Source organism: Micropterus salmoides, unplaced genomic scaffold (assembly GCF_014851395.1).
Source record: "Micropterus salmoides isolate LMB-PRFRI ecotype aquatic unplaced genomic scaffold, ASM1485139v1 Ms_hic_scaffold_9, whole genome shotgun sequence".
Lineage (NCBI taxonomy): Eukaryota > Metazoa > Chordata > Actinopteri > Centrarchiformes > Centrarchidae > Micropterus > Micropterus salmoides.
In genome coordinates, this window is record NW_024044681.1 from 17812873 (window position 1) to 18020372 (window position 207500).

Sequence of the window (207500 nt, forward strand, 5' to 3'; positions counted from 1 at the left end):
CATACATAAAAGGAAACAATTTCAGGATTTAAGGCACAGAATGAAAAGACAACAGGATAAGTTGAAGAAAGGAGTAGGGTTGGAAAAAGCTGCTTCCTGCAATGGAAAGAAGAATGAGCAGAGTGAGTGACAGAAAGGGGAGATGGACTTACTTTTTCTTGTCCTTGTCTTTCTTGAGGGGCTGGGATAAGGAGAGCGTCTCGGCTGCCACCTTCTTCCTGTTGAAGGCATTCATCTCCTCCTCCAGGTCTCTCCGCTTCTCCTCTACCTTCCTCTTCTCCTCCTGGTGCATCCGCTTGAGCTGCTCGAACTTGTCGTGCAGCTGAGAGGGAGGAGACGGGGGTGGTGGTGGTGATGTACGGACAAAGGGCAGCAGGCAACCAGTAGGAGGACAGAGGAGAGACAAGAGATTTAAGGACAGAAAAGAAAAAGATACCCAGTCGTTAGAATGGGAACACAAATCCATTTTCTGGATTTAATTTATCACCACGCTGATCATCATTTCTTATATTTAAAATGGATCAAAGTGTAATCTGTTGTTGCCTTATACGTATATCTGCAAGCACCAGACAGCACAAGTTTATTCATTGTCTAATGGCATCAAAAGTGCAACAAGCTGCAGTTACAAATTCTGACCTTCTGCCTGAGGTGCTGCTTTTTTGCCAAATAATCAGAGCTTGAAGTTGTCGTTCCATGCAATATGCTGTATTTATAACCATAACTTTACTTGAGACCGACCTCTCTCTCCTTTTCTTTCAGTTCTGCTTCCGTCTCTTTTACTTTATTGACAAACATTTGTCGCATCTCTTCCTCTTTACGCTGCAGGTCCCCCAAGAACTCTTTCCTCTTGGCCTCATACGTCTCTTGTAGACTGGAGAGAAGAAAAGACAGGAGAGGGTGAAAATAAACAGGAATATATTATTTGGTATTGTCCCTGCTGTTGACACTTCGAGTAGGTCTGTGGTTTTGGATTCTGTGTGCATGCACCCTCTCTCCCCCTCGCTACCTGAATGGCTGGCTGTCGGGATCTGTATCTTTGAAGCCCATCTCCTCAAGCTTACAGCGTCGGTACAGCTCATAGTGGCGGGCGTGGGTCTGCTCCCTCAGATCCTCCATGTTGACCCTGATCAGCATCTCTCTGAGCTTTACAAAGTCGCAGTGACTCTCGTTCTCGACTAAAGGGAAAACACACCAGAATTAGAACAGCAGTTGCACTTCGAGTGATCATCTTAGTTATTTCCAATATATGATAGAATTACGCTTTGGAGTTGACAAACTGGTTTTTGAGCCAGCGTCAGAGCTACAAATGTGCAGTCATGTCCTGTTTCAAGTTCTGAGACTTCGCTTCTCGCTTTCATTCTGTGCTGGCTTTTTCACTGCTTCCAACTTATTTTAACACCCCATCTGTCACCCAGTTACCCTCCCTTCCACTCCATTTCTCTCTCAAAAGCAGGAAATCATACCACATCTCTACAGGAATGTGAAGAAGACGAAACAAATTACACCGGATAAATCACATTTAGCATACTTCCATTAAATCAAAAGTAAATCCATCGTATTTTGCCAACAGACAGGAGTTGATAAAATGGAGATGTTCTGCACTTTTCATTCTAATTTTTGAGCCTTTTAACAACTTCACTTTAGCTTGATGTCTGAATGACTGGGCATCATTTCCATTCTGATCGCAACAATACGGCTGTTCTGGAAATTAAAACATTGTTTTTGTTGTTCTGTAGGAGGTTCGAAAAAAAAGTTGATGTGGGACGAGCAAGTGGGCAGAGTGCCTGAATGCTGACCAAACTCATCTGTACTGTGAATCAACCTCTGGTCCTTGATAAGACAAGTGGGTGATAATATGGCCACACATAGGCTGCTAATAGTCAGCCAAAGGATCTCTGCAGGGTTCACCAAGTTAATGCTGAGATATCTTTTAATAGCACACAGAATGCAAGTTAATGGCTGTTAAGATCATATCAGCCAAATATATAACAGTATGATTGAAAGCCAGCAGAGTCAGTAAGGTCTAGAAATATTTATTTTTATAACACATTTTTTCACCAGGAAAAATCCCTCCTCCCTTTGAAAATAAAGTTTTCCCTTCTTGACTTTATTTTCCCCCCATTTACAGACTTGATAATGCCTTCACAGTCTATGTGGAAAATTGGAAAACTACAAATTATTTGATATGCTCAATCTGCTCCAATCTTTAAAAGAGGGCACATTAAAGTGCCAAATTTCTGCAAGTACTGAAAACCTGGATCACAACCAAGAGCAGCGGTGGTTCAGCGTATAACTTGATACACCAGTTGGCTATTCTTGGAAAAACTACAGTGACCCGTTTTAACAGTCATATGTAGTCATAGGGGAAATAATGTTCCCCTGTATTTAATGTGATCAACCTGTCAGCAAACCTTAGAAAGATGCAATAAAGAGCTTTTTCTATTGTCTCAGATCTGGTGTGTGTGGTGGCTGAGGGCACATGCAGAGTGAAGGCACGTGGCCTTTAAGGGGCAGGAGCATATGCCATGAACCCCGAGATAGCAGTGGTGGAGAATGGGGTGTATGTTATGTTTAAATACCACCACAAGCTGTGAGCTCTGAGCATATAAACATACAGCACTAATGATGTTGGAAAAGGCCCAATTAGCATGGCATTAAGCTTCTCCTGAATGGAAATGCTGGGAAAGCAGCCTGCAGTGCATGATAGAGAGCCACAACGTAGCATCAAAGAAACGCACTGTCAAAAGGATCCCACCCATAGAAATAAGACTTTCTTTCATTAGACTGGAACAAAAAAAGCAAATGAATAAGCACTTACTCAGCCTCGTCTATTTTAATGCTTTTAGACCCAAATTACATTTTAAAAAGATGTGAAATAGTAGCGTCTGAATCACTCACTGTCATTTTGACTTAAATTCGCTAGTTGACCCCACATCATTAGTTTAAAAATACATGTTAAAAACAGAAATGACTTGTTCTCTGGGGCTGCACCCAGGCAACTGAAATTGCCTGTTCATTTGGAATCTAATAGTCTCTCTGTACCGGCCTCCCACAGAGGGCTGAATGAGGGCCAATCCTCTGACTGACTGCAGCACTGAGCCCTTAAGATATCCGGGCACAGAGCTCTGCAGATACATGGACACGCACCAGCTTAAAATACGGGGACATGGCTGCAAATAAATCTGCAGTTATTAAAAATGAATGGAAATAGACAAATGTGCAAAACCAAAATGTACATGAAAACACTATGTTCTGTAGCAGACTGGCCCCTTGGTCATCTCCCCACCCATAAAAATGATCCATGTGTCCCAGGCTGATCACCTGCTCCTGTGTTTTTAGTAAGACTAGCATATTTTCAGTGGTAGACAAACATGAGTATCTATATGGTAGTAGGTGCTCTGAAGCTACATGGTGAATAATGTTACAATATCTGGTAGTTTTGGGTGAGATAATAATGTACAGAAAAATTATGTAACAAGAAAAGAGTTTACAGCCCTGTTAGAATAAAATTTTGACCTGATGGTGGCGCTGAATGAAAGTCAGGGGATAACCAAAGTGATTATAATGTTTTGATATGTGAAGAAGGTTGTCAGATTTAATGTGAAAGCAGAAAACTGTACTGAATTGTCCTGAATATTGTCCTGAACATCAATTTCATCAATTGCATTTATTTGCCATATCATCGTGATGCTGATATTAGAAAAAAAATAATGTTGAGCTATATTCTTTTTTACCATATTGCCTAGCCTTTAACTAAACGAAATGCTGTAATCAAAACACAAAAACTTGAATGCAAAGTCAGTGATTAACATCCATGTTCATATTGTATTGTACAAACACCCACTACAATATGTGTGCACAGTTGAACAAACACAGAATCACTTGCAGAGAAGAAATACCAGGGGTCTGCTATATGCCACAGATGTCTGGAGTTCAGAGATAAGAGTGCATCAAGATCCTGAGGGAAGATAAACACAGAGACACAGTCTCTCACACACACACACACACACACACACACACACACACCAGAAGACAGTCCTTCCTCTGTCTTCCCTGAAGTCCATGGAAATTTCCCATGGCTCTTCGAGAGGTTACCATAACCCATCTATATGACATCTGGCATCTACAAACTGTTTCCATTGACACAGGCCTTCTTTTCAGTCAGCCAAGTGTAGTAAAACACTGAGACTTCTGTCTTCTTCTGCCCCTGTCCTCAGATACTGTGACAAAATAAGTTGTATGAATGGTGAGCCATCAGTATACAAGCAGGCCTGACTGAAAGTAAAAGGAGTTTGCTTGTTCTACATCCCATCAGTCCAGATTTTTTGGGTGTTTTTTTTGGGTGAGACAATGATGGACAAGGCTGATAAGATAATTCGATTCATCATTTGTTGTTTAAACCCACAATGTCAGTTTCTTCTCTAGAAATAATACTGCAGCATCATCCAATAAGGATATTATTTCCTACCACCTTAATGATGGAATATGACAAACTCTTGTAGTCCACAAATCAACTTTTCCTGAATTAAAAGCCTAAAGCAACATATGCTGAATTTTGCATGCCTGCACTAAAGTTCTGGTTTTAAACGCTATACTATTCTTTGTGGGGTTCATCAATAGTGATAAATGATCAGTATATATTTTATGAACGTTAAGAATCGTGTAATATATTATTACACTTAGTAAAAGTACCATTTCTTGAGATTCAGCAAAAACATGTGGCGTTCAAACAGCAAAGTGTCCTAAAAGGACCTTAACAAGTGAAGTGCACAAATCGGCAAAACAGATATTGTAGGCTACCTACCGAAATTTGCATCCACCTCTTTTCTCAGTATGACAAAGCGTTACCTCCCGTGAGGTGTATGCAATTGACGGCAGGCACGTAGAATTTGGCACAACACCTGCGCTGCAAAACGTCACTAGACCTCGTGGGAGCAAAGCCTGATCATTGTTCTAAGCTCACACAGTCAACCAGAGGTAGATTGTGTCTGACTTGACGGCGCTGTTTCTATCGATCAAGTCAGCGAAAGTCAGCCAGTTATCTGGGTGAGAGAGAGAGAGAGAGAGAGAGAGAGAGAGAGAGAGAGAGAGACCGAGTGAGAGGATGTGCAGAGCGAATATGCGCAGCGCTGCAATTAAGAACGACTTTAAAATAGGTGGCCAAATTTACTTGAGCGGCTGTTAATCTACCTGGGCGGCCCGCCCAAGTAAAGCCTATGTATGGGAAACACTGATTAGAGTGCCAGCTGGTTCCATTCTTGTTTTCATTTTGGGAAGTGTGAGCACTCCTTTGTTTGCATTAGGATAACATCTTGTGCTTTTATGAATCTTTACTTTGCTTTTCCCCTTCATACCCATGTATTCTTCACATTCTACGCTCAGCATTTTGCATCAACAACATCAGCCTCATGACCTGTTTTCAACTGATATCTACCAGCTGTTTAATGTTGCTAAAGAGTCACAAAATTAGGAATGCAACTTTTGCGATGGAGACAAATAACAAAGTAATTGGCTTACAGTGAAGCCGAGATTACTTTTTACAGATGGCACTACTCTGTCTGTTACTGTACTGGACTATAACTTCATGGTGACTGATGGAGTCCAAAGGAATCCGTCCCCAGGAGACACACAGCAGGCTTTATAAATATCCATAGTGTCCTCTGAGGGCTGTGGAATGAGAATGGTCAGGGATAATGGAGAGAGGAAAGGGCTAGAGGGAAGGAGAGAGAGAGAGAGATAGCTTCTCTGAGAAGATAACTCCCATCTGAGCAGTAATATTCTCACAGCACAACTCTGTGTGACATTAAATTAAGATGTTTACTCTCATTGACAAGGTACAGGGGAATGAGCTGTGGGAAATACAGATCCCAAGACCCCCAACACAATAGGCGATGTCTCCATGGGCAATGCATGCACGCAGACACACGAGCATATATGGACGCCATGTACACACACACACACACACACACACACACACACACACACAGGCAGAGAAACAAACAGTACAAGCACACAAAAAAAAAGACACACATCACAAGACACACACTGGCAATTTCCCAAAACAATCTCTGCCCACTCGCCCTTCATTTCGCAGTGTCACTCTGCATGGAGTCTGTGCAGCACGCAGCTGTGGAGGGCACTCCTCATTAACAGGGAGGGTAAAAATAAACAGGCAAACTGTGGGACGCACTCACCACTCTGCAATGAGCAGGAAAACATCTTTCACCATGGATACTGATAGATGCTCGCTCAGCTGCCGAGTTATATTATTATGTGCCGTTTTTCCATAATCAAAACAATCAGCATGTGGTACCAAATAGATCCTACACTGTTTATTCAATTGATGATGAGTCATATGATTCAATTTTGTTTCTATGAAAAGACGGTATCAGGAAAATGTAAGAAAGATGACATTAGCACGACCAAAATGATATTTGCAAAGTTCAATGGTGGAAATTAATTGTATGTTTCCTTCATTCTCCTGCAGATGTGCTTCTGTGTAGGGTTAAGTGCTGTTTGGTAAATCTTTAAGAGTGCAGGTTGCTGTAAGAGGTTTTTATTAGGGCTGCAACTACTGATTATTTTCATCATCGATTAAACTGACGATTAATTTCTTGACTAATCCTTTAGCCTATGAAACATCAAAAAGTTCTAAAAAGCACCCTTTAAAAGTTCATTCAAAGCCTTTAAATTGCTGACACAGAAAAGCAGCAAATCCTTAAATAATTACTTAAATACTTTTGAATTAAATTCATTGATCATAAAAGTTTAAATAGTTGTCTTTCAACCGACTAATTATTCACAGGTCTAGTTTTTACTGCTCACTTCTAATCCACGTGTACTGGCACTTAACCTCCACATGTATAGGTGGAGTCAACAGTGCAAGGCTGCAGAGGCCGGAAAGAGACATATACTTCTTCAAAAATGATACACCCAAGACCACTTTCAGACTCTTTCGCAATGCAATAAAATCCTTGCACACTCATATTATGGCATAATAAAGCCTGTGCCATAGTTCAAGTACTGACATTGTGCGTTGACTAGTTGAAAAACATTCAAATGAGTGCTCACGATAAAGCACTCCTCCCATATTTCTACATGTATCACTCCACCTCATTTACCTCTTTAATACCTGTAACCTAGCAACCTAACAACAACTAGTGGATACACAAACCAGCATCATTTACATAGTCAACAGGGCAAACATTTAAAACTACTTATAACTACAAACCTCCTGGTTTTGTATTTGTGAATGCTGCTAAGCTGTCAAACATGTCATCTTGCGAGTACAATGACACATGCAAATACTACTTCAAAGCCTTTCTGTTGCTTCATTAGAAGCGAGGGAAACTAAAGCTTTTTTTTAAATAGTTGTCTCATGACTTATGTTAAATGTTAATGAAATGTTAAAATACCCTTGAGCCTTAATGCTTGTGCATTAGTGTTACTTTCGTCAGACGAAACTAAACTAAATATATTCGTCAACAACCTTATTTTCTGTGACTTAAACGAGACGGCGAAAATGTACTTAAACACTGACTATCTAAACATGCAATATTGTTGACAAAAAATTACCAGACTAAAATGTAATTCATAAAATTAAAACATTGAAAAAATCTCTTTGTTTTTGTCAGTATAATGAGGAGACAAAATATTACAGGCCATATTTTCTCCCTTGAACAGTGTGTTCATTCAGCGGTATTTTTTTCTTCCTGTGCTTTGAATGCTGGCCGATCGGGGCGACGCCTGTTGCGCGAGGAAAACATTTCTGTACAAGCAAGGATGCGAACTCTGGTGATGCACACAACATGCTAGGAAGAAAGAGGTGCTTAGATATTTGGTCCCATTTCAAATACAGTGAGGCAGACCAAAAAAAACAAAACACAGTGCCTAATTATATCAGACGGCAACCAATGCAGTTATAAGATTTTTGGAAAAAACACTACGAACTTGAAGCTGCATATCAAGGCTAACCACCGGGAACTGAGGTAAGAACAAAGCTAACATTCAAATTTTCAAACCAATTTATCTTTATGTAAGATGAGTTCAATAAAGACTAAAATGATAAATATCTCTATTTTGGTTAGAGCAAAATGCTAATCAAATTTATACTATTGAGTTAGAAAAGATGATGGTTAATGACTAAAAATAGACTAAAATACTTTTGATTTTCTTTGGACTAAATTCAGACTAAAATACCCAGACTTTTAGTCAACTAAAACTTGATTAAAAAAATAGTATACAATGGACTACATATGACAAAAACTAACAAGGACATTTGACACAGGACTAAATTTTAAAATGGCTGACACAATTAACACTATTGTGCAAACACCACAGCTTGGCACTCCCTCTGTCTTTCATTCTGTGGCAGTCAAGAGAAAGCAGTTAAACATCCACTGACCTCTTCATGTACTCACTGTTGTGTTTGCCACGCACCCACGCATGCACACACACACACACACACACAGGCTTATGAATGGTTCTCACCTTGCACAACACCCCAGGGGTACTGTCTGGCCCTCACTGTCTTGTTTCCCACTTTGACCTCTTCCACGCTCCCAACCACAGCAAAAGGCAGATGGGCCTGCAGGAAAAGAGGTTAGTGTTAAAAAAGGTCAAGAGGTCAAAAGTGTAACTACAGCCATTACCAGGAGCCGGCTACCTCTTTCTTCTGCGTTACACTAGAAAAAAATAATTCCTAGTTACTTTACAACACAACAACCATTTAACAAGTTAAGTTTTACTAGATACAAATATAAAGTTGTCATGTACAACAAAAAGGACTAATAAAACTGTTTAAGTTTCAAATAAAGTGTGTTTCGCTGTGGCCGTCGTCTCTCTTATCTTTCACAACCAAACCACACCAGAGAAAGGTCTAACCATGTTGACATACGAGCCACACCAGAGGCCTGTTTAACATGTGGCTCAGTATTTTGTTGAAGTGATTAAACACACACACACACACACACACACACACACACACACTCTCTTATTGCTCTCAGAGCTACTACGCCTCGTTAGGATTGACAGTGAGGCATCATGGGAAAAACATGCCCGATATGCAACCTCAAAAATTAGGGTGGCGACTTGAAACCAGCTGGCTGGTTGCAGCTCAGAGGAACAAGCTGGTGAGTGTGGGCGCTGATGTAACCGACTATAAATAGATGGGGATACTGTACATGTGAGCATTTACTGTTTGTGCATTGGTACATGTGTGGGTGTGTGCTTGAGCGCAGTGATTATGCATCATCCCCATTATAAAATCATAACTAAAAAAGACTAAATATTCTGCACTTGCAGCCGGAGCAAGAGTCACAAGCTTGTGTTTAATTATATTGCTATATGAATATTTATTTCAATATTTCTAAATATCTGGTTTATTTGGAAAGTGGAAAGTGTAAAACCAGTTGTAGTAAAGCATGCGCTGCCATCAAGTTCATAAATTCTTTTTATTATAGGATGTATTGAGGAATGGGGAACTGGTGCAATCAAACACAACCAGTATTCATAGGATTTTGTGGAAAACTATTTATAATGTTTGTACATGCTGAATTGCTAAAAGCAATTAAATGGTGTCAACATACTTGCTACATTACCAGATGTGTAACACATGAGGCGCTATAGACATGATGTTACAAGTCTGTAAGCACACATATCTTACAGACAATATCTTTTTTGTCTAAAGTCTAAATTGACAATGCTTTAAGTTTTCCTTTTAACACATCTATGTGTGTCAAAAATACACACCTGGCATTTCCTTCTCTTCAACACAAAAAAATAAATGGTAAAAAGGTAGAAAGACCCATTGCAGGAGAATTTTTTGTGTGATTATTGGAGTGTCACAACTCACGTTCATGGAGGAGTTGATCTCACTGACTGCTTCATCGTCCGTTGGGAACTGATATATCTGGACACCGTTGCTCACCAGCTCACTCATAATCTTAATTTTGAACTTGTGGAGCTCACTCTTTGAGATTGTGTCCGCTTTGGCAATGATGGGAATTATGTTGACCTAAGGATGAGAAAAAGAGAGTGGGGATTGCACTCGTATCAACATATATTAATACACATATTACATGTGTAGAGCACGGTCCTTGTTTTTGATGGTTGAGTCTGCCAAAACATGTACATACATTCCTGTAATAATTAAAATATGCTTTGTCTTAAAGCATACACATGGCATTTATTATGTAATGGTTTGGTTAAGGCTGGTCTGACATGTATATTCATGACAGGACAAAACATTCCTGTTGAGCTTAATATGATGAGAGAAGATGAGCAGAGAATCATCCCAGTGTTTTCAGTGAATTACTGATTAGAGCAATTAACTTCCCTTTGTCAGCGGGGCACAAACAATCACTGTGAATAAAGCTAAAGCAAACATTCTGAAGACCTAATCAAAAAAAACAAATAAAGTACATTGCTAAATATGACTGAGGAAGCATACAAAACCATATGCAGCAAAACTGTACAGTGAATAAGCTCAGTCAGTGCCCCGGCAGATACATAAAACAAACAGTTATTATGAAAACAAACTAGGCTCCAATCAGCAGCAGATGTGCAAAAAGTAAACATACAGTTTTTCTGCATTCCTCTTTACGGCTGCATTACCCAAATCACTAACTTGGAGGAACCCCACAGATTCATTCGTCAATTCCATAGTGTGCCTCAGAGCAAGAGCTTGTTAGGAGTCAAATTAAAGACTCATCATACTTTTTTGGATCATTAATTTACAGCAGGACAGCCAGTATCATGTTTTAAACCTTACTTAACAACCCAAGTTCACTTATCACTATCCACTGACAGCAGACTTGTGTGGCCATTGAAGCAGATGGGAGTGTCTTGTCATGGTCACTGAGGAGGGAGGCCTTGGAAGTATTTGTTCACTTCCCACCACCGGCTTTTCCCAGCTGACCAAAGGGTATTCCCAAAGTGTTCTCTGTGTTTGTCTTAAACAACTAGGACCGCCAGATGAGTAGCAGTAACCGCATCAAAGCAGTTGACATATATGGTCATCATTGAAAAAAATGTTTCACATAGCCTGAAATTTCTGGCACTTTACAAGTGTTTAAATCTTACAGGCCAAATATGTGTATATGAAGGGATGGAGGAAAAAGGTATGGTGGTAATGGTAATGGTCCCATATATTCGGGGTTTTAGGGGATGTAGACACGAACTACTAGATTACTTAGATTAAAAACGTGATCATTCAAATAAAAGTTCTGAACTTGTGAGGAATGTCTTTCTTCTATGATTTCTAGGCAAATTAACGATATCCTCTGAATATTTAAGTCACACTGAATATAAAAATATGTGTACAGGATACTCCAAAAGGGAGTGTGAATTTGACGCGAATTGCTGCAAGAGCCTAAGTCGGATTCGAACTCCCAACTGATGACAACGTTGATAAGCCAGATCCACGTGCCATCCTCTGTATATGTGTATAGTATGTAGTTATATAATGTTCTGTTTATGTATGTGTTTACTATGTTTTTGAGTTAGAGGACCCACCTGACAATGAGATGCAGCATCTCAAGGGGCTATCCTTCAATAAATTAAAGAGGTTGTATTATGGTTTTTGGCTTTTTCCCTCTCCTTTATTGAGTTATATATTCTTTTTTGTGCATGTACTAGGTTTGCAAAGTGAAAAAGCCCAAAGTCCACCCCAAAGGGAGTTCCCACAGAAACAGACACTGCTCTGAACTGCCTGAAAACAGCTCGTTTGTAGTCCAGCCTTTCCTTCCCTTTCTTGTGACATCACAATGAAAATACGTGTCATAATGCTCGCTGAGCGACTAGTTGAACACGCCCTCAAAAACACAGGTGGAAAAACACTGAGCTGCAGCACACACCTCTCCTCTCCCTTCCAAACACTAGCGAACCTGAAAGTGAGCATAATACCATCTCTTTAAATTCCAACAATAATAACTAACTTCTTGTTGTTTTTAGATGATGTACCTGTCTTTTTTTCCATCACGCAGTATCACGCCTCCCTGTCAACTCAGTTAAAAACAAAAAAAAAATCTGATTTGGTGCAAACATGCAAAAAAAAAATCTGATAAAACCCATGTACATTTGACCGATTATAGTGCAAATAATGAGACATTTTAATGGTTAGTAGGAAATATCAGTCCCTGTTTGTCAAATGAGCTCTACGAACTGAATCCTCCTATTTATGGACTGGTAATGACTTCCTCCTATTCAAGAAAAACATGTTAATCTAAAACAAAGGACACCTCCTTCTGACTCTTATCTCTCTTCCTGCCTTCAAACACCAAAAACCACACTCACTCTGGTGGGCCTTCAACCATCCTCTGTGGGGAGAGCTGATTCCACATTTACAAGAAAAACACCATTGTCTAGGCTTGACAGCAAACTCTACAGACTGAGGCAACAGTTGTTTCTGGTCTACTTCCTTGGTTTTCCTGTGACGGGGCTATCTGGCAGACAGGCTACTTTTATTCATTTATCTAAGTTTCCAGACAAAAGTTATCTCAGTATAAAAATGGTACTGTGGGCCTAATTCTACTCTTATGACATATGGAGCACCTCCTGAAAAGCCTCCAGACAATGAAATGTGTTCATAGTAACCAGAATGTAACAGGGTTTGGACTTCATCACTCACATACTTTATTTTAGTGCTGAAATGATTAGTTGATCAATTGAAATTAAACACCAAATTTCAATCACCAGTTCCAGCTTCTGAAATGTGAAGTTTTGCTGATCCTCTCAGTTTTATAGGTTCATACTTTTGGACCTTTAAAACTGCTGGATTGCTATTTGGAAACTACTAAAAACTTGAAGCTGTCACTTTGGGGTCTGGGAAGATATGAAGTATTAAAGTATGTTTGATATTTTACACACTACACAGTGTATCTGTTCATTGAAAAATAACCAGTATGATGAATCAACAATGATCTTTTATCTGTGACTTGGTCAGGCTAGGCTTGTAGAAGCAAAGCAGGCACTTTCTGTTGTCAACGTGTAGCCGTCTAGAGCTCAGAAGTTATAGAAATACAACATCAAAATTAACTCTGACCTGCTGCAAATATCGCCTGTAACATATGTATTATATATAGGAAGAGACAACTGCACAAGCAACCCCATCAAGGCTGTAAAGCAAAACAGTGTCACATCCACACCATGGTCACTCAAAACTGGTTTGCTTTCAGATAAAACATATTTCACATAGTGAAAAGATTTCTGGGACAGAGCCACTGAGGTCAGAGTGGTGTTCACCGTGGCCTGGCCACTCAGGCTAAAACTCAGTCTGCTGTTTCAGTGACAATGCTGTAAATCATTTTGAATAGAAGTGCAAACATTGCTGTTATGTTACACTTTTAATACTTTAAAAGTACTTTACTGTGCAACTGGAAAAGGCCTGTGATCAACCAAAATGTACCACTGGAGGTTCACAAGTAAGAGTTTGGTTCATGTGAACAGATGGGGAGCTTTAGGTGGGGTGGGGCTTTGCTTTCTTCTACATTAAGGGAGAGTATAGCAGGATGATGTACGATAGCAAACACATTTATCTCAACTGCTTTATTGTGGTTCATATACTATATATAAAAATACTATATTTAGCTCAGGTAAACCACAATGTCTTGCTTCAAAGCAGGGGGTACAGAGAGTTGGCCGTATATGCTGTGGTGGTTTGGATGGTATCAGGAGACAGTTGGCAAACGTCGGATGCCAGGTTTTGATCACTGTTGGCTAGTAAAGACAGCACAGAGGCTCAGTGGTCAGCGCTGTCACATCACAGCAGGAAAAGTGCTGAATTTGGATCTTGGCCCTTTGTATGTGGAGTCTTCTCTGTTGTTAGTGCGAGTTTCTTTTTAGGTCTGAACAGTATTCTAGTTTACTCAAAAAAATACAGAAGTACTCCTATTATTGCTCTTGACCATGACTTTTCCCTTAGAAATACAGTTGGTCCTCAGCAAAACTTTTGTGTCTGAATAAGACACATAAGGTTCAATTGGAATAAATTACAAAATATACAAAAATCTATTAATCAAAATACTTTTCTCATACTCTTTTGATGAAGTGAAATATTAAATGAACATTTATGTTAAGTGAATTTAATCCACATCAGTGCCACCAAAAACTGGTCCACTGTGTAATAACAATGACAAAATAATTTTTTTCTGAAGTCCTCATGAAACTATCAATTGTCGCTATAGAGTGACAGTTGGCTGAAGTATTATCGGTTATTGTTTTGAATAGTATCGGGAGATATTTGGCAGAGAATGCGCTGCCATGCGTTGGGAGTTGGCAGAGGTAAGCCAGCAGGTTTTGGTCAAAAGCTGACCATCTGCTTTGTTCTGGACTCATTATTATTGCATCATCAAACACAAGCAAGGCCAAAGCTGCCACCTTGTCATTCCTACAGCAGTGCTATCAGAAATTGTGTGTACAAAATAACAAAATGTCATCAGTGACCTAAAGGTGAGAGAACGTAAACTAGCACATACACATTCCTAAAATGATACAAGCGAATGCACACACTTTAACAAAAAGACATAGCACTGTGTTATGTACATACAACTTTCCCAGTTTGAGTGCTTGTGAAGGAATACATTTTCCTAAGAGGACCTAGGTTGGTAAAAAGGCAGGAGGTACAGGTCACACACACAGCACGCGTGAGGTGACTTACAGACATAGAAATAGAATGATTCTTGTCTCTCTAGCAATAGTTCCTACTGCTGTCTTTCTCTATGGGTGCATGACAATAGCTGGGAATGAGTCATTGCCTAGACAGGAAGGGAGATGTGGTTCTTCAATCTTAAAATGTTTGCAGATAGACTGTCTCTTAGGCTATAATACATGTGACCTCATAATTCCACCGTGACTTAGAGTTCACCATCCAATAAGATGGTTACGCATAGTAACCATCTTATGGAAGTACCTTGTAGGGGGTACATTGTATACTTTATAGGGACAGTAAAGGGATCCAGTAAGGAATCTTCACATTTGGTTTGGCACTACACTGTGTCCTCAATTCTGCACTGCTGTTGCCATTCTCCTCGGCCGAGCTTCAATACATATTTCTGCTTATAACATCCTGCGTTTCCTGAAACCTTTGTTGGGATCACAGGGACCTCCCAAAGGTGAATTAGTTCATTTGTGATCTTAACTTGTATCATGTGATCTGTATCACGACACAGACTGTAACTAAACAATTCTTCACAGCCTGGCTCCATCCACAACGGACCTGCTAGCTAACAACTAGCAACACCAAAGCAACCTCCTTCCTTTATGGACTGGTAACGCACTGGGCATTACATAGATTCACATAGCTTATCTGCAACATTAACTTGGCTTAGCACAGGACTGTTTAGCTTTTGCGTATGTATATTGATGTGTTTTTCATTTAAGTTTTTTGTTGGGATCATTGTTAAAGCGAGATCATGTAACTACATTACTTGATAATGTAAATTGGTTAGAGATGGTATGTTTAACACAGACACACAGTGTTTGCATGTTAACTAACTCCTTTTAACTTGGCACCATTACACAGATCACGTAAATACAATTTGGCCTCAGAACAACCACACAGATGCAGGAAGCATCTTAAAGTTGCTTTAACACCTTTTGTTCTTTGACCACATGTGCTCACACGCACCGACACACACAAAATTCCAAATTAATAGTCTAGTACATATAAGGACACTGAGTTAGGTAATTCACTATCAATTTCTTTTGCTTCAAGAGTGGTGCCCCTAGGTAGATATAACCTTAAGTTATATTCTGTTATTAATTATTAAATAATAGTAACAGTAATAATTATTACATTATTAAATATAGATCTTGATACCATCTAAACCCTAATCCCCAACACCTTCTTCATCAATAAGGGTTGACCAGCTCACAAGAACAACTGCCTCTCTCTCTGTCGCTCATTCTCTTCTGGGCTTCGTGAACATGCGCTTTGAAGATGCTTTGAGGATGTTTTGCATATCTGAAATTCCACACTTCCCACACGGTGAAACCAAGATTTAGGGTTAAAAAAAAAAAAACACTGAATGGTTTCAGCTGCATATATCAGAGCAGTTTTCACAAAACATTTGATCAAAATGTCAACAGGTTGAATGTCTAAGTGCATTTGCCATCAAGCAGAAAGAAATCATCTGTATCAACACCTTTTATGTATAGACATTAGTGCTACAAGTGCTGTTGTGAAGAGATTTTTTTTCTACAAGATGTCTAACTGAGGCCAAGCGAGTGACTGTGTCTCACCAATGAGCTGCACTCACTGATGTATGGCAAAACACAAATCCCCTTACCAATAATCTGCGTAACAATACTTGCACAAGGGAAACAAAAAAAAACCACAAATCAATGTGGCTCTGAATGACTGAAAGACTATTGACTGGTGTAGTAATGCGTCACACCGGAACTCGAGATGAGGATGTACTTTAGTTTTGAAATTAACATTAATTTATTTACATTACTGTATAACACTGCCTCACACTGCCGGACCAATTGATTTATTTGATCTTATATGAACATTTCTATATTATAGATTGGAATTCAGAAAATTGGATGGACTGCAACCCAGCAAACATTTTCACTTGCAAAAAACAGGCAACATTTTGCCCTTTTACATGTGAAACTACTGATATAGAGCAGATCTTCCCAAACGTTTGAGCTGTTAAAATCTAAACCTTTTCCACAGTAATATCCAAAAAGCTTCATCCCAAAGCATGCCATGTGAACTTTTCTTGAAATCCTTCACGATGAAATGTAAATGTGCAGTCACTGCAACTGTATTTTACCCTTCTGGGATACTGAGAGTCCACACCCCAGCAAAAAGATCAGGGATCTCCAAGTCACAGTGAAATGCACACTGGTCACAGTGAATGGGAGGTCGGATTTCAGCAACAATGATAGCTATTCACAGACAATGGGAACAGACTGGGAGTGTGTGAGTGTGCTTTTAGCCAATGGAGAAAACCACCGCATATATCTGGATGTGTGTACCTTGCTGTCCAGTTTTTTCATAGTGACAAGGTCCAGGGACTTGAGGGAGTGTCCTGTTGGGGCGATGAAATAAAGGCAGATGTGGATCCTTGTGTCGTGGTAGTTAAACAGTGAGCGCTTGATCTTCAGCTCTTCCTGGAGATAGTTTTCAAACTGAGTATCAATGTAGTCAACGATGGGCTTGTAACTGTGGAGACAGCCAAAGAGAAACTGTAAGGATTTATGTCTGTGGGTAAGAGCATAAATATTTGTCTTCTTATTCATGCACTGGTAATGAATGTAAAAGGAAATATAGACTTGTCACTGGGGAAGTGAACTTAGACAGTTATGTTTTCAGTAACTGTGTGATCTGATTCTATGCCAAGGTCTCAGCTTAGAGCTCTACAGCTTAGTGCTGCATGAAATTTGTGCTTGGCTTATGGAAGTCTGGTTGAAACAAATCACAGAGGCTGCAAAACATTCTGTCCTCTCTAACAGTACTACAATGGCCTTTGTAGCCTAAACTGTCACCAGTAAATCAAAGAAATTAGGAATGTGCAGTATAAAAAAAAAAAAAAATCAAACTTTTGACAGTTTTGCTAAACAAACAAAACCAGAACGTTATGTCAAATTCAACACAATTCTGAATGGATTTTAATTCATCAAAAGCAAATGTCTATGTATTTGGGCAATAAAGTATCGCAATATAATTTTCCTCAATAACAAAATAAACAAATTCAATATATCTTCCTTAAATATTTTATTTAATTCATTAGAATCACAAACAAATTAGCACTTTTTTCCTTTTTATATTAAGATGTTTATTTTGTTGAGGAGGGACGCAAATAGATTTACTAATAATATTTGTTTCATAATTTTTCTAATTATTTTAGCTCAGATATATAAAGTGATCCATTGTTTGGCATCAAGTGTCTGTCATGTTCTGACCATAAAGAAAAGTTTAACCACACAATTAACCATCTGGCCATTCAATGTTCATTCAGGGGCAAAAATTTGCCTTTAAACTTGAAAGAAATAATGATTTGACATTTATCGTGATAATTATCGATATCGAATGATATGAAATGTTTTTATCGTGATAACATTTTTGGCCATATCGCCCAGCCCTAACCACAACACCATGTATGATCTGTATTGCTAGAGGAGACCTATGCTGACACATGAACCAATAATCAGGGAAAACAACTGTTTTTTATTTAAACATCACACCTATTTTTTTCTCACCAGAAGTTACATTAAAAATGCATTCACCTCGCAGAGAAATACCTGGGTCACTGCATTGGAAAACATTATCCACCAGTAGAAAGGAGAGGAATACAATCATTTTTCCTAAGATGACATTAACACATTGGCACAACAGTAGCTTAGGTTTCCATTGGGATGCACTGTAACATACTTCTAGTAGCAATAAGGGGTCAAAACAAGTGTCACAAATTCTGCACCGTTTTCTCACTGCAGCGATTATAAGTTAAATGTCAAGAAATATTAAATGTCCTTCATTATATTGATATCTTATGTTTGTTAACGTGGCAGTTTGTACAGTTTGTCTCTGTGTGCTGTCTTTCAACCCATAAATGGTCACCAGCCTGAGATCATGTCATGAGACAGTTTAAAAGATGATTTATTCCACATTGGGGCAGTTTATTTGAGTCTGCAGCTTTAAATCATTTTGTTTGGTTCATTTTGAGAGATTAGAAGTAAGCCACATATTTAATAAACTGCATCATAGCAGCCTGAAATGGAAGTATCTTTGAAGTGAGGTTGTGGTTTATTAGTCACCATAGATACAAGTCTCACGGCCATGCTTTAATTCTCATGACACCACTTGGCATTTTCATACTACATATATTTGCTTTTTTTGATAATTTGGTTGTTATAATCTGGGTGTGATGTTCAATAAATTGGTTCGCTTTCCACAATTCCACCAGCCTCGCCTGGCCTCCAATTTATTCCTCAAAAATTATTGTGAACAGACATTGCCGAGGTTCCCAAACAAATGTTACGTTGTAAAACAGTATGTGGGCACCATACGACCCCCTCAGCCTCATCGGTTCCAGCTGGTGTCACCTCTGCTTGTCAAACATCTGAAACACCTTCCGAATCAATGTCACATCACATCAGTCACCGAGATCCCCAATGCTACAAAGTGACCGAAATGCAACCCACGTGATCAGGTCTACAAGAAGTGCCTGCTACAGTAAAAGTTAGAAGTGAGACCATAGTCTGAGCCACCTACAAGCAACAAGCCCAAAATGGGCAGTTTCTGGGCTATATGGAGACAGCTCTTTATATTTGATAGCCAGCTGTTTCTTTGTGTGTTCCTAACTGGTACACTTGAAGGAAAAGAGTTCAACGTGTTAGACTTAAATTACTGGCTTGAATCAGGTTTTGTTTTGATGATGTACTACCAAAACTCCTGTCCTATAATCGAGTAACTTGTAACAATACTAGTATAGCCATCCATATTTCACATACATCCCTGCCAATTACTTAAATTAACAGCAGACTGTATTTGTAATCTTGCCAACTCTCAACAGAAAGTCTTCCCACATTCTTGTTGCAGCTCAGACTGAGACATAAGTTAAAAGAAATCTATTCTATACCCTTATCTAACACCATGTTTACAGTCATCTGTCCTCCATCTTCAATCGTCTCTGTGGAATGCATCAACTCTCCCAGTGTGCCCTTACAGTCCGCTGCAGGGTCTATCCTTCAGCATGTTGGTTTATACAGCCTACTGAGAAAGCTGCTATCAAAGGGCGTGAGAGTCCTGCTTGCTGGCTAGGTCACACTTCATTCCACAGCTGAATGTTTAAAAAAAAAAAAAAAAAAATATCTTTTTTATTGCTGTCCCACCTCTTCTGATTTCCATCCTACAGAGAAAAGCAAACTGCAGAAATCTGGACTGATACTGTGTCTGTTTCTCTCATTTGTATCCCTAGGCAACGTTGACCTAATTTGCGCAAAACTATGGCGTTGTCATAGAAAGGATGGGTTTGGTTAAGTATTGACAGGAAAATCTGTCGTTACAACAAGACAGGAGTCAAATGGAAAACACACTGAAGCATGCATTTCACACACGTGCACAGAGTACCAGATGAACAGAATTTGACTGGTACAAGGAGTACCATTTATCAGACTATATCAAAACGTTCCTGAGGCAGTAAATGGAATTGTTGGGGAGATTTACCATGGTTCGTTTTATAGACTGTGTCGTCTAAATGTGGTTGAAAAGGGTCATATAGCCATTATTTCAAAAGCTTCTCAATGGCTCAGCGGTCGAATGCAGCTAAGCACATTTACTCATATACTGTACATTAGTACGAATTTTAGGTACTTAACTTTTGTATTTCCATTTTATGTTACTTATACTGCATTTTAAGTGAAATATTGTACGTTTTACTACACTACAATTATCTGAAAGCTGTAGTTTCAGATTGGGATCTTACATATAAAACATATGATAATCTTATAAAATACAACACATTGTAAAAGATTAAACAACCTTTTTGGCTTGTTAACAATAGCACAGTAAGTTGGGGCCCCTTGTAATGTTTCGGATGTCTATTAGTTGTTAGCAGTTCCGCTGTCTCCAAAGAGACATTTCCCCTCCAAACTTTTCACCTGATTTCAGTTGAATAGATGTCCACAAAATGAATATAAAATAGTGCAGCAGAACTTTGTTTTATCTTCCTTAATGTCACCTCAGATTTATCAGGTGACAATTTGGAGGGGGCCCAACCCATAGGTTGGGAAACACTGGTCTATACTATTTAACTGAATATAAAGTAGCAACTAACAACACTTCGACCAGCTAGTAAAATGTCTGAGTATTAACAATTTAACAGTGTCATATACAATACAATACTACAGTAATAATTCTGTACTTTTACTTAAGTATGATTTAGACTACAACTTGTAATGGTGTATTTTTACATTGTTGTAGTGGTACTTTTACTTAAATAAAAAGGATCTGAGTGCAGGTCACTGCAATGACCTGTCGAAACAGTTTATTTGCATCTTGGACATACAAACAAAAAAAAACTTTCACTTGTCAACCAAATTGAGTCTGGGTTTTGATCAAAAGGATCTTGTGACATGCATATCAGTGTCAGTCATCACCAATTAACTTTTGACCACCCTCACCTATCCTCTTTGTTGATCTGATCACCGAAGCCGACGGTGTCGACAATCGTCAGTTTGAGGTGGACATTGCTTTCCTGCAGGTCGTATGTTCGTGGCCGCAGATACACACCATTCTGATAATGGCTTGCCTCTTCGTTCTCAAACATGGTGTTGAAGAGAGTGTTCATTAACGTTGACTTGCCGATACCAGTCTCCCCTGTAGATGGCAGGAAGTAGAGAGAGACGAAAGAAAGAGAGTCACTGCGGAGTACTCATTCCCATCAGCATTCAGACATTATTTACACAAGTGGGAGGCCTGTGCACTTTAACTGTTTTGTCACAGTTAAACAAATCAAGTAAATATTACAGTTGCTACTTGTGTAATATTTTAACACACGTCACACACACACAGTCGTTTGGTACTCACCTACACAGAGAATGTTAAAACAAAATCCCTGTGTGACCGATTTACTGACCAGTTGGTCAGGGAGGCTGTCAAATCCAACATGTCCGCCCAAACCCAGGCTACGCTTCTCTTCATTCTGAGGGACACAAACAAACATAAAAAACCTGGTTGCATGTGAGGACAAAAAAAACACAAGGAAGGATGAGCTGGTTGGAACAGAAGCTGAAGCCTTCACATTCCTATGCAAATGAAAACCCTCCGTACATTCTACAGACGCCTTACACTACTAGTTAGGTAATCAGAGCCTGCAGTGAGGATGGGTTTCAGAAATAATGCTTGACAAGCATGAGGAACTAGCGATATTTCCACACAGAGCAAAGATGCATGATATAAGAAGCAACCAGAGAAATTAAGTCATTCAGATATTTAATATTTAGCACGGAAAATGGGAATATCCTTGGTGAGAATAAAAGTCACTTACAAAAGTTGTAGGATGTACAACAAATTACACATTTCACAGCTACTGCTTTCTTTCCTTTTACAGCACTGCTGGGTCACCACAGCCACACAGCAAAAGTAATGTGAATACAAGATATAAAATCTTAAATTTAGCAACTACATCATCATGTTGCCCAATATAATCAAATTGAGTGCAACAAGCTGCACCACCCAAACCTGTAAACAAAACCAAAAATGATCTATCACCACTGCTACAGTAAATTATTGCACAGACCGTGCACAACCACTCTATAATCAATCTTCATTGAGGAGGGAGCATCCTAAAAGCACAGAGTATCAATATACAGACAGACAAAACTATTGGGTTGTACGCGTTTTCACCTTTGATCTCCCTTATCTAACCCATCTCATCTGAAGGAAAGACGGTTGTTGAAAAGAGAGAGCCTGTTAGGGCTGTAGAAGAGAGGGGAAAAGACGGCACCTTGAGATGAATGGGGCCACCCGAGCTCGTCTGGCTCAGCCAGAAGGACTGCATACTTGAAAGCTGATGTCACCGACTGAGAGCAGAGCTCAGCTGAACGCAACCCGACTGAACTGAAAGGCAGAGGCAAGCTCTGCATACACAGTAGATGAGTTATAAATGTGTGTGTGTGTGTGTGTGTGTGTGTGTGTGTGTGTAAAGAAGAGAAAAAGGGCTTAATGTGTCAGGTGACACCACTGGAGTAATCTGACGTGAGCTGAGCAATGTTGAGCTGAGCTGCAGTGCGTTGTGAGTTTCATTAACACACATGTTGCACGACAAAATTGAAACATCCAGCCAAGCTGAGGAAATGTGTCAGGTAGCAGCACACCCCAGTCAAATACTTCACATTTTTAACTGCTGTGATTTCCCTTTTCGTACAATATGTTTATAGATATAAAAAAAAGGAGCAATAGTGCATTAACCACACATTGTGACAAATTCACACTTTTTTTCCGAGTAAGTTGGCCATATGAACATTGCAAAAGGTTTTGCTTGCTGTAATTGTTCCTGTTCATACTGGCCCTGAAGAGATCCGTTCCCTATCAATTTTAATGTTAGTGCTGGGGGACAAAATCCATAGTCTACATTTTGTGCTCTAATTACATTCCAAAGTTTGTCTGAAGTAAATATGAGGCTTCAGGAGTCTATTTAATACAAAAATCGTTCTGTGTTACTATCCCTCCCTGCAGCTCAGCAAGGAAACACTGTCCAGGCACATGCAAAGGGGGAATTTCACACTTAAAAGACTGGCTAAAACACTTCAGATAAACTGTGGAGTATATATTTACACAGAATGAGGACTGTAGATTTTAGAACCCGACCAATAAATTTGCATGCTGATATTATCGGACGATGAGCTATTTGCAGATAAATCTCTATCAGTCTTTATAACAGCTGATACATGACAAAAGAAACAGGGAGAGGGAAATGACTCATATGGGCACCCGACTATTGGACTGAAGACATATTTGAAAATTGAACATATCTCTTAAGAGAGGTTGTGTGCAAGACAGACAACATTCATCAAGATGTTAAGGGAATGAGGGATAAAACATTTCAAAGGTTTCAGTTCAGCCGTTTATCTGAAAAGGTTGCACTTCCAGGTTTTGACAAGTGACATTTAGCTCTTCTTCCAGCAAATTAATGCAATTTGTTTGTTTGTTTGCGTTACTCAGTGGCAGGTTTACAGGGATGCGGAAGAGGAAGAGACCATATTTTAGTTTGTTAATCTCTGTAAACTCAGATCTTGTCAAACAAAATTAATGCTTGATATTCGGATAAGACTGCTGGGAGGGGGAGGGCTTGACTGCTGGTATCGGAGCCTGGAAGGAAACCGGTGCATTGGTTCTCTGGAATCCTGAGTTGTGTTTAAAATGGGTTGACAATTTATACATTTGTCCAGGGAAGGATAAATAAAAGACCTGCATGCTCATGTTCCATCAACACCACATTTCGTATCCATGTTTTACATGTGGCAACTGGCACACAGGATTTTGCTCAGGGGCATCGTAACAAAAAATTTTGTGCGAGCTGGGAATTTTTTTGTCGTATGTCTGGAAATTCACACTTAAGTCACATGCCTACTCCTGGAAACTCACTGTGCCTGTTCAATACATATCTGGGCCTACAGAGAAGCATGGCCAAAGAGGGGCAACTCAATCACACTCAACCTTAAGGAGCTCTTTGACCTTAAACGTTTTCTGTGGAATTTGCTCCAAACTTCCCAAACCACATTGTTGAAACACTCCGATTCAGAAGAATAACAAAAGATCCTGACTCATGAGATAATTCTAGGTTGACTTCCTACAATGAACCACACCACGCTGTCAGTAGCACATACTTTTTGTGTGAGAGTGTGTGAATCATAAGAGGCAGACAGGTCAGTGACTGAGGGCTACCAAAAGAGCAGGCAGACCTGACCAACAGTGTTTTCTTTAAGGATCAGACAGAATAGCACTGCAGAAGCGGACACAGGAGTAATGTGTGAGAAGCACTAAGATCCTTTACTAAAGCAAAAAATAGCAATACTACAATTACACATAAAGGATAGAAAATAAGGACACAATTACAGGATTAGCTGACTTGATAAGAAGCACTGAACAATGCATCACGTTATATAAGTGGATTAGCCTATATGTTTTGTTTGAAAAATCTTTATCTGCAAAATAAGTACAAACTTGTGTGTGGGTGTCAAAAACTGTAGTGTAAGTAAAAAGTCAAATATCTGCCATTGACATGTAGTAGCAGGCAACACTGACTAGACTTAGCTTGCATGCAAGTCTATAAGTCATGTATCCGTGTAAATATAGTATGGGAGAGCTATAGCTAATCACTATTGACATGTGAAAACTCACTTTTTGGTAATTTTCCTGTTTTTACTTTGGCTGAATGATTATATAGTTCAATGCAAAAAAAATCTCATCTCACTAACCTCTGCTCAAAACAATCTGGATTACATGCACAATGTTTCACAAAGCTAAAAATAAACCCGATCGTCCAAGACATACAAACATTTAACGACAACAGCATAACAACACCCATCCGCTAAGGATGTACAGCCGACAGAGAAGTCGGTTTGTCCACCCATCCAAGCTAGTTAAGAGAAGAGAAGAGCAGCAGCATAAAGTATGACAGGAATGAAAAGCTTCTGGGTAACTGTCTCAGAGTGAGGAAACAACGCAGTTCCCAGGCCACCATATCACCAGGCCAACAGGAAATGGCTGCACACATGGGACCCAGGTGGCTCAAAGTGAAACGAGGCACAAACCATATAAGCTTGTTCACAATGCTGTGTGTTTGTAGCTGACTGACGTGACCTGCTTTATTTTTCCTGTCAGAAATAGGCCTTTTTCAGGCATTTTTACATGTCAGAGAAGAAAAGTCTGAAGTGCTATTAAAAAACTAAATGATGGCTGAACTCCACTTAGATGCTTCAGTTTTAGGGTGGGGGCATTGTGCATGCTGTCACGCTGTCACACTCTCATGACTTGCTGGGACACTTGAATAGAACAGAGCAGTCGTTAATGTCATTAGCAACACATGAGCCTTTCCTACTATAACAAGTCAAATTAACTGCTGTGAAAAAGGCCTGCGGTGTCAAATTAAGCAGTAAAAAAAAAAGTTCTCAGTGCAAATGACTGGTGCTGCATGCCTTAAGCACATATCCCGGTATACAGAGCAAACACTATGACCTAATATGAATCAATCAAACCAGTTATTTTTAAAGACACTGTGGCTGCAGTATATCTTTCTGCTAAGCTACATAGTGCACAGTGTGTGTACTCCCACCCTCTAAATGACTATAACAGTGTCAGCTCAGTTAAGGGCTACATTAATGATTATTTTAATTCATTATGTGTCTGATTAAATATTTGCTTTAGTCAATGAAAATACAGAAAATAGTAAAGATCACAATTTCCCCAGAGCAAATTCACAAATGTTTTGCTTAATCAACAACTTTAATGATTAATGTAAACAGGGTTTTTCTGACATTGTGGGCACCCCTTCAGCCAAAATCAAGACAACTGCGCTTGCCCCAAACCCATGAACTATATTAATGCCATGGATTCAGTGAGTTACTCTGTGGGTTACAAGATGAGGCCCCTATTTAGCCTATAATTGTGGTAAATTCACACCAGCAAAACTTCCTGTTGTGTGTGCCTGTCCCCTTCACCTCACGTAGCATCTTTAAACTAAATGTTGCAGTCTAGTCTTTAACCTGCAACTCAATGCAACAGAAGCATTTGAAAACATCACAAACGTTAGTGAATACCCTGGCAGCAGGCATGGATGACTTCAGCTGTGACATAAACTTTGTGAAAGATTAAACGAATACGCAGATCCCACCTGACATAAACTGAGGGCAAAACCAAGATCTGTTTAAAGCACCCATCACTCCACAGAAACATTTCCAGTGAGCGGTCCTGATATGACCTGAAATACAGTCATTCTCTCCTGCTGCAGACCCGCTGCCTTTGTACACCTTCTTCAGCTTCTCTCTTGCGTCCTGGCCTCCGTTTCCCACCTTAGTTGTGTCCAGCTTGTGTTTGTAGGTCGTGCCTGCTTCAGTGAGCCGCCACCTGACAGACTGAGACACACCGCTGCAGCTGATGCTGGTGTGTGGGGAACTACACAGAGGAAAGGCCTTTGAAAAGGCTTAAAATATTTATAATAACCTAACATGCACTTTGTGTAGAACTGGTTTCCCTTAAGTCATTTTTTCACATTCAATTTAAAAAAAGGAGGCCAGATTAACTGCTATTTCTGGTATTTCATATTTTCACAATGGTTTTCCTTCACCAAGCATTTTCTACTTCCAATATGTATTATTGATATTCATTGTTTTCAAAAGGCATATATACTCTATACATACTGAGACATGATTCTAAAGAATGTATAATAGATATTGTAGCATGCATCTATGCTTTGTTGGAGCATGACTTGTAAAACTGGTATTGGCTAGAGCAAATAGCATGACTTAGACTTGAGTAGGGCAACACTTACATGATGAATCGATTATTTTACAGACAAAAAAAATGCATGACCAACAACTCTGATACACATTTAAGTTATTTATAAAGCACAAATGCCAAATCAGTCGTCTGAAAGGGCTTCTCAAATGTGAGGTTTTGCTGCTTTTCTCTGTTTAATATATTTGTAAACTGAATATATTTGTGTGGGCTGTTAGTCAGACAGAAAATGCAATTTGAAGAAGTCACAGGCAAGATTGGGGCCTAAAGGCGACAGAGCTTTTTCTGTCAGGGCACCACTAATATGGAATGACGTGCCCGAGAACCTCAGACTTGCAAAATCAGGATTCTAAAACTCACATTTTTAATCGTAAGGCTTTCTTACAATCATAGTTTCATCTCACAGCGATATGCAGGCAGGTGAGGTTGTTTTCTGACATTTTAAAAGTAAAACACATTTCTGAAAACCTAAATAACAGAAAAATTAAGTTGATTGTTTGTTGCAGCCCTACTTGAGAGCCTGGGACTCTTTTGAGTTGTGTTTTTAATTTGGTTTTGGTTCTAGAGGCTTAAAAGCAGATTTCCTGACACTGAAAGTGACCATGTTTAATGCTTACTCAATAGTTTCAGTTTGTTTTGTTCTGACATGACTTTTTTTTATTTGAACTTGACACTCTTTCTAATATTGGACACTTATGGTGCTGACTTGCCTTTGTGTTCTAGACTTGACAGGATAATCTGCACTTAAACTGAGACCTGCATAAGATGTGCACATACTTAGGAGTGTCAAAATGATTCAAGCTAAGCTGACATGGTCACCCCTCTGGGCTGGGATCCAAAATACGAAAAACCTACCTTTTGAAAACAACATCTGAAACTACTGACATCTATGTTCTTACAAAAAAAGACTTATGACAATTACTCCGTTGTTTTTTGAAGGATAAGATATCCCATTAGCCTGTTGGGGACAGTTGACAAAATATTCCTGTGTAAATTTGTTGTACTGTATTCACTGCGAACAACATGCGTTTTATTTAGTGTTGAGAGTGGATATCGGTTTGGGGGCTTCTGGAGACACTTTGGGCCTAATTCAATTTAGCATCTGTGAAACCACATGACACCCACACGCATAGTCAGTACTCTTTAGATGAGGAGGGTGGTGGCTAGAGCTTCCTGATTTTGCACTTGTGTAATGCTTTAGCTGTTCTCCTGCTGATACTTGCACTAGTGGTGATGTTGTATGGTAAAAATGTTGACGGTTAAGTCTCTACTCTCACACCCAAGCACAACAATTGTATGGCCATATTACTGCCCGGCCTCATCTCTGCCCAACAGGAAAGAGAAGGGGAAAAAATTAGAGAGACAGACGGGACAGGAGACAGGAACCATTTTACGAGACAGATGTACAGCTCACTCATCTCTACAGGGCTTTTTCAAAAACACAGTTTCCTTAGTATCACTGAACTGAGGGGTTGAGGGTTTTTTTTCTTTTTTAAGATCGGTCAGTTATGTTATTAGCCACAAACCAAAATCTTTGCTTTCTTTATGGATTAGAGGTTAAACTGGATCTGGTGAGTTTTTCTCTCTCTCTCATGCATGTAAAAGCTTTAATGTGTGCAAAGTATGATAAAAAGCAGTCTCGTTTCAACATCTAGACTAGTTAAAGACAACATCAAGGCGGCAAACTTGATTTAATCACATACTGTACACTTTAAAACCTGTGGATCCCAGGGGAGAGCACTTTCAGTAATAAAAATTCATTAGTGGGTTACTATGAGGTCTCTAAGGAACAATGAAAACTAAATGAAGTCATGAAATGCAGCATAAAACTTATTTTATATTATTTTGATAGGACTGATTAATCAGAGAAAATAACAGTAGAGATTTCTTGCATAACTCCCAGGTCACCTTGTCCACAGCTGTTCAGTGCAGACTACACTTTATGCCGAACTGTCCTTCCTTCACTCAAAACAGAAAGATGAACACTGATGGTATTCAAAAAAATAAACATTACTACCTGAAACGCTTCATTCGGCTTTTGTAAACATTATTTGAAAAGCTATTTTAATCTTACAGCCTCACAATTTGGGCTTCGAACTTCTGATGTATTCTATAGATGGATATTGACTCATCACCACAGAGGCTGCAGCTCGGCTGTCACAATTCATCTGCAACATTGGATTTGACGCTCGCCTCTAGGCAGGAGGCCTGTATGTTCTATATACAGCTAACAACACAGATGACACACAACAGTCAGTATATTCAACCAGCAACATACAGCTCAATTATATGGAAAATGCACTGGTTTAGGTTTGAAGGAAGGTGTTTTAAGTCACAGAATGTGTTTAAAATGACCCAATGCTGTCTGAATTTACAGAATAAATCAGTAACTACCGCACATATGTAGATTATGTATTTACAAGTTAACACCACCCTCTGCAAAACATGCAAAGCTGCAGTTTTAAAGTGCAAACGACTTGCCCCATAATTCCTCCTTCTTTCTCCCTTGCCTTTAAGCGCTTTATGAAGCTAATTTCATTTTCCGCATGCAGGCCTCACGGGAGAGACAATACGCTTCAGGATCAGTAAGCACTGTATATGCTAAATATGTTATAGGGCATTTCATTACATAACCATTTAAATGAACAGCAGCCTTTTAAATACGCTACACACACTCTAATGCAATTAATGAGTAAAAAACAATAGATGAGTAGTAGGCTCCATCGATTGCCTCATGTGGCTCTGGCCTAGAAAGTTAACCTAAAGCAACATGCAACCAACCACACATCTCTATCAATAACTGCACATAATTAACAGTGTGCCCTTTGCACAAACTGCAGGGCAAGCATGTCCGTTTGTTCAATATGGTCTCACTTAGTTGAGAAAGTTGGGCAGGAAGTCAGACAGTCAGGCCACTGTGCTGCCTGCAACACTTTCATCCCATTAGCCTCTTTCACTGCATTTTCCTCATTAATCAATCCTCTTATTTTTTATTCCAAAAAGACAAATTTTTACAGCAACATCCTCTGCAACCTGCACCCCCTCTTGGACAATTTCCTAATTTAATAAATGCCAAGTGTGCATTATCCTAGGCAGTCTCTTCTGTTGCACCAATAAGTGGTAGGAGTGGCCCGGCATGTGTTCTTAATCCCTTTATCCCTGCAACTCAGTGCTGCTTACTGTCCAATTCACCACCACAAGGATCTCTTCAAGCATCTGCCGAAAACTTAATCACCCTTTTCAAATCCCCTCTTTTGCCTCGTCACTATAATATAAGTTTGCCATAACAAGCATGCTTTGTTGTGATCCGTGAATTCCTGACATACAATGCAGACCATCTTAGGAAGTTATTGCCATTTCCTTTAACCTGTACTGCATCACCATACTTTACTTACAGAGTCACACCTGACTGTCAGGGCCTGCCACTGCATAAAAAAAAAAGACAATGGAGGATGCATTCCACCCATGAGTCCACCCTAGACTGAAAGTATGCCCAACTGTGATATGCAAAAGGTATACTGGATCAGCATCAGTGCGAAGCCAGGGCTTGTTTAGCTTCTGGTTGGTCAAGAACGTGAACCACAAGTTTAATTTTGAACCCCTGAACAGGAAGTTAAACTGAAGCACACGTCAACACATTGTTAGGACTGAGGCTCATCACATTGTAGTTACAGCTATCTGGATGTAGTATTCATCACAGTTTTACACAACAGAACTGCAAGCAACACACCTTAAAGGGACAAGTGTGTATGAGGTGAACAGCAGTTAGTTTATACAGCAACTGTACCCTACTTTGTAGTATTTTTACCTGCTAGCTAACGTGTTGTACAGTGATATGATATAGCACCCTTCTTAAATGTTCTGTGTTTACAGCCACTTCCAATAGCGTCAACAGTAAACAGTGTGCTGTACGCTAACGTTACATCCCTTTACCCAGCAACGCGTACAGGGATGGAAACGCAATTACAAAAATAAAACGTAACAAGACAAACGGCAGTGAAATTATTAAAAACGACAGAGTCCTTTTAATTTGTCTTAACTGAAAGAAACCCAGTCACCATCACAGAAATCACTTCCACCATCTCGGCCACATTAAGACGCTTCAAAAACTGGGGAGATTTTTAGCTTGATAACCACACACAGCAGCTAACCCAACACACACTTTTACTAATCACAACCAAGTGTTACCGAGGCTGCACTTGCAGTGTTTTCAGCTCCAAATGAGAGAGAGAGAGAGAGAAAAAAAACACAAGAAACGCCTTGTGCTTTTACTTACCGAAAACACGTCAACGTCCGTGGCAGCCATGGTGCGGAATGTATGGTGTTGGTGTGCTGGGCAGACTGAGCAGAGGCGAAAGGGAGCAGCCCTCGTCTCTCCGTGCTAGCCTGCTAAACTACTGAGCCGAGCTGACAGAGATCAGAGGAAAGGGACACAAGACGGAGAATCGCTAGTAACTGGGCAGGGAGGCGACTAGCTAACGTACAAGAGCATTCACTGCCACTTCGCTTCTGTTTTGCTTAGTCAGGCTACAGAGTTTCCTTTATTCGTTTCGACTTTGGCTGGGAGTCTATGATAGCGCGAAAGGGCTTACATGATTTAGCCAAACTGTGTAACAGCACGGCAGAGTAGGAAAGAAAAACAGATCTACTACATGAGCTAATATTAATTCGGTAGCTGCTCCGATTCCGCGCATGCGTACTAATGCAAAAGTCATATATTAAATGAATACTTACGATTTTTCCTTAATTTAACTTACCAAGAGCCAAATGAAAGTTGATATATTTTGAATGTGGGGGAGTTTAAAGTCGCCTTGAAGTCATAGCCCGAAGCGTTTCCAGGAGGTGTAACGTTCAACGTTTATCTTTGTATATACGTTAAAATAGGAACTGAACTATCTTGAAGTTCAGGTTGCATCTCTGATCGAGACAGATACGTTCCAATATGGCCTCTTCTCAGGAACTGCTCAGGAACTCCCATTCAGTCCAGGAATGTCATGCTGCACACATTGCAAGCCAGGACAAGAGCGAGCAGTGGCGGTGCGACAGGGGAGTGTGCGATAACACAATATCTGATCATCACTTCAGTGTAGCCAAGTATGGATGTGTGGTTTTCAAGGTGGAGGTATTGATATTTAAATAAATGTATGAGGTCGCAGATTGATTTTACTAGAATGTGGCTCAGCCAATCAGAGCAAGCCATCTGATATTGTTACTCCAATAGAAAAACTAGTGTGTCTGTATTGTACTGTTGTACCTGCATGTAGCCTAGGTGTCCTGGGGACTTTTTGCAGCTTTATGCTGGCCAGTTTACATTAAACACTAGGCTATACACTGTTTATGTGTTTTCAGGGCCGTCCGATACTGGATTTTGAGGGTCATATTGATATCTTAGAGTTTAAAAAAACTGGTAGTGACTGCCTAACAAATCTTAAACTTGGTTATTTATTAAAAGATCATTTATAAACATTTTGAAATAAATTATGTCTTTCTTATAATTTGTGTGGGTGTGTGTTTGTGTGTGTCACACAAATAGGTCTACTTTTATTGATTATTATGTTAGTAAGCAATAGTAGGCTAGTAGTAGTGGTAGAAGCTGTACTGTGGTTATTATTATTATAATATCAAGTAATGGCCATATATAAGCAATATCCATTTTTATATTTCAAACCTGTTATCATTTAGGCTACATGGGCTTGTTTAATGGGAAAGAGAGTATGCCATAGCCTACTGGGGCTGTTGAAACATACTTTCTTGTTCTTCTGCTTTCTTGTTTAATTCTACTGCACGTCTTTTGAAAAGAAAGAAAAAAACATCCCGAAGTTTTTATTGTGATTTAAAAAAAAAAAGGAACTATAAATAACGTGATGCATTATTAGTCTTCAGTTAAACATGCTTTTTTGAACTGGCAGCAACTTTTACTGCAGAAAAACATCTGCATATATTATTCAAATTGTATCCACGTCTGCACTTTTCCCGGAAAAAGTCTCAGGTAGGGAGGAGAGAAGAGAGCAGCCAGGTGAAGGCTACTGGTAACGGAAGGAAGGTGCAACAGGACACACTGTTGGAGTTTAAACTTATATCCGCGTACAGCCTCGAGTTTTCATGATGGTTTTGACACAAGAATCCGTCCTCTTTTTTCTGATAGCGGAAGGGGGCAAAGTGAGAAAATCCGACTTGATGGTGAAGTTCAAAGGTTCATTAGACTGCGACAATCCCGCAGAGAAAGAACGGAACAGGGAGCTTTTCAAGACTTTTGTCAACAACGTCGCCGTCGTCAAAGAAATCGACGGTAGCCGGTATGTTGTACTCAAGAAAATGTATCAACATTTGCTGGACCGTGCCCAGACTGCGGATAGTTCTGTGGACCAGACTGAAAAGGTCCAGGTGACAGGTGAGCAGCAGCGCCCACATGCGCGGAGTGAGAAGACTGAAAGCCCTGGGGACGCAGGAGGGGAGAGATTAGCTGTTTCTGAAAGTGGTCAGGAACAGGCAAGTGGTGAAAGTAGTGAAAATCCTACGGAATTACTTTCTCCTATACAGCTGGCATTGCAAATGAGCAGCTATACGGATGTTAGAGTTAAAAGGATGCTGAATTTTGAGATCCAAAGGCAGGACACAAATGCAGAGAAATGCCCAAGAAGGGGTGCAGTAAATGAGCCCGCCAGCGTCCAGAGCAAACCATATGGCTTACCTCTGAGAGTGCCCCCCAGTGCCACCAGGGTCGAGATGCGCAAACTGAAGGTGGACCCATATGAGCCCCCTGGCAGTCCAAAGCTGGACGCCCTCAGGAACAAGAGGAGGCCCCCTCAAGTGGAGACGGGGCGCATCGTCAGCTCACCACAGCTGAAGAGGTCAGCGGAGAGCACCAAGGCGTCGGAGGAGCCCAAAGACACAAGGGTCCACTCCTTGTTCCCCCTGGAGCACTCAGAGCATGAATGGCTGGTCAAGTGCGCCGCGGGCCACTGGAGACAGGTTTATGGTCTGCTGCTGAGAGACAACCAGCTGGCTGAGAAGAGGGACTTCATGTCAGGGTTCACCGCCCTGCACTGGGCAGCCAAATGTGGAAACAGCGATATGCTTGTGAAAATTATCGACGTATCCAAGCAAGGAGGAGTTGACGTCGACATTAACGCAAAAACACACGGCGGATACACGCCTTTGCACATTGCTGCCTTGCACAACCAGGAGTACATCATGGCCATGCTGGTGGGGGAGTACGGGGCCAATCCAAGCATCAGGGACAATAGCGGGAAGAAGGCCCGCCACTACCTGCACAAAGGCATTTCTAGGACGGTGAGAGAGATGCTGGGCGAACCCAAAGCCCAGCAGGCTCAGGACAGGGCCCTGCATGAGAAAGAGGAGCTGGATCTGTTACCGGATCTCTCAAAGGGCTTGCATTCAATAAGCCGTCTCTTCCAGCCCCACGTGACGGGCAACAAGAAGAAGCACAAGCAGAGGCCCGGATTATACTCCCTGAGCGACGACCCCCGTGAGGAACGAGAAGAGGGCCGCGGCGCCTTCAGACACAGAGTCGTGTCAGATGTTTTAATGTAATGTAATGTACGACTCCTTGCTTTTTATTTATATATATTTTCATATTTACATAAAAGATGGAATTATTATCAGATATGATATGCAGAGTTTGGTTGTGTGGTCAATGGGGAATTCTTATTCAAGATTTAAATTTATGGTGGCATCAGGGCACATCTTCTGGAGCTGGTTGATTGCTTCTGAGTTACAGACAAAGAGTTTCAGTTTGAGTTTGTCACCTGTATGAGTTTTATCTTTCTCATTTACAGGTTTGAATAAAACATGATTCAGAAAATGTTCCAGAAGGTCCTGTGAGTCCTCTTATTACTCACTGTCTGTGGTCCCCTGAAGGCACCATCTCCTCAGCCTGCCTTTCTGCAGTTCACCTTCAGGAGAGGCTTAAACTCAGAAAGGCAAACTGAGCTGAACAATATTACAGAAATAATGTTTACTTTGTGATGAACTTCCAGTTATACTGATTGTTATGTACGTCCTGTTTTTTTTAATTTAAGACTCTTTTTTCACCACATGTCAGTGTCTGCACATAACACTTAAACCAGTAAGGTTGCTGCAGGAAGAAAAAAAAGAAGAGGTGATTAATTTCCTTCTGTAAAGTTGAGTCATATATTCACATTCATTGTGATATTGAACGGACTGCATTCCATTAACATAATGAATAAATCAGATGTCTTTTCAGTGTTCGCACACTTGTTTTTTAAATGACTGTTCCCTTTAGAAATGTCCTCTCTACTACTAGATATACATTTAATCAAAATTAATCAATACCAACAGGAAATCAATCCATGACAAAGGAATTCTGTTTAAAGCAGAGTGATCAAGACTTGACGTGTTTTCCTCTGTGTTTTCACCTCTGAGTAAGAAGAACATGAATTAAATATATAAGCAAATTCATAAATGAAACAAAAATCGGAGTCATGTTTGTGCCTCTAAGGAGGATTTAGAGGACTTGCCTCTTCATCCCTTCGCTACGTCACAGATTATAAAACAATGTAAAGCATTTAGGAGACTCAAACATCCCACTGACATACCCTGGAAGCAAAGCAAAAGGCTGGATTTCACTGAATTACGATATATTTTGCGCGAAAAGGTAGAGGGCGTGTCATTCATAAAGGAGTAGGCTATGCAGGTGTTCCATAAATCATTACTGTCCCTCTGCGTGACAAAACATCTTGGAAATATGGCTCTGATCCATCTCCTGGTTTGTTGAGACAGCTGGGATTGCGCCAGATGCGCAGCTGACTAGGAATGAGTGTGAATGTGAGTGTGTGTTTGTACGTGTGTGGCTGAAAGTGTGTGTTTATCGCCAGCCCAAGAAGCAGCAGAAGGAGAAGAGCTGCTGTCTGCCCTGCTTTATTTATTGTATTTGGTGTGTGGGTGTCTTCAAGAGAGGAAGAAAAGTAAGGATTTTGAATGTTTCAAGATAACACATTTAGTTGCGACTTGTTTGGGAGATAAAAGAATCATGGGTAAAGAAAAAGCAGCGTTTAGAAATGGTACCCCTCCTGTGGTTAGCCTCATTGTCAGGCTGTCTTCTCGACCCTCCAGTCGTCTCACACTGTTTCTTTCATGTCTAATGATGTCACTTCCCCAGCAGCACCCGTTGTCTTACGTCAAGATGATGTTTCATCTCCGAGCCTCTGGGTTTTTATTAAGCAAATGCTCTTTTCTGCTGCTGCTGCGTGGAGAAAGGCCATCACAAGGTCAGGAACAAGACCCAGAGTGGTGGAAAGAGTTCTCAAATCCATCTTCAGATAAAAGAAGCAGCAATATCATAAAGTTAGGTTACATTAGAAGCTGTTTATGTGATAAAGTGTAAAAATTAAAATATGGAAGTACTTAAAGTATACATACATTTTTGAGTGTTGATGCATTAACTCCATATACTGTTGGGTAGTTCATCCCATGCTTTGCTCTACTTAACTAACAGCCATCAGATAAATGTGGTTAACTTAAAAGTAAAATAGCTCCTTCTGTAATGTAGGGGAGTAGGAACAATGCTCATTTGCCCTTATGGCAAAATGCTATTAAACTACACTACATTACAGAGGATCTGACATGGACAGATAACAACATATAAACAACAACAACATATAAATATACATATATATATATATATATATATATTAATATTATTGTAAATATTGTAATGTCTTTTGTGTTGTTGAGGTTGCATTGTTCACTACACGTCCTACACGTGCATGTGACAAAGTGCTTGAATCTTGAAATTAGTTACTTAGAGCCTCTCTTAACCAGCACTGATAACAAAGGTAAACCAAACAGCTATGTTCTCAGTAGCACAATAATATGTAATATCAGATAAAGGGAGGTTTAAAGGAATAGTTTTAAATTTGGGGGGGAAATAACACTATTTTGCTTTCTTGCTGGGAGTTAGATAAAAAGGTTGATACCACTCCCATGTTTGTGCAAGTAAAGAGCTGGAGGGGAGCAGTTAGCTTAGCTTAGCAGAAAGACTGGAAACAAGTCAACAACAACTATCCCTTTAAAGGGTAATCAGGATGTATGACTTTTATCTGTTGATGTTGAGTAGGATTTGATTTAACTTGTCTTCTGCTCTTGCTCAAATATTGGACACAATCTATAGTGTAAATCTGTCACCACTCTATATAAAAAATTAGCAATGCAACATGAACATCTTAATTATTACTTTTTTTATTTCTTCTGAAGATGTCTTACCTGTCACGAAATTGGAGGCGATAGAGACATACAATGAGGCTGCATTTTCATTATAAACTATCATCTTGTGTGTGTCACAGTTATGAACAGGCCCTAAAGTCAGCTTAATAGGAGAGTGCCAACAGAAACATTTACAGTACCAAAGAAGTGATAAATCATGGTGATATAAAATGTGCACAGCTTTACCGTCTGCATTTTGGCTTGACAACATGACTTTGTTAGTCTTCATAACTGAGCTTTGTAATGGCTGCCAGAGGTTAGAGGAGGAGACTGAAGGTGTGTTGGCATTCCTTTGGGGTGGGGAGAGCTCAGGTTGAGAAGTGAGCTTTGAAGGCACATGGGAGAAGTTTGCCTTCAAAGCTTACTGTTAGAAAGGCTTTCTGCCTTTCTTTTTTTCCCAAACCTAACCAAGTAGTAGCCTAAGGCTTTCTGACAGAAATCCCTGAGGGCAAACCTGAGCACCTGGTAGAGTAATTATCGAGTCATCGACATGAGCAACCACCCTCCTGACCTGCAGACGCAGTACATCATGGTCGATTTAACAGTCATTTGGTGGCATGAAGCAAAACAAAACTCACACTTTGTGCCCATTCAAAGTGTAGATGTTGCTTCCCAACTGGAAGTTTGGTTTGTTTCGTGCTTACCTGCCATGCTGTAGGACAGAACGACACAGTCAGTGATTATCAGCAGCAAAGCTCCTCATTACCCAGCACTGTGACAGAACTGCAGCTGCTAATTATTAGTGTCTGACAAAGATCTTACTTGTTAGGAAGTCCCTGAGTTGTGTTTTATGTCCCTGCTGTCTTCAGTGGGAAATTGATTAACATTTCTATTTCCCTAAGTGCTGTCTGTGTGTGTCTCTCACCCTCCTCCTGGGGTTTCCTCTGTCCCTTGCCAACATGAAATCCCTTTTCCCCTCCCTGTCCTTTTAATAAGCATTTGTTAGTGCTGACAAACAAACCGGATGGCATACCACTGTGAGGCTGAACAGATAAGGGTAGAGCGGCATGAAAGAGACAAGAGAGTAGGAGGATAGACTGCTTAAAATATATCCCCCTCAACCTACAATGAGCCCCAAAATGTGATGTTTTTCGTAAATGAATAGTTGGATGTTTTGGGAAATATACCCTTTTGTCTGTGCGGTGAATATGAACCTTCAGCCAGCAGCGGGGTTGGAAGAAGGGGGAAAGTCACTAATTATCACTTTATATCTTGTTTGTTTAATCTGCTCAAACATAAAGTGTAAAAACGACAAGTTGCCGTGTTACAGGGGTTCTGTGCCAAACTATTTCTTGGCTGGGGGCAGTGACTTCCTGGAGTTTTGTCATTACCGTGACGTTGCCAGGTGACCAAATGACTCACCAAAAATAGTCCTGTACACAATGACCTGTAAAACCACAACATGTTGCTTTTATAAGTCAGTTTTTTTTTACAGATTTAACATACTAGGCATAACGTGTTAATTATTGAGCTTTAGAGATACATTAGGGTGGATTTTTGTTTCCTTTGGACAGAGCCACACTATTTCCCACAGCCTTTATGCTAAGCTAATGGCCTCCTAACTCCAGCTTCATATTTACCGTGGAGTATGAGAGCGGCATCAATCTTCTCAACTAACTCTTGGCAAGAAAGCAAATAAGCGTCATTTTCTAGCTTTTGTTTTTAATTTTATTTTGTTATTTTTCAAATTGAAATCCTGCATTTCTTTTGTGGTGAAATTGAAAAAATGTAAAACAAAATGAGGAATGAATGAGGAAGCTGTTGCACCAGTATACTTACTCCCATTTCAGTTATGTGTTGCTCTGCCTGCAGAGGGCAGAGACGAGCTCTAAGAGACACAACGAAACCAGGAAAGCCTCAACTACTGAGGAAACCTTTAGTAGAGGAAAGCCAAAATACGACAATAAATAACAGTATTTAAGAAATAATGTGACAATATATTACAATAGTGGCACAAAACATAAATCACTCTATCCCTAAATATTTCATGGATGCCTTTCTGGTGTCTTGCACTTGATGTGAAGCTTCTGTATCAATTGTTTGTTGCAGTTCAGGTTGGATGTACAGTGTGTTTGCATCAGGTAACTGCTCCTGGTTTAATTTAATGTATCTCTTTAGGCAAAAATTGCTTTTGACTTTAGTTCAATGTGGAGGGGGAAAAGAGGGAGAAATGTGGTACACTGGCGGGAGAGGGGAGCTTAATTTATTCACAATATTACAAACATCATGGAATTTACAACTCCAAACAGGCACAAAACACAACTCAAACTCGCAACAGAAAACAGATAGGAAATAGGGCAGAAAAAATGGATTTAGAAATGCTCCGCTGTTATACCACCAGGTGGGACTCACTGAAATGTGTCTTTCCTTCTTGGCTTTAAAACAGATCCTGTTTGTACCATTGTAACTCCAGAAACTAAATCATCAACTAAAATAATAATCCTACATCCTGCGACCTTAACAAAACACTGCTTTTGTTGAGTGACAGAAACAAGGAATGACTCGGGGGAGTTGTCAAACGTTTGTTAGTATGCACACATAGCAACAACTGAAATGAGTATTTATCCATGTGCTGCACCTTTGTGGGAGTATTTTCCTCACTCTCTCCCCCCTCAGTCTTTCTTTCTCCTAAATGTTGTTCTTTTGCTTAGTTTAGGAATTCCAGCAGGCTGCAGGGAACAACTTGAGATTCTTTCTAACCGTTCAGCCCTGCGTCAGCACAAAGGCCAAAACAAACATACATTTGTTTAGAAAACTGAAACGGGCAGTTGTAAATCTCCAGAGAAATGCCTTAGGGGTGGTGAAGCTTTAGCAGAAAAAAACATGAAAATATCTTTCAGCAAAAACCTGCTTTTAGTGGTTAACCTGTCCACAACATTATGAGTTAGTGAATACATCTTTTGCAGAGGCTGTTAAAGATGCTCTGCCTCTTTGTGGTCATTATTACATAAATATCATATACACAAAAGTCAACCAAGACACTGGATCAGGGTTTTTTCAAAACAGCCAACAGGTATAATTTCCTGAGGGACGATAACATTTTGATCACTTTACGACTTCATAGGAGTTTTGTTGAAAACGTACACGGCAAACACCGAGAGGAGTTCTGTCTTTCTGTTCAACAACTAATCTCTACACACAAAATTAAGACATTCATGATTTCAAACACACACACACACACACACACACACACACACACACACACACACACACACACACTGCACATATTCTGATGTACAGCAACAGCTCCAATGTGTCTGGTTGAAGTTTCAGTAAAAAGAAATTAACACAACTATAAAAACGAATGACAAATAATGTAGAAAACACAGATGCGTTTTTTAAAACGTGAGATTATTAGGGGGAAAGGCATTTGAGTCAAGAGTGTGTTTTAATACAGGGCTATCAAGAAGAGCTTTTTAAAAACTAAACAAAACTAAATAAGTTTAAATAAACTTAAAGGCTACATGTGTCTAAAAGGGGCTACACTGGAGGTAGAGAATAGAAAATTAGTTTTAGTGAGGATTGTGGACTTTCCTCTTTAAAGAAAAGTTTTCAAGTATCACATGTCACATCTGCGACAAAGGGAGAAAATACTCTGTGATATAATTGTTGCTTACTTATAATCTGCTTTAAAGAAGTTTAGCACCTCCGTATGAGGAACTGATCCAGCACGAAATCATCAAGACTTAATAACATTAAGTATGAAATTAGCTGGAAAAGAATTTTTACACAATCCTTAATGTTCCTGGTTGAGCTACCTTTAGAAAAACATTTTTTCAACATTCCTGTTTAAAATCTGTGACAAAACAATCAGAAAAAGTAAAATAGAAATATTGTTTTTAAATGGATGGAGTAAGGCTTTCACTTGAACGTACGTTGAAAACGAAATCTGATTTTAAGAAACATGCATTTATGTTTCATTACAAAGTGCTTTTTTTTTCCATTCACCCTTTTTGGTTTTTAGTGCCTTAATTTGAAACACATTTAAAAACATTACCAAAAAAAATTAAATTTACTACATCTATTGTACATTTTACCGAAATGATAGAGTACCCCCCCCCCTCCACCCAGGCTACTCTCGTTCACTGGTGAAAATACAATCTTAAAGCTTATAATAGGTTTCCACAGGTGCAGATACGGGGCTGTAGCACTACCATCTTAATAAAAATTGACAGTTGCTGAAATGCTCACAGGGGACACAAAGTTTCCACCCAGCAGCTCTAATGGAAAATGTTCCACAGTAACACCAATATCAAGGCACACAGTAACGGACACATTACAGCATATTGGGAAAACTTTTCAGTGGCACATCGCAGATTGTGCAGACTGAGAACGACAATGGGTGGAGACTGGGTGAGCGGACTCACTCGGTGGATGAGCCAAGGAGCTTCAGTCTCAACAGTCTTTATTGCTCATCTCATGTACGGCCTATAGTTATGAGAGGAGAGCAGATGGCATGGGTTCTCCCTTAGTAGCCCTGCCAAACTCTTTTAAAAAGGACAAAAGAAAACCATGACAGGGCGCAAAGGGTTAGAGATACAAGCTGGACCACTTGTGTGGCACTGTGTGTCTATGTGGCAAACTGAGCCAGAAAAAGTACAGCCAAATTCTCTACATGTCTTTTTTTGAACAAGCCATCCCTCCTTTAAGGCAAGTCAAGAGAGAAAGGAGAAGTCTGTGCTTCCGCTGCTCCTCCCTTCAAAGATTCAGGCTGTTGGAAAGGGCCTCCAGCTGCTCCTCTCCCAGCCTCTGCTTCTCCTCCAGGTCCTTCTGCCGGATAAGCAGTGAGGCCTTGGTCTGGACAAAGCGCTGGTAGTCCTGCAGCTGTTCGGCGGACAGCTGACGCGACAAGAAGGTCGAGACAAGGTTCTCTCTCCTGTCCAGGTTATCCTTCAGGTCTTTGGCATCCTCCCTCTGTTTGCACAGCAGACGGTGGCGACTGTCCAAAGATTGCTGAGTGCAGAGACAGAGACAGGTTACATTTGCTCTCTATGTTAACAGATATTTCTGGGGACAAATAAATATATTAGGTCTGAAATTTTAACCTTATTCTGGTTCTGAATTCATGCCTTGCAGAGCATTAGACCCGTGATCACAATATAAAATGCATTAAATAAATATCCTGCTGTAAGCATACTCATAAAAACACACAATTTGAGTGGACTACTGATTTTTCTACCAAGTGTCATATTTTGGGTTCCATTTTTTATTTTAATTGGAAGGTAATATCTTGTTTGATGATGTGGAGAGATTTGCATGTTGTGTGATCCTGTTTCAAACAGCCAGAGGACAGGAGGTGCAGTGTTTCCTTGTGTCAACAGAGGGCAGGGTAGGTACAAATGTCATCGAAACCAGGCTGGAGTTTCGGTGAGTCTGTAAATACCAGTGTTGCTGATAACAGCAAGAACACAAATGAGCCTCTAACGAGCCCTCAGTATGCAGCATTTGCAGATGGGATAACTAACAAGGTGCCCTTTCGGGGATAAATCTAGAAATCTAATGCATCCATGCAAACATAAACTGATGCTGTAAATACTGGTAAGCGTGATGAAAGAGTATATTCAGAGTGGAAACAAAGCAAAGCACAGAGCTTAAGTCAGAACCTGTGACACTACTCATGGTAATGTTCAAAACCAAGTTAATGATTGTAATTGTAAGAAAATCAAATTATGTTTGAAATAAAGACTTAAATGACTGATTATAAACATATTTTAATGGTGCTACTTCGGATGCAGCATGATGCAATTCATGTAAGTGTTTTAATATATCAAACCAAAAAGTGCAGTCCTGTAAAGTGCAGTATATCAAAAATAATCTTCAAAAGTCTGATAAATGATTTGGCTTAAACACAGATAAGCTAAAAATCAGCAATTAAACACAGATAAACCCAACGACATTTTTTGAATTCCACACAGTGAGAAACCTTGACTCCATTAAAGTCGCCCTTCAAATTTACCCATGTGGCATGTTTGCCATTCTAAAGCAAACACAACGGGAGTATAGCTAGGGGCATGGGAGCAGCCGCACGCTTTTAACACTCGTAGTCATCTTTTTGCCGTCATCTTTTTCTCGCTGACAGTGTGCTTTTAGTCGCATGCCTTATTGTGTATGTGTAAACAACTCCTGGGTGTAAAGTCAGGAGCATAATCAGGATCATAATACGCGGAGCACATGACGGTGCATTATAGTACATCAGTAGATTTTTATCACATCTTGTTTAACCAAGAAAGTTGACCTTTAAGCACAGAAATCCGTCAGAGTATGCCTTAGGAGTTTTCACTGAGAAAAAGGCACAGAAACAAAAGGGCAGCATGGGTGCATTTAGATTAGATTTATACAATTCTGGACAGAGATTCAGAGTTTGCCATGCTTTTAATTACTTGTGTGATGAGATGTGAACAATTACGATGCATTGTGAACTGGCTGCTGGAAACACAGCACTCAAAAATGGATGTTGTGAAAAGGATTTTGTGAATTTGGTTATTTCTTGCATTAAAAAAGGGTTTTCTCTGGAGCAGCAGAAATCTTGGATTTTGGAGGGTAAGTGAATGCACCAACAAGGAGAGTTTTCAAAACAGTCCCTGCAGGCAAGTATATCACAGTACCATCAATCAATTACGCAACTTTGACAAACAAAAAAAGGCAAGAAATAGTCTCATTACTCATTACTCATGAATTACTCATCTAGGGCAACTTTCAAGTTTTTGCACGCTGTTTTTCATAGTATAGCAGATGAAAGGAAAATTCTCTTGTGACAGAACCACAAAACCCTAATTTATGAACATACTGATCTGAAAAAGACAAACATGAAAAATCCCCAAAGGTTTTGGTTCCTCACCTTCTCCTCAGCATCTGTGTGTTGGTCCACGGTGCTCAGTGCGTTCTGTACCCTGGCCAGCCGAGCAGAGAGGCACAGCAGCAGGTTGACCACTCTCTCCAGGTCTCCTATGAACAGGTTGTACCTCTCCAGCTCCACGGGAAGACAGCGCTCACAGACCAGTACCTTCAGGGCCTCCCCGTGGGCCACGTTCTCCTCAATCTCTGTCTGGAGGGCACCACGCGTCTCTTCCAGCAAACGCAGACGCGCCTCAATATAGGACACTAACAGACGCTGTTAATTCAAGTAGAGAAAATTGTGGAGAGACAAAAATACCGACCACATAATTATAAATTGCAGGTGAACTAATCAAAATATTAATTTCACAATTGCTGTTATAGGGTCATGGATAAAGGCATACTGTATCAAGAGTGAATGTGGAAGGCAGTTAAGAAGAGGGGGAGGCTATGTGCCAAGCCAAACATTAGGCAAGTGGGAGACACTGATAAGAGGTAGACGGTACATCATGTGATAAGAGAACTATCTCAGTCTGAACTGAGTCCACTTAAGGCCAAATAGTATCAAGATGGTATCACTATGAAATCACCACACAGTTCCTGTCTTAAAAAGAACAAGAAAAGAATGAGACCGCAGTTCAGTGTGCATTTAAAAGTCATGTTAGTTCTGCTGTTCTGTCCGGTTTCATGTCATTTTTCATGTACATGCAACAAAGCTGTGGCGATTTTAGACATAAATTGTCTTGTTATCTGTGAAGTTATCCAGTTTTGGGTTAACACTGGTGACTTTTGGCTTATTTCTGTTGTATTTCTGACTGTGACACTCATTATTTTGCATAAATGAATAATTACCTTCTTCTCAGTGATGTCAGTTTTGCTCTGCAGGTCTGCGCTTGGAGGTTTAAGGCCGTCTGAACCTTCGACCGTTTCAGCACTAGAAAAAGAAACGTGTTTAAGTCAAGCTAGCTTCCATGCATGATGATTCCTGTCATCACAATACAGAATAGGAATGCTCAAATTAAAATTCCTGTTGCAGCTGTGCCACATACAGCGTCTTCACATGGAGAATGCTCTGAGCAAGGCCTTACTGTTATCTACAAAACATTGAAATGCAACTGCACGTTATCTCTATATATCTGAAGTGTGCTTACACCAGCGGAAATCTGAGTGCATGTACAGCAATAAGCAGAAAGCCAGGTGTGTCTGTGCATGTGATGCAACAAAAGGTAATGCAGCACTGGTGGAAACAATGAAACCTCAAACTAGGAACTAATTAAATTGTGAGTGAGATGGATTATTCTTTCCATCTACACAGCTGTGTATATAGGAGATAAGGAGTTACGTAGCCACCAGAAAGGATGGAAAGTCAATAATCTGGGAAATGTATAAACCAAGTCTAGTTATCTTCCATTTTTATGCCAGTTTCTATTATTTTACACTATCCTAGTCATCATTTCAGAATAACTCTTCTCAAGAGTGTGATGTATTCTCTAACTATCAGGCAGTAAAATGCGTGGAAACTAGAGGGGTTTATTTATGACTAGCAGATCTGTGTTTAAGTGTTATGTTCCAGGACATCAACATTTACCTTTCTGCAGCTTCTTTCTGCTCCTGTTTCTTCTTATAGTGCTCCTCCATCAGCAGTGTGTCCTCTGACAGCAGCTGCTCCATCAGCATCAGAGCGGTCTTACGATTGGCCAATGGGTAGAGCACTCTGGCCAGTGATTGGTCAGCCTTGACCACTGCTTCGACAAGCTCCTCCCACTGAGGTCTCTCTGCGGGCCTGTCCAGGCTCTCGTTCTCTCCCTCTGGTGTTCCCCTCTCCTCCATCGCCTGGTTTTCTGCCATTTCTGGGGGTTTCTCCTCTTCCACCTGCTGACTGGTGTCTGTGTCAGAGACAGAGGTGCGGGTAGACACAGGGGTTTCACTTGTCTGTGTTGGATGGGCCGAGCTGCTGGACTCGTCGTCAAAATCGTTGCCTTTCAGCGGTGAAGTCTGGACTTCCTCTTTGATCTCGTCTTCTGGAGGGATAATCCACAGCGACAGATCTGTGGTGACGCCGCAGCTCAGAGACACTTCGTGGATTGAATCAGGCGGCGGGGCGTCATTGCTTGGTTCGTCCACCGACCGCTCTTTCTCTGATCCAGTCAGAGAAGGAGAAGTCCTGAATCTACTGGAAGTTAAATAAATTATGGTTCAGAATCACACATGGCCAAAATAGTATTTGCAGAACCAGAAACACCTGTTAATAGTTTGTTTTAGTCCAGTTAGGTGCCTGAAGGGTCATCTAATTAAATGATGATGATGCAGTGAGGAAGTAGTGGAGGAAAGTGGTGTGGCATGTTCAGTCAATCATTTCACAGAGGAAAACAAATGCTGCATTGGTATGAAGTTTAATCTTACCTGGAGCTAGGCCTGTTTTCAAAAGGAAGATTAGTCTGGGTTGGTGTGGATGCGGTGGATTTGATCTCCCTCTTACTGGTCTCTAGACCTCCGGGGGACGGTGGGTTGGATGAAGTCTCACTGGGCGGTCTACTGGACCTGAATTCATCATCATCTCTGACAGGGCTATGACATTCAGAGGGAACCCTGGCCCGGGAAGAGGAACAGAAAGCTGGGGAGGTGGATCTACTGGAGTTCCTTGTTCCTACTGTGGCATCCTCTCCTGGTTCAGAGATCTTCTTCAACAAAGACCTTTTCTGGGTTTGGTTTTGGGTTTGTCCCTGAGTGATCTTCTGACCAACAATCTCTGGTTCTTGTCCCGCTTGCTCTGTTACATGTTGTTTCTTCCTCCCTCTGTTCTGCCACTGGGCTTCTCTGACTACAGAAAAGAATTTATCACTCTTCTTGTCTCTGTCCGGTCCTCCTGGTCCAGTCGAATACCTCCACAGTTGATCCAGCTGTTCAGAACTTCTACTCAGGACTGATGGTCTTGTTAACTTTGATTCCCCGAGCTCTTCCATGGACATCCCCCTCTGTGCAACCACACGGACACACTCCTGACCCTGTGGGGCTGGCTTTACTGAGGAGTCCTCAGTGGCATCCTTCTGGGGACTGACATTTACATTCAGAGTTTAAATGGATAACATAAGACATTTTATTATAATAATATAAATCATAATTCATACAAACTATGAATACATTAGAACATAGTCTTTAAATGAAAACAACTAATAAATCCAAAAAACAAATATACATGTATCATGCAAGCCTCTAGGAGATCTTATTTAAAGACTGACAACAGTAATTTGATATTTATACAAATCACAAAAAAACAAAACACAGTTTTGAGAAATAGGCCAATTGTTCAGTTAATTCTTCTTCTTTTACAGTCCATGCATAAATCTTTTCAAAGGAATGTTGGTTTGCTGGAGCAAGTGGGTGTTGACTTTCCAGTGCCACAATGAATCAAGTGCAGATTTATAGTCTGTGCCGCAGCGCACACATCACTAACCTAATACTCTCCTGACCTAAAACCAATAAAAATGTCCCAATTCGTCTGAAGTGCTTTTACATACCTCTGGGTTTCCATAGTATTAACTGGTGATGGATGCTTCTTAAAATTATGTGCCTGCAGAACCAGAAGAACCAAAAGGCAACACATGAATAACATTTGAATTGGCATACAAAGTATTCTTCTGAACTGAATAATATATAAAATGAGTCTGAATATTGCAGCAAGAGATTTTGTGGTGAAGAAATATCTTATTAAGTAACACCTTATTCACATATGTGTTATATTTTTAAGTTTCTCAATTTGAAAAACACTTACCTCAAATACATGTGGTATGGACGTGGATCTGTTCCTGAAGAAACTGGGTGCTTCTGGCTGCTCCAATAGACTCTCCACTGAGGCAGACATCCCCTGAGATGGACCGTGGCTCACCCTCCATCTTGGCTGATTCGACTGGCCAGCATATTGGCCTGAACAAGACTGATCTGAGAAGAACTGGGCATACCTGTTTGGTGAAAATTAAAATAGAATACTTAAATGTTTGATTTAATCCATACAACAAAAAAGCATCAAACAAGTGTTCTTGCTCTGCGGCTCTTTTGTACCTGATGGAGCTGCTGGAGGAATCCAGAATGCGACCTGCAGAGTGGGGTCTGTGGGGTTTCCTCTTAGTGTTTTTGCTTTCATGATTTCCTGATAGAGGCCTGGGACCCCAGTCAAACGGTTTCTCTCCCAGAGAATGCCTCTGTCTGGATGGACGTGGTAACAGAGGTGCTGGTTGTTGTGGCTCAGCCACTTTATGGCCCGTCTTACGCTCCATGTACTCCACCAGGGCCTTGTGTTGCAGATGTTTTAAGTTTGTCTTTAAAGTGCTAGGAGTTGAAAGCGTTCGACTTCTTGTCTCAAACATCTTCCTCCGTGTTGCAACCAGTCCCAGCTCTCCTCGCTGAACACGTTCCTCTCCTTCACATTCAAACACGTCGTCACTTTCGTTGCCAAATGAGCGGCAAGCAGAGTGGATGGGGACAACACCAAGCTGGTTGAGTTTCTCTGGTTCAGAGTAGCACATCTTCTTCTGCTCTGGAGTCAATCGCTTCCTGCCTCTGATGCGGGCTGTCTGGGGCTGGGCCACATTTGCTGGCCTACCGTTTTCCTTTTCAGTCTCTTTGTGCATCTCCTTCTGATTCTCCCTGACTTCTTCTTTATTGCTCCCCCTCTCTGTCTCCTCAGAGGTCACAGAGGGAGTGAGTGTGTCTGTGGAAGTCTCAGAGTCCTGTGATAAGGAGACAGTATGACTCACCTGAAGCCTCTGTTCAGACTTTTGCCTGATACGGTATAGCCATGACAGCTGCAGGTCCCTCCTTTTAAATGACGTCTCCCTTAGGACTTTAGACTGGGCATCCTTTAGCTTCTCTTTATAGTACTTTGTAAATGAGTCATCCAGGGTGTTACAGGCAATGGAGCCAACTTCCCCTCTATCGTTCTTGCTGGTGTCATCTTGTGGAGATCTCTCATTATTGTCAACAGCCACATCTCCATGAGCTGTTTTGTTTAGAATTGCGTCCTTGTCTTTTATGTTGACATTAGTATCTCTTTTATTCCGTAACAGGACTTCAGTGAGGTGGTACAGAAGCGGGGTTGTTTCTTTGTTTATCCTCTTGCTGTCTACATCCTCCAATGGTTGCTGTTTCCCTCTCCTTACTTTCTCCTCTCTGTTGGGGTGGTTGGGCTGTTCATTGCTTAACAGTGAATCGACCTCCTTTGTTTGTGTGGTTGAATGTGGTGGGCAGTTTCTGTCAGGTCCACAGTAGAATATTGGGTTGTCGGCAGTATGTCGACCAATCTCTCGACTCTGCATCATGTTGATTTCTTCTGAGGCGTCACAGCTTTGAGAGGACTGTGTCAAGATGAGGGAAGGTCTGTGATTCTCCTGGCTCCTAGGGGACAGGTCCTTGCCCTGAGACACAGGAGTGAAAGCCTCTCTCTCATCTGGAATCATACCGCTGGAAGTGCAAGAGCTCTCTTGGTGAGGTCTAAACAAATTATCCATTGTGCTGTGGGATCTTTCTTTTTCTGTTAGCCGGTGTGTCTCATTGCTCCAAGTGGAGCTCTCACTCCCAGCCTCAGACCCACACACAGCAGAGTGTGTCCTTTTACCAGATTCAGACAGCTTACACACTCCAGTGACAAAGTAGAATTGACCCTTATGCTGGATGCTGCTGTTTATAAAACTCTGACTAGCATTCCAAGGACTGGCAGGTCGAGTTGCCTCTGAACCATGCCAATCATGAGCTGAGTCCTCCCTTTTGCGCTCACCGGTCTTGTTTTGATAGTCTCCATTACATGCACCACTGCTTGAGGGCTGTGTGGGTTTCAGGTGCTCAGGCTGGTTTGTGCCTCGGGGAGGTGATCGGCTTAAGATGTTTGTTGACTTCTGCTGCTCAGAGGCTGATTTGTTATCCGTGATGAACAGGTATTCTGGGTTCAAGCTTCTGGTCTGATCATGAGGCTGGAAGTGGAGGCGGTAGGCTGGTGGCTTCTGGGCCTGTGGCTGTTGAGAGCCTCTCCACACTGAGTACACTGGGTCAGAATTGAAGCTTGGGTTGCCTGTATCTGGGTTAGCCGTCTCAGTTCTTGGGGTATTTGGACCATGGGGCTGTGGATGCAACCGATTGTGGGATCTGGGCTGTTGCTGAGGCTGTGGCTGCTGGGGTTGAAACTCAGTACCTTGGTGGTGGACCCTGCTGTTCTCCAAATTTTTTGTGGCTATGAAACTATCCAGGCGTGCTGGGACTGGAGGAGGACAGACAAGAGGGCAAGCACCTTGCATCTCTTTTTTAGAGTGTGCTTTGTTGTTATTGGTGTGGAAACTGCCACTGCCATTGTGGTAGTTTAGACTGGTGCTGGTATTATTGCGATACTGCTGTGAGATAGCTTCCACAGAGCGATAGAGCTGGTCCATGTTCTTCGAGTCAGACTGCAGATCCTTGGTCGGATGGTAAATGGACTTTACATACTTAAGATCAGCATAGTGGCTGAAGGAGTTGGACTGTAGGTCGTCTGTGAGAAAGGTAGAGGAGTAGTCTGGGGCAGTGGACCCACCAGAGAAGGAGCTGTACGCAGAGTCTCCTTTCCCGTGTTGGTGATGGGCAAGTTGGTCAGCGATGCTGCTGTTGGACTTGGCAGGGGAGAGCCGGCTGACAGGCTGGCTCAGAGGATGCAGATCCACGTTGCTCATTCTCTCAAAGTGGAAGTTGTAGGAATCCATGGAGGACTGGGGCGGATGGCAGGAAGGGAAGGGCAGGGTTTGTGAATGTGTCGTACGTGTATGCGCACTGATGCATGTGTCTTCCTTGTGGGTGAAACTGGGGAAATTACCACCAACACATTTGCGCCAAGTTGTCCGTCATGCTCGTTGCTAATTAGGTCATTTTCCTGCCTCCTTTTTGTTGATTCTAAGCCTCTTGAAACGGACTGCTCAGCAGCTCCTGGGGGACAAAACATAAACACGACACAGACTCGTTATCAGCCTGAAATCTTGACTTAGCTCTCCAGTAATACATCGGGGCCAAATGACTGCTCGAGAGAAATGAAAAGGTTATCCAAAATGTGTAATGTAAACAGTAATTGAACACATTACAGTCCATAGCTATTTTGACTACATGCAATGGCATGACATTTGTCAACTTGGCATGTCCACTAAGTTAATGATACAGCCCCTACATCAAAGAAAAACACCTTCATACCTCTCCACCAGTTGCTAGTTTTGCAGGGTGCTTTCTGCTCAAATACTATTAAGGTGCCAGAAAACAGCAAGTCACCAGTGAAAAATCTTTTCCTGGCATTTCTAGGTCAGATTCCTCTGGTGGGAAATTAGACCCCATTTGTTATAAGTTGTAAAGACAAATCATGGCCCTTGGCGGAAAAAGTAATTTTTTTCCCCCCATTATGCCTACCCAGCAGAGTGGAGGTGCCGGTACATGGAGGTGCCGGTACATGGCAGCACCAAGGGGGAAATCCTGACTGTAAATGTAGCCGACCTCATGTTTTAATTTTTTTACACTTGATGTGCTGTATAAAGTTTATATTATTATTCATTCATTTGGGATTTCTTCTTGAAATCAAGTAAGTACAATGTAAGGTTCAACAAGGCTGTGTCAAAATTAGTGCTGCAAAAAAAAATAATTTTGAAAAATCACATTTTATATATATATATATATATATATATAAGCACAGAAAAGCAGCAAATAGAAATAGAACAAGCTGAAACCAGAGAATGTGTCTAAAAACTTTAACTTAAATGATTCATGGATTACCAAAATAGTTGCCTATTCATTTTCTGTCAATCGATCAATCAGCTAATTGTTGCAGCTCTAGACAAAAAGGTAACTTGATAGCAAGGTAAGTTAAGGAATTCAAGGCTATATTCCAGTAACCTCTTCTGCCAGGTTTAATGGTAATCATTAGATCTCATTTACCAAAAATTAAATCACCTCCTCTTACGCCAAGTCAATGGTAACAGCATTTTGTGCACACACATACATACAGCTTGAAGCAATTTTTATGTTTCACAACTCACATGGTTTAGTGCAGCCTGGTTTTATAGGTCAGCACAGTTAGCCACCTGCTGAAGGAGTCTGTCGTTTTGCATCAACGAGGTCTCTAATTAAGGGCCTTGAGGTTGGCAGTGCACGTTGCAGCACATGAAAAAATGACAGGAATTCTCTATGGAACTACAGAAATCTGGGAGGATTAATCATGTGACAGTTGCTTTGTTATACAGCACTGCCACCCGTAAAGACTAGTCTACCTTTCCCCCTTATTATTCTTGAGACCTTAAAGCATTTGCTTTACCCATTTAAAAAAATTGCCAATAATATACCAAATTGGGCGAGATTAAACTTCTCTCGTAACTACACAAGCACTATGAGACCATTATCAGTTTATCAGGAAACCTTTACAGGCTATTATGCAGCGACAGAAGCTTTAGTGTTGCGCATTGCGTGATTATACTGCCCTTTCCTGTTGAACCAATTTATTTCCTACTGAGAGACATTAAAGCAAAATCAACCAATCGTTTTGGCTGGGATAAATCTGTTGATGACCGGAAACCAATTAACTTCAATCTTGACTTTCGTCTATGGTGGGTTTCTTTAAACTCCGTATTCACAGTAAAAATAACGTATAGGGATAAAATTCCCTACAATTTTGTAACACATGGAAACTTGCTGTCATTATCAGCTATCCAAAAATCATCCTGAGTACAGAAGCCAGCCCCTGCAAGTTAATGATAGGTTTAGGTTTTACTGTGGACGCTAATAACAGAGTAAATGTGGGCTTATCTCTCCCATGACCTGCGTGTCTTTCCAGGACTTTGTCATCAAGTTAAAGCTACATACCTGTCATGCATACACAAAGATCAGTGTTGCCAATACATCAAAGATAAGCCAAACAGTTCAGCAACTCTGAAACTGCAGTTTGAAAGTCGGGCCTCAGCATCGATGGAAGTGCAATAAATGTTGCTCACATTATGAATCAGCCGATTGAGTTTCTTTTATTTTGTTTTTATTTTTAGTTAAGTTATCCAACAGCAAATATGAAACTAATGCAGTAAATGACAACTGAAAACTCTTTTATAATCAATTTCAATTAGCAGCATTTTCCCAGTATTGCCAAGTTTGTTGGCCAAGTTGAAAAACCTATATCAAAGATGATCCTAGGTGGTCGTTTTGCATACACACAAAACCCACCTCCCAAGAGCCTTTCAAACTACAGTATTAAAGGGGATTTCATGTGTTTATGAAGGGCTTTCTGATCTGTGGTGTGTCTCCGTGTGTGTGTGTGTGTGTGTGTGTGTGTGTGTGTGTGTGTGTGTGTGTGTGTGTGTGTGGTTTCCAGCCCTCCTCTTCCCCTCTGTGAACAGAGAGAGGCTCCCAAACAGGGGAGCGCTCAAGTGGAAGTGATGGAGGGGACAGGCAGTGACAAAATGTACAGAGAGGAGAGAGGGAGGGAGGGTGAGGCAGAGGGTGACCGGCCTAGACAAATACCCTCACACGCAAACCACAACAACAAGAGACAAGAGAACATGAACAATGACAGCAGGAAAGCTGAACACAAGTTGGAAGGCTGGATCAACAGTCACAAGGTAGACTGGGAACTACTGAGAGATCAGCTACTTGCAGACTGGTTTGAATGAAAGTTTATAAACTTAAGAGAGCACTATTAGCAAAAGAAAAACTGAAAAACTCACCCAAACTTTGAGTCTAAGTCGCTGTGCTTCCTGATTTCCATCTGAAAAAGAAATACGTTTTCTAAGTTTCAACTTAAATAAGGAATTGCTGAATGATTTCTGTCCTTATTTCTCCTTCAGAACATCTTGCTTCCTCTAAAGAGGGACCAGACCATGTAACCAGGAGAGCTAGATATTAGAGGGAAGACTTCTAGCGAGTCCCTTCTCCCCCCACCAAGACCCCAGGCTGCCTAGCAGGAGCCACTGATTGGCCAGCCGATGACGTCCGGCTCTCCGATACACAATGAGTGCAGAGGAGGGAATATTTCACTGCCGCAGATAGCTGCTAGTGCTGCCGGCCGCCTGAACAACAGAGAGAGAGGGGAGAAAAAAAGAGGCCTCGCATTCCTGGCTGGCTTCAAAGACGAAGCAGAGCCCGGGCGCCATTCATTCCCAAGGCCCTGAGCCCTGCACATGGAGACTAGCCAAGGCAGGAGGGAGGACGGAGAAGGGGAGGGGGTAGTGGTGGTTGAGGCGGGTGGGTGTATGGGTGACCTCCCAGCCTCCACCCAAAAAAAAACACAGTCACAAAGACTAACTATCCCCCATCATCACCCTCATTTTACCCTTTCTCTCTTTATTCTAACATCTCCCCTGTATTCTTCTATTCTTTAAAACATGTTTACTGACAGTAATAAGAAAGTTACGCAGCTAATCGTTCCAACTGCAGAAGTCTTTAGTAATCACTATTGTAGTACGACTGATATGAAAGTCATATAACTGTAATTTATTTATGAAACTTGTTTAATTCATGTAGTAATTGCCAGTGATCACTGACCTCTTTTCAGACAAAGATAAAACAATGTCTGTACGGTATGATAAATTAACAGTTAAAATGGAACTTTTAAGAGACAAGTGGGGGGTTTATTACATCATGAAGATTCAGTGGCAAGTATGTAATCAATAACTGAATATATAATACTTTAAAATAATTCACATAAATTGCAAAGATTTAAGCATGCCATAAACCATAATAAGCATTTAAATACACTGTTTGAAACTGATTTATCCTTTGGGTCAAACCCACTCTCAACGAACAACACTGTCAGCTTTCAAAACTCTAGTGTGAGACAAAGATTCTACTATTTGTCCTCTCTGTGGTTTTCTGTTGTGGCTGTCAGCTATGCAGAGTTACTGCTACTGTACAACTGTAGCTTTGGCATTATTTTTTCAAGGAGCAAAATAAATGAATATCCAAGCTGAAACTCTTGATACACCAACTATACAGCCAGAAATTTGTATTATAGACTACATTTCACCTTAAGTTATTATTCAGTCTTACACTTTGAAGAAATGTTTTTAACATCTCATGATTAATCAAAATAACAATATAAGCTGAATACACACAGTGGACACATAGATTTGTTTCTCATCTTCTTTAAATTGGATTTATCATTAATAGAGTAAAATATGGACCAAATGTAAAGTGAACCTGAGCACTATGTGGTCGGTAAAGAAGCTTTCATTTATTCTGAAGGCTGACACCTGATTGCAACTTGTGAGCTAAAACAACCAATCAGATTTTAGCTTTAAAATAATATACAGGTAAATAGAGTAAAATGAGTAAACAGGCCACTTTCTGCCTGGCAACTGAGCTAAGTACTAAATCACGGTGGAGGGAAGAGAGAGTGTGCCTTAAGAACCGTAAGAATTTAAAAACCATACGCTAAAAAAAATCCAACACGGTCAGGGAAGGTGTCAAGCAAGGACACATGACAAAACCAGTGAAACAGAGAGAACACGAGGTGAGGCTGATGTAGAGAGCGAGGAATGAAGGAGGGGGGGGGGGTTAAATTCTTTCTGATTTTCTATTTTTTTTTGGCTTTCATTGGTGATTATGTGTTCCAGCATGACCTTCACCATACAACCACGAGGACTGGACCACCACGCGTCTGAGAAACAAAAGGCAGATAGAGAATAAGAGACAAAGACAGGGAGTACAGGATGATAAACAGATGCAACAGAATAAAAAGAGCCAAAGGAGAAATTAGAGACAGAGAGAGAGAGAGCGCGAGGAAGGGGAAAGAGGCAACCAGGAAATTACGGAACTGTGGTGGCTGCTGCAATGGTAGCCAGACAAACCAACTAGCCAAAACCATTAAGCTTGTTAGCCCTGCTGACCCTGCTAAGTCTGCTGATAAAGATGATGATGGGCTGGTGGGAGCTAAATGGATTGGTCGTGTCCTCAAAAAACTTAGCTGTCAATCAAAAGCATTCACCAGTGAGAAACAAACCCACTCAACAAACAACTGAAAAGGCATTTTCACTGCATGGCACCTTAACATATCACAGTAAGAAAACCACATTTACTTCAAGTGTTTCACAAAGATATTTCAGACTGATCTGTATTGTTAGGGCCAGACCATTAGTCTAATAAAGTTTGACAGTTTCACAAAAATAAAGACTGATGTATTTTAATCCTTAAAACTAGGAGCCTGAGGTAAGAGTGAGGACATTGTCAGTCTTTTTCATTTGCCAAAGAAAACTATCCTGATCCTGACTGACGAGTTAGCAGAACTACTGAGTCCTGAGAGAGCTTTTTCTACTGAGTTTTTTGTGTTGTTACATTCTTTGCTAAATTTAAGTAAAATGTTTTTCTAACTGTTGAATTCCCCCCAGAAGACATATTTCCTGCTGTAGCAAACCAAGCAAAGTGGTTTGACGAGGCCAGCCAAGTCTTAATTAAACCGGGGTGAGTTCAATCTCAAAACGTTTTGCAACGGTTTGCAACATTTTCAGATTGAACATGTTTCCTTGCAACGTTCTGCAACGTTCTGCAACGGGCTTCGAGGTATGTTTTCTTCTGCTTGGTGGGTGTGTCACAGCTGTTACCAAATCAGTGGCGACAAGTTTGTAAACACAACTGTGGTAAGAAGGCATAGAAATGCAGTGCGCTTGCGTACACAACAGGGTGTTCAGGGAATCACCGTTTCCGTTGAAATAAACATTTTGCTACGTTTTGTCAGTGCTGAACTCTCCCCAGAATGGGGCCTATTCGAGACAGTCAAGAACTAGACTAGATCTTAGCCAAAGTCGAAGGTTATCTTTGTGAAACTGCCTCCTGAGTCACTGAAATTGAGCTATTGTTAACGTTAATTATTGCACTTGTGCTTTTCCTGCTAAGTCAAAATGTCAGCTGTGAAAAAGGTGATGATTTTGTTTTCTGCCATCTCCAAAAAATATCTTTAAAAACTTTGAACACAAACAGTGAATCAGACATCCTATTATTGTACATACTTTTTTTTTTATAACGTATAAATCATTTAAGCTACTTGCTGTATAGGATTAAAATAGTTCCACTAAACCTTTGGCCCACGAAGGCCTTTATCAAAACGTGAACAATTATATTTTTTACTTACAGTATACATAGTTCTTGACCCTCCATTACATACCACCGAGGTGACCTTAACTCCCAAGTAGGCAGAAGAGACTTAACACAAGCCACCAGAAACCTAACTGGTGTCTTCAGATTAGAAATCTTTTGAAATCTGTAAGCATAAAATGGATTAAGGAGGAGGCATCCTGGACTATGACAAGTAGTTTCACTTGGTACTGGAATCAGGTCTCCCACAGGACCTAAAAGACATCATTCCCATTGTCCCCAATCAAAACAGAAACAGAGAGGAAGCAGTTTTTGAAAAGGTGGAAGTGGCCGGGTGTCGAGCCCTGACCGAGCAACGCATCTAATAGCGGGAAAGGGAAAACCGTGTTGCCATGTAGTGTTATCACCAACATAAACCTCCTGTACGTGCGTCAAACACAGAAAAAGACCTTCAGGGATCCATCGTGTCTGTGTGTGCAAGGGAGAGAAACCGTGGCTGTGTGTTGCTGGGCAGTGCTCACACCAGTGTCTAAAATCTACAGCTGACCAAGACAAGCTGTCACACTCTAATAAGCTCTGCATTCCTGCCCTGATCTGGCCTAAATACTTACTTGACAATATTAACATTTAGTCTGCTTGACTTGATGTCAATGTTTACACTACAGAAACTGACATACACTGCTTCTTCTGTATTTGCAGGGATGTAAATTGCCCTGCAGTCTGTATGTGGCTTTTGGTTAAACAATGAATGCTTACATAATAACACACATACATGCAAAATGCAACAAGGTCAATAAGACTATATTAATAACATTCCACTATAAAAACAAAACAAAAGCGTTAAGCATTCCATCTCCTCCTTGGTGAACCATTAACCAGGAAGTCCACCATGCCTCGTGAACACAGGCCTGTGCGAATGATAAACTTCTTATTACTTTCAAGTGGCTTCTGAGAAGACAATTACTTTTGTATTAAGGACACCTGGGGGGCTGCAATATAATCTAGTCATGATAGGTTTACCCGGATACTGTAGGAATTCCTCCACACTAGCATAGTCAAGGCTGCTGGCGATGTAGTTTTGTTGGTGTGTTTGGTGTAAAAATAAGCCATGACAATTCATCATTACTGCAGCATTACAATTTATAAAAAGGAAGCTAGTGGACTATACTAGGACTACCTAGCTACTACTAACACTGTTCCATCTCACACACTTTCTTAAAGAAATGTTATGCAACAAACAGTCTATATTTCACTTTGTAGTAGCACCTTAAGGAAGAAATACAATCCATTTGTGCAGGAGCCAACAAACTTTTCTTGATGCAAGGTGATAACGTCTGATGTCATTGTGCAGATGACTCGGGTTTAAGGCACACCAAACCTCAAGGCTCATTTTACTGGCTCAACAGCATCTTACATCTCTACAAAGCAGGAGATTACCTCATTCAGAGCAAATGTGTGATACCACCACCAGCAACAAGGGAGCCACGGTGACAAAGAGGGCCAAGGCGAGGAATGTATGAAAGGAGAAAAAAAATTCAGAAAGTGAGAAAGAAGAGACGAGACGGCCCCAGCAGGAAGCTGAGGACAAACACAACAGGAAAAAAAACCCAATAACAAATGACCTACTTCCTGGTCAAAGGTGGGAAAAGTCTCAATGGCTCCATTATTACAGAAAAATGTTATTCCAAAAAAAACCAAAATCTATTGTTGTTCTTGAGTCCCCAGTGTCTGCTATCGCTCAGCCCTAATCCCAAAACAGTCTCTGAAGACACACTGTCCGCAGTCCAAGCAGGACAGATAATACAGAGCTCCGATTGGTCTCACCCAAAATGCATCCATGTTTTTTTCTTTGGGAAAAATCTGTACCAGTTATTTTAAATTAATTGTCTCTAAAATGACAGAAAACAGTGAAAAAGACCATCACAGTTTCCCAGAGCCCAAGCTGACTGCTTTACACAGTCCCACAATCCAAACCCTAAATAATTTCATAGAGGACTAAAAAACAAACTTTGAGAAGCTCGAACAACTCAAAGTCTGACATAGTACTACTTAAATTTACATAAACATTTAGTCTATAGTCAGAATTATTTTATTGTTTCATATCTACACAATACGTTTGTATGACCGCCTTACACGTTGAATATAAGTTTGTACTGTAGCTATGGCAAGTACTTAAGTTACAATACTGTCTGTACTTTGTACCCAGCCGTGTTCTGCCAACACAGACAACAAATATGCCAAAGTCAAAAATACAAGTTGCAATAATTGCAACAATACTTATGACAGTCTCAATTTTGATATTTATCATCACAACAACACAAAAACACAAATAAGGCAAACATGTATTAACCACTTTGTACCAGAGAGCACAAAGGTGCTTCACAATCAGGGAGTCACTTCCAGTTAGCCCAGCCCGTGTCATCTCTTGCCTATAGCCGTCTTTGCCCTGCCAGGTTGTTGTAACCATTGCTTTCCTGATGTATAATAAGCAATGTGTCTGACCAGCTGACCACAGACACAGACGCAGGAATTCACCCATGGTGGCCCCTGAGCTGGTACCACGTCAGCCATGACACTGCATGACTTCACGAGTTTGGCGCAGAGAATGAGACTTCCCAGGGAGACACTGACTTTACAGTACTTATTGTTCTTGTAATGTAACCAATCATTAATGCATCTCAGTAACTTCTAGCTCATGATTAAATCACCCAAACTGTAATTATTTATCGTTTGAATCAGTGAAAGGAGCCAAGAAAAACAATGCTGCAGTTGCTAATATTGGTTATATTAAACACCATACAAGGACAAATGCCATTAATAAACAAGGTGATTTAGCACCATTAATGAGAACACATAAGCACATCAGCTTGTGTTTCATAAAATGCCAATCCGACAAGAAATAAAGCTAAGAGTAGAGAACAATGACATGCTTGTGCAAGCCAGTATACATTTGCTCCTTCCAAGTATTTACTGTTACATATGAAATGTATTAATGCTGGCAAAATCTGTGACAAAAGCTGTTAATGGACTTAACACACCTTAGTGATGTAGGATAACGTCCATACAATATGACCTGGTTCTTTCTGTTGTCTTTCACAATTTGCATAAGGTCGTTCACCATGGAAATAATACAATTGAATGTACAGTGCCTACTGTTTATGGAAAGGAAGTTATTTCATTTATACAGTAGCTTTAATGTCACAAAATGTAAAACAGTAACATGGCACCTTCATGGAAGCTTATCCTTTACTGTATTTAATCAACCTTTGATATTGAACTCACTGCAAGATGTATTTAGCAATGAAGCTTTGTCAACTATCCTGTGAAATATATAACATGAGATGGGTTTGGGCAAACATTTTTCTCCTAGCACCACCACATGAGGTGAATAACTTTGGTGAAGTTTTTATCTAGCTCCATCATCAAGTCACTATTTTTATATGTCCTTTGGTTTATAATCAAATATCAGCAGACAGTGATTCAGTTGTCCTTGACAAAGTGACAGTGAGACTTAACCTTAAAGGCAAGTTCAAACAAATAACAATATAAAAAACATACAATTAAAAGTATACTACTATCTGTGCTGGCTATGCATGGTAACAATATCCATCAGTAAGCCAAGCACCTGACACTTTGCGGTGGCATTGCGCTCATGACCCTCGGTGCTTTATCGTTAGCAGTTTTGCTGGTTTGGTTGTTTGGCAAAGGCACATGGAAAGGAATGTGCTTGATAAGCAGCTAGGGCAGGTACAGCAGGTAAAGCAAACAGATTTTTATATTCACACAGCCACACACACAGCACACATACACAGCCCTCAGCTTTATGGCTTAAAACAAAATATGCAAATCTAATTAAAAAAATTCTAATTTTCAGCTAATTATTTAATGCTGTTTATTTAACACAAACACACCTCTGGCCACAGAGAGTAGTCATTATGCAATGGCGTCAGTAGTCCTCCTGTTTCCAGTTGGACAAATAGTTTTTGTTCACATGCAACACTAGGCCTATCTGCTCTTAAATTCTACACGGTTTGTTTGAAATATTATCATTTATGCTCAAAAGGTTTTTGAGTACACATCTCTTGCATAACAGATATTTATCTGTGCAATGATCTCACCAGTCATCTATTGCCCTGTGCAGATGGCAGGTACCTAAGAGGAGGATAGTCTGCAGGACATTTCCTGGTAGAACAAACAACGGAAGATCCAGCAATAAAAAGCCGTGGGGTTACAGTCAACAAATCTGCGTAATGACTTGTTGCAGAGTGATATAAATTTAAAAGGAAAGTAGGGCTGCAACTATCGATCACTTTCATGATCACTTAATCTGATGATTATCCTTATGATTAATTGATTAATTGTTGTGGTCTAAGAAATGGCAAGTCCAATGTGATGTATTCAGATGTCTTGTTTGTCTGTCCAACAGTCAAAAAAGATATCTAGTTTACTATCATATTTGAGAGAACCTCGAACCCTTGAGTTTGTGCTATTTTTCCTTAAAAAAATACTTAAAAGTTTAATTGATTGTTAAAATAGTTGCAGATACATTTCCTGTTGATCAACTAATAATCGTAGATCCATCTACAAGCATATTTGGAGCGAAACAAGCTCAAATGTATCAGAAACACCTGCTAGAGTAAATCACTTTTTCTGAGCACTGCTCTATTGTGTTTTGCTTTTTAAATGTTCACGTCATATTTACTAAGACATCCTGATTGTTTCCTATCATGAGGCTTTATTATATCACAAGGACAAAGTTTTAGCTTCATTACATAATGAAATTAGATATTTAATCCTGTAGTGAGGAGAATATGCAAGAGAAGAAGTGCCAGATTAACATGCCACAGGCGATTTTGCAGAGATGCCTAAGCACCGATCATGAACGCATGAATTGCCGAAAAGCAATAGCACTGAATGACATAGCAGACCTTAGTTTTAGTTGTTCAATTCATCTGCCTTTACTAGGCCTTCTTCAGACAATCTTTTCATCCCTTTGGCTGCAGCAGATGGAAGCTATAGCCTTGGGTTATTCAGATATTGCACCAACATCTTTCATGGGAAAACACACTAAACTTTATCCCTATCCTTGCAGCCACACAAATCCTAAGTCTCTACATCAACACGCTATCCTATTCACTTTGAGAAATTCAGACTACATAATTAGAAGTGACCACAGAATGTAATGGAAGCCATACAGGGACTCGTTTTGAAGGGGGAAAAACCCATTCTGGTCTCCAAAAGTAAATACTGCACTTACTCTGCTGAAAAAAACTGCACACTGAGATTCAGGCATCAAGCAAAGTGACAGTACACCTGTCCAAACTAACACCCTTTACTTTTATTAAGGGCCTTGCATGCCCTGCAGGTGTTTTCTGTTACCTTCACTGATTAGAGTCCTGATCGGGAGAACGTCAATGGATCTGTGCTAGAAACTATGCAAGGTCATTGGACTCCATGCACAGACAATGCTGTGGCCACACTGGATTTTTCACAGAAGACATTTGGACATATCACAGAAGGAAAAGCCCGGCTGTGACTAATAAAAATGAATGATGACTGAATTCCATTTGGCTGCTTCGGTTTCAGGGTCCTGGTGTTAATCTTGCTGGCTCACAGTCACACTGTCATGGCTTACTGGGACACTTGAGCAGAACAGAACAATCATTAATAGTTATTAGTAACACCTGTGTTTTCCCTACTAAGTCAAAATGACCTAAAAGATGTAATTAATTTTGACACGCAAAATCACAAGGAAATAATAATATGAGCAGCTGCTTGTGATGAGAGCAAGGAAAGTGGCAGTGTTTAATGGCATGTTTGATAATAAGCTGTATGATTTACAACTCTGTGGAATGATGTTGTCTGCTAACCATGTTAGCTCCATCAGTTTAACCTTAAAACCCTGCCCACACCGTTTTGCCTCTGTCCTGCCTGTGTTTTGCCTCAGCATGCAGTAAGCACACCATTTTCAAGGCAGACATTTTGACTTGTTGCGAGAAGGGTCTATGATGCCTGGTGAAATCTGGTCGGAGAATGATGAGAGTATAACTTTGACCCACCCTGACACAGTCCTGAGAGGAGATCTTAATAAAATTATTAATAAAATCACCTGTGGAGTTATACCTAGGCAGGGCCTTTAAAGGAATAGTAAGACAGGCAAATATCTTAGCATAGCTTAGCGTAAAGACTGGAACGCAGAATCAGATAGCATTAGCTCAGTCCAAAGTAAAATAAAATCCACCTACCAGCACCTCAAAATCTATCCTAATTAACACGTTAAAACTTCTGTACGAAAATAGAAAAAAACATCACTCTCTGTTCGAAAACAAATTTTTTCAAAATGTTGAACAACTCCTTTAAAGCACTTCACACCAATAGCACACCGCCACTTGCGTTTGTAGAGTAGTTCTCACTTCTCAGGACACTTTGTTGATCAATGTTTAAACACTCTGTCTGATTGACTACACTTCTATTACTCTTCTACTATTTTATGTCCAGTTGCCCTTGATTTTAACGCACCCTGGATAACAATGAACTGGATGAGTGAGAATATTTACAAACATCTTCTATTGCACCTTTTGCTTTGAGTTTGGTGACCTACGTGGTTCTTGGCTTAGGCTTCACCCAACCTGAACCTGCAGCACTCTACCAGAAGAACTGAAAACACCTCCATGGGTTGATCAAAATACAATGAACACACACTCAAAAACTTAGCAGAATCCACATTGTGTTGATTCTTCTTCCAGTCGCAGATGCAGAAAATCTTTAACCAACACGTTGAGAAATTTCAGTCATGCGTGCATCCTTGTGGTCACTTTAATGGATGGCCAGCAGAATAACAAATCTCTTACTCCATAAACAGCGGCATGCACACAAATTCTACATAGTCAATGACATCAGTGAGAAAGGCTTACTGACGGCAGGAGGCATTCATGCGTGGAGCTCCTGCTGTTACATGGGCATGTCGGTGACATCATGTCTTGCAAGGAAGGAGAAACAGCAGAAAACAAAGTGAAATGTGAGGATAAATCAGATAAGGTGTGAGAAACCGGGTCACTGTCCACTATGGCGTGATGAAAGGGAACAGACATGCCTCTAATATGCGCTTTTATACCTACCAGGATGCTTTAAGAACATGAAAAGGACAGTCCAGGCACACAATATGCTGCCCTGTACAGCAGCAGCGGCAGGACAACAGGGAAACATTTGCTCACCAGTAATTTGAATTGCAAAAGAACCTGCCAGGCAGACAGAGACGCTGTGTGAGGGCGAACGCTTAACATTCACTTCCCCCACTGACCCCAATAAGGATGGCGCTGAAGTCAACAACAGATCTGAGCAAAGACGTATTCTTGATAAAGTACATTTTTATTTATGTGTTACTATTGTTATTTACTGTGACCTGCCCGGTCAGCCTAACAGACTCCAAAATGTCAGGGGAAATTAAGCAAAATAAAAAGTGGCCACCATTTTCAACATTTGTGCAAATTGTCAGGAGTACCCACCCTGACAGACCGAGCAGATACATCCAAGTGGAAGTGACAATCGTTAATTAAGCAGATGCAGATTTGGATTTCTTGTGAGTAAGTTAACAGGTGTTCTTGTATGCAGAAATATTCTTTCTCATATTACCGTTTTTTAAAATCCAGTCATTTATTGGCCTTGACAGCCCAGGATAAAGTTTCACTCAGTCTCTTTCTCCTCTATTTACACATCTGTCTCCCACTCATTCCCCAGACACAGACAAAGATTAAAGCAGGTGAGGGGTATACTGACAGCTTTCCTACAGAGAAAGACGAGTTTCAGTATTTGCAATTGGAGTTTCACCTGAGTTTCACTTTTCTAATTTACAGTCTGAGGGAAATATTGACTTCGCATTTATTTACCCGGTTTAGTTTCTTGTGAAACATCACTCTAAAACATACAAAAAAAGCTGGGGCAAATCAACTTATCACAGTTATGGGTCAGAGATCACTTCATGTCAGACTTTGGGTCTCTATTTGTCTAAACAAGAGCTTTCGGGAAATTTGCCCTGCGGACAGATGTTGAGTTAAACACCTACAATATTTTAACCGATTGGTCCAGAGCAGACCACAGCAAACATTTAGCTTCCTACCTTGTGAGGCACTATTTGACATGGAAAAAGCCCAAAGCACACAAAATAACAACAGATGGCTTGCTCACCTCTCTCAAGGTATCCTATTTCACCAAACCTGCCATTTCTGATGGCCTGAGCTTTCTGTTTTACCTGACCTGGTCAAATATCCTTGCTTACTGTTGGATCAAGCTCAATTTATTGCTTGAATTCATTTACAAACAACAATGATTCCAAGTTTTAGGCAGACTGTTTCTGACATAAATAAAACTCCCATACAAACATCACCAAATGTTATCCATAAGGACTACCTCAGCAGTAACAACAGACTCTCAACTACTCAAGATGACCCCTGACCAGGTGTTATTATTAAATGAACATCTCCGTATTGCCACAGAGCCTTTCTATCAACCATCACAAGTATAAACTTGGACCCCATAAAACATAGGGAAAGTTTGAGTAAGTTGGCTCTCTTTGAGCCAAACATCTGACAAACAAGGAATTTATTTCCTCCCTCCTGCTTCTCACCCTCTCAGTCTCCACATCAAGTCTACGAGGGAATTTTCCTGTAAAATGAACCTAGAATAAATTTGATTTAGTGGACAGCTTAGTGCCAGAAAAGCAAAAGTGCAGTTTTAAATTTTAAAGTGCAACAATCTCAACTTTCAAAATTTTCCTTAACGGCTTTTCCATGACCACATATGGTACTTAAACTAGTGCAGCTCACATCGGTAAATAGCAGTTATAATAATATCTACTTCCTTCAGCTTTGTTGTAGACAGAGAAAAAAATCTATCTGGCATTTAAGCACCAAAAGCTTTTGACATTTAATTAATCTGGACACTAAGGTGGACAAGTTAGCATTTTTCATTTGTCAGGCCATTCTGAAGCAGATGATCAATGTAACTCAGCCAACAATTTTCCCCTGAACAGGCTGATAAGTCTCTCAAACTGAGTAATCCTGGGTAAGCGCTTTTCCTCTAAGAAGTTTGCTTTATGCTGCAGAAAGCTATATAATGACAATAACGTAACAATGAAAAAGAAAATTATTATTTTATCCAGAATACAATAGTTCTTTGTTAGCTTGCAGCAGTATTACCATGTGGACTGTGATTCTGCAGTCATCCCACCTCTATATTGGTATATTTCATAACAGAACCCATGTCCAAGCTCTACTGAAAGAACAAATGTGTCTAATGAGCTGATAATTACAGAGTCCCACCTACACCTCAGGCTATAGACTTTAGGCTGTAGATGATCTCCCATTGTATCGACACCTCTGTAGACACGAAACGGATGGTTTTAACTTTTAATTGTCCTGCTTTTGAAACGGATCCAGTAACCTAATAGCACTGATCATCATGCTCAGGTGTCAAGTGATTTCTAATCGCCATTGTGTTTCGCAGCACTGAGTCTGCCACCGTGGTTGATTTGGGGGGGATTGATCACAATGGGTTCTTTTTTTACTGCTGGCAGCGGGGGGTTTGGGGGGGGGGCTGTAAAATGAATCACCCAGAGATTAAACTTCACCAGAAAACAGTGTAACACTCTTTAGACTTCGTAACCTGGTGGGGAAAAATGGCGTGGTAGTCAGAAGTGGTGCTGCCTGATTATATACGCATACGTATGACTACTGGGGGGAGATATAAGTCTTTCTGAGATTATAATTCGAGATATATATTAATAACTGTATGTCATGGCTAAATGTAATGTAATAATGTAATTTCTCTTGTGGCTTTTTCGCTTGTTCAGAAAGTAGATTATATGTCCAAATGGGAATCAATCCACACTGGATATTAAAAATTGCAAAATTGAAAACCCATGCATCTGAAGTCACTTTAAGGCTGCAACTTATCGCCATTATAGATGAATCTGACGTTTTGCGATTTTTCGATTGACTGTCCACTAAAAAAGCCTTTTAAAAATGCCTATCGCGGCTGTTCAGAGACCAAGGTGACATCTTCAAATGTCAAAGATGTTCAATTCAAAAGGACATAAAACAAAGACAACATGTCTTCTCATTTGAGAAGTTGAAACTGCAGAATGTTTGACATTTTGTTTTGCTAATTTTGTTTGCTGACTAATCGTATAAGCCCAAAATTACTTTAAATTCTCTCTTTTTATCTAATAACAAAAAATGTCCCAATATAATGGAGTCACAACCCAGGTGTCAACACACACACACACACACACACACACACACACACACACACACACACACACACACACACACACACACACACACACCACACACACACACACACACACACACACACACACACACACACGACATCAAGCCTCTACTTCCAGCCATGTTGTAAATGCCTCGTTTATTAGTATATCACAGCCATGTTACTGCGTCCGTGGCCGGTTCAAGTCTTAGTGACAACCCCTCACCCCACACCTTCTCATTAGGTGCTATGAAACCCGAGAAAGCCCTCTAGCAGGCCTGTTAGCACAGTGTATTATGGAGGTACAACACACACACACACTAGTCAATCTGCCTTCCTTTCTTCCTCTCTGTATGGGCCCCTTTATCTGATGCATCCGTGATTATCTCAACATCAACATTTAAAAACTTAAAAACTTTTAAACTCATCATCTCTTATCAGTGTAGTGATGTTCTTGGATTTCAGTCAAGCAGCGTGGTTTAGATTTGGACTGATATAGTTATTTGTTTTGCTTTCTGCAGGTGCCGTTATTTTCATTGTTCTACCATAGTGGTTACTCATGCTAACTTAACAAAATGTTGTTGATGCTGGGAAATGATAAAATGCATTCTTTTCTGCGCATCAGCAGAGGAGAATCCTAACCACTGACTGTAGAATATCACTTTCACTTCAATTTTAATGATGACTGAGTAATAATAACTGACTTGAATCAGTAATAGAGAGAAAAGAATACAATTTTAAAAATCTGAAAACATTACTTTTTATAATGCAGAAATAAAACTCCTATATAAAATCTCCTAAAAGGTACCAAGTGGACTTTTAGACCTGTAGTAGTACTACAGAGCAGGTTTTTAATTAGCCAATCCCCCTTTTGTTTGATTCACACTTGTACATGGGTGGCACGATACAAAGTCCTGCCAATCTTTTCACATGATTCATTCAAGGTGGTGGTAATGCGCCTGAATTCGCAGCGATGTGCCAGCAAAGGCAGGGGAGGAAAATACTGCTAGCTAAACATTGATGTAAACAATGCAGGCTTCAAAATATTTTATAAGGAAGAAAATGCATTCAACACATTTGTTAGAGCTTACCTACAAGGTAAGGTAATACTGACTGTAAACATTAGGCTTTTAAAGATTTATGTTGATTGCTTCTGCAGTGTGTTGCTGCTACGACAATTGTATTTTATGTCTACATTTTCCCCCCAAAAAGTAGGGAAACGGAGTAGAACATCCTTTTGTAAGCTGCCTATACAAAAAGATCCCTCACAAACCAAACACATCCATATCCACATGATATATGACACTGCCACATCCCAGTGAGGGTCCTGTAGGGTCATACAATAGTGTAGGTGTGGTCCTGTCAGATAACCAGAACAGGCAGGCAGACAAACATAACCATACACACTTTCCAGCCTGCCCCCAGGGGGTCTCGTGTCAGCCATTTGTCACCTTCTTGTCCATCTGCACTATAGGACCCGAAGAGGCCTCTCTGTTCCACTGACAAAAGAGGGAGGATCTGACAATAACTCACAACTGCACACCAGTGAATGGTCAAACCCAGGTAAAAAAAGAGAAAAAGGCAACAACTGAAGAGAAGACACTAAATAAAAAGGTGGGGAAAGAGAGCTGGAAAGGCTGTGAATGTCTGAGTGTGTCGGATGGCGTTGGTTTTGCCTATGTTCCCCACACACAAGAAATCAATCCATGCGCTTCCTGTCTTGGTTATCTCTACAAGGAGGACACCTGCTATGTCAGAGGAGGAGGAAAAGTGTGCACCCAGACTCGACTTGTTCCATGCAGGTGCTGGTAAAAATAAAGAATATATCCACAACCTTCAAATAACCTACTGACAGCAACAAATTAAACCAACTTAACTGGGGGGCAGGAAGGGGTGTGTGCTCTCTAGGCACCTCACTATACAATTACTATTCAAAAGGCTACGATGCGATACTAAAACGATTGTGGATACATCTTTTTTTCCTACACAGGATGTGTTTTTTCTCACTGTGTGACTACTTGGTACTTTTAGAGTAAAGTATTTGTAATGATCCAACCAATTAGGTAGAAAATATATGTGGCTAATTAACATTACTTACAATAAATTTAGCAAACATTACATAGAAGCCAAAAAACATACTGTTCGCGTTTCTGCTCAGCTTCCAGACTAGAGTCTGAATCCCAGGGGAGATGTTTGCTAGCACTATACGCCTTCACTTTTCCAGTAGTTGGGGAAACAACAGACAGACTTTTATTAACAGACACACTGTGACCTACACTGTACACTGCCAGACTGACAATTGCTAATCTTTTCCTCTGATCGGCAAGCTTTCACCATCAACTTTGTCTGTCTGCTGTTTGGTACAGGGGAGTTCAGTAGGGTTTTTAGAGCTTTTTTTGTAAATAAAAATAACGCTGATGACAGTGGTGAGATTCAACAGTCAAGCTGCAGACCAGAGAAATCCAAAACAATGACCTGAAAAGTGCTAAATCACTCCGTAGAGTTGAGGGACACTGCAGAGTTAGATAGGTCCCATGCCAATCCAAAATGAAAAATGTTTTGTCACCATCAGAAAGTTAGCCCAGATACAGCATATACTGTGATGAAATGTTAAGAATTGATCATTGATTACCATCTACTTGTAGCCAGGAAGTTTAATTTAAAAAAAACATTCCACCCTTGGCCATAATTCTCATAAAAGTATTCAAATTTACGAAAGCCAGCACACATTAAATGACTGCTAGGCCTACTCATGTGGTAACCAACTATCTTTCATTTTGATTAACAGACTTCAGAGAAAGCCTTTCTAGACAATACAGATGCAGAGGTAACTTCTATACAAACACCATAATCCGTAGGAGCCTTTACGGTGATTTTGGACATGATGGTGATGCCAAAAGTTCTGACTACCACCTTCAAAAGGTTTTATTTCTGTAATGGCAATTACCCAAAATACAGCTCATCGATTAGCTCAAGACAATAATGTAATGTTTAAGTATTATTTACTTACTGCTGCTTTCATCCTGATTATGGGTAAAGCTATTTAACATCAAGGTATTTACGTATTAATGTTTCCATTCGCAACACGCCTGCTAGTTACACCGACCTCTGATTTTTTCTTTCTTTCTATTATTTCATATTACTTATTAATCCTGTGGGGAAATTTTAACTTGAATATGGCATCTTAAGCAGGCTTCTCTCTTCCTCTTCTGTGCTCTTACTCAGATACTCAACAGAATCAAATCATTCACCCTGATCTGCTATCAATGTTTGAAGAGACCTTCCTTGTTGTTACTGTATTAATGTCACACAACCTAGCTGACCTGAATACCAGTATGTAACAATCATTCTCTCATGCATCCATCATTTTGTCAACTTTTTCCACTGTGATTATTTTCAAAATGGAGCATGACCTCAGGATGACTTTCACAAACCAGAACACCACACATTATGTTAACGAGCCTCCATGATCACTACAGTTGAATTGATTATGTTATAGTATCACCATGATGTAACAAAGTAGTAAAATATACTTCAAGTCCTGAGCTTATCTCTAAAATCTCCAATATGTCATTCTGAATAGTCTGACTTTATTACCTATTACGAATTGATGGACTGATGGTCAACTCTTCCATTCTTACCAAGACACTTCATATCAAAACCTGTTGGTACCTGATCACAACAGGTGATTTATATTGAAAATCTATATCACATGTTGGTGGTTCACATTTAATATCATTACAAATCCTATCTTGTACCTGATTACAGTGAGTCTCAGTCAGTCATTTCACCATTAAATAAACACTATTGAATTCCCAATCCCTTTGAATGAGTCATACATCGGCCTCTTTCCTTAAAGCATTTTCTCCCCTCTGAAACAAACAATGCCAGTGAAAGCCTCACATCATGCAGGTACAAAGGAAGAAGTGGAATTACAACAAAATCACACTCCCATTACGGGAAAATGTTAACAATACGGGGAAAAAATAACAGAAACCAACTAGCAGTTATCTGATTTACAACTCTAACACGTTCCTGCTACATCCTTGTTTATTATTTCACCCTGACCCCCTTCATTTCAAAGAAATAGCATACAGAGTGATGATGATTTTGGCTAGTTACAGAGGCAGTAGGTACGTTGATAAAGATTTCTCTACCTTTCAGCTGCTTTGTTTCAGGACTATCATTAGCTTTTTAAATCTGACATCAAGTATCAGTTTTAATCCTACAATTTCACCTGAATCATGTTCAGCAACATATTCACAAACTAAGTTTTTACTATGTCATTACTTTTGATTTCTGCCTCCACAAAGTTGCTTATTGCTACGGAAACAATCTGATATGAGTCAAACAATACCCACATAGCCAAACCAGTTAGCTCATCCTTGCAGAGGTGGGCTGTTTAAAAGGTCACTAAAAAAATGTCAACATCCAAGTCAAAACCACACACACGCAAACACACACAAAAGAGTAATTTTCCACTGTTCAACAAATGACAAGCCTCAACAAGGCAAACAATAAACTAGTACTATTTTGAACCTGTGTATACTATATTTTCGTGTGAGATTCATGTATTGTTACAGCAGCATGACCAAGTTATGTCTGAAATGACTGCACTACAGGCCTACACATTTATTCTATGTTGTTGAACTTCTTTTTCTTGCAGCACACCAATGATACAGTGCACACATTTTGTTGTTACCTTAGAGGGAGAGGGAGTGCACAAAAGACAGAGAAAGAGCTCATGTTTCAGGGTAAGTTTACATGTATGACCTGTGGCTTTATGACCCCTACTCTTATTTTACAGCCGTTGCCTTTATGTTTGCGTCTGTCTTTTGTTTCTGGGTTCCTTTCTTCTTTAATCTTGCTGCAGAAACACACAGCACCACTCATACAACCACCTGTATGCAACAATTACCAAACGTGTGTGCTGCCAAATGCTTGCATGGTTTGGCTTTGTGTCAAAATATCACACAGAGTGTCGCCAAGTCAGGACTTAATCTGACTAGTTTAACCATCCATTGGCGCATGACTATCCAAGCAACGCAACTTTAGATGACTTTTGGATCAACAGGTGTTTACGTGGGAACATAAGTGTAGAAGGTGGATGCATTGCTTTTGGGTTGTCTTGCCTCAGCCTCTTGTCTCTGTGCACACATAAGTTGCTGTGTTTGTGCAGCTGAGTCGCTTGTCTTTGTGTGCTTATATATGCATCCATTACACCTACATGCACGTGTACTATGCACTGACATCTCTGAAAGGGTCTCTTTGCAGCCACCAGGTCAGACTCTGTGGGTGCAGTGGAGTCGAGGCGGGTCAGCGGCCTGAGCGGGGCATCCAGCAGCAGCGCACAGAGAGGCCAGTGTGCTCCTCCTGCTCCCACCATCTGACCAACGCACCGCATGAGTGCTTCAATTTCAGCCACAGCACAAAACACCAGTGTCTGGTTTCCACCAAAGCCACCCTGCCACAGCCATGGCGCCTTTTGTTTCCAGTTTAAATAAAACATTGTCCAGTCATTTAGGTAGAAAGGCCCTCCTGTGCATAATTCAGGGCCAGGTATCAATTTGAGGCAAGCAGATAAGGTTAAGGTAGGAAAACACTATGTTGTTTTCGCAATACTGCCAAACAACAGATATTGAATAAGTAATGTACAACACAGAGAAAATGAAAATGGCAATTAAATGAAAACAGTGGTTTGGGTTGCTGTCTGTCTTCAGTCCATACAATCCATTACAGGGCTGCAACTAACCATAGTTTTCAGCATCTAACGTTATTCATCTGTCAGCAGCTTTTACAGAGCCCAATGTGATGAAAATTTGCTTCTAACAGTCCAAAACCCCAGAGATATTTAGGACTAAAAAATATCAACTAAATGTTTCAGCACTAATTTATTCTAAACTACAGTCTTGAGAAGAACCTAACATGCAGTACAGACGGAAAAACTAAAAAGCCACACAGGTGAGAAAGGCAAATATCACTTTTAGGATATAAAAACAGATACAACTAATAAAACTAAAGGACTAACGTTAGAGCAGTGGCAGCACATAAAATGACAACGTTTCTTTAACCCAGACATGCACAACTTTTACAAACACCACCTATAAAGATCAAAATAAAAACTTTGCGTTCCAAAAAGTTATCCTGAATATTTTCACAAGAAATAATAACCCACAGGTTGACAGTTGACAACCGAAACTGAGCAGCCACAGCGATACTAGATGCACCTGCTGTGCTACCAAAGTCCTCTTCACTTACCTGCTTATTCACTTCCCGTTTTTCAAGTTGTTAGTCCTTGTTTCTCTCTGATGTGTTTCCTCTTCTCGAAAGAGTAACAGGTGGGCGAAATTCACTTTGAGTGGGTGTGTGTGTGTGTGTGTGTTTGTGGCTGCCTTGCGTGTGCCTCGCATCCACCGGTAATGAGCTTTCCTTTTCCTTCCCTCGCAGTTAGCTTACCTTATTCCCTGGAGGGGAGAAGCGGATGAAAGGTAATAGAGGACCACGTAGACCAATCAGAGGTGGCGGAAGGCGGGCACTTTGGGAATACTCGACACCTTATTGGGCAGTCCGTGTTAATGGCGGAACAGTGCATTTCTGTGTATTGTTTTGATGTTCTTCATTTCCCTGAAAAGAGGCAGAAGCTAACAGTGACATTTTTCTGCTATGCAGACCAAGACATGTAATGTAAGTGAATAGTAGTTTATCAAATTAAATATTCACACTGTCATCTTTCATATATGATAACTAAGTAAAAACTGACAAAAAACAAAACTCAAAAGAAAATGTGAAAAGACAAACTGGCCAAGAGAAAACATCACCGTCTACATAAGAGTTAATGCTCTCAGGGTAGCGCAATGTGGATTGAAAGGAGCTAATCATTTGTAAGAGGCTCTGCGATGCAAAGCTATATAAACTACTTTGAATACCTTTGTTTCATGCACATGATTAACTAAGCACCATTTATTGCTTATTGAAATAGACAAACAACTGAGGCTGCACTGTTTGGATGATTCTGGATAGGGTAGAAGAACAAAATATGATATCTTCTAGGCCAGAAGTTTGTCTGAGACTGCGGGCCTCCCCTGAAACAAAGCTTGGGAAACGCTCACACTGTTCTAGACCACCAATATTCAATAATTTTGTTTCATCCAGCTGGCAATGTTTGCTATTAAAACGGAGATTTAAGGGACATGTTAGATTTACAATTTAAATTAGGGCATGTTATAATCACATAGGTGTCACCTAGTTATTTGAAGAGAAGCATTATTCATAAAAATATATATTAATAAAAAAAAGTGCAATAATTATTTTCTCCTTGTACATTTTTTCCACAATCTTTTAACTATCACTCTGACCTTGAAGTCATCTACCATATTGGTGGATCTTTATTTATTTAGTTTTTTTTGCAAATAACTGTAGCCGGCTTCCTTTCTTTCTAGATTACAATCCAGAAAGCCTTCACAACAGGACAATTAAGCACTCAATGTCACCCGCCTCCCTGTTCACAATGTCATTATTGCAGTTTAAGTGATAGTATTGCAATAATAATGTAAATATGTACGATTGCACTGACAATCAAGCGATCATAATGCTGAAATTGATAGGATGACAGCAATGACAATAGCGACTGGTGACCACTTGGTGGCAACTTATTCACAGAGAACTGAAACACAGCTGGGCCTGTTAAACAGCAGCTGTCTTGAGTTTTAAGTAGTCACTATATGGGATGGGTTGTAAATCAAACCTATCAGTTGTATGTAACTAAGCACATTTACTTAAACACAATTTTAAATGTTAAGAAATGAGATGCATGCATCAACTGCTTATATCACTATTGCTTTCTATTAAGCTGATTATCTTGTGCTGCTAAAATAAGATGGGTAACACTCCATTAACCATATCCATATATATTTTATTCTCATTACGGCAAAATACAAAGAATATTCAGGACAGACTCTCATTAGTCACAATTAATACTCACTTCACAAGAATGCTTTTAAATTACATAACCTAAGTTTGAAGATCAAACTCAATGGAGTACCTTTAATCATATTGCATCCATCATATATAGTATCTCTATCATCAGTTCTCTTAAAACTAATCCAATTTTGACTATTGTACATAGTGTATGCTGCTGGTCTCACTTTAGAGACGACTTTTAGAAAAAAGGTGTTATACAACATACTGTATAAACTGCTACAACTGGTTTGACCTGTAGAGAAATACCTCTGTTTCAAAAGACATGTTGGACCAATTGTTCAAAAGGAACAAGTAGTAAATACATCTCTCCCATGAAGACGAGACAGACATGGTTTTACATAACAGGCTGTACACACCATCCATCCATCTCATAAGATCAACAATATAATATCATGAAAAGTACACGCCTCCATATCAAATACAGAGAAGACAAAATATTCGCACTTGGATCTAGAGACATTAATGATTATGTGGCGACCATGATACTGAGAGACAGTGAAGCAGGACACAAAAAATACGAGCACGGTAAGAAAAAGGACTGAGAAATCAATTTGATATACAGTGTTCAGAGACTGGGATGTCATCTGTAACAGCTTAAAAGAAGAGAATACAACAGCCCACAGAGAAGGGGGGGAAAAAATGTGCATAAAGTATCTCACAATTGTATTTACAGCATTTTTAAATTTCAATAAAAATGTCAACCTGTAGTAGAAATTCACCCTTAAAGAAATGTTATATTTACAATTTATACATTTGTATTTAAATAGAAACATGCAAGTGTTAACATCTTCCTACTGAAAGTCAAAAAACAAAAAAAACCTCATCTTACCCTGGATTCGTTCAAGTTAGAATTAATATTAATACTACTTACAATGAAATCTCATGAACAACCCGATACATTTACATCTTGCTATTTCATAAATTGGTACTCCTTAAAATGGCAAAATAGAAAAAAACATTAAGCAAAGGGGCAGAAAAATAAATAAGTGAGAGTAGCAAACTGTTAAAAATCAATCTAATGCTAAATTTTGTACATTTGACTACAATATAGTGTAGGGAACACCAGGCGCGGACCTGTACTTACAAAGTGTACCAGTGTATGAAGACATTGACTGGGCTGGCAAAACCCACAGAGGAATTCCTATGAGAAAAGTGGCCTCCAGCTTTAAGTACAAAATGGCTCAAGCCATCTGTGTTTGGTTATAAAAAACAGATCTATATATACATATATACTAAACCAGTACACAAAATTGCAAAAGCTAAAGGCATTGGACACTTGAGTTAAACAGGTTTCTCACTGAGGCGGGGGAGGGGGGGGGGGTCCCAAGCCTAAAAATCAGATCTTTTTTGTAAAAATCCTGCATAGATTAAAATAATACCTCCGCTGACTTTCTCTTTTTTCAAGTGCAAGAGGAAATAACAGTATCCCCTCCTACAATAAAGGCCAGGGAGCCAGTGAAGGAAAAAAATAAAATACAGAAAACACACAAAAAGGTCAAACATGGGCCAAATAGTAATTCTTAAGATTTGTCTTGAGATTAAAAAAAGTTTAAGATGGACAATACACCAAACTTCTATTTGAAAATAGTAGAAAAGTGCCAGAAAGTTACAGACTACCAAAAGTCATGAATTTTCTGGTACTTCTACGCTTTAGCAAACTCATTGGCCATAAATTAAAACAAAAATCAACCAATAAAAAGTTTCCATGAATGCTATTTGGCCCAGGTTTTAAATATTTCCAGCATGTTTTAGTGGGAAGTGTGCTAAAAAAAATAAAATAAAAATGCAGACAAAAAAAGCATAGTCCTTCATGACACTGAAGATTAACACCCAAATGTCAACTGAAATCTTGGGTGAAATGTTAACATCTTCATTCAAAACCACGGCCATCCACATTTCCCTTCATGACAACCAGTAATATTAAATATCCAACAGAAATGTTCATATCTGGACAGCTGGCACATGCCGTTACTCTGTCGTCTTTACCCCGCCTCCTGTACCACATTAACAACACGTGGCTAACACATATCTTAGCTACGTCGTGTAATGTAAGAATGATTAAGATTTTAAAATTTAAATAGGAACAGTTAGATATACAAATACTTTGCATCTTATAACCCTTGTTCAACCCTGTTTTACAAGTATGCATTTGAAAAGTTATACTTCTTGGCCAAAAAAGGAGGAAAAAAAAAAAAAGAGCTTGGTATATAAATAAAATCTTTATTGGCCGTTATACTTCTTTTTTTGAAATATATAATCATAGATTTAAACTCTGTTCTATAAATGCAACACTGCTAATCTGCATCATTGATGACTAACTCTCTAAAGAACTTTCCTTTCAGACAAATTTGCTTTTGTTGTGCCAAATTAGTGGTCACTCAGGCCCAGCTTTTATAAACTGCAATGTGAATAACTGCATTGTATACGAGGAGACGACTTCAATACTTAAGACACTCCCTGCTGATCCATAGAAAAATACACTCTCAGCAAACAAGGGGATCAAAAAAAGAATAACACTGTCTGGAAGTGACTCATCCTAGAGAAAACTTCTCAGCAAACAATGTGTAAAAACATTTCATAGGAAGAGACTTGTACTCTGGAGCTTCAAAGACAGCAAATCTCTTAGAGAGAACGTTAATATGATCAATTTTATTATTAAGTCCAAGAGATTAAAATCCCTTCTCTAGCAGCCCCTAGAGACTATGCTGCTCCTTGCATCAAACCGGACCAGAGTGGTTTGAACAAACTCACCAAAATTTGATTTTCTAGCAGGACTGAAAGAAGCTCATGCCTCTGGAAATGTGTGTGTGTCAGAAGTATTAATCTGCTGTGCACAGTAGCCCTTCCTACAGTCTTTAAATCATGTGGGCATGCTCCACGATTAACCTTTCGCGAATAGACATTGAAGGAAAGATCAAAATCAAGATGGCGTAACATAGCAGCTCATCTTGCTCATCTAATGTCTAAATTGTCAAATGCTTAGACAGGACCTGACTTAAAACTGAAATAAAAAAACAATTGTTGTCCAGATTCCATTAACTGCTAAATGTTTAAAAATGCATTAGATGAGTTTCAGCGACAGAAAAAAAAATACAGGGAAAATAAAACAATTATTCAGATATGATGTGTTTGTTTTCCTGTAGCTCACATACAAGGCACACAAATGATAAAGAGAAACCTTCGTTTTAAAGCACCTTTGGTGTTTATGGGAGGTACTTTGGTGAAACAAAGTAAAAGAAAAAGTTAAAAGCCAAAGTAGCCTAAAAAAAACCAACAAAAAAACGCATTTTTAAGTGTATTCATCAAATAATTCACCCAGCACTTCCATGCCAAATAGATAGAAACATGGCCTTCAAAGATTTTGTAAGAATGCCGATATATGACGCGCGGCAATAAGCTTTTTTTTGTTCCTGTGCTGCAGTTCTGATGCTTCTCCCTGTGTGGTGCTGTCGACGTTGTGAGATGCTCTAAATTGCTCAGTGTTTTTGGCAAGCTGGTGTAGGAAATGGACACAGTGTTGAAAATATGTCTGAGAAGTTCATCGTGTGTGTGTGTCTGTGTGTACATGGAGGACCAGAGGTGGACTGTGTGTGCATACAGTACATAATTGTGTGTCTGTCTGTCTGTGAGGGCATACTTGTGTCTTTGAGCACATGTTGCTGAACACAAGAGGCTGAGGTGTGGCTGTGTTTGTGGGAGGGGGGCAGGGGTGGGTGTGTGAGAGTGGAAGCAGTGCGCAGGCAGCGATTCCTCGCTAGGGAATAAGCTTTGCGTCCAGGCGCAGCCAGTGGAGGCCCTGGCGTGTGTAACGCACCAGTTCTGTCATGCTGCTGGTGTTGAAGATCAGAGGACCCATCACCTTGTCCAACTCCAAGAAGAACTCTGGGAAAACAAAGACACAGCGTCAGTTTAAAAGCCAATGATATAAGGTTCAACGTGGGATAAGCAAGATCACTTTATGCGTTCACAAAAGGACAGAAAATGAAAATAGTTTAAAAACAATATCCGAGAGCCTAAGATGATGTCTTAATGTTTATGACCAACAGTCAAAAACCCAAATTTACATTAGTAGAACAGGAAAAAACAGCACATTTCCATAAATTCTAACATTTAAGAATTAGAGCATATCTGATATTGTTGTTTTATATGACTTTTAAACAATTAATCAGCTATAAAAATTGTTGTAAAGTTCCTGTTGAACTAATTGTTTCAGCTCTTAAGTGCTCATGACTACAAACAATTTAGTTCATTCTTACTTTATTAGACAGTGTACAGTTGAAAGATAACAAGGGAAGACACTCAACTACAGTCTCGATTAAATAGTCAGTCTGTACTCAATTTTAAAACTAAAAGTGCTGGGGTTTTAGGCTACTTTCTATCTATTCACATTAGCCTGCACAATGGTGGAACAGTACAACAAGTTGTTAGAAACAAACAAAAAAAAAAATCTCTTACTCAAGTGATAAAAAGCAAACGATAATGCTAAAATATTAAGTGACCCTAGTAGGTGTACTGCCATGCTTCAGCTATGTACAAGGTTGTTTATTAGTCATTATACAGAACAAGACTGTAGACTATGTTTTCAAAGGCTAAAATAATACAGGTTGGAGGGATGACTTGACTACAAAATAAAACTAACACACTTACTTTCTCAGTATCACGTTTATTGCCAAGTACACATTAAAGGAATTTGCTTTGGTATATCAAGAACTTTAGTACCTTTCTGCTCCTTGGACAGTTGCTCAGCCTGGTCCCAGACCTCGGTGGCGTACAGGAAGTTGGAGGTGACCTGGACGTAGCTGGCAGCCATCTGGTGGATACGCTGAGGTATGGTCACAGACGAGCTGGTGCTGCTGCTGCTGCTGACTGACGAGTAGCCACCGGCCGTGCCAGGTGACAGTTTGGGAGACACTGGAGAGGGCATACCTGCTGCCTTGCTGTGTTTTCAACAGAAACAGGCAGACATGGTAATGAGTGTGCTGGTACTGGTTTAGAAGAACTTGGTTAATCATTAATGACAGCAGACTTTATGTAGCTGCTGCCCAGTATGACTCAACAGCTTCACACTTTTCTTCACAAGATGTAAAAAAACAGGTGAAAATACAATAAAGCCGATATTAAAAAACTAACACTGCAAAAGCAGTATTTGTAATTGTTTTCTCAACGTTTTAGCGTTAAACTATTTTGCCATACTTTTTCCTCAACATTCAATACTCTGAGTAAATGTCAAACGTCTCTACAATTACTTTTAATCTCTCAACAGCAGAAAAGGACATGACTTACTTTCCCATTCCAGGAGAGGGAGCCTGGGTGTTACTCAGAGAATTCTGTATCAAAAGAACATCATTATGTACACAGACAGGAAGCAGTTACACAGTCATACAAAGAAGATAAAAACTACATACACGGAATTTATTTCCTCCTTTGCGGAGCAAAACCTGACTTCAGATTCTGGAAAACAAAAGTACCTTTAAGTGTTCGGTGAGTGTTTTGGAGTATTTTAGTGCACTGTCTTTCCTCAGCTTGAATAACCGCAGGTAGAGGAGAGACTGGCATCGTAGGCTGGAAAGAGAAATGGGTTAATGTTGATCTTAAAAAGAAAACAAAAACTAGCAATATGTGTGCTACTTGAATATACAACTCTCCATCAAATAGCTAGGATTTTGAGTGCTTTGAGTTGAAGGCTTAATGACAGGACGACACCTCTTGAACACGAAATGGATGTCCATCACCATGGATGTCAGTTAGCATACTTACCAGAGCACAGCTAGCCTCTTGTCAGCTGAAGTAGCATCTGGGGCCATATAGCTTTTTAACTTCATAGTGTATCTAAACACACAGAGAACAAATGTTTAAGTCTTTCTTTATCAAGTGTTTAAGTTCAACAAAGACTTCAGCCCCTTTTTACGCCACATTTTTTAACATTTGCAGTTGTACAACTTTGACATGTAAGATTAAATTATCCAAGGAATGTTACATCAAGGGCAACAGGATTTGGTTGAAGGAACTTGAAGACGTTTTGCCTCTTCAGTACTGAAGAAACCTCTCGGATGAGGTGAAACGTCTTCAAGTATCTTCCATTAAGTATCTAAGTCCAGTTGCCCTCGATTTAAACTTCATTGGATGACCACGAACTGGAGAATTTTCACAGACACCCCCGTTGAATTGCAATTCTGTGGCAGTAATGAAGGTATTTATGTTTGTCCTTACTTAATAAGCTCCACCGTTTCAGCATACATGGGGAATGGAGACTTGGCCTCTTGGGCGCTCTTCTCCAGGGCATTACCACATTCAATAAAAGACACCACGGCGTCCAGGTAGTAAACGGCCTTCTCGAAACGATCCAACTTCAAAAGAGGGAACATGGGCAGAGCAAAAATAAAATCACTGCTGGAGACGCATTGTGTGTTAGTGAGCATGTATTATTGTTTAAATTTACAAGGTTTTGGCTTGACCGTGTATGTTACATAACGGACATGGCTTATATATGACTTGGTGTGGATTACATAAACTCTTTTCATGAAATAACAGCAGCAGCAGTTAATGATGTATGTTTTGGCCTTTGTATGGAATTTATAACATAATACAGATGTGGGTTGATGAATTGTAATCCACGTGCATTATAGTGAAATTGAAAAGCATGTCCACGATGGATATTGTAAAATATCCATTTTTAAAAAACAAAAGTTATGGCTTAATTCCCTGCAAGTGTGTGTGCTTTTCTTTGTTTGCATCAGTGGTTGGTTTGTCTTGAGTTTGTGTTTTTTTCTGTTGTTTTGTACTTAAATTCTTTAGAAATGCAGACAGCAGCAACAAAATAATTTTTCAAGGATTTTGAGCAGGAATAACATGCAGCAGAGTCAAGTTGTAACCTGCAGTTAAACATAGCCACCTGTTCATCTTTCAGCGACCCGGTAACAAAAGCATTTATGTTTTGTTTTTTGTTTTTTTTGGACATCATGCTCAAAACCTGAGAGATCACAGAAAAAAAAGGGCTTTGGAAACTTTTGAGTCTGAGGTCAATTTCCCAGTCAACACAATAAATACTATACAGTCACATGAATTTTAGCAGGAAGAATGTGTGAATGTTAAATAGAAATGCATCAACAGACACTGAGATCTCAATTACCGTAAAACTTTGATTAATAGCCCAGGCTTTTATTTGCTAAAATCAATGAATTGACCCTGCCTATATTTGGGACAGGCGTCCATATGGGACAGGCCTTTAATTCCTCTAGCACCAAACTGAAATAGGCTACTATGAAACAGTTTAGTCATTTCAAACAAATTACTTGTATAAAAATGATCCATTAATATAAAATACACTTCATTCATTTGATATAGCTCCGACAGACTGCTTGTACGCTTTTATTTTGAAGGCAGCAACGTTAACAAAAACAACAACACGGTGCAGGATGACAAGTGTAGCAGAAGTTAGCAGACAGAGAGTGATGTCTGTCTGCGACTTCACATGACAGGATTCACAACTTGGATTGATTTTTATGAAAAGCTGTTTTGATTCTTTTGATCGGTGGACCCTTACAGACTAAAGGAATATAAATAATCAGGAACGGACAGATTCAGACATAACAAGCGCTTCAAAGGTAACAGGAGTCGGCACTTTTCTTTTCATCTCTTGTACCATGCCGGTTACAATGGTAAATTTGTAATAATTAGACTTCGGGGCTTGTTGTTTCCGTTAAATCAACTGAACGATTGAATTGTGGAGAATCTAACCGATCTAATCATGTGTAGCATATTCATATTGATTTATTGATCATACATTTAAACATTAATATTTTTATTAATGAACTAAGCAGCTTAGAAGTGGCTAAAGCAGGCGAACCCGCAGGGTTTAAGAGGTTTTATACATCCAAAGAACTTATATAAAAACCAGACCAGACGTTTAATGGAGACCTGCATTTATCTGTCAAAATGTGTTCCCGCACCAGGCCAGAAAAAGGAGGTAGGCGGCTATTTGGGACATGGCTATTAATTGAAGTTTTACGGTACACATGTAAATCATCATTAGGAGCTTTCGCTTACCAGTGCATCAGCATTGTGTTTAAGTTTCTTGGCTTCTTGTAAGTAGTGATCTGCTGAATGGACCCTAAAACAAAAGAATTATTAACAGGTCAAACAAATTTTGATTCCTTCTCTGATTCATTTAACAGATATTTTTACAACTCATGTCATGGCAAGCACAGAACCTGGAAACGTAATGTAAAATGTAAAACATTCTCTAAAATCCCTTTCTTCTGTTAAATCAAACCCTGAAACAAAAAGACACAAATAAGAAGCAAGACTACCTCGATTTTAAAAAGGATAGAGAGTTCCTACAAAGAGCCCTTAAAAAGGGATATTTACGTCATCTGTGCTGCATGCGGGCACATCTATTCATGACCTCCTCAAATCTCCTACAGCTTTATGCATCAAAGGCAACCCTAGATCTCCACAGCAGTTCTTTCTGCATATCCTGCTGAGGGGTTATCCACAGTGGAAAGAGCTCCTCTTACCTGTCCTCAAACACCAGCTTGGATCTCTGAGACTTAGAGCCGTCCGTGGAGAGCGGAGGCACAGCCAGCTGGTTATCACAGCCCTTTGAGGATTTCTCCTGCAGAGACAGCAAACGAGAGGGAATAAAGTTTCAGGAAAAAAGGGGCCTGGTGTTTGAAGTGGAGGATAAAATGGGGAAAAAAGCGTGAGATTGAGGGAGCCTCTTTTTTAATTGCTTTGCGAATATTGGGCATATACAAAAATAATTTACTAATTAACTGCTAGTTAGACAAACAAAGTGTAAGCACTTGACTGATTCGTGACTCAATTTTTAATATACGCATACCCTAATGTTCTGCATACACACAAAGTACACACGGAGAGTAAAACCAACCAGCTATCTTCTCAACCACTCCCCTTCTCCCCGCAACAACAACTTTGTTTTATTCAAGTTCCCTGGGGGGAAACGCTGAAAAAATGACATTAGATAGATTGTACTCGCACTTCCCAGTATCCACAGTACTTGCCAGGGTTTCAAATGCCCGGTGGTCATGTTACTCACACCCACCTTGCCATCTCGTGTGCTGCGTCCCTTTTCCTCTCCTTTTCTGTGTTTGGAGGTAGAGTTGCCTTTGGTGCTGTGGCTTCCCTCCTTTCCACTTCCTGTCCCACTGGACAAAGAGGTAGAGGACTGGCTGACTGTCCTCTTCCGACTTGGGTGCTCTGCCTTGGGCGTCCGCTGAAGGCCTGACATGGAAGGAGAGGGGACTGGCTCTTCTTTCTTCTCCAAAGATCTCTTAGACCTGGTGGGATATGGATGGTCATTGTGATACTTCTATATTTTTTTTATTTTTATTAACTAATTATTGGAATCGGGCCGTTTTGCAGCAGTGCTGTCCTTCACATCACAAAATATTAATATTACATATTAACATTCCAGGTAATTCAATACTAAGGATATATAATGTGTCATTGGAATAAAGGTTAACAGGTGTAGTTTGAAGAGGCTACAATGTAACATTACTGAGCTATCGCTTTGATTTTATGATGCTCATTAGAGTTTATAGGATTTATTTTGTGAATTGTAAGAATAGATAAAAAGACATCTGGCAAGCTTCTTTTTGCCTGTAGAGAACGAAGACATACTGCTGCACACCAACTGTGCCAAGTGTTCCCAGTGTGCAGAGGCTTTACTGTGAATGATAATGAGGGGGAAAAAAAGGAAGAATACACACTCTTTACTGCTGTTTTTATGATGAGACAGGGACTTCTCCAGCTTGCATCGCTTGCTCTCTGGCTTTGTGCCTTCTTCGTCGTTCTGAAGATAGAAAGATCGCAGAAAATTCAACGCAAAGACACATCAGATGATTTATTGGTGTGCGTACGTGCCTCTGTAAGGGATTTGAAGGCAAAGACATTTGCAGCCAAGCACTTGAAGACTTACATGGTGCAGTACAAACTTCTGCCAATGCTTAATGGTTTTCCAACTCACTCTTACACTCTAAAGCCCCATCTACACTACTCCGTTTCTATTTAAAAACAGAGTTTTAAAACAAATACGATCTCCCTCCACACCAGTGTTTTAGCTGCGTATCAGAGTTGATCTCCGTCTACATTCTCGTACACTGGGCATGCTGGTGTAAACATGAAGCAGGTGGTCTCTTCCGTAGTTACAAAAGATTTGGCGAAAGAATAAAGTACTACAGACGAAGAACTACACCAGATTTTATTTTGCATGGACTAATAACGACCTGGGACGGTTACAGAATGTACATGGGAGTTAAAAGGCTGTGAAGGCGGAAAACAGACTGGAAGTCGTCGCAAAGTATTCACAGTACAAGTGTAGGTTATAAGTGTTATCAGCACGATACATCATGTTTCTACTTTGCATAACTTATGAGACCCAATCACGAATGTTTGCGTCGTTGTTTCTAAAGTCCTCTGTTTTTGCCCGTCCGCACTAAAACGCTACCCAGAGTTTTAAAACAAAAAATGGGGTTGGCAGCATTTTAAAACTTCTCCGTTTCTGCCCTTTCAGTCTGGACGGAGGTGCAAACGTAGCAAAAGGTCTGTGTTTTAAAACAAAAACATAGTACTGTGGATGGGGCCTAAGATATCACTTATGTAAGTGTCTTTCACTGGTACTTTCACAGCTATAACCCCCCTCCCCAAAAGAAAAAGTAATCTCCCAATGGCATAAATCCCAGATCTGGCAGATCTGGATCTCCACCACAATTTTATCAATTGTTTATCAAATGTTTAAAGCCATTTTCTTGCTTTAATGGAAATCTGTTTGGAGGTTATCTAAAGAGATACGGTATCCTGTTGGGACGCTAACTAAAATGGAATGATCATAACTTCCCTGAGGAAAGGAACAACAAAAAAAAAAAAGCTTTAAATCGTCATTCAGTGTGCAAGATCATACTGAACATAACCCTCTAATGTTCAGAAGGTGGGGTGGGCGTATAAATAATTTAAAAAATATATATGAATTTTAAGTGAGAAGACCACTTTTAAAGCAATAATAAAGAAAATGTATTCAACAGGACTAGAATAAAAAAAACAGAACACAAACAGGAAATTTCTCAATCAATACCATACCTTGTGTTTCCTCTTGGCCTTACTAGAGCTCTTCTCAGTGGTCTGCTTGCTGAAGTCTTTGCTGTCCTGGTCTAGAGAGTCGTCCCTCTCCACTTTTATCTCTACAGGCTCCTTGTAGGGCCGCCCTGGGATCCTAGACAGCAGGCTGAGATCTATAGGAAATGGGAAGGAAAGGGTAGGGTTTGATTTGGTCCAAAGTAAAGAAAAGCTTCAAAAGTGTGCAGTCCAGCTAGTGTAAAACAAGTGCACACAACACAGTGAGAAATTCTGTTAGACTTCTACACCTTATGAGTAGCTTCAACTAACCTATCTTTACTAGTAAAACCTGCTGCTGAGGCTGCCTTGCGGGGTAGCGCTCCTCAGGGTCGCTGAGTGGAGACAACAGCTCTTTGTCTTCCATTGGAGAAAACACACACACGGGGGTCCTGATGCTCTCTGTGTACTTGGGTGTCTGTGACGAGGACGGAATGCTGTCATTCCCCTCAGAGTCTGACGATGAGGAGTCTGTATCAACAAACTCACGAGACTTCTGGGAAGTCTTGGTGGGTGCCTTGGCCTTGCGTTTATCTGCAGTGGCCGTGACAGCCGGCACGGTGGGCCTTGGAGAGGATTTAGGTTCTTTTTTAATGCTTGGTTTGCGGGAACCCTTAGTAGCAGCTTTGGGCCGATGAGGTGGTATCTCGGGAGCCGGCTCACTCTCCACTCTCAGACCTCCCTTAGGTTCCTCCACCACTGGGGGTTTCTCAGACTTTTTAGGCTGTTTTTTACCCACACTTCTTCGCGGATTTGTGCCACCATCACTCTGGGCGGGGGATTTTTGGCGACCACGGCCACCTTCTGCACCCTTTTGCGCTGCCCGTAAGTCCCTGCTTGGGGTGGGTGCCGTTGAGTCTTTTGATCCCCCTCCCTGGCTACCATAGCTGCGCCCTGACCCGTTATCTCTGCCCTCTTTCTTGCACTTGGTTGGAACATTATTGTCCACTGGAGAGGCTGGGGAGAACTGCTTGGCCTTCTTGAACCAATTGTCCAGCTGCCACTTGTTGGCCATGGGTTGTTCGGGCTGAAGGGGAGCGGGAGAACACGCAGATGTTAGAAATTGTCTTAGTGAGCTGAAATGATAATGTATGAAATCTGGTAAACCATAAAACAATGTCTAAAAAAAGAGAAGATCAGATCAAGAAGAAAGATCAAAGTATTGCAACTATCCCAACATAAAATAAGAGTGGTCAGATCATCATCACCACTGAGTAGCTCCACAGTTTGTACGAAGCGACTGAAGTCATTACCTCAGGAGAGGCCGGCCGCGGCTGCTCATTGGCTTCGCTGTCTGTCGTGCTGCTTTCGCTCTCACTGTCGGAGCCCGAGCTGCTCTCTGAGCCGCTGTGGCTGCTCGAGTCATCCCTCGATTGCTCCGCTCCTTCACTGTTATTGCTGTTGATACAGAAGAGAGTCAAACAGAATTATATTGTGCGCGTAAGGTGCCCACCACACGTTCAGTCAAGCTTTACGCGTTGGAGGATGCATACAAACAACTGCATCATGTCCCGGGTTTAAAATATTGTCTACAAAGTAAAAAAATCTCAAGTTGTTCAACACGTTTATCTCTGGTAAATGGACAGAAAGAGATTTATAGCTGAGGATAATTCTTAATCACCACTGTGTGCCAAAAATGTTATCACGAAAAAAACATTTGATATCGATTATTATCACGATAAATGTTATTATATAATATTTCTTTCACTCAGGAGCAGATTTAATTGTGGTTTTAAACTATTCTTATGGTCAGAACATGACAAACAATTATGATAAAATCTTTTTTGAACAATGCATTAGTAAAATTAAGTAAAATCCTTTTTCAGGCCCCTTTCCTCAACAAAATTAAAATCTGCTAGTGCTAATTCATTCATGATTCAAAAGAATTAAATCAAACATTTAAGGAACTTTTTGTTCTACTGTTAGAGGAAAATTATATTGCAATAATTATCATTAGTGTTTTACAGCCCAGCCCTCATCTCCACATATAGCTAATAGTTTTCCAAATGGTTCCATTCTCAATTTGTAATTTGCCGCACACTGCAGTCCTTGTCACTGCTAACCCCCACTGTTGGCCTTGGGAAAGGTGTGGACATAATGTGTCCAAAGATTCATGCTAGAACGTTAACGAACTTGTGCACCGTGTCTTTCACGATAAGGAACATAATATAAACACCCAATTCCCTCTGCTTTGTGATTTTACCTTGCTGATGTGTTCCTTGAGGCATTCTTGGCTGAGTCCTGTTCACCATCACTGTCCTCGCTGCTGCTTAGCTTCAGGTCATCTTCCAGCATACTGAGATACAGGAATACAATCTTTATTAGAGCAGTGTAATTGCTGGCTCTACATGGCTGAGGCCATCTATGTCATGTCTGGTTACTTTAGGTTTCTTAACTCATCACAAATATTTGTTTTATTATCCTGCTCTCCGTTGTCTTGCTCAATACGGGGCTAAAGCCACGGGCAAGACTACAAACATGGGCTAAAGATGAGAAAGGACGACGAGAGGAAAGAATGAAGCTCTTACGTGGGCTGGTCATCGCAAGCTTTGGGCTGGTGGCTGCTGGAGCTCTTGGAAGAACTGCCTCGCTCTAAAAAAACAAACAAAAAAAAAAACAAACCACAAGACTCATGAACATTAAGTACATATTAAAAACATACATATCAGAAATGTATGTATTGACTATTGTTTTTGTAACGATTATATGTTTAGGTTTGAATCTGAAATGTGTGAGATACTCACTGTATCCACTTGGAAAAGGGTGAGAGTCCTGGGGTGAAAGAGAAAGACAATTGCTAAATATTTTTCATGACCCTGTTTGTTATTTCATCCTTTCCCATAACATGCGTATGTCAAATTTGAAAAACAAAATCAATGAAAATGATTTTTTTCCTGGTTTATATTTACATGCAAGCTCTATGCGAAATAAACACCAAAACCGACTGAAAACTACTAGAACTTTCCATCTGATTAAATATTTATTAATGGTGAGTCCCATCACTTTATAGTTTCAACAGCCACAGACAAAGTTTCTCTCTACTGGTTGTGTGTCTTGTGTTAGGGTCACTGAGTGGAGACAACAGCCCTTTGTCTACCAAAAGAAACCATACAAAAGTAATAAACAAATAATTATGGCTTCTTAATTCATGATGAAACATAATTGAATCTCTCAGTAAACACAGGGACTGGTGCAATGCTGACCTTGGTAGGGAATGGAAACTTGGAGGGCTCTGTTTTGCAGGGGGTGTGGATGGCTGTCAGCGGCGGGGGCCATGACTGAGTCATTTCCTGAAAGGAAAAAAAAAAAGGAAAAAAAAAACACCACACACACACACACACACACACACACACACACACACACACACACACACCAAATTAGTTGTAAGGTGTGAGTAATGCAAAATTCTCTTCCACTGACTCGAGGCAGTAGCTTTTCTCTGAGTACTCATAATGAACTGTTAGCCTCAGAAAGAGGGAATTTTTTTTTAGCAAAATACAATTACAAACCTTAAGAATCTCATCGACACAGTTGGCGTCGCCGGATCCCTAAAGGCAGAAATGTCAAGTTTAGCACATGTTCAAAACAACAACATTATGTCAGTGCAGCAGGTGAACGGCGGCGTCCATTTTGGGTAGCATGAGTCATTCTATAGGCATTTTATGAGACCTACAAGTTCAGTCAGACCAAGTGTAACATGCTGTGGGGTAATTTATATAAGTGGTGGGCATAGATTAATTTTTTTAATCTAGATTAATGGTCACTGTAATCTTGGAATTAATCTAGATTAAAATGGCTCATTTGAATTCTGCCGAAGGCAATCAGAATATGTGTGCTACCCAAATAATGACTAAAAGTAAGTCTTTGAGAACGGGTTTATCAAGCCAGGTGGCGCATTAGACCAGGGGCTCATCTCCTGTTTCCAAAATGCATCAAAAACTGCGGCGGCTTCATAGCTGCATCCATGTTAGCACGTCACATTTGATGTGGTAATTTCACAGTAGGCACACACACAGGTTCGAAGACTCGTTCTCGCCCCCTACAGTGCAATTCGGCTAGGTATACATCTGCGCTAAAATATCAAGGTGAAAGTCATCATAGCTTGCGTAGTAGGCCTACATCTGCAGCCTGTTTTCCTGGTCTACTGTGAAGATCCTGTTATTTGGCTGTGAGCATCCTGGTGGTCCAGTCTGCAACCTATGGACTCTGCCCCCCTCCCGCCGTATCTAAATAAGGTAGAATGGCTGCGTTTCGGGACGAATGAAACACCTGTTTCAATCGTCCCTTTGAGAATAGATTAACGGCGATATATATATATATATATATATATATATATATATATATATATATATATATATATATATATATATATATATATATATATATATATATATATATATATATATATATATATATATATATATATATATATATATATATATATATATATATATATATATATATATATATATATATATATATAGAGTACAGTGTAACAGAAAGCTTGTAGACATGTCTTACCTCTACAGGCTGTGAGGGGATCTTAAGTTTGGAAAGTGAGGCCTTGCTGTTGGACTTCATCTCTCCCATGGTGCTGCTGTGCGACTGTCCACTGTAGCTTTCTGCTTGTGAGCTCTTTGTTTCTGCCGTTTCCTGGCCGTCCATAGGCCGCACATACGCTGTGGGCTTCTGCTGCATGGAGCCGATCTTGGACATGAGAGATGGGGGAAAAGTCTGACTCGAGTGCTGTCCACTGGGGAAGGAGGTGTGAACCCGTGAGGGTGAGTCCCAGTTGGCCTCTTTGTCTCGCGGGGACTTGGAGCGATAGCGCTCCTTGCTGTGATGCTGCTCGGCAGACAAGGAGCTTCTCAAGTGGCTGTTGCTGCTGGAGGAACTCAGCGAGCCCTTGGCCGGACTCGATGTGTGTGACTTTGAGTGCTCTGAACCTCCACTGTGTTTACTAGACTTCTTTTCCCGCACCTCCCCTCCGTGTCTTTGGCTACTGCTGCTGCCACTGCTGCCTCCGTTGCCCCTCTGGCTGCCGTGCCCGCCCTGGAGTCCTGAGCGTTTCTGGGACCCGGATGAAGATCCACCTGCTGCAGGGCCCACGGGAGTCCACTTACTGCTCTGGCTGCTGCCACCGCTACCCACACCACGCTGATCCCCGCCAAACAAAGGTGGGCCCGATTTCTCCTCGGAGGAAGACGAGCTGTTAGAAGGTTTACCGCCAAGCTTTGGAAGTGTGTCACCAATCGGCTCTTTCATCTCGTCGTAATTGCCCAGCATGCTCTGAATACGGCTGGACAGTTTATCTTCCTTGCTGGACTGAAGAGAGAAGCAGAGAACGGGGAAAGAAGAGGTGGGGCAGAGGACAGAGGATGAAGACAAAATACAAAAAAAGAAAGCCACAGAGAAAGAAGAGACGAGAGAGAAGTCATTGAGAAGAAAATGAGAGAGAAATTAACAGCGAGAGCAGAGAGAAGGGAAGAGGGGGGAGAGAAAACAATCATTATGGGCACAAGTTCAAGACTTGGGTTAATTGCTTTCCATAAAAAAAAACAACAACAAAAAAAACACCACTTTGAAAATTTATCGCTTCTATTAAAAAACAAAAAACAAAAAAGAACACTTAGTCACTAAAATATGCAAAATGAGCATAACTGAAATGCATTTTCATCTGACAAAAGAAACAATTTAAATCCTACTTTTTAAATTTCACTGAACATTAAGAAAGTAATCGAGAGCAGTCTAATGAGCCAATCACCAGTTAGCTTGTTCAAACTGGGCCCAGGTCAGTCCACTCCACACCCATCTGCGAACAGAGATAAGAGTCGACCCATAGTTCCAACACAGAGGTCAATCAATCACTTTGAGGCCACGAATTCCAGCCGACATGCATGCAATCAGCCCGTGACAAAAGTCTGTACAGAGTATTCAGTTTCACACGCGGCCTCAGACCTCTATTTTGTTTGACAGATTCACACCGAGGGTGAAGAAACACAAGCCCTTATCTGTAGCAGGAAGTGGGACTAGCTTGGTTGTAACATGCAATCCTCCACCTCCTGCTAGCATGGCCTGGCTCACACATGTGTGTAGAGGGTGAAGTGTGTAAAAAAAATATATATAAAAAAGTGTGAAACCTTTTAATAGAGCTTTTTGTCCACAGCAGCTTTCTCAGGAACCCATTTAGAAACTTGTGAACATTTACCTCAATGTTTGACGAAACCTTGCTTAAGTTTTGGTTTCTGCCCCACAAAAAGTGCTTTTTCCTGCTTTCCAACATCACTTCAAACAGCGCATTTCCACAACTGTGAAATACAAATTAAAAAAAACACTGATTGCCAACTGTCTACTAACTTTCAGATGCAATCTTTTTCCCACACAAAAACGACAAACTACACCATCAGATTTGATTCTGCTGCCTAATATTTGCGGTTGTTAGATAGCAAAATGCAGACAAATGTGCTTAATGGATTTTTGATTTAGAGTTAAGTCCTTTGCTTAGTTTCTGGGACTTGTTAGATCTTGGCAGAATTTGGTTTAATTTCCAGGCCTAATCATCATATATCCTTAATTTAAAACCAAAGGAACAACGCATTTATATAATGTGTATGTACTTTATCACCCAAATATATCAGAGTTCATTCTTGTGTTACCCCCCAAAAATCCAATATTGCGGGGCTCTAATTTTCAACAGATCATTTTGTGCTCTTCATGCTGTGCAGCTAAGTTACAAGTACGTGAACTCTGCACCATAAAAATGTTACTGCTTAGCTGGTCTACATCTGGGAGGCCACAGCTGCAGCTGCGTGCACACATGGCCTTTAATGCAGCACACAGTAAACTTCCACTTACTGGAGCATGACAGAAGGGGGGGGGGGTCAAACTGAAGCTTACATAAGGATCAGACAAGCAGGAGATGAGAGATCCAAAGTGTAGAAAAGCCAGTGACTTAAACAGTTGGCTTTTCTGCATTTCTTTGTAATATAGCACTGCATGCAACCCCCCCACACATTCATGAAGACAGAAGGACAAATATGCACAACAACATTATTTACTGCAAAATTTTTTTTTCCTGTGCAAAGGTCAAGGACTTATCCTTCTTCAGCTTTCACTTTGTTGTGGTCCAAAACACACAGGGCTGCACTCATCATTTACCTCTGGTACCCAATCTATTCCCAACCTGTCAGGACACATTCCTCACTGCTTCTTTGATGGCTAGCTCTCGCTAAGGAGAGGAGCCACTTACCTCTGCTCAAATCTGGTTAGCGGCAAAGATTAGACCAGTACAGAGAACTCAAATCCTCTTTACAATTAGACCGACCGGGCAGGAGATGGCTGGCCTACATCTGCGTGTGTCTATAAGCACAAGAGGAAGACAAGGGAGGAAAGGGGGAGGGAAGTGTGTTCTTATGTTTACCTACTTTGGTCGCACTCCACAACAGGTGTTGTCAATTCAACCTACACTCTTGTATTTTGTGTGGAGTTAGTCAATAGCGGACAGTAACAATGGTTACCTGACAGTTAAGCCTCAAATGTTTGGAAAAGCATCTGATATTGATTTTAATACCTATTATTAACAGAACCACATACTGTGTTGCACAAAATCCAGCCAATTACGTCTTGAAATTTGTGTGAGATCATCTCGATTAAAAGAAGGGCTGTCCTTGTCGGTAGAGCTCATTGAGACATGTCACATAAAACAGCTCCCGCATGGGTATAAAAAGACATCTTGCCCTATTTAGCGTTTGTCACACAAACCGTAAACCAAACCAAGACTGCAGGATCCAGAAGGTCATCACAAAACAAAAAGGGTTTTTTTCCCCCGCGTGAACACACAAGTGTAGAAAGAGTGTTTCCGCCTTTGCCATAGAAGCCTGAAGCTAAACATTCAAGCTAAACAAGCAGAAGGCAGAGGTGTGATGATTCAAAAAAAATAATAATGCGATGACAAAACTGTATTGACATGGATGCTCCAGGTAGTAAGTGCAGTCCTCGCTTCCTGTCACTTTTACAAATTCCTCTAAACTGACTCATGAATTGAATGTCAAAACTGAATGTGAGGTTAACAAATTTACCACTTTGTAGGGTTCAGGAAAGAGAGGGGAATTCGCTGGAAAGGCCTCTCCTCCTCCTCCCTGCTGGATTTCTTGATTTCTCCTTTCTCTTTCTTTCATTCGGAGCACATTCCGGTCCTCACGGTTCATGTTGCTAATAACACAAACAGAACAACAACAAGTCAACATAAACACACGCTGAGGAGAGACAATAAACAGACTTCTTATCTCATGGCTTTCCAAGGATGGCTATTAAAAAAAAAAAAAGGGGGGGGGGGTGTATTATGAATGTGGGACGTTCATGAAAGAAACACCTAACGAGTCTGTAGGAATTTACCTAAAACTTACTCTGGGTAAACAGTGACATAACATAGCTTAAGAAGCATTAACACCTCAGTTCTCCTTCCTGCTATGATTTCTTGGTTCGTAAATTAATACCAACTAGTTCAAGTTTCCAACTATTCACAACGGATCATACAGTCAGGCTACCATCATCTACTCTCAACCTACTATTCACTTTTTTTTAAAGAAAACCACAAATTGGACCATAATTAGCAAAAACCCACACCCCAACAGAGGGGAGCACAGAGGTGACCTGTAGAGAAAGTAGTCCCTAATAGGCTTAGGCTAGTCTAGCCAATGTGCAGAAGCCTACTTCTACTGCAAATAATGTTCCAATGTTTACATACATTGAGAAGTTTATTTACTACACATTGTATGGTTGTTGGCTCCGCAAATATAATATTCAAACAGAAACGTTTGTATTTGACTCAAAAGCATACTATATTTCACTACCACCACATGAAAAGAATATGAAAGTCTTCTCAGGAATATCATGAAGGTAAAACAGACTGTAATTCGGATTAAAAAAATAACCTACTGCTATAAAACTGCAGCTTGAAACTCTTATCGTAACACACCTCTCTTCACTTACTGTCCAGCTGAGCATAAAGTGTACAGCGCAAACATTAAAGTAGAACGCCATTTGAGGATAGACCTGGAGATGTATGGATTCATGCCAGAGAAACAAATACCACCAAACGCATGAGCATGTAATAAATAAAATGTTTACTGCCAGAGGATACAATACAAGTCTGTTAATGAGTTTTTAAATAAATGGTAAAAACTTCACATAATAAAAAAAAAACACAAACAAAAAAAACCCATCCTGTCACTTAATATTAAAACATGGGCATTTGGACAGAGCAAGTGTGCATTGATTAGGGACAGTCAGCCTGACAAAACGTGACTTCGGTCTACTGTGCACCTCAGTTAATATAGAGCAACTATAGTGCTTTGAAACTGGAAAGCAGCAAATTATCAGCCAGGCGTGTCGCCTCCCGGTTTAAGTCGACAGCTTTAGGCTCTGCCAGTGACAACAATGATTTTAAGGCTGTTGACAGAGTGTGATTATGCAGCAACCACCCGGCCTCCTCTCAGATTACATACACAACACAAAAGGGTGTTTTCAATCTTTACTATGTACGAGTAAAAATATGAAAAGAAACAAATGCGAAACGGATTTCAAACCAGGGGGAGAAAAAAAACAAAAACAAAAAAACACAAACAACAAACACCATACCCCCCCCCCCCCCCCACACACACACACACACACACACACACAGGGAAGTCAAACAACACATGAAAGGTATACAAACTAGGCTACATATTTGAGGCTATGAGCGTTTCCTGCAAAGAATAAACTCTTACATGGAAACTGATCAGGACTATCAATCACCCTAGTAATGTTGAAGAATACAGCACTTGAGCAAAACAGTTATCTGCGAGTCAAAATAGTAATTTCCCAACCAACCTGCTTACGAAGTTTCTGCCTGTTTTACATCATCAGCAACACCCATGAGTCATCACTCATAACAGGTAACGTGATTTTACACGCTGCAGCTAGGCTACATTACACTAAAGCTCAGGGAGCGACCAAGTACATAACCACTGTGAGCTGTTTGACACACACACACACACACACACACACCATTAACACCAGCGTTATGAACAGAGGTGTAAAAGAAGAGAAGAAGAATCCATCCTCCAAACCTTCATCAACACCCCACTGTTATCATCTTTGGACTTTATTTGACTTACAGCACAGCTAAGAACCAAGCTTAGGCTATACATTGTCAAAATCTAAACAACACTGTTAAGAGTTAAATGCAGAATAACAAACTTGCTACAAGTGAACACTGATTGCACTTTGTACAGACAACAAGTGTCTACCACAGCCAACCAGAGTGGAAGATTTACTCCAGCCACATTCTAGTAAATTCTGCTTGATGTCAGTTATTTTGCCTACTCTATCACCCAGCTGACAAGTACCAACTATCATTTGAAGCTCTTTCATGCTATAAATGTTGTCTGTGATTTAAGAAAAAGAAGTTTCATGCTCTGGAAATAAGGGTCTCTACATCTCTACTGGTTAGACAAATAATCAAACAACAATGAATATGTAGCAAGGGTGCATTCTGGTATGCTGGTACTACTTTTATATGTAAATGAGCCTGTCTATGTCAGTTTTGGAGTGGTGCTGAATGTGTGAATGGGCCACCGTTAGCACAGGACTATATTATCAAGTGTAGGCACAGAATCCTTTGTTAACACTGCTCATGTCCATTCTGCCCTGCGAATTGACCTGATCTTTTTCCTCTGTTCCTCTTACCTTCTCTCTCTCCCCCCCCCCAACCGGTCGAGGCAGATGGCCGCCCACCCCGAGCCATGGTTCTGCTCGAGGTTTCTGCCTCTTAAAAGGAAGTTTTTCCTTGCCTCTGTCGCCTAGTGCTTGCTCTTGGTGGGAACTGTTGGGCTTCTGTAAATAACATCACAGAGTACGGTCTAGACCTGCTCTTTTATGAAAAGCACTGTGAGATAACTGTTGTGATTTGGCGCAATATAAATAAAATTTAACCGAAAAATTGAATCCATTGGTTTTTATTAGTTGAACAGGAGGGTCCATCCTGTCATACTGTAGCTCAGCACTAATGAAAATCATCGAACAGCAGGCTCAATTGTTAGTGGTTTAAAAGATCCTGGAGAATAAACGCTCGTATTTACCAGCCAGCAGTTTGTTGTACTTTGTGTCAGAATAACTTAACTGACAAGTTCCTCAGTCTCTTTCAAGGAATGTATCTTGGTTAACATGGAGTTTAAACATAGGCTTCCTCTCCTATGTTGTTTTTCAAATATCAGTCTTGCACTCTTTATCAAAGGAAAAAAAGTTAAGTGTGCTTTGAGGTCCCCCAGTGAAAGACAAAGTGAAAGATGTGTGGGGGTGACGTGATGTGCCTGTGTGAATATGGATCGAGCCTGAGCTCAATCTGTTTTTAAGGTGCTTTAGACCAGCCTCAAAACTCACACTAGATTATATGGAGAAGAAAACCAAAATGCATAGTACAACAATGCCTTTATATGAATATGAAAAGGTTACAACAGAACCTAATGCCTTTCTGTAGATATTTCCACCGATGTCACAAGAAATTTCCCATTATTTAGGAAAAAAGCCACAAAAAAAGCCAATGCCAATCACCCAATGCAAGAAATCATAAACTTTGAGGATCAGTAAATATGAGTAGTTCTATAGAAAGCAAATGTTTCTAGATAAGAAAAAGTGGGGATGAACTTTGTATAAGAATCAAGAACCTGTCAAGAAATGCGCTTTACCTTTCAACTCAGCGATTCCTGAAAACCAGAAAAAGGACCATACGAATGCAGACAGTGTCCAAAATGAACACCCGTCAAGCGACAAATACGGGTAAATTTTGGATTTGGTAAGAAAAATAAATTGGGGTCACCGGCCAGGTAGCAGGTAAACAGCAGGGCCAGGTTTACATTACGGTCAGTGAATCAAATCATAGCAGCTTAATTGTCTAACCGTGCCTCCATGGTTGGTTATGTTTCATATCAGTATATAAGCATAAAAACCGGAACAACAGACTTTAACGTGATAACATGAAACAGCAGGGCTACAGCAGATGCCCACCGGTGAGCCTCTCTGAGCCACTAGCTCAACACAGGTACCACACAAACTCTTACAAAAGCACAATGAATGTGCTTCTACTGACGGTCAAAGTTCCAGCTGACCCTCTGTGTGACCAGTGCAGACACGGAGAGTTGGACAGCAGCTGCTCATGGATGGTAAGCTCTGCCTACCAGCTCCATATGGCTGTTCCTGCTACGATGAGGGGCATCAGTCTGTCGGTGGTCAGTGTCTCCTTATCTCCCACATACCAGGTAGTGAGCAGGGTTTTGAGAACAGGGATGGAAAAAGACACATCTGATGATGAGGTGCAGGAACAGTATACGTTGATCTATTACATTGTTGCGCTTCACTGTTTTTTTTTTTCTTGAAAATGTTCAGAAAAAAAAGTTATAAAATCGGATGTTAAAGTAGTGATTTGGATATTTGCACTTGGCCATAGTGTGATTTTGATAACATTTCGATTCATTGTGCAGCCCTACTTTAAAGTGACGCTAGAGATGGCCTTGCATACTGAAAACTTGGGAGGTAATTATTATTAGTCAAATAACGCATGATGCTAATTTATGGCAAGTAAAAAAAAACATTTGGGCTGGTAAATTTTCTCAGTTTACCTGCCATTGGCAGATGAGCCAAAATAATTCTTTTTGGACCGACTCTGGATACAGAGAAATTAAATCGCAGTGTGAAATAAATCTTATGCAATAGAGGAAAGGATGTTCCTGGTCACAGTCATAATGCCCCAGAATCAGCTAACGCAAGGAGCCACACAGCGTCCCCAACTTACTTTCATGGTGAATATCTACTTTTCTAAGCCAAGTATTGAGGGATTTTCTTTGCCAGTGGGGATTGCATATTTCTATTACAGGGCAGTAACAAAGAGGCCAAATAAAACAAACTCAGAAATTTTTTACCTGTGGCCTTCGGGAAAACCACATGCCAGCGCCGTATACTTTATCGGTCAGGTTTGGGAAAACAAGCCTGTCGCTCATTTGAATAGCAAATGTTACAAGTTTTCAGCCAAACCTGCATCTAAGGTCCAAACCCTGAGGTGGTGATCAATTGCTAACACAGTAAGGTAGGCAACGCATATAGCTTCAAAACAAGGGGGGGAAAGCATGCCTAAGCAAATAATTTCTTTGACAACACAAGCTTAAATTACTTTTTATTTAACTGTAATGGTCTGCTATGTTTGCTGTAATCATTCAACAGTGTGTCAGACTGAAAAGGTCAAAGTCCGTAGAGTTGAAAAAGCAGGTCACTCTACCTACATTAATCAGCTCATCACAACATAACCATATCCATCCAGACCACGGCTTCAACACAATAGAAAAAAAAAAGAAAAGAAAAAAAAAAAAGGGGGAAGAACTGATGGTCATCTGAGCACACTGAATACATGACTGGGCTTCTGTGACACATTATGCACGGCCATCCAAAAAACATTTAGTATTAGTATAGTATGGCTTGTAGGAGACAGTGAAAGCGATTTTACATCCCAGACACAGAGAGAAATGAGTAAAGCAGCCAACTAGCTGTGTATTTCTTACCCTGACTGAGAGGCCATGGCCCCAACCACTGAAACATTGGAAGGAGGAGGGTTCAGAGGATCTCCCAGGGATTCAGAAGTATTCTTGTCATGACTTGTCAGCCTAAATTTCTCTTTCAATGAAGACAACCTGGCCTTTTATTTTATTCCTAAATGTATCTGTGGACGTCCAGCTGGAAGAGTGTAACTACACTTTCTTTACTCGACTCGAAAAAGGTAGAGTGTATTTCCTTGGCGTGGTGACAAATCTGACTTTGCGAGAGAGGGGAGGCGACTGCTCGCTCTCGGGAGATACCACGTCAGATAACAGCAGGGGTAGTGACAGGCCAGGTGAAGTCTAAGGGAGCTGAAGCTTGTGTTTCTGTTTGTGGACTGTTCTGAGGTTTAAGCATGTGTGGAGAACATTCCAGGTTTATCTCCAGCTATGAGGAAAAACTGCCCAGCAAGTAAATCGCAGTAAAATAAATTCACCATATTAACTATTTAAAGGAGGTACTCAAGACAACAACAAAGCAAAGTGATGAAGCATTTGTAAAGACTACTGAAACACTATAAAACATCCATGTCTAAATGACTAATTACACCTTTAAGTATTAAATCCAAGAAGAGAGGGGGGAAAAGTCTAAAGCAGCTTATTACACCTTCTAACTCAAATTAAGATAAGTAAAATAAAGAGCCTTCCAACTATATTAATTTACAAAACAGCCAACTGGGGAGAACATCAGCAGGGAGGAAAAGAGCACTTAGGGAGCAGTGAGAGGGAAACAAAATTTCACCTTTCTCTGAGAATGGAACAGTCCACCTCGTCCCATAAAAGGAGATGTTATTTTACACCACAGGACCTCGCCTCCATGTGATGTCACAGTCCTCCACAAGGCCCAGCCAATCAGGGCCCGTGTTTCCATCAACAACCTTCCTCCCTCCCTCCCCCACTATGCCGGAGCACAGGGCAAGGCAACTGTGCAGCCTGTTAAAGGGACAGCGCCAGTTTCCCAGCATGCAGGTTGTAACAAAAAAAAAAAAAAAAAAAAAAAAAAGGGGGGGGGGGGGGTGTTTCATCAGCTATATACCGTATGATGACACAGGCTGATAAATGTGTTATCATCACATGTTGCCAGGATTTTTTTAATCTAGTACAAAAACTGTCATGCCATTTAACTTCTGGTATCTCTCTCTGCAGATTTCCTGTTACATTTAGGGTTGATTTTAAAAATATGATCACTTCTAAAAGCACACTTGGGTCTGGCTCCTTGATAGGTTAGATAACCACCAACGAACTGGTACACATCCTTTGGCAGGGGCCCTTCATGTTCTTTCCAAAGTTCAGCTTTATAGCTTAACATCGTTTACAATCTGTGTGTAACTCTGTCTGAAAATCATTAAATTATATGTATATTTACCTAAGATTGTCATTGCATTTTTCCATATTGTAAGTTTAGTATTGCCACTTCTTATCTAAAATGTCTAATGTATGCCGTGAAAGAAGGGTTCACTCTTTCTTTCTCCCATTAAAATTTTCTATTTTGTGTGGAGTTTTCCTTGTCTAAATCAAAACTTTAAGGAGAGTGGGTGTTATATTTTGTTAAAGCCACGGAGACAAATTTTATAAATTTGTGATTTTGGGCAACACAAGTAAAAACCAACTTATGTACGTCTTGCTTTCTATACCTGCCCAACGCCCCCTACCACTTATTCACTTTCTTTTAAATCTTTATTATATAGTTCTCTCCTCAATGTCTTGGTCTTCTAGTATTGTCTGTCTGAATACGTTTTCTTTTAATTTATTGTCTTGACCACTTGGGAATATTGTTGCAATAAAAGTATAAAAATAATTATTATAGTCTCACAGGACAAGTATGTCCGTTTCAGAGATTCCATTTTGGGGAACATGCAGAACAATTTTGCTGGATCATCTCATCATTTTTATGACGTGCTTCCTTAGTACGGTGTCAGAAAAGTCCTGACTTGAAATGATAAAGTCCAGTCTTGGGAAACTCCCTTTGACTCAGTTCATAATCACTTCATTGTGACATTTTGAAATGCATAGCTTGTCTTCCGATATAGCCTAGTCATTAATGGAAACATTACTACTGCACTGAATTGAAAAGGGCTCTGTGTCTTTATGATCAGGGCTGATGCTTTTGGAAATACTGTACTGCTTTGAATAATTTAAATGTCATCCTGAATCTTTTTTAAACTCTTTTTCATACTTGCGTGGAGTAGTTAGTTAATAGAAGCAGACTAGTACTAATCAATAACAATGGTCATTAAGTAGAAAATGCAACAGAGCACCTACATAAAGCAATGTAATACCATTTTATTGGTATGATCTCAAATGGTCCCCATTTTGCTCTGAAGCACACCAAGTCATTTTCATGTTAATATTTGAGTAGAAAGTTAGTACGGCATCATGTATAGTCACTTATGTTTGTACAACATCCAAAAACTGTCATCTGTAAAAGAGTACTTGATAATGTAAATGAACAACAAGTTCTCAGTAATATGCAGCCAGTGCCACCTCCCCTGGTGCTTTTGAAGCAAACCTGCTGACAGCAGGCATTCCAGAGGGAGTGTCCATTCAAATGCTGCAAACTTGCCTCATATAAAGCAGCTGTTTGGGGAAGAGCGCAGTCAAAAGAAAAATTAATAAATAACACATGCCACGCTAGGACAAGGACTATCAAAAATGGCCAACAAAAATATATGGTTTTTGAAAAAGGTAGAAACATTATCTCATTCACACAGTAATGAGGGGTAATGAATATGAAAATTCTCTGTGCGCCTTTTATGTCAAAGTATTTCATTTGGCATTATTGTTTGAGGAAGACAATTAGGATTAAGTTTGAGTATTCAGAATTCTTCAGGTCCTGCTTCAGTAAAATCCTTCAATATTTCTATGTGACTTTAGATTAGCTTCAATTAACATATCAAAACAAGACTAAATCTTGATTGGCGTGTTCTCTAAACAACTGTTTATATCCTTTTATTCAGGCAGGTTTGAAGCCTTTGCACTGACTCACTGGCTGGAATGTCTCCACTCAGCAGGCGTGCATTATTTGAATCGGAGGGAGCTGGTGGCATTTACCAATCAGGGTTCAGTGCTGTGACTGTCCTGCACATAAAAACTAATTAGTAACATATCAATTCGGCAGTGTTTTTATATTTGACATCAAGCAAACCTGTTTGCTGAGAGGTATTGTTCTCAATGAATGAATACAACCCTCTTGAGGTCATCCGCTCTCTCACCTACCTTCTGTGTCTCACTCTAATTTAACTATCAAAAAAAGCCTAAAAACAAAATCTGAAAAAACTTGGCGCCAATCTCTCAATGTGCATTTTGAAAACTACATTTAAAAAACTAACTGAAAAAACAAAATATCAGACACAGGAAAAAGGACAACATGTTATAAAACTTATTTCTATTGTCCCAAAGAAGCTCAAGACATTCATGAAAAAAAACAAAACAAAAAAAAGCAAAAAAAACCACAATCATGAATCTCAAAAGCACATCAGCACAATTTAATAAATAACTCCTACATCAAAACACAAGAACCGCTAAAGTAACAATGTCATTTCACATTTTGTTATAAATCCATTACCCTGTGCATTAAGATTGATTTCTTTACCTTTACCAACTGTACTTAGTGTGTCTCTTAAACCACCTGGAATGTTTATTTGGACTTGAAGTAAGAAAATGCTCTCATTTTCAGCTTTGACACAAATAAACACAATGTCCACTTACTTTTTTTCCGTTAGTGGAACGTGACACACAACCCTCAATTATGTTTCCAAAAGAACCTGCGTCATTCAAGCTCTTTAATGTGCAACCAAGCTGGCCAAGAGGCTTGTACTTTGTCTTTTTTTGCATGACCCTCTTTACCCACATCTCAACTATGGTAAGATTTTTAACAATTTACAGTCACACCCTTGGCTTTGATTCAATAATGACTCATCATATATATAGTGCATGAGGCAACTACAGTTTAAACTTGGCATGTTCCAGTATGTTCCCTACAGTTAGATCAAGTGGGTTTTTTTAATCACCTGGGATACCTGCATCAGTCGAAATTTGTGCCTGCATTTGCCAACGTCTTGTTAAAATTCTTAGTGAACAGTGAAATCATCCAGAAGTGATGAGTTAAAAAAAATAAAAAATAAAATAGCCTCACAAGCAGATTTATGGAACGAAAGACGAATACATCTGATGTTTCACAAAAATGTCGCAAAATATATGCACAATCTGAGAGGTCTCCCCTAATAAAGCCTGTAAGCACTTCATTATTATGGTTTTAATTCAATTTGGTTAATTTGGGAGGAGCAGCCATTTTGTGAACGTGTGAGTGATTGACTACCTAATTGACTGGCTTCATACTGCAAAAAGGTCCATGTCAATGATTTAAATCAATCTTTCATGTGTACTTTACACATTTATTGTTCATTAAGCTAGTTTTTCTTAAACTTGACATCCCTAAGCCTAACACAAAAGAAACACTTGACATGTGAAACCCATCTTGGCTTGGTTGTACAGTCAGGCCTTCTTTAGCCTGAACGATTAATGCTTACCTATATGAAAACCCTTAATAGCCCAATACACAAATTAACCGTTCATCAGTTGGGGTAATTCTACAAACAAATATAACCAAGCTGAAACACGCACAAGCAATTAAAACTGAGGGAGTCATGCAGCATATACAGCGCCAACATGCAGCAGTCGTTCCTAGTCATGTGATAACAAGAAAAGTCAATCCTATTGGAGGAGTCATAGGAATTCCTGTATTCTGTAATAGCTTTTTTTTCCATAAGAAAATCAGTCACAATCTTATTACTCAGAGAGCGGCCTGGGCTAAATTTGACATTGGAATATCTGCCTGCCTAGACATAGAAACACACAGTAATCTATAGTTTACTACTCTGAACCTCTTAATAAACCTTTGCACTACACAGAACAGGCGCTGTGATACATGCTGTGGCCAAATGTGAGTGTGGATGAAGAGACCAGTTGATGAAAAATAAAACAGTTGCGATTCATTAATTCGGTTCTTTGGTTGCATCTATGTATTACATTTATAATATCTTGTTGTACGTCTAATTTCAACCTTCTGGATCCATCTCGCTATGTGGGATTTTTACTGTTTTACTGAGCCGTTTGTTATCAGCCGCAGAGCACTAAACCCTGCTCTGACAATGGTGTGCCACTGAATTTCAACACTATTCTTCAGAAGTATTACTACTGAAATAGACCATGACTGACGTTATAATTTCCAGAACAACATTATGGAGCAGTATCTCAAAGCACTGATGTATGCCAGATCTGTGAAATTAAAATGGCCTTAATAAAATTCACCTCCACTGGACTATATACCCACATGAGAGCTTAACTCACATCCTAGGGAACAAAAGCTGAAGAACAGATGCATGAGGTCAGGACACAGTGAGTAGCATATTTTTCTGCTGTGTGAGCAATAGCACGGAGGGATAAAAAAAGAGCTGCTGATGTCTGATTAGATTGGGGCTAATTAAACTGGCATACTCTGAAAGAGCCTTCAAACAACTTACTTTCAACAAGCTTCTCTTTGTAAAGGAAATAAGATTTGATTATAAACTTGCAGGCATTAGCCGGAGACAATTAGATGTTACTTTTTCCAGCCAGCTAAAGCACACTGCACTACTACCACAATGTACAATGGATGTGTGAAGGCCAGAAAAAACATGCACCCATTCCTCTGTCTGGAACGGACAAACAAGTCACCATATCATCTCAACAGAACATTTGCCTTTTGCTTGGCTACAGAGGAAACAGTTAATGCTAAAGCCACAGAGCAAAACCTAAACAGGAAGTGAAGAGGATTTCACAGTGAGCTGCGTCACAGGGAGCGCAAGAAGACAGCACAGATCTTTATCTGCAAGAATGTACTGACCATGTTTACATGGACTGCCTTAGTTATAATAGTATTTAAATTAGGTTCACCAGCTCATTTCACTGCTGAACATCTTTTTTTTTTTAAAGGCTGTGTGCAACATAATGAGTTTAAGCTTTAACAATTCAAAATAACAGTGTGAAACGTCTCATGGTGATGGTTAAAGTTGATATGATGTTGATTTAAAGTCATAGCCTGTCGCCACATCAAGCATCACTTTCCCTTCAGTATTTCAAACTAAGTTTATGACATATTGCCATCATTGTACACCCTTCATGCAAGTTTGGCAAAGGCATTACACTTTGAGCTGCTTTTTTTTTAATTCTATACATGGGAGTAGATTAAAATGGTATATTTCGTCAAACTGTTTGATTGCCTCACAAAATATTGTTAAAAAACTCCAAATAAGAGGCATACTATAGTTAAACAATTTTCATGTTTTACAGCCATTGTGCGTACTCAGACTGAGCTTATTTCCATTAGTGTATTCAGAAAACTTTCACATGGCAATTTATTTTACAGATTGATGCCTTAATCTGGTAAGTACTGCTGGCTCGTGCCACCGTCTAAAAGAGTAGGGAGATATTTTCTCTGTCTTAACCAAACATGATCATCACTCCGGTATGTCCACATGAAAATAAGACACTCAGTATACTTTAACTGCACCCACAACTTCAACAGCTTATCAAATTCAAATTAGCTTTATTGGCATGAATATATGTACCTATCTACCACCTGACTACCGATGTTGTTCCAGTTCACAGCTACCTGCCATAAAAGAGTTCATGACCTTAGGCCTCCCCCACCATGATGTGTCAAACAAGTCGGCTGCTCTGCCCATGTCGCCATGTGCCAAGGTTATCCTGCTAAATATATACACACATGTAACCAGTGATGTTCCTAACTAACTTGAGAGTTACCCTGGACTTATGATGTATTGGCCCTTCCCCCAACTGTGGCACGTAAAATGGCTTCCTAGAAAAGCATATCAGCTGTCCTTTTGCTAGACCAAAGCTAGGCACCTAGGCTATTCTGTTGCCTTTCTACGCCACAGTAATTAAATTACAGTCATTGGGATTTTGGTTTAAGACTACTAGGAATGGCACTGAGAGTAATCTGATAATAAATGCAGGATACGATGTGCGGAGGCTACAGGACAACAAACCAAAAGTTTTGCTAGTCTAACTGTGAGGAAACCCAGGCGACTATTATGGGCCTAGGATTAGTTAAAATGTGCTCTTTAAAAAAAGGTAGAGAAACTGTAAGCAAGTAAAATAAACGTTTCTCGTATTTGAACTATCCAGCTTTAAGATTTTAGCTAGAGTGAAGTCACGGATCTGAATGGGATATCTGAACAGTTATTTGCATGGTAAAACAACTGAGCAGCTCCTGTTCATCTGCACTCATGAATCTCGAAACAATTATCTCGTAGTCGATAACATAAATTGGTAACAGTTAGCAAACTAAAGGCGTGTAAATTATGTCAACCATGGGCTAAACACAGAAAACAAACATTAGACGTCATGACCTGTGTTAGCTAACATTACACGAACGAAAACATGCTCACTATCACTACGATGTTTGTCCTACTTTTCAGACGGACAGCCACCGCACGAATAAAAGTGTCATTTAGCGTTATCATTTCATGGATCAATGTTTATAATCATCAGAACCCAAAAGTAGCTACAAGGTCTAACGTTACCCATTTAGCAAGAGGCTAACACTCTACCTACAGGACCTACCTGCATCTTTGCTTTAGCATTAACGTTGGCTAGCCAAATCTGCTAGTAGCGTTTGGAGGCTAGGCTAGCGGCTAACTAGCTATGAAACCATTGACATTTTCTGCGGTATTTTAAATTAACATTCACTCCAAATGTCACATACACATTAAAAACATTTAAACATCAATTAACGCCTTTGGTGATATTCGGCATCCTTACCTCTTGTCTTCTTTTTAGGCCCAAACCATTCTAGCTATTGGAAAGCTCTTTTCTCTTTGTCTTTTCCACTTCCAGTTACACGCAAAATGGACTCAGCAAAACGCTTAACAGCTAAAATACTAAAAGCAAATGGATGGTCTCCATCTTTTTCTTAAAACGCAACTGCACATCGAGCGGAAAACCAAATAAAATCATTTTGTCTCTCGTTCATGTTGTTATTCCTGAATAGAAGTGACTGATAGGTAAGGCTGCTAGCTAAGTTATGTAGCCAGCAGGTACCACAGACAGGACTGGATGCATGGATGGCAGCAAGCGGTGCTGCCTTCAGTTGCTGTCGGAAATATCTTAAACCAACCACCTATCTATACCAAGTAAACATAATAGAGAAGTTAATTTTTTTTGTAAACGTGACAGAGATAGTTGATGCTTTTGGAACACTATGGACGATGGGCCATTTCAAAACAGCACTGGCTGTAGCTTTTAGTTGGTTTACACAACTTGAGAGAAATTGCTGTTTTGACAGCTTACCGATCACTGACACTGGAGTTGAGTCAAATGTCGTAAACATTTTCTTAGGGCACTTTCACAGTACCAGCGCGGCATTTAATGGTAATTCCCACATGTTGTGAATGCAACATTGCTGTGACGCACAGGTTACTCAGACCTGACGTTCAGGACGTTTCATTTTTCCCTGCTGTGATAAGTGATATCCAATGAAAAACATTTTTTTTTAAATGGACTCCTGAATTCAGTTGTCACCTGGTTGACACGCGTCTTTTGGGTTATAAATAAATACAAAATGACTGTAAAGTCAGTTACAGTCATTTTGATTTCTACCATCAGCTTCAAACCTTTTGCATGCTTCAATGTATTTATGAGTTCACCTAGAAAGTGCTAGTAAGCAGCAAGAGATCTGCCCATTTATGGCTTTCAGGCACACTTGACACAGTGGATTAAAAAGGTTAACAAACTTTAGAGAGAAAAAAAATCAGACATATAATCAATCAATAAACTATTCCACAAAAAGATTAGTAGTTGCAGCTGCACATGCAACACATTCTTGGATGACTAGGCCGTAGTACTATGGATAGTTTTGTGGTTTCCCAACGAAGGTTAAAATCAAGGGCAACTGGACTTGGTTGAAGACCAAGTTGGTTGGTTCAAGTTGGTTGCTTGGTTCTTCAACCAAGTCCAGTTGCCCTTGATTTTAACCTTCGTTGGATAACTATGACCTGAATGACTGAGAATCTTCATAGACATTTTGTGGTTTCCCACAACCACATTCATGATCTGGTAGTCCAAGAGGCAACAGAGTAAACCCATAATTACAAATCAAACATTTCAAAACACTTTTATTTATATTATCCTAGCAGACAACTGCTAGTCTACCAACATGGCCTTGCACTAAGATGCTGTTTTTGAAAATATCCTATTTGTTAATAAGTTAAGTTTTTTTCCCCTCAAATTCATATTTGTAATGTAAAGTCATTATGTGTCTCTCTTTAGCAAAATAAAACCTTGTACATTAGCAAATATGCAAGAGCCTTAAAAAGAAAAACAAGCCAAGTTTATTGTACAATGAAACAAGCAGCTGTAATTTCATAGCAACAAGACCACCAAACTTGAACTAATTTAAAATTGAACAGAACTTTTATTCTGTATCCTTTAACAGGTCTCAAATCAATTTTTATACTAGATATGGCTTTGCTTTATTAAGAGTTGTGAGCTGTACAAGTTTGACTAAAAATATACTTTATTAGAAAATCACAAATTCAACATGAATAAGCACATTAGTTTCCTCAGATATTTAAAATGTGTATCCTCAGTAGACCTCCAAACTTTATATCACATTAACAGAAGTAGCACGGGAAATATGTTTTGAAAACAGAACATGACACTGTGGCCGACCCAAAATAATTTTTTCTTTCTAATCTCCATTTCTTTAATGAACGAGCAGTATGCAACTGAAAGATTTACATCCCTAAAGGTGTCCTATCCATTCAGATCCAACCAACTATGATGTGATAGCTAAAATGTACTATAGAGAAATAAACAACAATAAAACCCACTTATTCCAACATATTTATTTATTTCTTCTTTTTCTTCTTCTTTGGAGGTCCTTGATCTGAATCGCTGCTGCTTCCTGAGTCTGAGCTTTCCGAGGATGAAGAGGAGGAGGAGGAAGTGGAAGATGAGGAAGAGCTGTCATCGTCACTGTCACTGCTGCTGTCGCTGTCATCTGAAGAGGAGCTGGAGGAGTCGCTGCTGTCCGACGATGAGTCACTTGAGGAGCCGTCTGAATCACTGCTGCTGTCGCTGGAGTCTTTCGCTCTGAGAGCAAGTGGCAGGGCACAAAGGGAAAACATGAATACAGAAAACAGAACAGTGTGTATTGTTATTAAGGCCTCGCGGCCTCGCACGCTGTATCTGTTACGGTCTCTGTTGTTGTGTCACTTTGCAGAGGAGATGAGCAGGAAAATGAGTTAACTGCTTTTTTTTTTTTTTTTACCTTGTTGACCGTTCCTCAGTAACACAGATATCTATGGTACGATATCTACAAGGTTTTTGTTTGGTACTTAAACTGAGAAAATTGGGGCAAACTGGGAATATTACTTGCACATGTACTCTGTTTTTTAAACTTTGGATGTAGAGCAGTGTAGTTTTAACTTTTCGTTTATTCAGGGGAACTTCACTGCCAAAGTTGTATGTTGTATAGCACCTTTCTAGTCTTTTCGACTACTTTTACACTACATCTGCACCACTCACACACATTCATTCACTGAGCCTAAGTGCTCAAACAGAGTTTCAAACAGAAAACTAACATTCACACATATTCATACACTGGCAGAACAGCCACCAGAGGCAATTCGGGGTTCAGTATCTCGCCCAAGGACACTTCGACACACAGCCTGGAGGAGCCGGGGATTAAACCGCCGACCTTCCGATTAACGGGCAACCCGCTCTGCCTCTTGAGCCGCCTTCAGTGCATCATTGATGTGATGTCTCGCACATCACTTCTCCACAGTCACCAGCCTCTGAGATCTCTTGATTAGATTTTTTTTTTAAAGATGTAACTTTACAGTCATTGCTCAGAGTACAAGTACTGAGAAAACTAAATGCAGTTTAGAGTCTAACCAGAGGTGTAAAAAGCAGCAAAGTACAGAGTAATGTGCATATATAAACAGTAAGAGGTAGATATGAATACGCTAAGATATGTACAGTATGAACAAAAAGATAAACAATGCAGATATTAGTACAAGTAATGGCAATAGTGAGACATTTTATACAGAATAAACAGCTGGGGGTAAGTCTACATCACAAATAGTAGTATAAATATGTATGGGTATGTGAACGCTTATATAGTACAGGTAAGTGTATGAAACTAAAACTGAACAGACCTTTTGTCGCAGTATTTTCTCTCAGCAAACACAGGTGTGGCTACTAACCCTATTAATTGCTGCAGAGCACTGCAATACCTGCTGAAACTGAGCCAGTGTTAAGGTTATTAGTTCCACCTGTGCTTTTCCAAGCCAAACATGTCTGCTGTGAAAAAGTTTTACAAATCTTGATTCAAGCATAACCTAATATGTCCTAACAAATTTGAAACTTACCATCAAATCGACACACATGACATTTTGAGTCTATAGTACAGACATCATTTCAGCCACATTATGTTTTTTAGTGCTGGATTAGAAACACCATTGCAATTTGATTAAATAGTAGAATCTTTTTACATATAAAAGCATTTACTACTGCGGGTCTTGGAGCCTCCACCACAGGGAACCGTTACGTCAACAATGTTCAGATAGCCTTCAACATGACAACAATGCTGGAAAGGAGGCAATCTACCATTGACAAACAGAGGAGACGCTCAGCCACAACATTTGATCACATTGCCATCCTGACATTTCTTCCCTGGCAGATGTTCACACCAATTCAAACTTGAATTCACGCAACTTTCATGTGACTCGAACAACCCACACGTGACCGTATCAATCCTCACGTGACAATGTGTGAATGACCCAAACAAATTGAAATTCCCATGAGACTAGAACTGAAGAACAACAACTTCGAGACTAAAACATTCAATCTAGTTGCTTCCAAACTCACTTCTATTGCTAGTTTTATACACGTAAAGTGCATTACAGGATTTACCTTCATGCATCTGTATAAACATCCAACACCATCAAACTATGACTTAATATATATATATATCTTACTTACTTCTTTTTAATTTTCTTCTCACTGGAGCCTTCTCTTCCTGGTCTGTAAAGAGAAAAAAAAAGCAACAGCCTTAGGGACCCATATTTGATAATAAGCTGAGTGGGAATTAATTAATATTTTTATTATTGTGTCATGTATAAATTATATGCCCAGCCCAAATGGTCTTACAAGACACCGTTATTTAGAAAAAAAAGAGACAGAAACAAGAATATCATAAATTACAAATAATACTAAACAAATAAACAATCCTGATGTTTTTTCAAGCATTAGAAAAAAAAAGGTAGCCAACTTAACGACCTAAGCATTAAAATTAAACAACCAATCCAAATTTTATCATCAGCCAGCAACAGACATTTCATTTAATACAGATATTTTTAGCTCATCATAAAAATGGCAATACAAAGGAAAATTAAGTAATTGAGAATTATTGTCAAATTCTTTTGAATATGTTTGTATCTTTAGCTTTGACAAGATCTTTTAACCATTTTTCTTTAAATATGGCAAATACCTTTCTTCTAATTGTGTTGTATGATAACTTATTACTACACTTATATGGCAAATCAGCTTCTTCAAAAACCGCATTAAGCACTGAAGCCAATGGAGAGTCGTGGATTTACTCCAAAGACCCTTACTGACTCTGTGTTCTGACTAAAAAAACTAATGCTTCCACAGTGTTATATCAAATGTTCGCTTTATTGATCCAGGAATCAAACCCATCTCACCCTGAACAGCCAATGTAGGAGTACACTTATGAACACTTAAAAACCTTTGAAATCCCATTTCCCTGGAGCACAATTTAATATAGAGGAGACACATGCATCATAAAGCTGTAAGTAAATAAAACACTCAAGACTTTTACATATTTTAAACTTGTTGACAACAGAACCTAATGCTCTCCCAGCTCAACCTGCCAAAATGTTATTTCTTGCTTCATGCTTCACCAACTCTATAACAAATTTAACATTATGTTCTAAATCCTTCTCAGATTCAGCTAGTAGAGCAATATCATCTGCGTACAACAGAATGCCCAGAATTAAATTATGTATGTAGACCTGTTTGTAGACATGTAGACCTAAATTAGATTTAGGGCTGCACGATTTGGAGAATATGGAGAATCATATTGTGATTATTGTGAACAATACTGCAATTTGCGATGCCGATTTGATTATAATGGAACAAATGGTACTATGAATACTTTATCAAGGAATGAAGGAATGAAATGTGTATTTCTCAACTTGAACCAAGTTAAACAATAAACAATATTTATAACGATAACAAGTAAAACTGATGTAAAACAGAACAAGGGGAGCATATTGGCATCCTGGCACCGGCTCAATGTACATCTGTCTAATTAGTCTCCATCCACAACCTGGAGGAGGAACTGTACACGAGTGTATTAAATAAAGAGTAGAGCATAAAGTTTAATTAACAGTGTACTGTTAATATAACAATAATATATTAAATACTACATTCATTAAACTTTCATTTAATAGTATACTTTGTTACCCCTAGTTTAATATTAAATTCAGTTACAGCTGTTTCATATCTGTGGGTTGCTTTAATTCATTAAATCCTTGTACAAGCTTTACATTGGTCTCTAATTTGTTAATGAAAAGTACTAACTTGTTCAACATTTAGCACGTCAAACTTTTTTAATGTCCCGCCCCATCCAAGCTGTGATTGGTTGGTTGACGAAAAGTGATAAACAAGCACGTACAGCTAACCTTAAATGGCCAGTGAGCCAAACCACAAACCTTCTCCCTGTTTTCTTCGGTCTTACCGCTTCAGCTGCTGACGATGTCACAGAGCGACCGGAACGAGTCCGACTACGTTTTCAAGGATTAACGGCGGGGCAGGGAGGGCGGTTAGAGTAGGTTGTTGTCTTAAAAGTTACTCACACATTGCTCATAAATCATATTTCTCAATGCAGGTAGGCTAATCTGTTTTTAGGGGCACGTGCCAGAGCCCAGTGTGGGTGGAGATAATGAGCAGACTGCAGCGCACACAGAGAAGAGTGTGCCGCACATGACAACATCGCGATTAGATTAATTCTGCAATTCTGTAATTAAATTTCTTAATTTCAAGGCCATTTACTTTAAACATGATGGGACAAAGAATATCACCTCGTTTAACACCAAAGGAAGTACTACAGTTTGAATTGGTACTTACAAGTAATAAAGTAGCAATATGTATTTATTAGTATTAGTTAGTATTTATATACACAGTGGGGAGAACAAGTATTTGATACACTGCTGATTTTGCAGGTTTTCCTACTTACAAAGCATGTAGAGGTCTGTAATTTTTATCAAAACAACAAAAATCCAGAAAATCACATTGTATGATTTTTAAATAATTAATTTGCATTTTATTGCATGACAAAAGTATTTGATAAATCAGAAAAGCAGAATTTAATATTTGGTACAGAAACCTTTGTTTGCAATTACAGAGATCATAAGTTTCCTGTAGTTCTTGACCAGGTTTGCACACACTGCAGCAGGGATTTTGGCCTACTCCTCCATACAAACCTTCTCCAGATCCTTCAGGTTTCGGGGCTGTCGCTGAGCAACACGGACTTCCAGCTCCCTCCAAAGATTTTCTATTGGGTTCAGGTCTGGAGATGGCTAGGCCACTCCAGGACCTTGAGATGCTTCTTACGGAGCCACTCCTTAGTTGCCCTGGCTGTGTTTTTCGGGTCGTTGTCATGCTGGAAGACCCAGCCATGACCCATCTTCAATGCTCTTACTGAAGGAAGGAGGTTGATGGCCAAGATCTCGCGATACATGGCCCGATCCATCCTCCCCTCAATACGGTGCAGTCGTCCTGTCCCCTTTGCAGAAAAGCATCCCCAAAGAATGATGTTTCCACCTCCATGCTTCATGGTTGGGATGGTGTTCTTGGGGTTGTACTCATCCTTCTTCCTCCAAACACAGCGAGTGGCGTTTAGACCATAAAGCTCTATTTTTGTCTCATCAGACCACATGACCTTCTCCCATTCCTCCTCTGGATCATCCAGATGGTCATTGGTAAACTTCAGACGGGCCTAGACATGCGCTGACTTGAGCAGGGGGACCTTGTGTGTGCTGCAGGATTTTAATCCATGACGGTGTAGTGTGTTACTAATGGTTTTCTTTGAGACTGTGGTCCCAGCTCTCTTCAGGTCATTGACCAGGTCCTGCCGTGTAGTTCTGGGCTGATCCCTCACCTTCCTCATGATCACTGATACCCCACGGGGTGAGATCTTGCACGGAGCCCCAGACCAAGGGAGATTGACCGTCATCTTCAACTTCTTCCATTTTCTAATAATTGCGCCAACAGTTGTTGCCTTCTCACCAAGCTACTTGCCTATTGTCCTGTAGCCCATCCCAGGCTTGTGCAGGTCTACAATTTTATCCCTGATGTCCTTACACAGCTCTCTGGTCTTGGCCATTGTGAAAAGGTTGGCATTTGTCTGATTGAGTGTGTGGACAGGTGTCTTTTATACAGGTAACGAGTTCAAACAGGTGTAGGTAATGAGTGGAGAACAGGAGGGCTTCTTAAAGAAGAACTAACAGGTCTGTGAGAGAATTCTGGTTGGCAGGTGATCAAATACTTATGTCATGCAATAAAATGCAAATTAATTATTTAAAAATCATACAATGTGATTTTCTGGATTTTTGTTTTAGATTCCGTCTCTCACAGTTGAAGTGTACCTATGATAAAAATTACCTCTACATGCTTTGTAAGTAGGTAAACCTGCAAACTTCCCCTATGGCTAAAATAAATTTTGCCCAAGGTGCCATATATCCGTGGTTCTCAAAGTGGGGTTCAGGGACCCCCAGGGGTCCTTCAGAGGGTTCCAGGGGGTCCCCAGCAAACAGGGGAATCATTTTGGTCATGACTTTCATATATTTTCTGTAATTAACATCTAAAAACCCAATATCCTGTCAGATGGTCGAACCTGGGACAAAATCTTATCAAACTGGGGTCAGTTAAGGGGTCCTTGATGTGAAAAACTTTGAGAACCACTGCCATATCTGATCATTAAAAAACAATTATGTGCAATGTTCATCACCAGTAACTCCGAGGCTGATATACAGACATTCGTTATTTTTTATCATTATGTGTCTGACAATGACCAGCTTGTATAAAGATAAGCCTACAGATCTATCTGATCAAACCAGACAAAACACATTTACCCCATCTGCAGACTGCTGGTTTAAAATACTCGCACTTTCTTAATTCCAGTTCAAGCACTGACAATCATTTAAAAATATCTATTTCAGTCTGTTAAAAGGGAATTATTGACATTGAAGAGTTGTTAGGAGATTATGCTGTATTTATCATTACATCCTCTAGATGGCGATAAAACACAACAACATTGTGTTCTGCTAAATGGTCAGTGTTTGTACAGTGAATTTTACAGTATGGACTCATTTACTCTCTGTGTGTCCTTCTCTGATTATAACAGTGGCTCCATTTAATCTACAGACTAAATTGTCTAGAGTGAGTCAGAAACCACTAAGTGTTTTTACTGCTCCATGATACGTGTCCTGACATCTCAGCCTAGTCTGACGTACCTCGCTGTTCCTCTGATGAGCCAAATTCCCTGCCTGACTAAGACGACCATGAAAATCATTTCAGTCTGGTCGCCCACCTCATTCCAGACCAGTTAGGAGAGAAACCAAAAGGGGAGAACAGCAGCTTCTTGCCGTATTCAGAGGATGCCAACTTGTGACTCTGTGATTACTGAGCCAAAATGGCTGACATACAAAAAGATCTGACCAAGTGAGGCCTGGTCTTCTTCAAAAACTACCATCAAATGTCAGAAAGGGTACACCCTAAAAGTAAACTCCAGTCATTACATGTACACCCGTATGTTAGTTAGCCAAACTTGCTGTCAGATGTGTGTTGTGAGCTGAAAGACAACTCTCTATATAATCTTATATTCTGCATCATCCACAGCTCTATTTCATCGGAGCACTGTTATGTGCACATGCAACCACAGCACTGCCAGTGACAATATCAAAATTGGACTTTTGGCCACATAGCGTGCCCGTTTGCCTACAATTTTACTCAACCAATGCTACACAAGATGTTTGGAGAGGTCTCCCAGATATTTCATGCATTCTGAAGCTATATATGATTATATTAAGTTGTTTTTCTTGGAAAAGACTGTGATACAATGATGTGGCTCTTCTGACCAAAAATGTATGTTACAATCTTAAAACATGTAATTTAGTAGCATAAAAAAGAAGTCACTAGTGGTGAATTCACGGAGACGCCTTACCCAGTGATGCTGAGGGGTTTATTTTCATTCTCCTTGAGTTTCTTTTTCAACTCCACTGTTCTTGATGGCCTGTGTACATATTTCCGCTTCCCCGTGCATTCGTAGGTCCAGTGTCCCATCTCCAAACACTTTTGGCAACGCACATGTTGTTTGTTTGCCTCCCTGTATGCAACGAAACAGACAAATCTGAGTGAGGAGGAACGATGACTATAGCTGTAAAGAACAACAAACAACAAATCGGCACTGCTAGATTTCCTTGTTGTCACTCGAGTGTTAATTCATTGTCAATTCATTGAACTACTCTACTGCAAAGTACAGCTTTGTAGTTGGTAAAGCTGTTATCTCCTATCAGTGTTCTTGAAGATGTCTGTCACAGGTCACAGTCTATATTTTCACACCTCCTGTAGTGTGTGCATGCAGGTTTCTTAAACTTAACAGCAAAGTACAGTGGTTGTCGATTAATTCCTTAAGAATTTATATAAATGCTGTCTAATCTCCCCTCCCTATGGTTAAGACAGGGGGAACTAAAGCTACTGTTAAAGGTATGAAAACATTACAGTCATGATTATGGTTCTGGTAACAACACAGTAAAAAAGAAACTGACTTTTACTGTTTACATGAGGCAGGATGCAAACTCAAATGTTTTGTATGTCAAATGTTTTTATTCTGCCGTAAATGAGATCCTGATCTCAATGAGATGAACAAAAATGTAATAATAATAATAATAATTCTAATCATTTCCTGAATTAAAAAGGTTTAACTATTTTCTCTTCTCCTAAATGCCTAAAAGGGGGGAAACAAATATGCTTCACTTTGATCATTTTGAGCCATTGTGCCCTGCATGAAAAAGAAGGCAAATTTGTCCCAAGTACACAGATTGTTTTCTAATTGTGACAGAGCTTTCTTTAAATACACACATCATTTTGCATTGCTGTAAGTTAACGTATACGGTTACAGAAGTCATCATTTTTTAACCAAGCAAAAATGATCCTGAACCAGCACAACATGATCTACCTGTCCAGCTCTTTTTCCAGACTGGGAATGTCACAAATATCACACATATGATTTATTATACCTTTACTAATATAAACACAGGCTTTATGTCGATATGGAGACAACATGACCGGGGTGTTTTTTGTCCCCATATATCTCAGTCCTTCACGCGAAACAAATTATTAATACAACAAATATTTTAGTCGACGATGTGTAATTTAACTGATATTTACACTATAATGTCGAATAAACTCAACTGTCGACGGTTATTTAGGTATTAAAACACATATGTCGCGAATTTAAAGACCAAATAAATGCCTGGAGACAAAAAAAACAGTCCGACCGTTAAATAATACTTCTGTAGAAGAGAGATATCGCGGCGCATTTGTGTTCCCATTCAGCCCTGCGTGGCTCGTAATTCACCTCCTATATCTAACACGAAGCTCGACGAGCTCAAAGCCATTTGTGTTTAAAATACAACTATGTTCAGAAAACGATGAAAACGATGCATTTTGTGTAGTTATCTAAATTATACTCACGCTTGCCTCCTGGCTATTATTCTATGCATGGGAGTCGCCATGTTGCAATTTACTTTTTCTTCTTCGTTGGTATAGGTTCTGTACGTATTTCCGGCAACCTTAATGCGCCCAGTGCTCCCTATGGGCAACGAAGGTCTACTGCTACTACAGAGTATGGTGCAGTACTAGTACAATTACATGTCTTTTTTTAATCCAGTCTATTGTCTTACCATTCGTGTTCCGAAAAATATATTTGAGCAGAATGATTTCTTTATTCAATATTTTTGTATTGTACTGTTTCATTGTATGGCTGCAGAAGACCCATCACGCAAACAAAGCGTTTTGTTTTATGAAAGAGTGAATGACCACAAAAACAGTAACATTTATACATCCATCCATCGTCAACCGCTTATCCTGCGTACAGAGTTGCAGGGAACACTTATACAATGCACTACAATAGCAAATATACCACTTTTTTTGTTGAGACTGCTTGTTCATGAGTTTATTGAATTCCATATAACTTTTCCAGACTATATACTTTATGGTGGTGTTGTACTGGACTGCGTTAAATGAAACATGTGTCTATTTTGCCAAACTCATCAACATTCAGAGTAAAATATTATTTGCATATAAATCAATATAACACCACAAACTACAACTCAAGCTGTTTGAATTGTGCTTCACAATGGTAGTATTTTTAACAGAACTGTATTGGATTGCATTCCAGTGCACTGTAGTTGTTTGTAACAGCCCCCCACGTAGCGGTTAAGTAGCAGTAGAGAATGCAGCAACAGCATCAGATCTGATGGGGTATACCCAATTGATCCACATATTGACCCAATTCAGTTTGTATTAGGTCAGTATATTTACCAACCACAATTGTCAGTGTTAGTTAGATATGTCAATGCTTTGCACATATTTTTTGTCCCAGTTGGATTTTATTAATTTGTTGTCATTACAATGTAAATAATAAAAAAACAACAAGGTATTCAAGAAACATTCTTAATGAAGCAAATGTCATTATCTGTGATGGTTGTACATATGCTTTGTAGACTATTATTTATTTCTATTACTTTAAAAGAAAATCTATATATAGTAATCCATATATTACAATGAGCATACTGATAATATAGGACTATTTGCAATTTTTTTTGTCATTTTGTTTTTATTATCATATCTTCAGATACTGTGAAACAGTTGCTTAGGTTGAGCATTTGGCTATCTGTGTCACCAACGCAGTGCAACCTCCCACCATTCAACTGTCATTCCACCCACCCATATTTACTTTTTGTCAGAGCTGCATGTACATTGTCATCACTTCTCATTTCTATTTCATGGGTTCTTAAACTGTATTTTCCACCAACATGCAACATAATTTACAAATTTAAATGTTGTGTATTCTTCACATGTTGGTTAATTTAAAAAGATAAAACACACAAGTTTGTCAAACATAGAAATAACTTTTTTGCACCGGCGTAGGAAAATACTTTATTACTGTCCTTAAAAACGTATAATTTTTTATTTTAAACATTGCTTACTTGCATTTCCTGCTTGAAACAGTGTAAGGCTATGTCTAACACAAATGTATATGTATCAGATTCATCGATTACATTTTTAAGTTTATATGTTGTCTTCATATATCATTGTACCGTATTAAATTGCATTCATCGATTAAATTTTTAAGTTTATATGTTGTCTTCATATATCATTGTACCGTATTAAATTGCATTTGTGTTATGTATATATTTTCATAAAAGAATATAAAAAAACAACATTAACATAATAACATATTAATATTATTATAAAACAATAGTAATAACATTACAAAAGCCTTAATATATTGTATCAATTAAGTGTGTAGCTGTGGTTTGTTGACTCAAGCGTTTACACTGCTTTGTAGACTTGTAAACGTGGATTCATACTTTCAGTTATCCCAGGCATCATCAGATTGTTGATTTCTCAATGCAATTGGCCTATATAGAGTTAATTTTGTTTCAATATCATTTGTGTGAACCATAGACTAAATTAAATTGTGGAATGTGTAGTTGCAGATCTGTTTTTATATTTGCAAAATATTTTTTGAGTTTAGAAATCTTGTTAATGTGTTTGTGGAAAGTTGTTAATTTATACAGAATACACATTCACACATTATCTGTGTGTCTCTGTTCACACAAATAATATTTAAACAAAATTAACTCCATAGGCCTACATGGTAAATATTTAGGCCCGAATGATCTCGCAATTGCTAGGATATCTCAGGAAATTTCCCCCAAAGCCTCGAGTAATGGAGAACAAGCATTCACATGGTTGTAGAAAGGTCCAGAGATATCTGGAACTATTTAAATCTCGCGATGACTCCCGGTGAGACTGCGAGAAGTCAGTTAGACCACCTTGCTGCTGCAGCCTGCCAGCGCAGATCAGGCACCGGTAATAGCGGTGTGGATTATGACTAGAAGTAGCCCGACTTAACAGCGCAGCACTAGTACTCCACATAATAACCACATCATTTTAAAGCTGTACTTTGGTTTTTCATTTTTCTAAGTCAAACTTTACATAACGTTGTAGCTAGAAGTCAGTTGTATCGCTGAAGATGTCAGTGGTGGGATTTGACTTGGGCTTTCAGAGCTGCTATGTAGCTGTAGCCCGAGCCGGAGGGATCGAGACAGTTGCTAACGAATACAGCGACAGATGTACACCGTAAGTACCTAAAATAACTACCGGTATTATTTACTGGACATGTGAGGGAATAGCCAAGTTATGGAAGAGATGGATATGATTAGCATTTAATAGTTGTTACCTAACGGTGTCACCGGTGTCGGGGTAACGTTAACGTTAATGCACGTGAGTGCAGCTTGACTGACTAGCTAACTTACCGCTAGCTAAACTTGTGACCCTATGTTGGTTAATCAATCTGCCTTTCAGTTTAAATTGGTAAATCGTTTGTTATTTTCATGGCGAACGTGGAAACATCTAGAATTCATCCTTAAGTTACACCGCTCGTTTCCCGAGCGAGCTAGCTAGTTAGCCAAGCTTACAGATTTTTTTTTTTATTATTATTAACGTGTGGTTTGATTGCGGGTGTTTGGTTGCCCGGCGAACATGAGCGGGCGGTGTTCTGCATCCCCTCGTTCTAAAATCTATTGAAGGCGAAACTCCGACCAACCGGTGTGCCCCATGTGGTAAATCGTGCGCCTCGCGTTATTTTCTCTGCGATGACGACAGCAGCCACTCGCAGGTTGGAATATTCTAGCAATTTTGAGTGAGTGAGTTTAACGACTTGTTCTAAAGAAATACTGTTATATTAACCACACGTTTTAAAAGTTAAATAAAACTGAATAAATTAAAAATATTTATTTTTAAAATAAAATCTATTTTTTTAATAATTGTCATAAAGGTATTTGTTTTGTACACTTTTCACCCACAGTGGCTGTAGGTCCTGTCACCATATGTATGAATGAATTGCGAAGGGTCTTTTCACTGTTTTGTGAACTGTTGTTGTGTACTATTAAGGCTTTATTCATTAATTTAGAAAAAGACTGCTTATAACAAATTAGTAGACTATATCTTTACAAAATGTTCCTTTTGTAACGGGTGTTGTGTTATAACATCAGATGTTTTACATTTACTCATTTATCTTTTATCCAAAGCGACTTAAAATTGCTCTACATGTCAGAGGTCGCACGCCTCTGGAGCAACCAGGGCTTAATTGTCTTGTTCAGGGACACATTAGTGGATGTGTCACAGTGGGAATCTAACCTAGATCTCTCTCTCACCAAAGGCATGCGTCTTATCCACTGCACCATTGCCACCCATTTGTTATGATCTTTAATTTCATTTGTGAGGAATAAAAACAAAAATGTATTCCACTCAGGCCTTTTTATTATTAAAATGTCTGTAATTCATTGCTCCAGAGTAGTATTTGTAAACTGATTTAAATAAATTTGTGAATCACAAAGGATGATTTCTTGAACTGTAGGGGGGGTCCAACTATACACAGTTTGAATACATTTTAGGCACTTTGCACTACAATGAACAAAACACAAGCTTTGAAACATTTAGAACTTTTTCCCTGATAAGATAGAAAAGAAAATAATGAATGTTAACTCCCTGGGAGAATCAGTTTGGTAATGGAGAGGGTAAAAAAATGTAAACAGGCCTCTTGATGCTAAATAATGAACTTGAAACAAAGGTTTATAGTGAGATGATTTTTTTCAAAACTGCCGTGTGTACACATTAGTTACGACTGAAACAATAAGTTGATTTACTGGATTGGATATCTAGATTCTAACTTTTAAAATCAAATAATCATTTAAATGGTGCAGAGTGGCTCTCCTAATAGGGATGTTTAATTAATAGTATATAAATCAAAGAGTGATCATTGCATTTTAGAGGTTTCTTATTGTCTTCCTAGGGCTGGACAATATGGCCAAAAATGTTATCACAATAAATAGTATCATATCTTTAGATATTGATAATTATCACGATAAGTCTCAAATTTTTCACGATAATTATTGTTCTTGATTTATTGTCCAGCCCTATGTCTTCCATAAAAGTGTTGTAATCATTTCCCAGCTTTTCCACATTCATGTTCTCCCTTTAGAGCATTTTAATGTTGCACTGCCATGTTCTGCTCTTCTTCAGAAAATAAATCCCCACCGCATCATTCATCATTCGTCATTACTTCTCTGTTCTTGGGTCAAGATGTGGCCCAGTGCCTGTTGAGCCAGTTTCTTCAGAAATGTGTTGAGTTGACCATTCCTGGACAACGTGTTTGACAGCGACTGTAGCTCTGACATCTGTGCTTGATAGGGAGGATGATGACAGGCATGTTTAGACCACAACCTGTTGGGATACAGGTGGACTGCCCACACCACTTCAGACTGGGTTTATAAAGTATGATGTGAATAGTTGGATCTTAACAAGCCTGCATCCTGCCACGATCCTTGTTTCAATAAAGATTTTTTGGAAAAATGTAGTATACTTTTCTACATTGCAGAAGGTTTCACCTTTCACATCAGTTTGTAAGCAAATATCTTAAGAAAGCGGAAATATTAATCATAATTCACATTGAATTTTACTTCTGTGCAAATCAAAACAAAGTCCTGATGTTGCTACTGCAGACATAAGTCCGTCCAGTTTTATGTAGGTTGGTCTCTGAAATGTCAATGTAATATGTAGGCATGAGACCATGTAATAACTTAACTGACAAGTAAATCTTGTTTTGGGTTGTTTTTCACAAATGGGTTGATGATACAAGGAGCTTAGGACTCTTGCTTGTAATAGTATGTCAGGCTGTAGCTTAACATTTTTTTTGTAACTTCCAGGTCATTTGTATCATTTGGACCGCGGAATCGATCTATAGGAGCAGCTGCAAAGGGCCAGGTAAAATCAATTCAGTCACCCTGTTAACATCCTTAGAGTTCCTTGTAATTAAATGCAAAACGTCAAGGTTAATGCTCATTGTTGTAACTTAATTTTCTTTTCTTTTGCCTCCTTCATCACGTCCAGGTGGTGACCAACTGTCAGAACACGGTGCAGGGCTTCAAGCGATTCCATGGCAGGGCATTTTCAGACCCCTATGTCCAGTCATCCAAGTCTAACTTGGTGTACAACCTGGCACAGATGCCTTCTGGAGCCACTGGTATAAAAGTAAGATATAAGGATATTACAGTGCCTCTACTGTTTTGGAGATCACATGGTTAGCCATAAGTTAGTAGAAGAAAAAGCAATTGATAAAAAAGTGATACTTGAGTTAGCACACTCAACTGGCTGCTGTATTTATCTGTTGTTCTGTATGCTGAACTGGAGCAATCGTACATAAAAAGGGACGGCTATAAAAAAAAAAGTAATTATTCTATCTAGTCCAATTTAAAAACAGTCTCTTCTACCTCTCTCTTTGTCTGTTGGCATTATGTATCTCACAACATTATTCTGTGGTATGAAATTATCTTTGTCCCTGTGTCCATTACCAGCTGAATGCCTATATAAGAAAAATGTACTGGCACTAGGGCTGGGCAATAAAACAGTAATGATAATTGTCGCAATATAATTTCCCTCAATATAACAAATGTTCAATATATCATCAATAAATATTTGATTTAATTTATTAGAATTACAAACTAATTAGCGATTACATTTTCTATTAAGTTGTTTATTTTGTTGAGGAAAGGGGGTTAAAAAAAGAGTTACTAATCATATTTTTTGAAAAAAAGATTTAATCATAACTGTTTTGAATGTTCTACCTCAGATATGTGAAGTGATCCACTATTTGGCATCAAGTGTTTGTCACGTTCTGACCATAAAGTGTAGTTTATACAGTTAACCATCTGTACCATCTGATAGTCGATGTAAAACTCGAAACATAACCAGAGTTCTTGCAATAAACAAATGACAGTGCCTGGCTTGCACACTGCAGACTGACTGGCATGTTTTTGTGTCCCTGTGGAGTTTGTTAATGTGGCCCTCAGGCCAGATGAGAGCAGAAGAAATGACAAATCCGAGAAGAATCACTTTGTGCCTTAAAACTTTTCAGATTGCATATTTACATTTATTATTTCATTACATTATTTACTTTGGGTCTTTTGGGGACCCGTTTGATGAGCTTTCAGTCTGTTTAAATGCATTCAATGTAACTTTTATGGCCTTCTTCATTATTAAGGAAAATATCCTCTTATTTAGAGCCTATTTATAAGCTATTTAAACGGTTTTCCTCGAGTAAACATCTTCCTAATTCTTGTCAACTCTAGGTCATGTACATGGAGGAGGAGAGAGTGTTCAGCATCGAGCAAGTCACTGGCATGCTGCTGACCAAACTGAAGGAGACTGCTGAAAGTGCACTGAAGAAACCAGTGGCAGACTGCGTAATCTCAGTAAGCATCCCTGCAGACGTCCGCGACGGTTTCACGGCTTCAGCAGGGTGTCTGAAAATCTATAAAACATACAGTGTATTAAGTTTCCGCTTATCCAGGTCCAGCTGGAAGTTTTTTTAGGCTTCTTTTTTTGTGGCAACATATCTTATCTAACTGGCTTTAAATGTCTAAGGATGTGTTAATTTACTTACCCTGCACACGGCTTATTTGAAGATGAGACACTGCACTGACAGGGCTTCGAGATACCCGTGACTCACTGACTTACTGTTCTTTATGCCCTTACTTATTGTACTTTATCCCATTCTCTCTACTTAAATGGAATATTGCATTGCAATTACATCCTGCTATTTTGAGTGGCAGCTATTAATGTCATCCTCTTGCATTTGCAAGTAGTTTTTGTTATAAAATGCCTAGTGAAAGCTACCTCCAAGGTATTTATTACCACCTGTTCATATGACATTTTGAGCTCTGAGCACTTCACCAGATGTCTTGTCTGAAAGCTTTATTTCCTCTCTTGCCTCCTTGTTTGTCAAGGGGGGTGTGTGTGTGTGTGTGTGTGTGTGTGTGTGTGTGTGTGTGTGTGTGTGTGTGTGTGTGTGTGTGTGTGTGTGTGTGTGTGTGGCTGTGCTCAATACTGTATATGAATTCACCAACAGCATCTGTTATGTAATGTTACAGATCTCACACAGAGAGACTGTACTTTCACTGGGCCTAAATCTACAGTTTGCATCAGCCCTAGAGATGGATACATGTTATCATTATGTTGGCCAATAGCTAAATTTAGCCCTTGAGCTTTTCCACAAGGAGATGTTTTGTTTTGGCACCCGTAGTAACGAACACAGCAACGTTATCCAGACATTTTGTTCTGCAGGGAATTCATTTGGGTATTTTCTGCATGTTATCAATGCCCTACAGTAATACTATGTGTATGATATTTTGTTTTGTTATTGGGGGACCTCATTCTGAGACTGTCGACACTAGTATCTTCACCCACAGAGGCTCATTAATGTTTTGTATTAACACTGCATCGTTTCTCCGTTTCCAGGTCCCCAGCTACTTCACAGACGCAGAGAGAAGGTCTGTCATGGATGCAGCTCAGATCGCAGGCCTCAACTGTCTACGGCTAATGAATGAAACCACTGCAGGTACACTGAAACACAGTATATTCTATGCAGGACTGACTTTTAGACAATTATAACACAGTGCTGGGAAATGACATCTAGATGCTATGAAGAAAGTTATGAGGAAGTATTGTGTTGTCAATTTCTAGCTAAGTATATCGCAAAGTGTAGCCTATGAGTCATTGCTGAGTAAAAGTACCCTAGTTGGAGCCGTGTCATAGCTTTAAATCCTTGTAATTATGTGACATTAGTGCTACAGAATATTTTCATAAACATGCTGAAATTCTGATTTATGTTTTATCACCATATAAATATTATCTTTTTATTTGTATGTATTTTCAGTTTGGTAGTTATATGTTTCTGTAGGTGACACAAAGTTTAGCGTAGTGCTGTTGAAATACATCGTTCTGACTAGTTTGCTGATACAGCGGTGGGCCCAAAATAACCATTGATTATGCTTGTTTGTTGCAGTGACTCTGGCATATGGCATCTATAAGCAGGACCTGCCTGCTCCAGAAGAGAAGCCCAGGATAGTGGTGTTTGTGGACGTGGGCCACTCGGGTTACCAGGTGTCAGTTTGTGCCTTCAACAAGGGAAAGCTCAAGGTGAGCGATGAATAATTTGTGACCACTTTGAAAAGCAATACTGTAGAGTGGAGGAGGTTTTAGGGCAGGGTATGATGATACAGCAGTATTTTCTTGTCGGTTTTGCCAAAAAGTTGTGTGGGCATGGGTAGAGAGAATGGTAAGCAATGTTTTTTTTAATCACCGGTTCAGGGATTTTGCGGAAGTGTAAAGAAGGATGAAGGTAAAACATTCAATCAGCAGAAAAGAACATTTTCCCCACATATTGTACACATTATTGCTTATTAGAATGCATTTTCCCCATACGTGTGGGCTGCCGTGAAGTTTGTTTAATTGAAACGCATGCACGCACCCAATCTAGACCTGCAGATATGCCGTGATAAGAAATATTTATCCGGTAGTTTGATAAGTTGCCATCACTTTGAATATTTACCCCTTATCTTTCCTCCACCGTCAGATCCTGGCTACTGCGTTTGATTCCGAGCTTGGCGGGAAGGATTTTGACGATATCCTGGTCGGCCACTTCTGTGAGGAATTTGGGAAAAAGTACAAGCTGGACGTCAAGACCAAGCCCCGGGCGCTGGTCCGACTCTATCAAGAGTGTGAGAAGCTCAAGAAGCTGATGAGTGCCAACTCCTCCGACTTGCCTCTCAACATCGAGTGCTTCATGAATGACATTGACGTTTCCAGTAAACTTAACAGGTGAGATGAAAAGTTACTTTGACAGTTAAGAGGCCAACAATAGGTATGATGGAAATCTTCAGAGGAGGGCTTGAGAAACCCTAATCTGTGGGATGTTTGTGCCGTTGTTGCTTTATATGTAAAATAAAGCTACCTGCCTGCTCTATTTGGTGATTATGTCGACCCCGAACAGTCATCTTGAGCTTTCTGTAGACTAGAGTCAAGAGTGTTCAGGAGGGCTGTTATAATAAAGCACACATTTAAAAATTGTGTTGATATAATTGGAAATCATTTTTCTATGTACCCTGCATATGCCTGTCTTAGTTTCTTTGCACATGTGTGTTTTCCCTGAGTGTGTGTGACTCTTTTAATAATCTATGACCATGTGTCCCCAGGGGTCAGTTTGAGGAGATGTGTGCAGGGCTGCTGGCCAAAGTAGAGGGTCCCCTGCGCAGTGTCATGGAACAAGCCAGTGAGTACATCTGACTTTAATAGCTGCTGGACTATCCCCGTCAGTGTGTGCTCACTCACATAGACAAGGTTCAGTCATGTGCTTTGCCGAACAGTCTTTCCCTCCGGACACTGGCAGCGTGCCGGCCTTTAATCACTCATGCTTCTTCTCTATCTCTGCTTGCTTTTGCTTGTTTCAATCTGAACATTCATGTAGGGCTGCAACTAACGACAATATATAAATTTAGCTTGAGGTTGTTTTGGTCATGTGCTAATTATCGTCTGTGCAGCTGATCTGCTGTTAACAAGGCATATCATTTATCTAACGACAGAGTAGCTTACACACTGTTACTACAACACACCAGGACAAACTGACACAATACTATATATATCAATTTTTTATTTTTTTGCAAGGGAGTCTGGGGCAAATTAGCCGCCACCTCAAATTTCTTCCGTGCGGGTTTGGAGGAAGATCACAAGGGATAACATTAAAAATAACAGGTGTAAACACAAATTCTATAAAACCAGGTGTAAACACAAAAGTAAGATCACATCGTTAATATCTGGGTAATGTATCCAGACACAGATCGCATTTTAATATGCAGTTTCACAATAAAAGGTGATGTGGGCTGTCACTTCCACCCAAAAGCAACCCACATTGGGCACTCATGCATGGGAAGGAGAATTTTTTGTGACTTAAGTATGAATTTTTCTGGTGTTCACTGTGCAGCAACACATTCTCCAGCTGTTAAACGTTGGTGATTGTAAAGTTGGGGCACATCTGGAATGTGAAGAGGATCGTTGTGTATAATAATAATTTGCCACTCTTGACGCCATTAACAAATAATTGATCAAGAGAAAATGTATTGAAAACAAAAAATATCTTAATTTATTTTTATGAAAACACACATTTGGCTGTATCTTTAAACTGCTGTGCTGTTCACACTGCTATTTCAGCATCCAAGTTGTTTTTTATCAGAGTATTTAGAAAGTGAAGCTGCGTTTCTGTAAACTCCAAGGAGCCTGTTTTGTATCATCCTTGTTTCCTGTCTTCCTGCATCCAGAGCTGAAAAAGGAAGACATCTATGCGGTGGAGATAGTGGGTGCTGCCTCCAGAATCCCCGCCATCAAAGAGCGGATCAGCAAATTCTTCGGCAAAGAGCTGAGCACCACCCTGAATGCAGACGAGGCCGTGGCCAGAGGCTGTGCACTACAGGTACAATTCACCTGTCATGACCGACACTTTGGTCCAGTGGGAGGAGTGTGACACAACTCATTTGCTAATGCAGGATTTGTCATTTGTATTATTAAATAAAAAATACCAAACATTTGCTAGTAACAGCTTCACAAATCAAATCTTGTTTTCCTCTATTCATGTGATTGGAAGTTGAATATTTGGGCTAGAGTCTGAATTTCTTGCTGTTGATCAGAATAAGAAAGTGACTTAAAGACAAAACTTGGAGCTTTGGTAACTTGTCTCCTCTCCTCCTCAGTGTGCTATCCTGTCGCCAGCATTCAAAGTCAGAGAGTTCTCCATTACAGATGTTGTCCCCTACTCCATCTCCCTAAAATGGAACTCTGCCGCAGAGGAGGGACTGAGGTACGATCTCTGTGTCAATTTCCTCATCACTATAAAACCCTTAACTTAATTGTAAGATTCTGTCTCTGTAACTTTTCTTGTCTTGTTTATCGCTCTTCCTACTGTGTTTGTACAGTGATTGTGAGGTTTTCCCAAAGAACCATGCAGCTCCCTTCTCCAAAGTATTGACCTTCTTCCGGAAAGAGCCCTTCACCCTTGAAGCGTACTACAACAACCCCAAGGAGCTGCCTTACCCCAACGCCGCTATAGGTACTGACAGTTCAGTAAGACTTAATTAGAGATAAGTGGACAATCTTGAGTATGAACATCAGTGTTTGTTTTGGTTTTTAAAAAAGGCTATAATGAAGTCTTTCTGAAAGTCTTTTGTATTTATCAATTGAATTGGTAGTTTGCAATATAAGTTAAAAGTCCAAAGTGTGCCAGTTATAAGTTACTTAGAGACCGTTCATTTTAAACTTTCATTTTAAGCATCTACTCCATGTTAGCTTTGTTAGCTCATAATTTTGAGTAGAGACAGATACCTTGCAGCATGTATGCATTAATCCACCGACTTTGTCCCGCTTTTAGTCACAAGGTGTTTGATACAATCTTGATGAAACATGGTAATTGGGACTACTAAATGTTATTTTCTGGAAAATACAAATAGGCAGTATCTTATCTTGTGATTCAGCTTGGCCTCTTGTATGTATTTTAATATTTTAATTGTAATGAGTTGGATTTCTTCACCCTTCCTCATTGATATGAGGATATTCTAACCTTTGACCCTTTCCTCCGCCGTACAGGCCAATTCCTGATAAAGAATGTGGTTCCTCAGGCCTCTGGGGAGAGCGCAAAGGTCAAGGTGAAAGTTCGGGTCAACGTTCACGGTATGTTCAGTGTATCGAGCGCCTCGCTAGTAGAGGTCGTGAAAACAGCTGAGGGGGAGGAACCAATGGAGACGGACCAGACAGGGAAGGAGGAGGAGGTGTGTATTGTGTGTGTGTTTGCACTGGGTGTAAGAGAATAATAGCACGGGGTGTGTTTGCTTGTTGTATGCTGTTTGCTTTGTGTATTTCACCTCGCCGTTTATACAGAACATCAGCCTGGCCACACCTTGAGTTTTTAATAGTTGGTCATGTCATCACTATTCATCACTATTACACGCGTTGCCTTAACAAGCTTAAGACAGCTTCAAGAGGTTGCATTTCTTTCTCTCTAATGCCTCTTTGATTTGTTTGGCTTTGATTTTTGTTTGGGTTGCATTTTGTTTTGGGTTGAAGTTCACCACCTGTGCTCCAGAGCCACGCTTGCATTCATTTGGCCTTTTTTCCTCAAAAGTAGAGGTCGCCCGATATGTTTTTTTCACGCCGATACCGATCTTTTGAAATCCGGGTCGGCCGATGGCCGATTAATGCTGCTGATTTATTTGGCCGATATTTGCTTGGTTTTTAACCTGTATTTGCACCGAACTGAAGCACAGAAATCCGCGTTGATATTGGGTGCGGTAGATAACGGTCGTTAAGGTTCCAGTGCCGTATTAGCACCGGGTCTGTCTGTAGCTACCCGTTAGCAAAGCAAAGCCAAGCCAGTCTGTCACTAGCCTATAGTGCGTTGGTCTCTTTTTTATTACTTATTTCTCTGCATTGAGTGACAACCCTCTCAAATATAAGACACACAAACAGAACAAATAACAGTCTCAGATTCACTCTGTAATTGCAAAATTATTGCTTACTTATTGTGACATGATAGCAACTCTTCTGTGATAATGCAACTTCAACTACGATCCAAATTAGCTGAATGTCATGTGTCTTATTCAGGTTTTTTCTCGAAGTTGGCAGTAACATATCAAAAGTTTTTAATTAAATATAAAGGAGTAATAAGAATTGAATCCTTACCGTTAGCTCCTTAAGGCACTGGATGAGGTCTGCTGCTCACTCAGCTGGACAATGACTCTAGCGGCAGCGCGCGTCAAACACGTGTTCCATGACAACACTAGGCTGCCCACAGATGCGCCTGCCTAATAATCGGCTTGATATACTTGGATATTGGCCGATGGCGATTATGTTAAAAAATGCCAAAAATCGTCCGACCGATTAATCGGTCGACCGATTAATCGGTCGACCTCTACTCAAAAGTAATGCGTCAACTGTTCTCAAAAAGTGACAATATCACAAACACCTGCATCAAATACAACCTATGAGAAGCTTAAAAAAATCACAATTTAGATTAAGTCAGGGATGTTTTAATTTGTTTGGAATAAGGACTTGCACAATTAATTGAATCTTGTGTATATCAGTGTTATAACTTCTTATTAATTCATGTTTATTTGGTGTTTCTGAGTGATGTTTGGTTTTGACACTTGTGTTGAAACTGTCTGAACCCAGAGTTTGGATTAAACCTGCCTCAAAATGGCACCTGTTACTTTGACATCATATGTCTGTTCTTTTGTTATCGTGTGTCAGAACAAAATGCAGGTGGATCAGGAAGATCAGAAAATCCAGGCTGGAGACAACGGAGACAAGAAATCAGAGGCCGAGGAGATGGAGGTAACCTTGTGCTGGGCGATGAGGCAATCACCATAATGTCAATAAAGATGTGATACTATATGCCAGTTCAGTGAGGATTGAGAGATACGGTCTATGTCAATAACAAGTGCCAGTTTTTCAAAACATCACAGACAGAATTTCTTGTTGTCCTTCATGTCAGTTGGTTTGTTTTATCCAAAGCATTCATTACAAAATAAGCCAAAGACATCCCATCATCAGCTAAATGGTAAACATTAGGGCTGAACAATTAATCACTTTCAAATCAAAATTTGAAAGATCACGATTAGCTAATTGTGAAGACGGCAATTAAAACGTAGGTTAATTATACAGCGTATCTGACCCATCTTAAACAGTCATGCAGTTGCAGATTCATTCCATTGTCATCCTTGTGTGGCAGATCTGCTCGCCAATCACAAGCTCCATGCGCCTCCTGTTACGGTCCTAATCACCAATCAGAGCGGGCACAGGGGGTGTACATTTTACAACAACAAACAAAACTAGAGGAAAACGTGTGGCATAATGGGGCCAGCCGAACCAACACGGGCAGCGGCTGCTCCACGGTTTTTGTCGGTGTCAACTCACACTGAAGTGTTTCAGCAGCGGTCCGTTTAGCCTACACGTTGTTAACGTGTTGTTAATTTGTCATTTTGTGTGCTTCAAATCGAAAAACAGCTCTCTGTGAGCCTGTTCCGCTCTCTTCAGGCTAACGTTACATATCCACACGGGGCATTTCAGAATAAGATTTTGCTGAGTTGTTCAGATTTTGCTTATTTGTTCAGTTGTCCTTGATTTTTGTGCTTTTACTATGGTTAAGTAGGCTACGTAGTTAAATTTGTTTCTTTTTTTTGTTTTAACTTTTTTTATTGTTGATGTACGAACTGCACAGGACGTTTTATTTTGAAAATTGACTGGATTATCTATACCATTCTGTGTCTGACTTCCTGCCTGGTTTATCTGGTCTGTACTGCTTGACATGGCTTCTGTCAAAAATAGACTGGCATAGCAATACTTCTATTTAAAAAATCGAATTGCAATATCTGGCAGGAAAATCACATTTTTCCCCGAATCGTTCAGCCCAAGTAAACATTGCCAAGATGAGTCAGAAGCCGACATAGACTGCATATAAAAGGAAGCAGAGGGTCTTTCTAACAAGTATTTGTGAGTTTTCCAAAATAAAGCTCTGCCCCTTGGATGATAAAACTAGCTCTGTGTCAGGGCTATTAAACAGCAAATTGCATTTTAGCAGACGAGTTTGATATTGATAATTAAGATTTAGAATCAGCATACTAACATCATTCTAACTTTCAAATCAAGAATATTAGCATTTCATATAAATAACATATATCAGGATAGGTATTGCTCTGGCATGATATGGAAATGTTTGATATGATATATATCACACATGCATATCGCCCAGCACTAAGGTAACCGTTGCGTTAAGTATTCTAATTTTAACATTAAAAAAGTATTAAACCAAAAGGTGGAGCTTACAGGTTCCAGTGAAGTTCCTTTTACAAAAAGCACTGGTTAAACATTTAACATTTATTAAGTAGTTGTGTGTGTATATATATTTTTTTGTTTCTGCACAAAAGCAGCAGAACAGTATTTGCACAGACTAAAATTATTTACATCTCTCCCTTTTCAGACGACGACAGATGACGCCAAGCAGGAGAAGAAGAACGACCAGCCCCCTCAAGCCAAGAAGCCCAAAGTGAAAACGAAGACAGTGGAGCTGCCCATAGAAGACAATCTGCAGTGGCAGCTGTCCAGTGACATACTAAATGTGTTTGTGGAGAATGAGGTAATGTTCTAAAAATCACCAGGAATGTCTAGCATACACTCACAGTATTTGTCCAAGCAATGTGCTTGTGAGACTTACTTGTCCTCGTTTCATTTGCTTTTTATTTAAAGAGGAATGAATGTCGGACACTTTATAAGTTAAAGTTATAATATAAGTAATATGACATAATATTCTAAAACTACTTAAAACAAATATGTTCATGAAGATTTTTTCCCTTAGAGAGGATTTCTCCCTCATTATTTTATTAGATAGTGCTTCTTAACTTTCCCACTTATCATTTAGGCTACGTTCAGACTGCAGGCCTTAATGCTCAATTCTGATTTTTTGTTTTTTGTTTGTTTGACAGTTCACATTGTTGTTTAAATGTGGCCCATATCAGACTCCAGTGTGAACTGTCCATAGCCTGAAAGTGACCCGCATGCGCAACACGACGTCACACGCGGCACGCTCTTGCAGGCTACAGAAGTAAACAAGGAGCAACAGAGGTTAGCTCCGGTTAGCTTGCAGGATACTCCCGTTTTTCATTGTCCTCTCACGGGTCACGTTTCTCCCGAATTATGACGTTTCATTACAGTTTCTGGCGCTGTATAACAACTGCCCCACAACTCCCTCTCTCTTCTCTCTCCCCACTGTGTCCGCTCGGACAAGTAGCATGTACGTAACTCAGAAGAGAGCTCGCAGTCCGGTGGATTTCAGGTATAAGAAAGGGAATTTGTGAGCAGATGATAGCGAGGTAGAGAAGTAAGAGAGCCACATGTTTAATTGTGGCATTTTTTGGAGCCTTTTCATTCATCGTGGCTCCGTCTACAGCAGAACAGCTGCTCCACAGTGACATCAAAGTCGCATCAACTGTGACCTGAGTGTCCAGACTCAGGTCTCATTTAAAAAGATCTGTTCTGTATCGGATTTGGACCACATATGGAAGTGGCCCAATTCCGAAATGGAAAAGATCAGCTTCCATGTGACTTGGCCTGTTCACACTGTCATAAAAAGATCTGATCTGAGTCACATATGGGCAAAAAAATAGGATTTGGGTCACTTTGGCCTGCAGTCTGTACGTAGCCTTAGACACCACAGCATGATTGTTACACCAGTGTTTTTAATTATGTTCTACAATTGTTTCAAGGTATATTATTTTACATCAGTAAGTGAGTAAAGTTACATTTTTACCTCTAAATGTGATTCTTTGGATATGAGAATCCACCAAATTTATATTGTCTGTCTTGGTCCATCTGAAGTGTTTTGATGTCCCGTCTTCAGTTTGTTTGTGTGCACTGCTACGCTTTTGCATGACTAATCAGGCGTACCTTCATTGTGACCCTTCCAGGGCAAAATGATCATGCAAGATAAGCTAGAGAAGGAGAGGAACGACGCAAAGAACAACGTAGAAGAGTATGTGTACGACATGAGGGACAAACTGCACGGTGTCCTGGAGAAGTTTGTGAATGAAGCTGTGAGTACAGATCATGTTAAAAGACAATAATCTTCTCAATAGACATGAGCAACGTCATATTTAACTTTCAGTGGATTAAATTCGGATATGCTACATGTGTTTTATGTTTTGTTCTGTTGACGTTTTCACAAATTGTGCATTTAATCTTGCTTCTTGTGCAACATGTAGGAGCGTGACACGTTCTCATTAAAACTGGAGGACACAGAGAACTGGCTGTATGAAGACGGAGAGGACCAACAGAAACAAGTTTATATTGACAAACTGGCTGAACTGAAGGTAACCTGGCATGTAGTGTGTGACTGGACAGCTGTTTCTGTGGTAAATGGTTATGTTCCCATTCAAAAGAGAACTGGTTCACTGTACAATTTTACGGACTACTGTTCCGAGTAACAGGTCAGCACCGAGGCACAGGCACTATAAAATTGGATATAAATTCTGATCATGGAGTTAATGTTTGTAGGGGCTTTTAAAAATCTGAGCCAATGCCCTGCCCTGCTTATTAAGATGACTGTGATGTGCAATATATGTTTATGTACTGTGTTCTGTGGTTTTAATAGAAACTTCAAATGCATAGTACAATATTTAAAATAGTAGAATGGCTTTATCCTCAACAATATCAATATTTTTCAGTAGTTAATAGGTTGATTTTGTGGTGGAAAAGCCATGTTTTTCTCCTGCTGGATGACTGGCTGACTAAACCGGGAATTCTTCAATTTTATTTAGTTTATTTTATTGTTTTATTTATTTTTTACAGACCTTCCTTGCCTTTGAAAGTCAGTTGGTTTTTCCTCTCTCATAAGTAGTCAGACCAAGTCTGACAGCGCTGATTAGAATCTCTATTATAATTCTTCGCTGTTGGGTCAATTATGGCTCAACTCGACTGCTTTTACCAAGATTGTAGCGCAAACAATCTGTATTCAAGGCAACTAAGTAGTTAATAAGTGAATAAGAGGAAATAAATATCAAACAAGGTTTGACTGGTGTGAGAGATGAGAAATCAAAAAAGCTAAACAATGGAAGGTGAAAAGCCTGATTATTCGTAACCCATTAGAATTACAGGTGAACAAATAGTTGTAATAAATTAATAAAAAACTTTTTTTTATTTCCCTATGTTGCTTTTATGTTTTATGTAAAGCACTTTGAATTGCCTTGTTGTTGAAATGTGCCATACAAATAAACTTGGCTTTCCTTACAGAAAATTGGCCAGCCAATTCATGAGCGATACATGGAAGCTGAGGAGAGGCCAAAAGCATTTGAGGAGTTGGGCAGACAGATCCAGATGTACATGAAGATCATTGAAGCTTACAAGGCAAAGGTAACCTGGCACAGAGAGGCAGCTTAGTCTAGTCTTTTAAGTCAAGCGTAAATATACTGTAGATACAGAGAAGATTTAAAGAACAGTTGTAGGTTAGATTATTGACAATCACCAGACAGGTGTCATAATTTACCTGCGCTTCTCCCAACAGGATGAGCAGTACAATCACCTGGATGAGCTGGACGTGACTCGGGTGGATAAGCAGGTGAACGACGCCATGGTCTGGATGAACGGCAAGATGAACCAGCAGAACAGTCAGGACCTCACTCTGGAACCAGTGGTCAAAGTTCGGGAGATCCAGGCCAAGGCTAAGGTACCTATAGTGCAATCAAGACAAATGCACACTTAACCTTATAAATACTGGCTAATATGTACTGCTGACCCCGAATAGGCGAAGATTCGATGCTTTGATGGGTGGAGCCTGATTTGACTGTCAAACTCACAATCGATGCTTCGCAGCAAAACAAGGATCATGTCATTTTGGCGATTTGGGGGTGCTCAACAGCTGATGTTACATAGAACTACCAGTTTTCTCCCAATAAGTTAATATACAGCATATTACAATATAAGTTTCAATGTTCTATGCTGTATATAAACATGTAAAAATGAACAAAAGCTTTTAATAAATGTTTTTAAAGTGCGTGAATAAATCCATAATTGTAACCCTAACCCTGGGGCATCAGTGCGCAGGTGTAAGTGTAGGTGTAGCGTGTATGTGTGTAGTGGCAGTAGAGGAACACTTGCTGCAGAGACAGAGCCCCAGCTTCACAAGTGTTGTGCCGAGTTGTCCGCACCTTGCAGGCCGTTTCGATCATTTATCGCCATTGAGTAACCGCACAAAGAATATTATATTGTTTTTAAATAGTAAGCTACTTGAAATAGATATGCAAGTAACCGTGAACCACGGCATGCACGCAAAACTCTGACCACAAGACCGGTGAATGGCAGGCAGTCAGTGAGATAATGGTCTACAATAAGCTTCAGTTTAGCTATAAATGTAACAGTGTAAGTTACACTGACTAATGGAAAAAGACTGCAGCTCTGCAGCTTTTCAAGATTAAAGTGGAGCCCCCCCCCCCCCCCCCCCCCCCCCCCCCCGACTATAGGCAAGACCTATTCTGATTCGACTATGTTAATCCTTAGTCGGGGACAGCCCTGCTTTAATGCTTTTTTTTTTTCCCTGTTCAGGAGCTTTATTCAGCCTGCAATCCTGTGGTGTCCAAACCCAAGCCCAAGGTGGAGCCTCCTAAGGAGGAGAAGACGGAGAATGGGCCAGTCAACGGGCCAGAGGAGACAGAGAGCCAGCCATGCAACCCAGACAAAGCCACATCCACAGGCACGGAACAGGGAACGGCGGAGAACAAGCTCCCTGAAATGGACATTGACTAACTGTTGCACCTGCTGCGCCTGAGTTTCACCTACGTTTGTCGTTCTACTCTGCCCCAATTCTGTCGTTCTTCTGAGATTGTTATTGATGGAAGTAGTTTCTCTTGAAGACAAAAGACAGCAGCATCCTTAATCAATACTATTCATCAATCAGCCTCCTCGGCATGTCACTTCTTATTTTCTTTGAATACAAAAATGTTGCATAATATTAATATTGAACAGTCTACTTAATGACATAAAAGTTATGAGCGTGGGATGGAAACCGCTTTCTCCGTGTTGCTTTGACGGCCATTATGTTAAAGGTAGTTATGTTCAGCGTCTCCTGAGCACATTTAAGCTAAGAATGTAAGATGTGACGAATTGTAAGCAAAGTGGCTGTGAACACGAAAACTAGTAATAAACCCTGGATTCCTGAAAATGTAAAATATTGCAGTATGTCAAAATAACAGATTCAGCAGCACATGTCAACGAACATGGATTATTCCACATTGTACATGACAAATAGTGCATTTTTTTTCACTATAAATAATTGTAACTGCTGGGTTATAATGTTTTAAGTTTAAAAGGAAGGAGGGAAGGTTTTTGTTGAGTTTACTTGTGTTGTATGTGGAAACTAGATACTAAGTTACTGTCATGCAGGATCTTATTGTTTGGCTTTTCTCATTCAAAAGCAATGGTCCGTTGGTTGTTCTCTGGTAGCCTTGTACTGTTTTTTTTTTTCTACTTAACAGTGTGAATGCTGGTCCAACTAATCACCTTCTTGGTGCTGCTGTTGTTGCCACGTCACCAAAAATAATAAATCTTGACCCAAAAAAAAGCATGCGATGTGAGACATTGCTTATTGAGAAGGAGTGGTCATTCTTTATATGTGAACACAATGGCTATCTCCTGCCTTCAGTTTATTCCTCGTGAACACGCTGTAACACCCTGTCACCTTGTAAACTGTGGATAATTTCTTAATTAAGTGCTCTGCATTTGTTGTCACTACAGGATTTCCTCTGAAGTCCAACACTTTAGTGACAGTGTAGATGTGGTACGTAGTTGCTGAAGTGGACAAGGAGGACATTTTGGCACATTTACAGCTGATACAGCTGGTTGACTAGTCGACTAATCAGTCACTGGAGAGATAGTGGATTCATTGTTTAAAGTATTAAAAAAAAAAAAAAATGAACAAAATATACCTGGTTCCAATTTCTCAAATGTGACTATTGGCTGTTTTTGTTGTTGTTGCTTAACAATTAATCCAGAAGATACATGGCAGATTAAATGACAAATAATCAAAATCATAAGTACTTCATTAGCTAATAGATATATTATATAATATATTTGGAGGTTGTGTTGTAGTATTCAAGAGGGATTATTCCTATTATTATAATTAATGCTATTGTAACTCTTGTCTGTGTTGATAGCGGTCTCCTGTCCTGTGTGTAATAAGAGTGTGTGTAATCATTTCTTCTTGAATAATCTTTAATTCAACATTGTAGTACACAAACCCAATTTCTCTGGGTTCACAGAAAAACTCCTCCACTCTGAAGTTGCCAGAAGTTTTTTGGTTGTACTACCTCTGTTACACTTTTGACTGTCCTCCGCCAAAAAGTCCAACTAATATTGTGGAATTACTCAAACTGAAATGTATATTTTACCACAGTGTACTGTAAAGATAACATAAATTAGTATGATAAACTTAATCCAAAAATATAATGCGTACAGTAACTATAGTTACACTATCAATACAGCCAAGCGAGTATTATGGACTTACATTTTGTAATGTAAATATGAAAAAATGGTTTTCTCAGTCAACGTTAAATAACCAGGTCGCTCTCGACAGTTCGTAAAACATGTAAGTTTAACGTCAGAACATATATTTGTGTCCGATAGCCTTTTCTTACAATGTACTAATAAATATGAACGGATATGTCTGGTATTAGCATAGTTTTAATGTTGTGCACCAACTAGCCAGCAGGCGGCGCTGTAACACCCAAGCTGCCCCGGTCATGAACCAGTCAGAGTGAAGGAGTTACTAGTACTTGGGTCGGACAAGGTATGAAACGCGTTATTTTCACAGTAGTGCTACGTTACTGCACTTGTAATTGCTTTGCTCAGATGTACATATGAAGCAGGACAATTATGGTTCAGTGCTGCCAAAAAGGAAAAGTTACAGCAGCACGGAGCTCTGTAGCCATAGCCATAGCCACTGTTAACAACTATACTGATAGCTAGCTTGAATGTTTTCCCCCTCTGCTAACGTTAATAGTTAACTTAGCTAGCTTAACTGTCTCCTGGCGTAAAGATTGCCAGTTTTCCCCTGTCCTCAACAACAAACGTTGTTATTTAGGCGAGCGTTAAAGTATAATTAAATGACGACCACGTCTAATTTGGGTAAAGTTTACTTTTGCTAGCTAGCGTGCTAACTTTTGAGCCACATTATAGCCATAGCTAGCTCTAACGTTAGCTAAGGCAAGCTGACATTATGTCAGAACAAAGTTGCGTTAGCTGTGGGGAAGGTAAAGACACACTATGCTCACCATGTATATAGCGTTCACTTGTGTACGTTTTAAGAGTGCCTTAAGGATAGTAATTAGATCAGATAATTTACGAAAGGACAGCCGTATGTGAAGCTATAGCTGTGAAATGATGACTTTGTTTTTGTAATGATAGTAGTAGCTAGTGAAATACGATATTATTATCCACAGCTCTCTTCTCATCGTGTTAACGTCTGGTAGCTGTTTGTTTGGCAACATCCATGTGTTGCTTTTGCTGTTGTAGATTTTCATAATTATGAATTTATGTCAAACTTGTTATTATTGTTACAGGAATGTAAATGTCTGAGGACAAGGAAGCCCAGGAGGATGAGCTGCTTGCATTAGCAAGTATCTATGATGAGGAGGAGTTCCACCGGGCAGATTCGGCACAGGGGGGAGAGATCCAGTTCTGTCTAGAGCTCCCTCCTGATTTCAAAGTTGTTGTCAAAGGTAGAGCTGTCAGAAAGCAGTGTAAAGAAATAAGGGCGAGGCCTATAACTTAAGCAAAACTCATTTGCAAGTCAAGCACAGTAGTAGACACTTTTCATATATTGTATTGAGTCTATATTGTAGATTTCCATACAGTATTTATTGGTCTCACCCCCATTAGGAAATGTAACAAAATAATTTCTGTGTTGCAGGAGAGAAAACTGAATATCATGTCTGCTTCTTGCCTCCTTTGGTGCTTAACTTTGAGCTTCCTGCTGACTATCCATCCATGTCCGCACCAATCTTCACGCTCAGCTCTAAATGGATGACCAGAGCACAGGTGAGACTCAAGCTAGCTTATATCTTCACAACATCATTGCAAAAGCTGACCTCTACATGTCAGCAGGGTTTGGCAAAGTATTCAAATTGAGAGTCAACTCAGTGGTTTTACTTTGATAAAGAATTATTGTTGGTATCACTCAAAAGAAAGCTTCTGGGCAGTCCTTACCATTCACCATTCTCAATACCTGTTCCTTCTCCTTTTCACTGCCTCAGATGAGCTCTCTGTGCAGACGCCTGGATGAGCTGTGGGAGGAGAACCAAGGCTGTGTGATTCTTTTCACGTGGATCCAGCTCCTGAAAGAGGAGGCTCTGGACTTTCTGGGAATCCAGTCTCCTCTTGAAGTCACAAGGGGAGGAAGTAAGGCAGGCGGTGAGCGCAGGAAAACAGACCCTGCAGCCACAGGTACAGTGTGTGTTTTGTTAAATAAATTTGTTTGTTTGCTTCTGTGGATGCATCTGCATTAGTTAATAGTCATACCTGTATATATCTATAACAAGTAGATCATTCTTTGGTTTAGAGTTCAAGTAAAATAAGAACTCTGTCAGCAAAAACACAAATATGCTCTTTTGCTATTCTGTTACTAATGTTCTCCTGTGAAGTAATAGTAGGCTGATACTGTAGACTAACTGGGTACAGTACCAGCAGTTAACATGTATTCGCTCTGTCTGACTAATTTGTTTGCTGTAAAACGATTTCTGATGTCTCAAACAAATGCTTTATTCGATCAAAGACACATTCTGTAAGAGTCCTCAGTCAGTTTACATATAAAAATCACGATATGGCAAGGATTTGTCTTTCATGAGAACATGTTATTATTTTGCTAAACTATAAGGAGCACACTTTAGTTTCGTTAAAAAATGTAACTTTTGGAAAACTTTTTGGATTGTTTTTTGATGATGATTGTTACATTTATCAATTTTGTTCAGCTCTGACGCAGAGTGGGAATCATTCTGAAAACAGTGAGGAGAACAAAAGAGAGGACAAGAAGAAGGGCAAATCTGAACCGCAGTTGTCTTCGTCTTCTCAACTAGACCCGCGGGCCGTCCTGTTGATGGATCCGCGCGCCGACCTCCTACCTCAGCTCCTGGATTTTGACGAAGCGCAGCGACAGAGAGTGTTTGACAGCAAGGTGTTCTGCTGTGGGATATGCTTTGTAGAGAAACTGGGCTCCAACTGCCTCTGCTTTAAGGAGTGCCAGCATGTCTACTGCAAGGCCTGTATGACTGAATACTTCCAGATTCAAATACGGGACGGCAACGTTCAGTGCCTTAATTGCCCTGAGCCCAAATGTACCTCCTTAGCCACACCGCTGCAGGTAAGAGAGCGGTAAAGTAGATGTATGTGTATGTACCTTTGGTTTTTTGTAATTCCTCACAAAACTGATTTTTCAGAAGAGGGTTTAAGTAATTCAAGTTGTAATGAACCATTTCCCTCCCTTCGTCTTCATCACTCAGGTGAAGCAGCTGGTAGATGAGCAGATGTTTGCCCGTTATGACCGTTTGCTGCTCCAGTCTAGTCTAGATCTCATGGCCGATGTGGTCTACTGTCCCCGCCCTTCCTGCGGCACTGCTGTTATGGTGGAGCCAGACACAACCATGGGTATTTGCTCGGCCTGCCAGTATGCTTTTTGCACACTGTGCAAGTTGGGCTATCATGGTCTCTCCAACTGTAAAATCCCTGCAGGTAATGTCGCTGAACATACAGTCATTTTGTTTTTTAGGGCAACAAGAGAAGAGTAATTATTCTTAAAAAGACTTCAACTTTTAAAGCTGTGTAGGAACAGGCTGGCTTAAGGACTGTGGATACTGCCTTTCAGCTGAACATTTTGTCAGTCCCAACCCTGTGTCCTCAGTTTAAATCCAATGCTGTCCTTGTTTTCTATCTTGTGCCTCAGCTGAATTGCGTAACCTCCGAGATGAGTACCTGTCTGCCACAACGGAGGGGAAAAAGTTCATGGAGCAACGCTTTGGGAAGAGGGTGATCCAGAAAGCAGTGGAAGAGTCCTTTAGCAGAGACTGGCTCAATGAGAACTGTAAAAGCTGCCCACACTGTGGAACCAACATACAGGTGTGGCTCCCTCTGCTGGCAACAGACAGTAGAACAGGCTTTGACTTTATCCCCAGGGGTCAGTGTTCACTGCTTTCAGTTACGAAACACAGAATTTATTTTCATCACCAACATAATACACCAAATGAGTGAATGTAGTCAGGTGAATACAGAATTAACTGCGACCTGTGATCCTGTGTGAGGATTCTCATGCCCAGCCTCTGGTTATGTCAGTTACTGTTGTTAATTGATGTTTTCTGATGCCTTGTCTCTGTTTCTGTTTAGAAAGTGGATGGCTGTAATAAGATGACGTGTACCTCTTGTAGACAATACTTTTGTTGGCTGTGCCTGGGCCTGCTCAGCAAAGTCAACCCGTACAGTCACTTTAACAACCCCAATTCACCTTGTTACAACCAGTGAGTGACCTTTCTCTTTTTGTGTTCACCACTTCAGACATTTAATCACTGACACTGTCCATCTACAAACACATTGGTTGAATGTGTCTTTTCTTGCCCGTCGCAGGCTCTTCCAAGGTGTGGATCTCGATGAAGAAGATGCCTTCTGGAGTGATGAGGAGGACTGACATTAGCGCAGTACCTCAGTACCGTTTGAATGCACTTTATCTCACATAACTATCTTCACCTGTGGCACTCACTACGCCTGCAGTAGAACAACAGTGCCACTATCCCTATCTACCGTGGCATCATTATTTATGTTTGGAATATAGTCAGGCATCTTAGGTATAAAACATTCAGTGCATTGTTCCTGTTTACTTAATATATGACATATATCATGTATGTGAAGTTTTCTTTCAGGAATGAGAGAACGAGAACAGTTCAAGCTTTATCTCAAAGAGAAATAGAATCATTTTGGTAAAAGTAGGCATTTTCTTAAATATTCACTCTTATGGTTATGACCATCAAGGATACATACTTGGATACGTAAATTGGCCTTTTAAATATGAGTGTCATGGGACTGGAATTTTTATTCAAGACTTAAAGCAAGTGAACAGAAAACGAAATTTGGTTGAATTTCTCTTTATTATACAGTAATGAGATAAGAGTATGTACTTTCTTCTGAATTGGATGTACACTTCATGATCAGGTTTGACATCCCGCAGGCTAATGATCAAGGGCTGATACTTGAACCACTGACTAAGCTCAGTTTGGTCAATTCAAGGTGTTTACTTCCAGTTAGCTAGCAACCATTCCCTCTGAGTGTGATACTGAAAAGACGGACTCCACTTTTGCCCTTTGTCATACTAAGTATCTTGCTTGTTGTAATGAGTATCTACCCTCTGGATAGCTTTCTGTCACCTGTCAACGTATGACAGTTAAACCTTTCTGCTAACAAACTTCAAGGTGGATAATAAAGTGAATTTCATGATCCAACCAAGACACAGCATTAAGATACAGGCTTAAAGCAATGGAGGCAAACCTGGAGATTTGTCACCCAGCCATAATTCCAAAACGACTGAGGTTTTGTTGTTTGTTTCAGCTTTAGGCTGTTTTGGTTGACTACCCGAATGGGAAATCCTCAGACTGTTAATTTCAGGCTGGGTCTTTTGTCAGGAATTACATTTTTTCTTTTCTTCTGAAATTGATCTTTAGATCTGCGTTCTCATGAGACGAGTTTACAGAATCGTGTAAGTCTAGCCAGCAAAAAGTGGGATTTCATGAGATAGTTTGTGTGGAATGGTTTCATAATTATTTAGAGTCACATGTATTTGTCCATATAGAATGTAATAAAGGAGAACACTGCAGTAAATATTCATGAAAGTAGATCCTTTGATGGAGTTACTAGGATTGTGATGATTGTGTGTGTGTGTACTTGCTGGAAAAACCAAATCATTCAGGGACTGTGGTGTGAGAAAGAAAAATCCTCACTTGGTAAATAGCCAAGGCATTTAGGAATGATATTTCACTTGATTTAATTTACACGCTCCTTTGTACAACTTTTATTTTAATGTTGCCAAACATTAGTGTCAAAGAGAGGCCATACAATCTTGATAATCTCTAGAGATCCAAAAATTATTGTGTATAATGTTAATTTATTTTCATTTTGACTGGTAATAATACACTCTCACTTCAGTTTGCACATTCACTTTCCCATCAAAGGAGAGCCACTGTTGCTTCATGTCTCATGTAAGAAATGTTTGATTACAGGGACTGGCAAAATTCTGTTGAAATGCATTCAGCATACTGTTCCTCAAAATAAATGTTAGCACTTAACATTGTGTCTATTTTATTCACTGGATCTCAAATGCAAGAATTAACTAATCCTACCACTTTTAACACTGCACATTTCACTCAGTGTGCATGGAGACCAACCAGTGCCAACCACCCCCATCATAGGGCTTAAGGCCCCTTCTGCTTAGAGTATTGTATTAGCTCCAGACAGCTACCTCTAATATAGTGGCTGGCTTGGTTAGCAGTAAGCTGACCATACCAAAATCAAATTCTACTAAATCACAAATCAGCAAAATACAAAACAGATATGCTACAGATAATGCTCCAACCTGGACAGTCAAGAAGAAATAGATGAAAGACGCCTGTCAGTATTTGCTTGGTAACAGGTCTAACAAAATGGTGGACGTAATGTCAGTTCAGCTGCTATGGAACTGTTCCAGTAGTGGTTGCTCCTATAGCAAGAGGACACCCAACTGAAACGAATGCCGGTGGCAGAACAATAATGCTGTTTCCAGTTGCTCCGGGGTCATGATGAGACAGTTTTTTGCAGGTGTTACACTCTTTAGTTGTTCCTCGCACATATGTGCCTTCAACATAGACCACATTAAGGCTTCACAGAATATTAACATGACACAATATGCCACCTTTGTTACATTGAAAAACTCACGTGTTGACTGAAATAAAAGGTTTGATTACAATTAGGTGACTTTTACATGAAGTGATCTTGTTCCAGCCATTCAGAGGTTCACTTTTTCTACGGTTGGATCACAGTGCTGTTTTTCACCTGCACAAGTGCGTAAATTCACATTTTGTGTTGTGTCTCACACAAACAGACACTGCTGACTCATCCAAGTATTAGACTAGGTGGGCAAAGTTGAGTTAGAGCACCAAGACTTCAAGTCCCATTCCTCTAAGCTAATTTAAAATGATGTTATGTATGTTTATTTTCACCTACCATACATAATTAAGTACAGAAGGAGCCAAGAAGATGTTTTGTCCACTCTCCTTTTATGGTTGTATAAAGACAGCATTCAGAGAAAAATATTAGAAACAACTAAAAAGCTCATATAAATGTGTGAATAGCCTACATAAAACGTTTAACATATCGTTATTCAACAAGAATGTTTCAAAAGTTTTAAAAGTAATGAAGCAAATGTTTATAAAATAATGTAGACAGTGATCTATGTCAAACCCGATACAAGGCTTTTTTTTTTTTAATGTAGTGCATAAATGCCACTATTAATTGTTGTTTAGAAGTTTTCCTCAAATTTGACCAAACATATAGTCTTAAGAGTTAAGAGAATTTAGAATTTAATGTCAAAATCAGAATAATTATGGTTCAAATAAGTGCTCACTTATACTCCTATGGAATTTACAATATCTTATTACCTGAAACATATCCCACATTTACCCTGTAGTCCAGAGGTTATGCTGTGACAGAGGGCGAAACAATGAAATACTAAAAATACTAAAGAAACAAAGTGCCCACGTTGTAGCCTGAGATTGAAAAGAGACGACAACATGGTGTAATCCCTTTGGCTAGAGTTGCTGACAGGGGATAACCCTTTAAAATGGTCCCTCTCTCCTGTCCTGCTCTCTGTTCGCCCACACCCCCCTCCCAACCGAATGACTGACTGACTGAACTGTTACTATGCCGGTAAAGACACCTGCTCTCACAAACACAGGAAACCACCACCAGCAGCACCTGACCAACCCTGGGGAGCTTCACTGACCCTCAAATAACTCATCAGTTTCTCCTGACTGAACCATACAAGCAGGACAAGACTCAACGCGAAGAGGTCAGTGGTTTCTGATGTGGTGGCTGATGGGATGCGACCTGGGGCTCGGATGGTGATGATGAAGTTCGGTGCCATGGATGTGTGATCTGTTGTAAGCCATGCTTTTGTGGATTGCAGTAGTGGTGTGCTGGTGCTCGAGTGTTAAGTCGGATGAATAGGCTCTGTCTGGCTGGGGAAGCCATTGTATTTTTACAATGCTGTCACAGGCCCACATAACTTAACATATCTGCACAGATTTAAGTTCTGAAACAAACATCCCCATATAGTGCTGACAGGTAGCTATGTAAATTAAAGCCATCTTAAACAAGGGATAACATATGAATGTTTTATTATTGTCTCACGCATACAACAATTCCTGGGCAATTTTAAGCAATACTCCAAAAATAAATTAGAATAATTTTGACAATCACGTTTCAGACCTTCCTGTCTACACCAAAATTTATAAATCACTAACAAAAAATGTACTGCATAATACTGGAGAATAAACACTGATCTAATAATCCATCTCGCCTTCTTTTCCAGGATTTAAAGACAACGTTAACAGCCTTAAAAAACATGTAAAACAGCAATTCCAATTTTCGACTAACTATACCAGACTATCGCCAGAATAATTCATGTTTATTTTTTGGCCATTTCAATGAACATCCTCACTTTTATAGTAAATTATGACAGTACTACATACAGTACAAGAGAACATGGGACTCAATTCCCATGTCTCCCAAATCACACAGCTCACATTATGTTTTTGTTTTTTGATCTGTCAATCTTGATACCTCGAAGAAAAAGCCATTGTATTAACTCATTAACCAGTTAATCACCTTGACAAACCAATGCCTGCCAGCGCTAAGAAAGTTTAGAACCATTCTGCTATACAAATTATCCTATAAATTATGAAAATGTTTGAATTGCAGTGTAGAGGAGCTGTTTACAGTGTGTGTGAGAAAAGAACTGTTTGAGCAAGTGCACATTTGTGCCAAAACCAGTTCTCAAATGTGCAAACACAGATTTTTGGCTTTTTGGATAAATGAGATGCAACGTAAATAATCAACAGTACACTTTGTGTAGGGTGTTCTCATTTTCTGAGAGGCGGATGTATTTTGAAACTTATCTTTGAAACTTTTTCCCTGTGAAGAAAACACATTATTAAATAAAACACAACTTCAAGGGATTTAAATTTTTCTCCATAGTAACTCAGCCAACAGTTGGCTAAATTGCTTGATTCTAGTAAGGAATCAATGTCTGAGAGAACTAACTGCCTTAAAATATATCTGAGGTCTAAAAGTGCATGAGATGTTTTGCATGTAAAAACGAATCAAACAAAAAAGTGCAACATCTCCCTCTCAAATGCAAGTAAACATGTAAAATATACCAGCACCAGTACCTCAAAATTGTACTTAAGTTCATTCCTAGAGCAAATATGCTTTTTGTTACTGTCCACCACTAAGGCTCATTGTTTATGTCAAACCTAGCAGAAGCTTTTATTGACTGCTTGTCTCCTGTTACAGAAATATATAAAAACCAAACCATACGCACAACCGAGCGGTCACATCATGATTGAGAGTGACAGAGAGCTGTCAGCCATGGTGCAAGAACTATGGGACAACGACATCAACAGACTTAAACCTGGAAAAGACTACAGGATCTCTCTGCAGGTGCGCCGCACAGACACGAGGCTGCTCTCTTTATTAATCATCAACATTTTGTTATGTGTAGTTGCATACTTGTTGCATCTTGGTTATGTCAATCAATCAATAAATATCAATAACACTTATTTTAAGACATTAAATGATTGAATACAAAATGTATGAAGGTTATTCATTGAACAGCATATTAAGAGTTTTTGGGAAAACAGGAAGCAGTGAGCCTACATAAACTATTTGCCAAAACTGTTTGTCAAATTTTTAAATATGAGTGGTTCTCCTCTTGCTGCAGGGCAAAGCTGGAGACAGCATGGCCAACGACAACAATGATGGAGCAGGATCTCCTCTGTTTACATTTGTCGATGAGAACATTTTCAAAAAGGAGACTTTTTTAGGTAAGTGCATAAGGGATTAGTACACAAGCTCACCATGATTTGACTTAATTTTGGTCAACAGTGAGGTATCTTTCTTCATGTCTTTGACTTGTTTCTGTGGGACGAGGCAGCCTTTCGACTGGATTTTCAGGATGGGTCACTGCTTCAGAGAATGTTTTGAATTGATGTGATTTCTTCATACATTCCACGGCACCATTTGCCAGTTTGATACTATCCTCTCTGTCCCCTCCCTTCAGAGGAAAGCTTTTCCATCTACTCATAATCTCCTTATGACGAACAGTGGCATGTTGCATAAGCACAGAACATGCCACTGAGTCCACTGAGCTGGGTGCAGAAAGATGCTCCTCTCCAATCACTGACTTCTTCTCCTTGACATCTTCCTCCGCATGATAACTGTTAAAGGATGCTTCCCTCAGGCAATTTTTTTCTAGTGGTGTTTTCTCAGATGTTTGTTGTAATTTGTGTAGCATGAAAGAGAAAGCAGTGCCCTCACACAGAGCTATAAAAGCAGCTGAATTATGTAATAGTTGGCAGGAGACTTTTTCTGTACTATACTGAGCTGGAGGTTTCTGTATTCATGCTTAGTTTCCTTCATAATCGTTACTACATCCATGTTTGTAGGATTGGACAGCACTTAAACATATTATGTGTTTTGAAAAATGACATCATGTATTGTCCCAGATAGAAAAAATCCCTTTTCTGAAGAGTGTCTGTGTTTGTTTCTGCAGCCTTTATCTCCCTGTTGGATAACTATGAGAGTGACACTGGTGAGCCAGAAATTGTAACCCCAGAGGAGGTAGCAGAGAACCACAAGTTCTTGGATTCCATCATTCAGACTCCCACTATGAAGGTACCTGTAGGGACCCCAATTACGGGAAAGCAGATCCAAAACCAGTTTTGCCCCTCAGTTTGTAATGTACATGATGGTAAATTGGGCGGGGGCAACTGATCCCAGTTCTGCATTTAGCAATCTGGAGTGTTTGATATGTAAAGACTGAAAGTCTACAGCCATACTAGGAGCTCTGTGAGGTTTTACTAGACACAGCTTTGCTTTGAGCTAAATGCTAATGTCTGCATGCTAACATGCTCACAGACATGCTGATGTTTAGCAAGGATAATGTTGACCGTGTCAATTAACATTAAACTTTTGACCAGATGGTAGCGCTAGATGAAAGTCAGTGGGTAGTAAAAGTTGTTGAATCATTGTCTGGGAACTATGAATGTCTATACATGGCAATCATGGCCATCCATCAAATAGTTGTTGAGAAATTTCAGTCTGGATCGATGTAGGCCACCTAAATGTAAACATTTTATAGGAACTTCTTGTTTGTTTGCAGATAGCTCATAAATACCTGGTTGAGAAGCATCTCTCTCCAGCGGATGATACACAATTCAAGGAGCAGCTGTACAGGATCTGGTTTGAACTTTATGCGAGGAGAGGATCAAGCAGGTGGGTGGAATCTGGCACAGCACATAAATATAAAGTCACCAGCGGAATCTGGCACTATGAAGATAACCGTCTTACTCTGAGAAACTGGCTCTGTGTAGCACATCCAGTCAGCATCACTGTGCTGAAATTTCATTTTTTCATTGTTGCATTTTCAGGATGGATGCAGCCACATTTTGACCAAACGGCACATGACATAGATGCCAAGCTGCTATGTTGAGGTTCCATCTCCCTTTAAATGGGGCTGATGAATTTACACAAGTGAAAAAGATCCTTCAGACAAAATAACTGACGACATGGCGTGTCCCTATCTCCCACCAGGCCAGACTCCTCAGGATTTGAACACGTGTTTGTCGGAGAGACGAGAGGAAGGCGGACTGTCATTGGCTTTCACAATTGGATCCAGCTCTACCTACAAGAAAAGCTGGGGCACATCGACTACAAAGGCTACAGCGTCAATGCAAATTCACCCCAGGTACAGTGTTATTGTGTGTTTCTTGCTTTGAGATTGGCCAAAATGGGGCAAGAACATATTTTCAGCACTACTATATCTGTATAATATAGGATAAACATTATTGTATTTTCCAAGTATTTAAAAATGTATTCAGCTTCCTTTTTTACCTGAGAAATCCTGGGTTTGTCTTTTTTAAGGCTACACACTTTAAATTTCATATAGTTATAGTTTCATAATATATACAGATCCTCCATTTCTAAATGTTCCCGTCACATTTAACTTCCCTCTTCTCTCATCTCCTCTGTCTCCCCAAGTTGCCGTGCATTCTTTGTAGTGTTGCTCTCATCGTTGTTCTTGCACATTGATCAGAAACATCACATCTTGCTACGATCAAGTTTGCTCTCTCGTCGTTTGCTCTGTCTAACCTGAGCACACGTTTATTATGTTTATGTAAAATTTGTAAGTGATAGAATCTATGCAAAGTCATCTGTGTGTTTCCAGTAGATCACTCGCGCCCTGCTTCCTGCTCAGTGCTTACGTTGAGGTACAAACATTAAATGGAATGCACCAAGGCTCAAAGTTATCCACGGCCAATGAGTATGCTAATGAAAAAAAGTTAAATGATGTGTGCAGACATTTTTTTAATATGAAGTCTTTACTCATTGTAGCTCATGTAGCCAGGTTTATGTTTGGAACAATTTGAGGTAAGTTACGACACATTCCCATTTTCTATTTAAACATCCAACAGAGTCTCCTGTGGTTTGAAACAGTGCTACATTTTCATATCCTATTTTTAATAATTTCCACCAATACCCTTTGCAGTTTGCAAGTATGCCATAGGCTCCTACATGCCACAGTATTTGCATCACTAGACTCAAGGGATGCAAATACTGTAGGATAAAGTTGACCAATGGGGAAATCTTCCCAAATATGGGTGTATCTCTTCATATATGGAAGCACATTTCCACCAGGAGAAGACAACAGATGAAATTGTATGGATGATAAACATAAAAATAGTAATGGTAAGCCATTTGTATGACTTAGTAAGTCAAAATTATGATATATGTCAAAGATTTTGATTCATGAAGTAAAAATTATTTGATAAAAAGTCACAATGATGAGCTACTCATAAACATTATAAGGTAGTAAATATATGGTTATGTATTTGTTACATCTAAGTTTAATTTGTTGTCTCACTCTTGGCTCATGTTTATGCCTAATAATGACATGCTGACGCCTCAAACATCTTTCACACTTCTGTCTTTCCTGTCTCTTCTCCTCAGACTGATGAAAATTAGCCCACAGCTGCCTTCATCAAACAGTCCTACTTGTTCCTCCATCCCTCGCCTCCTCTGTTTCATCATTTGCCTTTTTTCCCCCCTCTCTCTCTCTCACTGCAGCCCGACGAGAACAAACATATCCTGGCGCTACAGTTCAGCTGGAAGGACGGTATAAAGCCCAAGGGCAGCATCTTCATCGGCGTCAGTCCCGAGTTCGAGTTCGCCCTCTACACTCTGTGTTTCCTCACCTCGCCCAACGAGCGTGTCAAAGTCCAGTTCAGTTTATACGATGTGGAGATTGTTTGCCACCACTACAACCAAAAGCACATAGGCACCACTTACCCTGTGCTCCTTAAATACCAGAAACCTCAGAAACTTGACTAGAATTCAGTTTCACTTCTCCAACACTTGAGCTTGCATACAAAGTGTCGCAGGTATTGTTGTTGTCTTTTTATTTTAGATAAAGATACAATAAAGCCTTACAATACCCATTTGTTTTTTGTTTTTATTGCACAAGGATGAACTATTCTGAGAGTGAATTAAAGAATATATTAAGTGACATAGGCTATACATACTGTTAAGTCATGTACTATTGACTGATGTTCATGAGTTAAAAATGCATGAAGATGGCCACATAAATCTGAAGATAGGTATTAATGTCAGTTTCTCACATTTTATAGTTTAAAGTTACTGTAACTAGTGAGAACATTACTGTGTAAGAGTAGGGTAAACACATTGAAATAGATTATTTTCAGTATCATTGTTTCAAACTGAACACTTTATATGTGCCAGGTACAAGTTGTCATTCTTCTCATTGTTTGCTTCCAGTAGCCTAATCTGCTTGTCCAACTGCTGATCTAGGCCTACTTATTCAAGTCACATCCAAACCGAAAACAATATGTTTCAAAATAATTGATAATAGTGTGACATTGTTGGTAGTGTCTCCAATTAATTACACATAAGCCTACTGTATTTTACCTGTGATCCCTTGTGTTTGATGCTGGGTTGGCAGTTGTTTTCAAGACAAGAACCAGAAATGTCTTCCAAGACAGCTGCATATAACAGTTACTGTAAAGTACACTGTGTTTGATAACTATTTCTTAACTTTAGTATTTAAATTTTCCGGGTTTTTTTATATTGAAGGTTGTGTTTCACTTTGTTTCAAAGGGGGGCGGTAAAGCGTTTGTTATGGCCAATGACGTCATACGAATGGCGAGAAAGACCTGCGTCAAGTTAGCGAGAATGAAGAAGAAACTGGTCGGTTTCGGTTTTCATAATAAAAGCACAGGAAGTGTATTTAAAAAAACCCAAAGATGATGATTCTTAGCGAGGAAGAGATTACTGAATAAACCGGTTATTGGTGCTGGAGGCTACCTATTACTTCGCTAAAAATAGCTCGATATATTTGTAATGATGCTGCCTACTGTTCTCAATATGTACTTTATTCTACAATACTAACAGGAAGCCGTATGTTTTTGTTTTTACCCATGACCAAGACTGTAAATTGACAGTGGTGTGAGAGCTGAGCAGTCGAGGAAGGCAGGAAGAAAGGGTGTTCATTGAAGCGAGGACTGAGTTTACAGTCTGTCACGTTACTGTTATATAATTTCGTTGTGTGTCTCGGCGGCGTGTTCCCTCTCTTGTTGATTACTAGCCGTTCAAACCGGAATGGCCGAACCCAATGCCAGATATCAGCAGGTATGAGAATCCCATGTTTGAGATTGAACATAACTGACTAACGTCGACTGTGTACTGTTAGCATTATGATGCTGACTAACTGACTGCTGAAGCTCGCCTTCCGGAAAACGACGGTTTCCTATTCAAGGAAACTGTGTTAATTTTATCGTGATAAACCTCGTTATTGTCATCGAGTTAAACTGGCAGTTAACAGCACGCTAACTAGCCAGCGTTTTCTCGTTAGCTGTGTAGTTAAAGCTAACGTTACAGGACCTTAACTTGATTGCCTGTTGTAGCGTTTTGTCTATGATTGTTTGAGGGTGGCGAGCGTTGAGTTATGTCAGGAAAGCTTGCCAGCAAACTGCACGCTGCCTAGTTAGCATTGTCGAATGCTAAGCAAGGTGTTAACGTTACAGCTAAAACAACCCTTTCGACGACCTTTGTATGCTAATGTTAGTGTTTGGATAGCACAGGACCAAACAGTTACAGCAGTGGGTGTGTTCACTCACTCTGATTAGGGCTGGGACATAAAACAATAATAATAATTATTCTGATATAAGTTTCCTCAATAACAATATAACAAATGGTTAATACATTTTAATTAATGTTAATCACGAACAAAGTAGCATTTTTCTATTATTATTTATTTTCTTGAGGAAAAGGAACCGAATAACTTAATAACTTAATTTTACTCATGCATATTTGTTGAAAAAAAACATTTTATCAAAATTGTTTTGAATGTTCTACCACAGATTGGTGAAATGATCCATTGTTTGGCATTAAGTGTATATCATGTTCTGACCTTAAAGAATAATTTAAAACTACAATTAACCATCTGGTTTCTTCAACTTTCACTCAGGGACAAAAATCCTTTTAACTTGAAAGAAATAATGATTTGACATTTATTGTGATAATTATCTATATGGATTTTTTTTTGTTTTTTGTGATAACATCACCTAGCCCTATTCTAATGGTGCTTTAGACGTAAATGCACATCTCCTTATTTCTTTAAAGATTCTATGCACAATTTAAAACAACAAGTGAATATGATGATCTGAGTGGAAGTAGAAGCTGTATAAAGGATAGTTAATGCATTTAAAAAACAGTGAAAATGTCTTAGAGTGAAATGGTAAATTGTATCTTACATGAAACGATGATGCTACTTGATTGACTTATTAAAGAGGAACACTGCGAGAGTTGAGAGCGACAGTTCCCTGAGATGAGTTTGGTGTGTGAGTGAGTTTAAAAGCAGTTGTTATTTTCCAGAAGAAGTCCCTTTAAAATAATTAGTTATTTTTCACCCTGGTAAATATTAATTCACCATAAATTTGGGTATTATTAACCCTCCATTTACATTGAAGCATCCCTGTAGACAAATATAATATTTCTGCACGTTCAGGTGATCTGACTCACTAAAAGACTTAAGCTGATGATACACGGGGCAACTTTTTGAGCAATGTTGCTGTGCAATGTTGCTGGGCAATGTTGCTGGTGGCAAGTCCGACTACATTTTGAACGGATAGCCGTAGGGCGGGTGGCGGAGTGGTGGGGGAAGGGGCTCTAAAAGTTGCTCTGTGCATCATCAGCTTTAGCAGGTTACTCCAGCAATTGGAGTTAATTATTTGGAAATGTGCTAGTTAACTTTTACCACTGTCCCCCATTTTCCCAGTAATGTAATCCTACGACTTTACGGTGGCATATCAGTTCCTTTCTAGAAAATTATAGGAAACGATGGGATCTGAAATATTAAGTGTCACCCACACCAAAGGGAAAACAAAGGTGGCGGCGTTAACCTGTAATTTATACCTCTGCAAATCCAGTGTAGCAGACTTATTACTTGGTATTCAGCACCATCTCACTTGCCTTTCTAGAAACTGACACTGATATTAATTGATAAAATGGACTTGGTTTTATTTAAATCTTGTTTAGCTGAATCAGAAGTGAGGGGTAGATTTGCTTGAAAAACTTGTTTGATGTGGGCCTCTGATGCTATGCTTACTTTGTAACTTCTTTTAAACAGTTCAGGGTGTTGCGGTAAACATATAATACTACACAGTGAGCGTTCTTTATCTGAAAGCATCTGTGTCAGAGCAGCAAGTCCTGCCACCAGTACATTGTAGCCTTAAATTAACCAGGAAGTGGTTTGTCACCCCAACAGCTGCCCAATGAGGAGGACCCAGAAGAAAATTCACATGTAGCAGCAGACGCTCCACCCCCATACAGCAGCATAGCGGCGGACAATGCTGGTAAGACTGTGACTCATCCAGATGTTTCCCTGATACTTAGGTCATTTGCATTGGTGGCATATTGGGGCATCACATTTGTGTTTGTCTGCACAGGTGGAACCATTGGTAACATTTACATTTATTCATTTAGCTGACGCTTTTATCCAAAGCGACTTACAATTGCTATACATGTCAGAGGTCGCACGGGTGAAGTGTCTTGCTCAGGGACACAATGGTGGATGTCTTACAGTGGGAATTGAACCCAGGTCTCCCACAAGCATCTTATCTATGCGCTATCACCACCCCATGGCCCAACATGGCCCTATACATTGATCCAACATTGGGCCATTCAATAATAAATGAGACTATTATGAAGGCATCGTAAGGGACGTCTGATATCTTAATAATTGCTGTATACACTTTGCAGCCCGAAAAAGGTTAAATAAATTGATAGGTAAACTAACACACAGGTCTGTAATAAATTCTTCCTTTGTGGATGTCAAAATCAGGGTTTTTTTTGGCTCTGATCTTGATCCAAGTAATATTAGTTGTCTGCTGATCCTGAGTCTGATCCAATACTTGTATATACCATATTTTTGATTAAATAAGTATTACTGAAATAACAGCTGAAGCCTAAGACATAACAAGCATCTTGATCCAAATACTGAAAGCCCTTATTCAAAACTATAAAGTTGATGAGCTTAAATAATTGCTATGAAATGTGTAAAAGTTGAGTAAAACTGGAAGATCTTTCAACTGAATTACTGATCTCCAACACACAGCCTAACTAGCTAACATTACTATTAAGTGAACAAGGTTTACTATTCAGAATGAACACTAGTATCAACACCAAGGGGGAAATGGGGAAGAAGACAAGACAGTGTAGGATACTCCTATAATTCACTGATTTACTATTGCACTTAACGTGTTTGCTAACACAACTAATAGAGCGTTCTCTTAGCCAGCATCATCCATGAGACCTCAAAACCAAGAATGCACTACAACTATGGAGCTGCTCCAAAATAACAGCCAGGATTTATCACAATAACCTCATAATCTGATTTAACTTTAAAACTTTTTTAACAAAGATTTTTTTCTCTGGAACTATATAAAATAAAAGCACATTAAAAGCAAGTACTATAACAACAACTGTACACTAACAATGTAATTTCTTTTTAGAATAATAAAGCAACAGTCCCCTTTCATACTACTTCTGTAGTTTATTTTTATGCTTATATGTGGAGAATATGTTCTGTAAGTTACATCACGAGCCAGATGTTTCTTGATTTACTTTAAAATGTTAAACCATTACTCAGATTGTAACGACAGAATAACAGAGGTATGAACATTGAAACTATCTTACAGTTGTGGCCTTTCCTATGTTGTTGCTGCTTTGTTGTTGCTGCTGCAGTGGTCTGAGTAACTGGGACCAGAGCGCTCCGTGGGCGTGACTGGTCGGGCGCTTGTGGAGCTTCTCAACCCCCGAAAATGTGTTAGCACATTTTGGATTTCCCATTGCCAATATTCATTATTATTATTATTATTATTGTTCTACACAGTTGATTTCTCACCTCAAAACTTCTCAAAATTGCATTTAGTGATGAAATAGCATATAAAACTTACTATAAAACAAAACACCATTCTGCTTTTAGCCTCTTTCTCTGTTGCTTTCGCTTCTTGCATGATTTCTTCTTTGTGAGTAGTCTTACAGTCAAGCAGTCATGGCAGACAGTGGAAGCGATACTGCCCCTCTCTCCCTTAAACGGCATCTTTGTAACGATGCGTCGTCAATGAAATTTCACGTCAACAAATTTTTATAATCGACGTTGTCGACTAATCGTTGCAGCCGTACCGTACAGAGTGTGTTATAGAGTGATGCTACTTTAACCTCCTAAATGATCTTTAGCAAAGTACAAACACCGGCTTGCAGATGGCACACAAACATGCAACAACCAAGTTAAATTTGTGCCATGTCATCACGTTACTCACAGAATAAACATTTATTAGTGACATCTTCTTACAGCGATGTATGTCAAGTGACGGTCTGTGCCGGCTAAAAATGAGAAGCTGCTAGCTGACTGTTTTGTACACTGAAACACTCAGGATTCACCCTTTCATGAAGACCTGGGTGCTTTCAGAAGGTCTTTTAGTTACAGTAGTAAAAAATAGTTGATCATAACTTCCGAATTATATTACCACTATAGAGGCATTCAAACATTTTCTCACTGAGCAAAATCTCACACAATGTTTGCATAAACAGCACATTTATTATAATGTAATGAGGTAATTGGTCAATTGTTTTTTGCTAGTGGAGATTTGTAGGAAATTGTAGTTCAAAGATCACCTTCAAGTCTTGAGGATGTTTCCACTTCCAGCCTATGCTTCCAGCGCTGCTTGTAGTGACAAAGCACAAGAACAAAAACACATATTAAATAGTGGCTTTAGTTTTGGCAGTGGCAGCAAATATGAGATGCAGTTACTAGTCAGCTGCCTGCCAATGTGAAATAAGACTTTGTGTTTGTAAGACTTCTGCCTCTGTGTTTGAAAATTGTGTTTCTTCTTCAGCCTACTTTGACTACAAGGAAGACGGGGCTTTCCCCAAGCCCCCATCATACAACGTAGCGACTACGCTACCTTCCTATGATGAAGCAGAAAGAACCAAGGCAGAGACTGCTCTTCCCCTGGTAACCGGAAGAGTGAGTGTCATGTTTTTTTCCTTTAATGCCTGTGGTCACATTCACTATGTACACCATCACACAAACACACACACTGTAACTTCTGCTCAAACACTTCCTGTGTTGTCTGCAAGGCAGGAAGTGCTTAGCACCCTGTTACCCTGTTTTTTTTTTTTTAGTCTTCAGAACTGTGTATGTACTTCACATATCTAATTGTGTCTCAGTTATTCCTACATGAACTGCTGCCAGACTTGTTGGGTTGGACAATAACAATGCATTTCTAATTATATAGTCATGTTAAAGGCCATTCAGTAATATTTTTGCACATAATGACCACAGTCTGTCTCACAGGTGCCGGTGTTTTTCTGTTACAAATGCTTCAATCTTCCATCTGAACAACCATCTGTGTATTTTGCACCTGGGTTTGTTTTCCCCAAATCTAAGTAATGTGCAGCATTTGAAACATGAAAAAAAAACAAAATATATATATATATATATTCTGTACTGATGCCTTGAATTTTATGTATTATACATACATATTCATTTAATGTATTTTAATCTGTGACGTAGCTAAAGCAACAGAAGCTACTGTTTTTAGTGTTATGTATGTTTGGTTTGGCCACCACACATCAGCCAGTTTTTCTGTGGTGATGAGGTATGGTCTGTCAGTGTAGAATTTACAGATGTTGGGTGTTATTATATGCAGCCTTTGGACTTATCTCTATATCAGACGCCTCACACGGGGTAAGATTTTCAGTGTAAGCAAGCTATCGGGCTTGTGGAGGAGGACATGAGTTTTCTGATGTGTTAGTTTTCCATGGCTGCAACTGTTAATAAAGACCATGCCTTACTGATGCAACCTTTTAAAAATAAATTATTTTAAGTAAATTTTTGTTAAGATATTGTTTTTGATATTAGACACATTCAACATTTCCAAAGCTTTAATGGTATGATTACTTAGTGAAACATCGGTGTTCTTTTATAAACACAAACATTTCTTTTCCAATTATTATGTAGTCCTTTTATTTACGTAGGACAAAGCACAACGGAACTTTTACAGCATGCAATTAATTTTAATTTAACGCCTGAAAGGGACTGTGTGAAAAAGACACCGGTAATCTCACTGTGTGTGTGTGTGTGTGTGTGTGTGAGGCTTGTCACGAGCAGCTCATACACAAAACCCATGTCTGAGTCTCTCTCTTGCTCAGCATCAGAAATTTATACATAGTTGCCTTTAACAACTACTATTTCTGTTTAAATTTCAAATCAACTGAAAAGTGAACATCTCGTCTCTGACCTCTAGTGGTCACTGTGATGCCTCGCTGCATGTGAGGCCACCCTGTTTGATTGTTGGTGTTGTGTTTCTCTGCCACACGCTGCGCTCAGCAGCAGCCGCAGCACAGGGAACACCTGGAGACTTTTGACGATGTAATTCGCAGTTCACTGGAGGTAACTGGGAGAGTGTCTTATGAGAGGAAGTGTATTTGGTCCGTGTGTGGTATGTGAAAACACAGATGTACCTACAGTGTTTTGTGTATTCAGCACCCCACCCTTCTTGTATGTTTGTGCATTTAGAGTGCTAGCTAGTGCGTAGTTGATAGTTATACAAAATCTACTAGTTCCTCTGATGTCCTACATCGAAGTAGATTCCAGACCTTTGGGTAAAGTGATAATGATGAAGTAATTAAATGGGCTTGCTATGTTGTGATGGTTCCATTGGTGTGTTGGTTGTTTGTGCTGTGTTTGCTCTCTGTTGTCGGCACAGCTTGGTTTCCACTTGCAGGTGCTTGCCAGTGCTTAATCACAGTTCACTTCGATGTCAAGTCACTACATTGCACTTTAAATAATAATAAATTGGTTACAATAAAACAAACTCGAAATATTTTCACATAAGTGAGTAAGTAAAGCCCTGGAAAACTCTGCTATTGCCTGGCTGTGCTGTGGTGAAATTGTCTTAGTGCCTTTTGCTCTTCTGTGGCTTTCTCTATCACAGGATGAAGACTTTGTGGCCAGAGACGACTTTGAAGATGCTGATCAGCTGAGGATAGGAAATGATGGAATCTTCATGCTCACTTTTTTCAGTTAGTTACCCAATCTACTCCTCCTTTGTTTCTTACCCACATTGTCATCTTCAGCTCTTGTCTTCTCCAACTAGATTTGTGCAGAAATGACATCTTCTCATATTTGAGAAAAATTAATTTACTGCTTTTTTCAGTTTTTTGTTTTTTTCTCGTTCTGATGACACTTTCCCTCTGCTTTCTCTCCATCGTTTGTCCAGTGGCATTCCTGTTCAACTGGATCGGTTTCTTCCTGTCTTTCTGTCTGACCACCTCAGCAGCTGGCCGCTACGGGGCTATCTCAGGCTTTGGCCTGTCCCTTATTAAATGGATCCTCATAGTCAGGGTAAGAAGAGGAGCACACACACACAAACACAGACATTACACAGCACACATACAAACACATAAAATGTGGTTTTATGTACGCACAACAACTCAAAAGCCCCAAACACCACTCTGGTATTTTAATGTTGTTTCTGTAGTGGTTGGCTTTTTGGCGCTGCACTATTTCCTCAAAGATCTCTTAGAAGGATCTCTAAAATGCAGGAGTTCTTTGAGTGAAACCAGTGCAGGCCATATTTATTCTAACCAGTCATTTCTGTCGTTCTGTTGGGTTTCTAGTTCTCCACATATTTCCCCGGTTACTTTGATGGACAGTACTGGCTGTGGTGGGTGTTCCTGATGTTGGGTAAGTAGCCAGCCTCTGAATTTAAATCACTCGAATGGTTTTGTCCTGCCTGTGATGCATTTCAGTTCTCTGCAGCTCCATTACAACAGCACTGAGGCGTCATATGCTTTAAATACATTACAGAATAGTTACAGCAGCATAGTTAATATTAAATATTGTGTTATTATACGATAATAATTTTATCTATTTCATCTATTTCATACCAAACAGACCTCACATTTATCACTGCTGCCAAGTCCTGATATGGAGTTGTTGTTCCCTATAGCACTTGTACTTGTGTAGTTCTGACTGTCCCGTATTTTGCTCCTCAGGCTCCTTGCTCTTTCTGCGAGGATTCATCAACTATGCCAGAATCCGCAAGATGGCTGACACCTTGTCCACCTTGCCCCGCACCCGAGTCCTCTTCATCTATTGAACTCCATTGTTTTTTATCATCACCCCCCCCCCCCCCCCCATTAAAAAAGGGAGAAAATAACTTTTTTTTTCTTCCACTTGACATGATTTGGACAATATGTCTATTGTCTGTAAAATATTGATTGCTAAAAAAATCTGTAAAATACCCTCAGTTGTTAGTGGAGAACTGTCAAGCGCTATTTGCAATTATGAAATGTGTGATGTATAAATTAATGCCTTATTTACTGTTTTACTAGCTGTTATTAGCAGCAGCATGCACTGATCTCCTGTTTAGCCACCAGGAGGCAGTCTTGTTTGTGTTGTTGTTCATATAGAGAGGCGGTACCCAGCCCATGGGCCAGTGGGTAATTTTGGGGTTATGGGTGGATTTATGCAGTGTGAAATAATATATTTTACTGTGCTTTTTATCTTCTTGACCAATATTTGTTATCCTTGTATTGTTGTGCAATAGTTCAGGTAAAACAAGACTGAAGGTAAAATCATTAGGTTAAGTGGGGGGCACTGAAAAGGTTCAGTCCACATAGAAGATCTGGGTCCAAGTTTGCCCTTCCTCATTTATTTAGATATTGTCCATACGTACACACAGTTCAATCAAGAATGTTGTTTCCTTTGTACATGTTTGCTCAAGGACACAGTGATAGGGATGAAATAAGCTGCAACTGGATCATTTTTGTTAAATAAATGATTCCAACTCCCTATCTGAGTCACTGGCATCCAATTAGTTACCAATGAGGAAAACATGATTGTATGGCCAGATGTGATTTGGAAATCCTGCCCTGTGAAGAACAAGGACTATTAATACAGAGCAGAGATTTTTATTTCCTTTGACGTTACAATGAAATAATAAAAAAGTCATCTATTTCATGTTTACCCTTATTCTAGTGGAAGTGGAATGATACTTTTTTGTATCTGGCTTGGAAAATGTCTTGAATTAAAGTGGAAAAGTACATTTTGTATTGCGCTATATATTAAATAAATGGTGAACGCTTTCAGTAAAAGTATGTCATGACATAACAGCCATTTTAGTTTTGTAAGTTCAGGTTGCATGGTACCACTTCCTCTCAACTGGCTCACCACAGCAACTTGAAATGTTAGTGTTCTGTCATATAGACTGACATCAGAGAACTGTTTAAAGATACGTTTATTGATTTATTGAGCTATTTCTATCACTGCTGGATTGTATTAAATTTACATGCAAACATTTACATACATACATCATATCCATGCTGTTGCTCTCTGGATTAAAATGAAGTTCAGGTTTGTTTTGACTTCAGGGAAAAATTCTAAGAAAAGCATTTTGAAAAAAATCACACAATTCACAAAAGTTTTATACCCCTTTAATACCTACCATTTTAAATGATATTTTGTTTCCAAAAGCCTAAATTGGAGAGATATATCAAGAAATTTGATAAATTATTTTAGACTTAAACCAAGTTTAATTTGAACTTTACCTGGACCTAAATAAAAAAAAATGATCCACGACATTCAGTATTTCTGGAGTCTGGTTTCAGTGTGTGTGAGGAGGCTTCAAATAACGTAGAGATCCAACAGTCTTCAGCCACATAGAGAGGAAGCCTAGCTGACCACGATATCCAGTTACTGACATGAGATGTACTTAGCCATGCTAAATTTAACATACATGAGACGTGTTGTGTGTGTGTGTGTGCGTGCGCGCGTACAAGAATCAAAGTGATTTACAAGTGGTGGCTAATTATACATGACAGCAGTGTTTTTCATTGCAGTTGGAACAGGAGGTGAAGGTCCCCCACCTGGAAGACATGTCACACCAACTGAAACAGTCTGGTTTCACTGGAAACTTTTACAGTCACATAGTGACACATCATCTCGCCCGTCTCTCCACCCCATCATGGTTGGATATTGGCCTCTAGTGGTGCTCAGTTGACATTGGCTCCATTCAGGTCATCTTTTACAACAAAGGGGGAAATGTCACTCTCAATTCACTGATATGTTTTTCACCTTTTAAAGAGCAGAGGCCAAGCACAGCAGATTTTCACGTTTGCATAAATCCAGTTGAAAAGTGTTTTTAGCCTACTGGGAGTATTAATTGTAAACTCATGCCATGTGTTGCATACTTTTTAGAGTAGTAAAAGTGGTGTGAGATTTGACCAAAGGAAATTTTGAATTTGACACATTTACTGCATAGGGAAAGACAACTGTTGAATGTTGGTAGACATTTTTACTAATTGTTTCTGTTTGATATGAACTATTCGTTTTCTTAGTTTTTTGAGCAATTTCCTCTTTTGCATTGTGCACCTTGGAAAAATAGAAACGGCTATCGGTCAGACATGACAGATGTTCAGTAGTTCTGGGATGCAAATGTGAACTTTAAACTGCCTCAGCTTTAGAGAATGCATTACTTGAGTACTTCAAGATCATTTTGTGTTCATTTACTTACAAATAGCCCGTAAAGGTGGGAGAGCGAAAAAGACAAATAGGGCAAAGGTCATATGCCAGACGATCAACACCCCTGCACTGAACTACTACGTCACTGCATGACCTTGGATAAACAAGCTTCATTTTGCCAGGTGCAGACAGGTTTAATCGCTGACAGTGTTTCAGCTGTAAATTCTGGCAAAGCACACAAACAACAAAATTCCTTATCATCCACATCTTACACAAAGTCAGCTTCAGTCCACTTAAATCCCTCCGTAACGTCATTCTTCCTCTGCTCCAGCAGGGTCACCAAGTGCAGGTGTTCTTGTTATCCAGATGTCATTCATAAAATAACTCCATTGTGCCAAGATCAGTCTGTGTCTCGTCAGCTGCCCTCGATTTAGAGAGGCGGAAGTATTTCTTGGAGTAACTGATGGGAATTATGTGAGCTAGCCAAGTGCCTGCACTGCTTGCATGTTTTAGCTATCAAAAGATAAGAGGAGGCTTTTTGATTTACAGAGAGCCATGGGAGTGAGCTGTCTTTCCAAAAGGACGTGCTTTTCTTTTCTGGCTTGTGTTAAACAGACTTTTTTGTGCAAAGACGATTTGATTAACAGTAGTTGATAAAGGCATATGATATGTTTAGGGCAAAAAGCCTATTCTATGAAACAACAGGGAGACTGGGATCTTTAAACTGCTTTTTCCTATAAATACTACTCAGGTTTGTTCAGAGGTATGGAAGTAATGTACACTGTTTCTGGTCTGATATTTTTAATATTGATACTAATATTTATGTGATTTACCTGACTTGACTGCATATTTTAACTGAGTGACTGCTATTTGAAAATGGACCCTTTTTGCAACAGACATTTAGAATGAAATAGTCCCAGTAAGTCATGCCAGTGAGCCAGCATGCACAACACCAGGATCCTGAAACTGAAGTAGCTAAATGGTTTACAATTTCATCATTAATTTTATTATTTACACCAGTGCTTTTCCTGCTGTGACATGTCTAAATGTTTTATGTGAAAAAAGGCCTATTTTAGAAATCTCATATACTATTGTAGATGTGGTGGAATACATGTCTTTGTAGAGCATTAATGAGAAGATGAATACCAGTCTCATGTCTGTGGGCTACTCTGTGAAGCTACTGCCAGCCACTGGTTAGCTTAGCTTGACGGCTAACAAAGGTATTTTTCAACCAGGACCCTATTTTCCCATGTTTTTGTGTCTATGTGACTAATTAGGAAAACATTTTAGTCAGTGCTCCAGTATTGAGCGAGCGCGCTGTAGTCGCCAGCAGAGCAACAAGGCTGCACCATAATTTCCCCACTCAAGAAGTTACCCTTTAACATAAAGACTGATCATTTTCTGTTTTCTCTGCAGCTGTCTGGTAGGAAGCTACTACTACTACTAGATAAAGGTAAATAAAATCCCTCCAACACACGGGACACATGGGATATATAATATTAGGGACACTAATTTGCATTTTGAAATGAATGAATAACGAGTGTTTGTGTAATTGTCAAAAGCTTCCTCTGCATTACACATTTTGTGCCTGTGCATAAGACCTGCTAGAATTGCTTTACCATACAAATCAGGCAAATTTAATATATTTTCACAAAGGGAACTTGCTTTGCAGAACATGCACAATAAAACAATTCACAGAGACAGAGTTAGCAGAAGTGCAGAAGAAAAAAGTACAGCAATAAACAGTTCATAACAATGTTAAGCACAAGTGTGTAGTGCTAATAGGAGTTCCAGAGGGCACTGTTCAGTACAACTGCAGCTAAAGCTCTTTTCTCAGAAAGGCAGATGGTGTAACGTGTGACAGGCCGATGGAAAAATCACTTGTAACATGTTTATCCTCCTCAGCAAGACAAAGATAGACAAAACCTTTGGCTTTAAAAAACATCCATCCATTCCAACTGGAAGAGGCTTCTGGGAAATGTGGTCTTAAGTCTAAAATACACTAGCATGATTTAGAGGCCGACTACCATCCCCACCAAGCTCTTCTTTGTACAGAAATTAAAATATAAACATCGATTTCAACCTAAATCAATTGATATTAGGAGATGAGCACCCATAAGACTTGAAACATTGAGACCAGTAGGCAATTTTTATTTATATAGCCCAATATCACAAATCACAATATGCCTCAAAGAGCTTTACAATCTGTACAGCATACAACTAACAAACCCAGTACAGACACACTACTGCAAACTTTTCACATTTTTACTTTATCCATATTTATTTAATTCAGACCATCCTGCCAGAGAATTCCCATCACCTTAGACAAACTGCAGTTAGACGGAGTCTCCTGCTGTCAGTATGAGTTTCATATGGGAGGTTCCCGAGGATGTGGGGAGGATGTGGGTTGCATCCAAATGATATGTTCTTCTTCTTGTGTGTGTGTGTGTGTGTGTGTGTGTGTGTGTGTGTGTGTGTGTGTGTGTGATCGGGGGAGGGGTGTTATCGTTGATGTGTGAGTCATCCTGACCCTCCCCTCCTCTCCCTGCACTTCATGTGGCGTGGACGTGCGTATAAGTGTGTGTGCGTCTATGTGCATGTGCTTGATGTGTGATCATCCTCTTGGCGATGTGTTTATGTTGTGCGGACATCTACATGGTTCCTAATGCCATGAAGCAGGCTGCATTGCTGCTTTGCATGATGTGTTCTTACATGTATGTGTGTCATGGCGGATGACGTGAGCATCCCTGTGTATTATGTGTGTGCGTGTGTGAGGTTGGTAAAGCAGTGGTGAGTCATCCGCAGGCCAGCATTGCCTGTTACCATGGGTCACACACAGCAGGTACCCCACCTCCCCATGTGCTCCTTTTTTTACCCACCTCTTTTCCTTATCCTCTTCCTCCTCCTCCATCTCCTCCTCTTCTTTTTCCTCTCTGACTCACAGATGACTCCCCCACCACCACCAATGACATCACCACCCCCTCCCTAACACTTTGTTGTGGTGAATCATACTGTACGTTGAGATTTTCTTTGCTCTTGTCTTCAGCCAACCAGCAAGGCAAACTTGAATGTCACTCAGTCATTCATAAAATCAGGCTCAAGTTTGCAAGCATTTGTCTCTGACAACTGTGACCATTAGGTTGGTAGGTTACTTAATTTGATTTGACACAGTCAGACAGATATTTTCAGTGCAAACACAGGCTCTCTTCCACACAGTTCCTCTTTAGGAGAATTGAAATGCCACTGTTCCTATTTAAACAACCTTTTGTGCCTCTTTCACATTTCCCGATAATTAAACCACAGTGTGTTCAGTTTCAAAGAAATTTTGCATTTTCTAACTCAAGTCAAGTGTCTGACAGCATTGTGGAAGGAATCCCTACAGAGACAGACCTTTATTTAAAGAGTAGGATCCTTTTTGTTTAACCAGAAACAGTCACGATGTTGCTCTCGTCAAAGCCACCAGACTTCATTGGTGAAAACAATAATTTTACCTCGGAGATCACAGGAGTTGCTGGTCTACTGCTGCCTTGGTCGGTTAGTTTGTTTGTGTTATTGTGTGACTTTTTTGTTTTAGTTTGTTTCTATTATTGTGTGACTTCAGTGTTTTCAAGGGTTAATAACACCAAAGTCACACAATAACACAATCTAACAGATTTTGTTAAGGGAGTCTGGTGGCTTTGAAGAAGCCAGTTAGCAATGAAAAGGAACTTCCTCTTTAACAAAAGGTTTATCTCTTTGTGGATCCTTTCTATAATGTTGTCAGACACATATAATAACAATCTGAGCCTGTCAGTGACAAAAACAAGCACCTCATTGGACTTACTTTGACAGGGCGTAATTGCTTGGAAGGATTACGTTGCAGTCCTGTCTTGCTGCTGTTGACTGCAGCTCACTTACTTAAAACTGATTCAGGTTCAAAAAATGTTGTCTCAATTAGTCACATAGACACAAAAACATGGGGAAATAGGGTCCAGGTTGAAATATACAGAAGTTACAGTTTAATGATAAGATTAGCTAAATTAATGGTCTATATATACAATCAGAATCATATATGGTGGAAGCTAAACATCTTTAAAGATGGAGGGTCATTTTAAAGGCACCCAGTTGAGATTTTGAATACTAGTAATGCTATTGAGCAATGTTTTCAAGAAAGGGTACTCAATATTAATAGTACCCAGCTTATTCAACAAGCATGGCATTTTTTTATTGTATTTTCCTTAGTTTGTATGATATAAATTAACACTATTAAACATTCTTAATGGCCGTTGCGGCTTTGACTCTTGACAATCAGTTATGGTACTTGGGCAAGTAGGCAATTCTGTTGCTCTTAGTGAAAGGAAGCCTGCATAGAAGAATAAAATGTACAGCATATCAAAGTGTAATACAATACGCTGTGCATTCTATGGCCTTTCCTGTCACCATTTACGTTTAAATGTATCATATCCAGATTTTGCAACTTTCAAATAAATGGTTTACCATCTGGTAATCATCCATTGACAGTAATGTAACATCATCACATCTCTCCCTCCATGTTTCTTGCTGGGTGGCACTATTTAGTCTATAATATGAAAAATGACCCTTGTTTCTCACTTTACTGCTTACCTCCACAGACTGCTGACGAGTTAAGTTCTGCGGACACTTCTGAATGTCATAAAACGTGAATCTGTTGTCTTGTCTGTGGTATTAACTGACAGGATGTCTGTGAATGCCAGCCGTTAATAAGGTGCCGCTGTGTCAGACGCAGAGAGGCGAGTTTATCCATGACTTCATCCTGTTGTGATGTCAGAGATGAGAGAGTGCAGTCACCTGGCTTTTTTGTCTCCACACTATTTGTCAGTTCTTTTCAAAAGACTATGGATTATTGGCTAGAAGCTGCAACTATAATATTCTTGCTGCTCCTTATGCGCTGTTTTGTATTCTTTTGTAAAGCTATTGTTGTGATGTATTGCATTATATTGGATTGTATTAAAATGTGATGTGCTATATGCATTATTCTATTGATCACTGCCACATATTTGTATCACACTGAACAGGACAATTTGTAATGAATTGTATTGAGTTGAGTTTGAGTTGTCTCGGACACCTCATACATACATCCTGTCAACAGTTTAATTACTGTTACAAATCAGTGCTCTTGGCCATCCAGCTTGTATTTGACAGCACATGTCGTAACCATGGCAACTACAAACCTTGCACATTACAACATTAACGGTTAAACTTGAAAGTAATGGTGAAACTAATTCACGGTTGAGCCAAAGATACTATTTGACATTTTCATTATTTTCTTGTCTGCATTATTCGGTGAGCTTTTGTGGTATAATTGATGATTTACATGTACTTACTACTGCAGTGTTATAATGTTTTGTTCTCTACTGTATTGTTGTACTGATGAAAATAATATTTTGCTGGCGTTTGTGTTCGTTCCGGTGGTGTGAATCCACCTGCCGTCTCGCTCACTTGGCTTACAGGGCTTTTTTTTTGTGAATGGAGACTTGCTGTGGTATGACGGGAGGATGGATGAATGGGAGGGAGCGACAGGCAGATGAATGAGGAGGGAATCGAGTGGTGAGGGAGGGGGAGATGGAGGCTACGTCACATTACGTTTCCGCAGTGCATCAAGGGAACTGGTCTGTCTGTGACTCATACTGTCAGGATAGGGGGGGTGATGGGGGGTGGAGGTGATGGAGAGGGGAGCGAGAGAGAGAGAAAAAGAGAGAGAGAAGGGCAGAGGGAGGAGGAGACAGAGAGGAAGAGGATGAGGAAGAGGGAAAAGGAAAGGTGGGGTCTGGTCTTTTTTTGTCCTACCTTACGTTTTTTTCCCCTTCTTTTCCATCGCTCCATCCCTCATCAGTGATGTAATACAGGTGACCTATTCATCACAAGGAGGAAGCCTTCCTCCTCTTCCTCTTCCTCTCCTCTCATTTTATCTCTGTCTCCCCTCCTCCCACCCTCCTCGCTCAGCTGACTGGCTGAATGCATGAATGAACAGGCCTCTCTCCTTTTATTGCGGTGGGGGGAGGGGATGACACAGGAAGCCATGAAGCAGACGCAGAGCAGGAGAGGAGGAAAGAGTGATGAGTGATAAAGAAGAAGGGGGGAGGGGGGGGAGAGTTCCCATGGCATCTGAACAGATACACACTGACTGCTGATCTCATCCTTTACGTGTGAAGCTGTTGCTATTGTCTATCTGTGTATGTGTGCAGGCATACGCGCCTATGTGCGTAATGTATGAATGGACCTTGTTTCATTCATTGAGAAATCCATGTGCCCATTCTCTGCCTCTGTCTTACGCGGACTCTTCCTACCTGTGTCACTGTTACAGATATAAGGTTCTAACTGCAGCCACAAACCACAAGGAAACAAGGTTTGCCATTAATTGTCGATTTTATTCATCCACAGATTCATTTAATTTCTTGTTGATATGATGGTTGCCATGGTTCTAAATTAAAAAAAAGACACAAGTTACAATATTTCCAAAACAAGTCATGAATTCATGCTACACGTTAAAGTATCATAAATATTTCAAATAAAGATTATACTGACATATGAATCATGAAATTCAACAGTTTTAACCCTTAACCTTTGCGTTGATTAATATAATGTCAGTAAATATAAAGAAACTGCTACTTACAATGAAGGTTCATCAAAGACACATGGCAAACATCTACATACTCTGTAGCCAAGGTGAAATGTTTGGAGACAAAAGAAAGGAAGTCCAGTCCAATTCAGCCCGCTATTTATAAAGTGGGAGCTACTGACAGGTACTGAACCATCAGCAAGCACTTGGCAAGATTGGCAAGGTAGAACTCCCTTTTAACATGTAGGAACCTCGAGCAGAACCTTGACTTAGGCTGGACGGCCATTTGCTTCTAGGAGGAGAAGGAGAGGGAGGGACAGAGAGAGAGAGTTCCTTTTAGTGTCTTTCAGCTTACTGGTTTGGTTTTATTGTGTCTTTCAAACTAATTTCCAGATGTAGCAGCAGCTGTTATACATTTGTTGTACGTAACCAGCCCAGCAATAAAGAGCAACATTAGCGACTAGCTGGTGAATATAGTGGATCATTTAGCAGCTATAGAGCCAGATCTTTCCCTCAGGAGTAGGTGAAGACCAAAGCAAATCTAAAAGGACAGTGAATGTTAGACTTACATTGGCCAGTTGGACAGACACATGACGTCAAATTAATGCTAATGTTGCTTTGTGTCTGTGTCATGTTATCTATATCATCTATATAAGACGAATAAATTTGTGTTTATAGTGCTTGCAAGCTACTTAAATGTGATGAACTTGAAGCTCAAACTGATCTGTAATTTGCAGAGGTTTCAACAGCAGAAATCGTCAGTTTAACTCATGGTTAGGTCTGTTTCACTAGTAAGAGTAGATGGTAATGGTACCACAAAACACACAAGTGGTCTTCCTGTAGTTACCTAGTTACCTTCAATTTAATATACCTTGCACACTGACTTTAAGCTATTTTTTTAACTGTTAACTGAAACTACAGTATGCTTGTGGTGATATTATTTTAAAAGGATACCCACCATGCACTTAGACATGAATATTTTCTGTAGCTATTGAATAAATTATTTGAAGCTCATCCAAAAGAGCTTTTGAAGAGTTTTCACAGGAACTGTTCTCTAATCTAAAATATGAACATATTGTGTATTGTGAACAACAGTGATATAGTTTTATATTTGACATATGTGATTACACATATGTGTGTGTGTAGTCTTAGACTTTAGATAGTCTCTAGTCTAAACAGATTTCTTTTTCCAGTCAAAGGCTGACCATTGAGGCAACATAAAGTTACAGTAAAAAGCTCTAAATAGATATCTGTAATACTGGTAACTGACTATATTTTATTTTATTTTTTATTTTATTGTAAAATTTCACACACATAGATACCAAAAAAATTTGAAAAAAAAAATACATGTGTGGTAGAAGCCAATAATGGCTTATATGAATAACCATACCCAGAAAACACAACATACAGTAAAGATAGTACATTACAAAATCACAAATACATTTTAAATATTAGTAACAGTAAACATTACAGCAATAATAATTAAAAGTAGAAAGAAATACAAAAAAATACAGAGAAGCAGGAGTAATTTTCTAATGTATAGAATGAATGAACTGCTGTTTTTAAAAAAAAATTTATATTATTTTTTTTAAGTAACCATTTTCAAATGTTTTTTGACAGCAGGGCATTTCTAATTCTCATTTTCAAGATAACTCCACGATATTTAATAGTGATGTTTTATACAGTGGACGATGAAGATTCTTAGCTTGTCTAGTTGGATAATTATGGAACTGTGAATTACTTACAAAATAATATCTAAACGGATGAGGTAAATCTGTATTCAAGTATTTCACTTTAAAAACAAATAGACTATATAGCTTAGCCTCTGTTCATGTCTGAAATATGCACAGTACTAAATGTAGTATGCATGTGTGTACATATGTGTATTTGACCATATATGCTTACTTTATATATAGACCCTATATATGAGTGTGTGAGCGTGTATGTGCGCTAATGCGTGTCTGTGTGTGTCTGTGTGTGTGTGCACTCTCATTGCCAGTCATCAGACCCTGGTTGTCTCTGCCTCCACCTTGTATGAGTCAGAGCTGCAGTACAGTGTGGGAGGGGCTGGGATTGGATATCCTGCTGGTGGCTCGTCCACACACACACACACACACACACACACACACACACGCACACACACACTCTCATGCACTTTGGTATTATTATACTTATGAGGACCCTCAGCGGTAGAATACATTCCCAAACCTTTAGAAGTGAGGACCAGCAAGAGATCCACTGTGAGCGTCTACAACTCAAACTGGTCCTAGATTAGATGTAGAAGAACACACATGAACATATGAACACATGCTTGGACACAGCTACACACACTCTACTCATATGCAAAAAGACATATGAGGAGACAAACAGCAACAATGACATATATGTCTGTGCACACATACATGCATACAGCCACAGACACACACAAACACACCATGCTGTCACATCCGGCCCTGCGCTCCACAGCGTGGCCTATAATTAGCTGCCTGCAAAACTGACTGCCTAGAGATGAGATGAGCTAACCAGAGAGAGAAGGAGAGGAAGAAAAGGAGATGAGCTAACCACATGGAGGTAGATGCTGCTCCACTGAGAGAGGACGAAGAGGAGGACAGAGGAGGAAAAATGTAGGGAGGGAGGGAAATGTAAGGAGGGAGAAATAACTAAATGGAGGTGAATCTTCATAAAGGGAAAGCCACACATGATAAAGGGGAGATGGAGCACATTCACAGGAATTCATCCACAATATGTTACAGTACTATGGGTGCACACGCTCTCAGATTGGGTGGCCAGACAGCGATTAGACACCAAACCCTGGTAGTGACACACACTTCAACCTATTCAGCTATACAAGATGAGCAAATAAGGGATTGGAGATTGGTGTGTGTGTGTGTGTGTGTGCGTGTGTGTGTGCGCGTGCATGTGCCTTCCTCTGCACATACTCAAAGACTGAAGCATTTTTATGAATGGAGCTCCAGCAGCCAGAGCGGTAAATTATGTCAGAGCACTATAATGAGAGCTGCAATGGTCTCTTAAGTAGCACGATTTCATCTGTATAACAAAAATAGGCTTGAGACTCGGTTGTGAATGAATGAGTCAGGATCGACGTAACCCGGCTACATCGGCCTGTAGGCAGGAGGGGTGGTGATGGTGGTTGGGGGGTGGGGGTGGGCTGGTAGGGGCGAGCGAGGTAGGGAGAAAGAGATAGAGAGAAGGAGAGAGGGAGGGGTTTGTGTATGACTCATACTCTCTCCCCTCTCATTGTCACTCCACTGCAGTAGCATTGGAGGACTTCTGGTCTGCTGTGGGCTCTCCCTCCTTTATCTTCATCTCCCTTTGTGCCTTTCCATTGGGTCTACAGCTTCTGCCACTACTGCATTGCCACTTTTTCTTATCCATGTGTCTGTTCTCTCCTTTTAAGATCTCCGTCTCTTGCTTTTTGGTTAAGATGCAGGTGATCAGGGAGCTTTTTTTACCTCTTAAACCCCCTGACCCCAGATGGTGACTCATGCTGTGCTGGCAAAATTTTGTCAGAACTTTATTGCAAATTCCAGCGGAGATCCAAACGTTTCCAAATATGCCGAATATGTCAGACTTAGTTTTGTTGAATTTAGTATAAAAATGATACATAAGACTTCTATAATATTTGTATTTGATAAAATGGTGCTGCCATAAAAAACATGAAGTCTTGCGTTAAAATATTTCAGACATAATAAACATCAGATAACATATTTTTCCAAAACTTTAAGCCATTTAATGAGAAAGGGGAAAACAGGATGTTATTTATAAGCCTTAATCTCACAAAGGGGGTTGCAATAGAACACCCATGTTTTCCTCTCTCTTCAGTGCAACAGTAGAACTTCCATACTCCTACGCATAAGCCCAACTGCTCCATGCACTGTATTACACCATAGATCAGCTGTTAGGATCAGAGTTACAGCGCCACAGTTCAGAAAAACACAAGCATACATCTTTGAAACCTTTCAACTTTCTGACCTACACAAATGATCTGCAGTGTAATACAGTGTGCGGTGAAGATAGGCTTATGCGTAGGAATAAGTGAGTCCTACAGTGAGTTACTGCCAAAGTGAAACGCTGTCTGACAGCAAGGTAAAGCGTTGAAAATATTCTGGTGGTGGGCCTTTTTTACGTGGCTAAAATACATTTTTTTGGTGCCCCATCCACCACAGTGCATTGCTTCGCTTACCTGCTAGGACTCCTGTCCTACATTGGATAAGTACCTCATACAACCCACGAAATTTATGTTTACTAGATTAATTCCTGTGTTATACATCATATAGGGACTTAATGATGATACTTTCTTACTAACATGAGAGATAATGTAATTAATTTGACAACAACTCTATAGTTTTGTGAAGTCAGTTTTGTGTAACTGTATAAATGTATTTGTTTACGCTATCTAAACCTATTTCTTATTTTTCACTATCATAGAATGTGTTGTCACTAACTGTTGCTCCCAGGGACAAGCTGCTGTTTTCAACCTTTATTGAAAGTGTGGTTAGCATGCTGCATTGCTGTACACCTATATGTATAACCACATGTGTGATGTTAATGCTTCTGTCTTTCAAAGACTGGCCACACTCCATTAAGTTTCCTGACATCACATGAAATAAATTCTGAATTATTAAAAAAAAAACAGTCTTACAAACTTGTTCCTGTTTAGAGCTCCCAGTGTGCAAAGCGAAATCATTTGCCTCTGATTTTCTGCTCTTTTTAATATGCTGCTCAATCCAGCAGCTGTGTTCCAATTCCATTATTTTGCTTTAAATAATAACAACAACAATAATAAGAAGAATAATAAGAATAATGGTGTGGACTGTTCTTTATATTTTATCCAAGAAGACAGGCTAAATACTGTCCAGATGCACCATGGATCACGGCATGATGTGTGGAAAGACTTGGCTGGCTAGAGGCAGGATTGTTTTCTCTCTGTAGCTACAATATTGGTTGGATTAGTTTGTTTGCGCAACAGTAAATCATATGATTACACAATCATACAATAATGGAAAGCAATAATAAAAAATCTTAAAAAGTGAGAAGCTTTTCCTAAAGTCTCTGGGTGACATAACAGCAGCAAGACACTTGTGAAAACCTTTCACCTCAAACTCAGTATGTAGGAAGATGAGCAAACCAACTGCTGGACTGTGATTAGATACAGCAACGTAACCTCAGTGATTCATAATGATGACGATGATGCCAAATATGAATGAAGATGATGGCTGCAAGATGTAAAATAAAACTCTAACAATCTTTGGGTGACAGAAAAAAGAAACAACTCATTGATTTTTTTCTGCCATTTCAGTTGGTCCACTTCTAGCGCTGAAAACAGAGTCTCCCCGATTGATAGAGGATGGAGAGTTATGTTGAAGTGAGAGGGAGACATACATTTTACATGATTGAAATACCTCCTGGAAACTCACCAGCGATGGGGCGGAGAGGGGCTTGCTCATTCGTGTGTGAGGTGCGTTCATTATTATTCCATGCCATTCCTCGGTTTGACTAATGGGTGCACTGGGCCCTGTGCTTTCACGCTGGGCTGGAGGAGGCACGGAAATAAGATACAGGGTGTGTGAGTCAGTCAGTGGTCATTACAAATTAACAAACAGCTGGTAACCTAAAGACTGTATGCAACCAAAACCGCAGATCTTTAATTGGGAGAACCTGGTGAGGCGCCAATGTAAGTTCTGTGTTCCCATGTTGTGTCTGTCTGATGATGTTGTTGAAGTTATTTCTCACCTTTTGGCAGAAAAGCAGTATATAAGATCACTGTGACCTTTAACCTAAAATACAGTGTGCAAATATGTTGTAAGCAGCTTAAAAAGGCTGAACTGTAAGCCACAATGTCCCTGAACAGTGATGTACTGTGTATGCTAACATGGTCTGTTTTACCAAGTATTCTAGCCATGGCTGATATGTAATCATAGTGTGGAATCTTCTCATATGGATGTGCAAATGTGGTTTGAAGAAAAAAAAGTGTCAGTTGTGAATAACAGTATTTGAACAAGACTTAGAATCTACAGCCACTCTAGCGGCTCTGCGAGGCTCTACTTTGGCACAGTGGTACTTTACTGTTAGCAACTAACATGCTCACAATGACGATGGAACAATTTAGCAGGCAGTATAATGTTCAATCATGGTCATCGACTTAGTTTATCGTGTTAGCATGCTAACATTTGTCTCTGTGTACATATCATATCTTGTATACTAATTTTAATTTTAATCAGCAAAAAAAAAATCAATTTGCTAATCAGTACTTAACACAAAATACAGCTGAGGATGAGGGGAGTGTCATTTGGCAGGTCTTTGGTCATAAGCTAAAGTATTGGACGAACAAAAATTGTGACCTGATGATGACACTACATGACATTAAAATTTATCCCGAGGGATGGCTAAAAGAGCCACACAAATGCTGATCTGCAAAACATATTCATAAATGAACATACGTGTACTTTATATGATTATTATGCTATTTCTTACCTGGGATGTTCATAGGTTGGCGGTCATGGACAAGTTACTCAAGTTGAGCATTTATCATATTTCTTGTCCCCCCCCCCTCCCCCCTCTGTGGTCATTATTCAAACTGCAGAAGAAACTGGTCCATAAGTGTTTAACTTTCCCCTTGTAGATTCTGTGTTTGGAGTGCATGGATCCCACACAGACATGTACAGGGTTACGTTGCACAGGGTTTGTCTGGAAATTCCTCAGAAACCTTACAGAGTTTCAGAACTTTAATTTGAGACACAACTTTGAACTCTGAAATAACAAAAAACTGACATCTCAGGCTGATGTTGTGTCATATATCAGACCCCAATGAATCATGATTAGTGCTCCATTTTGTACTTCCCATGAGCAGCTTTCTATCATACTGTTTTATTATTTTACCTCCCCACCCGTTTTGACACGTTCACTTTCCAGTCCAACAGAAATGATGTGTAAAAATCTCGCTGGAAATGTTAACTGAACCCACAGAGAGCCAAAAGAAAGCTCAGACCTGATTGTTGCTCTCGTAGATCATCCTATTATTTGTAAAGTGATATAAATAATTACCTAATATGACTTATAAATGTCTGTGATTTGTGATTGGAAAGTTGTGCAAGAGTTGCCTTTGTTTTAACTACTCCTGAAAAAATTTGATTTTTTCTGGCAGGCCAAAAACAACGTTCAACTGCTGTTTCGGCATTTTAGGATATTTTATAGTTTAATCACCTGTGTTAGATGGATTGCAAGATTTTACTGTTTTCAATAAATGCAATTTTTTTCAAGATAATGTAACTTTTTCCAGGGAATTACATCACAAAAATATGTCTTAAGGCAATTTTAAAAATTAAATTACATGTTTTTGATATGGTTTTAAAGACACATTACTGTGTTAAATGGAATGGAATTAGCAAAATTTTGTCCCTGTAGAATAACTTACTACAACAACAAAAAAAAAAATCCCAAAACACAGATGGCAAGATTGGACAAAATTACATTTCTTTTTTGCAGTGTATGAACAAGCCCATATGATGATTGATTGCAAACTGCACATTACATGCCTCCTGGGCTGTGTATACATCTTTCTACCACAGTTAATATCATTTGTACAACAATTTAGTGACTAACTGCCATAAAGCAAGTTGTCCTTGACACTGACAACGAAGATGTAGCCTACATTAAGTTTTAGTTCCTATTAAAAACTAGTAACTTGAAAACACATGATTGCAGTATTGTGGTTACATTTTTCGAAACTTTTACTAAATAGGTGCTACTTTTATGAGCAGGCAGGTCAGCTACCAACAGATGTGAGATGTCACAGGGACAGCGAGTCATTGTAAAGCACTGGCCAGAGGAAGAGAGGAAGAGGAGAGGGTAATGAAGGTGTAATTTGCTAACCATCTGTGAGGTGCCTGGCTGCCTCAGGGGTTTCCTTTTCTCCGGAACCCTCCCTCCGCAGGGGTACAGGTGCTGGAGAGAAGAGGAGGAGGTGGGGGTGGCTGGTAAAGAGGGGAAGGGAGGGGTGAGGTAGGAAACATAAAGGGAAAAAAAACAGAGTGAGAAGACAGATGTGGAGGGCAAGAGAGAGAGATGGAAAGGTGAATCAAGGGGATAAAACGGCAGAAGTGAAAGGGGGAAAATAAGGAAGGGAAGGGAAGGAGGCATGGAGGAAACTAACAAAATGGAACTATATGCTAAATGATGCTGGGATTACTGGGGAGGAAGAATATATAAGGGTACCCTTTGGTACATCAGTTGTTCAATCTTTCATGTTGGTCCTTATTGCATAATCCCAATTTCCCCCAAAGGCATCATTGCATTTTCATGTATTCTCTAACAAAGATGAAGTAATTTTCATCTTAAAAGAGGCATGGTGGTGAAGGCATGGATGGCCAAATCTAGAAAAATGTCTGAATATACAACTGGTTCAGTTTTTTATTTTGAAAATTTTGCAGGAAGTGGTCTGTTTCTGCACTGCTTCTTCCCAGCAGCCTTCAACAGTTCAACTCTTCCTGTTATTTATGCCTGTAGCCTTCCAAACCAAAGCCATTTTCCCTTCAATCAAACCCCACTTCTCCATCCTTCACCTCCTACTTTCTATCCTTAAGCTCTGCTATAACTCACCACCATCACTTCCTCCCTTCCTGCTCCATCCCAACCCACCACAAACATCCTCCCTTCAGATAATTTCTCATCTGCTGTAACGATTCACATGGCAAAAATAAAATAAAAATAAATCATTGTAAGCCATTAAATGTTGTTCTCAATTCTAAAATGTACAAAAATACAATTTCAGTCCTAGCTTCAGTCATCAATGTAACCCCTTGGCACAAATTTACAACACAAGAGTGATTTAGCTTTGGCTTTATTAGCCTATGACTACATATAACTGTAGTGGGAAGTCAGACTTAATTAACATAAACAGTTCAGTTGGAACATTCTCACCTCTCTTTCTTTGAATTTGACTGCTGGATTGTTTTTGGAGATCATGTTTCTTTGCCCCAAAGAGGCACCAACTGTTAACAGCTAGAGCTACTTAGCATCATGTAGCACAGTAGGCCATACAAAATTGCAGCAAATCCAGTTGCCTATATAAATTTTTTCATCGCCTCATAAAGCTGATATGGTGAATGTGTAGCAAACAGTTGTTTAATTACACATCCAACAGACACTTTGCAACATTAGAAATTATTTTCATTAGAATAATTTGTTTGTGTCAGCATGATGAAGTCCAAGGTCCACTAGCTTTGTTTTCTCCACTTGTGGCTGGTTAGCTGCTAAATGCTCCACTATATTTAGAGGCTAGTTGCTAACTTTGTCTGTCTGCTGTTGGTGTCGGGCAGGTAGTGTTCCGTGGGTTTATCACTTGCTGACAACAGCTGCCTGCTGCGTCCGGTAGTAAGGTTGATAAGAGCTGTGAGAGTGAAACAGAACAGTAAAGTTGCGGGCCTTTAAAAGAAAACAATGAGCTGAAAGATGCTAAAACACTCAGCAGGGCTGAGGGACACTGCAGTCACTACCTGTGACCCCTTTCACATTACATGTAGTCATTTGACCCATTATTAATAAAAAATTAATTATAAAAATGTTTATTAGTGCAGCTTTAGTTAGAAAGTAGTTCCTCACACCTCTAGGTTTGTGGTTTATCCAGACTAAGTGGGAATCTGGAAAAGCTTGTAGCTGTTAAACCTTTTTTTTTTAGAATGTCAGTTTCCAATACCTCCATTGTGTTGCAGTGGTGGCAGAAATCTCGAAGGCAGATATCTCAAAACTTAAGCAGATAAAACCATAACAATCTGCATAGTTATACACCACTAAGTCCTACAAAATCATCCCCTTCCATCCAAAAGCCCTTGTTACTCTTCTCATCCACACTGCCCTGTAACCCCCATCTCACCCTGTAAACTCTTCGCTTCCCCTTGAACATGCAGGCTGGTGGAGGTGGTGACTGGGCTCCTTCCTGCTTTGAAGCTGTCCACTCAGCTGTGCTGTCTCCGACTGCCTTACTCTGAGAGGCATATAATGGCTTTAAGACGCTCTGGCTTCCTCCATAATAAGTGCTTCCTCTGGTCTTGTCCTGTCCTGGCTGGCTGGGTGTGTGGGTGGCTGGCTGGCCTCCTGACAGGCCGAACTACACTCCCTATTGTCTCCCAGAATCTGTGACTTGTACATAATGTAAGTCTGACATGGTTTGTCTTTTGTTCTTGTTATGTCACTGTCTAATCAGGTAATTCATTGTCTAATGCACAAGTCTTAGTGGTAATCATAGTAGTGAAAATATCTGAAAGCCGCGTATGGTGTTACACTATGTTGATGTCTTTGTGTCACACGCTGCAGTTGCAAATGCTTTCGTTTTTCTGAATATTTAAGTAGTAAATCCCACTTACTGATTGAATGGCTGACTGGCTAGTTGTCTTGCTGATTAACTGATGGATGGTTGCTTTACCGCCTGGCTCTTTGACTGACTGGCTGATTAAAAGCTGGCTCCTTAAGTAGCTGACTTATTGGCTGTGGAATGCAGCAGGTGGTTCAAAATCTGAATGGGTTTTGTGGTTGTCTGTGTGTGTGTATGTGCACGTTTACGTTTGTGTGTATTTGTGCGGGACTGAGTGCATGTTTTTTCCCATGGTTGAAGCCATTGAGCTTGTCTGCAGGCCCTCAGATTGCTTCTCTAATCTGGCATGTTTCACATTCCCAATTTCCTCTGCTGATGCATGACTCCTCCGCTCTGTGTTCATCTGGAGACTGTAGAGAGGAAAGTACAACTACTGCATGTCTGTCCGACTGTCTAGCTGTCTATCTCTACTTTGCTGTTCCTACTTTCTGATGAATCACACCTACTGTATGTGTCTGTCTGTATTCTGTTGTCCTGTTTGTCCATCTGACTGCTTGACACTCACACAGAGAAATCAGAGAATGTATGTACTGTCCTTGGGCAAACGAAAAAGACAAAATAAAACAGACTCAATAGAATTAAACAACATGAATGACAAAGAAAAATGCGCATATAATGTAGGAATACATCCTGCAACAATAAAAACTCTACTACAGCCCTTACAGATGGTTAAATAAACATGCAATATGTGGCAGAGGGAGGGTTAGGGCAGTAGTCAACTAAACTTTTTAAACTGGTTGGATCCACAGAATTGCTTAACCAACCGTCTGTAGGCATTTAACGTGTGCATTAAGAGTGTCTTGAATCTGGGAATTGAACCTGTGACCTTTAAGTATGAGATGGCCTCACCTCAAGGCTTTCCTGTTTTGTAGCTTAAACCTTTTGTTCTGGAATTGCTTGTGGGTAGGCTTACTACATTTACTTCATGGGAGTCTCAATGTGCAAACATGCTTGTTTTATGCTTTGTTATTTAGTTCAAACTGGATGATGTGATAAAACAAGACTAAGGTCTTTTCTACAAATATATAGATATTTTTTATATCTTCCCCTTTGTTTAAAAATATTTTATCCATGCAAACTTGTTTTAAAAAAATAGCTCCATCCACATGAGAATGCAAAAATAATTACAAACACTCACACAAGCATGCCAGGCCGGTAGGTGGGGATAAAGTCTACATTAGTGTTTCTCAACGGGGACGTTCCGAGGACGATGGAGGGAGCTGGAAGCAATATTTTGGAAGGGGGGGCACTGAGCTGCTTTTGGGGGGCGTTTGTTGGTTGGAAATTCTAAGGCGAGTTTACACTTAAGATTCACAACAATACGAGTTTAAACTTTAAACTACTTGCAAAAAACTGTGGTCTGGACGAGACTGTATATTTTTTCTCCGTCAGCTACTTGTGGTGCAGCTTCGTGTTGCCTTCACAGAACGGGAAGTCAGAGTATCATCTCTAAATTTTACCCACATGGCGTTTACTGTGTAAACTCTGGAAAATCGACGCTCTCTTTCTTGGTGGAAAAGTGTTTATTTCTCTGAGGAATAAACCGTGAACGTCTTGTTATTGCAGTGGTTACACATTTATAAGAGGGATATTCCGCTGTCGGACTCTATCTTAGAGCATCTTCGCTGCAACACCAGCAAGTGACATGGACCCACCTCGCACTGTGAGTCGCAAACAGTTTGTGCCAAAACGGACATATACTGTAGTTTCAGTAGGCTATAAAAATGTAACGTTAAAAACTGAAGCCCTGTCTTGCTCTGTTGGGGATTGTAAGCGGCACTTTATCAGAAGTGCTGAAGTTAACGTTTGTGGAATTATTCATGAACTTTCTGTCTGATCACAGGTGTTGTCGGTTAGTTTTGTTTTCCCCCGGCAAAAGTGCCTCCTTCAGTTTAGTGAATCAGTAACATAATGGTGTATAGGGCATGTAGTTAAATATTATGAATTCTCTTTAAATAGGCTAATGACGTTAGTCTCCCATTACGACTTTTTTTTCTTTACATGTCAGAGAACTCAGATATGTGGGAGAGATTCTGAATGTGCAGAAAGTTTTGAACATGAGCAGATAAGTTACAGTGTTTCCCGTACGTTCATTTATTTGTGGTGGCCTGCCACAATATCAGTGCTGACCGCCACATATTGATTTTCGTTTTGTTTTTACTAGGCCTATTTAAAATCGTATTTGAGCTGCAGGCAGCACATATTCGCGTAGCACATCCTCTCGCTCGTCTCTCTAATCCGTCCCTCGATCTCTTGCTCTCTCTCCCTTGTTAACACAGCTGCACAAATCTGTCAATGTCGGAGACCCAGCTATTAAAAGTTATTAGCAAGCATGTAAGGAAAGCTAAGTTAATGTTAGAATACAGCTGGGTTTTTGTGGCTAGCATGTTGTATCTGTGCCACAGTTACACTGTCATTCTGTGGGAAACACTGAGTTATGATAAGTTATTAACAGATGAGCTAATAAAGTCCAGTCAATAACTGAATTAAAATGGATTAATTTATTACTGAGATGAAAAGGGGCCACAAACACATTTAAATAGGTTACTTCCCCCCAAAAGAGGAGGTAAGACTTAATCATGTGTGTTGACTCAGCAGGGATGATATTAAATAAGTTGATCTACAGGAGAAAAATATTTAAAAGCAATGAGAATGCCTGAGAGCCTCACTAGATTATATTCTATTATAATTATATATTTTGAATTGCCACCTGAATTTTTAGACATTTCCACCATAAATTGGTGCAGAAAAGGCAGAAATTGGAAGAGAAAGTTTCACCAGAATGCAGGAAATTAAGTGTTTAATGCTCAAAATGTTCTGGGGGAGGACCCCCCCCCCCCACTTATTAAGTGCACCTTCCAAGAAAACAGTATCTGACTTCACACAGTTTCTGGGAAGAATCTTCACTTATTAGTTAAATATCATAACTCTTCACATGGCTTTTTTGTTACCTTTTCCATGTATTTAATAACAATAGTAACAATAAAAAGAGCAAACATCTTTTTTGATGGGGGGCGGTAAGTGCCATACACCTGCATTCTTTCTAATGGCCAGCAGGGGCCGACTCCACCTAATGAATTTGTGGTCTCAATCGCTAGTTTCAAGTCTTCTTCAAAACAGCACGATGTTCATTTTGTAAATTATGGTCTCATTTAGAGGAAAATAGGCAATAAAGCAGGTTATGCTTTAGCGTGTTGCTATCTTGTGCTTGACAAGTCGCAACCACAGTGGCCTGCACTGTGTACATTTAACTAGCCATGAACTTGTTTTTGAGTGCTATCAGTGTTTTCACAGTGTGTTTTCAGTTCATGAAAGTTAATTATAACTTTCTGGCCGCATAAAAAATGTCTTGTTTAGCATTCGGTTGTGATAAAAGTTTTTTTCCGGAAAGTAAGCCTGTTTTTGCTAGCAAAAATTAGCATCCCAATTAATATCACAGTTAACTTGAATCATGGATGCACCTTACTAATCAAACCAGCTAGCTCCACTCTTTCATCTAATTATGGTCACATGCTTCAAAACGGCAGTCAGTCGGAAGTCATGGTGGCTGCTTCCACTTCTTTTATACAATCTATGGTAGTAAGCTGTGCTTAAAAACACAAACAATAGTAGCTAATTATTTATTTATCTATAGTTATTTGACACATTTTTCTACTGGTGCAGCATTGCTAAGTTAAGTTGTGAACATAAAAATTAGACCTTGCAGGGCTTAAACAAACCTAACCAATCCAGCAGTCTGCCATTGTTGTTTTTATTTCAGGGGCATGCTCATTAAACAAAATTGTGTCATCATTTTCCAACTGCCCTGTTTTACATGTCCACATGAAAACCGACTTTCAGCGTCGGCCGATGGTCGTGCTTTTCAGACTAGACAACTTGCCGTCTTGTGTTGGGAGTCTTGAAGTCGTTGTGGTGTTCACACTACATAACTGATCGGTGAGAGGGGGTCGCACACTACATGAGCTGACAATGACTCTGGTCTCCAAACCACGTTTTGTCAATAACACACGGGAAATGTGAAACGGGAAATGACGCAAACATACACACGAAACAGCTGTTGTTTGTTATTATAAAGATAGCAATTATAAAGACAAATAATATGGGTGTAAGAATGGAATAGCACATGCAGGTAGCAGGGATTGTCTGAGCTACAGAGAGAGCTGGAGGTGAGTTAAAAGTGTTTGCAGTGAAAAAGTAGCTGCCTGCTCTGCCAGCTGCCTGCTCTCATTGGCTGGATGTGGATGTCGAAGCAATTGGCAAAACAAATTAGTAGTATATAAACATAATGTCAGTGTTGCTCCAATTCCACATTAATGTAAACACATAAGCATGTAAAATGTGGCCTTGTTGGAGCACAATGAAAGCTGAAAAAACACCCACATAATCACATGTGTTCACGCACACACACACACACACACACACACACACACACACACACACACACACACACACACACACACACACACACACAGATCAGCTTTATCATTAGGTAAACAAAGGGCAGCGGAAGCTAAGGAACACTCTATCAGCAGGCAGTCTACAGTACTGTTGACTCTACCATACCTTATCTGTTACATGAACTCTACACTGTCACATAAACACGCTGTGTGTGTGTGTGCGCTTGTTGCATATTTGGCTACGCACTCATATACATATACAGTATGAGTATGTATGTTAGTCTGTAAATATCTCAATGCATAGGTGTGTGTGACAGTATATTGTACATTGGTGTGTTTGTGTGTTCTGCTGAGGTTGAATTAAAGCTGCAAAGCACGTGAATCTGATACCAACGGTTTCTGATGCAACAACGGCACTGTATTAATTTTGTTTGTGTTACACTTCATCGCAGCCATTTCTTCTACCTATGAAGGGGAAATGCACTCACACAATGTTGTGTATTGGATGCATTTAGTAGTACTGAAACCAAATTCATTGACAGCAATTCTGATAATTGATTAATAGCTGAAGTAATTTATCAAACAAAAATCCAAACATTCTCTGGTTCTATCTTATCCAATGTTTAGATTTGCTGCTTTTTATATCATTGTACACTGACTATCTTTTGGACTTTGATTGAACAAAACAAGCAGATATGAACTTGGACTTGAACTTGACATATTTTTCTTTTTCCTCACATTTTATGGATTAATGGAGAAAGTAAGTGAATTTAAAATTAAACTAATCATAATTGGCAGCTCTATATAGATGCTTCATACATCTCTAATCTCCACTTAAATTATTTTGTATAAAATGTTTAACTGCTTTTTAAAAATATGAATATGTCATTTCAAAATTAATTATTATAATGACCTCAAACAAGTGAATTGCGTGGTTGAGAACATGCCAAGTGTTTGTTTTTTTTTTTTATTAATTTCCCCAAGAGCTGAGATGAGAAGATTGATACCGCTTTCATATCAGTTTGTTACATGTTTAGCTAACAAGCTAACAAATCTGCCAATATATCTGTTATATCGCATGTTTATTTCGTACACAAAGATTTTAAAAAAATTGACAGGAAGTTGTGTGCCAGGACTAGTTTCATGACTGGACGCAGTGACTTCCTGAAGTCTCTGGTGGTTGTCTGGCAACACAGAACCCCAATTAAACCACAACCTGTTGTTTTTGAACCGATTAAACAAACAAGATGAATTAATTAGTGAGCTTTAGAGGTGGACTTTTCTACCTTTGGACAGAGCCAAGCTAACTGTTTCCCTAGGTTTCCAGTCTTTATGCTAAGTTAAGCTAACCATGTCTTGGCAGTAGCTTCATATTTAACAAAAGGTTTTAGAGTGGTACCAATCTTCTCATCTAACTCTCTGAATAGGAAAAGTAACCACATTAAGGTGTCCTGCAGTATGAAGTGCAGTGTAACAGCTGATACAGGCAGTTGTCAACAACTTTACAAGCACGCAAAACATCTGATGTATGTATGTACTGTAGCTGGAAAAGGAGAGGTTGACTGAGATATCTGGAACATTTCACTAGTTGCTCATTTGCTTGTTTGCATAGTGATATGCAAGCCAATAGCAACATGCAGTTCATTCAAGGATATCCCAAAGGGAACCCAAATATACCAGAATTTATCAGTTTGTTGCAAGTACTTTGTCAACTTTTTCCAGGACAGAAGTTATCAGCATGAGTTTGCCATATTATAGCAGAGGGTAACTGGTAGACTTTTATGCCCTGTAAATAAGAAAAATCTATACACATTCTGTATTATAGTCCAGCCCCAAATCAGTTCTGATCTGCAGAAAAAAATAGAGACACTGATTTTCTTATCAATTATCATGTGTATAAACCCACACCCAACGGTAAACGTCAACTTTGTCACAATCCCTATAGCTCACTTAAAGACAGCCTTTTTTTATCACAGGCCAGTCACCTTTCTTTTTTCACTCACTTCTCTTGTTTTGCCCCTCTCTCCCTTTCAGACCCCCTTCCTTCCTTTCTCCCTGTCCCATCCTCCATGCTAAATGAGAACCAGACATTCAGCAGACCTAATCAAGATGTCCTCAGCTGAACGAGCCTTATTATGGGATGGGTAAACAGTGAGTTCCGATGTTGCCGGGGGATAAAGTCCCAGGACAAACCAGGGTTGATTGAGAGGAACGATAGTGACATCGGACAGTGAGCACTTGTCAGTAACAACTACCATTTGTTGACGTCTGAGGAGGAGGAGAAACAGATCTATTCAGGACAGACAAAATGTTTTGAATGGCTATTAAAAACCAGAGGATTACTCGATTAGTAAACACCGGTTATCACAACAGTTGGTAGAGCAACTGATTTGTTTTTTTAGAAGTGAATGCATAATATGTTAACTGTAAAGCTTACCTTGAAATAGTAGCCCGTGTGTTTGTTACTCTAGAACTCTCTTAGGGAGTCTGAGAGGGGTTTTGTGGAGGGCCAGAGTTTCCTGTGGATTGCTGATTTGAGTGGTCCTGATGTAAACACTGAGCTGTGCTTGTTTGGTCCTTAATGACGAGAGGCCATTCAGACTAACAACCTGTACATAAAGCATGGCTGTAAAAAGCAGCGTGGTGAGGCTGCTCTTGAGCGTTAATTGTGGATCGGATTCCTTGTGGCAGATGTCTAACCCCAAACATTCAGTGGGGGAGTTAATTTCCAAAATGTCTTTGCTTGAAGATAATTTTTTTTATCTCAGTAAAACATAGTATGTCCAGTCTGTGAGTCAGTGAGTAGCAGATAAGCTACCAACTGTCCTTTGCATAAATAGTATTGTGTACCTCATATGCCCTCTGAACACTAAGATATCCAGTAGAAGTAAGAAGTGAGGTGCTTGATTTGTGTGACAACAATTTATTAAGAAACAGAAGAGGTACTGGGTAGTTGTGAATTTACTACTTGAGGTACAATAATGTCTAATTAACATTTTGACATTAGCATGAAAACAACTCAAAGTTAAAATGCAATGTTAGCACATTAGCATTTAGCTAATAAATGCTATTCTTAGGTCTGTTGTGATTTTTTAAGTAGCAGCCACTGGCTGTGAAAAAATTCTCAGTCCCACAGAGTCTGGAAGTGACACAGTAGGGAGGCATTTTGTGTGTTTCTCTGTGTGTGTGTGCATTTATGTGCATCACAAACACAACAGGACACTCTACTGTCATTCTTTTGTGCATTTATGTTCCTAATATGCATTTATCCTTTGTTTTGTAGCATGTGATTTACAATGCACATACAGGCTACATACAGGTGAAGTTAATGTTCATTTTAAACTGTCTCAATTTCTCTGTAAACTTTTTGTTATTTCTTGTGCTATCCTGCAGGTCGCAAACTGTGTATGATAAAACAAACCACAGAAATTATTATCCCATCCTGTTTGTGATGTGTAGCGCTACTGTAACTCGATTCACCAAGAGCAACAATTTGGTTTTTCTAAAAACTACGATTCCCACTGTGGCTTCTCTGTTGACTGCAGCTTAACTGGTAGTCAAACAGAAAACCCTTATCATAGGTAAACACCAAGTGGCCACTCAGCCATCCGGCTAGAGAGATAGGCAGGGAGGGATAAACATCTCTGTATCGCCATGCAGAGCTGCGTTCAAATCAAATTTCCGCCCTCCAGTTTCAAGGCTTGTTTATATCCAAAAGCATCTGGAATATTAACATGCCCTTGAAAGAATTTCCTGGCATGCCTCATGCAGTGACCACATGCGTCTTTGAGTGTCATATTAATGTGAATGTGCGCATGTGTAGCCGGCCATGTCACAGTGTGGGTATGTTTCTCTTTGTGCGCATATTGGTGAATATATTTCTGTTTTGTGTATTGTGTATGTACCTGTATGTGTCCCAGTATCTAACTACTTGTGCAGAGCCAAAGTTCCCATTACTGTGAAACCCTAAACTATGAGGGCATTTGATAACCAATGTACTGACAGTACTTCTTTAAGGTTTGTAGTTTTTGACCCTTGTTTAAATTGTCTACTCCCCATGCCCAAATGTTTTTAATTGTTTTTGTTCAAGGATAAGAATGATGGTATTCGTATTTTTCTTACTGTCAACAAAACTCATGAAGGAACCAAAACCAACAATGTGTCTGTTCCTCAGACTTCTCTGCCATGTCTGTGACCTGGGACTATTTTCAGCTGCGGATCAATACACATTTAACTCAAAATAAACTACAGTGCCCATGTCCATGATAATGAAGGAAGATGTGACACAGTGCTCATTGTGTGTCTCTCACTGCTGTTTTTTTAATAGCTTCTGGACAACAATGGAGGTCTCTGGTACAGAAGAATAAGCTTTGTCAGGCTATACAGGCAATACTTACCAGGATCAATTCATTACTGGTATTGATGTTTTCATGAAATTTGTTGATAATAAGAAACAACCGAACACTTCCTGTTCTCATGGCACTGGCATACAGAGTGAACATGTGCTATTAGACCCTCAATGTAGCTGTCTTTGCATATGTGTTCATCTGTGACCTTTTTGGGCATGTATGTCGCCACACAAAGCCTGTTCTTTACAATGAACCTGACACCAGAGCAAAGTGGAGCAAGGGATGTTGTAAAAAATCTAAAAACAGCTCCCTGCATGCTTATTTTGCTCTTGTTTTCCTGCAGCACACCAGTTTTTCATTTTGGGGAGGGATGGAGGGATGGAGGGATGGAGGGATAGAGTGAGGAGAGGAAGGCGGGATAGAGTGTGTAGCCCTGACAGTATTTATAGCTCGGTGTTCTGACCAAAATTATCAGTGTACCACAAAATAACTTCCTCTGCCCTCACCGCCAAATAACAGGAAGCATTCAATTGTGCGTATTTATTAATGTTAAGGCACACACATGCACTCACGCAGACACTCACAGTTGTGCACACACTGAAATGTACTCACAAAAACAGCATGAAAACATGCTCTTGTGTACACACAGACATGTACGCACACACATATGCAGTGAGGGTTTGCTGTCTTTATAAATAGAGCAGCTCCTGGAGCCCTGCAAAGTCGCCTGTGTAAACTTCCTCCACTTACTGGAGTTGGTTTTTCTTTGTACTCACAAATTCTCTCTCTTTCTCTCTTTCCTTTTTGTCTGTCGAATTCATGCACATACAGATGGACACATGCTACGAAGTATGTAGGAAACACTCACACACACAAACATGCACACACCCTCAAAGTCTGGCCTCCATTAGAGAGCCATTCAGTGGTTTGGGCGGGGGGGGTCAAAGGTGAGAGTGTGTTAATGGATGACGTGGGGGGTCTTTTCTGCTTGGCTGACCATCACTGCCATGTGCACACACACACACACACACACATACACACACACGGACACGGACACATGCACAGACATAAAATAGCACAAATATATATTTATAAATCATACTTTAACATACTTCTTTCTTTTCCACCACTTTAGTCTGTTTCTTTCAGTCCCTCTCTCTGTGTTTTGCCATTAGGCCTGTAAATCACTGGTTGGACAACGCAACACAGAATACAATCGCAGATGCTGCACCTGGTAGACATGTTAGTGAGCATGTGCACATGTGTAGCTCTGTGTACATACATGTGACAATGTATGAGTTTTGTTTAAGCCTAATTAGGCTTGTTGAAACTAATATGTGCACATTTTATACTGCTGAAGATGAATTGTTTGAATTGATTGCATATCAGAATTATATGTTGTCTAAACTGGTGTTGGCAGTTAAATAATAATAATAATTTCTGTGACCTACAATGCTGAATAGTGTTAATTTGCTTTAAGACTATTGTGGTTATTCCTCTACTTCAGAAATGACGCCTTGATTCAGGGTTTGTGTTTCCCATAATAAAACTACATCAACATTTCTGATACCTCAGGGCTCTGTTCTTAGCCCCTATCCTTTTCTCTCTCTATGTTTCACCTCTTGGCCAAAAAATACACAGTCCTGGAATTAATTTCCATTGCTACGCTGATGATACTCAGCTGTTTATGCCTGTAAAGGTGGATGCTTGTCTGCTGTGATGTCTTGTAATTTCCTGCTTCTATATTCTGATAAAACTGAGATGCTAGTCTTTGGCACAGCTCGACACAAATGCCTGTATGATCAAGTAACAAACTTTTTTGACAGCTAAAAGTCTTTGTTATGTTGATCCTATTCTCTCTTTTCATCCGCACATTAAGGAGATTGCCAAGCCTGCCTTTTTCCACCTATGCAACATAGCTAATATTAGGTATATTCTGTCCTTGGCCGATGCTTTTGCTTCATCCAGACTAGATTAATGTCTCTCTCTCTCGGCTGTTGGTGCCTCAATCCAGATGTTTTGGATCGGGATCTTCATCCTCCAGGAGATTCAGGCTCTCTTCTTAACTTTCTCTCTCCCTTTGTGTTTGTTTCCTTTCTCCTACCTCTGTGAATGGTGTGCTTGAGCTTTGAACTTTTCTTGTGTGTTTGTGTCTGTCCTCTATCCAGGGTTGGTTCTGTTTGGTGAAACATCTGTAGTTGCCCGACATCCTCCCAGATCCATTCTTCATTTATGTTTGTCATATATATGATCCTCTGTTGCTCTTCTTGAGGTTTTCCCTGTCAAAATGTTTTCTGGGAGTTTTTCCTCACATGAATCGAGGGTCTAAGGACAGAATATGGTGTATGCTGTACAGATAGTAAAGTCACTTTTATAAATTTATTATATTGGACTGAATAAATACAACTGACTTGACTTACCTTAACTTGACTGTAAACACAATTATTTCAGCTGTGTAATGACTGGTTGAAGTTGGACAGATCTGAATTTTGTGATCCAGCTAGCAAAGTCTTTTATAGTGCCACCTTTTCCCTCAGTTTCACAAAGTGAAAGAATAAATGAATGAAAGAATGTGAACACAATTATTTAGGGTATGTAATTTTGATTGACTGGCTGCCAACTAGTGTTGCTATGGTGCTGCGACAACTGACAAATCTTTTGCTAAGAGAATAAAATCAATTTCTACATCTGAGGCGTCTAAAGCAGGATCAACAGAACATGTCGGCAGTAGGCACAAATTTTTAGTAATGCTATTTTCTACATTTTGTTTTTTTGACTGAAGCCTTTTGAGTGAACATGCTGTTTTGTTTTATGTAAGTATTGTGCTGGAGTCCAAACCCCAATCAACTGGCTTGAATGTGCTTGTGAATATGTCTGTTTCCACGCCCAGGTGAGAGCAATATCTGCGCTTGTGAGTGCGCGAATGAGTGTGTGTTTGTGTGAGAAAGAGGAGTTGGCTTGGGTTGCGTAACCGCCATGTGCCTGTGTGCCTGGAGCCGCCAGCTCGTTAACCTGCCTTCCTTCCTGCTGTCACCTCAAACTAAATAAACACAGAGGCTATCTGCTGTGCATGCACATGTGCACTAACACCCCCCCCCCCCCCCCCACACACACACACACACATATACATAAATACCCACACTTACACTTGCATTCATGCACGTGGATATTTCTTTCTGTGTCGCCTGAACACATGAGCCGAAGGCTCTTTACTTTGAGGAGGACAGATCATATATCTCTTTCTGATAACAAACACACACATGCACTAACTTTGAGCTTTTATTTACCCTGTAGGGAGGATGTTACAGTTAGGATGGGATGCAACATGTCATTAAAGAATCCTGCCTCTCTGACAGTTGAAAACAAGCTGCCGGGTCTCGGCGGACTTTAACCTCTGCTTGGTGTTTTTCAGCGGGTGGCTTATTGGCTCCCAACCGAGGTTTGCAGATGTTGTGACAGGGCAGCTGAGATGTTATGAAAATAAGACATGAAGTATTAGGCCAGGTTAAAATGTAGATGGTGGTGCAGAATCAAAGCCTTCAGGCAAACAATTTCTGAAATAATGATGAAAGTTGTTAATCAGGAGTTTATATATATATATATATATATTTGTTTTACGTTGAGCAAACATGGCTGTAAATATTTCATGAGTAAAAATCGACAGAAAGAGTTCCTCTTAACTTTACTGCCACACAGCAGGCTTACCTCATTGTTTCCCAAAAGCTCTGTTTTCCTCGTCCACACTATAATGCAGGGCCAGCTTTTTCAAATTCATCCATTTTCAAAGATCTCTGATTAGGATGTGAAAATTATGAGAAAAGATGCATTTTTACTTAGTTCAGATGTCTAAGACAAGATACAGTATGTTAAACATTTGATCAAAGCAGTCAGTGTAATGAGTAAATGCCTTATTGCATTGTTTCTAATAATTTGGAGATGAGTTGATTTATGAAGGGATAAGATGTTTCTTTTTTTTAAAACAGGTTTTCCTAATAAATATTCTTGGACATCCAAACTGATTATAAGACGCTGGTTGGCAAAGTTTGACGTCAGCCGATTTTAACATTTCCTGTGGCCTTTAAATCTGTTTAATACCCACTCTGAAACTTCAGCTTTCCATTCCACAAACACAAAACATATCACACCACATGTAACAAACCCACATCAAGGGAGGTTTTTTTCATAAAAAATAATTACATCAACATACCCCCTTTCTATTTTGTTTTACTTTTAAACTTGGGCCCGGTATTTCAACATTAAACTTAGTTGGGCCTCTCCGTATAAGTTTCTTTCATTTAAAAAATAACACAGGAACATGGAGGAGGGGTAGCAGTGGAAGCATTAATAAACAAAGAAGTAAATAATGTTTATTGCAAGCCAGACATCACAGCGGGTTTATGGCTGGACTGTAAACTGGAAGACCCAGCTTAGAATTTACATAATTACTTCCTGGTGTAAATTACTCACCCCCTCCCTCTCCTACTCTTCATCTCTCTACCTCTATATCTCTCTCTCTCTTCTAGGTCATTTCATTAGTCTTCATCCAACAGCACCAATATAAGGTTTTTTCAATTGCATTAAATCTATAGAGGAAGTGTTTTTGAATAGTTTGCCTGTGCCAGTAGCATGCTACCCCATTTATTCATTATTTTTTCAGTAATACATGGTGTCCAAAAATAACTTAATGAAGTTTGGTGTTGATGTGCTGTCCCACAATGTAATGCACAACAGAAAGGAATAAAAAGTGAAAAAACCTTCAGGCAACAGCTCAGAAACAACAACAACAAACATTCACAAATTATTACTATTATTATTTTTATTATATTGTTATTGTGTTGTTTTAAATTTCCGACATTGCAAATTGATCTATTCACATGACTTATAAAAGTTGCTTGGTAGTGGCTTTCAACACATAATGCCACTTAAATTTAGTTTTTTTAAATCAACATAATGAGGAAATGGTTTTAATCAATGCTTTTACCAAGTCACAAAATGTTCATCAGCATATGTGTACAATTTCACCTACAACTAATTTGATTTGCTTTCCCTACAGTTTCTGCTGTTGCAATATAATACCTACTTATTGCAACTAAAGCAACTAGATATTGTTGTTTATTATGATGTTTTGCCACTCAGAGCACTTAAGATGAGGGAAAGATCATGTCCTTTGTTAAATATCGGAAAAAAACTCAACAGTGACTTAAGACACAGCATGTTTACTATATTGACATTTAATCGAAAATGCAATCTTTCCCTAACCTCAACCAAAGTGTATTTGTTGCCTGAACCTAATCACACACAGCACACAGGATCCCACGTCTCAAAGTCCTGTGATTTGTACCACCAACCATACACCTCCCTACAACTCACATGCGGTACAAATTTGCAGCACCTCCTTCACGTACAAAAGATGTCGCCACAAAACATTATTCTTTCCACAGAATGACTTATGGGCTTTTTCTGATCTTCCAGTTTTAACGGTTAATGTTTGGTTCAAGCTACTTCTCGGTTAAGGCAAGTTAAACCAGTCTCAATGGTAAACTGTGGAGACCTCCACAATAAGAGGTTTTGCAGTGTTACAGCAAAGTCACCATGTTACGCTTTTACTTACAGGCATTATTTGCATGACTGCAAGAAGTCACTTATCATAACATGTTTTTTTTTTTACCAATGCTGTTGATCTCCTGGTGATAGTCTCAAGCTAATATGACAATAAAACCAGTGATGGGATTCATTTTTGTTTTGGCCATTTTGTGCTAATAGGATAGCAGACAGCTTAGGGCCGTATTTAAACTGTACTTTACCAATTACATAAAGTGCATCTTATACCACTGGGAAACGGGGACACCCAGATATATTCTTTACTGTTATTATATAGCTTTGACCCAGAAGTTGCATCACAGTTTAACAAGAAACACATTGCATAACTTCCAGACAGGTCTCATTGCTATATTATTTCACCATTATTACTATTTTACAAACATAATCTCATCAGTGTGAGAGTATTCATCGGTCTTGGGACTTGGGAAATGTCTGGAGAGTTTATGTGATGACAAAAGCAAGTTTTAAAAAAAAATTGATCATCAGGAATATTTTGTTTTTGCATTTATACAATGAAACACTGAGATACAGGGAGTGTTTTCTGTCTCTGGTCCAGCATTGAATTGTAAAGCACAGGGTTAGGTTAGTGGAGGTCAGGGAACAAGAGGACAAATTGCTAAATGAAACGTTTCTTCATCTTTAGGTCAGACTCTTTGCATGAGTGGTGTTTATGTCATGGACTTAAGAAGAGCAGTATGGAGGGCTCTGGCCTGTTTGCTATTTGTATTTTCAGCCTTTTTCTCTGTTGTCCCTCTGTCTTTCCCTCTCTCCTAACACTTCATCTCTTCCTCCCCTCTCTTTTTCACTCTTTCACTCTCTCTTTCTCTGTCCTTCTTTCCCACTGGGACGGCCCCTATGTGCTTTGGAGGCCCTCAGAGATGAAACCACACATTGGAGCTGTAGCAGGGGGTAGAAGAAGGCTCCAGAAAAAGCTCTGCTGGCGCTCTCAGCCAGGACACCAGCCAGAAACCAAACTGGATGTGGTGAAACTGTCAAATTACTTAAGGAAACTGCAGCAAAACCTCAGGAGGCGAAAAACAGAGAGGGAGAGGAGAGTTTTTTAATTTTCATTGTGTTGCAATACAAGCAAAGAAAATGGTATTTGTAAAATAATTTATGATTTAGAAAGTTGTCAGTGGGGAGGCCTGGCTGTCAAGGAGCATACAGTATCTTAAAGTATTTAGTTTCCGTAGCTATTATTTTTTTCCAATGTACTTTAAATTGGTTTCTTCACCCAAGTTGCTTTCCAAAATATTTGTAGTTCAGTTAAAAAGGAATTTATAAATGGCATCGATCAAGTGAAGTCCAGCTGGGGACCTTTGTTGCATGTCATTCGACCGTTGTTTCACGTCTGCTCTCCAATAAAGAAATAAAATGCCCCAAAAATACCATTTATTTGAATGAATTGAAATACTAAGTCCACGTTCACATAAAAAATATGTCTGTTTTTGGGCCTGCATTGACCGCAGAAAAGAAAACTTTTTACAAAAAATGATTCTGAAAGTTGAGACATTTGTACCAATCGTGAGGCTGGAACATAATAGACAACAATAATTAGAAGTGTTTACCAATTATTTTGTGAGGGAAATCAACAAAACCACATCCATTTGCAACCCAGTTCCGAAAAACAATGTTTACATACAATACCAATTTGTTTTTCCAGTTGTGTTTTGGAGGAAACATAATTTATGCCTATATACAGTGGCATCACGTCTTTTAAGTGCTTCTACTCAGCTGGAGATGCAGCTTGTTAGAGATATTTACCCCAAGTACATTTTAATTTGTGAAAAGTTTACAAACAAGTGCTTTATGTAGTTTTTATGTTTTTTATGTAGATTCTGAAATTTGCACTGAAATTTTATATAAAAAAAGAATTACTATTGATTTTTAATTATGTTTAACTGATTCCGGTTTCATGTCATTTGAGGGGAAGAAGTAACATGAAAACATTGTAAGAGTTGCCATAAGGGATGAATCAGCTCAAGGCCTGAGTGGATCATTAGGCTGCTATAAGTCACTGCTATATGTTTCAAATAAAGTGTTACCATTTGTGACTGTTTGTGTGTGTGTATGAATGTGGATGTGTGTGTGTGTGTGTGTGTGTGTGTGCGCGCATGCTCTGGCTGCACTGAGACTTCATGCCCAACAGTTATAGACAGCAGACAGTCCAATGCCTCCACCTCTCTATCTCTCTTTAACCCCCCCCCCCCAAACACACACACACACACATACACACCTCTTTCTCACTCTATAACATATAGTAATAATCTGGGCCTCCAAGGCTTCCTGTGTCCTACACATAGCCTGCAAATAAACACAATCATATTCATTTACCCCTACACACACACACACACACAACCACACAAAAGCATTCATTCGTGCACAGCCGTGCTGCAAACATACCCACAGACACACACACACACGCACGCACACACACACACACACACACACACACACACACACACACACACAAGCATTCAGGCATGTGTAGACACACAAACATGCACACTCTATGGCTGAAAGAGGACTCAGACCAAATGGATAACCACTGCTATTTCTTCCCTCATTAAGCAGCAATATTACGACCTGACACTCTGAGAGGCCTGTGGGCTTGGACTCGGTGTCTTGAGGTTTCCACTGTTAAAGAGGGGAATGTCTCCTTCTGTTACAGGAAGAGGGAAGAGAGGAATCAGAGGAGATAACCAACGATTCCACAAAGATTTAATGCCCATATATTAGAGGTTAAATCAAGGAAACTGTGTGTCCACAGGATGATTAAGGTCACAGAGAAGTGGAGGAGCTTTCTTTTGGCAGTCTCTACTTACATTCTCTGTGTTTCTTACAATTAAGCATTCAATTTGCATAATTTCTTTTCCATTCTCAGATCAGGAGCAATTTCAAAATCATTATGACTTCATCATAATTTCCTAAAAACATAATTTATACATGCTTGTTTTTTGCACCAGCAACAAGATGCCAGGTGTAAGTTTTATAGATGTTAATTGGCAGGTTGTTGTTTTTTTAAACTTTTGAACAAAGCTCAGCTGTTTCCCCCTGTTTCCAGTCTTTATGTTAAGTTAAGATGATGGTTCTATAGTGCCATATTTAGCTTACAAACATGAGAGTGGTATTGATCTTCTCATTTAACTCTTGGCAAGAAAGTCAATTAGCATATTCTAAAAAAAGGAAAACTGTCATCAAACTAAGGCTGAAAAGAATCACTTAAACATCACTGGCATTGTTTCATATCCAATTCCATATGCAGGAGGACAAACTCCCTATGGGCTGCACTGCATGTAAATGTTGCTACATCAACTTAACTCACCACACAAGCTGCTGCAGAATGTACGTATTTGTGAATTGGGATGGAGAGAAAGTAGTTACTGGGTGGCCATGCCTCACGTAGGCCTACCAACATGCAAGCCTCCAAAATTTTAAACTTGTTGTGCAAATCTGTGGTTCTTTGTGTCAAACAAATTGTGATAATTCAAGCAGGGAAGGAGATAATGTGGTATCACTGGGATCTCACCAACATGGGACTAAAACAAATAACCAAAGAGTATTTCTTGTTTTTTCTTCTTTTATATATTTGTTTTGTTTAAATACATTCACTTGTATACATAGGAGTTAAATAAATTTGACACTGCCCCTGTGTACACATTAATGTTATGAGGAAAAATCTTAGTTGGGACATATCTGCATAATGTATGTTTGCAGACTTGCTAACAAAAAGCCATGTTTCAGGCTGTACTGAGTAGAGCTTTGTACAGGTATTCACAATTACAAATTTGTTCATTTTCCCACTTACTGAACAGCGTTACAGTAAGTTACAGCTAGACCATTTCTTACATATAAAGAGGTACCATTTACCAATAAGACACTCCTCATAAATGTTTACAAGTTGTGACTAATGGCTTTATTATTGGATAAAATAAATGATCTAATGCCTTATTAACAGTTGTTATCAAAATTGGGTTGTTATCAGAATCAGTAAAGATTATTAAGGTCTTTACATCTGTTGCCACTACAGTATCAGTATTCACTGCTGCACTGGCCTTTGTCTCATCGAGTGAGCAAGCAGTTCACTGTACTACAGTTACTCTGTAGCATCTTTGAATGTGCATCAAGGTGTAAAATGGAATAGATTTTTGGACTTCATATCAAGAAACTTGTCTGTGGAGTACCTTTACCTGTAAGGACCTACACTTTAAATTCATCAACGATACAAATTCAAGGAAAAAGACAATAACTTTCTCAGAACTTTTAGTACTATTTGTGAAGTCATGTAAATTCCCCATTTTCAGCCCCACCGATAGTATGTTTCTGACTTCACCTATACATTCATGTGTTTATAATATCCTTTCCTCTCCCCTCGTCTTCTTCATCTCGGGCGTGTGAAAGGAAGATACCATGGTAGCAACAGAGGAAACATAGCAACCACATAATTGGTGACCAGGATCAAACTTCAATCACGTCGTCCTCTCGGCGAGGCTCTGTACCCTGTTCTTTTCCCATATATCTTGTGCCATAATGACTGTGACACAGCTCTGCTACTACAGGGTTGAGTTGGAATGTATGTAATTGGTTTACAGAAGTTGCATTTAAGAAACTGACATGTCCTCACTGTTGTAGTGGAAGCTAAACCTGCCAAAACTCTGTTTACCAGCCTTTTAGGGTACCATTTAAAAAAAAAAAAAAATCATTAGTATGCAAATACATTAAGTTACAGTAAATATAATTTCTAGAAAATATGTAATGTAATATAAGTTTATTTTGTTTCCTTAGGCTCAAATATACCTATTTTTAATGTGTATCTCTGCATTTTCTATAAACATGGTTACTTTATAAAAGAGAGGTTTACTTTTTGGCTTGCATGAAGAGAAGTATATTGTACTTTTTGTTGCTGTTGGACGAGCATAAATACTTTTCATATATTTTGTGATCAAACAGAGGTTGATTGTGATTAAACATAAATTAGAGCCTATATATATAATAAGTGTTAATCTGCCATTTTATTGATTAAAATTGTAAGCAGGTAACCAGTAAACTCCAAGGGCCAAATATAGTTTTGTTTTTAAGTCTGTAAGCAGGAAAAGGAGGTCAGGAATTTTATGCTTTGATTTCCTTGAACTGTACAGCTATAAAAATCCAAGGACGGGTTTGTTGATTCTAGAAGGTTGAGTCTCCTTCCTGTTATCAAAGACAGACGTTGAAGTGGTGGACAGTTATGTAACACTGAATATCATGGACCTATTGCTGAGCTTAATTCGGAGGCCAAAAAAGAAAGAAAGAAAAGAAAAAAGGATTTGCTTTGATGTAAGCTTTAATGCAATTTCCCCATTTTCAGAAAGCCATTCCCTTCCTCTCTCATTTTGACCTTCTATTGGTAACTACAGTATTTGAGAAATGCTATCTACATTTCTTCTATGGCCGTTGAGCTGTTTCCATGGCGATGGTAGTCTCAAGTTTAGCATCCGAAGTTTAGCCCAGAAGGGGGAGGGCAGCCAACTTCCTTCTTTTTTTTCTTTCTTTCCCCACCGGACTACTGTCTTCTTTTCTGCTTTTTAGATCAAATAGACAAAACAAGAATTCTACAAATGTATGATGATTCAAATGCATTAAAATACGTAAGGGAAGGGAGAGAAAATGTTACAAAAAGCAAGCTGATCGATGAGGAGACACTGTTTCTTCTGAGGCAGTTTGAAATGACTGAACGTTGCTGACCTTTTTACTTCTTTGCCCCTCTATTACTTAGAATCCAGCAGTTTCCCTGAAAAAAAAATTAAATCTCAAACTTTACTACAAAGTGAAACTTGAAATGTCTCTCTGAAGAGAATGGCCACTGATTAATGCCCAATGTGTGTATGTGTGTGTGTGTGAGAGAGAGAGAGAGAGTGTATTACTCATGTTGCGGGGACGTAAATCTGTTTACACAGTCAAAGGGTTAAGGTAAAGTCTAAAGAAAATGAATGCAAGTGAATGTAATGTCCTCTGAAGCTCTGAAACATGGCAATGTGTGTGTGTGTGTGTGTGTGTGTGTGTGTGTGTGTGTGTGTGTGTACGTGTGAACTGAACCAGCCTGCACAAACAGCTAGCTTGCTGTGCTGTTTGGTCGTCCCACCAGACACAGGAAGTTACAGTGTCCCGGACGTCATTGTACTGTGGGACAGAGGTGTCTTTGTCTGGGCCCGAGGTCGCCGAGCAGGTGCTCTGTCTCTGTTCCCTCAGTGTTTCTCTCTCTTTTCTCTCCATCTGTTTTTGCCTTTCTCTCGCTCACTCTCCATACCTCTAACTGTGTTACCCTCCATTAAACTCATGAAATTACAGGCAATTACGAAAATCTTCCTAATATGAAGGTTTCATGGTGTAAGGTTTCACTGTTACTGAAAATCTAGCATCTACTTTGGTGTCAAAGTAAATCTAGCATCTACTTTGGTGTCAAAGTAAATCTAGCATCTACTTTGGTGTAATGCTTGTTAACTTTTATCTCATTTCTGGCTTTTAGTCAAACCATCTTCCAAGCAGTATGCACATGTATGTAATGATTCTGAAACTGAGAATCTCCGTCAGGCTCATTCCCCCCTCAAAAAGCGATCAGTATTTGTTGAGAGAAGAGATGCAGATGGTGCAAATGGTTATGATAACAATTAACTAATTTAAGACATTGATGGTATGTCATTAATTTCAATGTTTGATGTATCAAATTATAAAACCTGAATTGAGACAGCATATTTCCCTAAAATCTCCTTAATACTGTAATAATGAGATTTTGGGATAAAGACCATATGCGCCAAAAACCCAAGGAGACTTGCTGGTGAATAAAAAAATACAAAATTACTCACTCTGGCTTGACATGATTGCAGTTCAAATATTATTTTCGAAGCTTAGAAATAAGAGAGATTGTCCATTGTCAAGTATAAGATCCCAACAGCGGTTGCGTGGCTGTTAGAGGAAACATTACAATAATGCCAAGTGCATTGTTTTGTTCTGGTCTTTGGCTGAAAGCGTAAAATTTGAGCAACAACCGCTATTACTTAAAAACTCTTTTCTTACGAAAGCTTTAAACCAGCTGATCAAAAACGCAGATTACATTTTTCTTACACTCAAAGTTGGAATGGGAACATAATTCTCCCTCTCTCTGTCTCTTGGTCTCTATTTATCAAGCTTTACTTATGGTTTATATCTGACAGCAGCTAGGACACACATGGAGGTATAGGCCTCCTGTTTGCAGCATCACAGATCATCGGCAGAAAAAGAATGGATGGATCGGGACTGTGAAGGGAGTATTGAAGAAGGCAAGTGTACACAGCCACACACAAACACACACACACAGATCCAGGAAAGAGGAACGTGAGAAAAGAACGAGAGGGAGATTAACACACTAATCCAATATCCGATGCTCCTGGATGGAGGAGCGGCTGTTGAATAATGCCTCTCTCTCTCTCTCTCTCTCTCACTTTCTCTTTCACACTCACACACACATGCAAGAAGACACAACATACACATGCAAGATACTGAAGAGGGGGTTCTGAAGGATCCGTCTTGTAAGCATTTCATTGAGACCACATCCTTGGCTAAGCCACAGAAACACACATACACACATACACGCGCACAGCCACAGGAATAGTAATGTAGGCCAGAGGGCTTCGCAGGCCAGACCACTTCTCGCAGGCAACACTTCCACCACAAAATTTACAAGACTTAATATACATTCGGCTGCATTTTTATGTCTGTGCACGTACGTGTGTGTGTGCGTGCGAGTGCATATGCGGTTCAGCTAAACTAGTTCTTGTAGTTCTTAGAGATTCCCTTTCTTGGAAACCATTACCTAAATCACTTTTCACAATGGCTGGCAGGAAGTGAATCCAGAGGGTTTATAATTCACCCTCTCTCACCATGTTTTCAGAGGTTCTGTCCTTTGAGACCTGTTGATTGGCAGCTGGATGCCGCGCTTTGTTGGGTAAGCTAAAAATTCGTAGTCAGTTAATTTGATATTACACATTCCTAAAATCATCGGCTTCTCAAAGCATAAACCAAAAGAACTCTTAAAATGGATGCAGTAAGACAGGAGATATACACAACAAAGGTGCAAATAGCATGATGCTTGAGTCAGCATGGTCACAATGATTAGAATAAGACCCAGGTTGAAAAATACAAGAATTTCCCTTCAGAGTTTCATCGTAAAATTCTACATGTGCATTAATTTTTCTTTTGCTTGATATCACAATAATGCGTTTGGCTACATGAAGTGCCAGTAACTTTAACTAAACTCTGGCATTACTGTCATGTAAGCAGAAATAAACCCACACTATTTGTAAAAATTTCATTTGTATTTCTGGGATAACGTACCTCTGTCTGAAATAATAAATGGTGCAGCTGGTTTCGGCAAAGAGATCTGTGACCTTCGAGAACAGACAGTGCATGACAGGAACTTCACAGGAACAGAAAAGGTCAGCCAACAGGAACACGAGAGTGCCAACAGAGCTAAAAGGAAACATTGAACCGTGGTGAGACATGCCAAGATGAGGTCCTTAACATGCAAACACACACAAATGCACAGGACTCTCACATATCTGAGAAAACAAGACTTGGCCTTTTTTTTCTTTCCCTATAGGTGTGCTATTGTGAGTTGTTGGTTTTTACTGATGGGTTGCTGTGGTGATTTTCCTTGTTGCTCATGATTTTGATTAAACAGATGTATGTTAACAGGAAGGAGAGAGGGTAGGGCTATGTTAGCGATCAGCTGTAGAAAGAGATGTGACCATGTGAAATTTACAAGAGGAAAGTTTCTCGAGAGTAATGTCTCTCCTCTCCTCTCCTGAGCCAGAGAGTGAGCTGGCAGATTCGGCGCAGTAACAGATGTGTGTAACATCATTATTTCAGTCACTGGCACGACCACTGTTGGATTTGTTATACAAAGCTGCTGTAAGTTTATCACAACATCCAGCCTTCACAATTAAACTCTACAAGTCTCCCAGGGTGTGTGAGAGTGAGTACATATTAGTTTTGTGCATGTGTGTGTGCGTGCGCATTCATGGTTTGTTTATATCCTGATGAAGCAGAGTGGCCAGAATGTGTGCATACCCACATAAGCTGCTTGTGTCCAGTATGATGTGTAACCTGGATTTGTTTCTTCTGGCTTTCCACCTCAGTAACAGTTACAGACAGCAAGTCTCTGGAAGTCAACTCATTTCCTGTTAAGGACAGAGAAACTTGGTCATGTAGACTGTCTATATGAAAAGTAAATCATTTTTATGCACACCAACTGCTAACAGCCCATCTGATTTCCATATGTCCATGTTTCTGTTCTGGGGATTTAGTCTGACAGCTTTTTAACCCACAAACAGAAATGTCACACCATTTTTTAGTACATTTTAAGGCCAACAACAAAATTTTAGGATATAATAATATATACAACATCAACCACATTTTATTAATTATGCAATCTGAATATGACTTTATTTAGTCCAATCAGTGTACTGGCTTGACATTGATCCGTTCACCTGACTCCTCTCCTCCTGAGTCTAACAACAAAATGTCATTGTTCAGCATTGAGAAATCTGCCCACATACGCACTCACACACTAAAGACACAGACAAATGCATACACACACACCAGATATACACAAAGCAGGGAACAAACATTTATTAATTTAGCTGACACTTTTATCCAAAGCGACTTACAATTGCTATATATGTCAGAGGTTGCACACCTCTGGAGCAACTAGGGGTTAAGTGTCTTGCTCAAGGACACAAGGGTGGATGGGTCACAGTAGGAGATTGAACCCAGGTTATCCACTGTCCCATCGGCACCCCAAGCAAACACACACACACTGGCGCTGACTTCCTGTGAAGTCATACCTGTTAAATAAGTCTCTCTCTCTCTCTCTCTCTCCTTATCGATTAATCAAGAATATGATTAAAGTCTTAGTCTTTCATAATTGCTTGTGTTGTATACTATCCTAATTAATTTCCCTACTTGTGAAATCCCAAACAAACTAACCTTAATCTCTATTTTCACCTTGAGAATTTCTTTAAAGAACATCCACTGAACTTGTCAACTGGAAGACGGAGGACCCCAAACTATAAGGGGTGGTTTAAATGTTAACCACAACGAGGAGCCCCAAATTTTCAATCTGAGCATTCTGTTCTTTCGTACATTTTTTTACATGATTATTGTCTTGTGATTTGGTAAACTTTTCTGGTCATTTTGTGTATTTCATATTGACATTTATTTCCTGTGTATTTTGCTGAATCAGGTTTGATTTATAAGATTAGTAATGTCACCCACCCTTTATTTTTGTTGAGAATAAGTCTATATGGCTTCTTGAACTCTCCTGTCACATTTGTCAGACATCAGACTTACAGCAAAAGAGATGTGCCAAGTATCTAACATTTGCCCAGAAAGTCAGAGTCTCTGAATCAGATCTTTACTTTTCTTGGCTGCAGTTAATCTCTCAAACTGAAGAAGAGGGCCCATGTGAGGAAACCCATAAGGCAGAGGAGGATAGCATATCAGCTGTGTCTTAACAAGTGGAGGTCAGGATGAAGGTGATGTTCTTCACTATGTAGTGAAATCGTCAGAGGGAAAAAGTCAGTGCAACTGCTGCACTTCAGAAAAGAGAATACAAGATTAGAGAAAGGACATAGATAGGAACGCTTGGACAGAGAGAAGGAGAGGGAGGGATATTAGAGCATAATGTTTTGTAATACTCTTCTGTGTGTGTGCAAGCATGTACGTGCAATTTATTTTCTTATGCATGTACATATGTGTGTCTGTTCTGTGTTTGTGTCAGTACTGAGTGTACGAGACTCAGGCCAAGAGA

At 39.7% G+C, this 207500-nt stretch overlaps 9 protein-coding genes and 1 long non-coding RNA gene across 21 annotated transcripts in view; 5 read left to right on the forward strand and 5 right to left on the reverse strand.

The window, feature by feature from the left end:
* The window catches only part of LOC119895035 (septin-8-A), a 33824-nt gene extending 2553 nt beyond the window's left edge, over positions 1 to 31271 (reverse strand). The window contains exons 1-9 of the mRNA XM_038707821.1: positions 31242 to 31271; positions 21536 to 21650; positions 21130 to 21325; positions 16984 to 17170; positions 9854 to 10015; positions 8491 to 8587; positions 1007 to 1175; positions 739 to 871; positions 153 to 322 (exon numbers count right to left, since the gene is read on the reverse strand). Coding sequence (XP_038563749.1) covers positions 153 to 322; positions 739 to 871; positions 1007 to 1175; positions 8491 to 8587; positions 9854 to 10015; positions 16984 to 17170; positions 21130 to 21325; positions 21536 to 21650; positions 31242 to 31271 — 1259 coding nt within the window. The remainder of the gene's footprint in view (positions 1 to 152; positions 323 to 738; positions 872 to 1006; positions 1176 to 8490; positions 8588 to 9853; positions 10016 to 16983; positions 17171 to 21129; positions 21326 to 21535; positions 21651 to 31241) is intronic.
* A 1697-nt stretch (positions 31272 to 32968) lies between these two features.
* Positions 32969 to 35196, forward strand: LOC119896112 (ankyrin repeat domain-containing protein SOWAHA-like). The gene has a single exon (XM_038709597.1). It carries the CDS (start codon positions 33068 to 33070, stop codon positions 34517 to 34519), a length of 1452 nt encoding a protein of 483 aa, XP_038565525.1. The 5' UTR covers positions 32969 to 33067; the 3' UTR covers positions 34520 to 35196.
* Positions 35197 to 39395: 4199 nt separating this feature from the next.
* On the reverse strand, positions 39396 to 73833 carry shroom1 (shroom family member 1). 3 transcript variants are annotated; one of them, XM_038708077.1, is made up of 10 exons: positions 73634 to 73833; positions 53749 to 53789; positions 48104 to 50986; positions 47817 to 48003; positions 47563 to 47615; positions 46448 to 47098; positions 45633 to 46214; positions 44897 to 44978; positions 44049 to 44321; positions 39396 to 42163 (listed from the first exon to the last, which is right to left on the reverse strand). In XM_038708077.1, exons 3-10 carry the CDS (start codon positions 50764 to 50766, stop codon positions 41909 to 41911), a joined length of 4746 nt encoding a protein of 1581 aa, XP_038564005.1. In that variant the 5' UTR covers positions 50767 to 50986; positions 53749 to 53789; positions 73634 to 73833; the 3' UTR covers positions 39396 to 41908. The 3 variants fall into 3 exon arrangements, with proteins under 3 accessions (XP_038564005.1, XP_038564003.1, XP_038564004.1); XM_038708075.1 differs by having other exon boundaries at positions 45633 to 46217; XM_038708076.1 differs by lacking the exon at positions 53749 to 53789 and having other exon boundaries at positions 45633 to 46217.
* A 1433-nt stretch (positions 73834 to 75266) lies between these two features.
* aff4 (AF4/FMR2 family, member 4) lies at positions 75267 to 108242 on the reverse strand. 7 transcript variants are annotated; one of them, XM_038707697.1, is made up of 22 exons: positions 107932 to 108242; positions 94564 to 94696; positions 91007 to 91810; positions 89995 to 90033; positions 89689 to 89775; positions 89230 to 89257; positions 89014 to 89077; positions 88689 to 88781; positions 87739 to 87883; positions 86759 to 87512; positions 86453 to 86604; positions 85087 to 85169; positions 84420 to 84654; positions 83872 to 83969; positions 83402 to 83465; positions 82248 to 82325; positions 81566 to 81702; positions 81113 to 81184; positions 80824 to 80917; positions 80639 to 80682; positions 80075 to 80292; positions 75267 to 79237 (listed from the first exon to the last, which is right to left on the reverse strand). In XM_038707697.1, the coding sequence occupies exons 2-22, from the start codon at positions 94690 to 94692 to the stop codon at positions 79110 to 79112; spliced, it is 3546 nt and encodes a 1181-aa protein (XP_038563625.1). In that variant the 5' UTR covers positions 94693 to 94696; positions 107932 to 108242; the 3' UTR covers positions 75267 to 79109. The 7 variants fall into 7 exon arrangements, with proteins under 7 accessions (XP_038563625.1, XP_038563624.1, XP_038563628.1 ...); XM_038707696.1 differs by lacking the exon at positions 107932 to 108242 and adding an exon at positions 100075 to 100327; XM_038707700.1 differs by lacking the exon at positions 94564 to 94696.
* Positions 108243 to 109476: 1234 nt separating this feature from the next.
* zcchc10 (zinc finger, CCHC domain containing 10) lies at positions 109477 to 119055 on the reverse strand. The gene is made up of 4 exons (XM_038709352.1): positions 118954 to 119055; positions 117422 to 117583; positions 112156 to 112197; positions 109477 to 110262 (listed from the first exon to the last, which is right to left on the reverse strand). Exons 1-4 carry the CDS (start codon positions 118992 to 118994, stop codon positions 110019 to 110021), a joined length of 489 nt encoding a protein of 162 aa, XP_038565280.1. The 5' UTR covers positions 118995 to 119055; the 3' UTR covers positions 109477 to 110018.
* Positions 119056 to 121326: 2271 nt separating this feature from the next.
* On the forward strand, positions 121327 to 139554 carry hspa4a (heat shock protein 4a). Its single transcript, XM_038708506.1, has 19 exons — positions 121327 to 121629; positions 124257 to 124314; positions 124441 to 124581; positions 125679 to 125801; positions 126847 to 126946; positions 127394 to 127527; positions 127964 to 128208; positions 128583 to 128659; positions 129702 to 129853; positions 130131 to 130237; positions 130353 to 130486; positions 131020 to 131201; positions 132679 to 132762; positions 134408 to 134563; positions 135891 to 136016; positions 136185 to 136292; positions 137212 to 137331; positions 137483 to 137644; positions 138520 to 139554. The coding sequence occupies exons 1-19, from the start codon at positions 121523 to 121525 to the stop codon at positions 138718 to 138720; spliced, it is 2517 nt and encodes an 838-aa protein (XP_038564434.1). The 5' UTR covers positions 121327 to 121522; the 3' UTR covers positions 138721 to 139554.
* Positions 139555 to 140669: 1115 nt separating this feature from the next.
* Positions 140670 to 146288, forward strand: rnf14 (ring finger protein 14). 3 transcript variants are annotated; one of them, XM_038708827.1, is made up of 9 exons: positions 140670 to 140758; positions 141531 to 141689; positions 141881 to 142008; positions 142224 to 142413; positions 142938 to 143326; positions 143466 to 143694; positions 143906 to 144078; positions 144343 to 144473; positions 144580 to 144640. In XM_038708827.1, the coding sequence occupies exons 2-9, from the start codon at positions 141539 to 141541 to the stop codon at positions 144638 to 144640; spliced, it is 1452 nt and encodes a 483-aa protein (XP_038564755.1). In that variant the 5' UTR covers positions 140670 to 140758; positions 141531 to 141538. The 3 variants fall into 3 exon arrangements, with proteins under 3 accessions (XP_038564755.1, XP_038564756.1, XP_038564754.1); XM_038708828.1 differs by lacking the exon at positions 140670 to 140758 and adding an exon at positions 141076 to 141096; XM_038708826.1 differs by lacking the exon at positions 140670 to 140758 and having other exon boundaries at positions 141539 to 141689; positions 144580 to 146288.
* A 3307-nt stretch (positions 146289 to 149595) lies between these two features.
* On the forward strand, positions 149596 to 153746 carry endou2 (endonuclease, polyU-specific 2). Its single transcript, XM_038709399.1, has 6 exons — positions 149596 to 149697; positions 149978 to 150080; positions 150809 to 150930; positions 151418 to 151530; positions 151849 to 152002; positions 153382 to 153746. The coding sequence occupies exons 1-6, from the start codon at positions 149596 to 149598 to the stop codon at positions 153643 to 153645; spliced, it is 858 nt and encodes a 285-aa protein (XP_038565327.1). The 3' UTR covers positions 153646 to 153746.
* Positions 153747 to 154759: 1013 nt separating this feature from the next.
* On the forward strand, positions 154760 to 163995 carry LOC119895747 (NEDD4 family-interacting protein 1-like). 2 transcript variants are annotated; one of them, XM_038709046.1, is made up of 8 exons: positions 154760 to 154959; positions 157097 to 157184; positions 159729 to 159859; positions 161228 to 161287; positions 161832 to 161919; positions 162117 to 162241; positions 162517 to 162583; positions 162895 to 163995. In XM_038709046.1, exons 1-8 carry the CDS (start codon positions 154930 to 154932, stop codon positions 162996 to 162998), a joined length of 693 nt encoding a protein of 230 aa, XP_038564974.1. In that variant the 5' UTR covers positions 154760 to 154929; the 3' UTR covers positions 162999 to 163995. The 2 variants fall into 2 exon arrangements, with proteins under 2 accessions (XP_038564974.1, XP_038564975.1); XM_038709047.1 differs by lacking the exon at positions 161228 to 161287 and having other exon boundaries at positions 154763 to 154959.
* Positions 163996 to 194340: 30345 nt separating this feature from the next.
* Positions 194341 to 207500, reverse strand: part of LOC119896124 — a 17258-nt gene continuing 4098 nt past the window's right edge. The window contains exons 3-6 of the long non-coding RNA XR_005443177.1: positions 205760 to 205869; positions 205025 to 205159; positions 194780 to 194865; positions 194341 to 194538 (exon numbers count right to left, since the gene is read on the reverse strand). This is a non-coding gene — a long non-coding RNA (uncharacterized LOC119896124). The remainder of the gene's footprint in view (positions 194539 to 194779; positions 194866 to 205024; positions 205160 to 205759; positions 205870 to 207500) is intronic.

Excerpts from the sequence above, each read along its gene's own strand:
- LOC119896112 (XM_038709597.1), top strand. The coding sequence starts at position 33,068 with ATGATGGTTTTGACACAAGAATCCGTCCTCTTTTTTCTGATAGCGGAA.
- shroom1 (XM_038708076.1), bottom strand. The coding sequence starts at position 50,766 with ATGGATTCCTACAACTTCCACTTTGAGAGAATGAGCAACGTGGATCTG. Across the intron at positions 47,099-47,562 it reads AATACTATGGAAACCCAGAG|TCCCCAGAAGGATGCCACTG; the intron begins GTATGTAAAAGC and ends TGTAAATGTCAG. Across the intron at positions 46,218-46,447 it reads GAAAACAGGCCTAGCTCCAG|TAGATTCAGGACTTCTCCTT; the intron begins GTAAGATTAAAC and ends TTTAACTTCCAG.
- aff4 (XM_038707696.1), bottom strand. Across the intron at positions 87,884-88,688 it reads TCAAGGAACACATCAGCAAG|CAATAACAGTGAAGGAGCGG; the intron begins GTAAAATCACAA and ends CTGTATCAACAG. Across the intron at positions 86,605-86,758 it reads GGTTTTACTAGTAAAGATAG|ATCTCAGCCTGCTGTCTAGG; the intron begins GTTAGTTGAAGC and ends CATTTCCTATAG.
- zcchc10 (XM_038709352.1), bottom strand. The coding sequence starts at position 118,994 with ATGGCGACTCCCATGCATAGAATAATAGCCAGGAGGCAAGC. Across the intron at positions 117,584-118,953 it reads ATAATAGCCAGGAGGCAAGC|GGAGGCAAACAAACAACATG; the intron begins GTGAGTATAATT and ends CGTTGCATACAG. Across the intron at positions 110,263-112,155 it reads GAGAAGAAAATTAAAAAGAA|AGCGAAAGACTCCAGCGACA; the intron begins GTAAGTAAGATA and ends ACTTGCTCTCAG.
- hspa4a (XM_038708506.1), top strand. The coding sequence starts at position 121,523 with ATGTCAGTGGTGGGATTTGACTTGGGCTTTCAGAGCTGCTATGTAGCT. Across the intron at positions 124,582-125,678 it reads CTGGAGCCACTGGTATAAAA|GTCATGTACATGGAGGAGGA; the intron begins GTAAGATATAAG and ends TGTCAACTCTAG. Across the intron at positions 136,017-136,184 it reads AGAAGTTTGTGAATGAAGCT|GAGCGTGACACGTTCTCATT; the intron begins GTGAGTACAGAT and ends TGCAACATGTAG.
- rnf14 (XM_038708827.1), top strand. The coding sequence starts at position 141,539 with ATGTCTGAGGACAAGGAAGCCCAGGAGGATGAGCTGCTTGCATTAGCA. Across the intron at positions 143,695-143,905 it reads CAACTGTAAAATCCCTGCAG|CTGAATTGCGTAACCTCCGA; the intron begins GTAATGTCGCTG and ends CTTGTGCCTCAG. Across the intron at positions 144,474-144,579 it reads AATTCACCTTGTTACAACCA|GCTCTTCCAAGGTGTGGATC; the intron begins GTGAGTGACCTT and ends TGCCCGTCGCAG.
- endou2 (XM_038709399.1), top strand. The coding sequence starts at position 149,596 with ATGATTGAGAGTGACAGAGAGCTGTCAGCCATGGTGCAAGAACTATGG. Across the intron at positions 150,081-150,808 it reads CAAAAAGGAGACTTTTTTAG|CCTTTATCTCCCTGTTGGAT; the intron begins GTAAGTGCATAA and ends TTGTTTCTGCAG. Across the intron at positions 150,931-151,417 it reads TTCAGACTCCCACTATGAAG|ATAGCTCATAAATACCTGGT; the intron begins GTACCTGTAGGG and ends GTTTGTTTGCAG.
- LOC119895747 (XM_038709046.1), top strand. The coding sequence starts at position 154,930 with ATGGCCGAACCCAATGCCAGATATCAGCAG. Across the intron at positions 161,288-161,831 it reads TAATTCGCAGTTCACTGGAG|GATGAAGACTTTGTGGCCAG; the intron begins GTAACTGGGAGA and ends TCTCTATCACAG. Across the intron at positions 162,584-162,894 it reads GTGGGTGTTCCTGATGTTGG|GCTCCTTGCTCTTTCTGCGA; the intron begins GTAAGTAGCCAG and ends TTTGCTCCTCAG.